The sequence below is a fragment of the Gossypium arboreum genome, chromosome 8 (genome assembly GCF_025698485.1).
Source record: "Gossypium arboreum isolate Shixiya-1 chromosome 8, ASM2569848v2, whole genome shotgun sequence".
Classification (NCBI taxonomy): domain Eukaryota; kingdom Viridiplantae; phylum Streptophyta; class Magnoliopsida; order Malvales; family Malvaceae; genus Gossypium; species Gossypium arboreum.
Window position 1 is genome coordinate 140,466,760 of NC_069077.1, and position 282,479 is coordinate 140,749,238.

Consider the following 282,479-nt stretch of genomic DNA (forward strand, 5'->3'; position numbering starts at 1 on the left):
ATATAAATCATAGGATGTCCTAGAACTTAAAAGAAAAACAAATTATTTGAGTTTGTTTATTCTTTTCCGATCGAGATGTATGGATCCATGAATCTCTGTGTTTATATCGATCATGTTCATGGATTAACGAAAATGTGCAAAAGCTCTATTTGCCTCTGCCATTCTATGAGTCTCTTCCTTTTTGCATATGGCATCGCCACTCCCTTTGGCAGCATCCACTAATTCGGAACTTAATTTGAAAGCCATATTTCGACCCGGACGTTTTCGGGATGCCCCTAATAACCAACGAATGGCAAGTGCTTTTCCTTGTGTGGATCCTATTTCAATGGGAACTTGATGAGTCGATCCGCCTACACGTCTTGCTTTTATCGCTATATCGGGAGTTACTCCACGTATTGCTTGACGTAAAAGCAGATAGTGGATTTGTTTCGTCTTTTGTTGAATCTTTTTCAAGGCTCGATAGATAATTTGATAAGCCAATGATTTTTTCCGTGTTTGAATACGGTTAACCAACATGTTAACTAATCGATTACAATAAATTGGATCGGATTTTGCGTTTTTCTTCTGCAGTACCTCGGCGTGGCATGAGCGTGAAAGGGTTCAAGAATCCATTTTCTTTTTATAAGGGCTAAAATCATTTATTTTGGCTTTTTGACCCCATATTGTAGGGTGGATCTCGAAAGATATGAAAGATCTCCCTCCAAGCCGTACATACGACTTTCATCGAATACGGTTTTCCACAGAATTTTATTAAGTAAAAGCCAATTATCTATCCATTATAATATTAATTGGATGCCTGAACACTCAGAGACTTTCATCCGTCTATATACAAAGTATCTTCCAACCTTCTACAACCATTCATTAGTTAATTAGACACTCCCGTTATCCAATCTAATTCAAGACTCCTCTAGTAGCACTCCATTAGTAAGGGGGGCTCCCATATCAAGATTTACTGATTCCCTTCCTCTACTTTAGTTTTTCGAATTCGAAATACTTTTTTGAAGTATGGTACAATTATGACAGGAATCGAAACGCTTTTTATATAACGTAACGGGTACAACCCAATATCTAGTTGGTTTGATAAATCCTTAAAACAAACGCAAAATGCTAACGATTAATACAAAAATTACATAAATCTTTTGAAACCGTTGGGTGTGGTGTTGCAATTGTGATCTCTAAAAATCATTTTTTTTCATTCATTTATTCAGTCAATTAATAAGCATTTTTTTATAGTTTTTTATAGATTCATAAAAATCATACAAAAGAATGAGAAATGAATCATTAAAAAATGAAAATGATAAAGAACCCTTTTTTGTTTTGTTGAATTTTATCTATGAATTGAAGTTACAACTAGTTAGTTTAGTTACAATAAAGGAGTACTCTTTTAGGAAAACACAAACTAAAAATCTCTATTGACGACCTAATTAAATAGAAAGGATAATTAAATAAATAAAATGATACAATAAATACTAAAGATTCCTTTTGAACCTTCAAATTGCTATTTCAACGAGTTGTTATTTATCAATAAAAAATTAAATGCTTCCTAACAAATTTGACATTTTACATTGAATTGACCCCTTCACCTTCAATCTCGACGATTGACTAAAAAATGGGTTATTATGATTTCGAGCAAGCCACTATGATGAAATCGGTAGACACGTTGATCTTAAGAAGCAGTGCTAGAGCATCTCGGTTCGAGTCCAAGTGGCGGCATAGTATCTTCTAAAAGAGATAGAATAAGTCCTATAATATAGAAATATAGATTTATAAATCGAAATATATTAATATAAATATTATTAATTACTTAATATTAATAAAAATAATATAAATTAATATTAATTGCTAATAACTTGTAATTTGATTAATTGATAAACATTTGAATGTTATATAATTTCGATTGTTAATTGGTTTAGTAGTGGAATTTGATAAAATCGCCTACGAATGAAGAAAGTATCTCATCCTAGCTCGACCAAATATTCTTTCGTATCAAGAATCAAGAACTAAAATGCGGATATAGTCGAATGGTAAAATTTCTCTTTGCCAAGGAAAAGACGCGGTTCGATTCCGCTATCCGCCTGAGGCAATGTATTTAAGATAAGAGGATAAAAGATTCGTTATAGTTGGTGATATTGCACACCATCATTTAGCTATTGCAATTCTTTTCCTAATAGCGGTCGATGTATAGAACTAACTTCGAATTGGTCACGAGATAAAAGATCTTTTAGAAGCACATATTCCTCCGGAGGACGATTGGGGCGGGGCATAAGGGTCTTTATGACACAATCAATAATTGATTCATTTTCAATTAGGCCTTGCTCTAGCTTCTTTAGGGGTTATTACGTCTTTGGTAGCTCAACACATGTACTCTTTACTTGCTTATGCGTTCATAGCACAAGACTTTACTACTCAAGCTGCGTTATATACCCATCACCAATACATCGCAGGATTCATCATGACAGGAGCTTTTGCCCACGGAGCTATATTTTTTATTAGAGATTACAATCCAGAATAGAATGAGGATAATGTATTGGCAAGAATGTTAGACCATAAAGAAGCTATCATATCCTATTTAAGTTGGGCCAGCCTCTTTCTGGGATTCCATACTTTGGGACTTTATGTCCATAATGATGTCATGCTTGCTTTTGGGACTCCGGAGAAACAAAAGACTTTTTTTGCGTTTTTTTTATTTCATCAATTCGATTTATATATCATAATAGATATAGATCCTATTCTATCCTATAGATTTGAATGGAGATATAAAAAAGAAAGGTACCAATAAATTAAATACAAATTCTTCTCTTTTTTTTTCCTGGATAGTGTATGGAATATAAATAAAAAAAGGGCTTATATCATATTGTTTTTTTGTTCTAGAATAGAAGCATTTTATGCGATTTTCCCATCTCTATTCATTTTTTATGCAATTTGTATTGTAGTATATATATAATTATAATTTATAAAATCTATAGGAATAGATAAATAATGACATCAAAAGATCGATCGTTTTGTTTTAAAAATAACTTCATCTGGCCATCTATCAGAGAAAAAAGAACAAATGGATTTTGTAGGATTCCCAAAAAATTCTTCGATTTCTTCCGGAAGCTGATGATTATTCATCCGCTTCTCACGTTCTGTGAATAACCAGGACATTGAGGAATATCCAGAAAGGCACTTAGGGAATCGGTCTGATTCTATCTACGTTCGTTCCGTTTGAAGAAAGGAAGGATCCCAAAGAATCAATCTTTCTTTTAGTTGTTGAATCTCTCTTTGATTGATCAATGTGTGATATTCCGAATCCTCATTACTAATGGAATCGTTTTAAATCAAATAAAATAGATGTATATGATAAGATAATCCACTTTCTTTATTATCTTACTTTATTCTTACTTTTCTTATTATTCTATTGTTCTTGTCTTCTAATTTGCATTTTTGAATTTAATAAAGAAAGAGTTTATTACAAATTGTCGAAAGATTCGATTCGTTAGAATCTGATCCAAGAACAGGGATTATTAGTAAAAATAAAATTTTTGGGAGATATAGAAAGATGCATACAAGTTAAGTAAATTAGAATTCTTTGTATCCATTTTTAATAAAATTCCGTCTAGAAGCATACAAGTACTGTAATGGGCCTCCCCGTGGGTATCCGGTAACCACGTATGTAAGGGTATAATCGGCGATTTGACAGTAAAAGCAATAAGAAATCCAATATAGAATATTATTTCTAGTGCGACAGGATATGATTGATTAGCAAATGTTTCAAAATTTAATTTTGGTTCATTAGAACCGTATAAACCGAGACCCAAAACTCCTATTAATAGAAAACGGAACCCTCGGTGTACAAAATAAATTTTGTAGCCGAATACGACGTTCTTTCCCCACATGGATAGAAGTAGATAAACGGAATTAATTGAACTCCCACATGATGAAAAAAAGTAAAAGGTCTCGAGAAGAAAATGATCCTATTTAACTCATGTACATTGCTAGCATCAGAAATGAAATAATCGCGAATCTCGAGTAACTGGCCAAGCCGCCAAAGTTGCTAAAGTGGTGATAAATCCTGTCAGTAAAATGGGCCCTATAAAAAGTCCATCTATTCCCAATCTCCAATAAAAATAAAAAAAAAATTCCATTTATAATCTTTCGCCAGCTGGATTAATGGATCGTCCAATCGGAAATGATAAGAAAATGCATAAGTTGTGAGAAGGAGTTCGAGAATGCATATACATATTGTATACCACTTAATTAGCTTATTTCCTTTATGAGGAAGAAAGAAAAGTAAAGAACCTGCAGATATTGGTAAAAATACAATTATTGCTAACCAAGGAAAATAATTCGTGGTAAAGACAAGATACACTTGGACCAGAAAAACTCGTGCTCAAAAAGGTTTTTTTTAGCACGGGTTTTTCAGTAAAAAAAATCAAATGGATTCAAAATGTATTCAACTAGGGTTTTCTGGACCGTATCAATAAGCTAGAACCATACTTCGAGTTGTTTTATGCTATAAAAATAAACTCGAACGCTCAAGAAATCCGTTGGACAAGCGGATTCACATCTCTTACAACCAACACAATCTTCTGTTCTTGGAGCGGAAGTAATTTGCTTAGCTTTACATCCATCCCAAGGTATATATTGTATCAATCTACCCTTGTGTGCGTGATTCCTGTTGAAGCATATACTCGGGGGTGGGTGCAGGGCGAACGATTTCAAAGCGGACTCCCCATTCATTAGATAGAGAAGATCCCCAAGATCTCGTGATCCGCTGCCGAACTTATTCCAATTTAATGAGCATTCTCAATATTATGCCTTGAAGAGGACTCGAACCTCCACGCTTTTTAGCACGAGATTTTGAGTCTCGCGTGTCTACTATTTCACCACCAAGGCATCTTGAAAGTGAATCGTATTCCATAAATATGATATCTATCTAGTGTGATGTATGGAATATATGACAAAGGTGGAGTGTTGGAGTATTTCTATTGATCGGTCATGTCATATAGGTGAAAAGGGGGCAGAACCCTTGTTTTGTTATTTTAGTTAGGTTTAAGTCTGACGAGAATAATATTCTACGACAAGCAATTCATTTATTTTCAAGCCAACCCATTTCCTATCTATTATTTGATTGACTAATCCTTTATATTGTAATGTGTGAAAGGTCAGGACTGAATGTCGTGCCCTACAATTCTATAGAAATCGTAAAAACCTTGACCTCCTTCTCTGAGATTTCTATCGGGGCGACAGAGCAATCCCTTCTTAACCAGTACCTCCCAGATTTTCTGCAGAGGCGTCCTTATTTCTGAAACACATCTTCTAACTTGCCATTCGTCTTCTTTCCCCACTGTGCTCACATTTCCTTTGGTATGGTTAGGGAACGGGTTCTCAACCGTATTGCCGGCACCATCAAATCGTAGAATGCTGGCATCGATGAGTCCTTAAACTCTCTTTTTGAAGGCAAGGCAATTCTCCGTAGAGTGCCCCTGGTTCCCGGCATGGTATGCACAACTAGCGTTTGGATCGTACCATTTCGGGTATGGAGGCTTAAGTGGTGCCATGTAATGGGGAGATATTAATTGCTTATCCAAGAGTTTTGGGTACAGTTCTCCATACGACACAGGAATAGGAGTAAATTACGGCTTCTCAGGATTGGGTCTTACTGATCTTTGTTCATTTTTAGGCTAGCCTTGGGAGGGTATAGTATTTCGTGGGAACGCAGTGACTGGTCTTTGGTTGTTCGTGGCATATACAGGGTAGGATGGGTAAGGAGGTGGTGTTTGATAGTAAGGGTTTTGATGAGGGAAATAGACATTTGGAGATGGGTGATATTGAGGTCAGGGTTGATTTGGGAATAAATTGGGAGTATAACGGCTTCCAGTTCCCACAATGTAGGCTTTTGGCTCTTTCTTCCTCATGAGTACTGCCCTTTTTGAACTTTTTGAACCTTCCATCCTCCCACTTTTGATGGCATTCTCAATAAGTTCTCCGAATATTACGATATCCGAAAAATCCTTCGTATCACTTCCTACCAGCTTGTCATAGAATGGTGCTCTTAGAGTATTGATGAAAATGACTGTTATCTCAGTCTTAGTCAGTGGTGGTTCTACTTGAGCCGAGATATCTCTCCACCTTCGAGCATATTGCCTAAAGGTTTCTGCTGGTTTCTTTTCTATCATTTGTAGAGTCATTCGATCAGGCACCATATCCGATACATGCTTGCACTGCTCACAGAATGCTGACGCCAAGTCCTTCCAGGATCGGATCTTTTCCCTACTAAGCTGGTTGTACCACCGAAGAGTCGATCCTACTAAACTATCCTGAAAACAATGTATGAGTAGCTTATCTTCGTTCACATAACCGGTCATTTTCTGGAAAAACATGACAAGATGCGCTTTTGGACATCTTGTCCCATCGTACTTTTCAAAATCAGGCACCTTGAACTTCGGAGGCAGAATTAGATCGGGTACCAAACTGAGTTCTTTAGCACCTAGTGCAGAGAAGACTTCAGTGCCTTCTATTGCCTTAAGTCTTTCCTCCAAGCTCCTATACTTTTCTTGAGCCTCGTGATCATCAATTTTCAACCTGGCTATTTCTGCTGGATCATCCAAATCTGGAACAATTGGATTGGCAGGATTAGCTCCAGGATTTGATATAAATATTCCTTGCCCTAAATGAGTAGGTGGCACCAGCCGTTGCTCCAGGTCTGTAGGTTCCCATTGGGTATACCCTCTTTGTGTTGTGTGGGCGTGCGACGAAGTGAATCTTGGGGGATAGAGTGGATCTAGATTGTGATTAACTCTTGACCGAGGTTCCTCGACGTCAGGGCTCTGCATGGGTCCCTTTCCCTTAACTAAAGCTGACATCATTTCCATTATCTTGGCCATTTGATCCTTCTATTCGAGCGATTCTTCTCGAGATCTCACCATTAAGTCTCTTATCTCTTGCTGCGACTTGGCCAACTGCTCTTGTAATTTCATTTGGATTCTTTCCATCATTTCAATCCTTTCATTGAATTCAGCCTCCATTACTCTAGCTTGTCGGTGTGTCTTATACAAATGACGTGGTTCCAGTCTTATGGTATTACAACTGCGAATTGTATGTTTTAACCTCAGCGAACGATTATGGGATATGCAACGAATGAATGAATGCATAAATGTCAAATGAATGTTAGTCATGAATGAATATGCAGGAATTTAGTGTTGATTTCAAGACGGCCCCTATTTAGGCATTTCATTTATCAAAAGAGTCCATTACAAAATACTTTGCCATTTTTGATTCAGCCATTACACAAACTTCCTAGCTATACCGCCATATTTTTTTACTCGTGCTAAGAATTCTGATATGTTTGATCTTCGGCTTGGAGGGAATTGGCAAATGAGAGTTTCAATTTCTTCTGATAGTTGTATCACGTGCATGGCTACCTCACGAATTTCATTGATCAAATAGCTCAATTTCTCGTCCTTTTCATAGAGGGTTCTTCCGTAGGCCCGAGTATCTCTGTCATATTGAGTATTCTTTTCTTGCAAGGCTACTAGGAGGGTATCTAGTTGTTGTTGATGAGCTTGCAGCGTCTCTTCTAATTCCTGTATTTTCTCTCTCAGCTCTCGACGTTCAGATCGACTAGCTATTAATTCGGTAGACACAGTTTCGTATTCTGCATTCTTCTTTCTTAGCTCTAACATAGCCCGCGTAGCTTTTCCCTCTTATTTCTTCTCTTTCCCTTTCCAGAATTCCATCCCGCCTTTGATGTTGCTTAATTCTTCTTTCCATTCCGCTGATAACTTGCCCAGCCCACTATTCTTTATAGTGCCTCTTAATTTCTTATTTTTCTGATGAAGATCTCTTAAGTCATTTCTTACGATCTTAGCTTCTCTTTGAACTTTCTCGGCTCTAGATCTTTTAATTTGAATGTCGATCTTCAATTGGTAGTTTTCTTCTTGAAGAGCACTAAGGTCCCGAGACATCATGACCTTTTCTCGTTCAAATTCTTGTCTTGCCATTTCTAGTTCAAATGGCATTTCCTCCGAGAAAGGATTCTGGACGGTGTAGTTTGTCGACGAGATTTGCTGACTGTTCACCCGTTGCTTCCTCCATATGTCGTAATCTTGGGTGATAGTATCGGCGTATAGAGCCAGCTCTATCAGGTGAATCTTCTTCCAAGACTTCGCGGTGTCTCGGACCTTCTTCATATAACCTTCACCTGCGAAAGCAAACTCAGATTGTGCTAATCCTCTAGTGACGGGTATGAATTGTTGCGAAAAAAACTGCCTCTGGACTAACAACGGAGCATAACCAACTCCTCCCCATAATCTGAGTAGTGGCACTCAATCTCAGTTTCCTACCTTGTATAACAGAACCGAAGGGCGTATCCACGGGGCTCTTCAAGTTACGTCTTCAGTGCGAAGATTCTGAAAAACTGAAACCCAATGCTGTTCAGTGACCTCCTTTGGCCATTCTTTCTCGAGATAAGCTTCTAACGGGGAAAATGTTTTAAAAAACATATGGAACGGTGTGTGCTCTACTTTCCAGAAGTGGCTCAAAATCCAAACATTAAGTAATTAAGCGCATCCGATAAAACGACCTTCCCCTTTCTTCCTACAGCTGCTTAGTGATCTGAAGGTTTCGGCCAGGATAGTTGGGATAAGGTTGATTCCTTGTTTTAACTTTTCAAAGAAGTCCACTACTGCAACCTCTATATGTCCCAGAACTTTTGGGAAGATGACCAATCCGTAAATGGCCAAAGCAAACAGATTCACTCTCTTCAAAATATCGGGATGATTTAGGACCAAATCCCTCAGGGAAAACCACGGAATACAGCTGATTTCATTCTTTTTCTTTATTTGTTTCTCGGCCCATGTGTCGGTCAAGCCAGTCAACTTTACTAGCTTTTTCTTGAAAGTCATCGACTTGGGCTCCTTCACATAAATCTTGTAGAATTGTACACTATCGACAAGAAGCAAAGCAGCGTACTCTTCTATATTTGGGGTCATGTCTTCCTGATTGAAAGTAAAATATTGGTAGGCCGGATCCCAAAATCTGATCATGGCTTGAATCAAACGCTCGTCTATGTTGATAGTGATCAGGTGGGCTATATCTCCGTACCTCTCAGTGAAGATACCCCTAGTGTCCGAGTCCCACTGATTCCAAACCCGAACCAAATCTTCAAGGTTATTTTGGCGAACATTCACAGTTACATGCTCGGGCAGATTGGCAATACATCCCTCCACTAGACTATCCTCTTTTTCTTTCTGAGTTTTTAGAGACCAGTCCCGAACCACGGCATTCTTCTCAGTTGTTTGTATAATTGACTCATCCATTAGAAACCCATTTTTTTGCAGCCGATCTCTAGTCAACACCTTTCTAATATGATGCCTATAATGCATGATGAAAAAAAATAAGGCAAAGACAAGCAACCTTGATTAGTAATTAAATACAGGCAAAAAACATGGAAAATTTAACAAATCGAACTACCCGATCTAGTTTATTAAACAGACCTAATCCCCTGGTAATGCAAAAGGTAAGAGGCGTTCCTCCCATGCACTTATTTTGGTGACTACTAAACGGACGAAGGTTCGGCATGGTTCTAATTAGGTGGCTCGCATGGTTCACTATATGCGATTTCGGTTCTAGACAGGTACTCGAATTGTTCGCACTATCGTCTACTAAGACTAGTACGAAGCCTCGGTCGTAGCCCATCACAGGCTCACGAGTTCAATTCAAGGGATTACATTTACTTATGCCTATGCGAAGGGACAAGTTAACTCACGAAAGCATAAGTCATATGTAACCCGGAAGTATTCACTAGCCTGTGCGGAGGGACGAGTTAACTCACGAAGGCATAGTGTTTACTTCCACTTAAGCGGACGGAGCCCGGGTAGAGAGCTCATGTTATGCAAAAATGCAACTGCACGGTGTGTAGGGAGAAACTCACAAACCTTTACGTTTTATTTTAAAACTACGAAACTAAAACTATAAAAACTTACAGCTGAAAAGCAAAAGATAAAACAAGTTAGAAAAATATTTATAACATGATGCAAATGCATGATTTTTGAAAACAAAATTTGAGGATCACGACTAAATATTAATTTGAACAAAGAATTTAGAAAATTTTGACAACACGCGTTTAATTCGACTCGACTCTCAAAAATGGGTCCCCAGTGGAGTCGCCAGCTGTAGCGACTTAAAAATTTTGCTTTGGTCGCTAGTTGAGGCGATTATTTGAAAATTTGAAAATCGACTTTCGCTTTTATTAAAAAGGGGAGTCGCCACCGATCTTTTTTCTAGGTGTGATCGGACACCTAATAAATCATCTTTTTTAGAAAAGAAAATTTATTCTTGAACAAAAATGAAGGCCAAACTTGGCTCTACACGAAAATCCAGAGAAAAATAGGGTTCAGGAGTCGGTTATGCACGAGGAAGGTATTAGCATCCTCGCGACGCCCAAAATTGGTATCTTTATTAAACTCGTGTTGTCTTGATTTTTAAATGTACGAATTCAATTTGACATTTACTCGTGATCCAATTGAAAAATGAGAATTTTTAGTATTTGGTTTTTTAGAAGGGTGTTCCGTCTTTAACACGAGCCAACGAATTTCACCCAACATAGCGATGAAATCGATGGCTTAATGTTAAATCGGTACATTACCTTATTTATTGAAATTAAAAGACATGAATAAAAATCTTTAAAGTGGTGAACAGCGAGATGATACAAAAATGGGAGGCAACAAAACATAACGGAGTTAGAAATACATCGAAACAAATAATATCTACGATAATAATATTAAAAAACAATAACAACGTATGCGATATTAAACATGATAACAATAGCTTTAAACATAAAATAGAGGCGAACATATATACAAACATATAATAATGAGTGGAGTGACATAAACGTAATATTAAAAATACTAATAGTACTATATGTATATATATATTAAGGTATATACGTAATAATAGGAATGAAAAGTATTTACATAATAATATTGAAAATATGTACATACTACATATAAAAAGATAATATTAAAATATACATAATATAAAGTCAACAATGGTATATGCAAATATATACATAATATCTATTAAAAGAATATACACATAATATATATGCATGTTAAAATATTAATTGAAACTAAAACTAATATCAAAATTATATACATAAACTTTGATTCAAATCAAACCAAACCAATTCTTCCATTAATTGAAATTGATGACATGACTGGTTCAACTATTAATTTGGTTCTGAAGACATTACCTAATAACATAAAAAGTAATAAAATATTATCAAATCAAACCAAACCAATTCTTCCATTAATTGAAATTGATGACATGACTGGTTCGACTATTGATCCGGTTCTAAAAACATTACCTAATAACATAAAAACCAATAATATATTATCAAATCAAACCAAACCAATTCTTCCATTAATTGGAATTCATTACAACCATATCCAAATACAAATATAATGATACGAGTCTCCAATACATAAAATTATAAATTGAAATACTTGTATTTAAAGTAATCAAGAAACAAACTTCGTTTAACATTAAATTATCTCATATCCTTTCTCTAATTATAGCACCAAGTGAAGCTTCTTGGACAAAAAATCATCCCTAACAACATAGAAAAACCCAATATCAATGGAAATTCATATCGAAACATACAAAGACAAATGCAACACATATTTGCATAAATGAAAGAAATTAAATTAAATTAAATTTCAAGGTATCGATTTTTGATGTTATTACTTATCTATTCCTATAAATTTTTAAATTATAATTATATATATATATATATATATATATATGCTACGATACAAATTGCATAAAAATAATAGAAATGAGAAAATCATATAAAAATGCTTCTAGAAGAAATCATCCCTAACAACATAGAAAAACCAATATAAATGGGAATTCATATTGCAACATATAAAGAGAAATGGACATAAAAGAATGCAATTAAATTAATTTCTAGGGTTTAGGATTAGCTCGGGCTTCTCTAGCACATCCAAATATAAATATAGTGGCATGGTCCTCTAAATACATACATACAAAAAAAAAACATAAATTGAAAATACTGATATCAGTTAATCATGTGAAAATATTCTTATGATTTTTTCTAACAATATGTTTGTTTGAACCTAAACAAACCAAGATATCTATTCAAGGAGAGACACTAGATCGATTGACTCACAAACAAACAGACCAATTGAATTGGAAAACTAATTGAATTGATTTTTATGATATCTTTTAATTATTTATTTTATCGAATCGATGGCATGACCAGTTTAACTATTAACTCGATTTTGAGAACATTGCCAATAAAAATTGCACTATAGAAATATAATGCAAATCCATATGAGAAACAACAAAATGCAATTAAATATAATTAAAAATATATATATCCATCTATGATACTCACAAGATAATCGAAAAATAAACTTATAACTTAACAAAAAACGATGCCTAAGATTAAGAGGGACCAATAGGGGCCTCAACCAACCTTTCCACTTCAAAACACCATAGAAAACCTCCGATCATAACATATTCAACCCTTTTGCTGATTAGATATCATACCACACAACTCAAATGAAAAAAATATACAAATTATCCAAATTCCAAGCAACTTTAATTAGGAATAAATATTAAAATAATACATAAACTTTGATTCAAATCAAACCAAATCAATTCTTCCATTAATTAGAATTGAAGACATGACGGTTCGACTATTAATCCAATTCTAAAGACATTACCTAAAAACATAAACACCAATAATATATTATCAAATCAAACCAAATCAATTCTTCCATTAATTGAAATTAATTACAACCATATCCAAATATAAATATAATGATACGAGTCTCCAATACTAATATAAATTGAAAATCCTTGTATTTAAAGTAATCAAGAAACAAACTTTGTTTAACATTTAATTATCTCATATCCTTTCACTAATTATAACACCAAGTGGAGCTTCTTGGACAAAAAATCATCCCTAACATAGAAAAACCCAATATTAATGGAAATTCATATTGCAACATATAAAGTGAAATGCAACACATATTTGCATAAATGAAAGAAATTAAATTAATGTTTAGGGTATCAATTCAATGAGAGATATTAGACCAATTGACTCATAAACAAATACAGACCAATTAAATCAACAAACTAGTTAAATGTTGCCTAATAACATAAAAACCAATAATATTTTTGAAAATTCAAGTTGCAGCATACAAGTGCAAATCCACGAGCATAAAAAAATGCAGTTAAATAAAGAAAATTTACCTCTGGAGGCATCTCACTGTTGAGCATTACTATTGAGAGGAACAAGGCTGTCAACATACAAGCTCACATCAAATGAAGATGGAATACCTCTAATCACAACATCCTCAACCACTTGGCTTCCCAAATCATACCACACAAAACTGTCGATCCATCTGCCCCAATTAAACCACTTGTATCCAATGAAGAATAAAACTTCGTCACCATCTTTTGAGAAAGCCAAAGGTATTGCAACTATAGAACATGGCATAAAGTAGGGTTCCTTCCATGATATCAATTTAAACCAAGATTGTTTAACCCCATATTCCTTCATTATCCATACATCAACCACAATATCATTGGTTTCCCTATAAGTTGAAGTCAAACAAATGTCACCCCCCATGGCTTTTATGTGAAACCTTAAAACCTTATCTAAACAACCATCCGGTAATTCAAGGAAACGGAATTCCTCGCTCCCCAGATCAAAACCAACAAGCTCTTTATTACGCGATTCAGGAGTTCTAAAAACCATCCAATGTAAAGCGTTGTTAGCCAAAAACCCAAATTCTCGACTGAATTTATGATAAAAGCAGACATCCTTAATCCTTCTCCAACAATTGCTCCTCAAGCTGTAAACCTTAGCTTCCGAATGAAAATATTCATCATTGTTTCCATGTGATTGGACCATTCGAACCAATTTGTAGTCATCAGAAATGGGATCGTACCCAAATCCATAATAAGTTGAAGATGGAGATGAGAACCCTATTTCATTGAAAGGTAATACCTGGGATTTTCTTGTTGAAGGGTTCCATAGAAATATTCTATCATTGTCGTCTACTAGAGCCAGCAAACCATTGCAAGAACCCAATATTTGAAGGGTTTTTCTTTGTTCACCGAATGGGTGGTTGAGTCTTTGGGTAGTTTCGAATAGGTCGTAGTCGACGGAGAAGAAGTAGTCCTCCCAGTGACTGAGAATAAGAGAGTGATTGGTAGTGGTTTTGAGCGAATGGGAGAGGTGGAGTTTGATGAAATATGGGTTGTCGATGGAAGAGCACCATGGCTTTGAAACGCTCCTGAAGCGTAGAAGATCTTTTACACTTAACCGACATAGTATATCACTGATCATTTCATGTGGGAGTCTGGCCATTGTTAGGGTTTTCAGATGGCCAACAGTAAGCAAAGAAGAAAATGTTTTTTAGAAAAGCATAGCGTGAAAAACAATGCTTTTAAAGGTAAAGCATGGCGTGAAAAATAATGTTTTTTAAGGTAAGATTCTTTCTAATTTAATTATTACATTTTATTTTTATTTTAAATTGTTTTAAAATTATGGTTAAATTATATTTAATGTCACTAAATTATTGAAAATTTTATGCTTTTGTAACTCAATTTTTAAAAATTACTAAATGATCATTTAGTTATTAGAAAGATTTTATTTAAGTTACAAGACAGTTTCTTATTTCTTAAGTCTAGCTAGCAAGTTTCAAGCCAATTCAATGGAAGATATGGTGGATTAGTACCCCCTCCATGATTAGAATAACATGTTTTAGATCCAAATCAATCTGACAATCAGTGTCAAAGGCCGAAGAAAGTGTTTTTGAATTTTATTTCACAAATTTGTGACATTCAAAATTATGTCATGAAATAAAATGAATTGTAAAAGAGACATGGAAGAAGAGCTTTTGATTGGTGTAAGTTATGCAAACAGAGGTCATACAACATGTAACATCCTCAAAATCCCTTTGGAAGAAAAATAATATGAGATAGATTCTTAGTGAAATAAGATGTAAAGAAAGTTAGAGAAAAATGAAATAAGAAATTCAATTAAGTAAATTATAATTTGAAATCATATTATTAGAAATAATGAAATTTATAATTACTCAAATTAAGAAAATTTCGAGCACGGAATTTCATTTAGGGAGGGAGAAATGTAATGCCCCTAAAATCATCATTCTAAATTTTGTAAAGTGTTATATTCAGAAAGTGTATAGTTGAATTATTGAGTAATGGAGTAAAGTACATTAATGTTAGTAGAGGAAGGTATCGAAATGGAGAATGTCCAAAATAAATAAATAAACTATAAAATAATATAAAATGTATAGTATCATATTCTGAGATAAATTTGAGTTATTGACTAAGTTATGAAAAAATTAAAACTGATGGGGTCAAAGTGTGAATATTCAAAAGTTGAGAGGTTAAAGTATAAATTCAAAAAGTTAAAGGACTAAAAGTGAAAATAATCAAAAGTGAAAAGGACATAAATGAATATATGAAATTTGATCAGAGGTAAAATGATCATTTAGAAAATAATAATAAATAAAATAAATAATTTTGAGGAAAATTACCAAAATGCCATTGGATGGATGAATGACGGCCATTAGATTTACTTAGTCTTAAAGTGTAAAATATAGGCCATTGGATTATAACCATGATGTTGGTGATATTTTAAATATTTTAATAAAAAAATGGTATTATAAAAGGGAGGAAAGATGAAGAATTTTTTCCATCCTTGTCTGCCCCAAATGAATGACATATGGAGGAAAAAAACATTTTCTTCATTTACAATTTAGTCCTTGATTATTCAATTTCATTATTTCACCCCAAAATCATGAGAATTTCTACGAGCATCAAAAAAGAAAATGAAAGTAAAGATCTTAGAGAGTATGTTCATCAATTAAAGATTTTAGAGAGTATGTTCATCAATTTAGAAGCAAGAAACTAGTAGATGGAAGTGAAGAAAAATAGATGGAAAGAGAAGCAAAAGAGAAGAATTTCTTGTCAAAAGAGGTAAATGTTCAAATTAACCTTACTTGTATTTCAATTCGTTGAGTTAAATATATTGTGAATGGAAAGTATAATACATGTATTTTAATTTATACATTAGAGAAAGAAAGAATTGATGAAGTATGACATGAAGAGGTGCCAAATTTTCAAGCGAGTGAGTGAATATGATTTATAATTATGACAAGTATTAAGGTAAAGAAATTAATATGTTACGTATAAATATAAGTGATTAATTTCGACATTAGCTAAAAGTATAATAAATGTATGTGATTAGATGAAAGTTAGTGCAAAAGAACCATGAGAAATAAAATGTTTCTACTAAAACAGTTTTTGGACAGCACAAGTAACTACAATACAAATTGCATAAAAAATGAGAAAATCATATAAAATGATTCTATTTTAGAAGAAATCATCCCTAATAACATAGAAAAACCCGATATAAATGGAAATTCATGCTGTAACGTACAAAGAGAAGTGGAACACATATTTACATAAATGATTGTAATTAAATTAATTTCTAGATCTTAGGATTAGCATGCCCTTCTCTAGCATATCCATATATAAATATTGTTTTAAATACATACGAAAAACATAAATTGAAAATACCATAAACAAATTTCGTTCAACATTTAATTACTACATATCATTTCTCTAACTATAGTATCAGGTGAAGCGTCTTGGACAGAAAATTATCTCTAACAACAAACCCATTAACCCACAAACAAATAGAGACCCGTTGAATCGAAAAACCAATTGAAGCACAGTAGAAATATAAATGAAAATCCATATGAGCATAAAAAATGCAATTAAATATTCCTCTAAATATATAAAAAAAAAACATAAATTGAAAATACTCATATCAAATGATCAAGAAACAAGTTTCATTCAACATTAACACATATCATTTCTCTAATTTTAGCACAAAGTGAAGTACTTGGATATGAAATCATCTGTAGCAACATGATTATTTGAACAGAACCATATCAAAGTATCGATTCAAGGAGAGACATTAGATCGATGAACCGACAAACAATTACAGACCAATTAAACCGATTTTGTATGATTTTTTTAAGTATTTATATTATCAAACCAGTGATATGATTGATTTAACTACTAATGCGATTCTAAAAACATTGCTTAACAACATAAAAAGCAATAGTATATTTGAAAATTCAAATTTAACCCTAAAAATATAAATGCAAATCCATATGAGCATAAAAGAAATGCAAAGAAAATTTACCTCTCGGGGCATCTCATTGTTGATCATTACTATTAAGAGGGAAAAGGCTCTCAACATGCAAGTCCACATCAAATCATGAAAAAAATATGTATTGTAATACTATTGAACACAAGTTCAATTTTTGGATTTTCAATTAAAGATATATAAAAACACGAAAAGTGTTATAATAATAATGTTAATTATAAGTTAAAAGAAGAGATATTTCTTTAATTGAGTTAGTGACTCAATTAAAAGTGACACCAACTCAATAAAATATTTAAATAAATCAATTTATGTATTAATTATAAATAATTACAATAAAATTACATAACTTTAATTATTCATGTGCTTTCGACATATATCTAAACATATATATATAATTAAAAAATAATAATTTAAAAGCAAACTTATATGTTAACAAGAAATTATGCCTACGATTAAGAGGGTCTCAACCAACCTTTCCACTATAAAACACCATAGAAATCATCCAATCATAACATATTCAACCCTTTTGCTTATTAGATATCATATCACACAACTCAAGTGAAAACAATATACAAATTATCCAAATTCCAAACAACTTTAAGTAAGGATAAATATCAAAATTATATATGAATTTTGATTTAATATGCAATTTGATACAAGAACTTTAATTTGATGCATTTATACACACGAAACTTGATTATAGTTCAATATATACATGAAACTTCAATTTTGATTCAGTCAAGCATATTTAAAGAAAGAAAAACATCAATTTATTTTTATATGGGATAAATATAAATATTTTTATGTGTAATATACAAACATAAAATGATTCAATATCAACAATTGTGTTAATAATTTGTAAGAATTGGATCAAATAAAAATTACACAAAATTAAAATTTATGTATATAATTACACATTGAACCAAAATTAATGTATAATTTTATATTTATTCCTTTCCATTATCAATGAACTAATTATATTCTTTGAATTCATATATATATATATATATATATATATATATATATATATAAATATAATGATGTCATCCTCCAATACATAAAAATATAAATCGAAAATATTTATATCGATACTAGTAAAGTAATCAAGTAAAGTTCCTTAAACAAGAAATCATCCCTAATAACATAAAAGAACCCACTATAAATTGAAATTCGTATTGCAACATGCAAAAAGAAATGCAACACATATTTGCATAAATGAATGCAATTAAATTAATTGCTAGTGTATTGATTCAAACTGAAACATTAAACCGATTGACTCACAAATAAATTAAGATTAATTGATTAAAAAACCAATTAAATCAATTTTTTATTTTATTGAATTGATGGTTTGACTAATTCGATATTAACCCGGGTCTAAAAACATTACCTAATAATGCAAAAACCAATAATATATTATCAAATCAAACCAAACCAATTCTTCCATTAATAGGAATTAATTACAATCATATCCAAATATAAATATAATGATATCAAACTCTAATACTTAAAAATATAAATTGAAAATGCTTGTATCTGATACTCAAAGTAATTGAGAAACAAACTTTGTTTAACATTTAATTACCTCATTTCCTTTCTCTAATTATAACACGAAGCCAAGCATCTTGGACAAAAAATCATCCCTAACAACATAGAAAAACCCAATATAAATTAAAATTCATATTGCAGCATACAAAGAGAAATGTAACACATATTTGCATAAATGAAAGCAATTAAATTGATTTTCAAGGTATCGATTTAAGGAGAGACACTAGATCAATTGACTCACAAACACATACAGATCAATTAAATTGAGAAACCAGCTAAATCGATTTTTTATTATTTTTTTAACTACTTGTTTTATTGAATCGATAGTAAAACTGATTTGATTGATAACTCATTCCGAAAACATTACCTAATAAAGTAAAAACCGATAATATATTTGAAAACTCAAATTGCACCTTACGAATATAAAAGCAAATCCAGTTAAATAAAGAAAATTTACCTCTGGGGGCATCTCATTGTTGATCATTTAGAGCATTACTATTAAGAGGGACAAGGCTATCAACATACAAGTCCACATCAAATGATGCTGGAAGACCTCTAATCTCAACTTTCTCAACCCTTTGGCTTCCCAGATCATACCACACAAAATTGTCGCTCCTGCTGCCCCAATTACACTTGTATGCAATGAAGAGTAAAACTTTGTCACCATTTTTTGAAAAAGCCAAAGGTACTGCAAATGGAGAATCTGGAATAAATTCGGGTTTGTAGCATGATATCAATTTAATCCAAGATTCTTTAACCCCATATTCCTTCATTATCCATACATCAACATTACTGAAATCCCTAAAAGTTGCAGTCAAACAAATGTCACCCCCCATGGCTTTTATATCAATAAGAAAAGCTTCATCTAAACAACAATCCGGCAATTCAAGGAAACGGAATTCCTCGCTCCCCAGATCAAAACCAACAAGCTCTTTATTACGCGATTCAGGAGTTCTAAAAACCATCCAATGTAAAGCGTTGTTAGCCAAAAACCCAAATTCTCGACTGAACTTAAGATAAAAGCAGACATCCTTAATCCTTCTCCAACAATTGCTCCTCAAGCTATAAACCTTAGCTTCAGAATGAAAATATTCATCATCGAGTCCACATGATTGGACCATTCGAACCAATTTGTAGTCATCAGAAATGGGATCGTATCCAAATCCATAGTAAGTTGAACGGGCTATGTAAATCGATGGAGATGAACACTGTGAAACGTAAAACCAAATCCATGGACTTGGAGATGCGAACTCTATTTCATTGGAAGTTAATACCTGGGATTCTCTCGTTGAAGGGTTCCATAGAAATATGCTATCGTTGTGGTTTACTAGAGCCAGTAAACCATTGCAAGAACCCAATATTTGAATGGATTTTTTTGGTTCACCGAATGGGTGATTGAGTATATGGGTTGTTTCAAGTGAGTCGCAGTTGACGGAGAAGAAGTGGTACTCCCGGTGACGGAGGATAAGAGAGTGATTGGTATTGGTTTTGAGGGAATGGGAGAGGTGGAGCTTGATGAAATATGGGTCCTCGATCGAAGAACACCATGGCTTTGAAACGCATTTGAAGCGTAGAAGATCCTTTACACTTAATCGACCTAGTATATCAATGGTTATTTCATGTGGGATTGTCCCCATTGTTAGGGTTTTTGGATGGGTAAGTGTAAGCAAAGAAGAAAAGATTTTTTTAACCATAAGAGAAAGCAAGGCGTGAAAAATAATGTTTTAAAACAATTTGTTTTAAAATTATGGTTAAATTTCACTAAATTATTGAAATACTTATGCTTTGGTAACTCAATTTTAAAAAATTATTAAATGATCATTTAATTATTAAAAAGTTTTTATCTAAGCCACAAGACTATTCATTATTTCTTAAGTCTAACTAGTAAGCTCCAAACGACAATTCAATAATCGATACAATGGATTAGTACACCCTCTATGATCAGAATAGCATATTTTAAATCCAAGGCAATCTGACAATCAATGTCAAAGGCAGGATAAGAAAGATTTTTGGATTTTTTTTCACAAATTTATGACATTCAAAATTGTGTCATGAAAGAAAATGAATTGTAGAAGAGACAAGGAAAAAGATCTTTTGATTCGTGTATGTTATGCAAATAGAGAATGTCATACAACAATGATTTTATCATCCTAGGGATTTAAATGAAAATTTTCGAATAATTTAATGACAATTTTTTAACTTTTTCAAGTTTGGTGACTAAAACGCAAATTTACCTTTAGTTTAGTGACCTCGAGTGTAGTTTAACCTTTTTTTTAAAAAAAAATTCATATTATAAAAGTATAAAACGGGTTTTTCCAAAAGCCTTAAATATTAAAGTCAAACTTCGATCCATATTTCAAGAGGTTTTTTTTTGCTCAAGACTATCTTTTGGACCTCATACTTTTGTTTAAATCCTCTTATATATAGAAAAAAGAGATTAGCAACCTGTTTGGCTAAAAAAACTAATATTTAATTTGCATGTCTTTTGGTTACCAATATATCTGATATATTAGTAAAAAAACATGTTTTAAATCTTTTGCATAAAATCAAATTGAATGATGCCACACTGTTACCAACTCTGGTGGTTACTACACCGCTTTTAATGACTTTTTATAGAGATTCGTTTGTTGACATCACTCTTTATCGACAAACACCGGGTACTTTCCAATACATTTGCTTAACATGCCTTAATATTGCCTATAGTATTAATAAGGTCAGTCACTACATGTAATGTCCACTTGACAAGCATTGAAAGGCTGTAAAACATATTGTTCATTATCTCAAAGATACCCTGCATCAAGGGCTTATCTTTCGATCTTGTCCCTCCTTACACATCACAGTTTACTCTGACTCAAATTAGGAAAGCAACACTGATGATCATCGTTCAACAGTTGGGTATTCTGTGTTTCTTTCAGCAATATAGGTTGGATTATGAAGAAAAGTTTAGTCCGGTGGCAAAAATCACAATTGTTCGAGTCTTACTAGCATTGGCCACTGGAAAGTCTTGGAAGTTGTGGCAGATGGATGTCAAGAATGCTTTCTTACATAGAGAACTTGACAAGGACATCTACATAGAGCAACCAAGAGGTTTCGAGAACAAGATCCATATCAAGTATGTGTACAAATTGAAGAAGGCGCTCTACGACTTGAAGCAGGCTAGAAGATCAGCGAGTTCTTAATACAAAGTGGTTTTTGCAGTTGCTCATTCAAATTCTAATTTATTTTTGAAAGCAAATCAAGGAAAACTAGTCATAGTGTTAGTATATGTGGATGACTTAATCGTCACGGGAGATTATTGCGAGGAAATCCAACGAACAAAGGAAAAATCTTTTTAACGCAGAAGCCCAATCCAATTCGCCAGATTCGGATCTTGAGTGTTACTACACGAATACAGATATAACTTAAACTATTTTTTTTCTCAATAATGATAATACAATACCGCAAATGCAATAAAAAATAGAAAAAAGCATACCAACCCCCAGTCAAACAGACCACTCCGAATGTCAAAAAACCATTCACAAACAGAACCCAAAAAAGCACCAAAAACCTGAAATCCCTCTCCAAAATGTAGCTCATTGATCAAAAGAATAAAAACCAACATTGAAACACCATATGACCCATACAACAACAAACCCTCACACTTGAACTACCATAATTAACACCAACCAGACTCACCCCCAAGCCTTAAACAAGCAAGGCCTACTCATTCTAGCAATTGCTAATGTATCTGCCATTTCATTACCATCAGCTTAGTTAATGAAAATGATAACTTTGCCACACAGACAATCCTCCTTTCAAAATCTGTAAATGTAGCTTGTTACGACCAAGGTCTCCTTGTTTTGTCTGAAATCCAGTTATAAACCACTCTCGAACCCATTCAACAATTAACGAACTTGATCCCTTCCAACCTATCTCAATAAACACATCCAGCGCAGTGATAATTGCTCCTAATTCAGCTGTCTTAGCATCACAGGCATCACTTGGACTCGAGAATAAAGCTCTAACAATACCTTCCTTATCTCTCATCACACTTCCACCTCCCAAAGCACCCTCAAAAACAATTCCACTAACGTTAAATTTCAACCACCCATGTAGAGATAACACCAACCTCTTGAAACTGATTTAGAAAGACTACACTTATTCGGACAAAACCATATAATCTCTCTTGAAACATGCACTCGTCGAAAGCAGCTCTTACCCATAATAATGCCATCATCTTGGAATGAAAGATCAGAGTATCCATCGACAACACTTTATTTTCAAACACCATATCATTCCTCGCAAGCCAAATAGACCAACAAGAAGCAGTAATTGCAATCAACCACAGACTCTTACAAGAACAAAAAAACTTCACTTTGAAACATAACAAGTAAAATTCTTCAAAGTTGTTCACCACTTTCCATCCAACGTCCCACCAATTAAAAATCCTCCTCCAAAACCCGCAATAAAATTACAATTAAAGAACAAATGGTCTGCCCTCTCTAGTTCCCAATTACACCAAGGACACACATTCAATATGGCTTGTAGTTTCACCACTCTCTTAATTAAGAAATCCTTCGTGGGTATTCTGTCAATAGCTAGCAACCAAAGAAAGTTACGCACTCTTGGAGGAACTTTTAATTTCCATATTTTATCAAAAGAAAAAATGGAATCATCCCTTTCTCCTATTTGTTACAATTTGTGAATAAATACATTTACGAGATCTATTAAAATACATACACATAAAGAAAATATATACACAAGAACAATAGATAAAGAAGGTTAATGACAAAATATTTTCAAAATAAATCCTAGCTTATTACAATTATCATCAGTCAAAACTTCTAGGAAATACTACTGACTTTTAAAACATCATCACACTTATTATGTATGCATAATAGTTCGATATGTCATTTTACTGGTGCAGTCCTGATGTGGTCCCTCTTGGCAAAATCTCTCAGTGTTTTTCCTGAAACGTAAACACACATAGATAAGCTCATAAGAACTTAGTGAGAAAACATCATTTACCTTAATGATACTTATATAATGCAATTGATGCTTCATGATGACGATCTTGTTATTCTTAGACATATACTTTGCTTTTTGGCGAATACTTCCTAAAATTATGTTCCTTTCATACATCCTAGTCAACATACTTTATCCTAAGTTCAATTCTAATTTCTTTCTATGACTTCGATTCTTCATTCATGTTCGTCAGTCTTAACATTCATATAATCATACCAGTTTCCATTAACCAATGCAACCAGAATATTATTTCACACTCAAACTTATCCCAGAACCATTGTATAATCACCATCCATAAATGAGCACATGCACAGTTGGCGAATACCTACTTCAAACGTTCAAAACAACTTTCAATGCCAATTCATTTCTTTTCTGTATTCTTTCAATTTATCATCTTCAGTTGACATTTAACCATACAAAGTTCTTACCTTGTAACTGATAAAATACTTTATGCTTTACTAAAATTTATAATCACACTTAATAGTCATATTACTTCATACATAATTTGCCACACGAAAAGTCCTTTAGAATACACCATAGATGACATTTTCATGATATGCCACACAGATAGTACATCCATAATACGCCCCATAGGTAATTCATTCAATGATCTAGAGTACGCCATAGAAACACTCCAGTCAGAGTTCGCCACACAGACAATCCATTAGAAGATTGTCAAAGGTAATTCTTTGTTGTTATGTTTGCGCTATAGATTTGCCTAAACTTACTTACATGAGGTCCGCCCATCATTGTTTGGGACAAGTAAGAAACCACATTAGGTAATAATCATCCTTTAATTCCTTCTTAGAGGGTGTTATGGCCATGGACTTTCTTTTTAGAGTTAGTGTTTATTGTCCCAATGGACCCATTCTTTCTCACTGTGGTGACCAGATACAGACTCACTCTACAGACTCTCCATGCACTGACACAGTCCAAGCTCAACACTTTAATTCACTAGCATAAACCCAAGTGAAAACTCATCTCATCACATACACTTCAGACATTTATATACAACTATATTTCAACATTAAAATATTTATACATTATTCTTCACATACTTGAAATTATCAGATTTCATACTAATCATACATACTATGCTCAACCAACATTCATACAATCGCATATTCATCATACTATACTTCTTTTATTTCTATTTCATAGTTCGATCAATTTTTACAGACACATCTTGATATAAACAGTATACATGCAAAAGTCAGTGAAGAACTCACTTGATATTCACATCAGCAGCTTTGCTCTAGATCTAACCTCTAGCGTGCAATCAGCAGCAACCATTTCTTAAAGAACATAGAAACACTATTACAGACCCAATCACATGCATTCTACCATCATCACAAGCACTAACAAACCCCATGCAAAGCACTTTCTTTTAATCTTACTATTCAACCATAGTTAACAGACTTACTCTTTTAGAATACCACAGGCATAATTGTAATACTTAACCAGGATATGAAATAATCTTCTATTTAAGATATGATCATTAGTTTTAGCTTGATGATAGATATAATCAATCCTCCAAAGAAAACCAACAACAATGTTTTAATGTAAGAAAAAAAAACTTCCTTTTTCTCAAGCCCATATAAAATATAAGTAAGACTCATGTCCTCAAAGTGGAATTTGACATGTGTCACATACCTTCAGAATTGTCTTAAATAAAGTTCTACAATTTCTAAGAAAAAAATAAATAAAAATCCAATATGATCAATATTCAGTTCCTTTAACCAATTGGTCATTAACTACAATACATACATTGCAACTAGCACAATAACTTCAACAGCGTGGCACACTACACCTCTGGCGTGAACAGTGGCATATCTATTAGGGGACTGGCAGGGGCCTCAACCCTCATAAAATGGAAAATTGTTGATTTAGGCCTTTTAGAAATTTTAAAATTTTAAAATAGTAAAGGTAAATTTATACTTTAGCCCTCTAAAAATGATAAAAATTCATTTTAATCCTTTAAAAATTACAAAGATATAAGCTATTAAAAATTAAAATTTAATTTCAAGCCCCGTGAAAAAATTTCTAACTTCGCCCCTGGGCGTGAACTCATTCCATAAATACCTTTTCACTTTACTGACATCCTATTCCAACTGTTAAATATGACTCTTATTTTCAGTCAAATTTGAAAAATAATCTTTCAGTTAAACTCTGTTTACTTGTTTCAATTAAACACTAATTAGTTTAGATTATTTTATTATTGTTTGATCTATGAATTTCGCCTATAAATAGGCTCTTTTACAACCTTAGAAAATATACCCATTAGAGATTAGAACTCATAACACATTTAGAGAATTTTGTGTTTACGTTTTGTGGGTTTTTTGTTTTTGGATTTTTGGGGTTTAGTTTTTATCTCCATCTTTTGTACTCTTCGTTCTTTTGCCATTATAGTAAAATTATCTTTGCCCGTGGTTTTTTATCCTCTTTGGAGGGGTTTTTCCACGTTAAATTTGTGTGTTCAATTTCTCAATTTATTCTGCTATTTTCTTGTTTGTTGCTTAATCGGGTTGAAATCCTAACAAGTGGTATCAGAGCTAGTTCAATTTTCATATATCAGCCCTTTCAGATATGACAGCAACAAGATTTGAAATTGAGAAGTTTGATGGTGAGACAAATTCAATCTGTGGCAAGTTCGGATGATGGCAATTCTAGTTCAATCCGGTTTGAAAAAGGTTGTTACTGGGAAAAAGCCTGAGAATCTAAATAAAATAGAATGGGAAGAGCTTGATGAAAAGGCTTTTTCTGCAATCCAGTTGTGCCTCGCGAATACGGTATTGCAGGAGGTATTGATGGAGAAGACCTTTCTGCCTTGTGGAAAAGGTTAGAAACTCTTTATACGACTAAGTCATTGGCTAATCATTTAGTGTTGAAACAACGTCTATTTACGTTTCGCATGAACGAAGGTGAGCTTCTTAGAGATCACATCAGTCAATTTATTACTCTTTTAAATGATTTAAAGAATGTTGAGGTTCATATTGACGATGAAGATCAGGCTATGCTATTATTGTGCTCTTTACCCCATTCATACAAGTCTTTCAGGGAGCCCCTGATTTATGGCAGAGACAAACTCTCATTCGAAGATGTGAAAGGTCATTTATTGAGTAGAGACAAACTCGACAATAAGCTTCATTTGGATAGCAAGACAGATAGGTAAGCTTCCGTTTTGGTAGCATCAAAGAAACGAGATAAAAGGTGTCGCTATTATAAAAAGCTAGGTCACGTCAAAGAAGATTGTTATAAATTGCAAAATAAAAAAGCTGCTGACAGTAACGAGGAAGATGTAGCTGATACTAATTTGGCCGATGAAAATGGTGATGATTTCTTATTAGTGTCAACAAGCGATAACACCAAGCTCACGTCCGAGTGGATCCTAGATTCAGGATGTTCTTTCCATATGTGTCCCAATAGAGAATGGTTCTCCACATACAGTTCGATTGAAGGTGGAGTTGTGCGCATGGAAAACGATTCATTTAGTAAGGTAATTGGTATTGATACTGTTAAAATTAAGATGCACGATGGGACGATTAGGACACTCTCAGATGTCAGGTATGTACCTGATTTACGAAAGAATCTCATCTCCTTAAGTATTTTAAACTTGAAAGAATGTAAAATCAATATCGAGTCGAGCGGCATTAAAGTATCTTGTGAAGCTCTCGTTTTGTTAAAAGGTAAAAGAATCGGCAACCTTTATATTCTGGAAGGTTATACAGTGACCGATGAAATCGGACGTCCCTCGTCCATTACGGAGTTGAAGTCAACTTGTTTGGAGCGAAGGCAACTTGGTCATAGGAGGGAAAAAGGTATGATTGTTTCGTTAAAGAGAGGTTCTCTTTTGGATGCAGGTTTTGAAAAGTTAGGGCACTGTGTTCGTGAAAATCAGACCCGGGTTAGTTTTGATTTGGCAGTGTACAAGTCGAAGGCTAGAAGTCTTCCAGTTTCTAAGCACAAATTCGACTCTTTGGCAAAGATGGCGTTGTGGAAATATGAGTCAATGTGGAGATTTGTTAAATATGACTCCTATTTTCAGTCAAATTTGAAAAATAATCTTTCAGTTAAACTCTGTTTACTTATTTCAATCAAACACTGATTAGTTTAGATTATTTTATTATTATTTTATCTATGAATTTAGCCTATAAATAGGCTCTTTTACAACCTTAGAAAATATACCCATTAGAAATTAGAACTCATAACACATTTAGAGAATTTTGTGTTTACGTTTTGTGGGTTCTTTGTTTTCGGGTTTTCGAGTTTTCGGGGTTTAGTTTTTATCTCCATCTTTTGTACTCTTCGTTCTTTTGCCATTATAGTAAATTTATCTTTGCCCGTGATTTTTTATCCTCTTTGGAGGGGTTTTTCCACGTTAAATTTGTGTGTTCAATTTCTCAATTTATTCAGCTATTTTCTTATTCGTTGCTTAATCGGGTCGAAATCCTAACACCAACTAACATATAAATTTGACATTCAACAACCAATAACCTACACATATAATGGAATACACTAATCCTGTACAAATAAAGAAATACTCAGGCGGATACTACCTCGCCAAACAAATTGTTTTAAGGCTTTGCGCCATAACCCTACACCCGCAAGAACTGAGGTGTTACAATCTTTTTGTCAGATTTCATATGAAAGAACTAGAAGATCTCAAACACTTTCTTGGACTTGAAATAGAACGCACGAAGGAAGGATTATTTTTGGGCCAACAGAAATATGCAAAGGATTTTCTACAGAGGTATGAGATGCTTGACTACAAGCCTATCTCCACTTCCATGGATCCCAACATAACATTACGAGCAGATGAAGGAAAACATTTAAAAGATGTAACCATGTATCGACAATTGGTCAAAATTTTTACCTATCTCACTCTAAATTGACTAGACATAACTTATACAGTTGGAGTGGCTAGTCGATGCATGAGAAATCCTAAGAAACCTCATCTCGATGCAGTATGACAAATCCTAAGGTATGTTAAAAGCATAATTAATTTTGGTATTTTACACAAGAAAACAAAAAAAAATGTTTGGTGGTTGGATATTGTGACGCCGACTATGCTGGAGACTATGATACGCGGCTATCGACAACCGGGTACATCTTTAGCCTTGGATCAGGAGTAATATCATGATGCAGTAAGAGACAACCAACAGTGTCATTATCAAGCACTGAAGCAGAATATCGATCGGCGGCATCAATGACACAATAGAGTACTTGGCTGAAACAACTAATAGAGGATCTTCGTCGGCCAACAAACTATCAAGTAAGGCTTCTCTACGATAATTTATCAACCATACGTCTAGTAGAGAATCCAATCTTTCATGCAAGGACAAAACATATAGAAGTGCACTATCATTATATTCATGAGAAAGTCCTTTAAGGGGATATCAAGATGGTGCCAACAAAGACAGATGAGCAAGTTGCTAACATATTCATCAAAAGTTTGAATAAACCAAAGTTGAAGAAGTTTAGAGAAGTACTCGGTATGATATGCAAATCATTTGTGGAAAGAAGTTTGTGTTGAGGGGGAATGTTGAAAGCCAATGCAACTTCTAGATAAAAGTCAAACTTATCTTTTAAGAGATAGTTTATTTGGAATATTCTAGAATATAAAATAAAGAAATAGGATATTATCTAGAACTAGATATTATAGATGAACATTTTAGTTATTAGATATTTGTAAAATTAATGGTAAGGATGTTGACATGTGTCAACAATCCAATTGTAACAGCCCGATTTTGGGCTTAGTCAGAACAGTAGTTTTGGAACCACTATTCTGAGGCCAGAGAAAATTATTTTAATATTATTTTATGTGTTATAATATAATTTTATAAGTGCATGTAAATTTTGGTAAGTTAATTTTAGTTCTCTAGTCTATTAACATATTTAGGCATTAACACACAACTTTTACCTTTTACGCGATTTAGTCTTTTTTCAAAATTGGTAAAAGTTTTCTTTTCACATGCAATCTGTCCCATATATGGGCTTACGAGGCCCAAAACATACATCCGGGGTGGTTCAGGACCCAACCGAGAACTCATGAAAAACTTAGAAAATCTCTTGCATCAAAGCTTCGCACGCCCGTGTGGGTATAGAGCACCCGCCCGTATGTTAGGGACACGCCTGTGTCTCGAACCCATGTCCAAAAACCTGGACATTCTGCCAAAACCACACGACCAAGGCACACGCCCGTGTCCTATGACCGTGTCCTTCACACAGCTGAGACACGTGGCTGTGTCTATTAACACATTTAGGCATTAACACACAACTTTTACCTTTTACGCGATTTAGTCCTTTTTCGAAATTGGACTAGAAATCGCTAAAATTAACTTACCAAAATTTACATGTATTTATAAAATTATATTATAACACATAAAATAATACTAAAATAATTTTCTCTGAACTGTTCCGACTAGGCCCAAAATCGGGCTGTTACATTTTCTAAATGCCTCCAATTTTATTTCTCTAGTCTATTAACACATTTAGGCATTAACACACAACTTTTATCTTTTACGCGATTTAGTCCTTTTTTGAAATTGGACTAGAAATCGCTAAAATTAACTTACCAAAATTTACATGCACTTATAAAATTATATTATAACACATAAAATAATACTAAAATAATTTTCTCTGGCCTCGAAATAGTGGTTCCAAAACCACTATTCCGACTAGGCCCAAAATCGGACTGTTACATTTCTTCCCCCCTTTAGGGATTTTCGTCCCCGAAAATCTTACAGAAAAAGTTGTTCTCTACTTTCACGAGTCACTTATATCTTTTTCTCACAACTTACAAAACAACTCAACTCAAGCTCATACTCAAGATTTCCTATAGCTTTTTTTTAATTGAATCTGTCATACTCAAACATCTGTGCGAGTCTGACGTTATTCCTTTGACAAATTTTGTCTTCACTAATCCCATACTATTCCATTATTGTACTCTTTAGTTTCACTTTTGCAAGCTTATGCAACATATCTCTCGAAAATCTCATCGTATAACTCTATTCTGATAAGGGGGCGAAGATTGTAAAGCCTCTAAACTTTTGACTCTCAAGTAAATACATATTCAACAACAACATAGCTTTACGCATATTGATTCAAACATTTCAAATTCCCAACTTGTTATAAACACATTTTCACATATCTCAGTAATACATGCAACTTTATTTCATGCGAATATTAGCTAAACATAAGTGAATTTATCACAACTCAAACTTACATTTCTTTTAGTCAAATTACCAATAAGATCTTATCAAGTTCTTACATTTAGTCTTAATCACTTCCCATTATTTATCAAATTGGAGAACGTTTTATGGTTTTGAGTACATCGCTTACTTGATGCCATAGTTCAACTATGGTCTTGTACTAGCTCTCGTCCATCTGTTTCGATGTCGTGTCCCAGACAGGTCTTACACTAACACATGTAACCGTGCCAATGCATGTCCCAGACATGTCTTACACTAGCACATCTCGTAGCCGACGCATGTCCCAGACATGTCTGACACTGGCTAAAATCTCGAGGCCGATGCATGTCCTAGACATGTCTTACACTGGCTCTCATACTGTGGCTGATGCATGTCCCAGACATGTCTTACACTAGCCCTCGTCTCAATGCCGATGCCATGTCCCAGACATGGTCTTACACTAGCTATCATAATGTGGCCGATGCATATCCCAGACATGTCTTACACTGGCACACAAAAATCATGTATTGCCATGGTCCAACCATGGTCTTTTCCGTCAATTTATTAGTGAACTATCGTACTCATTCCCTGCGTTCCACCCAATTTGATCTTTCATTACAACTTTCATACTATTGTGACATTTATGATTCTGCAACTGAGATTATAAAGCATAACATTACTGCACCTTGACTTCATTAATCTAGATATAAATGTCAACCTCATGTATATACTGATTATTAATCATGCAATAAAAGCATTCATACATACATTCCGTCATTTCAAGCAAATTTCTTTCTTTTCATAAACACTTGGCCAATCAAGTTGGACATTTAACATCGTATGAATACTAACATGCATAAAAGAGCTTTTCACAACTTAATTTTACTCCACTATTTCACATTCTTTAACTCAAGAGTATCACATAATGAATACTAGTTCATGTAAAAATCATGAATTTCTTTTCATACCTTTCCCATTTTCAGCATATCACAAGCATGATTCAATAATCTCAACTTTATTCTTATCTCTATCAAGATTTACTCGGTTGGAACTCATTCCTGTCTTAACCAACAGTTCTGTTAGGGCCGGGAGATATCACACTATCACGAGTAATACTATGGCATGTATAACTAGACTCTCTTACGCTAGGTTAGTCCGAGAACCGACTAAACCATGCTCTGATACCACTAAATGCCTCCAATTTTAGTTCTCTAGTCTATTAACACATTTAGGCATTAACACACAACTTTTACCTTTTACGCGATTTAGTCCTTTTTCGAAATTAGACTAGAAATCGCTAAAATTAACTTACCAAAATTTACATGCACTTATAAAATTATATTATAACACATAAAATAATACTAATAATTTTCTCTGGCCTCGGAATAGTGGTTCCAAAACCACTGTTCCTACTAGGCCCAAAATCGGGTTGTTACACCAACGGTCACTAAACTCTATAAATATGGGTAGGAGCTTTCATTCTTGTAATGATCCAAGAGAGAGGTGTGTGTCATATTGTACTTGTAGTGTGTATTAATAAAAAAAATGTTCTCTTTTCTTGTAATTGTTCTCGGTTAAGCGTTAGGTTTCTAAGCACTTAGTGCACTTGGGTGAGCTTTTATGTATTGTCGGCTCTACCACCTGAAGGATTATATGGTTGGATTTGTCGCTTGAGTATTATAATGTACTAAGAAATTAGAAAATAAAAGGTTAATTAACTTTAGAAAGTTGGTGTAACATTAGTTGTAGGTCATAAGTCCTTTGTAGTAGGGGTGTTGGGCTTACCAAGTTCTCAACAGCGAAGTTTGATAGAATACAGATCGGCGATCAAAGAGCACTAAAGCATTTAAATGCACTTAAAGCATAGAACATCTTTTATACTTAAACTATGCATAATATCAATGGTCAGTTCATGCGAGAGGGTCGTTATTGCTAGGGTTTTTGGATGGCCGCAAAAAAAGAAAAAGGTTTTTTAAAGTATAAGAGTTAGGGCTTAGAGTTGAGAAAAGTATGGCGCAAAAAACAATATTTTTAAAGGTAAGTTTCTTTTTTTATTTAATTATTACATTTTTTTAAATTCTAAAATTGTGGGTAAACTATATTCAATGTCACTAAACTATTGGAAAGATTATGTTTTGGTAACTCAACTTCAAAAAGTTACAAAATGGTTATTGAATTATTATTAAGTTTCTATTTAAGTTATTAGATTTTCTTTTTTTCTTAACCATGGTTAGCGAGCTCCAAATGATAATTTAATGGTCGATACAATGGATTAGTATCCCTCGATGATTAGAAGAACATACTTTAGATCTAAGTCAATATGACGGTCAGTGTCGAAGATCAAAGAAGAAATTGGTTTGGATGTTCGATCGTAAATATGTGTCATGAAATAAAATGAACTGGAGAAGAGACAGAGCATGAGAGCTTTTGATTGATGCAAGCTAAGCGAATAGAAAAGGTCATACAATAATGATTTTAACATTAAGTGATAACAAACTTATATTCTAACACGTGTTCAATTTTTAGATTTTTAATTATAACATCAAATATAAATATAACGATATCATCCTCCAATACATAAAAATAATGATACCATACTTGTAAAGTAATCGAGAAACGAACTTCATTTGACATTTAATTACCTCATATCATTTCTCTAATTATAACATCAAGTGAATCTTCTTTGACGAATACACTTTTTATTTTATGTAGAAGTATATTTTTTGGGAACTGCCATTCAAAAAGAATTTTATTCAATACTATAGTTTGATGTCAAAGGCATCTATTTTTAAAAGCAAAATGATCAGTCTTTTGATGTCATTATTTATCTATTCCTATAAATTTTCTAAATTACAATCATATATACACCACGATATAAATTGTATAAAAAATAATAGATATGAGAAAATTGCAACATACAAAGAGAAATGCAATATTTGCATTAAATGAATGCAATTAAATTATCCAAATATAAATACAGTGATGCGATTCCCTAAATCATACCAAAAACATAAATTGAAAATGCTCATATTAGATGTTCTTGAAACAAATACGTTACTTCATATCATTTCTCACAATCAATTTACCGATATTCAAGGAGAAACATTAGACCGATTAACTTACAAACAAATTAAAACTACTTGAATCGAAAAACTAGTTAAATCAATTTTTTATAATTTTTTAATCATTTATTTTATTGAATCGTAACTGATTCAACTACTAACCCGATTATGAAAATATTGCCTAATAACGTAAAAATAATAATATGTTTAAAAATTCAAATAGAAATGCAAATCCATATCAACATAAAAAAATGCAATTAAATAAAGTAAATTGACCAATGGGGCATCTCATTGTGGAGCATTACTATTAAGAGGGACAAGGCTGTCAACATACAATTCCACGTCAAATGAAGTTGGAATATCTCTAATCCCAACATTCTCAACCCTTTGGCTTCCTAAATCATACCACACAAACTTGCCGCCCCTTTTGACCAAATTACACCACTTGTATGCAATGTTGAATAAAACTTTGTTGCCATTTTTTGAAAAAGCCAAAGGAACTGCAACTGGAGTATCTGAAATATTGTGGGGTTCGTTCCATGATATCGATTTAATCCAAGATTGTTTAACCCCATATTCCTTCATTATCCATACATCAACCACAACAGTATTGATTTCCCTATAAGTTGCAGTCAAACAAAGGTCACCCCCCATGGCTTTTATGTCGAACCAAAAAAGCTTATCTAAACAAAAATCCGGTAATTCAACGAAACGGAATTCCTCGCTCCCGAGATCGAAACCAACAAGGTTTCAATTATCCGATTGGGGAGTTTTAAATACCATCCAATGTAAAGCGTTGTTAGCCAAAAACCCAAATTCTCGATTGAATTTAAGATAAAAGCAGACATCCTTAATCCTTCTCCAACAATTGCTCCTCAAGCTGTAAACCTTTGCTTCAGAATGAAAATATTCATTATTGTTTCCATGTGACTGGACCATTCGAACCAATTTGTAGTCATCAGAAATGGGCTCGTACCCAAATCCATAATAAGTTGAAGGGGTAGAGCTAATCGATGTAGATGAAAAGTCTATTTCAGTGGAAGGTAATACCTGGGATTTTCTCGTTGAAGGGTTCCATAGAAATATTCTATCCTTGTCGTCTATTAGAGCCAGTAAACCATTGCAAGAACCCGATATTTTAATGGGACTATCGGTGAGTGGGGGGGTGATTATTTGAGTTGTTTTGAGTGAGTCGTAGTTGACGGAGAGGAAATCGTACCCCCAGCGACGGAGAATAAGGGAGTAATTGGTATTGGTTTTGACGGAATGGGAGAGGTGGAGTTTGATGAAATATGGATCATCAATCGAAAAGCACCAGAGCTTTGAAACACACTTGAAGCGTAGAAGGTCTTTTACACTTAAACCACGTAGTATTTCAATGGTCAAATCATGCGAGAGGGTCGCCATTGTTAGGGTTTTTGGATGGGTTAGTGTAAGCAAAGAAAAAAGTTTTTTTAAAAGTATAAGAGTTGAGATTTAGGAGTAGAGAAAAACATGGAGGTGAAAAACAATGTTTTTAAAGGTTTGTTTAATTTTTATTTAAAAAATGTGTTTTAAAGTTCTGGGTAAATTGCATTCAATGTCATTAAACTATTGGAACATTCACGTTTTGGTAACTTAACTTCCAAAAGTTCCATAATGATCATTGAAGTATTAGAAAGTTTTTATTTAAATCATTAGGCTGTTTTTTTTCCTTAAGTCTAGCTATGAGTTCCAAGCAACACTTCAATGATAGATACGGTGGATTAGTACCCATTGATGATTAAATAAACATACTTTAGATCTAAGTCAATCTAACGTCAGTGTCGGAGATCAAAGAAGAAAGCTATTTGGATTTTAATTCATAAATTTGTAACATTCACAATTGTGTCATGAAATAAAATGAATTGTAAAAGAGACAAAGAATGATAGCTTTTGATTTGTGTAAGCTATGTGAACAAAGAAGATCATACAATAATGATTTTATCATTTTAGAGACTTAAATGAAAACTTTCGATTAGTTCAATGGCTATTTTGTAATTTTTTGAAGTTAAGTGACTAAACGTAAAATTACCTATGTTTTAGTGACCTCAAGTGTAATTTACCCTTTTTTTAATCGAATTGTAAACAGGTTCAACCAAACTCGAGCCTTAAATGTTAAAGTCTAAATTCGACCCATATTTCAAGTGAAGTTACTTTTTGATAGACCAATTTTTTAGCCTCGTACCTTTATCTGAATCCTCTTATATAACATGTTTGACTAAACAAACTCAAATTTTATTTGATAATTATCAAGTAAATCTTGAACTTGAGCAATTCTGTTGTAGCACCCCAAACCCGGCCCAGAAGTTATGGCCGGATCCGGCATGCCACATCAAAAACATTAAAAAAAATCCATTCTAAGTCCAGAAAATCGTACTTAATGTTCAAAAGATTAATTCATTAAGGGTTAAAGTGAATGGAAGTCATGCACCGTAGGAAACCGAAAAGAGGTGGTGAGTCCATCTGATCGCTTAATACCAAGCTCCTTCGGATCCAATCCTAGACATGCATACCGCCATTGCCACACCTTAACGTCATGGATATTTCTAGGAAACCGATTTGATTAAGTCATTTTAGGAAAAGTGATTAATTTTGGAAAATACTTTCATTGCGGAAGCTTTGCTTGTTGTCGTGTTATTTTGAAATCAACTGTTGTTTTTGAAACGCGCCTAAAGCTATCCGGTTTCAACAGTTAAAATAAGTAATACCTATCTTAGTAATACATATTAAAACCATCAAAAATAAATAAGCGGCCTTATTACATTTAAAAGCCCAAAACCTCAAACGTAATTAAAAGGATGTCCAGTTCACGGAAGAAAATCAAACTTTCGGAAGGGTGGCCATCTCAATTCCCTCATGACTCCAAGCCCACTATGGTTGGGGATTTCTGCGTGGATGAAAATAAAAGGGTGAGTTTGGGGAAACTCAGTGTGTAAGGAAACCCCTTCAAAGCCCAAGTCACTCAAGTCTATTGGGCCTAAGCCCATTCAGTAATGATGGTCTTGGCCGAGCCCTTTTCAGATTATAATAAACCGGGCCTTAGCCCCTTATTCAGATAATGATGGCCCATAGGCCCATTTCAAAATACATGCAACATCAATAACATATGCAAGCCCATTTGGGTAATAAGTGATCTTGGGCCAAAGCCCTTCCAGATTATAATAAACGGGCCTTAGCCCTTATTCAAATAACAAGATGGCCCATAGGCCCATTTCAAAATACATGCAACATCAAGAACATATACAAGCCCATTTGGGAGACTACTCAACCCACCAACCACTACACTCCACCCGCACCAGCCATACACTCCATGTGGGGAATAGCTCAACCCACCCAAATTTAACACTCCACATTTGTACCTTCTTTGCTCGATTATCAAAGAATTGAGGCAAAGCCTCCAAGACGTGGACAAGCCACTTTCAAGACTTCCTCCGTCAATATCCCAGTCCCATGCATCGATAATAACAACATGGCATGCAATAAATAACAACAAATCAAACATGCATTTAGGTCAATTTAACCCTGGGGTATTTGGTAATTTATCTACTAGGTAAAATCGTAAATTTTCCACTTTTAAAGGTATTTCAAGAATTTATCTATTTTAGGTTTTTCATGCATATTCCTACTTTTCACGTACTAATGAATCACGATCGAGGGTTCTTACCGAATTGGGCCGTTATGGCCCATCATTCTAATTTTGGCCCATTAAGCCCAAAAATATCGAGGGCATAGTAATCATGCACTTTGCGGTCCAAACATTGCAGCTTACCAAAAACATTAATCGATTTACCTCACAAGCATTCGACACCTCGCAAATCTACAAAATACCGCTTTTAAGATTTCGCTTTTCGGCTTTTGCCGATCTAGACTAAGAAAGAGGGTGTTAGTTACACACTGCTTATGACATTTATATCTTGACGAGATCCACACACGAACCGCCTACAATTGGATTACTAACACGTTAATCTAACTATTCAAATACTGAAATACGATTAATCCCTTACAATATTCGCCAACCACACCTACAGATCATAGTAACTTATAAGAAATCAATAAGCAACTCATTAACAAATTTTGTCAATGTTTACCACATAATCATAATTTCACTGCAAGCTGTCTTCCTGAGCAACAGTCACTAAATCATTTATAACTGGAGCTACGAAACTCCAAATCAAGTGCCGTTAATTTTCCCTGAAAATAGACTCATATATCTTCTATCCATAAAATTTTCAGAATTTTGGTTTAGCCAATCAATACCAGATTTTTCTCAAAGTTTCCCATGTTTCACTGTTTGACTAATCTGACCACTCTTCATTACGAATCAAATTTCTCATTGTACAGAATTCAAAATATGTTCTTGTTTATTTCATTAGAAACTAGACTCAATAAGCTTTAATTACATAATTTATTCAGCTTCTAATTCATCTCCCACAATTTATGGTGATTTTCCAAAGTCACGTTACTGCTGCTATCCCAAGCAGATTTATTACCAAATCACTCTTTCATACACCTATCTTGCATGCATGTTATTTAAACATGTATATCACCAATCAATCATCACATATCTATGATTTTTACTTAAGCATAATCTCCATTTCATCATTTTAAAGCACAACATGTTAGCCGATTTTTCCTTTAGCATCTAAGGCACATGCATGTTCATTTGTTTGGCTCACTTCACCTATCTTCCATTTTTCATCAAAAGAACATGAAACAACAACCATTTCCTTCATTTTAATTCATGACTAAATGCTCACAACACAACTAAAAATCAAAATATACTTCAAGAGTTAAGGTAGAATCAAGAAGAACTCATGAACCTCAAAATAGAAGCAAGGTACCAAGAACTTACCTTCAATTTTCCTCCTCCTAATGACCGAATACTCAAGAGCTTTCTCCTCTCTTTTCTTCTCTAACTTTCAGCTATGATGAACAAAGATGGACAAAACTTTGTTCTTTTCACCCTTTTTCTTTTAATAAAACTTCATATTTCATCCATTTAATTCTTTAATACAAAAGACATGATATTCTTATCATGAAACATTTACCTAACCCATTATCATGAAACATTTACCTAACCCATTATCATGGAACATTTACCTAACCTATTATCATGAAACATTTACCTAACCTATTATCATGGAACGTTTACCTAACCTATTATCAATTTGTATCAATTTGTACCATAAATTGTGGATATCAAGTGTACATTTTGTCTACAACAACATGATGGTTGGCCACTTCATGTAAAATGGGAGGTTTATCATGCAAATCCTCCTATTTTGCACTCCTATTTATTTGGCCACTTCAATTTAGCCTATAGCATTTTTAAACATTTTCACATAGGTCCTATTTCATAATTTCACTCACAAATGACAAAATCAAAGCATGAAATTTTGTCAACATTCACAGAATTCCCGAAAATTGGGGCGTTACATCTGTTTTAAGTCAAATTCTATCATCTTAATCAATTCAAATGCTCACAAGCCTAACCGTACTTTTCATTTCAATATATTTTTATATCATAAAAAAAATGTATTTTAATATTATTGAACACGTGTTTGATTTTTGAGTTTTTAATTAAATGTAAACACATGAAAAGTGCTATTATTATAATATTAATTATAAGTTAAAAGAAGAGATATTTCTTTAACTTCATAATTGAATTAGTGATTCGATTAAAAGTTACATCAACTTAGTAAATGCTTAAACAAATCAGTTTATATATTTATCGTAAATAAACAAATCAATTTATTATAAAAATAAAAGGTCTTAATTATTAGCGCATTTTTGTTTTAGTTATCAAATTTCAAATATTTTCAATTTCATCATTAATATTTTCGGTTAGTTTTGTTTTGGTCATTTTCCATTAAATTGTTAGCAAAAATAATGATTTAACCTTGTTTTTAATTGGTACAATAATAAATTTAGTCATCGACACTTACACACTTTATCAATTTGGTCCTAGCTCTAGATAATTTAATAAAATTAGCCCTCCATATTTACAAATTCTATAAATTTAGTCCACATACACATTCAACTCACCATTAACATATATATAATATTGCATTCATAGATAGATCAACAAATATTGGCACCTTTACTATTAATAACCAATTATTAGTGTATTTCAATTTTGGCCATTTAACTATATAAACTTTAAATTTCGTAACTAATATTATTAAAATGTTCTCTTATATTCAAAATTTGAAAATTTTTGTGAATACTTGTGTTTGGAATTTATAATTTTATTTATATAATTATTTTATTCTCCTAATTTGTATGATTAATGAAATCCAAAATCATATTTTCTATATTTTCTATATAGAAAATTGATTTAAAGTTAGAACCAAATTATATTCAACTTGTTTAGTCCAACTAGTTCATACAATTATGTTCATGATATGGTAATTAATTAATTTGACAATGTAATTTCAGCATGGTTGGACCAATAAAATGAAGTATCTAATCTCCGCTGAGGAAAAATCTCGAATTGGTATTACATTTATGATTGCCACCTATATTATATTCATAAATCTTTTTTAATTTATAAATTATAAATAGAAATAAGAACAATTTCAAACTATTAATAAATATAATGATATCATCCTTCAATACATAAAAACATAAATTGAATTGGTGTTGATAGGACTGCATAAACCCTAAATTGTTGTTGATAGGGTTGTTTAAATTGGTGCTAACCGGCTAGTTGGATAGTTAATGACACCAAGCAAGTCAACATTTGCCATGTCACTTTGCCATTACGTCTGTAACGAAAAACGGCAAAAAGAACTGTTTTGTCATTTTCCTAAAGTTGAGTGACTCAAATGAAACCAATGTGATTGCTTTGTCAGCTACCCCAATGTTGAGTAACTGTTGGTGTAATTTACCCTTTAAAGTATAAGAGTTAAGGCTTAGGACTATTGGAAAGAGAATTTTGTATTAGTACCAGCTATGCGAATAGAGAAGGTCATACAATAATTTTAAATCAAATTTGATTTAATAATTATCAAGTCGAGTTTAAATTAAGTAGTTCCATTCAAATAAAATTCAAACATTCTAATCAATTCCAAAGTTGGCAAGCCATCAAACTTTTTATTTAAATATATTTTTATATCATAAAATTATATTTTCACTTAAGTAGCTACCAATTACTACTGTATTTCTATTTTTGTCATTCAATTATATAAACTTTAAATTTCGTAACTAACATTATCAAAATGTTGTTTTGAGTCAACATTACGTTAATAATGTTGTTTCATAACCCACTTAAAATTTTTATACTTTTCATTTATATATTTATGTTTTATTCTACTAATTTGTATGATTAATGAAATAAAAAATCGTATTTTCTATATACAAATTTGATTTAAAGTTAAAAACAAATTATATCGATCTCGTGTTTAGTCCAATTAAGTCATTCATTAATTATGTTCAGGAGATCGATATAATTTGTTTCTAACTTTAAATCATAACAAGAAGACATAGTATTTGTGTTGTTTAATATATACTAGATTTTATGGCACGCGTGATATGGGCAAAAGAAAATATTTTCTGTTCAATATTAATTTATTTAATAATGAATATAGAAGTGATAACAAACTTGTATTTTAATACTATTGAACACGTGTTTAATTTTTGGATTTTAATTATAACATCAAATATAAATATAATGATATCATCCTACGATACATAAATCACGTAGTATTTCAATATATAATGATAACAAACTTATATTTTAATACTATTGAATACGTGTTCAATAAAAGATCTTTTACTCTTAAAGTACGTAGTGTTTCAATGATCATATCATGCGAGGGGTTGCCATTGTTAGGGTTTTCGGATGGTTAAGATAAGAAGAAAATATTTTTTAAAAGTAAAAAGGCAAAAACAATGTTTTTAAAGAAAAGTTTTTTTTTAATTGTGTTTTAAAGTTATGGGTAAACATTCATTGTCAAATTTAATTTGGTAATTATCAAATTAAGCTTGAGCTTAAGCAATTCTATTCAAGTTGAACACAAGTTTGATTTTTGGATTTTAATTAAAGATGATGTAAAAACATGATTATTATAATAATATTAATTATAAGTTTAAAGAAGAGATATTTATTTAATTGCATAATTGAATTAGAGACTCGATTAAAATGACCCAAACTCAATAAAATGTTTAAATAAATCAATTTATGTATTAATTATAAATAATTACTATAGAATTATATAACTTCAATTATTCATGTGCTTTCGACACATATCCAGACATAAATATAATTAAAATATATATTCATATATGATACTCAAATATAAATGAAAACAAGAAATGATGCCTAAGATTAATAGTGACGAATGAAAGCAATATACAAATTATCCAAATTCCAAACAATTTCAATTATGGACAAATATTAACATCATACACAAACTTTAATTAAAATTAAACCAAACGAATTCTTCCATTAATTAAAACTATATCCAAATATAAACATAATGATACTAGTCTCCAATACATAAAAATATAAATTGAAAATAATTGTATCGATACTCAGTAAACTAATCGAAAATTAAACTTCGCTTAACATTTAATTATCTCATATCCTTTCTCTAATTATAACACCAAGTGAATCTTCTTGGACAAATATACTTTTTTATGTAGAAGTACGTTTTTCTAAAACTGTCATTCAAAAAAAATATTCAGTGCTATAGTTGGATGTTAAAGACATCTATTTTTAAAACAAAATAATTGATTTTTTATGTCATTACTTATCTATTCCTATAAATTTTCTAAATTATAATTATATATATATATACACTATTATACAAATTGCATAAAAAATAATAGAAATGAGAAAATCATATAAAATGTTTCTATTTTAGAAGAAATCATCCCTAACAACATAGAAAACCCACTATAAATAGAAATTCATATTGCAACATACAAAGAGAAATGCACATAAAAGAATGCAATTAAGTTAATTTCTAGGGTTTAGGATTAGCATGGGCTTCTCTAGCACACCCAAATATCAATATAGTGATGTGGTCATCTAAATACATACAAAAAACATATATTTGAAATACTCATATCAGTTAATCACGTGAAAATACTCGTATAATTTCTTTAACAATATGTTTGTTTGAACCGAACCAAATTAAGATATCTATTCAAGGAGAGACACTAGATCGATTGACTCACAAACAAATACAAACCAATTGAATCGAAAAACTAATTGAACCGATTTTTATGATCTCTTTTAATTATTTATTTTATCGAATCGATGGTACAACCAGTTTAAACTACTAACTCAATTCTGACAACATTGCCAATAAAAATTGCACCATAAAAATATAATGCAAATCAATATGAGCAACAACAAAAATGCAATTAAATATAATTAAAAATATATGCCATATATGATACTCACAACATAATTGAAAAACGAACTTATAACTTTGATTCAAATCAAACCAAATTATCCAAATTATATTGAAAAACAATATACAAATTATCCAAATTCCAAACAATATCAATTAAGAATAAATATCAAAATAATGCATAAACTTTGATTCAAATCAAACCAAATCTGTAGCACCCCAAACCCGGCCCAGAAGTTATGGCCGGATCCGACATGCCACATCAAAAACGTAAAAAAAAATTTCCATTCTAAGTCCGAAAATCGTACTTGATGTTCAAAAGATTAATTCATTAAAGGTTAAAGTGAATGGAAGTCGTGCACCGGTAGGAAACCGAAAAGAGGTGGTGATTCCATCGGATCGCTAAGTACCAAGCTCCTTCGGATCCAATCCTAGACATGCATACCGCCATTGCCACACTTTAACGTCATGGATATTTCTAGGAAACCGATTTGATTAAGTCATTTTTAGGAAAAGTGATTAATTTTGGAAAATACTTTCATTGCGGAAGCTTTGCTTGTTGTCGTGTTATTTTGAAATCAACTGTTGTTTTTGAAAACGCGCCCTAAAGCTATCCAATTTCAACAGTTAAAATAAGTATTACCTATCTTAGTAATACATATTAAAACCATAAAAAATAATTAAGTGGCCTTATTACATTTAAAAACCCAAAACTTCAAACGTAAATAAAAGGATATCCAGTTCACCAGAAGAAAATCAAACTTTCAGAATGGGTGGCCACTCCGAATTCCCTCACAGCTCCAAGCCCACTATGGTTGGGGATTTCCTGCGTGGATGAAAATAAAATGGGTGAGTTTGGGGAAACTCAGTGTGTAAATTAACCCAACCATAGCCTATATCAGCTCAAACCACAGAAATAGAATAAGTTGGCCTTAGCCCAGAACAGAATTCAGAATAAAGCCCATAGGCCCATAGTAGAACAAAACAAATATTACATGTTTATGCAGAAACCCAACCATATCCAACCATATACACCCCCGTACCAACTTTACACCGTGTGGGGAGACAACTCGACCCACCCAACCGTTACACACCACAGAAATTGCAGCATGGCTGCCAGAACAGATAATGTGACAGAGTCACCAGATACAGATAATCGTGGCAGAGCCACCAGAACAGATATATGTGGTAGAGCCACCAGAACAGATATATGTGGCAGAGCCACCAGATCAGATATTTGTGGCATAGCCACCAGAACGCTTCCTCCATAATATAACCCATGTCCCCATGCAACAGACATATAATCATGGCATACATCATACAGAATCAGATCGTCATACTTTTCAGTCACAATTAACCCTAGGGGTATAAAGGTAATTTTGCACTTAGGGGTATAACAGTAATTTCCCATACATAGGGGTATTATAGTAATTTAGCTACTTTCAGGGTTTTCATACATATTCTAACTATTTACGTACTATCAGAACACTTACCGCGCATACTTACCAAATTAGGCCCGTTGGCCCATGAACCCGATCTTTGGCCCATTAAGCCCAAATTATCAAAATGTACGAAATCGCGTCATCGCAGTTTATTACTTTAGATTACCAAATATACAAACTCAACTATTTTACGAGCATTCGCTTTTCAAAATTCCCAAAATACCGACTTTTCGGTATTTTGCTTTTCGCTTTTGCCAATCTAGTCTATGAGAGGTGTCGATTACACACACATTTGCTGACGATATGTCGATTGAGATCCACACACGAACTGCCTACAATTGGATTAATAACACGTTAATCTAACTATTCAAATACGAACTACGTATTAACCCCTTACAATATTCGGTCAACCACACCTACAAATCATAGTAAGCTTATAAGAATTCAATAAGCAACTCATTAACAAATTTTTGTCAATGTTTACCACATAATCATAATTTCACTGCAAGCTGTCTTCCTGAGCAACAGTCACTAAATCATTTATAACTGGAGCTACGAAACTCCAAATCAAGTTCCGTTAATTTTCCCTGAAAATAGACTCATATATCTTCTATCCATAAAATTTTCAGAATTTTTGGTTTAGCCAATCAATACCAGATTTTTCTCAAAGTTTCCCATGTTTCACTGTTTGACTAATCTGACCACTCTTCATTACGAATCAAAATTCTCATTGTACAGAATTCAAAATATGTTCTTGTTTATTCCATTTGAAACTAGACTCATTAAGCTTTAATTACATAATTTATGCAGCTTCTAACTAATCTCCCATAATTTATGGTGATTTTCCAAAGTCACGTTACTGCTGCTGTCCCAAGCAGATTTATTACCAAATCACTCTTTCATACACCTATCTTGCATGCATGTTATTTAAACATGTATATCACCGATCAATCATCACATATCTATGATTTTACTTAAGTATAATCTCCATTTCATCATTTTAAAGCACAACATGTTAGCTGATTTTTCCCTTTAACATCTAAGGCACATATATGCTCATTTGTTTGGCTCAACTTCACCTATCTTCCATTTTTCATCAAAAGAACATGAAACAACAACCATTTCCTTCATTTTAATTCATGACTAAATGTTCACAACACAACTAAAAATCAAAATATACTTCAAGAGTTAAGGTAGAATCAAGAAGAACTCATGAACCTCAAAATAGAAGCAAGGTACCAAGAACTTACCTTCAATTTTCCTCTTCCTAATGACCAAATACTCAAGAGCTTTCTCCTCTCTTTTCTCTTCTCTAACTTTCAGCTATGATGAACAAAGATGGACAAAACTTTGTTCTTTTCACCCCTTTTTCTTTTAATAAAACTTCATATTTCATCCATTTAATTCTTTAATACAAAAGACATGAAATTCTTATCATGAAACATTTACCTAACCCATTATCATGAAACATTTACCTAACCCATTATCATGGAACATTTACCTAATCTATTATCATGAAACATTTACCTAACCTATTATCAATTTGTATCAATTTGTACCATAAATTATGGATATCAAGTGTACATTTTGTCTACAACAACATGATGGTTAGCCACTTCATGTAAAATGGGAGGTTTGTCATGCAAATCCTCCTATTTTGCACTCCTATTTATTTGGCCACTTCAATTTAGCCTATAGCATTTTCAAACATTTTCACATAGGTCCTATTTCATAATTTCACCCCCTTTTTCTTATGGAACAAAAATTAACTAAAATTACCGGGTTCTATCTTAAGCTTGGGCCATCTAGAGGCCCACTAACATAATTAAACCTATGCCAACATTCACAGGATTCCCAAAAATTGGGGCGTTACAAAATCAATTCTTCCATTAATTGGAATTGATGACATGATTGGTTCGATTCAAATCAAACCAAATCGATTCTTCCATTAATTGGAATTGATGACATGATTAGTTCGACTAGTAATCCGGTTCTAAAGACATTACCTAATAACATGAAAACCAATAATATATTATCAGATCAAACTAAACCAATTCTTCCATTAATTGGAATTAATTACAACAACATCCAAATATAAATATAAATATAATGATACAAGTCTTCAATACATAAAATATAAATTAAAAATACAACTTTGTTTAACGTTTAATTAACTCATATCCTTTTTCTAACTATAACACCAACTGAAGCTTCTTGGACAAAAATCATCCCTAACAACATAGAAAAACCCAATATAAGATCAAGATAGTATAGCTAGTTATACCTTGTCAAAAATTAAATTATGTGATATTAGATATCTAGAAGAATTTTTAAAAATTTCTTCATGAATATCAAAAATTAAAAATAAAAATATAGAATTTTGAAAAACCAATATTTTCATAAACTACCCCGCCATGGGATGAGATACGATAAAAAATATGTGTCTTATTTAGATAAACATAGTAAAAAATCAGAATAGCAAAGAAAATATAGATTCTATAGGAAATAGAATTAATTTTGCAAGAGAAAGAATAACTCTACATTGTCTACAAACTAAAGCGGCTAAACAAGTAAAAATAAATTAACTTATAGTCATTGTACAAAAATTCTAGAAAATGAATGGGAATTTGGATGTAAAACAACACGTCCTAATACTTATAAAAACATAAAAGAATAGAAAATATAAATTTATTAGGTGAAAACCAGGAAATAAAAAATATACTGGTAATAATAAGAAAAAGAAAAAAATTGTTAGAAAAAAAACTTCTAAAAAATCTAAAAAACAGATATGTAAATGTTTTATTTGTGATGAAGAAGGCCATATAGCACCAAACTGTCCAAATAAAGGAAAAAGTGCTAAAAAGATGATTAAAAGTCTTGAAGAACAAGATTTAGAAATTTGTTATGAAGAGGAAATAAATCCTGAAGAAATATTATATGAGTTAATATCAGAAACAGATTCCGATTCAGATGAAGGAGAATATATATTTATGTTTAATGTAGAAAGTAGTTCTAAAAATCAATTAGAAGAAATTCCTAAGTCTGAACAACAAGACATAAAATTAGGAAATTTGATTGGAGAAAAAAAGACTTTTCTGATGAAATGATAGAAAAAATAAATAAAAATCACATTTCTAAATAAGAAATATATAAAATATCTAAGTTTAAAATATGGAGTCAAAGACATATAGAAAAGATTAGTGCCAACACAAATGCTAAGGATACTAGAGGTGGATTAACAGAAATTCCATTATTTACTAAAGAAAAAATTAAGAGGATTAAAAGAAATCTCTCAAGTTAGATATATACATTTAGGTATAATTATGATAACAATTAGAGCCTTATTTAGAAAAGGACATGATATACCTATCATAGCAGTTTTATTAGATAAAAAATTTGAAAACCCTAAATGGAAATTCATATAGCAACATACAAAGAGAAATGCAACACATATTAATACATAAATGAAAGAAATTAAATTAATTTTTAGGATATCGATTCAAGAAGAAACACTAAACCAATTGACTCACAAATAAATACAGACCAATTAAATTGAGAAACCAATTAAACATTACCTAATAACCTAAAAAAACAATAATATATTTAGAAATTCAAATTGCAGCATACAAATATAAGTGCAAAACCATGAGCATAAAAAAAATGCAGTTAAATAAAGAAAATTTACCTCTGGGGACATCACTGTTGAGCATTACTATTAAGAGGGACAAGGCTGTCAACATACCAGTTCACTTCAAATGAAGTTGGAATATCTCTAATCACAACATTCTCAACCACTTGGCTTCTCAAATCATACCACACAAAACTGTCGACCCTTCTCCCCCAATTAAACCACTTGTATCCAATGAAGAATAAAACTTCGTAACCATCTTTTGAAAAAGCCAAAGGTAATGCAACTGTAGAACATGGCATAAAGTGGGGTTCCTTCCATGATATCAATTTAAACCAAGATTGTTTAACCCCATATTCCTTCATTATCCATACATCAACCACAACATTATCGGTTTCCCTATAAGTTGAAGTCAAACAAATGTCACCCCCAATGGCTTTTATGTGAAACCATAAAACCTTATCTAAACAACAATCCGGCAATTCAAGGAAACGGAATTCCTCGCTCCCCAGATCAAAACCAACAAGCTCTTTCTTACGCGATTGGGGAGTTTTAAAAACCATCCAATGTAAAGCGTTGTTAGCCAAAAACCCAAATTCTCGACTGAACTTATGATAAAAGCAGACATCCTTAATCCTTCTCCAACAGTTGCTCCTGAAGCTGTAAACCTTAGCTTCCGAATGAAAATATTCATCATTGTTTCCATGTGATTGGACCATTCGAACCAATTTGTAGTCATCAGAAATGGGATCGTACCCAAATCCATAATAAGTTGAAGATGGAGATGAGAACCCTATTTCATTGAAAGGTAGTACCTGGGATTTTCTCGTTGAAGGGTTCCATAGAAATATTCTATCCTTGTCGTCTACTAGAGCCAGCAAACCATTGCAAGAACCCAATATTTGAAGGGTTTTTCTTTGTTCACCGAATGGGTGGTTGAGTCTTTGGGTAGTTTCGAATAGGGCGCAGTTGACGGAGAAGAACTGGTCCTCCCAGTGACTGAGAATAAGAGAGTGATTGGTATTGGTTTTGAGCGAATGGGAGAGGTGGAGTTTGATGAAACATGGGTCGTCGATCGAAGAGCACCATGGCTTTGAAACGCTCCTGAAGCGTAGAAGATCTTTTACACTTAATCGACATAGTATATCACTGGTCATTTCATGTGGGAGTCTGGACATTGTTAGGGTTTTCAGATGGCTAAGGGTAAACAAAGAAGAAAATGTTTTTTTTAAAGTATAAGAGAAAAGCATGGCGTGAAAAACAATGTTTTTAAAGGTAAGTTTCTTTTTTATTTAATTATTACATTTTTATTTTTTAAAATTGTTTTAAAATTATAGTTAAATTACATTTAATGTCACTAAACTATTAAAAATTTTATACTTTAGTAATTTAATTTTAAAAGTTACTAAATGACCTACAACGGATTTTGCCAAGAGACTTGAATATTAAAGTTTAAATTTGACCCATATTTCAAGAAAGGTTATTTTTTTGTTTAAGCCTATTTTTAGACCTCATACTTTTGTTTAAATCCTCTTATATACCGAAGGACATTCGCAACCTGTTTCACTAAAAAAGCTAGTATTTAATTTGCATGTATGCTGGTGTTGTGCATGGTGGTAGCTGCACCCTTGGCTCAAGGGGCCATAACCTGTGCACTCATCTTCAATGGAACTTGGAGTTTGGTTTCTCTTCTGAATAATAGAACCAATGTTGGTTGCAAATGGATTTTTAAGACAAAGAAAAATGCAAATGGGTCGCTCGCCCGTCGCAAAGTTCAGTTGGTGGCGAAAAGGTTTTCTCAAGTTGCTGGTTTTGATTATAAAGAAACATTTAGTCTAGTCATCAGGCAACCTACAATGTGTGTCTTGTTGTCTTTGGCATTGACTAACAATTGGCAACTCAGACAAATTGATATTAATAATGCCTTCTTGAAGGGAGATCTTACTGAGGAAATATATATGGATCAACCTCCGGGTTTTGAGCAATGTGATGAGCGTGGTGTTCCACTGGTTTGTCGACTACACAAGTAATTCTATGGGCTCAACCCAGCTCCACGAGCTTAGTTTGAGAAGCTGACTTCGTTTCTTGTTGGGTATCTCAGGTTTCAAGCTTCCAAGACTGATTCCTCAGTATTCATTAACGATTTGGAGTAGGCTAGTCAACTTTAATTAGCAGTTTATGTTAACAATATCATTGTAACAGGTGGCAGCTTGCACGATGTTGATTCCATCATCTCAGCTCTACATGAGCGATTCTCGCTGAAAGATTTGGGTAAACTCAATTATTTTGTAGGCATGGAGGTTCATCGCACATCTGATAGTCTATTGCACATCTGATAGTTCATCACACAATTTAAGCTATTGCATGATTATACCACCCTCTCTATCCTCCTTTCTTGCAAAATTTGCAATCCGATGTCCTGCTCCAATCTTAGTACTTAATCTTGTTTTTTAGGGTAAACCACACTTAAAGGTCACTAAATTATTAACAAGTTTACGTTTTGATCACTGAATTATAAAATGATCATAGAATTATTTAAAAGTTTTCATTCAGGTCACTAACTTGTTAAAATCATTATTGTATATGGCCTTCTCTGTTTGCATTGTTTGCACCAATCGAAAGCTTTTATTCCCTTTTTCTTGTACTGTTCAATTTTTTTCATGAAACTGCTTTAAGCATCACGAATCTATAAATTAAAATTCAAATACCTTTCTTCTCTGATCTTCGACATTGATCGTCCGACAAACTTGGATTTAAGGTATATTCTTCTACTCGTCGAAAGGTACTAATCTACTGTACCGATCGTCGAATTGTCGCTTAAAGATTACTATTCAAACTTTTTTTCACTTTAATCTTTTTTTTTGCCTCGATCAATTTTTTTTTTTTTTGCTCAATAATGGTAGAACACTACCACAACGAAGTAAATAACATACTAAAACACACCTACCCCCAATCAATCAAACAACCCTGAAAATCAAAAACCACTCACAAAACAAAGCCCATCCAAACACAAAACAAACTGAAATCCCCTCAAAAAGTATCTCTCTCTGATTAAAAGAAACAACAACCAAACATTAAAACACCATATAGACTCATACAACAGCAAACCCATATTCTCAAACATCCTAAAAAAATAGACCAACTCACCACCAAGCCTTAAACAAACATGGCCTACTCATTCCAGCAGATGCTAGTGTTTCTGCCATTTCATTACCATTCAGATTAGCTATTGAAAACGATATATTTCCAACACAGGCAATCCTCCTTTCTAAGACTGCAAATGTAGCTTGTTTCGACCATGGTCTCCTTTTTTGTCCAAAATCCAGTTATGAACCACCCTCGAGCCCATTTCGACAATTAATGAAAGTGTTAACTTGATGTGGCGTGTATAATTAATCGTTGTTAGAGATTTAACGTTTGGGTGATTAAAATAAAAATGTTTTAAAAGTCGGGTGACAAAATAGCAAGTATTTCATTTTGAGTGACCAAAATAAAAATAAAATTATTAATTAGATTTAATATCTTATCTTATTGATTATATTTATTGTATAAACAAAAAGGGTCTCAATTATTAAGGTGTTTTTGTTTTAGCTATCAAATTACAAAAACTTTCAATTTCATCACTAACATTTTCGGTTAGTTCTGTTTTGATCACTTTCCATTAAAGAAGGATGACGATTTAGCTTTTTTTTAATTGATATATTAACACATTTAGTCATCAACACTTACACATTTTATCATTTTAGTCTAAATTCTTAATAATTTAATAAAATTAACCCTCCACATTTACTAATTATATAAATTTGGTCCACATACACATTTAGTCATCGACAGTTACACATTTTATCATTTTGGTCCTAGTTCTTAACAATTTAATAATAAAATTAACCCTCCTCATTTACAAATTATTTAAATTTGGTCCACATACACATTTAGTCATCGACAGTTACACATTTTATCATTTTGATCCTAGTTCTTAACAATTTAATAAAATTAACCCTCCTTATTTAGAAATTATATAAATTTGGTCCACATACACATTTAGTCATCGACAATTACACATTTTATCATTTTGATCCTAGTTCTTAACAATTTAATAAAATTAACCCTCCTCATTTACAAATTATATAAATTTGGTCCACATACACATTCAACTCACCATTAATATATATATATATCATTGCATCCATAGATAGATCAACAAATAATGAAACCTATACTATCAGTCACCAATTATTAATGTATTTCACCATGGTATTATGTCATAATCATAAATATTTTTATTTACAAACTTTAATAGAAATAACAACGAATTCAAATTATTAATCAATTGAATAATTTTTTTCCTTTACAAATTATAAATAGAAATAAGAGTGATTTCAAACTCTTAATCAATTAGTAATATGAGAAACACATATGCATAAAAGAAAAAGGAATTAAGTTAAAATAAATAAATAAAATGGAATCCATGGTATTTAATATTTATGTTGTTTAATATATACTAGATTTTATCGCATACATTACTTGGATGAAAAAAATATTTTCTGTTCAATGTTAATTTATTTAATAATAAATATAGAAATGATAACAAACTTGTATTTTAATATTATTGAACACATATTCAATTTTGGATTTTTAATTATAACACTAAATATAAATATAATAATAACATACTCCAAAACATAAAAATAATGATAACATACTGGTAAAGTAATCGAGAAACACATTTCGTTTAACATTTACCTCTTTCTCTGGACGAAACTGTTTTTTTTTATGTAGAAGTACATTTTTTCGGAACTGTCATTTAAAAAAAAATATTATTCAGTACTATAGTAGGATATTTAAGACATCTATTTTAATTTCTAGAAAGAGGAACATGAATGGAAATTCATATTGCAACATAGAAATAGAAATACAACACAAATTTCCATAAAAGAATGCAATTAAATAAAGAAAAATTACCTCTGGGGGGCTTCTGATTAAGAGGGACAAGGCTCTCAACATACAAGTCCACATCATAGACAATTGGAACACCTCTAATCCCAACCTTCTCAATCCTTTTGCTTCCCAAATCATACCACACAAGACTGTCTCTTTTGTCCCGATTGAATTTAAGGTGGAATAATACTTTGTCACCATTCTTTGAAAAAGCCAAAGGTACTTCAGATGGAGAACCTGGAATAAGGTCAGGATAGGTAGACGACATCAATTTAACCCAAGATTCTTTAACCCCATATTCCTTCATTATCCATACATCAGCCACAATATCACCTAATTCCCAGTAAGTTGCAGTCAAACAAAGGTGACCTCCCATGGCTTTTACGTTGAGATAGATATTCTCATCTATACAAAAATCTGGCAATTCAACTAAACTGAATTCCTCGCTCCGAAGATCAAAACCAACAAGGTTTCTACTACTCGATTCGGGAGTTTTAAAAACCATCCAATGTAAAACATTGTTAGCCAAAAACCCTAATTGTCGATAGGAAATAAAATAAAAGCAGAAACCTTTAATCCTTCTCCAAAAATTGCTCCTCAAGCTGTACACCTTAGCTTCAGAATGAAAATATTCATCATTTGCTCCAAGTAATTGGACAATTCGAACCAATTTATAGTCATCAGAAACGGGATCGTACCCAAATCCGCAATAAGTTGAACGGGAATAGCGTATCGGTGGAGATGAAAACTCTATTTCAGTTGAAGGTAATACCTGGTATTTTCTCGTTGAAGGGTTCCATAGTAACATTCTACCGTTTTCGTCTTCTACAGCCAGCAAACCATTGCAAGAACCCAATATTTGAATGGATTTTTTTTGTTCACCTAGTGGCTGCTTGAGTCTTCGAGTTATTTTGGGTGAGTCGTAGTTGACGGACAAGAACTGGTACTTACAATGACGGACAATAAGGGAGCGATTGGTATTGGTTTTGAGGGAATAGGAGAGGTGAAGTTTGATGAAATATGGATCATCGATCCAAGAACACCAGAACTTTGAAACGCATTTAAAGCGTAAAAGATCTTTTACACTTAAACAGCGTAAGATGTCAAGAGTCATATCATGGGAGAGGATTGCCATTTTCAAGAGATTTTGGATATGTAGGTTAATCAAAGAAGAAAAAAGTTTTTTAAGGGTTTAGCTGTAGAGAAAAGCATAGCATGGAAAACAATGATTTTAAAGCTAAGCTCCTTTTTATTTAATTATTGTATTTCTGTTCAACTCGAATTCAAGTATCCTAATCAAATATTCAATCTAATCAAACTTTTTATTTTAATATATTTTAATATCATGAAAAACTGAATACACATTCGATATTTGAATTTTTAATTAAAAATGTTGTAAACACATAAAAAGTTTATTATAATAATATTAATTATAAATTAAAAAAGAGATATTTCTTTAATTTCATGGTTAATAATTACACCAATTTAGTAATATGCTTATAAGCTATATAACTCCAATTACTCATGTCGAACTTAAGCTTAAGTAATTTCATTCAAAATCTAATTCAAGCATTCTAATCGATTTCAAAGCTCATAAACCCGATCAAACTTTTTAATTAAATATATTCTTATATCATGAAATTATATTTTCAATTATTATTAAGCTACCATGTTTGAATTTAAGTTATATCTTTTTAAGTATAAACTCCTATCTCAAATTCAGAAATTGGTATTCCATTTAGCTGAAGCCAGGTATCGAGGCTACACTCAATTAAACCGTTAAGCCAAAGCTTTGCACAATGATCTGGCTCAGGTCCTCCATTGCAGCATGAATAAGAAAGAACAGTGGCGCAGCTTTTCAGCTTAGTGGCATTAGCGAATGAGAGAGAGATTGCTTTACTTACTAAAGCATTGCTCTAACCTTAATCATGTTGAGACGGCTCATGGATCCATAGTTCGAACAGCCCTCCATCACCACAAGCTTCTTCTCAACCAATTCATCGAAACACGTATGCCCACTCCGTATTCGCTGTTCATTCCCAAACCCACCCTCACATTTATGTTTTCAACACCATGATCAAGGCGATGACACTCTGCAACTCCGCCTTAATCTATTGCATGATTATACCACCCTCTCTATCCTCCTCTCTTGCAAAATTTGCAGTCCCATGTCCTGCTCCAATCTTGGTACTTAACATTGTTTTTTTTTAGGGTAAATCACGTTCGCTAAATTAAATTATAAAATTATTTAAAAGTTTTCATTCAAGTCACTAACCTGTTAAAATTATTGTTGTATATGATCTTCTCTATTTGCATTCACTAACCTGTTAAAATTATTGTTGTATATGATCTTCTCTATTTACATTGCTTGCATTAATCAAAAACTTTCATTTCTTTTCTCTTCTACTCTTTAATTTTTTTTTCCATGAAACCGCTTTAAGCATCACAAATCTATAAATTAAAATTCAAACAGCTTTCTTTTTTTTTATCTTCGACATTAAACGTCAGATCGACTTAAATTTAAGGTATATTCTTATTTTCAACGTTGGATATTAATCCATTGTATTGATCATCGAATCGTCGCTTAAATATTACTATTCGATTTTTTTTTCACTTTAATATTTTTTTCTGTTTTGCCTTGACCAATATTTAGAAAAAGAATATTGTTTGGGTGACCAAAATGAAAGTGCTAACTTAATGTGGCGTGTACAATTAACCGTCGTTAGAGATTTAATGCTTGGTTGGCTGACAAAATTATAAGTATTTCATTTTCAGTGACCAAAATAAAAATAAAATTATTAATTAGATTCAATATCTTATCTTATTGATTATATTTATTGTAAAAATAAAAAAGGGTCTCAATTATTAGCGTGTTTTTGTTTTAGCTATCAAATTACAAAAATTTTCAATTTCATCACTATTTCATCACTAACATTTTTAGTTAGTTCTGTTTTGGTCACTTTTCATTAAAAAAAGGATGATGATGTAGCCTTTTTTTTAATTGATATATTAACACATTTAGTCATCGACAATTGCACATTTTATCATTTTAGTCCTATTTCTTAACAATTTAATAAAATTAACTCTCCATATTTACAAATTATATTTTGTCCACATGCACATTCAACTCACCATTACCATATATATATTATTTATAGATAGATCAACAAATAATGACACCTACTATTAGTCACCAATTATTAATGTATTTCAGCATGGTATTATGATATAATCATAAATATTTTTTATTTACAAATTATAATAGAAATAAGAATGATTTTAAACACTTAATCAATTGAGTAATATAAGAAATATGTATACATAAAAGAAAATATTTTCTGTTCAATGTTAATTTATTTAATAATGAATATAAAAGTGATACCAAATATAAATATAATGATACCATCGTCCAATACATAAAAATAATAATACCATACTCATAAAGTAATCGAGAAACCCTCATATCTTTTCTCTAATTATAACATAAGTGTGAAGTTTTCTAGATGAATCTACTTTTTGATGTATAAGTACATTTTCTCGAACTGTCATTCAAACAAAAAATTAATCACTGTTATAGTTAGATTTTAAAGACATTTATTTTAATTCTGCAAAAAGAAACATAAATAGAAATTCATATTCCAACACATATTTCCATAAAAGAAAGCAATTAAGTAAAGAAAAATTACCTCTATGGGGCTTCTTATTAACAGGGAAAAGGCTCTCAACATACAAGTACACATCATAGACAACTGGAACACCTTTAATCCCAACCTTCTCAACCCTTTTGCTTCCCAAATCATACCACACAAGACTGTCCCTGTTGCCCCGACTGTATTTATTGTGGAATAATACTTTGTTACCATTCTTTGAAAAAGCCAAAGGTACTTCAAATGGAGAACCTGGAAGAAGGTCAGGTTGGGTAGACGACATCAATTTAACCCAAGATTCTTTAACCCCATATTCCTTCATTATCCATACATCAACCACATCATTCAATTCCCTATGAGTTGCAGTCAAACAAAGGTAACCTCCCATGGCTTTTACGTCGAAATAGATATTCTCATCTAAACAAAATCCGGCAATTCAACTAAACGGAATTCCTCGCTCCGAAGATCAAAACCAACAAGGTTTCTATTACTCGATTCGCGAGTTTTAAAAACCATCCAACGTAAAACATTGTTAGCCAAAAACCCTAATTCTCGATAGAAAATAAGATAAAAGCAGAAATCCTTAATCCTTCTCCAACAGTTGCTCCTCAAGCTGTAAACCTTAGCTTCAGAATGAAAATATTCATCATTTTCTCCAAGTTATTGGACCATTCGAACCAATTTGTAGTCATCAGAAACGCGGTCGTACCCAAATCCGTAATAAATTGAACGGCCATAGCAAATCGATGGAGATGAAAAGTCTATTTTAGTGGAAGGTAATACCTGGTATTTTCTCGTTGAAAGGTTCCATACAAATATTCTATTGTAGTAATATTCTACAGCCAGCAAACCATTGCAAGAACCCAATATTTGAATGGGTTTTTTTTGTTCACCGAATGGCTGCTTGAGTCTTCGAGTTGTTTTGGGTGAGTCGTAGTTAACGGACAAGAACTGGAACTTCCTGTAACGGAGGATAAGGGAGTGATTGGTATTGGTTTTGAGGGAATACGAGAGATGAAGTTTGATGAAATATGGATCCTCCATCCAAGAACACCAGAGCTTTGAAACGCACTTAAAGCGCAGAAGATCTTTTACACTTAAACAACATAGTATTTCAATGATCATATCATGCGACGAGGTCGCCATTCTGTTTTGGATGGGTGAGTTAAACAAAGAAGAAAAGGTTTTTAAAGTCTAGGTGATAATTATCAAGTTAAGCTTCATCTTTACCAGCTCCATTCAAGTCGAATTCAAGCATATTAATCAATTTAAACTTTATAAGCTTAATCAAACTTTTCATTTTAATATATTTTTATATTATAAAAAATATTTATTTTAATATTACTGAATACGTGTTCAGTTTTTAAAATTTTAATTAAAAATAATAAAAAATTTATTATTATAATATTAATTATAAGTTAAAAGAAAGATATTTCTTTAATTTCAGAATTGATTAAGAGTTACACCAATTCAATAAAAATTTAAATAAATTAATTTATATATTAATTCTAAATAATTATTATCAAGCTGTATAACTCTAATTATTAGTATCGAGTTTAAGCTTAAATAATTCAGTTCGGGGTATCCTAATTAAATTTTTTATTTAAATAATTTTTTATATGATGAAATTATATCTTCACTTATTATTAAGCTACCAATGTTTGAGTTTAAGTTAAATCTTTGAAGTATAAACTCCCATCTCAAAATTGAAATCGAGCCTACACTCAATTACTGCGTTAAGCCAAAGCTTGCACAAATAATCTTGCAGCATGAATAAGAAAGAACAGTGGCGCGCTTTTTAGCATAGTGGCATTAGCGAATGAGAGAGAGATTGGGTTTCTTACTAAAGCATTGCTCTAACCTTAAACATGTTGAGACGGCTCATGGATTCATGGTTCGAACAGCCCTCCATCACGACAAGCTTCTTCTCAGCCAATTCATCGAAACATGTTCTTCTCTGGGCTTCTCCGCCTATGCCCACTCCGTATTCTCTGTTAATTCCCAAAGCCACCCTCACATTTATGTTTTCAACACCATGATCAAGGGGATGACACTCTGCAACTCCGCCTTTGAGGCTCTCCTTGTTTATAAAAGCATTGGGCGGGTCGGGTTGCGGCCCGACTGTTACTCTTTCCCGTTCGCGTTGAAGGCGGTTGTTGATCTTCGGGCAATGAGTTTGGGTACCCAGATTCACTCACAAGCCATATGTGCGGGGCTCGAATCCAATGTTCACGTGGTTTCGGCTCTCATTCAAATGTATTCCTCGTGCGCGCGCATTTCGGACGCTCGCAAGGTGTTTGATGAAATGCCTCTCGCCTCTGTTTGCTCAGATAATGTTGTGGTCTGGATGGCAATGATTGCTGGGTATGTCAAGCTTGGGGATCCAGACACTGCCATGGATTTGTTGAGCCGTATGCCTCGAACTCAAACCGATGGTGCGGTACTTATTACTTGGACATCAGTGATTGCAGGGTATGCTCAAATGGATCGTCCCGACGAAGCCATCGCTGTATTTCTCAAAATGCAGTTGGAGAACGTAGTGCCTGATGAAATAGCAATGTTGGCTGTGCTTTCCGCTTGTGCGCAGTTGGGTGCTTTTCATATTCGATTGGGAGAATGCATTCATGGCTACGTTAAAAAACGTGGGTTTGATCAAATGGTTACCCTTAAAAATGCACTAATCGAAATGTATTCGAATTCAGGCAATATAAGCAATGCTTTGCATGTGTTCGAGAATATGACCCGTAGAACTGTTATTTCTTGGACTACCATCATATCAGCACTTGCATTCCATGGACTTGGCACACAAGCTCTCGAATTGTTCTCTCGGATGGAAATGGCTCAAGTTAAACCGAATGATATCACTTTCATCGCAGTCCTCTCTGCTTGTGCTCATGTAGGATTGGTGGACTTGGGTCGATATTATTTCCATGCTATGAAATACAGGTACGAGATTCAACACGAGATTCAGCACTACGGTTGTATGATCGATTTACTTGGTCGAGCCGGTTATCTAGCAGAAGCACTCAAACTAGTTAGTGAGATGCCGTTTCAGCCAAATGCAGCTATATGGGGGTCACTTCTTGCTGCCTCTAATATTCATGGTGATGCTGAGCTGGGAGAGTTAGCTTTGCTCCATTTGGTACAATTGGAGCCTTGGAATAGTGGGAACTATGCACTTTTATCCAATATATATGCTTCAGCTGGAAGGTGGGATAAATCTGTAATGGCAAGGAAAATGATGAGAGACAAAGGTGTTCGAAAGATGCCGGGTTGGAGTTTCATTCAGGTGAGTACTAGAACTCATGAATTCATTGCAGGGGATACATCACACCCTCAGTTTGATAGAATACATGGAACCCTATTCACCTTGAACGAGCAGATAAAAACTGCTCATTATGATCCGATAAACGAATTCGATAATCATGATTCTGATATTGGACCAGCATCGATAAGTTATTGCAGTTCATTTTGATGTCATCCTTGTTCTCAATTCAGAACAGTGAGCAGGTCCACTAAAGGATTATCCATCTAAAGCAATGTAGTCAGTACCGTATCAGCTGATGTATCGTTTTTGTTCCGATACTGATATGTAACAGTTAGAAAAGAAACAACCCTTGTAAACTTTTGATTACTTCAACACATCAAATAATTCCGAGACCATGATATTTTAAGACGAATATAAGAGACAATTGTTGCCAGAAAAGACTGAACATCATATTATTATTCCTTCCTAGGACTACAAGGTAATTCACATAAACCAATAAATAAAATTGGAATGGAATCCTTAACATAGATGAATAAACAAATATATGAAACAGAGTTCTTAATCATATTGCAGAGGAAAACTACTTAGCTCTAGATGCCAAGCTTGTGGTGCTTGTTTCAGGCCATAGATGGAGTCGTGCAGTTTCAAAGAACCAATTCGCAGGTGCCATAAGGACAGAAGCCTTATTACAACATAAAGATGCTAGATTGTACCAACAGACGATCAATTTTCTTGGGGTGCCTCACTATAAATTTAGCATTTGATGTTTATATATTTTATATAATTGTCGATAAAATGTGTAAATGTTACAGACTAAATTTATTATTATATAAATAAAAATATGAACAATTGATTAGGGTAAAAGTATTGTGGAAACCCCATGTACTAGGAGTTAGATTTTGCCATTTTTACTAAAAAAATGGGCAAATTAATCCTTGTACATTAGATTCAAAAAGCAAATCGGTACTTTTGTTAAAAATCCCATCCAATTCTACCATTAAAATCAGTCCATGTATGTCAAAATGAGGTACACATGGCACATAATGTGTAACTACCAAATTATTCTATTAGCCATGCTGGTTTTTAACGGTAGAAATGGACGAAATTTTTAACAGGAAATACCAAATTGCTTTTTTATCTAATATACAGGGACTAATTTGTCCATTTTTTAGTAAAAAGGGAAAAATATAATTTGACTCCTGGTACACAGGCTTCCAGCTCCATGGTAATTTTATCGATTAATTGTACTTTCACTTGGTAATAGCTGACTTGTCTATAGATGTTATATTTCACTTAAAAGCTCGTAGTGAGTTTCTTGTACGAGGCGAAGTCAGAAAATTTGTTTAAAGTGTTGAAATTAAATTATAATTTTTAATAGATTATATCTTTAAATTTTTAAAGGATTAAATCAAACTTTTATTATTTTTAGGAGGATTAAAGTGTAATTTTACTTTTATTAATTTTAATTTTAAAATTTCTAAAGGACCTAAATGTATAATTTTCCATTTTAGGGTGTTGTTTTTAATTTTACATTTTTCATGTCCTTTTGTGATAGGTGAATATTAATTAGGAATCAATCTTACTTGAAATCAGGTTTAGATGGAATTTCGATTTTGTGTGTGCTTACTTTCAATTGAATAATAATGCTCCCTCCCACAGATATATATATATAAATAGTTAACCTAAAAATTTGCGTAGTAAGTGAACACTATAATTTCTTACTTATAAAAAGAAAACTTTTCTTTCATATTAATCATATTACCTATAACTGCAAAGCATTCATCATCAATACCCATAAATGCTTACTTATAATAAGAAAATATTTTCTTTCATACACCAAATGTTAGATTGTTCACCCACAAGTAGGGAACGTGAGTTGGGTTTAAACCGTCGTGAGACAGATTAATTTTACCATATTGATGGTCGTGTTGCAGTAGTAATTCAATGTCTTAGTACGAGAGGGACCATTGATTCGCACAATTTGGTCATCACGCTTGGTTGAAAAGCCAGTGGCTTGAAGTTACCGTGCACTAAATTATGACTAAATGCCGCTAAATCAGAATTTGGATTAGAAACGATACACGCGTCCGTCGCTCGATTGCCGACCCCAATGATACATGTCGTAGGTTTAGCCATCTTTATGAAAGAAAAGGTTTTCTTTTTATAAGTAAGCAATTATAGGGTTTAATTGCAGATGCAAATTTTTAGGTTAACTATTTTAGGAGGGGGCATTTTGATTCAATTAAAAGAAAGCTGGCACACACAAAATAAGGTTTTTATGGCCAGTTTAGAAAATGGACTAAACCTCCAGTAAGGATTTTTTGGTCCGAGCCCAACTCGAATTTACAAAAAAAACTACTGTTGCTATTTTTCAACTGTTTTATTATTCATTCCACTATTATATTGCTATTATATTGTTGTTATTGTCACACAGTCGTGTGCCCTAAGCGTGTTGAAAAATAGTATAGGTGTAGTTTCCACACAGGCCAACACACGGTCGTGTGTCTCAAGTCAATGAGTTACACAAATAGAGACACGGGTAGGGATACAGTCGTGTGTCCCAACTTCGAAAGTCACACGGTCTGGGGCATTCCACACGACCATGTGTCCCTTATTTCTAGGCATTTTGAGACTTCACCCTAAACTTCTAGAGTTGTTTCAAATTTGCCTCTATTTGTTCTTAAATCATTTTAAGGTCTTGTAAACTCGTATTTAGGACTAAATGTGTAATTTTTACTGTGATTTGAATGAATTAGCTTGCATTTTAATTATGATTGATTAATTGATTGATTTGATAGTAATGCCCGTGACCCTAATCTGTTGGCGAAGAGGGGTTAGGGGTTTTATTGTTATTTTTTAGATATTGTATAACTCTTGTTTTATTTTTAATTTTGTTACTATTTCAAAGGCATTTGTTTGTAGTGTTATTTCGGGTAGGTTTTATGGGTGAACAACCCTTGACCACCAAATCAATCACAAGAGTTCAACATTTTATTTATTTTGAAATGTATTGAAAATCGTTAATCTATATATTCGCCCATTATTGGATTAAATATTCACAAGGGTTTAGACCGTCATGAGACAAATTAGTTTTATCTTACTAATGGTCACATTGCAATAGTAATTCAACTTAATAAGAGAGGAACCATTCATTCATGCAATTGGTCATCGCACTTAGTTAAAAAGCTAGGGGTGTGAAGCTACCGTACGTTGGATTATGATTGAACGCCTCTAAGTCAAAATCTGAATTAGAAACAATGCACGTGTCCGTTGCCTGATTGCCGACTCCAATAACACGTGTTGTAGGTTTAACCATCTTTATGAAAGATAAGGTTTTCTTTTTTATAATGAAAGATAAGGTTTTCTTTTTTATAAGCAAGCAACTATACGGGTTTACTTCCGTGTGCAAATTTTTAGGTTAACTATTTTGGGAGGGGGCATTATGATTCAATTGAAAGAAAGTTGGCAGACACACAATCAGTACGTACATCTGTTTTGACAGAGACACAGCCTAAAAACAGCAGCAAACAAGCCTAAAGGAATCACCCAAAAACAACAACCAAAAGTACAGAGGAAAACAAAAGAATCCCTGTTACCACCAAGCTGAAAAAAAGAAAATAAAAACTCAACTTTTGGCTATAAAAACCCTCTTACCCTCAACCCCTAGCCACGCAACAATCAGCAATACTCCAAGCAACCATTCTCCTTACAAGTTTGTTTTTCTTGTGATTAATCCATATGGCTAGCTCCATGTCCCTTAAGCTTGCATGTCTGCTGGTGTTGTGCATGGTGGTGGGTGCACCCCTGGCTCAAGGGGCCGTAACCCGTGCTGATGGCGTAGTCACCCTTCCACGCTGCCTTCCTTTATTGACAGGGAATGGTAATGGTGCTGATGCTGATGTCGATGCCACAGCTTGCTGCGACATCGTCAGGGGTCTCTTAAGCTCGCTGCTCTGTGGTGGTGTTTAGGAACCGATCTAGCTTGAAATCGGGTTCGGATTCGGGTGGAGTTTCAAATTGGTGTGTTATGGAATCCCAACTTAATCGTGTTTAGGGGTGGGATCCAATTGTGTGATACATTACAGAGCATGGTTGTGGATTGTTTTCTCATATGTTTTGATTGACTTGCTTGATACATTGGATGATTCGATAAGGTGACCGGTTTACCTGGGTATCCAGCCATCATCCGATTACTTTTTAATAATTATTTGTTTCTTGTTTATGTTGTCTGTCTTTTTGTTTCTTGATCTATAGCATTATATTTGCCCAAATTTTATTCAATAAAGTATATTGATTTAGCAGATGATTTGTGTATATATTTAAATCAAATCAAACATTAATGATCATTCACTAGCGTCTTAATCTTGAAAAATTCATCAACGGTTATCCTTTGCAGCATATATAAAAGAAAATTGCCAACCCTATGCTTTTACACCTAATTCTAGGGGATAACATAAGTCGATTAAAACTGAGTTAATTAACTTAACCGATCAATTAGGTTTAGTCGATGTTGATAGTTAATTTGGTCATAGGGTTAATTTATTTGGTTATGTCAGTCGATTATCAGCTATTGAATTTCATAATCAAACTGACCAACTTAATAATATTTTTTTTTAAAATTAGTTTAAACATCTTTATATTTTTATAATACATAAGTCAATTCAATAAGTTATAATATATTTATTTTAAACTGACTTAACCAACCAATGTTAAATCGTTTCAACTAAATTAGGTTACACTATATAAATCGATCAATTCGACTATTGTATACACCACTACGTAACTTTAGTCCTATGCTTTTTACTTTTAAAATACCTAATATCAAACCTCTTAGATAAGGCATCTTTAAAATCTTTTGTAACATTCATTGGTTTGTACTTTAAAACAACATTTAAATCAAATTGGAATGAGTGCCTAACCTTATTTAGTAGTTTTAATTTATATCAATACTATTTAAAACAGTATAAATTTTGACGATTCAGTCTTAACTCGATTGGCATGCGTATTGTTGTCAATGTAGGAGGATGTGAGTTCGAATACACTGAAGCACATTATTCTCCTATTTATGGGTTGGAGAGGGGTTATGGGATTTGATACATTGGTAGCTAGGGGTGAGTATTCGATCCAGTCGTTTCAAAAAATTTCGAGTTAGTTAAGTTGATGAATCCTATTTTAGCAATCGAACTCAGTTTGAATTTTTTTCGAATCGAGTCAAAAAATTTCAAGTCGAGTTAACGAGTCCCATTATTTATACTCAATGTTGCATTTACATAGACGGTTATTTAACTAATAGACGAAGTACAAGATTATTTAACAACATAAACAATATAATGGTTTTACCTTTTAACTTAATCGGTAAACATTTATCAAAACGACATAGTAGTTTTACCTTTTCTTATTCGGATTTTCTGATAACTCGAATTGTATAATTCCATATTTGAGTTAAACTGAAAATTTTGATTTTTTATTCGAGTTGATCCGAATAACTAGATTAACTTGAACTATTTGATTCAAATTTTAAACTTTTTATTGAGTTTTTTTAATCGAATCGAATTTTGCTCACCCCTACTGATAGCATTTTTTTATTATTCCACAAAGGGTACCAAATATTTTCCCTATAGGGACACTTTACAATCTTCTACCCCTACTTGTAAATTCTAACAAAGGGTACCAAATATTTTCCCCCAAAATTTTTATATTACACATTTTATTTATTTAATGATTTAATTTGTAATTTTAAAAAATAGTAAGTAGTGAGGTGGTAATTTTACATCAGAAAAGGAGTTACCCCTAATTTCATCATTTTTCAACAAGTAAAAATGTTCCCAAAAATATACTCTAAATGATTTTATTTGATTGACTTGCTTGCTAAATTGCATGATCCGATGAGCTTACCGGATTAATTAACTTAACCGATCAATCAAGTTTAGTCGATTTTGACAGTTAAAGTAATTGTAGGGTCGATTTATTTGATTATGTCAGTCGATTATCAGCTATTCAATGTAACGCCCCAATTTTCGGGAATCCTGTGAATGTTGGCATAGGTTTAATTATGTTAGTGGGCCTCTAGAAAGCCCAAGCTTAAGATAGAACCCGGCAATTTTAGTTAATTTTTGTTCCATAACAAAAAGGGGGTGAAATTATGAAATATGACCTATGTGAAAATGTTTGAAAATGCTATAGGCTAAATTGAAGTGGCCAAATAAATAGGAGTGCAAAATAGGAGGATTTGCGTGACAAACCTCCCATTTTACATGAAGTGGCCAGCCATCATGTTGTTGTAGACAAAATGTACACTTGATGTCCATAATTTATGGTACAAATTGATAATAGGTTAGGTAAATGTTCCATGATAATAGGTTAGGTAAATGTTCCATGATAATGGGTTAGGTAAATGTTTCATGATAAGAATTTCATGTCTTTTGTATTAAAGAATTAAATGGATGAAATATGAAGTTTTATTAAAAGAAAAAGGGGTGAAAAGAATGAAGTTTTGTCCATCTTTGTTCATCATAGCTGAAAGTTAGAGAAGAGAAAGGAGAAGAGAAAGCTCTTGAGTATTTGGTCATTAGGAGGAGGAAAATTGAAGGTAAGTTCTTGGTACCTTGCTTCTATTTTGAGGTTCATGAGTTCTTCTTGATTCTAGCTTAACTCTTGAAGTATATTTTGATTTTTAGTTGTGTTGTGAGCATTTAGTCATGAATTAAAATGAAGGAAATGGTTGTTGTTTCATGTTCTTTTGATGAAAAATGGAAGATAGGTGAAGTTGAGCCAAACAAATGAGCATGCATGTGCCTTAGATGTTAAAGGGAAAAATCAGCTAACATGTTGTGCTTTAAAATGATGAAATGGAGATTATACTTAAGTAAAATCATAGATATGTGATGATTGATTGGTTATATACATGTTTAAATAACAAGCATGCAAGTTAAGTGTGAAAGAGTGATTTGGTAATAAATCTGCTTGGGACAGCAGCAGTAACGTGACTTTAGAAAATCACCATAAATTGTGGGAGATGAGTTAGAAGCTGCATAAATTATGTAATTAAACTTAATGAGTCTAGTTTCAAATTGAATAAACAATAACATATTTTGAATTCTGTATAATGAGAAATTTGATTCGTAATGAAGAGTGGTCAAATTAGTCAAACAGTGAAACATGGGAAACTTTAAGAAAAATCTGGTATTGATTGGCTATACCAAAATTCTGAAAATTTTATGGATAGAAGATATATGAGTCTATTTTCAGGAAAATTAACGGCACTTGATTTGGAGTTTCGTAGCTCAGTTATAAATGATTTAGTGACTGTTGCTCAGGAAGACAGCTTGCAGTGAAATTATGATTATGTGGTAAACATTGACAAAAATTTGTTAATGAGTTGCTTATTGATTTCTTATAAGCTTACTATGATCTGTAGGTGTGGTTGGCCGAATATTGTAAGGGGTTAATACGTAGTTTGTATTTGAATAGTTAGATTAACGTGTTAGTAATCCAATTGTAGGCGGTTCGTGTGTGGATCTCGTCAGCATATCGTCGCAAACAGGTGTGTAACTGACACCCTCTTATAGACTAGATTGGCAAAAGCCGAAAAACCGAAACGCCGAAAAGTCGGTATTTTGGGAATTTGCGAGTGTGCGAATGCTCGTAAGATAGTTGGGTTTGTATATTTGGTAATCTAAAGTAATAACTGCGCAGCACGCGATTTAGTACATTTTGATAATTTGGGCTTAATGGGCCAAAGATCGGGTTCATGGGCCAACGGGCCCAATTCGGTAAGTATGCGCGGTAAGTGTTCTGATAGTACGTAAATAGTTAGGATATGCATGAAAACCCTAAAAGTAGCTAAATTACTATAATACCCCTATGTATGGAAAATTACTGTTATACCCCTAGGTGCAAAATTATCGTTATACCCCTAGGGTTAATTTTAATCGAAAAGCATGACGATCGATTTCGTATGATGTATGCCATGATTATATATCTGTTGCATGGGGACATGGGTTATATTATGGAGGAAGCGTTCGGTGGCTATGCCACAAATATTCGATCTGGTGGCTCGCCACAAATATTCGATCTGGTGGCTCGCCACATATATCTGATCGGTGGCTCGCCACGATTATTCAGATCCGTGACTCTGTCACATTATTCGCTCGCAGCCATGCTGCAAATTCTGTAGTGTGTAGCGGTTGGGTGGGCCGAGTTGTCTCCCCACACGGTGTAAGGTTGGTATGGGGTGTATACGGTTGGATATGGTTGGGTTTCGCATAAACATGTAATATCTGCTCGCTCGCTATGGGCCTATGGGCTTTATTCAATTTGCTCAGGCTAAGGCCAACTTATTCATTTACGTGGGTTGAGCTAATTTAGACTATGGTTGGGTTATTTTACATGAGTTTCCCAAACTCACCCTTTTATTTTCATCCACGCAGTAATCCCCAACCATAGTGGGCTTGAGTCGTGAGGGAATTCGGAGTGGCCACCCGCTCGAAAGTTTGATTTTCTTCGTGAACTGGACATCCTTTTATTTACGTTTGAAGTTTTGGGTTTTAAATGTAATAAGGCCGCTTAATTATTTTTGATGGTTTTAATATGTATTACTAAGATAGGTATTACTTATTTTAACTGTTGAAATTGGATAGCTTTAGGACGCGTTTTCAAAAACAACAATTGATTTCAAAATAATACGACAACAAGCAAAGCTTCATAATGAAAGTATTTTCCAAAATTAATCACTTTTCCTAAAATGACTTAAATCAAAATCGGTTTCCTAGAAATATCCATGACGTTAAGGTGTGGCAATGGCGGTATGCATGTCTAGGATTGGATTCGAAGGGAGCTTGGTACTTAAGCAGTCCGATGGACTCACCACCTCTTTTCCTGTTTCCTACCTGGTGCACAGCTTCCATTCACTTTAACCCTTAATGAATTAATCTTTTGAACATCAAGTACGATTTTCTGGACTTAGAATGGAAAAAAAAAATTTTACGTTTTTGATGTGGCATGTCGGATCCGGCCATAACTTCTGGGCCGGGTTTGGGGTGCTACATTCAATATCATAACCAAACTAACCAATTTAATAATATTCTTTAAATTATTTTAGACATTGTTGTAGGCCAATTTTGGCCCGTTTACAAAATACCCAGGCCCATTAAACCATTTAACCCATCCTCAAACCCAAAACCTAAAATTAACCTAGCCCAACATCCAAGCCCAATCCCAAAACCCTAGACTCCCACTTGCCTCTTCCCACTCTCCCATGCTGTCTGCCACCAGCACCATTCCCATTCTCCCATGCTGTCTGCCACCAACACCATCACACACTCCCACTGCACCTGCAAAGACAGAGGAAGGAAGCAAACATGCAACAATAGTAAAAATAGTAAAAAATAGTTTGTAAATAAGGCTATAAAAGCCGAATGAAAAAGATGGTAAAAGGGGGGGACTCTTCTTATTTTTTTTTCTTTCATTTTTTGCAAAGAGAAATGAGCACAAAACAAGAAAGTGAAACATTCAATCTCAGATTCAATATAGTGATTCAATCAGCGTTTAAATACAGAAATAGCATTCAAGCATAAAAAAAATACCAAGATCAAAGGATTGAAAGCTTAAAAAAAAAAAACCTAAGGTGATTTCTTTTTCTTTCTATTTTAAATTGATTTTAAGTTTTTTTAACCTATATATATATTAAAACATAAAAAATATACAAAAGATATACAAAAGATATACAAAAAATATACAAATTTTTTTTTTTTTTTTTTCGGTGGTGGCAGGTCTTGTCATGAAGCCTCCGATGTGGTCGTCGGTGGCCGCCCCTGGCCGATTCCTCCTTCTCTCTCCCTCTCTCTTCCCTCTCTCTTTTTTTTTCTTTCCCTCTCCCCAAATGATTTTTTTGGTTATTTTAGGCCTTATATAGCCCTCCAAAACGACGTCGTTTTGGGGGCTACACTTAAGCCCCAAAACGACGCGTCGTTTTGCCATGTCGACCCATCCGACCCGACCGCTAGGAGGATCCGCGTGTTTTGTTTGAATGGGTTATTTATGCACGCGGTCCTTCCGCTTTTCAAGGTTTTACAATTAAGTCATTTTTTATTTTCAATTTGGCCCCATAATTTTTCGCTTTTCGATTTAGTCCCCGCTAATGTGCTGCATTTTAATGGGAGGAATAATTCTGTTTGGTCCCCTTTGTTTTATGCGTTCAAATAAGCCCTTTTCTTTATTTCCTTTCACATTTGCCCCGAACTTTGTTATTAGTTCAATTTTAGTCCTTTTTATTTGTTTTGTTTCTTTATTAAATATTACATTTTTGCATTTCAATATTATTATTATTATTATTCTTATTATTATTATTATTATTGAAATACATTAGTGTATATCTTCATGTATGTATATATATATGTAGTAATGTTTCTATTACTTTATTTTAATATTTTTATTATAATGGTTTTTGTGTTTCAATATTATTATTATTATTATTATTATTATTATTATTATTATTATTATTATTATTATTATTATTATATATCCTTGTTAGATGTATACATATGTATATTACTGTTTTTAATACCTTTATTTTAATATCATTTTATTATATATCCTTTGTTTTTAATACACCGGTTTAACGTTAAGTCGTAAATTTCATCGCTATGTTGGATGGAATTCGTCGGCTCGTGTTAAAACGGTATATCCTTCTCAAAAATCAAAAATTGAAAGTTCTCGTCTTTTAAATTGGATCACGATTAGAATTTAAATTGAACTAGCATTTTTGAAAATTAAGACAACACATGTTTAAAAGATACCAATTTTGGGCGTCACGAGGGTGCTCATACCTTCCTCGCGCGTGTAACTGACTCCCGAACCCTACTTTTTCTCTGATTTAACGTAGACCTAAACTCGTCCTTCTTTTTAAAGAAAATAAATTTATTAGGTGTCCGATCATACCTATAAAAAAGATCGGTGGCGACTCCCATCTTTATTTTTTTTTTTTCGGTTTATGTAAAAAAATCAAACTTCGATTTTAAAGTTCTCAATAAATTGCCACAATTAGCGACCCCAAACCAAAATTTTTTTACGTCATGACATTGGCGACTCCATCGGGGAAAAGCTTGCGAGTCGAGTCGAATTAAACACGTTTTGTCAAAATTTTCAAACTTTGTTCAAAGTAAATATTTGGGTCGTGATCCTAAAATCTCGTTTTCAAAATTCATGCATTTGTATCGTGTTGTAAATATTTCTTCTAACTTGTTATTTGGTTTTTTTTCAGTTTTCAATTTTTATGGTTTTAATTTTGGTTTAGTTTCTTTAAGTAAAACGTAAAGGTTTATGAGTTTTTCCCCACACACCGTGCACTTGCATTTTCGCATAACATGAGTTCTCTACCCGGGCTCCGTCCGTTTAAGTGAAAGTAAACGCTACTCCTTCGTGAGTTAACTCGTCCCTCCGCACAGGCTAGTGAATATTTTCGGGTTACATATGACTTATGCTTTCGTGAGTTAACTTGTCCCTCCGTGTAATACCCCTACCCGTATTCATTGCCGGAATAGGGTACGAGGCATTACGGAGTTTACTTAATTAATTTTTTTTTTTATATTCAATATAGCCCTTTTATAAATATCTAACCTTCCTATAATATTAAATCGAGACCAATCCACATCAACCAAATCAATTCAACATATTTTTATGATAGATTCATGCATTTATATAAAATAACGTCATCACATATCTATAACTGTGTTTGTTAACCATACTAATGGCTAACTTTACATTCATTTCACGTTAACATTTACTTTGTTAGCTTATACATGCCATTGATTTCCAAAATAAAGTTTCTTTATATACCGAAATCCCGAGGTTGATGATGTGATGTGTCTCCCACCAAATCCGACCTCCGAGCTCTTAACACTACAAAACAGGAAAAGGAAGCGGGTAAGCACTTTGTGCTTAGTAAGCTCATGTAACAAGAATTATACTTACCTAATATTTTCAATACAATATAATAAACATTCATATATCCATTCAATGCATTATTACCCTAACATGCACAAACTCAACATTCAAGTTAGTACAATAATTTCCATGTATCAATAATATATATATATACCATGATTGATGTACTCATCAATACCATGATTTTCATTCCCTTATTATTTTTCATATTTATCCCGTTGAATTTATCGGAATTTCGATGGATTTTCAGAGGTACACTTTTAGTGTACAATTCCGGGTCCGTCAATTCATATTCATGTGCGCACATTTCCATTTTAGAGAGCACACACTCAAAACCTCAACCTTGCAATGGATTACCAGTCCAGGCTAAATCCCCTGCAATATAAACTCATAGAGTATTGTCGGGATTACCAGTCCAGGCTAAATCCCCTGCAACGACAATTACTCTAATGAGCTTGGATCTGAATTACCAGTCCAGGCTAAATTCAGACCCTAATTCGGATTACCCGTCCGGGCTAAATCCATTTTACACATATTCTTCGGGAGGGCTATATCAGGATAGGATCACCCGTCCGGGCTAGATCCTTTTTACCGTCAATTCCTTTTCAGAGATCCATCGAATTTTCCTTTCATTCAAACGGGATTTCTTCCCATTTTATCAAATATATCAATGTTTCATAAATTTTCATACAATGAACATTCAAATCATATTCATATCAAAAACATGCATTTCAAGCATTTAAGAATATAATTCAAGTTACACGAACTTACCTTGATACTTGATTGTAAACAGCAAAAATCTATTAATCCCGAACTTTTTCCTTTCCTCGATCTAGCTTCGTATTTGAATCTTCTGGATCTAAATAAATAAATTTAATTATCAATTTAATACATTTCATGTTCATATGCAACATTCTCTATAATTCAACTATTATTTATAGTTCATTCAAAGCTGTCTACTTGAGTAATAGTCACTAAATTATTTATAACTTGAGCTACGGAACTCGAAATTAAGATCCGTTAATTTTCTCTGAAACTAGACTCATATATAATTTTACCATAAAATTTTCAGAATTTTTGGTTTAGCCAATCAGTACAGTTTATTCTTCAAAGTCACCCCTGTTCTGTTGTCTAACAGTTCTGACCCTTCTTCACTAAAAATAAATTATCTCTTTATACAGAATTCAAATGATGTTCTTGTTTGTTTATATTAAAAATAGACTCATTCAGAATTCTAGACATATAAATTTAAGTCCCTAATTATTTTTATTCAATTTTTTATAATTTCTCAAACTCAGAACAGGGGAACCCGAATTCATTCTGACCTTGTCTCACAAAATTCATTATATCTCAAAATTTACAAATCCATTGCTTACAATATTTCTTCTATGAGAAACTAGACTCAATAAGCTTTAATTACATATGTTCATCTTCTAATTCGATTCCTAAAATTTTTGGTGATTTTTCAAAGTTAGTCTACTGCTGCTGTCCAAACTGTTTTAGTGCAAGCTGTTTATTACCATTTTTCCCCTAAGCTTTTAATAAATGATAATTTCGTCCCTACTCAATTAGCCTCTCAATTGAGCTGATTTTTCTCAATTAACATTTTATTCTATCACCTTAAACTAGTTTACAACCTTTAGGAATCAGAATTTCAGCAATAGACTTTAATTCCAAACATTTTCACAATTAGGTCCCAAAAATCAATTTCCATTGAAATTGCCTAATAAAATCATCTCATAAACAAATTAAAGCTTTAATTTCATTCTATTTCATCATAAACTTACAGAACTCAACCATGGTGACTTTAAATTTCATCCATGAAATCAAAACTAATGAATTTAATAGTAGGATCTAGTTGTAAAAGTCTTAGAAACACAAAATTACAAGAAAAAGGCAAGGATTAACTCACTTGGTGCAAAATTATGAAATACCAGCTTAGAGAACCCTCCTATGGCATTTTTAGCTGCTGGAATTGAAGAGAAATGAAGAGAAATCTAGATATTTCCTATTTAGTCCTAGTTTTATTTAGTTAATTTTGCAATATTCCAATTTTACCCTTAATTTATCAATTTTTCTGCTGATTGCATACCCTTGCCGGCCAGCCCAAATAACTTTTGGGTCTAATTACCTTTTAAATCCTTTCTCATTAGACTAATAAGCTATTTAATCACTCTAGCAACTTTTACACCTATTACAATTCATCCTTTTCATTTAATTGATTACCCAAACATTAAAATTTCCTAACGAAATTTTAATACCACATTAATAACATTTCATAAATATTTATAAAATTATTTTTGACTCGGTTTTACGAGATAGAGGTCCCGATACCTTATTTTACCCAATTTCTTCAATAATTTCTTTTTCGAACTAATCACTAAATCGATAAAATTTTCCTATCAATATTTTCATACGATTTTCCTATCATATAAATTTTCAAGCAAAAATATTAAAATAAATTTTTCTTTAAATCGGATCTATGGTTACGAAACCATTGTTCCGATAACCTTGAATTTAGGCCATTACACTCCGCATAGGCATAAGTAAATGTAATCCCTCGAATTGAACTCGTGAGCCTGTGATGGGTTATGACCGAGGCTTCGTGCTGATCTTAGCGAGATGATAGTACGAGCAATTCGAAAATTGTCTAGAACCGAGACTGCATATAATGAACCATACGAGCTATCCAATTAGAGCCATGCCGAACCTCTGTCCGCTTATAGTCACCAAAATAAGTACACGGGGAAAATGCCTTTTGCCTTTCATTTACACTATTTATGCAAAATAATTGGATTGGGTAGTTTAGTTTGTTTTTCAAATTATATTTGTTGTGTTTACTAACCAAGTTTGTTTGTTTTTATTTTTATCATGCATCATAGGCATCATATTAGGAAGGTGTTGATTAAAGGTTGGTTGCCAAAAAACGGCTTTCTGATGGAGGAGTCAATTACACAAATAACCGAGAAGAATACCGTGGTTCGGGACTGGTCTCTAAAAACTCAGAGAGAAAAGGGGGATAGTCTAGTGGAAGGGTGTGTTGCCAATTTTCCCGAACATATAACTGTAAATGTTCGCCAAAATAACTTTGAGGATTTGGTTCGAATTTGGAATCAGTGGGATTCAGACACTAGAGACATTTTCATTGGGAGGTATGGAGATATAGCTCACCTGATCACCATCCGTGTAGACGAACAGTTGATTCAAGCCATGGTTCGGTTCTGGGACCCAGCTTATCAGTGTTTCACCTTCAATCAAGAAGACATGACTCCAACCATAGAAGAGTATGCTGCTTTACTCCGCATCGACAATGTACAATTCGGCAAAATATATGTGAAGGAGCCTAAGCCGATGACCTTCAAGAAAAAGTTAGTGAGACTGACAGACATGACTGATGCATGGGCCGAAAAATAGATAAAAAAGAAGAATGAAACCATTTGCATTCCATGGTCCTCCCTACGAGATTTGGTTCTGAACCATCCCGACATGCTGAAAAGGGTAAATCTATTCGCTTTGGCCATTTATGGCTTGGTCATTTTCCCAAAATTTCTCGGACATCTCGAAGTTGCAGTAGTTGATTTCTTCGAAAGGTTAAAACAAGGAGTCGACCCTGTCCCGACTATCCTAGCCGAAACCTTCAGGTCCCTGAGTACTTGTCGAAGGGTTGGAAAGGGACAATTTAGTGGATGTGCTCGGTTGCTCAATGTTTGGATTTTGAGTCACTTCGGAAGGTAGAGCGCACTCCGCTCCATATGTTTTCTAAAACATTCTCCCGCTAGAAGCTTACCTCAAGAAAGAATGGTCAAGGAAGTCACCGAGCAACATTGGGTATCGTTTTTCAAAATCTTCGCCGAGGATATAACATGGAGAGCACCACGGATCCGTCCTTGATTCTCGCTATACAAATGTGGAAGCCAAGATTGGGTACCTTTACTTGGGTTATGGGAGGAGTTGGATATGCTCCGCTATTGGTCTAAAGGCAATTTTCTTCGCGACAATTCCTCCTCGCAACTGGAGGATTAGCACAGTTCGAGTTCGCTTTCATGGGTGAAGGATATATGAAGAAAGTCCAAGACACTGCAAAGTCTTGGAAGGAAATTTATTTCATGGAATTAGCTTTGTATGCTGATACCCTTACCCAAGATTACGACATATGGAGGAAGCAACGGGTAAATAGTCAGCAGATCTCGTCAACAAGTTACACTGTTCAGAATCCTTTCTCGGAGGAAATGCCGTCTGAGCTTGAAATGTCAAGACAAGAATTTGAACGAGAAAAGGCCAAGATGTCTCGGGACCTTAGTCCCTTCAAGAAGAAAACTATCACTGAAGATTGAAGTTCAGGTTGAAAGGTCCAGAACTGAAAAAGTACAAAGAGAAGCCGAGATTGTGAGAAACGACTTAAGGGACCTTCATTTGGAAAACAAGAAATTAAGAAGCACAATAAAGAATAGTGGGTTGGGCAAGTCGACAGCAGAGTGGAAGGAAGAAATTAGCAATATCAAGGGAGGAATGGAGTTTTGGAAGGGAAAAGCAAAGAAAGAGGAGGAAAAGGCTGCGCGCGCTGTGATAGAGTTAAGAAGGAAGAACGCCGAGTATGAAATAGTGACTGCAGAATTGGCGAATAGTCAGTCTGAACATCAAGAATTAAAAAGGAAAACACGAGATCTAGAAAATATGCTGCAATCTCGTCAACAACAATTAGATAACCTTCTGAAGGCTCTAGAAGAAAAGAGTGAGCAGTACGATAGGGACATTCACGCGTATGAAGGAACTCTCAAAGGAAAAGAAATGCAACTCAACTTCTTGATCAATGAAATTCGCAAAGCGGCTATGCAAGTTGTTCAATTATCAGATGAAGCCGAAGTTCTCAGTTGCCAATTCCCTCCAAGCCAAAGATCGAGCATATCAGAGTTTTTAGAGCAAGTGAAGAAACAAGGCAATGTGGCTAGAAAATTTGTGTAATCGTTGGAAAAATGGAAACTTTGTGTAATAAACTATGTTGATAAATGAAATGCCTAAATATGGGGCTATCTTGAAATCAACACCATTTTTTTTTTTGCATTCCTTGCATAACTAACATTTTGACATTCGTGCACTCATTCATGCATTCATACATTGCATATCCCATACTCGGTCGCTAAAGACAAAATATATAATTTGCAGTTGTAATACCACAAAACTGGAACCACGTCATCCGTATAAAACGCGCCGATAAACTAGAGTAATGGAGGCTGAATTCAATGAGAAAATTGAAAGGTTGGAAAGGGCTCAAAAGGAATTATAAGAGCAACTGGCCAAATCGCAACAAGAAACGAGAGACCTAATGGTGAGATCTCGAGAGGAATCACTCGTGCAAAGAGATCAAATGGCCAAGATGATGGAGATGATGTCAGCTTTAGTTAAAGGAAAGGGACCCATGCGGAGCCCTGACATTGAGGAATCTCGATCAAGAATTCACCACGATCAGGATCCACTCTATCCCCCAGGATTCACTCCACCGCTCGCATATACAACACAAAGAGGGTATATTCAAGGGGAACCCACTGGCTTGGAACATCGACCTATGCCACCTGCTCCATCCACTAATTTGGGGCAAGGAATATTCGCGTCAAACCCAGGGGCTATTCCTGCTGATCCACTAGTTCCAGATCTGGATGACCCAGCAGAGGTAGCCAAGTTGAAATTGGATAACCATGACGCAAAATATAGGAGTCTAGAGGAAAGACTCAAAGCGATAGAAGGCACTGAAGTCTTCTCCGCACTAGGTGCCAAAGAACTCAGTTTGGTACCTGATCTGATTTTGCCCTCGAAATTCAAAGTGCCTGATTTTGAGAAGTATGATGGGACAAGATGTCCAAAGGCGCATCTGGTCATGTTTTGTCGAAAAATGATGGGTTATGTGAACGAGGATAAACTACTCATACATTGCTTTCAAGATAGTCTAACAGGGTCAGCTCTTCGGTGGTACAATCAACTTAGTAGAAAAAAGATTCGATCCTGGAAGGACTTGGCGTCAGCATTTTACGAGCAGCACAAGCATGTATCGGATATAGTGCCAGACCGTATGACCTTGCAAATGATGGAGAAGAAGCCAGCAGAATCTTTTAGACAGTATGCGCAAAGATGGAGAGATATCTCGCCCAAGTGGAGCCTCCACCGACTAAGACCGAGATAATCCTTTTCATCAATACTCGAAAGCACCATTCTATAACAAGTGGTGGGAAGTGCCACGAAGATTTCATGGATATTGTAATATCCGGTGAACTCATAGAGAATGCCGTCAAGAGCGGTAGAATGGAAGGATTAGAAGGCTCAAGAAAAGCAGACACCGAAGGAAGAAGGAGCGAAACCCACATGGTGGGAACTGGAGTCGCTACATTCCTAATTCAGTATCCTAACCAACCCCGACCTCGAAATTATCCACCCAATTTCTATTATCCACCTCAAACCCCTTACTACCAAGCACCACATCCGTCCTACCTCAGATACGCCATCTTAACAACTAAAGACCGTCACCACTTTCCCACCAAACACGGTACCCGCCCAAAGCCAACCCAGAAACGAACCAAGACCGACAAGGCATAATCCCGAGAGACCGCAATTTACCCCCATCCCTGTGTTGTATGGGGAATTGTACCCAAAACTTTTGGAGAAACAATTGATATCTCCCCATTACATGGCCCCCCTTAAACCTCCATACCCGAAATGGTACGATCCAAACGCTAGTTGTGCATACCATGCGGGGAACCAGGGGCATTCTACTGAGAACTGTCTTGCTTTCAAAAGGAGAGTTCAAGGGCTCATCGATGCGGGCATTTTACGATTTGATGGTACTGGCAGTACGACCGGGAATCCATTCCCAAACCACACCGAAGGGAATGTGAGTGCAGTAGGAGAGGAGGATAAACAACAAAATAGAAGATGGGTTTCTGAAGTACGAACACCTCTGCAGAGAATCTGGGAGATACTAAGTGAGAAAGGGTTGCTCTATCGTTTTAACGGAGTATCCAAAGGAAAAGATGCAAAAGGTCACAGTTTTTGCGAGCTCCATGGTATTGGGGAGCATAACATTCAGTCTTGCGAGGAATTCAGAAGTTTACTGCAAAGTATGATGGACAATAAGGAGATTGGGATTTTTTGTAAAGCCAAAGAGGCCGATAGTGGAGAAATATGTGCCTCTGACAATCAATCATCAGGTTTCCCATATAGCGTCGACCGACCGTTAATAATCTATTATGACGCAAAGAAAGAACCGGTGAAACCAAAAATGATAATTGAAGTACCATTTCCTTTCCCTTATAAGGACAATACAACAGTACCGTGGAAGTACGATGTCAACATCGTTACACCTGAAGGTGAAAAGCTTGAAGCCACACCGAAGACATTGGGGAAGTAGGTCATTTTACCATGATGGGACGGTGCTATTCTAAAGAAGTTGAACCGGTAAAGAAAAGTAACGACTTGAAGCAAAAAGGGAAAGCAGTGATGCACGAAGTCGAAGTCGAGCAAGAAATTCCACCCGTGTAAGAAACTAAAAAGCCTGTGAATGAGGAAGAAGCTCAAGAATTCTTGAAATTTATTAAGCACAGCGAGTATAGTGTGGTGGAACAATTGAGCAAGCACCGGTAGCGAATCTCAGTTCTATCTCTATTGTTAAATTCAGAGCCACACCGGAATGCTTTATTGAAGGTGTTAAATCAAGCTTATGTGGCCAACAAAATATCTGTCGAGAAGCTTGATAGGTGGGTAAACAATCTGAATGCGGACAATTTCATCTCTTTTAGTGACGATGAGATACCGCCAAATGGTAGAGGCTTGGTGAAAGCGCGCATATCACGACTCGTTGTAAGGGATACATAATACCAAACATACTCATCGATAATGGGTCACGTTAAATGTTATGCCATTGGCCACGCTTTCTAGAATACCGATGGATTTGTCCTACTTAAGGCCCTGTCATTCCACGGTAAGGGCATTCGAAGGGACGAGGCGCGAAGTCATGGGAAAGATCGAAATCCCTTTGGAAGTGGGCCCTTACATTTATGATGTCGAGTTCCAAGTCATGGACATTACACCTTCTTATAATTGCCTTCTGGGAAGACCTTGGATCCATTCTGCTGGAGCAGTCCCATCATCCCTCCATCAAAAGGTGAAATTTATCATGGATGGCTGTTTGGTCACAGTCGAGGGCGAAGAAGACATTGTCGCATCTATCTCTGCTGATGCGCCATACCTGGAAGTAAGCAAGAACACAGTGGAATGTTCCTTTCGATCCCTTGAATTCGTCAATGCCACTTTCGTCGCTGAGGGAAACAGAATTCCAATGCCAAAACTGTCGAGAAATACCAGAATGGGTGTCAAGTTGACTGTAGGAAGGGGAGCTCGTGCGAGAAGAGGTTTAGGGAGACATCTGCAAGGAATAGTTAGGGTTTTAAAGCCAGTGCACCACAAGGCCCGATACGGTTTGGGGTTCTAGCCTGACATGCATCAAAGAAGAAGACAGTGGAAGAAGGATCAAGAGAGAAGAATTGCAAGAACTTTGGGCCGAGAACCAGAAGGGGAACCAATAGAGTACTCTCCTTTGTCAAAAACATTTACATCTCATGGAATGATGTACATTGGACAAGATGATCCACGAAACATCTTGGGGTTAATTGAAAGGGGTTTTGAATATCGAAGATAAACGTCATTGACAAAGGGGTGGTGTAAGTAAAGGTGTCTCGAGGATACGCCCTTGTCCCCGGGTTTCAAGTTGAACAATTGACCGCCGAGGAACTTCTTGTAGTTTATAAGTCTTGAGTAATGCTCAAACGTTAACATTCTGTTATGTCTTTAGATATAATAGAATTCTTTTAAGAAACTCTGCATTCGCTCTTTATCATTCAAATGAATATCAATGAAGATGCATTTCGTCATAATCTTTCACATTATCACTAATTTCATAATCATTTTCTCATTTCATAGCCAATCTTTACATTTGCCTCATCCCATGCCATAACATTTCATTTGTTGGTTTCAATACTTGGATGCCCCTCTATAGTTCCTTTTTCATTCAACTTTCAGGTGCTCAGATGTCAACAGCATGAACAAACCCGTTACAAGTCCTGAAATCGATTTTGAGAAGGCTGTTTGTTTAGGAGAATTTGAAGCCGAAGAAAATGCTGAAGACTATGTCTCGTCTCCTGATTTGCTAAGAATGGTAGAAAAGAGGATAAACAGATTTTGCCTCATCAAGAATCCGTTGAAACAATAAATGAGAACGAAGAAAGGAAACAAGAAGTGAAGATTGGGACTTCTATTTCAGAGAGTACCAGGCATAGTTTGATCACTTTACTCCGCGAATACAAAGATGTTTTCGCATGGTCATACCAGGACATGTCAGGGCTAGATGAAGATTTAGTGGTCCATAAGCTCCCATTAAAGCCAGAATGCAAGCTCATACAGCAAAAATTAAGACGGATGAGACCCGAAATGCTGCTAAAAATAAAAGAGAAAGTCAAGAAACAATTTGATGCTGGCTTCCTACAAGCCTCCAAATATCCAGAATGGGTGGCTAACATAGTCCCGGTACCAAAGAAAGATGGCAAAGTACGAATGTGTGTGGATTACCGTGACCTGAATCGAGCAAGCCCAAAAGATAATTTTCCCTTGCCACATATTGACACGTTGGTGGACAACACAGCAAAACATTCATTGTTTTCTTTTATGGACGAATTCTCGGGGTATAATCAGATCAAGATGGCCCCTGAGGATATGGAGAAAACTACCTTCATAACAATGTGGGGAACGTTCTGTTACAAGGTGATGCCATTCGGGTTAAAGAATGCTGGGGCAACATATCAGAGGGCTATGGTGACGTTATTCCATGACATGATGCATAAAGAAATAGAGGTCTACGTCGACGACATGATTGCTAAATCCCGAGGGGAAGAGAGCATGTAATGCACCTCAATAAGTTGTTCGAAAGGCTGAGAAAGTTTCAGCTAAAGCTTAATCCAGCCAAATGCACATTTGGGGCTACCTCGGGAAAGTTGCTAGGCTTCATTGTCAGTGAAAGAGGTATCAAAGTTGATCCAGATAAAATAAAAGCCATCCAAGAGTTACCACCTCCGCGCACGCAAAAGGAAGTTAGAGGATTTTTAGGGAGATTAAACTACATCGCCAGATTTATCGCTCAACTTACCAACCAATGTGACCCAATCTTTCGGCTTCTTCGAAAACATAACCCGGGAGAATGGAACGAGGAATGCCAGGTGGCCTTTGATAAGATAAAACGATATTTTTCCAGTCCTCCAGTGCTAGTACCACCAACTCCTGGAAGACCACTGATTTTGTATTTAACTGTGTTCGAAAATTCAATGGGTTGCGTCGGGCAACAACGACGAGTCGGGAAAGAAGGAAAGGCGATCTACTACCTCGGCAAAAAGTTCACTTGAATATGAGGTAAAGTATTCGTCCATTGAAAAATTTTGTTGCGCTCTGGTTTGGGTAGCTCGGAGACTCAGACAATACATGTTGTACCATACGACATGGTTGATTTCAAAGCTGGACCCAATAAAATACATGATGGAGTCGCCGCACTATCGGGAAGAATGGCACGATGGCGATCCTCCTTTCGAATATGACATTGCCTATGTAAGTCGAAGTCGATAAAAGGGGCGCAATAGTCGACTTCTTAGCAACTCGAACGACAAAAGAATATGAGCCTTTAAGATTTGATTTCCCGACGAAGACTTAATGTGCATCACAGAAATAGAATTCGAGTCATCAAAAGAGAAGTCATGGAAGATGTGCTTTGATGGTGCGTCAAATGCTTTAAGGCATGGAATTGGTGCAATCTGGTATCACCAGACGGAATCATTATCCGTTCAACGCAAGTGAACTTCTTACGTACCAATAATATCGCGAGAATATGAGGCTGTATCATGGGGCTTCGTGCGACTATCAAACAAAACATCGAAATCTTGGAGGTGTACGGGGACTTAACCCTAGTGATTTACCAAATCCGTAGAGAGTGGGAAGTGAGGGACTCAAAATTGATTAAGTACAGCGATTTAGTGGCTGGATTGATCAAGGAATTCAAAGAAATAACTTTTCATTACTTCCCACGAGAAGAGAACCAATCGGTGATGCCACAGCCACTTTGGCTTCAATGTTCAAAGCAAGTAGAGAAGCGAAATAATGCCCTCAAAATGAGCATATACGAGGTCCCCGCACCTTTGTTGTAACATTGAGAAAGAAGTAGACAGACGGCCTTGGTTCCATGATATCTTAGAATATATCAAGAATCAAAGGTATCCCGAACAAGCGAATGAGAACGATAAAAGAACAATTAGAATAATGGCGGTGGATTTGTTCTTGATGGGGATATCTGTATAAAGAGGAAAGGATCGACGCTTTTGAGATGTGTGGATGATGTTGAAGCCGAAAAATACTTGAAGAGGTCCATGAGGAATTTATGAACGCATGCCAATGGTTTCAATATGGCGGAAAGATCATGAGACTCGGTTATTATTGGTGACAATGGAAAGTGATCGCATCAATTTTGCGGAAAATGCCACAAATGTCAAATCTACTACGATAAAATTCATGTAGCCCTTCACCCTTTCATGTCATGACTTCTCGTGGCCTTTTTCTATGTGGGGCATGGATGTTATAGGCCAATTTCTCCAAAAGCATCAAATGGACATCGATTCATTTTGTGGTTATCGATTACTTTACAAAATGGATAGAAGCCGCGTTTGCCAATGTGACGAGGATTGCAGTTTACAAGTTTTTGAAAAAGGAAATCATTTGCCGATATGGTTTGCTGAAAGAATCATTTGAGATAACGCATACGAATCGAACAATAAGATGATGAAAGAAGTATGCGGCAGTTCAAATAAAGCATCATAACTCCTCGCCCTATCGCCTAAAGATGAGCGGGTCATTGAAGCGACCAACAAAAATATCAAGAGGATCATTGGGAAAATGATGAGACATATAAAGATTGGCACGAGAAGCTACCGTTTGCTTTGTATGCATATCGTGCATTTGTCATGCGAACATCTACGGAGCAACTCCTTTCTCTCGGTCTATGGAATGGAAGTCGTGCTACCTATTGAGGTTGAAATCCTCATTGAGAGTCTTAATGGAATCAAAATTAGAAGAAGCGAGAATGGGTTCGAGCTCGATACGATCACTGAACCTCATCGAAGAAAAAACGTCTAAGGGCAATTTGTCACGGCAGATGTACGGAAGAGAATGATCGCGCTCATGATAAGAAGGTACGGCCAAGAGAATTCCACGAAGGAGAACTCGTGTTGAGAAATATTCTCCCAATACAAAGAGACTGCGAGGAAATGGACACCGAATTGGGAAGGACCATACGTCGTAAAGAAGGCATTCTCGGGTGGAGCTTTGATTCTCACTGAAATGGATGGGAAAGAGTTACCGAATCCAGTGAACTCAGATGCTGTGAAGAAATATTATGCCTAAAAAAATCAAGATGAAAACCCGAAAAAGGGCATCTTAAAAAAAAATCAAGGTGAAAACCCGAAAAAGGCGTCTTAATTAACACAAAAGATTAGGATGAAAACCCGAGAGGGCGTCCTAATGAAGTAAACCTGGCCCGAAGAGCGTGGCATTTCGAACAATGGGTCAAACAATGAGACTACAGTATTTGAAGCACTTCTGAAAGCTCGAAATTTTCTACGCAAGAAGCCATACTCGAAAGATTCTTGATTGAAGAATGTGGAAGAGTTCATGTGTTGAATATCTAGAGCATTTGTTGAATCGATCCTTTCTTTCTTTTGACATTTCTACTCGTTGGTTAACTTGTTTTGTTTGCCACATTTGAAGTCAATGAATATGAGACATTATTTTGTTCCTACTTGACCTTTTCATGCATCTCATTATGTGTTTATTTACATGTTAAATAGTGAAATGACATATTCTAAACAAAAGAAATGTTAAACATTACGGATGAAAATTTGATAAGCACAAGAGTCTCAAAGTAAGAACAAAGTTCAATCGAGGCGGAAGAATGATATCGAGAAACGTCGATTACTCGTGAAGCTTGAAGACGGTATAAGGCATGAAGAGAAAGTCGAGAATTAAAGCAATGAACATAAATCCTCAACAATCGTGGCTAAATGGACATACGACAAAGCGAGCTTAAGGAGCTTTGCATAATCATGTAGGCATAAAAACATTTAAGACAAACATGTGCATATCATGATAACATCATACATGGCATATACAGGTACTCCAACAGAGTAAGAAATCTTGAATGAGAGTCGCACTGAATCAAAGGAAAAGACACCCAAATTCTACCAAAAAAATCAACTCATATTGCGAGAGGTGAGTTGAGCCTCAGCTCACGCGCTGAGGTATTTTCAATTTCTGTTTTTCAATTTCTGTTCATCAAAAAAAATCAACTCATATTGCGAGAGGTGAGTTGAGCCTCAGGACACGTTGAGGTAATTTTAATTTCTGTTCATCAAAAAAATCAACTCATATTGCGAGAGGTGAGTTGAGTCTCAGCTCACGCGCTGAGGTATTTCCAATTTCTGTTTTTCAATTTCTGTTCGTCAAAATCAACTCATATTGCGAGAGGTGAGTTGAGCCTCAGGACACGTTGAGGTAATTTTAATTTCTATTCATCAAAAAAATCAACTCATATTGCGAGAGGTGAGTTGAGTCTCAGCTCACACGCTGAGGTATTTTCAATTTCTGTTTTTCAATTTCTGTTCGTCAAAATCAACTCATATTGCGAGAGGTGAGTTGAGCCTCAAGACACGTTGAGGTAATTTCAATTTCTGTTTTCAAAAATCAACTCATATTGCGAGAGGTGAGTTGAGCCTCAAGACACGTTGAGGTAATTTCAATTTCTGTTTTCAAAATTCAACTCATATTGCGAGAAATGAGTTGAGCCTCAAGACACGTTGAGGTATTTTCAATTTCTGTTTTCAAAAAATCAACTTATATTGCGAGAGGTGAGTTGAGCCTCGGTTCACATCTTGAGGTATTCTCAATTTCATCTTTCAAAAAAATCAACTCATATTGCGAGAGGTGAGTTGAGCCTCACCACGCCTGTGAGGTATTTTCAATTTCTGTTTTTCAATTTCTGTTCATCAAAAAAAATCAACTCATATTGCGAGAGGTGAGTTGAGCCTCAGGACACGTTGAGGTAATTTTAATTTCTGTTCATCAAAAAAATCAACTCATATTGCGAGAGGTGAGTTGAGTCTCAGCTCACACGCTGAGGTATTTTCAATTTCTGTTTTTCAATTTCTATTCGTCAAAATCAACTCATATTGCGAGAGGTGAGTTGAGCCTCAAGACACGTTGAGGTAATTTCAATTTCTGTTTTCAAAAATCAACTCATATTGCGAGAGGTGAGTTGAGCCTCAAGACACGTTGAGGTAATTTCAATTTCTGTTTTCAAAATTCAACTCATATTGCGAGAAATGAGTTGAGCCTCAAGACACGTTGAGGTATTTTCAATTTCTGTTTTCAAAAAATCAACTTATATTGCGAGAGGTGAGTTGAGCCTCGGTTCACATGCTGAGGTATTCTCAATTTCTGTCTTTCAAAAAAAAAAAATCAACTCATATTGCGAGAGGTGAATTGAGCTTCAGATCACACACTGTGGTATTTTTTCAATTTACATTGCGAGAGGTGAGTTAAGCCTTTTTATTTTTGTTGTTCAAAATCAACTCATATTGCGAGAAGTGAGTTGAGCTTCGGGACACGCTGAGTGAGTTGAGCTCAGGATCACATATCGAGTAAAGAATAAGATTGGGACTGATTGAAGACACCAGATTTTGTTTCCTTGAAGTTGCAGTGGAGCTGATCAAGGATATTAGATGATGTCCTTCTAAAGTTACAGAAGAGAAGACCACAAGCCTTATCTGACTAAAGCAACAGAAGAGCAAATTGAAGCTGTTAATCTTATATTTCTGAAGTCACAGTAAAGCAGATCGAAGCTACAAATCTTATATCCTTGAAGTTACATTAAAGTGGATTGAAGCCACAAAGCATATATCGAAGATGCAATGGATTGAACTAAAGCTACCAGACACGGGAACTAAAAGAGACCACCTGGATGAGAAGATCACCAAAAGAAGTCAAAACTTAGCGAGACCGGGCAAAATTGGCCTTTCTTTGTATCTTTGCTCTATTCCCGTTACACGACAATAAGCAAAGAGGGGCAGCTGTTGTAGGCCAATTTTGGCCCGTTTACAAAATACCCAGGCCCATTAAACCATTTAACCCATCCTCAAACCCAAAACCTAAAATTAACCTAGCCCAACATCCAAGCCCAATCCCAAAACCCTAGACTCCCACTTGCCTCTTCCCACTCTCCCATCTTTATCGCCACCAAGCACCATTCCCATTCTCCCATCTTTGTCGCCACCAACACCATCACACACTCCCACCGCACTGCAAAGACAGAGAAAGGAAGCAAACATGCAACAATAGTAAAAATAGTAAAAATAGTTTGTAAATAAGGCTATAAAAGCCGAATGAAAAAGATGGTAAAGGGGGACTCTTCTTATTTTTTTTCTTTCATTTTTGCGAGAGAAATGAGCACAAAAACAAGAAAGTGAAACATTCAATCTCAAATTCAATATAGTGATTCAATCAGCGTTTAAATACAGAAATAGCATTCAAGCATAAAAAAAATACCAAGATCAAAGGATTGAAAGCTTAAAAAAAAAAAAACCTAAGGTGATTTCTTTTTCTTTCTATTTTAAATTCGGTTTTAAGTTTTTTTGAACCTATATATATATTAAAACATAAAAAATATACAAAAGATATACAAAAAATATACAAAAAATATACAAATTTTTTTTTACCTTTTTCATGGTGGCGTGGCGGTCTTCATGAGCCTCCGATGGCCGTCGGTGACGGCCCTGGCCGGATTCCTCCTTCTCTCTCCTCTCTCTTTTTTTTTTCTTTCCCTCTCCCAAATGATTTTTTGGTTATTTTAGGCCTTATATAGCCCTCCAAAGCAGCGTCGTTTTGGGGCTACACTAAGCCCCAAAACGACGTCGTTTCGCCATGTCCAACCAATCCGACCCGACCCGCTAGGAGGATCCCGTGTTTTGTTTGAATGGGTTATTTATGCGCGGTCCTTCCGCTTTTTCAAGGTTTTACAATTAAGTCATTTTTTTATTTTCAATTTGGCCCCATAATTTTTCGCTTTTCGATTTAGTCCCCGCTAATGTCTGCATTTTAATGGGAGGAATAATTCTGTTTTGGTCCCCTTTGTTTTGTGCGTTCAAATAAGCCCTTTTCTCTTTATTTCCTTTCACATTTGCCCCGAACTTTGTTATTAGTTCAATTTTAGTCCTTTTTATTTGTTTTTGTTTCTTTATTAAATATTACATTTTTGCATTTCAATATTATTATTATTATTATTATTATTATTATTATTGAAATACATTAGTGTATATCTTCATGTATGTATATACATATGTAGTAATGTTTCTATTACTTTATTTTAATATTTTTATTATAATGGTTTTGTGTTTCAATATTATTATTATTATTATTATTATTATTATTATTATTATTATTATTATTATATATCCTTGTTAGATGTATACATATGTATATTACTGTTTTTAATACCTTTATTTTAATATCATTTTATTATATTTACCTTTTGGTATTGTATTACATGGTTATTATTATTATATTTATTAGTGTATGCCGCTTACCCCGTATATATTTTTAGTACGTATTAATAGTCAATTTTTAATATATATTATATGAATAATTCATATATAATATTATGTATATATTTTAATATTATCAGTTATATATACTATATGATTTCTAATACTATTATTTATATATATATATATATATATATATTTTCTTAGTACCACATTATGTATATATCATGTATATATTTATTTTACCCATATTGTATTTATTATTAATTTTAATACATTTATTTTATAGTCCGTATGCATATACCTTTCTTATTTATATTATTTGTGTATGTTGCATTATTGATTTTGTATTTATTATTTTCCCTATTGCTACTTATTATATTATTATTTGGTGTATATATATCTTTTACTATTATTAGTATAAATGTATTTTCCTTGTCCATAGTATTCTAATATTATTGTATATGTTGAATTATACTATGTGTATTTGTATCTAGTACGTATATATTTAGTAATATTATGTATATATGTCTATTAGGCATTATATTTTCATACATCATGTATATATATCATATATTATATTTTTGCATATTATCTTATGTATATATTACCTTATATTATTATTACTAAATGTACTTTATATTTGTTTATGTTTGGTTTTTATTTATCTTTTAAATATTATTATTGTTTTGCTACTGCTCTAGTATTATGTTAATATTTTTCATTTGAAAATGTCATTGTTTGCATATTTGATTTATTTCAAATTCTTATTTCATGAATAATTTTCATGTTTTAATTACTAGTTGAGGCAATACACCGGTTTAACGTTAAGTCGTAAATTTCATCGCTATGTTGGATGGAATTAAATGGCTCGTGTTAAACGGTATATCCTTCTCAAAATCAAAATTGAAAGTTCTCGTCTTTTAAATTGGATCACGATTAGAATTTAAATTGAACTAGCATTTTTGAAAATTAAGACAACACATGTTTAAAAGATACCAATTTTGGGCGTCACGAGGGTGCTCATACCTTCCTCGCGTGTAACTGACTCCCGAACCCTACTTTTTCTCTGATTTAACGTAGACCTAAACTCGTCCTTCTTTTTAAAGAAAATAAATTTATTAGGTGTCCGATCATACCTATAAAAAAGATCGGTGGCGACTCCCATCTTTATTTCTTTTTTTTTTTCAGTTTATGTAAAAAAAAATCAAACTTCAGTTTTAAAGTTCTCAATAAACTGCCACAATTAGCGACCCCAAACCAAAATTTTTTTTACGTCGCGACAGACATGTTTATATTTTTACATTATAACATATTTATTTTAAACCAACTTAACCAACTACTAGTAAATCGATTCAGCTAAATTGGGTTACACTATATAAATCAATCAATTCGATTATTGTATATCGATCAAATTGATTAAATTAACTGTTTACACACCACTACCTTTTTTTTTTTAAATACCTAATATCAAACCTCTTTTTAACTATAACATTCATTGATTTCTAAAATTAATGTTTCTATATTCACATAAAATGTAAATGAATAACATTTTACACAAATTGCCTTAACCTTTAAAACAACATTTAAAACATTGTAATAGAATATTTTCAATTCAATTTTATTTCACTATTTAAAATTAATATAAACTATTTTTAATTAAATTTTGGGTGAGTATTTGGTATACTGTTGGTGTGCTTTTTTTTATTATTATTAACAGGGGCGTAGCTAGGGGGGCTGGCATGGGCCCCGGCTCCCCTTAAAATGGAAAATTTTATTTTAGGTCCTTGAAATTTTTTAAAAATTTTAAATTAGTAAAGGTAAAATTGTACTTTGGCCCCCCTAAAATTATAAAAATTCAATTTAATTCTTTACAAATTATAAAAATATAAACTATAAAAAATTAAAATTTCATTTGGCCCCCCTAAAAAAATTTTCTGACTTCGCCCTTATTATTAATCTCATTATAAGTTCTAATCATGTCTGATCTTTTTGACACAATGTCTAGAACTCAAACCCACGTCATCCTAAATTTGCCAACAATACTCATGTCAATCGAGTTAAGACTTAATCGACTAAAAATATACTTTTTTTGTATTCCACAATGAATCCTACAAAATTGATATATGTCTCTTTTTTTAAATATCGATTTTTTTTAATATTTTACTATATCCTTATAGGATACTTGTCAATCTCCTTACCCTACTTGTAAAGTCTAGCAACTACCTTGAAAATTTTCCTTAATTTTTTATATTATATATTTTATTTAAAATATTTTAATGAAATAATTGAAATGTATTTAAATATATTAATTTAGATATATTTAAAAATTAAAAAAGGAGATTATAATAATTAAAGAGTTTTAGTGATAATAGTTTTTTTTCCATTAAATGAGTATATTTAAGAACGTCGGGGTAAATAAATGACTTTGAAAACAATTAGGCCATTTGTTTAATGATTTAATTTGTAATTTAAAAAAAATAGTAAGTAGTGAGGTCGTAATTTTGCATCAGAAAAGGATTTACCCTAAATTTTACCATTTTTCAACAGTAAAAATGTTCCCCAAAATACTCTCAATCCGCATGAAAAACTCTCTAAATCCCAACGTCTAAAATTAGGGTTCTTCAATCGATGGTTCATTTTCTAATCATCAATGAATCTTCTTTTGTAAACCTAAAATAAGGTTACTCAGTTTGTTTTAAATGTTGTTTTAATTATTAAATATCGAAATAAGGTTACACTCATTCCAATTAGAGATGATCATGGGTTGGGTCGTAACAAAATTTTAGGCTCGTTTGATATGTCTGACGTGAAAAATAGATCTAAAATTTTGTCCAAGTCCAGCCCGGGTAAAAAAGTTAAAACTCAAGTCCGACCCGGTCTGCCCATATTATTTTTTTATATTAGTTTTATATATAAAAATAAATTTAAAAAATATAATACGTATATTAAATACACTAAGAATATTAAAATAAATGTTTCCCAACTGTACAAGCCCATTTTGACCCGGGCTAAACCCACTAAACCCAAAACAGTGCAGCCCAAATCCAAAACAAAACAAAATGAAACCCATTAGCCAACTAACCTACCCTAACCCAAACTAAATACCCAAATAACTAAAAACCCTAAACCCACTAAACCAGCCCAATACCTAAAACAAAAAACAAAACAAAATCAGAAAACCCTAGCCCCCCTAGCCGCCGCTCCTAGCCTCTGCCACCACCAACTCCACTGGCCACGCCTGCAGCACGCCACCGTCTTTGTCATTGTCCAACTTGCACATGCAAATGAAGAAAAGACATAAACAATAAAAAATACTTTATAAATGGCTATATAAGCCTTGCCATATTTTGTATTTTGGCTCTTTGGACATTTTTTAATACAGTAAAATAAAACAAAATGTAGCACCCCAAACCCGGCCTAGAAGTTATGGCCGGATCCGACATGCCACATCAAAAACGTTAAAAAAAAATTTCCATTCTAAGTCCAGAAAATCGTACTTGATGTTCAAAAGATTAATTCATTAAGGGTTAAAGTGAATGGAAGCTGTGCACCAGGTAGGAAACCGGAAAAGAGATGGTGAGTCCATCGGACTGCTTAAGTACCAAGCTCCCTTCGGATCCAATCCTAGACATGCATACCACCATTGCCACCCTTAACGTCATGGATATTTCTAGGAAACTGATTTGATTAAGTCATTTTTAGGAAAAGTGATTAATTTTGGAAAATACTTTCATTGCGGAAGCTTTGCTTGTTGTCGTGTTATTTTGAAATCAACTGTTATTTTTGAAAACGCGCCCTAAAGCTATCCAATTTCAACAGTTAAAATAAGTATTACCTATCTTAGTAATACATATTAAAACCATTAAAAATAATTAAGCGGCCTTATTACATTTTAAAACCCAAAACTTCAAACGTAAATAAAAGGATGTCCAGTTCACGGAAGAAAATCAAACTTTGAGCGGGTGGCCACTCGAATTCCCTCACGACTCGGGCCCACTATGGTTGGGGATTACTGCGTGGATGAAAATAAAAGGGATGAGTTTGGGGAAACTCGGTGTGTAAGGAAAACCCATTCAAAGCCCAAGTCACTCAAGCCTATTGGGCCTAAGCCTATTCAGTAATGAGTGGTCTGGGCGAGCCCTTTTCAGATTACAATAAACCGGGCCTTAGCCCTTATTCAGATAACAAGATGGCCCATAGGCCCATTTCAAAATACATGCAACATCAGTAAACATATGCAAGCCCATTTGGGTAACAGTGGTCTGGGCGAGCCCTTTTCAGATTACAATAAACGGGCCTTAGCCCTTATTCAGATAATGAGATGGCCCATAGGCCCATTTCAAAATACATGCAACATCAAGAAACATATGCAAGCCCATTTGGGAGACTACTCAACCCACCAACCACTACACTCCACCCGTACCAGCCATACACTCCATGTGGGAATAGCTCAACCCACCCAAATTTAACACTCCACGATTGCACCTTCTTTGCTCGATTATCGATAAATTGAGGCAAAGCCTCCAGTACGTGGACAAGCCACTTTCAGTACTTCCTCCGTCAATATCCCAGTCCCATACATCAGATAATAACATCATGGCATGCAGTAAATAACAACAGTCAAACATGCATTTAGGTCAATTTAACCCTAGGGGTATTTCGGTAATTTATCTCTTAGGGGTAAAACTGTAAATTTTCCACTTTTAAAGGTATTTCAGTAATTTATCTATTTTAGGGTTTTTCAATCATATTCCTACTTTTCACGTACTAACAGAATCACATACCGAGGGTTCTTACCTAATTGGGCCCGTTGGCCCATCATTCCAATTTTGGCCCATTAAGCCCAAAAATATCGAGGGCACAGAAATCATGCACTTTGCAGTCCAAACATTGCAGCTTACCAAAAACATTAATAGATTTACCTCACGAGCATTCGCACACTCGAAAATCTACAAAATACCGGTTTTCGGCATTTCGGCTTTTCGACTTTTGCCGATCTAGACTAAGAAAGAGGGTGTTAGTTACACACACATTTTGCGACGATATCTTGTGAGATCCACACACGAACCGCCTACAATTGGATTACTAACACGTTAATCTAATTATTCAAATACAAACTACGATTAACCCCTTACAATATTCGCCAACCACACCTACAGATCATTGTAAGCTTATAAGAAAACAATAAGCAACTCATTAACAAATTTTTGTCAATGTTTACCACATAATCATAATTTCACTGCAAGCTGTCTTCCTGAGCAACAGTCACTAAATCATTTATAAATGGAGCTACGAAACTCCAAATCAAGTGTCGTTAATTTTCCCTGAAAATAGACTCATATATCTTCTATCCATAAAATTTTCAGAATTTTTGGTTTAGCCAATCAATACCAGATTTTTCTCAAAGTTTCCCATGTTTCACTGTTTGACTAATCTGACCACCCTTCATTACGAATCAAATTTCTCATTGTACAGAATTCAAAATATGTTCTTATTTATTTCATTAGAAACTAGACTCAATAAGCTTTAATTACATAATTTATTCAGCTTCTAATTCTTCTCCCACAATTTATGGTGATTTTCCAAAATCACGTTACTGCTGCTGTCCGAAGCAGATTTATTACCAAATCACTCTTTCACACCTAACTTGCATGCTTGTTATTTAAACATGTATATCACCAATCAATCATCACATATCTATGATTTTACTTAAGTATAATCTCCATTTCATCATTTTAAAGCACAACCTGTTAGCTGATTTTTCCCTTTAACATCTAAGGCACATGCATGCTCATTTGTTTGGCTCAACTTCACCTATCTTCCATTTTTCATCAAAAGAACATGAAACAACAACCATTTCCTTCATTTTAGTTCATGACTAAATGCTCACAACACAACTAAAAAATCAAAATATACTTCAAGAGTTAAGGTAGAATCAAGAAGAACTCATGAACCTCAAAATAGAAGCAAGGTACCAAGAACTTACCTTCAATTTTCCTCCTCCTAATGACCGAATACTCAAGAGCTTTCTCCTCTCCTTTCTCTTCTCTAACTTTCAGCTATGATGAACAAAGATGGACAAAACTTTGTTCTTTTCACCCCTTTTTCTTTTAATAAAACTTCATATTTCATCCATTTAATTCTTTAATACAAAAGACATGAAATTCTTATCATGAAACATTTACCTAACTCATTATCATGAAACATTTACCTAACCCATTATCATGGAACATTTACCTAACCTATTATCATGAAGCATTTACCTAACCCATTATCATGGAACATTTACCTAACCTATTATCATGGAACATTTACCTAACCTATTATCAATTTGTATCAATTTGTACCATAAATTATGGATATCAAGTACTCATATTGTCTACAACAACATGATGGCTAGCCACTTCATGTAAAATGGGAGGTTTGTCATGCAAATCCTCCTATTTTGCACTCCTATTTATTTGGCCACTTCAATTTAGCCTATAGCATTTTCAAACATTTTCACATAAGTCCTATTTCATAATTTCACTCCCTTTTTCTTATGGAACAAAAATTAACTAAAATTACCGGGTTCTATCTTAAGCTTGGGCCTTCTAGAGGCCCACAAACATAATTAAACCTATGCCAACATTCACAGAATTCCCAAAAATTGGGGCGTTACACAAAAAGAGACTCAAACACCAATAGAAGCATTCGATCATAGCAAGAAATACTAAAACAGAGGAGTTAGATTCAGGATAAGGTGTTATTTTCGATCTATTTTCATCTTTATTTATTTACTTTTCGTAACTATATATACATATAAAGATCTATTTATTTTCTTTTACCATTTATATATACGAATATTAAAAAAACATATAAAAAAATACAAAAAAAACCTTTAGGTGGTGGCCGGCAACGGCGATGGTCACGACGGTAGTTTCGCCAGAGCTCCGATCGGCCTGAGGCGTCTGCAGAGAGAAAACTAGAAGGAAATTTTTTTTAAAAAAAAAAAACAAATGCTGAAATGAAATTTTTTTTAGGAAATTTGCTTAAATAGAGGACCAAAACGTCGTCGTTTTGGCCTGGGTCTTTAAACCCCAAAACGGCGTCGTTTGGCCCTCAACCCGCGCAGGCGACCCGACCCACTAGAAGGATCCACGTATTTTTGTTTTTGGGATTAATTGCATTGTAGGTCCTTCCACTCTTTTTTAGTTTTGTAATTGAGTCTTTCGTTATTTCTAAATTTACCCTATAATTTTATTTCTATTTCAATTTCGTCCCACGTGAAGTGATGCGTTTTGGGAGGGCGGGGATATTTCCCCTTTAGTCCTTCTTTGTTATTCACTCTTTCAATATGGTCCATTTCGTCATTATTTGTTTCGAATTCACCCCAAACTTTCTGTTTCAAATTCAATTTAATCTTTTTTTATTGTTTAGATATTTTATTGTTAAATTATTTAATTTTATTATTTTTCTATTATTTATATTATTATTTTTTCATGTATATATTATTATTTTATACTATTGTTATTTCTTATTTTTCATATTATTACTGTTATTAGTATATATTGTTATTATTATTTCCTATTATCATTATTATTATTAATATTAGTGAATGTTTTATTATATATGTATATATATATATTTATATAGTATTATTTTTAATTATTTTATTTTAATATTATTATTATGTTATATTTACTTTTTTTGTATTTTGATATTATTTCTAGTATTATTATTATTATTATTATTATTATTATTATTATTATTATTATTATTATTATTATTATTAGTGTAGGTTTTATTATATATGTATATATATATTTATATATAGTATTGTTTTTAATTATTTTATTTTAATATTATTATCATGTTATATTTACTTTTTGTATTTTAATATTATTATTATTATTATTATTATTATTATTATTATTATTAGTATATATTTTTATTATATATGCATATATATATGAATTTATATAGTAGTATTTTAATTACCTTATTTTAATATTATTATTATATTATACACTTTCCTTTTATGTTTATTTATTTATTACTTTATTACTAATTAATTTAACTTGTTAATTGTTATTACCATTATCACTATTGTTATTACTTTACTATCGTAATATAATGTATTATTAATATTACTTTTATTTTCATTATTATTACTATTATTCTTTATTGTCATGGTTTTTATGTTTATTTTATATCTATTATTTTTATCACTAATATTACTATTATTATATTTATTATTATTACTTTTATTATAATTACTATTATTATTATAGCTTTTCTTTTATATATTTACGTTTTTTATATGATACATTAATTCTATTTTATTATTTCATTGTTTATTCGCACACTTTTATGTAATTTCAAACTTTGAAAATTTTCTATTATCCTGTATCATTGTTTTGTTTCATATAATACTTATCTATATTTATTCCATTATTATTTTTCATTTTTACTTAAATTATAAGTTTGTTTATACATATTACATAATATTTGTTATTTTTATTATCATTATCATCATCATTAACATACATATATACGTGTGTATTTTTCATGTGCATATTAGTATTTTTACCATTACTATAAATACTATTTCTTTTATTATTTTATTAATATATTATTTTTATTATTTTCTTTATTGTGAATATTATTGTTATTTTTATGCTAATATTATATTTTAATGTTTTCCATTAATTGTATCATCGCTTGCATTGTTTACAATTTCCTATCGCAAATGATATTTTTTATGTTTTTAATCAATTTTAAAAATAAATAAGGCAACGCACAGATTTCAACACTAAGTCGCTAATTTCATTGCTATGTTGGGTGGATATCATTGGATCGTGTTAAAAACGAGACGTCCTTCTAAAAAACCAAAAATTTTGAATTCTCGTATTTCAATCGGATCACGATTAAATATTAAATTAAATTCATATTTTTGAGAATTAAGACAACGCGTGTTTAACAAGATACCAATTTTGGGCGTCGCGAGGGTGCTAATACCTTCCTCGTGCGTAACTGACTCCCGAACCCTATTTTTCTCTGAATTTTCGCGTAGACCCAAATTCGACCTTCATTTTTGTTCAAGAATAAATTTTCTTTTCTAAAAAAGATGATTTATTAGGTGTCCGATCACACCTAGAAAAAAGGTCGGTGGCGACTCCATTTCTCTATAAAACCGAAATTCCATTTTCAAATTTTCAAATAATCGCCTTAGCGACCAAAGCGAAATTTTCACGTCGCTACACCAACAAATTAAAAATAATATTTATACTTAAATAATAGTAAAATAGATGCAACTTAACAAGCAAATGCATTTAAAATAGTAGCAAAATTATCAATAAAACAAGAGTCATACAATATCGAAACAATAACAAAATAGTAACAATATAATAGTAAAATGAGAGCAAAAAGGTGAAAAAAACCTTCTTTTTTTTTTTGCAAATTTGGGTTGGGCCCGAACCAAAAGAAAGCTTACCCGAGAGACGGTTTGTTTTCTAAATGGGCCTTATATTTTTTTCCCAAACCCATTTTTTAGACCTATATTTTTACTCAAACCCTCCCATTTTTCAAATGAGTCTTCAAACCGAGCCGAATGACTCGTATCATGATCAGGTCTAATTCCAATGCAATAATAAATTTGTTTTAAATGTTGTTTTAATTATTTTGATTTGTATTCCAAATGAATTTCTACACTATTAAAGTGGTACCATCTTCACTAACATATATAATACATAATATATAATAGAAATGGTGGATGAGAAAAATGAATGTCGTAACCATTTTTTTGAAAAACGGATATCGACTTGGATTTTGAAAATGAAAACGAAAAACTGGAGTCGCCACCAATCTTTTTTTGATGAGTGGTGATCGGGTCACCTCATAAAAGTGGTTATTTTTAATAAATGGTTTGATTTATTTAAACAACGATTTTGGTCCACGCAAATCAAGAAAACAGGTTCGGGAGTCGGTTACGCACGAGGAAGGATTAGCACCCTCGATACGCCCAAAATTGGTACCTAGTTGATTAATTAGTGTCTTAGTGTCGAAGATTTGAAAACTTGAAAGAATTTAAAATACGATCCCTCTTTGAATTAATGCTAAAAATGATCGAATAAGTTAAAACGGAGGTTAAGGACTCTCTCATCTCGAAGTAATAAAACGTCACGTCCAGTGAGTTAGGACACGACATGTCGAACTTTGAGAATGAGCTTGCCTATATTTGAAATTCGCGTATTTTGACCCCTTTTTAAAAGGGTATTCGACTATTTAGTATAAACGAGGAAAATCAAAACCCAGTAAGTTAGGGCAAGATATCTCGAATTTCCAAATGCCGAATATTGCCTTTGTTAACAAAAATCTTATCCCGAGGTAACAAAATGTCATACCCGGTGAGTTAGGGCAGAACACCTCGTATCTCCGAGAGTAAGTATTTATTTCAAACTCGTATTGTGATTTAAAAGAATATTCCGTTATTTAGGTTAGATGAGAAAAATCGAAACCCAATAAGTTAGGGCACGATTGTTTCGAATTACCAAATACGGAATATTACTTTTTATGAAAGAATTATTTTGGGTTGGGTAAAAGTTAGTATAACATAAGTTGTAATAAAATGGGATAATAAAGAATGCATAAGCAAATACAAATTTTGGTATTGATAGGCATAACAGAATAAACATAAACACGAATGTGAACGATAATAATGATAAGAGCAAAAATAAATGAATAAGACGAATAAAAATAAAATAACGAATAAGCTAGGAAATATTAGAAATTAAAAAGAACTAGTAATAAATAAACAATAATTATGTAAAACTAAAGAATGATAGTATAGTAATGATAATAATAATATTAAATGTAATAATACAAGTAATAATTTTGGAATGATGTATGAAAGTGTATATATGTATGTGTATATATAAATAAGTAAATAACATATAATGTGAGTGAATAATAAAAATAAAATAAGTGTATTTAAAGAGTAATGGGTAAAAATATAATAATAATAATATAATAGTAATAATAATGATAATAATAAAGTAATAAATCATAATGATAATAGTGATGATAATATAAGTAATAATATAAGTAAATACAGAGAGAATATGTATAATAACATAATAATACCTATATAAAATTAATTAACCTAATAACAAGATGATAATACTAGTAATAATAATAAGGTGGAAAATAATAATAATAAGAATATATTAATAAGAATAAAAAATATATTTATAATAACGATAAATAATAATAATAATAATAATAATAATAATAATAATAATAATAATAATAATAGTAATGGTAATAGCATAATAGTATTAGAAATATACAACATATAGTATTAGAGGTAAATACATAATATATACGTATTAGAAATAATTATAATATTAAAACAACTATTAATAATACTACATAAATAGATATATAGTAGTAGTATATACATGATATAGTTATTAAAAAATATAAACGTAAGATAATATGAGAAATAAAAATATATAAATGATATAGTATTAAGGTATATGCATAACAATAAAAATATAATATTAAAAATGTATACACGTAATATAAAAATGTATCCGTATCAAAAAAATATATACATAATAAAAATGCTATATTTGAAATATTTACATAGTATATACATGCTAAAAATAATAATAATGTTTTTTAAATAATAATAATAAATATTAATGATATTACATAGATATATACATATATATTAAAATGAATACATGATAATACTAAAAGTATGTACACAAGATATATAATATATTAAATATATATATATATATATATATAATATTTATAAAAATATATACATGGTGTAATGTTAATATGTATATGCATAATATGGAGTATGATGTAGTATTTAAATGTGTATATATAAAATATATATTAGGACTATTAATAAAAAAAACAACTATATGAATATATATAAAATATATGTAAGTATTAATTAAAACTAAAATGTCTAAATAATAGTAAAATATGCTGATAATAATAATACGAAAGTAGTAGATAGAATAATAAATAATATTTAAAATAAAAAAATGGTAAAAAATAATATAGAAACCACATTAAATCTAAAAAGGGACTAAATTCGAAACAAGTATGAAGTTTTGGGGCCGATTTTAAAGAGAAATATAACAAAAGGGACCCATTTGAATGCGCGTGCGACTGTAGAGGGCCAAAAGGGCAATTTACCCGAGCCCTTTGTTTTCTAGATGTCTGATTCTTGGTATTTGTTTTCGAATTTAGTGTTTTTCTCTTGATTGGCTATTTTGTTCTTTTGACTCACTGATTTTTGTTTGCGTTTTAAAATCAAATGCTTTTTTTATTTCTCTCCAGTGCCGAAAATACAATGATTTTGGGAGTGGTCTTTTATAGGCAATTTCCCTTACAACTTGCTTCTTAATAACTTGTTCTATATTTCTTGCAGGAAAATGGGCGGTGGATGTGACAAGGGCGGTGCTGCAGGCGTCGGTTGGGGTTAGGTGATTTAGGGTTTCAAATTTTAAAACCTTAATCAGTTTGGGGTTATTTGTGCTGTAATAGGTTTAATGGGTTTAGTGAGTTTAATGGGTTGACTTTAATTTGTTTGGAGCTTGGGGTATTTTGGAATTAATTGGGCTCGCAAATTGGGCTTGTACAATGAAGAAATAAAGGCTCCACCTTTTTTCCCCAAAAACTTGAATCCGAGTAGGTTCTATGGGTGAACAGCCCCTTATCATCAAGTCAATCACAAGAATTTAACATTTTATTTATTTTAAAATGTATTGAAAATAGTTAATCTACGTATTCATTAGTTATGGAATTAGATATTCGCATCCAACTCATTCAATAAAATAAAATTTCTTTTAAAAAATTTAAATAATATTTTTAAAATAATTAGTCCACACTAGAGGTGCTATGTGTCGGGTTTGAGTCAGGCGTAAGCATGATATTAACATATTTTATACTTGTCCAAGCCCATCTCGGCCTGAAATTTGGGCTTAAAATTTTACTCAAACCCACCTATATTTACAAAAGACTAACCCAAGCTCATTTTAATATTTAATAATTTTATTCATTTTTATGAAGTCATCTTAACATTATTTTAATATTTACATTAGAGTAATATTATATATTTAGTATAGTTTTATTTTTTTGTGTGTTCTAAATTAGATAATATATAAAAATAACATAATATAAAGTATTAAAAACCTAAAATGGGTCCGGCTTTGAATGTTCAAGCCCGACCCGACTCATATTTTAAACAGGCCTATTTTTTTTGCCCAAGCTCATTTTTTGGGCCTAAACCAAATCTTTTCAAATTTCGAATAAATCTTCTAGTCTAGACGAGTAGCCCAACCTATGAATAAGATTAGGCCACACACTTGATGCTTACTTGATGCTTTCTCAATATAATATCATTATCTAATTCTAAACAAGAGAAATAAATTTAATTTTTTTATAATAAAAAAACACATAAAATATATTGATTCATAAACATTACAAGCACAAAAATTCGAAAATAAAAACTAAAAAAAAAAAAGAGCAAAGAAGATTGCTTCATTTGCATTGGTACATATATAATTATGAAAGTTGAAAAATAATTTAAGATTTGTACGGATAAAGGAGAACTGGAAGACCTTTTGCTGGCATAGGCATGGGATCAACAATTATCTTCTCATCAGCCACTAATTTCTTCCACTTAAACCTTTTCACAATATTATGCATGAAAACAAGTATTTCCAATCGAGCATATTCTTTGCCCGGGCACATTCGAGGACCACCCCCGAACGGAACGAACGTGTAGGGCGCTGGCCCTTTTCCTTCAAACCTTGTCGGATCGAATTTTAGCGGTTCTGAAAAATATTCAGGGTTTCTATGGGTTGAGTTTGCGCTCCAATATAACTGCACAATTAACCATGAAAAGTTAAAAAGGCAAATATATATTATGTTTTGGGTAAATTATACCTAAAGTTATTAAATTATTAGTAAATTTACATTTTGGTCATTTATCTTCAAAAAGTAACAAAGTGATCACTGAACTATTTGAAATTGAGTAACCAAAGCGTAAATTTATTGATAATTTAGTGAGTGTTTTTAGAATTGGCCCAATGAATGAATTAAGTGACTTACTTTCCAACCCTTTGGAATATAGAAACCATTGAAAATGAAGTCATTTATGGCTTCCCTAAAAGCACCTTGTAGTGGTGGGGCAAGTCTTAGCACTTCACAAGCAACATTCCATGAATATTTCATCTTTTGAACGTCATCCCAACTCAATGATTCACCTGGGGATTTTGATTTTGCTATTTCCATTTGTTCTGTAAATCAACAAAAAAATAAAATTACAAAAAAAAAATCAATGAGATTATAGGGATTGGAATCTAAAAATTATCTCTTAAATAAGATTGCATAAATTAATCAGATTCAAATCATTGCCAATTTGATTAATCTACTCGTAATTAGTTTGAATTTTAAGGGTTTATTTAGGTTTCAAACTTTTTAACTAAACCTATCAATAAGGCAGATATTGGTTTCAGGTCGGATTAATCTTGATCAGGTCAGTTTAGGTTTCAAACTTTTTAGGGCATTTTGAGCTCAAATCCTTTAAAATTTTCAAGATCATCTGGAGTTTCAATCATTTTAGATTTAGATTAAAGACTAGTTTAGCAATACTTCTTAGAGACAAAAAGCGTTTTTGACAAAAGCTCAAATTTCCTGCTTCTGTATTTGGCTAATTTTTGGTGTTTAAAAAGTATTTTTCTCTGAAAAACCTTTTTTTGTCCCAAAAGTATTTCTTAAAAGCATTGCTAAACTAGCCTTAAATGTATTTGAATTAACCTTTTATGAAAATCTAAGGTTTTCATAACGGGACCGATGATCAAACCAGTTCAACCACCAATTCAACCGATCCGAATAATCATTAAATAAAGCATCTAGATTCAACTAATATTTTAGCCCTGTTCAATCGATCCATACCGATTTGCTACTCAATTAATCTAAAACATTTTTTAGATCGATACTCTAACCAATTATTCATCCGATCGATCCGACACCAAAATCATGCAGTTGACTTTAAAGAAATCCGGTTGTTGACAGTTCTATTTCTAACTATGTAAACTGTTCTTGCCGGCTCAATGAATATACCACACATGCATACACAAATAAATGTGTAAAACAATCACCGGCAGGTAAAAAAGAAGGGAATAACATGCGAAGGAATCATTATATTATATTATATTATATTATATTATATCATATTATATTATTGAAAATGACATTTATATTTACTTGGAAATTATAAATAAAAAGTTGTCCTAATTTTGCACTTAATAAACAACTATAATTAGATTTATGATATAAGTGAAAAGAATTATAAAAATTAATATAAAAATAAATGAAGTTTTATTGAAATGAAAAAATTAAAATTTTCAAGATTTTTCAGGTTTGAGTTTCATCGTACTTGTGTAATATTTTAGATTTATTATAAGTTTAAATTATTTTTCATAATTTTTATATAAAAATATAAAAGGTAAAATATTCTTGTAATTTTATTTATTATTTTATAAATAAATATGTTTTTAATTATTTTAACATATTCGATTGACTTATGATTATGGCTGAATAAGAATATTTGAAAATTGAAAACCAACTAAAATCGAGTTGTTTGGATGATTTATGATATGCATGTTTCAAAACTGAACCAAAATCTATTTTTATTTAATATATAATTAATTTTAATTTTTATGTTATAAAAATAATTTAAAAGTTCTCGAAATTCTATTTTTCAGAAAATATTTATAATTTTCTTTTTGAAATTTTATCAAATAATGTTAAAAAACATAATTCAAAACTTATTTTGTTAAAATAAATTTATTAAGTCTAACTCGATTGGCATTGAAATTGTTGTCAGTACAGGATGATGTAAGTTCGAGTATGCTAAGATGCATTATCCTCCTATTTAAAAGTTAAGGAGGGGTTATGGGTAGTTTTAAATATTGTATAAAAAAACAAATATAATCAAAACCTATAATAAAATTGTTCAAAACTGTATATCAACTCGATTATAAATATTATATATATAGTTGAGTAAGTGAGTGGGTATTATTCAATTCAAAGGGTTGGTGAAATGATGAGTTAAGTTCTTGAAATAAAACATTTCGTGATAATTAAGATTTAGATTATTTAATATAAGTAATAATAAAATTATTCACTTTAATTAAAAAAAAACAAAAAGTATCTCTTGAAAAGAGATTGATGGGTTTACGTAAAAATAGTTAAAAACATCTAATTTATTTTCAAAACTTGCATGGTTTTTATTTATTTTTTTATTTCACTCTAATCTCTTCACGTTACCAACCAATTAGGCACCTTGACTTAGACTCTTTTTCTATATTATTCATATTAAAATCAATGTAAATTTCAATTATTTTTATTTTTATAATTCTTGATAGACGGTATCAACGAAAGTGGAGGAGGGAGATGATGAAAAAATAGAGAAGAAGAAGATAATCTAGTGGTGTGTCTAGAGTTTTCTCTCCTACTTAAAAGTCTTTAGAAATATATATATATATATATATATATATATATATATATATATAAAAGGGACGTTTCGGATCGAACTTGAGTCTAATTATAATATATTTTATTATAATTGTATAATAATAAAATAAATATATTTTGTTTTTGAGATACTTGATTAAATTTTAAGACTTTTAAGATAAACTTTTTTAATTATTTTTAATTTTATAAATAATAAATATTTAAAAGTGGCTTATTTCCTTTATTATTATTGTATTTTCTATTTTAACTCCGCTCATATTTTTTAAAATATATTTATATTATTTTATTTTAATATTTAATAATTTAATTTTTTTATTTATGAAATTTTTTATATAGTCATCTTAAAATTATTTTAATGTTTACATTAGAGTAATATTATATATTTAATATAGGTTTATTTTTCTAATGTGTTCTAAATTATATAGTATATAAAAATAACGTAATATAAAGTATTATAAACTTAAAACGAATCAAACTTGGGACTTGAATATTTAAGCCCGAGCTCAACCTATTTTCTAAATGGACTCAATTTTTTTTATCCGAACCTATTTTAACATTCATATTAAACGAGTAGCCTAACCCATTAACGTGTATAGATTGAATCGAAAATTGATTAGTATTTTAGTTTGGACGAAGAAAATCGAGTTTTTAGCAAATATAATAAATTATTTAATTAAAACTGTACTCACCAGTGAAGGAATTGGAGGAGCATGTATCACGTTTTAAAGGAAAAAGAATATTACCTTTGTAAACGAGCTCGTAGATGTGAGGAAGCTCAGCAAGATATTTGACGATGAAAGTGCAGGCGGCACTGGCAGTATCATGGCCACCTATCAACAACCCAAGAATCTTATCGGCGATATCCACTTCCGTCATGAACTGTCCATTTTCATCACTCGTCAACAACATATGCGACAATATATCTTGAGTCGGCGACGCTTTCCCTTCCGATAAATCAACTTTTCGTTCCTTGATAACCTTTAAAAGCTCTTTCCGAATGAAGTTCGAAGCTTTAATGGCTCGATTAAATGGCGTTCCGGGAAGATCAATGGGGAGTGAAATAATACCCGAAGCCAATAAATGAAACGGTTCTTCAAACTTTGAAACAAGGTGAGGATCTTCAATACTTAAAAACAACCGACAAGCTAACCAGAAAGTATATCTTTTAGCCAATGGAAAAACAAGGACTTGTTCTTTATTTTCCCATTGAGAAGCAAAGTGTTCATTGGCAATGGCGTCCATTATTCCGATATACCTTTGTAAAGCCTCTGGTTTTAAGAACTGAGGCAATAGCTTCCTCATTTTCTTTGATTCTTCTTTTGATGATGTTTGTAATGAAGAAGGGAAGATTTTGTCGACGGAACTCGGCCACCATGCGGTAACAAGCTTGTTCTCGTTCGAAAACAAGAACTTGTTGCAGGCGACACCGCAGAAGACGGCTGCTGGTTCACCGAGGATGTTGGTTTTGAAGACTTGGGAAGAGTATTTGGCCATGCGATCGAATATGAACTTTTCCGGGTGGCCTTTCCATCCAGTGGAGAGAAACTCGAGGGTCTCGCCAACGAAGGGTAAACCTGGCCGGCCGGGAGGGAGGTTATCGGCGGAGTAATTGGAGCGGTGTTTATAAAAAAGGACGAAGAGGGAGAGAGTTACGAAGGAGACAAAGAGTAACAAAAGGGTGATATAGAAATGCTCCATAGTTTTTACCTTTGTAATCTTAGGAGTTTATGTTTGTGAGTTCGTTTGCATACATTAAGGGGTTTTTATAATGCCGATACCCTTCACAACTTTTCTACATTCAGTCCTTAAACTTAACAATTTTTTAATTTAATCCCAAAACTCTTTTTTAAGTTTATATTAATCTTTAAACTTGATAATTTTTTCAATTTTGATCCCTATAATGATGTGGCACTCTAAAATTATGCCATATCATCACCTAAATTATTTTAAAAGATGACATGACATAAGTGTCACTTGATTATACTTATCAAAGCTACGAAAAGTTGCAAAGTTCAAAAATCGATGTGGGGGATTAAAGTGAAAAAATTACTAAGTTCAAAAACCTTTTTAAATAATTTTATTACACTCAAATAAACTTATTCCATAGTATTGCCATGGGTTTTGATAATGCTTAGCCTTCACCACTTTTTCTAATTTCTAATTTTACCCCTAAACTTTTATATTTTCATATTAGTCACTGAACTTGACAATACGTTTTAATTTTGACATCTACAACGATGTGACACTTTAAGATTATAATTTTGTAGATAATGATGTGGCACAACCTCAAAGTGACATGCCATCACACGAATTAAAAATTAAAAAAATTATCAAGTTCTAAGACTAACATATGTGGGATAAAAATTAAGTATTAAATATTATTTTTTATTTTTTAAAATCTAATTTCACCTAAAAACTAAAATATTTTTTATAAGTAAAATTATTTATTATACTCAATCTTATCTAAATAAAAAAGCAAATAAAGTATATTGACCCAACAAATCGAAAATTAGCTTTTGTAATCCACGCTAAACACGCCAATGCTTTCCTTCATTTTATTTAGACCGTGCTTGGACCCGGTTCACTTTCCACTAAACCTGTTCATATCCCAATAATCCGTCTGGCTCGGTTAGCTCAGTTTTATCTCGGATTAACTCAATCCAATTATCTCGATTTTAATATTCCTGATCCCATTTCTATTAAACTCGTTATCTGTCAAATGGTTCGTCCAATTAAATCAATTAACTAACCTAATCCAATTAATCCTCTCACTTTGAGTAATGCTTGAAAAAATATTTTTTTGACCTTAATTTAATTCTTTTCAACTCGAATTTTAATTAAATAATCTTAAAATATATTTATTATTTAAACAAATCAAATTTAATTAAGCTTAAATTCGTACTTAAAATTTTAAAAATACATATATTAAATTAAAATTCTAATCCGACTCAACTCATTAACACTATTACTCCACTCATCTTATTTTAAATAAAATGTTAGTTAAAAGAGACAACATTTTGTATTGCACACTCACGGGAAGGATAATAAATTATATATTTATATATATAATAATTCCAAACTAAACCTAAATTTTATTAAAAAATATTTTTAGGACCATCTCAAGTCAGTTATTTGTGCATTTAAACCTATTTTTTAATATTAAGAAAAAAAGGTCTTTCAGTGAGATAGCATTACGGAAAGGTAACATTAATTTTATGGTCAAAATATTGGTAGCTTATCATTTATTTTTCCAACTTTAGTTTGTGAGGTGTGCACTTTATTAAGGAAATAGGTTAAATTTTGTTCAAACTCCTTGTAATTTTTGTATATTTAAAATTTAGTCCCTTCACTTTTATCTTTTAACTTTTGGATTTAAAAATCAATTGTAAAATTCAGATTTATTACAATACTATTATTTTACATGGTTACCAAATATGTTTTTTTTTGAGTTGATATCATCCATCAATTGGGTTTTGACTCAGTTGTGAAATTACCAAAAAACCCATTATTTTTACAAAAAACAAATATCATTTTAAGAGTTTTTTATATATTTTATATGGAATTTAGAAAATTACATACACATAATGAGATTTGAACCTAAAAATCATAATTTTTGCTATTTTTATTTTACCAATTAAACTAAAATCCAATTTGATTTGATTTTTATTTTTTTATAATTTTTACTATTTATTCTCAATCAGTTTTAATAGTGACAAAATACTTATAGGATCCATTTGGCATTGTTTTTCCAGTTTCCTTTGTTATTTTTTGTCATTTATAAGTAACTATATATATAAAAAGAAGATACTTAGCATATATATATATATATATATATATATATATATATATATATATATATATATATATATATATACTCTATGGTATTGAACTGGCACTTGGCCTATTAATTAACTCTAGACTTTAACATATTTAATATATAAATATATTCCATGTTGGAAAAACTTACAACTAAGATGACTAAAAAAAACAATCATGCAATATTAAAAGAATAGTTTAATATTCAGGGTCAAGTGAGAAAATATTTTAGGGTTGAAATTAAATTATAATTTTACAATAATAAAAATATAATTTCATCATTTTAATAGTCTATATATTTATAATTTTAAAAGACTAAATTAAATTTTATCATTTTTAAGGGGTCATAGTGTAATTTTATATTTATTAATTTAAAATTTTAAAAATTTTAAAGGGCCTAAATGAAAATTATTCCATTTTAGGAGGCGAGACCCGGCTAGCCCCTTAGCCACACCCTCTTAATATTAATATTGTAAAATTAAATCAATAATTGAATCAATTAAATTACTAATTTTTGGTTTAATCATTATAATTTTTTAGAAAATTCTAAAATAAATAAATAATAATAATGTAAATATTTGTTGTATAATTTATAATAACAAAATCAAATAAATAAATATAAATTAAAAATAAATAAATAATAATAATGTAAACATTTGTTGTATAAATTATAATAACAAAATCAAATAAATAAATATAAATTACCTTTTTATCCGGTTCAAACGATTTTTTAACTAATTTTTATCAGTCCAATTGATTTTACATTAGTTCAATCCTCCTTTAATTTTAGGGTACTATTTGAATCGATTAGACCATTAATTTTCCGTTCAGCCCTTGGTCCATAATGATCTGACAACTATGTTTAATATAATATATATGGTTAAAATATTTTGTTAGTCTATGTACTTGTATAGAAATTGGGATTTGGTCCTTATATTTTAAAAGTTAAAAATTCAATCCTTTAACTTTTTTAATTTAAAAATTATAATCCATTCATTATCATCATTTGGTAGTTTTTAATTTAATATAATATATATGGTTAATACAGGCGAGCCGAGTTGGACTCAGATTTTAATATTTTTATTTGGGTTAGGCTTGAGTAAAAGAACAGGCCTAAAATTCTAGTGCAACTCAACCTATGATCACCTCTAATTGATAGAATACTTAGAACAATCAATAACCCATCACAACAGTTTAAATATGAGGATAAATACACTTTGGCAACTCAAACCCACGTCCTCCTACACTGACAACTATGTCAATACCAATACCAACTGAACTAAGACTCAACCGACTTTTAATACATTTATTAAAAACTCATTATATATACACTTATAAATACAGATTTAACTAATAATATTTTTTTGAAACAGAAAATAATATAAGTGGAGTAATAAGTGCATCTTACTAATAAAAAGACAACACAAAAATGTTTCACTGCTACTAATGGTTTCATGATTAACGTCTTGAGGATGGAACCCACTAAAGAAATGTGTACCTTATTGATGTCATCAAAATGATTGGCTAAGCTTATGCCAAACAATCCATAGTATTTATGCTTCTGGTTGAATGGGGAAATTTTTTTTTTAGGGGGGCATAATGGTATAATGGAAAAGTTTATGATTTATAAATTTTGAAATTTTAAAATCGAGTCTCATATTATATAAATATATTGTTTTTTCTAGAGATTTATTTTTATTAATTAGTTAGTCAATTAGAGTTAAGTTCATTATTCTATTCAGTGCTTCTAATGAGATTTAGGTAATTAGAGTTAAATCACGTTGAGTTAGTTATTCAATTTAATATTTGTAATGAAATTTAGGTAACTAGAGTTAAGAAAACTTGTCTAGATGGCCCGGCCTGAAGGCTCGTTTGAAAAGTGGGAGGGTTTGGACGAAAATATAAATTCGAAAAATGGGCTTAAACAAGGAATAAGACTCGGTTTTGAATGGGCTAGACCTGGGGTAAGCATTTTTGCCAAACTTGACCCAAAGTTGCAAAAAGAAATATTGCTTTCTTTTTTTTTACTGTTTTTCATTGTTTTGTTATATTTCGCTATTATATTGTTGTTATTCTTTGGATATTGTATAACTCTTATTTTATTATTAATTTTGCTATTATTTTAGAAGTATTTGTTTGCTAAGTTGCACTTATCACAGTTGTTATTTAAGTATTTTTATTTTTATTTTTTTTCCATTTGTTGGGGACATTTATTTTAATATTTTTGATGTTTTATATTTTTAAAATTTATTTTTATATAAAAATAATACAAAAATTTAATACTGACGGGCCGGATCAGGCTCAAGTTTTAGCATTTTTATCTAGGCTGAGCTTCGGAAAAATTTTAGATCCATTTTTCAAGCTCGGGCCTAAAAAATGTGCCTAAAGTTTTTACTTGACCTAGTCCTACCCATAACCAACTCTAGAGTTAAGTGATCAATTCAGTACTTGTAATGAGATTTTGCCGGTTAGAGTTAAAATTAGTTATTTAATTTGGTACTGGTAATGAGATTTAGTTAATTAGAACTAAGCTAATCGTTGAGTTAATAGTGAGATTTATTCTGGTTAGTTAGTCTATTGGAGTTAAATTAGTTATTCAATTCTTAGCTCGTAATTAGATTTATTCTAGTTAGTTAGTTAGTTAGTTAATTAAAGTTAAAGTATTAGTCATTCCGTTTGTAATGATCGATTATATTAGAACAATTAATTAAACTTTTTTTTAGTAGTGAACTAGTTGTTAGTTGAAGTGGTTACAATCTCGTTCTTGCACCAGTGGAATATAAAAAAAAAAATATTAAAAAGTGCATTTATTGGAAGTAACTTATTTAGGGTGTCTTTGGATGGGCAGTAACTGTGATGCGGTGCAATCTTTGACTTCATAGTTACAGTAATTAATTTTACTGTCATCTCTGTTTTTAATTTTATCAGAGGTAAACAAACCGCTCATCCAAAGGCATCTTTAGTCGCGAATAATGATATTAAAATTTGAAAAGCTAATAAAACTTTTCAAAAAATTTTGATAGCTTTAATTAAAATTTTGAAAAGGTTTAATGAATTAAAAAAAGATAAAATTAAAAAATTTACAGATGTTAAGAGGCTTAATAAGATTTAAAAAAAAAAAGGGAAGGACCTAACGAAAATTTCCCAAAAAAAGGTCAATTTTCAAAAGAAAAAAAGGAAACATTTTCGATAGTTTGTTTTTCCTTTTTTAAGTCTTTGGTTATTTTGTTTAAATCGTCATTTTAAAGTGATGATCCAAAAGCACCCACCCATCATCATTCTTCCAACTGCTTTCCACGAAATTCACTTTGTTATTTCTTTGATTGTTCATTTGAAAAAAAAATTGTTCTTGTTTCAATAAAAAAAATTGATTATATTTTAGGTATAATAATAAATTTAGTCCTCAATATTTATAATTTTTTGTTAAATTGACTTTTATATTTTTAGACAAATTTGGATACTGACCTTTTAAAAAGTAATCAATTCTTTTTTTTTTTTAACGGAAAATGCTTGTTAAAATATTAATTTTTAATGGTGTTTGTGTGGCAACCTACGTGGCTGTCGACAGATGCTTCATGTTGACATGACAATATTTGTCTTGGTACGAGCTATCATGTTTAAAATTTAACATTTTAGTCAATATTTTCATAAAAAAAATAGCAATTCAACTCTTTTTAAAAGGTTAAGGGTCAAATTCAACTAAAAAAAAGAATAAGGGTCAATTTGACAAAAGATGTAAACATTAAGAGCCAAATTTAACATTATGCCTATAATTTATTGACATAAAATTTCCTATAATTTACATAAAAAATTGAATAGTAGTAATAATTAGACTTGAATTTTTAATTTGAAATTTAGAGGCATTAAAGTTTTTAATATAAATGTAAAGGACTAAATTTCGAACATTCAAAATGTATACGAACCTAGAACATATTTTAACCTTCAAATTTTTACTTTATAGTTTAACACAAACAAATAATCAACCTAATGTGAAGCATGTACCAATTAGAGTTATCCATGGGTCGGGTCGGGTCGGTCAGGCCGTAACAAAATTCAAGACCCGATTGATAGGCCCAAGCTCGACTTGGATGCAAATTCTAAAACCCAAGCTCGGTCCGCCCGTAATAAAATTTTTTATTTTACTTTTTTATATTCTTGGAATCGAATCCTCAGGGATCGAAAGAATAGAACGATAGTTCTATCTCAAGCTTCATACATCGATAATGTACTAAAACGTTTTGCAATTACCTATGTGAAGGCAAACGTTTAGTTGATTGCATGAGGTTTTCATTTTTCTTTAAATGACTGTCCTAAGACAGCAGAAGAAAGAGAGCATATGAGTAAGGTTTCATATGCTTCGACAGTCGGAAGCCTTATGTATGCGATGCTTTGCACATGTCCAAATATCTGTTTTGCAGTAGGAATGGTTAGTCGATATCAAGTGAATCCAAGTATCAGACATTGGCAAGTTGTAAAGCATATATTAAGGTATTTTAAAAGAACCAGTGATTATATGTTTGTGTATTCTAGGGAGTACCTACTCCTATTGGATACACAAACTCAGACTTCCAAGCCTGTAAAAGTTCGAGGAAATCGACGTCGAGAAATATATTTGTTCTAGACCGTGGAGCCATAATATGGAGGCCGAGTATGTGGCTGCTTCTAAGGTAATGAAAGAAGCAATATGGCTTCTAAAGTTCTTAACCGATCTTAAAGTCATTCCTGGTATGGAAAAAACTATAACATTATATTGTAATAACAGTGCTGCAATAACTAATACCAAGAAAATGAGAAGTCACAAGAGGACGAAACACATTGATTGGAAACATCACTTGATATGAGAGGCAGTAACCAAAGGAATTGTAGATGTGATGAAAGTAGCTTTTGAAGATAACCTTGCGGATTCGTTTACTAAGACTCTTTTACTAGTAGTTTTAACAAATACGTACAGGATATGGGAATGCGAAACATGACGCATTTACTTCACTAGGGCAAGTGAGAGATTGTTGGGAAATGTGTCCATATTGTAGTAAACAGATAACCGTTTTCTATTTATTTGAATGATGAATAAATAAATAAAGTTAATTTCACATTTCACATTTCACTATATAAAGAGAGCCTTGGGTTTTTATTTTACAAGCACTTGAATTCAAGAGAAAGTTGTAAAGAGAAAATTCTTTTAAGAGTCTATTTTAAAAATTTATAGATATCTTTTTCTGATTTACAACTTGACCCAAAAGTTTAGAAAAATTGCAAAATTACCCCACTGGTAATTTTTGTAAAAAAAATTCTGATTCGAAACGAGCCCACACTCGGTAGACGTGAGCTTGAGGATAGCAGAGAAGACTACTCGGTTGAAGTGCTCATCCTAGACGAATCGAAAAGGTACAATTTTGATTAAGTGTTTATCACTTTAGATATCACAACCAAAATCTTGTTTTGAAAAAAAAATTTAAAACTCTAGTTTTTCCCTAAATTTATTTTCCGTTGTGTTTTTCTAACCCGTTTTTTCCAACACCATCCCCTTTGACCGAATATATAATGCATGGGCATGCATTTCTATTAATGACACCATAATGAGCTTATTGTTTCATGAATTTGATGCATGAATCTTTGAAGTTCATTCTCCACTTTGATGCATGTATATTCTTATTCAATGGCCAAATTTATGAGGCACATTGCTCTTGATTTGTTCATGAATTCTTCTTCATTAAGAAATGTACGAAGACATTTACTTGAGCAACATTTAAATGGTCACAATGCATCTTCGTTGAAGGTTGGTTCTAGATGCTTCCATGGTGCATAAATTTGGCTAGATGAAGAGTCCTTCATTGGTCCACATGAAAAGTCACCTACATCATGTAAATATGCATCAAAACCTTGTACAAATCATTCCACAATTCAGCCAAGGCAAACACATCCTAAACTCTAGACTCATACGCATAAATAAATAGATTTAACACATCATGACCACACTCATACGCATATAAACAAATGACACCCTCATGTATCAAATTAACACGCGCATAAAATATGAACACAAATTCATGCTTAACACAACTGACATATGAAACACCTAAATATGATGCAAATAGAAACTGTGGAATTAAAATGTAAACTTATTAAATGGAAATAAGACTTAGTTAAAAGTCCTTAAGATCGACCCATCTTGAAAGACAATTTTTATTTTGCACTTGAACCCCTCGTGTTTGAGTCAATTTCAACATCTTCGAACTGCATCGTAACATAACGTGACCATGCTCACATCACAGACTCTTTCACTTTTCAGACTAACCTCGACCCTGCCATACCATTCTAGTAATTATAATAATAAAGATTCACCAAGCTGGTCTGTCTTGTCGTCTACTATGAAGTATGAAAGTAAGGAATTTAACTAAAACAAGCAAGAAACTATTTTCTATTAAGAAAAAGATTTTGGGTTGAAAAAAGAAAGAAGGGAATGATTAATTTAATTTAAATGTATTGATGATATTGAATGAAAGAATTTACATTAAAAATATATATATTTTAGTTAATTTTCTAAAACAAAATTTGTTTGAGAATATAATTAGACACAATAATAAATAGGATTCTTTATAAATTTTCAATTTCGATATTCAATAAATTGGTTTCTTTCTAAAAGAAATAAAGCAGTTTAATACCTGTTAATTTTCAAAGTGAGTAGTTGATTCACTCTTAACTCAATTGGTATTGGTATTGTTATTAACGCGGGTTGAAGTGCGCTGAAGTGTATTATCCTTCTATTTAAAAGTGATTGGATCAAGATCGAAAGATTTTTTATATTGTTACAACTCTGTAATTAATTTAAATTCTAGTTTAAATTTGATTTTTAAATTTAGAATTATTTTGTGATAATATTTAAGAAAAATCTAGCTAAATTTTAACACTAAAAGTATATATAAATACCTAGTGGTTACAACCAATTACACACACTTTGACTTTAGGCTTTAATAAATTCCATTTTTTTTTTCCTTTTCATTACCTACGTCATTTTTCATTCTGCCATTTTCAATTCTTTTTCTTTTACTTTCAACTTTTAGTTTAATTACCTTCCAATGTTCTTTTTACTTTCCATCATTTATTTTCAAGCATGATTCTTTCCATGATTAACTAAACTCTTTTTAACTTTAGCCCAAAAATTACTCCAACAAAACAATTGTGAGATTCGAACCCACTCAAAAAATCTCTCAATATAAGATAGTACAAATTCGTTCCTTAAAGTTAATTCATCTTCAATTCAAAAAGTGCACGTTGAGTTGGAGTTGTTTGACGTACAATTGGGAAGACAAATCGGCTGTGCTGTGTTCGAATTCCTACAAACAAATTGGCGTGTATAGGTAGGTTTAAATTAATTTAATCTTTTAAAAATTATAAAGATATAGACTATTAAAATGGTAAAATTACATTTTTACTATCGTAAAAATATACAATTTAATTTCGGTCCCCCCTCAAAACTTTTTTAGCTTCACCCCTGACTCTTGTCATACACCCACTTGACATGAGTTCAAACCATATTACCCCATATTCTACCTCTAATATTACACAAAAAAAATCATTATCTCATTTATTTAAAGTAAAATATTTTTATGTTAATCAAAATGGTTTTCAATCTGAAAAACCTAACCTAATTTCTTATTATTATATTTTTGGGTGCAATTGGAATATAAAAATCTTTTGAAGTCAATTGAGTTAGGTGAATGTGATTTTTTTTTTAATTAAAGGTATAATAGAAGACCTTATTGTATCTTGCCCTTTGCTTGACTTAATTTAGTGATATATTAAGAATGGCAAAAAAAAGATTAAAAAGTGGAACTTTTGACCTAAAAAGTTTGTCTCATATTTTCTTAGCAATTTCGGTATCAAAACAATGAAGTGTAGAATATTTCAATTAAACCCTTTCATAGTCTAAAGTGATAATTAGGTGACTTTCAAAAGTAATTGCAAAAAAGGTATAATTGTTAATCTAGTACTTGTATTATTAGTATTTCAAAAGTAATTGGAAAATTTGCATTTTTACCCATTTGGAAGTTAAATTTCCAGTTGTTTTAAATACAAATTTTTAAATTTTATCTCGACACCAATTTAAGTAAAAAAAACTAGTCAAATCAAACTGATTTTGATTCGATTAATTTTTTTGATTAACCAACTTTGGGTTATGGGATTAAATTTATTCGGGTATTTATCTATTATCTATTATAAAATATGCTTATAATTTATTGGTCTAATAACAAAACTTAATGCAGGTAAGGGCCCTTCCCCTCTTCCTCCTAGAGGCAGCCGAAGGAGGCAGGTAAAGGCCATGGCTCTCTTGGCTCAATAGAAAAATTACTTTATAGCCCTTCTTCAAAATTAAAATATTTAATTTAGTCATTTTTAACATTTGATTAAATAGAAAAATTATAATTTTAGTCCTTTTGAAATTTTAATAATTTAATTTAAGTATTTTTAATGCAAAATGTTTAACTTTGACCCCCCAAATTTTATAATATTATCTCGACTCCCCTAAACAAAATTGCTAGCTTCACCCCTATTTCCTTCAATAGTTGTAAAATTGTAATGTTTGCTTCGATAAAATATTTAATTTATAATATAATACAAACTATATAATATGCATATAAAATATAAACAAATAGCAAAAGTTTGAAAATGGTCTAGTTAAGTTTAGAATATTGGAGCTCGAGTTGTTTTACTTAAAGGTGTTCATGGGCCGGGCCAACTTAAATTTTAGGCCTGGTTGTTGGGTCCGGCCCAACTTGAAAAATGGGCTTAAAATTTTACCCAAGTCTGATCCGGATAAAAAATGCTAAAACTCGAGTTCGACCTGCCTATATTAATTTTTTTATATTAATATTTTTATATAATTTTTAAACATATATATAATTAAAAATACTAAAAATATTAAAATAAATGTTTCCCAACAAATTGAAAATAAATTAAAAATATGTATATGTAAATAACACTAAGATAGGTGCAACTTAACAAGTAAATGCTTTTAAAATACTAACAAAATTAAGAATAAAACAAGGTTATACAATATCCAAACAATAACAACAATATAATACCGAAATTATAGCAAAATAATGGGAAAAAAACAAGAAAATAGCAATAAAAAAATTAAAAAAAAGCAAGAAAACAGTAAAAAAATCCAACTTTCTTTTTTGGCATATTCAAGTCAGGCCGAGTTGAGTTTAAGACCAAAAAAGTCTTACCCGATGCTTGACCCATTTTTCAAATGGGCCTTATTTTTTGCCCCAAGCTCACTTTTCATGTCTATATTTTATTCAAACCCTCTCATTTTTCGGGCTAACTTTTGGGTCGGGTGACCCGCCCCATAAACAGGTCTAATTTTACCCAACCCCAATTCCCGAGCCTAATTTTTGTACAAATCTTTTAAAATATCATGTTAAACTTTGGGCGTACAAATCTTTTAAAATATCATGTTAACCTTTGGGCTTAGGTAAATATCCTAGCCGAGGCCTTAGCTTTGTCCAAAATGGTAAAATTGTTGCATGACCTCTCTAAAAAATATAAAATTATAAATTAATCCAATGATTAAATTATATTTTGACCGCCAAAATTTTATAATTTAATTCTGACTCATTAATAAAAGTTTCTAGCTTTGCCCCATTTATAATTTACCGCGACTCAATTTCAAAAAAATTTAATACTCAAAACTCAAATAGATTATAGGTCCAATTTTTTGGACAGATTTCTTAGTTTGATCCTCACTCAGCCTGGCCTGATTAGGAAAATGGTCAAAATGGCCTAACATAGCTCTCAAGCTTGGCTTGATAAGAAGCATATATTTTGTGTACATTTTTAAAGATTGAATAAATTTAAAAAGTTTGGAGAAATTAATTAAAATGTAAGTGAAATATGTAAACTGATAAATTGAAATTAATTAAATTAAATTAAAATAAATAATATTAAAATTCTAAATTTGAACTAATTATATAAAAATGAATTAAACAATTTATAATTTTATGAAGTATATTCAATTTTTCTGAAATTTTAATTTGGCATTTAATTTTTATATTTTATATTTTAATAATTTAGTCTTTTATTTTAAAATTTTAAAATTCAGGTCCAATTGTTATCACTGTTAAATTTTTTGGTATCACGTTTTTTAAAAAAAAAACACTTGGTAGCATTGAACCTAAATTTAACAAATAATGCTAACAGTTGGACCTAAATTTAAAAATTTAAAAATTAGAGAGACTGAATTCTTAAAAATAAAAGTATAAAGACTAGGAGAGGTTATAAATAATTCTAGATTTTGTATAAAAAGTACAAGGACTAAAATTTAAAATTTTAAAGAGTATACGAACTTATAGCATATTTTAACCCAACAATTAAACTATAGTCTAACCTCTATAATAATATTTCACTACAATAACCAAGTTTATAGTAAAATAATTTTTATGTTTTATTTTAATGCTATATAATATTTTTTCACTTATAACAACAATATCTATAGTTACTGAAATTCTTTTTTTTTTCATTAAATTAGTTATTTATAATAACATATTGTCATAAATTTTAAGTAAAATTATAAACATTGCATATAAGAAAGTATATTAATTATATTTTTAAATAAAACAATCTTAATTATAATATTATTTTAACAAAATATTCAAATTTCACATGAAAAAATCTATTAATAATTTTTATTAAATGAAAATAATTTTAATGAGTGGAATTAAAAATATAAATTTAATATATGGTTAAATTTTCTAATTAAATATTTTATTACTTAATTAAGAACATCATAAACTTATAAACTTTATAATTAATCGTGTGGAAGAATTTAAAATAAAATATTGCATAAAAGCAATAATTCACGTACCTTTTATACGATTTTTATACACTTTATAATTAATCATGTAGAAGAATGTAAAATAAAAATTTGCATAAAAACAATAATTTATGTACCTCTTATATGTTTTTAACCACTTTTTACAACAGATAAAATCTTTATAGATAAATGGAGCTGTTATAAATGTAAGTAATTACAATGTATTATCAAATTAGTACAAAATACAATGCACTAAGAATATGAAAGAATCAGACAAAATTCATCATGGCACGGGTTGCAATTGTAAATGGTGAGACTTAGAACACGAATGATTAAATTGAATTCTTTTAAGTGTAGGGATTAAATTTAAAACTTCATTCAAATTCAGGGACCTGATGGGAAATTTGACCAACAAGAAAAATGGAAAAAGTTTGAAGATGGACTAGCAGATAAAATGAGGAAGAAGAGTGGTAGTAGTGGTAAACTGGTAATAACAGCAAAAAGCATAAAGCAATTTGAAGATGGAGGGCTTGAAGGTATGGAGGTTATCTTCATCCATTGCAAGGCCTTCGAATTTGAGGCAACTATTTGGATTAGGTACTTCCTCTGGCCTAGTCCGCTGCTTAGACAATGGCGCCGCCGCCGCCAACGCCACCAACACAAGGTTGCCCTCTCGCAACCGCCGCGCTTCCACCTCCACATCCACTTCCACTAACACTTCGGACCGTGAAGCCGTCCGTGCGATCCGCCTGAAAAAAGTAGAGCAATTGCGGAGCAAAGGGACGGAGCCGTACGGTTATAAGTGGGATAGGAGTCACAGTGCTAAGGAGCTTCAAGAAATATACAAGGATCTAAACAATGGCGAAGAGTTGGATAGTGAGAGCCACCATGTTTCTATTGCAGGCCGAATTGTGGCTCGTAGAGCCTTTGGGAAGCTTGCTTTTCTCACTTTAAGAGATGATTCCGGCACTATTCAGGTTTTTTTTTCTCTTTTTTTCCCCCTTTTTCAGTTATAATCTGTAGTGTTTCTGCTATAATTCATTAACATTGTTAGATTATTGTATTTCTATCAAATGATTGTAGCTATACTGTGAGAAAGAAAGGCTTTTGAATGATCAATTTGAGCAGTTAAAGACACTTGTTGATATTGGTGATATATTGGGTGCTTCTGGCTCTATCAAGCGGACTGAGAAAGGTGAGCTTACTTCATTTACAGTGAATTTACTCTCATTGTTGCTTCTATTTTAATCTCTATCAGTGTATTTTATTGTATGGTTTTTTCTGCTTCACTGTTCAGGGGAGCTTTCTGTTAAGGTAGTTTCTTTTTCAATCCTTACTAAATCACTACTTCCACTGCCGGACAAGTTTCATGGTTTAACCGACATTGATAAGCGATACCGTCAAAGGTGACTTGTTGTTAACTTCATCTTCTATTTTATGTTTATTGATATTCATGTTGAATCATCTTATAACGCACTCAGTCAAACTACTGAGATCCTCTATTTATTTTGCTGGATATTTGCCCCCCCCTTCACTTGTCTTTATTAAGCATAATTATCAGTAGTTTTTTTATACCATTGCGTTACTAATATCCTTAATTTAGCTATTAGTAATTGCATCAAGGAGGCTTTTTTAAATCATAACTCTTACTTAAGTGAATATAACCCATTGGGATTTGTTTGTTCTTTATATGTTTTATTCTTGGTGTTTGTTTTGATATTGATGGAATGTTTCACCCCTTTGACCATTATTTCCTCCTCCTCCCATGTTTAGGTATGTTGACATGATTGCAAATCCTGAAGTAGCTGACATATTCCGGAAACGAGCAAAGGTGATGTATTTCCACATTTGGAATGATATTGAAATTACCTTTTGTTTTTCTTGCTATCAGGTTGTTTTTGTGACATTTTAATCATTTTGTTATTGTGCCTCTACTGTATAGAGTCACTTTTACACTCTAATCACCATCTGGTTGCTCATTGAACCAAGGAAGAATTGCTTGTTCTTTTAGGGTATAGTGTATTCCATCTTCAATAAAACTACATATAAGTTGGTTTACATGGTTGGTCTCTCTCATTATATCAGTTTATATTCTTATGTAGAAGGAATTATTATGCTGTGCATTTTTCATTTTCCTTCAAATATTCTACCTTTCTTGCTTTAGGTAAACCATGCAGAATTTTGTCTTAGTCATGGTGAAAATCATATAGTCATTGGTTTTAGCAGAAATTTGTCAAAAAATTTAGTGGGTGGTAATATTTTGTTAATAGCCTGATTTGTTGAGCAATAAATGGTGGACCAGGTATTTATACCGAGACCCTTGCTTTTTGAATGTGCACTAACATTTCTCGAATTTTTGTAACAAATGAATAGTAAGTGTCATAGATGGATGTTGATCCAAACCTAAACCTTTTCTCCAATTTTCTACTGTAGCCTAGCTTTCTGATTTTACCATTTGTATAATTATTGTTATTGTCTGATTTTTTCTATTCTTGAGCAAGCTTGTTTCTTTAGTAAAATACTAATTCTTGTTTGGAGGAAAGCATTTACTTCCTGACTTTTTTTGTGACGATTCTTTTTCCTCATTAATAATGGTTATTGACTTGAAAAATATTTGAGCCATCTGGTTGTCTATTTAGAGCTGTATGAACTTGATTAAATGGTTTAAGTTATGGATTGCTTGACATGTATGTATGTTCATGTGTGTGTAGGTCTTGTTTTTCTGGTGCCTATGTGATTTGAGCTTTGACACATTGAAATTGTATTCTTAATAACCTTTCTTATAGTAGATCATGAGGGAGATACGAAAGACAGTAGAATCTCGAGGTTTTGTTGAAGTTGAAACTCCAGTTCTGCAGGTTTGTGAATAAAATTCATAGTTTTCCTAGGTGTTGGTGGTACATATTTTGCTGATTCTTGACTGAATCATCTTTCATCTGACTTCTTCAAGCTTTTTCTTGTTGAACACTACTAGGCAAAAGAAATGTGAGTTCTTCTAGGTGGAGATGTGAATTCACATAGCTCTTTATCTTTTAAAATTTCTATCTTTAATGTCAAAAGCCTACTTAGGAAAAGGTTAAATTCTTCTCTGTTCTTTAGAGCAATATGTAAAACTAATTTGCAGAAGTCTCCAAAGGAAAAAATTGACTGGTTTGTTTGGTTTTTGAAAAACGAAATAATTTACGTCTTCGTTTTCATAAAAAATAGTATTGGCAGTCTAAATTTGTGCGGTTGTTAACATATTAAATGTTTTCCTGGAATAAATTTGTATTTACTGCTTTGAGGAATGCATAGAGAAAACAAGAAAAACAGTAAACAGTCAAAGATTCTCTTCCATCTATGATCTACAAAAATTGGCAAATGCAAATCAAGAAGCACAAGGGCACTAAAATTAGCAGCCAGCATTAGATCAATGCCTTTCTTGTTATGGAACCATATTGCTGCAAGTATGATAGGTGGGACAATGAGAGGAAGTCAACTGATTGAGCTAAAAAGTTATGTTGAAGTTTAGGGTTATGGAGGAGCTGAGTTCTCCTTAGAGGCTTTGAAGATATTCTTTTTTCTATGTGATTAGTTTCCATGGAATCATTTTGCTTCATTTTCATACAGGAAACATTTCAGAAGACACTCAAAAAAGTTGTCACTTAAGTTTTTGCATTTTTCTGAAAATTATATATTACTAATTTTTTTCGATACATAAAATCTATGATTATAGTACTTAATGCATTATATATTTACATCTACTTTGTTTAGTGGTGCCAAAGCAATACTGTTTTCGGGGAATTTAACTAATTAATTTGATCAACTAGGGAGCAGCTGGTGGGGCTGAAGCACGGCCATTTGTGACATACCATAACTCCCTTGGAAGGGATCTTTATCTAAGAATTGCAACTGAACTTCACTTGAAGAGAATGCTGGTGAGATCCTAAACATTTTAGTTACCATTTTCCATGCAAAATTTGGTGACTCCCCCCCCCCGGGGGCCTGATTCCTCAATAATAATAAAAAGGCTTTGCAGCTTAAGGTATTTAAATCTTAGGATGAAACTGAGGAGTTTGTGCTAATTTTTAGGAAAGGGAATAACTTCAAACTCTCTACATTCCAATACTTGATTGTTCAACACTAGGCATAGGATCATACAGAAGTGGAAAAAAATGTAAATTTTTATCTTTTTGTGGAATAAACCAGACCACTCTTTCAATTAAAACATTAACTTATAATAGATACACAAACAGATGTAGAAAAACGAACATGTAGACATATTGTGCCTTCACTGAGTTAAATAATTTTTTTGGGCCTTGTGCCTTGGGGAATACAAGGGTTCTAATGCCTAGAGAGTGGCTTGCACCCTTGATAATACTGATTTATTCTTTTGTTTTTCCCCCTTTCTTTTATCTTTCATCTTTAACGTCTGATTCTGATATTTGTTTGGCTTTTAAGTTTATACTGCCAACAATATTTTATCTTCTAATAACAGGTTGGGGGATTTGAAAAAGTATATGAGATTGGTCGGATATTCAGAAACGAAGGCATTTCTACTCGTCATAATCCTGAATTTACTACCATTGAGGTATTTATAAAAATATCAAACACTGATGTGTCCTTGGCAGTGCAAATTTGCTTCAGATGATTTTAAGCATTAAAATTTGTATTTTTGAACCCTGATAATCATCATCTTTTTAAATGGTTTTAGATGTATGAAGCATATTCAGACTATCAGAGTATGATGGACATGGCCGAGGAAATTGTGACCCAATGTGCTCTTGAAGTTAATGGAAAGCTCACCATTGATTACCAGGTAGTGCATCTCATGGCTAATAAAAATAGTTAATTTCATTTCTGGAAGTTCTAAATATCATTTTTTTTTCAAAAAAAATTTATCTGTCTGGAATAGATTGAAACTACTAATGTATGCCTTCTATACAGGGGACTGAGATACAGTTGCAGCGGCCATGGCGGAGGGAAACCATGCACAATCTTGTTAAAGAAGTCACTGGGGTTGATTTCACTGAATTGGAAGATGATCTTAAAGTTGCTAAAGATGTTGTTCTGAAGGCAGTTGGGCTTGGTCTCGATAGTAAGGACAAGTCTTCCATTGAAGCTTGCCCTTCACTTGGCCACCTCCTTAATGAGGTCAGTCTTCATTAATGTTCCATGAATTTTAGTTCCTTATAGAGTTAATTGCAAAATGCTGCAACAGAAAATTATTTGCACATTGGGAATGAAAGTATTCTTAGCGATTGAAAAACTGAATACATTTCACACAAGGAAATGCAATTCCTGTTTCACCCTAAGCTTGAAAAAAACAATAAAGTAATGCCCAAAGTTTCTTCAGCTTGCAACCTAAGTTTCACTGCTAGTTTCAACTTGCAATAAGCCTTTGGTTTATTTATTCGCCTTCAGGTTTTTGAAATTTTTGTTGAACCGAAGCTCCTGCAGCCTACATTTGTTTTGGACTATCCCATTGAAATATCTCCTCTTGCCAAACCTCACCGGAGGTATGGAAGTTTTACAAGGAACTGGTGCAATTTTATGTAGGGATTTGTGCATATTGTTGTCTTCACTTTCAGAATTACTTACTCTAAGTTCTCTGGAAAATAGGCATGCAGGTTTGACTGAGAGATTTGAACTCTTCATATGTGGTCGTGAACTGGCCAATGCATTCTCGGAGTTGACTGATCCTTTGGACCAGGTATGAATTACATTTTCTTTAATATGCTAGAGATGCTTATTCTTTGTATTCGGATATTTAAACCATCAGCATAAGTCATGGTAGTGGTTTTTAGTTGGTCTGGGGCAAGTAGTAATGATTTATTCTTTTCTACTTATAGTGTAAATTATGCAAGTGTGTCAATAACTTGAAATCAAATCTATAAAGATGGCCCCTTAAAATCGATGCAACTTTAAAATACTTTTATTGATTAGAAAAGTCTATTTGCGCTTATGAATCTTATTTACTAGATTGTTATTTCTATGTGAATAGCTTCCAACAAGTAACATAAATAGGCAATGAATGGATTGGAACAGGTGATTTGATTGGTGCATCGCGGGTTCATATATAGCACAGCCTGTACACTTCCCTTTCTTGAGACGCTTATTCGTTTAGTGGCTTTGAAGATAAAAAGCATGGTTGAAGAGTCTTACAAAGTCTCTTTTAGCATAATTTATGAGATATCATTGCTAATGTTCTTGTGAACAGTGACTTTCAATTTGGTTTTAACTTGAAATCTAAAATATCGTCATTTGTTTCCCACTGCGGCAGAGAGCTCGCCTGGAAGAGCAAGTAAGACAACATAACAAGAAGAGAGCAGAAGCTGTTTCAGTCACGGATGGCACAGGAGAGCAAAAGAATATAGATGAGGACTCCATGTATGAAGTGACTCTTGATGATGATTTTCTTACTGCTTTGGAATATGGAATGCCTCCAGCTTCAGGAATGGTAAACTCGTCTTCTTGTTTGCAGATATTGGCATTTTTTTTTCGTTGTTGAGTTTGTCAAAAATAATCAGTTCCACCTATTCAATTCACATGCTGGGTTGAGTTATGACTTCTACTTTTGGATTGGATTCATTTTGTTGCACACGCTCTTAAGTTTTCCATGTTGCTGGCATGCATTTATATATATTACAAAAGATGGTTGCACTGTGGTCCATCCGGTTGGTCAGGGTTCCCTCTGTAAATGGAGGGAAGGCTACAGAAATTGAGATTTTCTGCGGACCTTGCTTACAGGGGGTCTTATGCCTGGGTAGGGGTGAGCGAAAATCTGTTCAAATTGACTTAATCGCTGGCTCGGTTATGATGGTTAAAGTGGTCTTGTAGTGCATAGTTATCGGTTATGAATTTTTTTTACCAAACCAACTTACATAGCCCGCTTCTAATATTAAAATATGCATATATAAATTTTTTTATCCAAAACCCCAAAGCCAGCCCAATTTGGTTTAACCTTTTTAACTGATCGGTGTTGAAATTAGTTTGGTTAGGTCAGTTAAGACCTAAGTTGATCAATTAAGTCAGTTTTTGTATCTTTTTTAACCGAACCAACTGGACTGCTCCTCCCTATGCAGGCCGCACGAGCTTTTTGGTTGCAATGTGGTCCATCCATTTGTATTATTTATATGCTATTGCACTGTTGTTCTGAGTTTCAGAAGTGGGGGGATTCATATATAATTATCATGTGTTGCTGACAAAACCTAACTTCGAACATGGTTGTTTGTAGGGACTTGGAATCGACAGGTTGGTGATGCTCTTGACGGATTCCGCCAGCATCCGAGATGTCATTGCTTTTCCCGTTTTAAAGATTTCACAGTAACCGGTAGGATGCCGCTACTTGAACTATAACTAGAGTAATAACATCCCTTTTCTTATATTATTTTTATTTATAGCCCCTTATTTGAGTATTCAGTGTAGTGTTTATGGAATGATAATTTGATTTTGATTCGATTATACATAGGAACACTAAAAGCTAAAGACCATAAACATTTAAAATGAAAATCTTAATTAAGAACACAACAAAAGGTGTTATTATGCAATTTTAGCCTATAAAAGCTTCAACACATTAAAGAAATAACTCTTGAAATTTAAATATAATTGTTTATGTATATAATAAGTAGGTGTCCGTATTGTGTTAAAGATATGCTTTTTCTTGATGTGTTAATCGTGTTATTTTTTGTCCAATTTAGTACATGTATTTGACAATAGTTACATATTTTGGTACTTAAATATTTGACAATAGGTTGTAAGATTAATTTGATGAAAAGTTAATTACTAATATTATTAGGTTTGAATTTTTCATGATTTTGTTAATAAAATAAATTTAGTGTTAATTGTGAATTTGTTTAATTTTATATTTAAATTACTACTATTATTAGCTAATTATGAATTTTCGTCAAATCAACTCTAAAATTTAAATTGAACACTAAAAGGTTAACATTTTACCTACCAAAATGTATAAGTTTTGTAAAATAAAGATATCATATTGCATTAAAAATAAAATAGGCACCATATTAGAAAAAAATATCAAGTTTAGGTACCTAATTATGTATTAAACCTATTATATATTAAATTAAAATTTATATGTAATTTTAGTGTTTATTTTTTTCCTTCGCCATTGTGCCTGCCTCATGTGTACTTGGATTTTGGCCCGTATTAGTATTTAATTTTTGGTCCTATGGAAAACATTAATTTAATGATGAAAAAACAGATTTTTTTGGGGTTGATTTTTAGCTTTTTAACACGTGACGTTATTAAATTCTTAGGACTGGATTTTTTTGTCATTATGTTATAACTGAAATATTAAAAATATGTAAAAAAATTCTGTACTTAATTGAATAATCAATAAAATTTCTTTTAAATAAATAGGTAATGGCAAGAAATTTGATGGTTTCTGTTTTTTTTAGTTTAAATTTTGTAAATGGAAAAATAATGTTCATAGAGCATGTCTTTCGAAATAAGTTATGACTAAGATATTGTTCTATTTGTAAATTTAGAATTTAGTTTATGTATTTCTTTTAAGAGTTTAGTACTATTTTTTGATTTTTAAATTTAGGTTTAATTGTTAATGTTGTTTAAATTATTTTGTTATATCCAGATTTATTATAATACTATTTTTTTAGTTTAACAGTGTTAGCAACTGTTTATTACAATAACTATTAAGTAAGTTTTTTTTTAAATATCACATCAACAAATTTAATATAAAAAGGGTTAACAGTTTTAGTAATTAAATTAAATTTAAATTTTGAAATCTAAGACATAAAAGACTAAGATAAAAAAATATAAGTCAGCAATCAGAGAAAAACGTAATCAATATATATAATATAATAATTAATTAAATAACTGTCATATTAAGTGAAAATATATTAGGGTTTTTAAAAATATTATTTGGGGTGTAACCAAATAAAAACTAGTAACATATAAGCCTAACATGTTCAAAATTTTCATAATTTATAATTGAAAAACATTGAACTCATAATTGTATAACAATAGAAGAATTATTATTTAGATAAATTTATCTTATGAAATACTTTTGATGATTTTAAAGTTCATTTCAAATAATAATAAAAACTGAAAAAAAAGTAATTTTTTAAATTTAAAAGGATAAAATTTAATTAATTAAAATAGTGGAGGTGAAATTAATTTGGTTATCAAAATATATCAATTTGAGATTGAGGATCAAGAAAATAGATGGGAATTAATTAATTAAAAATAAAATAATATGATTTTCAATTTATGTAAAAGAATATAAATGTATTAATTTATAATAAAAGTAATTGATTCTTTGTATACTTTTTAGCTTTTTGGATAAGATTTTCTTTCCAATTAGGATTTTCAATGTAATTACTAATTTAGGGTTTCACAAGGATTTTGTCCCCCAATGACACACGGTTTGCTTAACAAAAAAATCATCGCCGACTGTCACCGTAATAATATCACCAACCAATAGAATGCGAATCGATGATGCAAATAAACGAGTAATATAACGCCACGTGGAATAACAGTGAACTAAAAGGTGAGAAGAAGCGAAAATCGAGACAGCCCTCGTGGTGCTATTTGAATCACCGGATTTGGATTTTCAAAAACTCTCTCCTCTTTTGCTCTCTTTTCCCTAATTCCCCAAATCTCTGTTTTCTCTCTCTCTTGGCGGCTGACGCGGCGGCGGCTGTGGCTGAGGTTTGAGGCTGAGAGTGTAACTGGTGTTGTTCCCCTTTTGCTCTCTCTTTTATCCGTCTCTCTCTCTCTTTTGTCTTCTAAAACCCCCATACATCTGAGATTTTGGGATTTATTAGGGTTTAGAGATTTTTAAGTGTTGTTAATGGCGCCTACAGTTGCTCCTCCTGCAGATCGTATCCTTAATTATTCGTTTATGCTTCTTTTTGCGGCTATGAATTTTTTTTTGTTTCGGTTTCTTTTAGATCTGTACTTTGTTTGCACTTTTCGATTTGAATTTGTTGCTTTCACGATTCATATTCTTTTGAATTTATGAGATAGATTCTGTTTTGCTTCATTTATATGGTTCTTGATCTTCTTTTGGTTGGTTGTCTCTGGTAACTTATCTTTTATATTGTTATTCGATTTGATTTGATTGAATTTGTTGTTTAACTTGTTCTTTGTTGCTCTTTCCAATCTTTAAGAATATTTGTGGCGATTTCTGAGTTGTGAACGTTATAGATTCGGAATTTTTTTTTAAGTTGCCCAAGGTTTGTATTCTTTTACTCCTTTTAGAAACAGCAGAGCTGTTGCAGAAATTGACTATAGATTCGCAGGCAAAGCCCTTCGATATTCCTGAGCCTACTAAGAAGGTAATGTCCTTTTACTACTATTTTAATTATGGATAAAACTATTGTATTTGATGCGGACGATTCAATCTAAGTATGCCGATCTATGTTCGGTCTGTTGCAAGAATTTCAATGGATATCTAAATGCCTGATTTATTTTTCTGTGCAGCCTTCTGTTTATCAGTATGGTTCTGTTGATTCAGGCAACACTGGGAATACCCAAATTCCGACGTTTGACAGATCCACAACACCTTTGTTACAGGATTTTATGGATCCGACTATGTGCTATATTCCTAGTGGTTATCCATCTGCGTATTACTATGGAGGTAGTAAATGAGCAGTTTCTTTGTTTCTGCATCTTTTATGCCGAATTAATCAGGGCTAGAATTGGATTCATATATGTATAATGTATATTGCAGGCTTTGATGGCACCGGTAACGAGTGGGATGAATATTCACAATATTTAAATCCAGATGGAGTTGACATGACTTCAGTAAGTCCTTTTCACGTTCTCCTTGTACTCAAAGTTACTATTAACTGCTAAATCTTTCATGAAGTTTATTGAACCTCCATGTACTACGTTTTCAGGGGGTTTACGGGGACAATGGATCTCTTATGTATCATCATGGTTACAGCTATGCACCATATGGACCGTATTCACCTGCAGCTTCCCCAGTTCCGACTCTGGGGAATGATGGTCAATTGTATGGTCCACAACACTACCAGTATCCTCCCTTCTTCCAGCCGATGACTCTAAACAGTGGTCCATTCACGCCAAACCCTGCGGCTCCATCCCATGGTGAGCTTCTGACCTCTGCTGCTGCCGATCAGAAGCCCTTACCTGTTGAAACACCCAACTCAAATTCCAATGGAGTTGCCAATGGTGGCAGTGTGAAGGGGAATAATGGTCCAGGCGCAATAAAACCATCATACCCCAGCACATTTAATACCAATAATTCGTATGGAAGGGGACCCCCACCAGGAAGTGGATATCAGGATCCAAGATACGGTTTTGATGGGTTTCGATCCCCTATCCCATGGCTTGATGGCTCTATGTTTTCAGATGGGCAGCACAGGCCTGTCTCAAGCCCTGCAATGAACTCTTTGGTTTCAAAAGCAAATGGTTTTCCATCTTCAAGGAATCAAAACTTCAGATCGAATTCTAATTACATGGTATGCTTGATTTGGCTTTTCTAATAATTTCCTTTATATTTTTATGTTATGCGATTTTCTTAGTTCTCTTGGCGTTATATTCTTTTGAATTTTTACTTCTAATCATCATACTTTTGAATTTAAAGGGACTGCACCACCCTGGGCCAATGTCCGGCATGGGCACAACTCATGGTTATGTCAATAGAATGTACCCAAACAAACCATATGGTCAGTATGGGACCACATTCAGATCTGGGATGGGCTTTGGATCTAATGGTTATGATTTGCGAACAAATGAAAGGGGTTGGTTGGCAGACAACAAGTATAGACCAAGGGGACGGGGCAATGGTTATTTTGGTTCAGGCAATGACATCATGGATGGTTTTAATGAATTGAACAGGGGACCTAGGGCTAAGGGGCCTAAGAGCCAAAAGGGTGCAACACCTATCACAGCATCTACTAAGGGGCAAAATATTCCCTCAGATGGAACCAAGGATGAGGAAAAGGCATATGTTGTTCCAGACCGTGAACAGTATAACCTAGCAGAATTCCCTGTGGATTATGACGATGCCAAGTTCTTTGTTATTAAATCATACAGCGAGGATGATGTTCATAAAAGCATTAAGTACAATGTTTGGGCGAGCACACCAAATGGTAACAAAAAGCTTGATGCAGCTTACCAGGAAGCTCAGCAGAAATCTGGTCACTGCCCTATATTTCTCTTCTTCTCGGTTGGTCTCTTATTGCATCTTGTCTATTGGGTAAATTAATTCTTAGTTTTTGCTCTGCTTAATTTGTTCTTCTTCTTATAGGTCAATACAAGTGGGCAATTTGTCGGCATTGCCGAGATGGTAGGGGCAGTTGATTTTCAAAAGAATGTGGAGTTCTGGCAACAAGACAAATGGACTGGCTGTTTCCCAGTAAGATGGCTCATTATTAAGGATGTACCTAATAATTCCTTGAAGCACATTACCTTAGAGAACAATGAGAATAAGCCCGTCACAAATAGCAGGGATACGCAAGAGGTATTCTTCGTTTCTTAAGTAGAGTTTTCCCCTATCTTTCTACTTACTGCGTATTCCGAGGGTAATCTCTGGTTGGTTTGCGCAGATCAAGCTTGATCAAGGCCTTAAGTTGCTCAAAATCTTCAAGGACCATTCCAGCAAAACTTGCATTTTAGACGATTTCGAATTTTACGAGATTCGCCAGAAAGCAATTCAGGAGAAAAAGGCTAAACATCAGTTGCAAAAGCAGGCAAGATATGAATATTCTTACAAATTATAACTGATAAATTAATGTTTGTTCATCCATAAAACTAATCCGTTTTGCGCGCATCGATTCTCAAAATTGCAGGTATGGGAAGAAAAGCCTGGAGATGAAAAGAAAGATATAGCAACAACAAATGGTGATTTGATCAAAGAAGCCAATCCAATTCCTCACTCGAACGGCCTTCTTTCAGAAGATGGTTCAGGATACCCGAAACAGTGAAGAACTTTTTATCAAACGGTTGCTAACATTTTCTATGAATCCCCTTGGGGATGTGTTTGTGGTCTTGTAAAATATAATGAATGCTTGGTGGTTTTTTACTGGCTTTAGAATTTTATTATAGATTTTACAGTACCATGGGACCATCTTCAAGGGGATATAAATGAATAATCCAAGGCGGGGTTGGGTTGGGGGGGTGGGTTGCAGGCAAGCGGTGTAGGGTTTTCTAAGAATTCGTAAGTCATTTTATGATGTCTATGTTTTTCTTTTTACCGTTTTTCTTCTCAGGGAGGATGGGTTTTAGGTTTTTTATTTATTTATTTCAAGTGGTGGTTTCTTTATTATTATTATTATTATATGCATGTTGATTTCTCAAAAAAGAAAAATAAAAAAATTTGGATTACAGACTTGCTACAAATACCGATCTTCTTTCTACGTAACTAGCTTTTCACATAGTATTTTTTTTTGACGTAATTTTCAATAATACATTACTAGCTTCATACGTGGAATGCTAAATGTAAATTAATGAATTTACATTAGTGTATAAAATTTTAAAAGCTAGATCCAATACGAAATATTGTATTAAAGAATACAAGTGGTGTTACCGATTTAATCTAAATTATTAAATTCGCAATAATTCAATGTTAAAAACTGATAATTTTGTGTTAAAAATTAAAACTTACTATCAGCAATTCAAAAACCCACCAGCAAAATAATCAGATCTTTATATCAAAAAAGAAAAAAGGAAATTGGTAAATTAACATACGAAATAAAAAACCACTGAACGAAAGCTTAATGAATGATCTTTCACAGAAGAAACGGCAACGTTTTGACTCCAGTTTAAAGGCACCGCCAAAACTCTCGTCATTGAAAACTGATGCACTTCATAACATAGATTCCTTCTACGTAACTCAATGGATCTTCTATTCTAGCCAGGCGAAGCCAAATCCTTCCAAAATAGAAAATTTTCCATTGTTGTTTTGGAATTTATAAAATTTTAAATTAATAATAATTTACTCTAGTAATATAGTAAAATTTTAATTAAATTTTTAAAATTTTAAAAAATAGACTACTAAAATTATAAAATTATACGAAGAACACAAAAATAAGCTTAAAATTTTTATTAAAAATTAGTAAACCAACGAATTCATTAAAACCCAAGTACTTAATTTTAAAAATCTAGAAAACGATTATAAACAATACAGATTTGATAAAATTAACTGAAAAAAAAACCCTCTGAAATCTTGGTGGAAACAATCAGATAGTGGTTTAAACTTTAAACCACCATAAGAGTAGAAAATATTTTTTTCTCAATATAAGATATAAAAATAAAATAAAACGACGAAAAAAAAATCTAAGAGCCAGAAGTAGCTGATAATGTTCTCATAGAAAAAAAATCAATGGGAATCCGTCTGATTGTTTTCATCATCCTCTTTTCTTTTTCCTCCATTTTTAAAAAACAAAAAATAAAAGAAAAATGCATCTACCTTGTCACCGATAAACCCTAAGAGGAAAGCTGCGATCAATCTCCAGAAATTTGTTTTTCTTTTCTTTAATTGAGTTTAAATAAAAAAATTATCAAAAAAAGAAAAAGAAAAAGGAGTAACTTGTTCTAGCCACCGAGCCAGCCACAAGAAGAGATATAAACCTTAGAAACAAGCACTAATTTATAGAAGAAAAAGGAAACCCTAATATTCATGTTTTATTTGGGCTTGGATAACTGCTCAAAAATTTATCTTTATCTTTATTTTATTTATTTCAGTTTTGAAAATTTTCTTTTGTTTTTAAATTAGGTAATTACTGTATTACTATTGAATTATGGGTATGTATTTTTTAATCACCTAATTAAAAAATTACAATTCAACCATTCGAGATTATTTTTTAGCCACCGACTAATCAATTAATTATGACGTTTTTTAGTCGGTATAATAATAATTTTAATACTCATTTTATATTTTATATTTTAGAATTCATTTAACTTACATTAGCTTAAAAATTTCAAGTCCTCAACGATAGATTTCTAAAATATTTATTTGATTTATTTAAGAGACTTTAAATTATTTAAATTATAATAGCTTTAAAAATATAATTAATTATTGAAAATTCATTTAATTTACTTTAAATTTATTTTTAAAAATAAAATTGTTTAAAAATATGTACTTAGATTTATTTGATAAAACTTTAAATTCATTTAATTTAAAAATAAATTATTTTAAAAAATTCTTTCATAATTTTTATTTTATTTTTGTATCAACTTATATAACTATTTATGTTCTAAAAAATTATATAACTGTTTTATTTTTAAATTAGGTATTAAAAAGATTAATCATGTAAAAATTGGTATAACACATTTACTTCTTGTTGGTTTTATATATGTATATATATATCCAAGCTCCGGTCTTGAATGTTTAAGCCCGACCAATATTTTAAACAAACCTAATTTTTTTACTCAATCCTTCTAAATTTTGAGTGGACTTCAAGTCTATGCAAGTAACCCGACCCATAAACATATTGTGCATGATAAGAATTTTAACCAACGCACCATACAAATAAAATAATTTAATACAATTTCTATATATAGTTTGATTAGGAAAATTATTTTTAAAAATAAAAATAAACAGTAAACAAACTTAATACAATCTCCATCAACACAACAAAAGCTTCACTCTCACAAACAATAGAACATTATGGCACGTTGACAATTGACTCTATTACAACTCAAGTACTATATTCTAAAGTGATCACAAGTACTTAATGCCAATAAAAAAATCAATCCCGAATGGTTCAAAATGACGAGCAAAAATCGACAAAAATAAAAAAAGAACCAAACATTCACCAAATTGGAGATGATGGTGACAAAAACTCTCTAAAATCACTTGCAAAAATAATATTAAAAAAAGTGCTATGAGAGCAGATAAAATTTTTTAAAAGTGAAGACTTATTAAATAATAGAAAATAAATAAAAAAAAATATAAAACCAACAAGGGTTCAAACTGACTCATGAGATCATTATTATTCTAAAATACACTCAAAACAAAAATAAATAAAAAAGTTGACGAAGAGTCACCTAATTTTCAAGATAAACTTTTGGTGGCTAGTAGATTTTCAAAAACAATAGGCATTATCATCTATCTATCATAAGGTTGTTAGAAAATGTGTCCATAGTATAGTAAATATGTAATTGTTTTCTATTTATTTGTACGATAAATAAATAAAAAAATTAATTTCACATTTTACTATTATGTTTTTTATATTTCGCATGCATAACGAAATTGTGAGAAAAAAATATTAGCTTATTGATTGTCTAACTTCAAACTGAAGATAAGTAGTATTGTAAAAACGTTTACATTGCGAGAAAGATAACTTACTTTAGTAGATAATCTAAAGGAGTCTGGAATACCGTAAAAGAATCAAAGTGAGTATTTAATTTAAATATTGAGAAGGATTATTATGTCATTTATAATTTTAATTGAAAAGATAACTAGTCTTGGCTATCGAAACAGTTGACTCCACAAGTAGATACATAATTATATTCATTAGTAGAATGACATATTGGACTGAACCTAAAATGAATTAATTTTAAATTTATTTGTGAATTAATTAATTTACTTGAGATGTTTATGTGTGATTTACTTAAATATTAAGTTAGTCACTAATGATGCATATGCAACTCTTATCGTGGAAGTTTATACTTTAAAGATGATTGAGCCTATAGCCGGTTTATACTCTAAATTTATTTTCGGCTGCGTTTTACTAATCCGATTTCTCCAACACAAGCACCACATACCAACGCCAGCTGAAGATGGAGACGGAGGAAAACTAGAACCCTTTTCAACTTGAAGTGGGAAATCTCCTCGCTTTTAACCCTTTTCACAACTTTCCTTCCCTCCCCACTTCCAAGTTTGCCCCTTTTGTTCCTTCATAATAATAATTATTATTTTTGTAGTAGTTTGATTTTTGAGTTGTTTTGTTATATGGGTACTTTTCGTCTTTCTCTTTGGGGTATTTGTTTTATTGGGATGATAAGAAATTTTTGGGGGGCAAAGGTGATTTGGAGCTCTAAAATAAATTGAATAGCTATGCATTATGATACTTATTTCCTTCAAACTTGGTAAAGCAAGAACTGCAGATTTTATTTTGCTTATTTGATCTGTAAAAGATGTGGAATTTTGATTGCCGCTATAAATGTTTAGGTATGAACTAGTTAAGGAATGTTTACAAGAGGGTACTGTGAAAAATAAAATAGAATAAAATAAATAAAAATAAAGAACACATAAATTTTACGTGGAAACCCTTTCGGGAAAAAAACCACGGGCAGAGGAGAAGAAAATTCACTATGTCGAAAAATTTTTACTCAAATACAAGAGGAATAGACTATGTCTATTTATAGGCTTGCAAAGCCATATTCTAGTAGGATTGAAACACCTTATCCTAATCAATATAAAATAGATGGAGTTTAATAAGGTTTAAAACCTTATTCTAAAATAAAATAAAAGAAGTCTAGTTCTATATGGATTTTACTTTTATTTTATTTTCCATCGTATTTTATTTAAATAAGAATTTGGGTCACTTAATTCTAACAATCTCCACCTTGACACAAATTCTCAATGAACAAGTTCTTCATCGCGAACTTTCAATAAACAAGTTCTTCACCTCTTCCAAAAACCCCTTAAGGGTTTAACTTCAACAATGAACACCAACCAAGTCTAAGCAATGCTCAAACTTGGTTATAGGAAGTGACTTAGTCATCATATCTGCAGGATTTTCATGAGTGCTAATTTTGCTCACAACAATATCACCACGAGCAATAATATCACGAACAAAATGATACCGAATATCAATGTGTTTTGTTCTCTCATGAAACATTTGATCTTTTGTAAGAAAGATGGCACTGACCGTCACAAAATCTTGTCTCGATTTGAAGGTCTTCATTGAGTTCACTAAATAGTCCCTTCAACCAAATAGCTTCTTTACAAGCCTCAAGAATCGCCATGTACTCAACGATTGGTAGACAAAGCGATCGTAGTTTGCAAAGTGGCTTTCCAACTAATTGCACAACCTCCGATTGTAAAGACGTAACTCTGTGAGAGATCTTCTTCTATCAAGGTCTCCAGCAAAATCAGCATCAACATACCCTATAACTCCATCTTTAGTTCTTCCAAAGCGTAAGCAAACATTAGTAGTGCCTCGTAAGTATCTTAAAATCCTTGAAGCGCTTTCCGGTGTTCTTTACCGAGATTCGCCATGTATCGCTAAGCTGACCGATCGCATATGATAAATCTGGACGTGAACAAACCATAGCATACATGAGAGATCCTCTCGCACTAGAGTATGGAACATGTGACATGTACTCAATCTCATTATCGATTGAGGAGATAAGGCCGATGAAAGTCCGAAATGGGTCGCTAAAGGAGTACTAAAGCTTAGCACTCTGCATATTGAACCCGCAAAGAACTTTCTCAATATACCCTTCCGACTTAGGTACAATTTACTTGCTTTTCTATCTCGAGAATCTCCATACCAAGTATCTTCTTTCTTTGGTCCTAAATCTTTCATCTCAAATTCTTCACTTAGTTGGGCTTTAACCTTTCTTATCTCTCTTTTATCTTTTCGCTATCAACATGTCATCAACATAAAGAAGTAGATACACAAAAGAACCATCACTGCTTTTTCTTAAAGTAGACACAACTGTCAAAACTACTTCTTTTGAAATCATGAGAAGTCATAAAGGAATCAAACCTCTTGTACCCTTGTCTTGGTGACTGTTTCAAACCGTAAAGGGACTTTTTCAACAAGCAAACATAGTCCTCTTTTTGAGACTATAAAACCCTCTCGGTTGTTGCATGTAAATATCTTCCTCAAGTTCTCCATGCAAAAATGCGTTTTACATCTAACCGCTCAAGCTCCAAATCATGCATGGCAACAATACCAAGCAAAGCTCGAATCGAACTATGCTTAACAACCTGGAGAGAACACATCTGTGAAGTCCACTCGGAATTTGATCTGTAACCCTTTGCAACAAGCCTTGCTTTATATCGGGTTCTTCAACTCCTGAGTCCTTCTTTCTTTTAAACACCCATTTACAACGAATGCCTTTTTACCTTTAGGAAGTTTTACAAGATCCCATGTTCTGTTTTTGTGGAGTGATTCCATCTCCTCTTGCATAGCAAACATCCACTTTTTCGAGTCTTCACACTAATCGCCTCAGAATAATTAAATGGCTCTTGATTCGCATCTATATCTTCACCACATTTAAAGCATAAGCAACTAGATCAACCTCGGCATACTTCTTTGGAGGTTTAATTTCTCTTCTTGTCCTGTTTTTGGCGATAGAGTATTGCGGTGAAGAAGCAACTCTATTCTCAATTTTGTCTTGGTTTGAGGAGTTGATTCGTATTAATCGATGCTCCACCGCTTTTGGTTTTCTTTATTGGAAGAGTCTTTAAGAGATAAGTTAGGTAGCATAGCGGTTTCATCAAAAACAACATCTCTGCTAATCACAACTTTTCTATTTTCAGGACACCATAACTTATAGCCTTTTACACCACTTTATAACCAAGAAAACGCATTTAATGGATCTCGGTTCCAATTTTCCATTATCAACATGAGCATACGCAGGACACCCAAAAATCTTTAAATCGGAATAATTAGCGGGATTACGGACCATACCTCTTGTGGAGTCTTTTCTCAATGGTAGCGGATGGAGATCGGTTGATCAAAAACATGCGATGAGAGGTCATTCGCCCAAAATGACTTGTAAGTTGGCATTTGACAACATACATCGAACCTTCTCCATGATCGTTCGTTCATTCGTTCGCAACGCCGCTTTGTTGTGGAGTATGACGAATCGTCAAGTGTCTCATGATCCCTCCGACTTGCACAATCTATTAAACTCATCGAGCGAACTCTAAGCCATTGTGCATGCGGAGGTATTTTATCATTTTCCGTCTGCTTTTTCAATCATAATTTTCCAAGACTTAAATGTGGAAAACACATCGCTTTTCGCTTCGGAAGAACGCCCAAACTTTTCTCGGAAAAATCATCAATAAAGGTTAGCATATAATTAGCTCCACCTCTCGAAGGCACTCGGACGGCCCCCACGGATCGAATGGATATACTCCAACGTTTCCTTCGTGTTATGGATTCCTCTAGTGAATCGAACTCTCTTTGCTTCCCAAAAACACAGTGCTCACGAAATTCGGTTTGCAAATTCCTTGCCCATTAAGAAGTCCTCTTTGCTTAATTCGCCATGCCATTCTCACTCATATGCCCTAGGCGCATATGCCAAAGTTTAGTAATATCATCATCGACAAGGAAGAGGAAGCGGCAATTTGCATCACCGATATGATAGAACCTCAGAAAACATATAACTTGGCAATCTTTCTTTGCCCTTTCATCACAACAAGGACCCTTTGAAATCTTTAAAACCCCACTTTCAATGTGTGTATCTGCCCTTTTGAATCAAGAGTACTCAACGAAATTAAATTTCTTTTCAATTCGGAACATGCCGCACGTCACTAAGTGTTCGACAACTCCATCAAACATCTTAACTTTAATTGTTCCAACACTGCGATTTTACATGAAGCATTATTTCCCATCAAAACAACACCTTGAGATCATTGTTTCATAAGTTGTAAACCAATCCCGATTGGGACTCATGTGGAAGGTGCGACTGAATCAAGTATCCACTCCTCGCTTACTTTAGAATCATTGATGAAGCAACTAGAAGTTCACCATCGTTGTAGTCTTCTACAACATCGCCTTCACCGGAATTTTCGGTTGTTTTCCTTTTGATTCGCACCTCCCTTTTAATCTTATTTTGTAGCTTATAGCACTCGATTTAATGTGCCCTTTCTTCTTGCGAAGTTGCAAGTTTTACCTCTGTTTGAAGATTTCGATCTACCCTTAGATTTACCACGAGGATTCCGTTCTGTGTTCTACCACGATCATCATCAACATTCGGTCTTGTCTCCCACGAACAATGAGACCCTCTCCCGAGAGTTGGGTTTAACCATAAGATGCTTCATCTTATCATACGAGGTTAAAGAATCATAAACCTCATCAACTGTGAGAGACTCATGGCTATATAAAATCGTGTCTCTAAAGGTTGAATAAGACAGGGCAACGAACAAAGTAGAATCAACCCTAGATCTTCCTTATCATCTTGAACCTCCATGGCCTCCAAGTTTGAGAGAATTTCTTTAAACAACATTAAGTGTTAGGTGTCTGTACGACGCACCTTCCTCCAAACGATGAGCATAAAGACGCCGCTTCATATGCAACTTGCTTGTTAGAGTTTTCGACATACATATTTGTTCTAGCCTCTTCCATAATGCAGCGGCAGTTTTCTCTTTCATCACACTCTGCAAAATTTCGTTGGACAAATGCAGATGTAATTGTGTTAATGCCTTTCGATCCTTACGCTTCTTCTCTTCATCTGTTAATGTCGAAGGCATCTTATCTATCCTAGCAGGGCATCCTCTAGATCCATCGTGCAAGAAGCGCTTGCATCTTAATTTGCCACAACGCAAATCGGTGTTGCGATCCAACAATGAATTTCATACTTCAAAGACGCCATTAGCGTGATCGAGATGAATAACCGGAAGCTCGATACCAATTTGTGAAAAATAAAATAGAATAAAATAAATAAAAATAAAGAACACATAAATTTTACGTGGAAACCCTTTCGGGAAAAAAACCACGGGCAGAGGAGAAGAAAATTCACTATGTCGAAAAATTTTTACTCAAATACAAGAGGAATAGACTATGTCTATTTATAGGCTTGCAAAGCCATATTCTAGTAGGATTGAAACACCTTATCCTAATCAATATAAAATAGATGGAGTTTAATAAGGTTTAAAAACCTTATTCTAAAATAAAATAAAAGAAGTCTAGTTCTATATGGATTTTACTTTTATTTTATTTTCCATCGTATTTTATTTAAATAAGAATTTGGGTCACTTAATTCTAACAGGTACCAAGTTAGTTCAAGTGGTTGCTGATAGTCTCTTTTAATTTACCTTCAACCCAGGATGTAGATGGGCCCCTTGTTAAGCTGCCTCCTCCAACTACAAAGCTTCCAAGGGAGAAGCATGTAAGCCTGGCCTTTTACTTAATTCTCTTGAAAATTGAATTTTATATTAGTGTATATGAGCAATGTTTTATTTGGTTGATAAGCTGCCATCAGAACTGAAATGCTTTATTTGCTTGTGTTTTCAGCTTCCAAAGCCTAAACCTCCTACAAATTGGGAGGAGTTTGCTAAAAGGAAAGGTAATTCGTTTCACCTATCCTACTTACATGGTTCTTTTAGAGTGCAAACTCATTTTCCATTGTTTTGGAATATCTTGTGGGTATAAAGAAACGTAAAAAGGACAAAGTTGCATGGGATGAACAGACTGGTACATGGAAACGTCGCTTTGGTTATGATAGTGTCAATGATGATAAAGACATACCCATCATTGAGGCCAAGATGACTGATGGTGAGTATCGAATGGACTTTTTAATTACTACAAACACATCATGTAATAGATAGACCTTTACTTCATAAGTTTACAAGCATCTAATAGAACATATTGGACATGTTTGATTGTGTTGACCATGATTGTTGTTTTTTCTAGAGCCAGGAGAGGATCCTTTTGCTAAAAGACAAGATGATAAAAAGAAACGGGTTGAGAAGCAAGAGAAGAATCGCCTCCAGAACTTGAAACAAGCTGCAAAACTTGGTGCTTTGCCAAGGTTTTACCCATTCTTTGAATATATGTAGAACTATTCCAACCTGCGATTCCCATTCTTTGATGGCATTCCCTTGTAGCCTAATATTTATGTCATTTAAGCAGTTTAAAGGTTAGCCTATGATTTTACAGATCATGCTTATGGGTGCCCATGGTTGCTGGGTCTCTTTTCTATAAGCACCATTTTCGTCCAAACTTCCTAGTTCTTCGTGCGGATGTTTGGACACTTTAATAAGCTTGCATTAAATAAAATAGATCTTTGGTTGAGTCTTCCGATTGTTGCCAGACTCCTTGTTATCATTTTATATCAGTTTAAGAATTTGGCTGTGTTTTGTTTTTGTTGATTTTACTTTAAATAGTTTGCTGCAGCCATGTTCAGCTTGCTGCTACGGCTCTGTCCATAACAGGAACCTGGGCTCCACCTAAGAAAGTAACTAAAGATGAATTGGGGAATGTAGCTGGGATGGCTGCTACATCTACAACCAGTGGTGGCAAATTCGATAGGAAACTGCCAGGAGAAAAGCCTGCTAAAAAGCAAGCATCCCAAGGTTTGAACTCTTGGGCCTCTTGACCTGTGTTTCAATGTAAATATTTCTCATTAACTACATTATCATGCTCTCTTCTTTTGTTCAGTTCTTACCAGTTGTTGAAGGGTCAGGGATAGGCTCGAGGGAGAAGGGGCAAACTGAGAATGACAAGCTAATCTCTAAGCATTCGCATGAGATACTCAACCTTGACAACGTAGGTTTGAGCCATGTATTTTGGTGGATTTGGTTGTAAATTCAATTTGTTGATAATCTGAATCTTATTCTCATGATGTTACAATGTATAATGCGAAAAAAGATAAAAGAAAGCTAGAAATAGAAAGAATCAAGAAGGGAAATCATCGTCAACCTCAAACAAGTTTGAAACCCAAAAAGCAACTTCATAAGAAGGGTGCAAAGAAAGGACCCGGATCATTCTCGACAAAACCCCATTTCATTTAAAACATTTCGTTGAATTCTTTTCGATCTCTTTATTAATCACATGAAATGAATGATAAGAAAAAAAAATCAATGAGAGAAAAGAAAAGAGAAAAAGCAAACAACATATGTCGTGATCAAGGATTTAAATTGCGGTTGCTGCCGCGTTTTCACTCGTGTTACGTATATCGCAGTTGTGGACATAACGAATGCTATTACGGTCACTGCGGTTATCGCGGTTGTAAATTTTTTTAAAATTCACACAACTAATAACTAATAACAAAGTAAAAAAATAAATATCAATAAGAATAGCAGCTCTTTATTGCCGCAATTGGCCATTACCTGTTAAATTACAACCGCAATCTATCACTATTGGTGTGATTCCGCTTCACACCGCTATTTCCAGCAATAGCGATTTCAGACAGTACCACTACCGCTATATAGCAACAACTATTTCACTACCCAACCGCTATTTTAATCGTTAGTCGTGATAGAATAATACCAAGTGCTAAACTTCAAGACAATAATATCAACTATGAATAGTATAAATCATGATATACAAACCACTGACTAATTATATTATACCAAATATATATAAATTAAAAACATGTTAAAAATCATTTATAAAATAAAATTATTTTATTAATAAAAAACTTTAAATTTTAGATTTCAATATTATTCTTAATATATATAATATATATTTATAAAATTTTAAAATATATATTAAGTTTATTTGGAAAACTTTTATATTAGTTTAATTTATTTATACTAGGCTTAAAAATTAAATTATTTTTATTTTTATTTTAAATTAATATATATTTAATAGTATGATTAAAATATCAATTTATATAATTATTTATTAAGAGATTGATATAAGACATTTAGATATATTTTATTTATCATTTTAAATTTTAGAAAATATATTATATTAATTTTATATAACTAATTTATTTCTTTTATTTTATTTTTAAGTAATATATTTAACCACTTAAATAATATTAAGCACTAATATATATAAATGAAAAAGAACACTTAATTTTAAATAAGAAACCCAAACTACGAAACAGACCTCAGATATTTCTTCCCCGCCAGCCATGGATAATATATAACATAACATGTTTCAGCAGTTAAGCCTTCCAGTCAGAGACTCCATGAAACTACTTTGAAATCCTTAGCCTTCTCCAAAATTTTAATCTAAATACCCTTTGTTAAATTACCCAATCCTTTGTTTTTTTTTTTTTTCCTTTTGTTTCTTCATCTAATCAATGACTCTATTTCATCCAACAACAACAACGAAAACAACCTTCTTGGATTCATTTCAAACCTCTCTCTCCAGGTTCCATGGCCTCCCTCACCCTTTTTTCAGGTACAGTTCTTTTCATTTCCCTCTCAAAACCCTAAATTTTTGTGCTAATAACCATACCATAACTTCAAACTCACAAATTCACCCAAATCCAGAAAGCAAAACCAAAGGTTTTCCCACCTTTTCAAGTAATTGGTTAGATAATTGGAACAAAACCCACAAAAGAAATGGGCCTAAACCGCCGAAAACAGTGTTCAATTATAGGAAAGATGGGAATTTATGGAGCTTGTCTTATTCAAAGAGTGATAACAATGGGAGCGGCAGCAGCAGTACAATGGAGAAAATAGTGGAGAAATTGAAGAAATTTGGGTACATTGGAGAGGAAAATGAGCAGAAAGAAGAACAACCAAGGAAAGTGATTGAAAGAGGGTCTATAGAGGATATGTTTTATGTGGAAGAAGGAATGTTACCAAATACTAGAGGTGGGTTTTCAAAGGAGTCACCTTTGGGGATGGAAACTGAATTTGGAAGTGATGGGGAAATAATGTTTCCATGGGAAAAGAGGAAGGAAGAACAGGAAGAAGGGAAGTGGACAGCAAGAGGAGATAACAAGGCTTCATTGGCTGAATTAACTCTGCCTGAGTCTGAACTTAGGAGGTTAAGGAACTTGACATTTCGGACAAAGAGTAAAATGAGAATTAAGGGTGCTGGTGTTACTCAAGAAGTGGTTGATACAATTCATGAGAAGTGGAAGACTATGGAGATTGTGAGGTTAAAGGTTGAGGGGGCACCTGCTCTTAATATGAAAAGGATGCATGAAATATTGGAGGTTTGCTTCTAATCCACTTTCTTTATTTCTGTTGTACTTTTTTTTTCTTTTTTGTAAAAGTTGTAGGAAATATGAGATTAAGTATATATTTTGAGTCCTCACCAACAATTGAATCTTAATGGACCTCTTTTGAGAATATGTATGTACATCTTTGAATGCTATGTTTATTCCATGCTTATTCTGGTTGGGGAATTATATGATCTCATGTTGATTGTTGTGCAAAAATAAAGTATAAATAATAGTGTAATTTTAGGTGACAATAGCATGTAAGAATGTTATCATTCATCTTTCTGAACCAGTATAAAAAGTTAGTTTTCTATTGTTTTCTAATTTGGCTTTTTTGTCTTCTCATTTGTACAGAGAAAAACTGGAGGATTGGTAATTTGGAGGTCCGGGACGTCCATTTCTTTATATAGAGGTGTGAGTTATGAGGTTCCTTCAGTGCACCTGAACAAACAAATATATAAGAGAAATGAGATGTCTACATATTCATCACCCCTGGTGTCTGATAAAACTGAGGATCCATCCGACTTGGTGCCTCATAAAGATGTGGCTCCACCTCAAACTAACTCTGAAACTGCTACTGAGGAGCATAAAAATACAGAGCCATTGCCAGAAATAAAGTATGAGGATGAAGTAGACAAGCTGTTAGAGGGCCTAGGTCCCAGGTATGCAGATTGGCCAGGATGTGACCCGTTACCAGTTGATGCTGATTTGCTTCCTGGAATAGTTCCTGGATATCAGCCTCCATTTAGAGTACTTCCTTATGGAGTAAGATCTTCTCTTGGGGTAAAGGAAGCAACGTCTTTGAGGAGACTTGCCAGAGTTCTTCCTCCACATTTTGCTCTAGGTATGCTACATTTATTGGGTCATTGCGTGTGATCTAAACATAGGTCTTTTGAATGTCTAATGAAGTATACATCTCACAGGTAGAAGTAGGCAACTCCAAGGTCTGGCGGTGGCCATGACTAAATTGTGGGAAAAAAGTTCTATTGCAAAGATTGCACTTAAACGAGGAGTACAACTGACTACCAGTGAGAGAATGGCTGAAGATCTCAAGGTGATTAAACTACATTTGCTCAAGCATTTCCTTATCCTATTTCTTTTTGCTTTGTTTATGTCCCCTGAGCTTTGAACTTTTTAAGGAAAGCATCTTTGCTTTTTGTATATTTATTGGATTATGTACTTAATCATGCCCAAAATAATGATACATGAGTTTATTTTGTTTTCTTTTCAAGCACGCAGCATGTGTTGAAGCCATTCTGCCTAATGGGAATATGTTAGTGGACATTGTCTAGCTATCCTGTGAACTTGCCTTCTGTTGTTAGGAGTCTGGTTTTTGAAGTCCTTCCATTGGAGCCATGAGGAATAAAATCAGTTTTAAATATGAAATAAGCATGACAATTCAATTTGTACTTTACAACTTTATCGAACTTCCTAATTTCTTCTGTTTTGGCTATCATTATTTGACTTAAGAATATATAAGTGATACACTTGCCTGAGGTTGAATAAGTAATACAGTATTTGTTGAAATATTTTGAGATGAAAACAATTCCTGGTATTAATCCATGGTGATATGGACATTTACTGGCATTTATATCAGTTTTCATAAATATGTTTTGTTCAACTATTTGGATTCTGATAATACCAGATTGAACAGTTGATAATGCCCTTCTTTTGATTGGCTTCAGAAATTGACAGGGGGCATTCTTCTCTCTAGAAACAAAGACTTCTTGGTCTTCTACAGGGGAAAGAACTTTTTGTCTGCAGATGTTGCTGAAGCATTATTGGAAAGGGAAAGATTGGCCAAGTCCCTGCAAGATGTGGAGGAGCAGGCACGGTTAAGAGCGTCAGCTTTGTTTGCACAAAGCACTGAAGTAGCTGAGCAATCAGGAGCTGCAGGTACCCTCGGAGAAACTTTGGATGCAGATGCTAGATGGGGAAAGAGGTTGGATGATCATCATAAGGAAAAAGTGTTGAAGGAAGCAGAAATCTTGAGGCATGCGAACCTAGTCAGGAAACTTGAAAAGAACTTGGCTTTTGTGAGTTCCTTGAATCTTCAGTCACTATGTTTTGGTGCATTTTTTCTTAGATTTATACTCTTGAGTACTACCATTACTTGTAATTTGTATATTTAAATGGTAAATAGGTTTGAATGAAGAATATTTGCCTTTCAGGCTGAGCGAAAGCTATTGAAAGCTGAACAAGCTTTATCTAAGGTTGAGGATTATTTAAAACCAGCTGACCGGCAGGCAGATCCAGAAAGTATAACTGATGAGGAAAGGTTTATGTTTCGCAAGCTGGGTTTAAGGATGAAAGCTTTCTTACTTCTTGGTATCTCTCATTCAGCTACAGTTATCACTGATTTATAGTCTTCCTGTATAGAATTTAAGATTCTTATGGGAATTGAATTTCTTGCTTCAGGTAGACGTGGAGTTTTCGATGGTACTATAGAAAACATGCACTTGCACTGGAAATACAGGGAATTGGTAAAGATCATCATGAAGGCTAAAAATTTTGATCAGGTAAAAAAGGTTGCAATAGCACTCGAAGCTGAAAGTGGTGGAGTTTTGGTTTCAGTTGATAAAATCTCCAAAGGATATGCCATAATTGTTTACCGAGGAAATGATTATGAGCGACCTTCTACAATTAGGCCAAAGAATCTTTTAACGAAGAGGAGGGCTTTGGCACGTTCAATTGAGCTTCAAAGACGCGAGGTAGCATGTTCCTTACGCTTTTGATAGTCCACCTTTAACCTTAAACTCCTTAGTTTACCCTCTAAATTTGCAGACACATGTAAAATGACTCATTCTGTCAACAGGCTCTTGTGAAGCATATTTCAGCTCTGCAGGCTAAAGTGGAGAAAATAAGATCTGAAATAGTATGTTTTCTTATGTAGCATATTAGCTTTTTCTCTTCTTTGGTTCAGTAGTGTGACCATGAATACATATGCATTAACCTTGCATGCGCTTTAATAGGATCAAATGCACAGTATGGATGCCCGAGGAGACGAGGAATTCTACGACAGATTAGATTCTTCATATCCTAGTGACGATGATGATGACACCGAGGTCTTTAATTTTTTTTCTCTCTCTGCCTTTTTCTGCTGCTGTATATTGATGTAAGATAGTCGATCTAATGCTTTGTTTTTCTTACAAAAAATATATATATATTCTGCGGTCTACAGGAGGAAGGAGATGAGGCATATCTTGGGACATATGACGGTGAAAATGATGGAGAAGAAGAAAATGACGATCTTCATTTAGAAACAAATTTCCCTTTCCATAACCAACACCAGGAGTCATGAATGGAATCCGCTGTTCCCTAAGAGACAAACCGGTGAAGCAGTGAAAACAGGTGTCAAAGAGCAACAATGAAGAATGTAATATGGTTAAAAATGAAGTAAGTTTTGGGGTTATATTTTTATGTAATCTATTTAAGGGTAATGTTCTCGTGGTTATTATTACTATTTTTTTTTTTTTGAAATAAATAATTGCTGATGATAATTATTAAAGAAAAGAGAGCCATTACACCTACCCACCAAAGCAACCGATTGGTCAAGCATATCGGTGTCATAATTGCAGCTATAGGAAACAAAACCCCAAAAAAAAAAAAACCAAATAAACAAAACAACAAAAGCAAGAAAAACCACACTAACCAGATTGAAAAACAAAAACAAAAAACGTAAAATAAATTAGATGAAACGGCTCCCCACAAAATCTACAAACAATCACCACCAGTTCGAAAAAACGAGTAGCTTCTCTCCCCATTCTCACCCACGATGGCATCTCAACGATTATCATGCTCTTGCTAATCTAGCCGCCTCGGGAGTCCCAAAGATGAACCATTTCTCTAGCGTCAAAAAACCCACCTCAGTCCCGAACTTGCATGGCCCTTCGATCCCTCCTACCGCTACTGCCACCTACCTCAGTGCTTCCTCTACCCAAACACTAGGCTCGTCGACCCTCCTTCCCTCCTTTGCTAGTGTGTGCGCCATAGGATTCCCTTGGTGAGGTACAAACCTAAACTCTATTGACTGAAAATTATTAGCCCTTATCCTAACTTCCTTTATCAAGACGCTAATGGTTGACTTAATCTTTCTTATTGATACGTTTGGTTCATTGTAATGGAATAGAGTTATAATCAATAATTTAATTGTTTAGTTGAATGGAATGAAATAAAATAGAACTGTAATAAAATTCTTGTCTTTGATTGAATGGAATAGATGTTGTAATAGTATAAGAAAAAAAGTTTAAATGACCAAAATACTCTTCACGAATTTAATTATATTTTAATATAATTATTGTTATTGTTATTAGATTTTAATAAGATTATTATTAAATTGTATAATAAATAATTTAATTATATTTTAATATGATTATTATTAAAATATGAATTAATAATAATATATAATATATAGCATTAGAAAAATAATATACAACCCACTTTATTATTTTTAAACTGCAATGCATATCTAATGTGCCTAAAATCTTATTAGCGAAACAAATAATTTAATTATAATCTAAATTAAAAAGCAAAAGATTAGAAGTAATAAATAACTTGAGAATTATATTTTATATCCAAACATAAATTCATACATTAATAAAAAGTTACATGATGTCATTAACTTATACGTCATAATCTATATGTTAAATTTTACAGCATCAAAAAATTATATAGGATGTCGGGTAGTGAAGATAGGTGATACTTCAAAAGTTGGATTGCCTCCCTTATGCGATGATCGTGCAACTCAAGCAACATTTCTTCTCCTATCTCAGTGTTCCTGAAAAATACAATCGAGAAAACGATAATAGAGAGTGAGAGCGAATGAAAGAACCAACAAGGTTCTTCTGCAAACATGGTCGAAGAACAAGAAGCTAATCGAGTTTCAAAACTCTTTTAATTGGATTCTTCATCTGGTTGGTGAGCCTTTTCTTGAAAAAATTGTCCATGCCACACCAAAATCCTTCATTAGAGTCATTTAACTTGTATATTAACACCCAATTACCTAACATCGAATGCCTATCGGAACTCGTATTTTTAAGTTCAAATTAAAAAACAAAGCTCCTACAGCCTGATACGCATTGCTAACAAAGTTGAACACCTGACACCAAAGCTTAGCATTGGAAAAACTTCCTTTCACTTAGTTCACTACTCTTTATCTACTTTATCCGTAAGTTCCCAGGAAAAATAGGTTAATTTAACTTGTATCTCGATCCTTTTGGAATCAAAGAGTATCTACGAAACACGCATATATGTTACCTGTTCGAGAATTTTGTTTGCTTGATCTTGATCCCCCTTAACAAAAGCATCAACAACCTGACAAAGAACATAAAGAAGTTAAGAATATAAAAGGGATTGATATCGTATAAACAACATCGGACATTTGAGAAACGTGGCATTGTGCAAATACAAAGGACTGACATTTTGAAAACTCAAGACTTATAGCCTTATAATGTTCCTTCATTGTAGCCCTATATTCCTTCACAACTCTTCGAAGAAACTGAAAACTGGAAACTATCTTATTCTTCTTCTTCATCTTCATATGCAAGTGAACATCGAAACAAGGTAAACTAAAATTCACATATAAAGTAAACATCGACCGGTCAAGAAGCTTCTCCATTCTCTTATAAGTCAAGAAAGAGGAAAGGAATATCCATCAGTTCTAACAAGTTCAAACATGCTATAGTAAATAGAGAAATGTCATTCACAACTGTTAAGAAAGCCTTCAGGATTATCATATTTCGCAATGTAAACCACCATTAAAAGGCTAATGAACAATAATAAAATAACAATAGAAACTTAATTTTCCCAAATAATGCACGATAAATTGCACTAACAAAGCTTAGTAATTGCATATCTGTTTAATATGAACTTAAGATCTTCTAAAACAAGAACATTGTTCATAGTTCCATACCTTTTGCATGTTGTATCCACATCTATCTGCATATTAAAAAATAAAACTCGATTAGCAGTTAAACAAATGTAATATTGACTCAAAATTCAATTAACAATGATATATGATTTTGTATGAAGGTTTACTCAGAACTTCTTGAATCGCATCCCTTTCCAATCGAAATTCCTCTCCTAGCATCTTGAAAAGAAAATCTTCCATATCCTTGTACATACAATCCTCGTTCCGACTACTGGATTCGAATTCTTCACCCCAAAACAAAGACATTAGCATCTCCTTTGAGTCCACTTTCATAGGTTTGGTCCCGAATACGAACCATTAGCCAAATGACAGATTTCATAAGCCCTTTTCCTAGCATGCTCGAAAGAGTGCCTCCTGAAATCGGTCTCGCCTTTTGCTTCGGAGATCTTAAATCCCCATTTGCTTGACAAGAACTCTGAAAACTATTACAACAAGATGATTCCATAGATTCATACTTTTTCCCATTGCCACTACACTCATCAGTAATGGTTGAAACTGGTTGATCCGCTGTAAAAACATCACATGTTTGTGAATACTTTTTTGAACTTTTAACATAACTTGATCACGAAGTTTCATCTTTTTTCACCTTGTTGTTAAATTGATCAGTGGAAACTAAAGGAGGGATCCCATGCATTTCATATAGAATTAAACCAGCCAAATATGGATTCCGGTCAACCTCGCAGTAAGCATAAGCGATGTCATTAAGAGAAAAAAACGGATTCGAAAGAATCGAGAAAATTTTTTAATGCCTTCTCCTCATTATTTTGCAATCCATTCAAGTTAGAAATCTACATTTAATGGAAATAAGAAAGGATTCAATGACAAGATTTATATATTTAAACAAAGAATTTGTCCCCCCATGATCAACATTAGACGTGTGCATGGGCCGGGCCTAGACAAAATTTTAGGCCCTTTTTTAGGCCTGGGCCCGGCCCGGCCAGGCCAGAAATATGGGCCTAAAATTTTTGTCCAAACCCGGCCCGAAATAAAATTGATAAGCCTGAGCCCGGCTCGGCCCGGCCCATATTAAAGTTTTTTTAACTTATTTCATTAAATAAAAAATTTTAAAATATAATAAATCAAATACATTTAAAAACATAAAAACAAATATTCAAAAAAGAAACAAATAAAAAATGAGACTCAAATAATTCTTAAAACAATACACAAATTGAAAATATAATAAAAAGTGGTTATATTTGTAATATCCGAAAATTTTACAAGTAAAATATTATTCGTGATATAGTAAAATAAGAAAATAAAGTGACAAAAGGGAAATTTTGAGTTATGTCAATATTGGGAAGTATATTATGGTATATTAATTCACAAAGGACTAAATTGTAAAAGTGAGAAAGTTTTGTTGCACAAGAGTAAATACTCAAAATTTGAGGGGTTAAAGTGTAAGTATGAAAAATTTAAAGGATCAATAGCATAAATATTTTAAGGGTGGAATAATCTAGAAACTAAAGAAAATGGATGAATTAGGACCAAATTGAATAGATAAAGAATTATGAGGGACTAAATTATAATTTTACCAAATTAAATAATGACTCAAGGATGAAATTTTAAAAGATAATGAAGGACAAAATGGTCAATTGGAGAGAGAGAAATCTAGAAAGTAATAATGATGCTAGAGATATTTTGATATTTTATAATTATTTAATTAGATAAATATTATTTTATTAATATTTTAATAAGATATATATATATATATATTTTTATTATTTTATTAGTATATAAAGAAAGAAAGATGAGAAATTCTCATCCATATTTCCCATGCACTAACGTGAGAGAAAGAGAGAAAGAAAGAAAATTTTACTTTCTTTACAAAGAAAATTTTACTTTCTTTACAATTTGGTCCTTTTACCAAAAATTCACCATTTTCACCCAAAAATCAAAAGAATTTCCATAGCTACCAAGAGATAAAAATGTTAAGGAGACTATGGGAAGTTAGAATATCAAGTTGGATTCGAGAAATGGAAGCTGAAGGAGAGAGAAAATCAAGATGAAGATTGAAATCAATAGAACAAGGTAAGAACATCATGATTTCAATATATTTTTAAGTTTGATATTATTGAAAAAGCATGGGATTAATGTTAATGTAGAGTTTCCTTACATATGGTTCTATGTTCTTGATATGTTAGTGAAGAGAAAACAAGAGAAAGTGATGAGAAATATTGTAGAGAAAGAAAATAAGAGTGTTATAAATATAGTAAATAATATCTTGTACTAAAACAGTTTTGGACAGCAGCAGTAGCCTAATTTTGAAAAATCACCAAAATTTTATAAATCAAATTATAGGATGAATAAAATATGAAATTAAAATTATTGAGTCTAGTTTCTTATAAAAGAAATTATGTAAGCAATAGAATTTTAAATCATGAGATATAATAAATTTTATGAGACAAGGTCAGAATTATTTCGGGTTCCCCTGTTCTGAATTTGGAAAATCATCAAAATTTTAGAAAAATAATTATGAGCTTAAATTTATATGTTTAGAATCCTGAATGAGTCTATTTTTAATAGAAACAAGCAAGAACATCATTTGAATTCTTTATGAGGAGATAATTAATTTTTAATGAAGAAGGGTCAGAACTGTCAGACAGCAGAATAGGGGTAACTTTAAAGAATAAACTATACTTATTGGCTAAACAAAAATTCTTAAAATTTTATGATAAGAATATATATTAGTATAGTTTCAGATAAAATTATCGGATCTTAATTTGGAGTTTTATAGCTCCAGATATGAATAATTTAGTGACTATGACACGGATGGATAGCTTGAATATTCATAAAAGTAAATAATAAAAAAATATAGATAATGTTACTTACAAGTGTGTTATATACATTAAGGATGTGGAATGGAGAGGAGGAGGAGGAAAACATATATGAATATTCATTTAGCATGGCTAATTTGCATACTTTAGGCTCAGGGACTAAATTGAATAAAAGTAAAGCTTTATGGGCAATTTTGTAAAAATATAAAAAATGACCAAATTGCATGAAATGGATTAATTTTATTATTTAAATTACAAAATTAAATGAAATTATTAATTTAGTTCAAGATAGGGGGAAAACATGTTTTAGGGATTAAATTGAAAAGTGTTGAAATTATGGAAAATTATGATATTTTATAGAATTCATGGATTGTTATCAATATGTATGAGAACAATAGCTGGAAATAAGGATTAAATTGCAAGAATTTTATTTTCCTGACCCTAAAGATGAAATCGTCATTAATTAAAAGTTTAGGGGCAAAATGGTAATTTTCCCTAGAGCATTAATTAAATGCATTAGAATATGAAATGAATGAAAATGATGATCAAATTTATTTATAAATATTCGGACGACTCAAATATGAGACTTGATCGTTGAGAAGAAAAGATATCGGATTAATGAAATTATAAACACAAACAAGCAATGAGGTAAGTTTGCGTAACTTGAATTGTATTTTAAATACTTGAAATATGTGGTTATGTAATGAAAATATGATTTGAATGTTCAATTCATGATAATTGATGAAATATTGCTAATACTCGATATAAATTGAAAATAAATCCCGGTTGAATGAAAGGAAAATTCGATGGATTTCTGAAAAGGAATTGACGGTAAAAAGGATCTAGCCCGGACGGATGATCTTATTCTCATATAGCCCTCCCGAAGAATACGTGTAAAATAGATTTAGCCCGGACGGGTAATCCGAATTAGGGTCTGAATTTAGCCTGGACTGGTAATTTAGACCAAGCTCATTAGAGTAATTGTCGTTGCGAGGATTTAGCTCGGACCAGTAATCCCGACAAGATACTCTATGAGTTTATATTCTGAGGATTTAGCCTGGTGGTAATTCCACTGTAAGGATGAGGTTCGCGGGAGTGTGCTCTCTGATATGAAATGTGTAAGACCATGATTGAAAGATACCATGGCAACCTGATTGAAATGAATAAGACCATGGTTGAAAGATACCATGGCAACCTGATATGAAATGTGTAAGACCATAGTTGAAAGATACCATGGCAACGTGATATGAAATGAATAAGACCATGGTTGAAAGATACCACTGCAACCTGATATGAAATGTGTAAGACCATGGTTGAAAGATACTATGGCAACGTGATATGAAATGAATAAGACCATGGTTGAAAGATACCATGGCAACCTGATATAAAATGTGTAAGACCATGGTTGAAAGATACCATGGCAACGTGATATGAAATGAATAAGACCATGGTTGAAAGATACCATGGCAACGTGACAAGAAAAGAATAAGACCATGGTTGAAAGATACCATGGCAACATGACAGAAAATGAGTAAGACCATAGTTGAAAGACACTATGGCATCATGTCAAAGATAAACAAGACCGTGGATGGGAGACGCTATGACATCTATTGAACAATTGATATTCAGGTAATACGTATCAGATAACGAATGGTTATATGAAATTGTTGTGTGAAATGTTTACAAGAACTGGTCATATGGAAATATATGTACAAAATAGTTGTATGAAATAATTATGAAGATAGATAAACGAAATAAGTATAAGTACATGGAATATAATTTATGTTAAGTTTGATATAAACTATTACCGAATAAATATACATAAAATATATGGAAATGATGAAGCATGAAATATTAATATAATGAAATGAATGATATATGCTTATGAAGAAACGGTAAGAGCATGATATGTTTCATGACATGTACATATATGATTATCTTTGATATGTTGATATGAGGAAATTATGTAAGTTGAGACTATTATTAAACTCAAGTGCGATATGTCGAGAAATAAGTATATCAATGTTGAATTTAGATGAAATATGTGCAAGTATACTAACAATGATGTTGTTTGACGCTAAGACAAGTGCCAAACTATTGATTGAATGGTAACATGTTTAATTATAAGGAACATTGAAATAGTATGTACTTAGGTGAAAATAAAATTTAAGATTTTGCAAAAAAAAATTTTCTATGATCTCGATTTAATTCCGGTTGGTTTCTAATTATGTTTGGGGCTTCGAGGGCCCAATAGAGAAACATTATGATTATTTTCAAACTATGAATAATAAATGACTCAGAATTATCTGAAAATGTTTAGTAAACTCCGGTAATGCCTCGTACCCTATTCCGGCAATGGATACAGGTAAGGGGTGTTACAATATTAAAATTGAAAATAAAATGGAAATATGATTAAAAATAAAAATATATATTTAGTATATAATTGGGCCGATTCGGGCCGAGTTCAACTAAAAAATCATGCCCATTTATTGACCAGCTCGGGCCTAAAAAACGAGCCTAAAATTTTTCCCAAGTCCGACCCGAATAAAAATACTAAAACTCGGGCCCGGTCTGGCCCGCCCATATTAATTTTTTATATTATTTTTAAATATATATAATACATCAAAATACTAAAAATATCAAAATAAATATTTCCCAACTAATTGAAAATAAATTTTAAAAATATGTAGACTTAAATAACACTAAGATAGATGCAACTTAACAAGCAAATGCCTCTAAAATAATAATAATAATAATTAACAAATGCCTTTAAAATAATAACAAAATTAACAATAAAATAAGTTTTATACAATATCCAAACAATAACAACAAAATAGTAGCAACATAATAGTAAAATGGTAGCAAAATAGGGAGAAAACAACAAAAAAATAACATTCAAAAATTAAAAAAAAATGTAGATTTTTTTTTGTCCTTTAGTGAATTCGGGCCAGATCAAGTCGGGCCCGGGCTAAAAATACCTTACTCGAGGCCTGACTCATTTTTAAATGGGCCTATTTTTTGCCAAAATTCATATTTCGGGCCTATATTTTTACCTGGACCCTCCCATTTTCGAGTAAGCCTTCGAGCTGAGCCGGGTAACCCAGCCCATGCACACCTCTAATAAGCATTAGAACATAATTGAAAAGAACATGGATTTGCAACATACATGAATTACCGAAATCACCAGAAAAGTAAAATCAAAACATAGAAAATAAATAAATAAAAAAGAAACAAATTACCCTTTTGTTTAAGTTAATAGTAAAAGAAAGTTAAAATTTCAATTGAGAAAGAAATTTTAGAAATCCGAACCAAACCCATTGATATTTTTTTTTTCAGAAATCCAAACCAAACCCAAGCACCAAAGACTCATATTTTACAATTTTCAAGTTCTTGAATTTTACATATGGAAATTGATGTTTACCTGGAGACGAATTCAACGTTTTGAGCTTTCCTTTCCCTCAATTTGATAGAAAGATGAAAAGAGAAAGTTTGGAAGGAAATGGTGAAAGAAAGCCGTCCCAGGTTTTTGCCAAATAAACTTGTAAATTTGTGGTTCATTGAATTGCTGAATAACCATTACAATGGTTTACTGCTGAATGGCTATTCAGCATTTTCAACGAATAGTGAAGGAATGAATATTAGGTATTCGGTGGGAGAATTGAACCAAATAATGGAATGGTTATCCCTCAAAATTTAGTAGTAACTGCATAGCAATTCTCTTGAACCAAACATACTGTTAAATTTCTTAATAACAGTAAATGCATCCCGCTCAACAATTACTTCCCGAAAACCTAACTTCTCTGCCAAAACTACGGCACTAAGACACGCCCTTGCCTCTTCTGCCATTGAATTTGCCACATTTTCATATGGGTGAGTCCCCACTGCCATCAATAACGACTCATTATTCCTGACTGCTAAACCAACTATTGTCTTCTTTGTTATCTGGTTATAAGCAAAATCGAAATTTACTTTCATTAAATCCCCTGTTGGCGGTTCCCAAATGATGTTATATGTCTATTGCTATTGTGGCAATACATGTTCCAAAATATTTACCTCTTGCATCTAAGATTTTACAAACGTAACTAGCCCATTCACACCCTAATTAATTCCTTCATGATATGCTCATTTTCGATTAAACCATAAACCACAAAACGCGACAACACACCAATCTAGCACATTAGTGTATCATCGAAACATAACCGAATTAATATATGCATTAACACTATCATATTATACTGGCACTTACTACATCATTGGAACATAATTGAAGTATGAACTCGTACCCAGTCTAATCTTATATTATGCTAACTATATTCGACTCTTTCCGAACAATTAGAGTAACTAATGTTCCATTTATATATCATCTACATATTCACATCTCAAAGTTTCATAACATTTTCATATCACATATCATATATAAAATTCATATCATCCTCATTTATACTATACTCAAAACAATTAAATTATCAACATTCATTACCATCAAGTATAATTCAATTCATAATACTTTCTCACTTATATTTAACCACTTATATAATATTAAAGTGTATCCCTACTCCTTTTCATGCACTAAAGAAATCATAAGAGATGAAAATCTCATAATTTTGAATTAGTAATGAAAATGATGATGTTATCATCGCTTATAATTATATAACAATTTAAATAAAATTAAGATATTTGAGGCACAATCAAAATTAAAGATGTCAATGGCGCAGGTTTTACGGGACCTTGACTCACTTTGCATCCAATTGGCGAAGATGAATACAAGTTTTAGAGGTAATAGGGCAAAGATGGAGACAAAAATTAGACCTACCGTGGGTGATAGGACAAACATAGCTATGACCTTATACTTGTCGCATCCCCACCCACTCTGCATAATATAATAAACATATTTGTAATTTAAATTTTACGTTTGTGTTGCATTTGAAGACATTTATAATTTATTTAAAACATTATTTGTATATAGATATTATGTAAGAATTTTATTTTATTTCCTCCTAAAACAACTTTTTTTTAAGTAGTGACAATTGAAATAATATCACATAAGTGATGGGAGTTCCAAAATTAATTTTTAATTTTTTCATTAAAATATAATTAATATTTATTTAATTGATACTTAAAAATATATTATAAAAAGTGAGTCTCAAATAGACTTGGTCATGGGTTAGGCCAAAGGCTCAGCTAAAATGTAGGAAGGTCTAGACAATATAAACTTGAAAAATAAACATGGACAAAAAAAAAACCTATTTAAAAAATACACAAAACTTCTGATAAGATATTTTTGACCCAAGCCCAACTCGACCAAAATTCACTAAAAGATACAAAAATATTTTTTTTGTTTTATAATATTATTTTCTTGTTATTTTCTTTCTATTTTGTTACAATTTTACTATTATATTATCACTATTTTAATATTATTGATTAGATATTGTATAAAATTTATTTTATTATTAATTTTGTTATTATTTAAAAATATTTATTAATTTTATTATTTTAAAAATATTTACTTGTTAAATTACATCTATCTTATTATTATTTAAATATACATATTTTTTTAAATATTTATTTTAATTTATTATATATATTTTAAAATTATATAAAATTAATATAAACGGAATAAGTGAAGTCCAAATTTTAATATTTTTATCTAAATTGATCTTTAACAAGATTTTAAAATCTATTTTTTGAGTTAAGCCCAACTCAAGCCTAACAAAATTTTTAATTGAGCCAGCCAACACACCTCTAAGGCTGCCTTTGGATAAGCTTTTTTCACCAGTGAAGTACAGTTGGAGTACTCAACCTCACTAGTCTACTGCTTGATTCACCAATCCAATACAGTGAAAAAGAAATTCAATCTCACTGCAACAGTGAAACGAAACTGAAGCAAAGAGCAACAGTTAAAGGCAACTGAAAAAATACCCATACTTCTATTTATATCATTTTACCATTTTATCCTTTAAATTTTGGCCTAAATTCTTTTCCAATCTTATTTGTTTTCAGATTTAGAAAGAAAACAACTAAATTCATTAACAAATAACTGCGAAAACTCTTCAACCATAATGTTACTATTTACGAAAATAATATTTATCATTGTTAAAAAAATATTTAACTATAAAAATTAAAATTATCATCATTTTATCTAATAAATAATTTAAATTAATTATATAATTTATTAAAATATTTATAATAAAATATTAAAAATACATTTTAATATTTTATTAAATAAATTTATAAATTCACATATTTTAATAATTTTATATAAGTAAAGTTAATTTAAAAATTTCTATTATATATCAATTCTAATATGACATCTAATATGACATCTTTAATAGTCATTTTTCATTTTTAGCTCACCACTACAGCTGCATTTGAATCCAAACACACACTCCACTTTTGTTTTTAATCTCACTGCTACAGTATCCAACCTCACCGCTACAGCAACTAAGCTCACCGTCACTGCTATTTTTTGACCTTACTAAAAACAAACACACCGCCCGTCCAAACTAAACCTAAGTCACAAAGCAAGTATAACCAAGAATCTCCGCCGAAGATTCGGTGGTACCAGGTACCAACGAACGTCGTGAAACAAGAACGGTTTTATTTTTGCAAGCCGTGAGGCAAAAATGATTTTAGGTTTTGTATCCACAACGAATCATAGGACAAAATGGGGATAAAAGTTCTTGTCAAAGATGGATGCAAACATCCCTAATCAAAATATGAAATATTGTGAAAGGAATTTGTAGCATCAGCAAATAGAGTTTATAGTTTTTCTAATTTCCTCTCTAGCAATGTTAGAAATTACATTTTGATTTACCAAGGCGAAGGAAAAACTATTACCAATTACCAAACCGAATATTTCGGTATCAAATTTGATTTATTTTACATTACTTCACATCTACTACTTTCTTCATTATTGGAAAAATAATTATAAACCCTAAAATATATAATAATAAAAATCTAATATAATTTTCAAGGGTTAAAGATACCATTGAACCCTATTTAATTATGCAGGGCTTATAATCATTGCAACTATAATAAACAAAATTAATTGAAAAAAAAGGCCTCAGAGATCTTGGTGGAAATAATCATCAGATAATGGTTTAAACCACTATCAAGAGTAGCAAATATTTTCTTACATCACAGGCCATACTTTAACTCTTTTATTTAATAAAACCATATTTTTCACCAAAAAATAAAATAAAATTTAAGGAAAAATTCAAAGAGTCAGAAGTAGCTGGTTATGTTCTCATAGAAAAAATCAATGGGAATCCGTCTGATTGTTTTCATCATCCTCCTTTTCTTTTTCCTCCGTTTTTTTTTAAATAAAAAAATAAAAGAGATGTATCTACCTTGTCACCGATAAACCCCAAAAGAAGAAGAATAATCGGAGCTAAAGGGAGAGTATACACAGAGGAAAGCTGCGTATACAAAACGCCATCGCTTTGGCCTAACGATAGATCCTTTGATCCATCCCCATTTACAAAGATCAAAGGATTGCAATTATTAGGCCTTCCATCACAAATCTATTCCAGAAATTTGTTTTTCTTTTTGTATAATTCTTGGGCTGAAATAATAAAAAAAAAAACGAAAATAAAGAGATAAGCTGTTCAAGGCACTGAACCCTGCAAGATTGGTTGAGGTATGACCAAAGTATAAGCGTTATATAGGGAGAAGGAAAACCCTAAGTTTAAATCAGAGAACCCTAATTCTTTATCTTTTGATTGGGCTTCTTGTTTGGGCTTGGATGACGGCGCATAGTTTTATCTTGATTTTTAAAATATGTATTTATATTTTTTTAGAAACTATAATATTCCTTTATTTAATTCAAAATAGCTTAAAGATAAATTATTTTTAAAAGTTTTTCTTTTTTCATAGTTTATATAATTTAGGTTAAAATTTATTATTAATTTCTATACTTTATAAAAATTGTGAATTTAATAATTATATTTTCATTTGATTAATTTTAGTTTTTATATTTTTTAATTTTAAATTTTTAATCTGACTCAAGCAATAGTTGTTATATTTGTTCAGTTAAATCTAATTGATGGTTTTGTACTATGTGTACAATTGTAACTTTAGTTTATATTCTCTAATTGAATCATTCTAAGTCTATATACTATTTGAAATTTAAATTTTTAGTCGACACAAATGATAGTAGTTAGTCCATTAACTGAATTTTCCATATTAAATTTTAAAAATAATAGAACTTAACTGAATGAATTTAATAATTATTATTTGATGAAACTAAAAATCAAATAAAAGCAATTTCTAAAATTACAAGGACACTGGGTTAAAATCAATTTTAAAATATTTTCTTTTGATTTAAGTTTAAAATTAATTTATAATATATATATATATATATAAGCATGAGTTTAGAGAAATTTTTGAACTAACGAAATAACTTCATAATTATCTTTACAACGATGCTCCCGACTTTGTGAACCACCACCATGCTCCCGACTTTGTGAACCAGACTTCTTTGGAAGCTGCTCATGACATGTTGTAACTCAAAACATTTTATTTGATAAAATATATGTAATTCATACTCGTTACGACACATGGATTAATATTTCAAAATATATTATCTTTTCATATAATATAGTAAAATTTTGAATTCGAATGAGATTATAATTTATATAATTTTGAATTAACATAAACCTAATCTGATTCGAATTCGAACTTAAAATAACTTAAACAAATAACTTGAAAATATTTGAACCTGTGGTAACTAAAATCTGAAATGATTTGAATTTGTAATGATTTGATCCAAAAAGTCAAACCTCAAACTTGAATGACCCGAACAAAAATTGTCTTGAACCTGAACCTTTTTCAAGAAGTCTTGCAACTTATATATATATATACACATTTATTCATTTTAAGATCAATTCAAAAGTTAGATCACATTGTCTAATTTTATAACATAAGATTTCAATTTTGTAAATTATGGTTCTCAATACTGAGTTCAAAGGACTAAAAAAATAAATAATAAATAATTCTGAGTAACATTTTTAAGAATGATATTTCATAACATTTTATGTTTTACATGTAAAGATTCTAACTACAGCATAATCATATACAAAATTCTTCAGCTGTCAAATATTTTGATCGTTGCCACAATTTATCTGTTTTTTTAATTCTCTGCATCTTTCTATGCTATAACTCAGTCCTTTATAAGCACTCAAATGAGCTGAAGATTACATTACTCAGAGACTAAACCATTGTGATGTGGCAACCCAGAGATCTATAAAAAGCAAGAAATAGCCTTAAATGAACTAACTTTCATACTTGAAGAGGCACTTCCAGTTTTGAGTTTGAGGTCTGAGCCGTGCTGGTCCCGGCAAGATCCTTCACAAAAGTCCGTAGGCACCCGTTGATTATTCGTGGAGCCGCCCCATCACAGAATCGTTTCGCAAGATCAACAGCCTTCGAAGAACATGCAGTGGATTTTTTTAAGCATGAAATCTAATGCCTAAGTAGTAATCAGGAAATGGGGGAATGAAAAGGAGAGATACCTCGTTAATGACAATTGGGTGCCGGGTTCCGAGAACGGTTATCTCTGACATTGCTAAGTGAAGAATACTAAGCTCCAAAATCCTACCAGCTGGCTCATTCTGTAAGGAATGAATATGTATGGATTTAAGATCGATGGATATTTAAAGGGCGAGGGGAGTTACAGGACATTTTAAAACATTGAATTTACATGCCAAAAGCCTACATATCAACAATTGAAGCAGCATCTGCGTAAGCATACCTTCCAATTTGATGGCACAACTTTATCAATAGCAAGAACATGATTGTCCCATTTGTCCACAATTGCAACCAAAAGCTTCCTTGTGAAACTACACCAAAGGAACAAGAGGTCAACTAGAAAGCACAGTCTCTCTTGAACTTGTGCAACCATGAGCAGGCATGCAGACACAAATAACCAGCACCAATACTTTATTACTTTGTCGAGTATAGTTTTCGAAGAACTGGGATCCTAACTCGATTTTTTTTATCAGAAGAATACAAGATAATGCATTGAATAATTAGAGGTCTATGGTTTACCTCAAAAGAAGCTTGCTGTACACCAACTTTGGAGGCGCCGAAAGAACTTCTGCCTCTGCAATACAATTGCAAAATTGTCAGTTAAACCAGGTGGTTAGCCATATCAACACTATCCATTGAAATTCAGCTTAAGTGAATCAAAATAATAGCTAGAGTGATTAACCGGTTGCAACCAAAAGAGTACAGACTTAAGTGAGAGTGATGGCTTATTTTGCAATTTCGCATAAAGAAAAAGCATAAGGACCTATAAAAACATAGATATAACACATTTGGTGGTTAATTACCAATGGCGGAATCCTGCTCATCGCTGCGTAAAAGCTCATCTGCTTCTTCAACAGAATGTGTAGTGACCGGAGGCCCTCCGAAGCTCATGTGGTTGTATTGCAATAACGAAGCCTTGTCAAATTCATAGCCAGGTTCTTTGAATACAAACAAAGACAAAAAGTGTTAAATATGCTAAAGCGAAGTTATGCTAAGTTCCAAATGATGAACTTGTAAGAGTGACAATAAACTACACATTCTATGCATAAATTAGTTAACATATACAAGTCCATGTCCGAGCAACTACAAAGCAGAATCAAATCATTACAATGCACAGACGGACAAAGAACCAAAAACAATAAGGACTGAAACCCACACATGCACAAATATGCACGGTGAGACTTAAACTTGGGTACTCAAAATAGAATTTTAAATTCAATTCAAGTGGATCCTTGATACACTACTAATTTCAGCTAGAGATAAGATGCCATAATTTCTCAATTCACAAACATCTATGTATTTCAAACTCATCCCTAAATAAGCATCCAATATAAGAAATTCATAAATTTAAATTCATAATACTTGTATTTCCATGTATTTGATCACACAATTTACACTAACTTTGAAATCCAAACTACCAAAGGAAACCTTTAAGAACTGGCGGTATCCTATATAATACATACCTCTGGCTGCATTAATTCGCTTCTCAAACAGCCTAATAGGGTCCGACCCTTGCAAACACGAGGCATAAACTATTAATCTGCTCAAACAAACACCAAATCTCAATTTCAATGAAATTTGAAAAAAATAATATAAAGAAGCTAGAAAAAAATAAAGAGAAGGAAAGCGTACAAAGCAAGCTCCCGGGCGGCTCTTGGACTGCAAAAGCGGCCACTTTTGTCTATTTTTGGGAGCATTTCTTTGGATTTATGAAAAGATTGTTGGTCTTGGACCTGAAGCGCCATGGAAGGGAGTGAAATTCGAACTTTGGGGCGGCTTGCAGGGTGCCGAGGCGGCGGTGGCGGCAAGCTCAAAAAGCAATGTTCCAACGCTTGATGGCGTAATTTGAAATGGGTTTTAGAAGAGTAGTAACAGCTTAAAACGCTGCTACACCGTATTCCCTCCATGTTTCTCTTTTGCTGGCTGCTCTCACTCTTCTATCTTCTACTTCGAAGGTTTTGGTTTACACTTGTAGATATTTTCTTTTCACTTTGTATTTATTTATGGGTTAATTGCATCGTACGTGGTCAATTTATGATTCAATATTTAAATTTGGTTCAAAACTTTAAAAAATTCAAATTAAATCCTTAAAGTATCATTATACTATCGATTAGCTCAAGCATTAATTGCTAGCTACAATTTGAAGTTGAGAATGATTTGTAACACGTGGACCAAATTATAAATATTTCTAGGAAACATGGATATAATATGTCAGAAAATGAAATAATTCTTCTAAATTTTATTTTTAACGCGTGAGATTTAAGTTATTGATACTTTGAATACATATTTATAATTTAATTGTTGTGTTTTTTATTTTGGTAAAGTAAAACAAACAAAATACTTTAACTACGTAACAATTCTATGAGCAGAGTTGTTCCTAAAAAATCTTTAGTCCTTGTTTTAAATCATAAGCCGCCTTGGCCAAGCAATCAACAATTGTATTGCGGTCTCTAGAAAAATGTTGCATACCCTACAAACCTACATTCAGTAGCAAGTGATGAATACGTCTAATAAGGGTAGAGTTCGAACTTGACAAATAGAAATCTTGAATGGCCTTAATCATCTTCAAGTTATTTGTTTATATCAACACACCATCATAGTGCATGTTTTGAATGAGAGCTAATCCGTCAATAATACCTCATAATTCAGCGTTAAAGATCAAGCGTATCCCAAATATCTATTATATCCCATAGTTCACTATCCATTTTTATTCCTTGTTAAAAATATACTAGGAGTGACATAGAATGTTTAAATTAAAATTTATTTAAAATATGATAATTATTTTGAATAATATTAGGTTGTGCTTTTTTAACTAAATTTTTTTGAATAAATTATTTTTAAAAATAAATTGATTTTTGGAGAAAAATGCATTTTAGATTATTATGAGTAAAATATTTTATGATGTTTGATACGTTATTTTTGAAATTATGTTTTCATTAAAACAAACACAACATAAATTATATTTTGTTACAAAATATCATCAAAGCATTGTCTTAAAATCCTAAACTCTATATATGATATCAACATACTTTATATTTGCTTAAGCATGATCCGACTCGACCGAAATATGAGCTTAAATTTTTGTCTAAATTAATTTATATTTGTAAATAGCTAAATCAAATCCTATCGAGTCTACCTATATTTTTTTTAAATATAGATATTAAACAATATCATTATAGGTTCTAATCATATCTACTATTTTTTATACAATTGTCTAAACTACTCATAGTCCCTCGCAATCTTCAAATAGGAAGATAATGTGCTTCAACGCATTCAAACCCACGTCCTTCTGTATTAGTAACCAGGGGCGTAGCTAGGGGGCTGGCATGGGCCCCGACCCCCCCTAAAATGGAAATTTTCATTTTAAGCCCTTGAAATTTTAAAAAATTTAAATTAGTAAAAGTAAAATTACACTTTGGCCCCTAAAATTATAAAATTCAATTTAATTCTTTACAAATTATAAAAATATAAATTATAAAAAATTAAAATTTCATCCGACCCCCCTAAAAAAATTTTCTGGCTTCGCCCTGTTAGTAACAATGTCCATACCAATCGAGTTAAAACTCCGTCGACAAAAAATATTATTTTTAACTTAATATTTAATAACTTTATTTTTATTATATGTGAAAATTTTAGTAATATTAATAAGTCAAATTGTTATTTGATAGCTAAAATTTATCTTATATAAACTTAATTATAAATAATATCTAATTAAAACTTAAATTTACGTAAGAGAGTGGATGAATTACATTGAAATTAGAATGAAGTTAAACAAATTATACCGATATTTATATTAATATTACTAAAATATTCACATATGATATTATAAAACATTAATTACTTAATATTTATAAGTTATAAATTTATTATTAAAAATATTAGTATAAGCCATTTTTAATAAAATATTAGAAATATTAATTAAAATTAAAATTATTATTAATATTAAAATTTATTATTACAGCAAAATTGTAATATTAAATAAAATTTTCAAAACAATAAATTATATTAAGCATATTAATAAATTATTATATATTGTCATTCTACAGATATCAACTTTCAGCTATCAACTAACTTTAACCAAATACTTTTAAATAAAGGGTAAATTATAAAAATAGTCACTTTTGTTTGACTTAAATTATATTTTAGTTATTTATATTTGAAATGTTATGTTTTAGTCACTTATATTATTATTTTATTACAAAATAGTCACTCTATCGTTAAATTCTATTATCTTCCTAACAACAGTCATACGTGTCAGTCTAAATGAGTTTAAGTGACTATTTTTATAGTTCACCATTAAATAAACAATTAAAAGAATCAATTAGTCAAATCAATTAATAGAACAGTCAATTATTAACTATCAACTATCAGCCAATTGTCAAATAGGTACAAAATATTTTGACTTGTACCAAAATTATACTTAATTTAACATAATTAAATTATCGGATTAATTTCAAATTGGAAACATTTTTTAATCAAGAAATTGGAATTGTTTTAGATTTTAAATCATTTCCAAGGTAGATAACATCTGATTTAATGGACTGAACGACGCCGTTTTGAAGTGGGAAAACTCCTCCTTTAATTTTAAGCCCTCGGCAAAATCCCAATGCAGCAGGACCAGTAGGAAATTGTAAACGACGACCAGTGGCGCTTCCCTGATTGGTTTTGTGATAGATTTGACAACATTTTTGCATTGGATCACTAAACAAGATGAGATCATATTCCATTTTCATTCTCCTTTTGTTTTGCATAGCTTCATTTATTAGATCATCATCTTCTTCAGCTCCCAAACACACTTTTCTTGGAATTTCTCCTCAAGGTCTTTAACAATCTTTCTTTAATGATATTTTAAATGAATTTCCAGTACTAATTCTCATTTTCTTTTACTTATTTATACTAATAATTGCTGTCATGAACGATACCCAGATGAGGATTACTACAAATCATCATCAGATAGCATTAAATGCAAAGACGGATCCAAGAAATTCACCAAATCTCAGCTCAATGATGATTTCTGCGATTGTCCTGATGGCACCGATGAACCTGGTTTTTTTTTTTTTTTTTTTATGTTCCTTCCCTTTTGGGTTCACCTTTGTTTTAATGGGTTTAATGTTTTATGGGCTATCTTCTTCTTATTAACCTTTATTTGCTTTCTCATAGGTACATCCGCTTGCCCTACTGCAAAATTCTACTGCAGAAATGCTGGACATGTTTCACTGTTCTTGTTTTCTTCCAGAGTCAATGATGGGATCTGCGGTAAGTTAACTGCATTAGTGGAAATGGGTGATGTTTTTCTATATGCCTCAATTTGAGTTACTTTTCATTGATTGTATATATATCTTCCAGATTGTTGTGATGGGAGTGATGAGTATGATGGTAGAGTGAAGTGTCCCAATACATGTTGGGAGGCTGGTAAAGTGGCTAGAGATAGGCTGGTGAAAAAAATCAATACTTATAAGGAGGGGGTTACATTGAGAACTAAGGAAATCGAACAGGCTAAGATAGCAATAGCTAAAGATGAAGCAGAACTAACAAAGCTTCAAAACGAGGAGAAATTGCTGAAGGGCATTGTTGAAGAGCTTAAAGGTAACACTTACTTCTGAAGATTCCTTCATACTCGTTGTGTTATCATTGTGGATGTGATGCGACAATATTATACTTAGTCTGATTTGGGTTGCATTTGTTTGTTGAAGTGTTGTGTTTATTTTTCTCTTGAGGTTGTCTATAGTGTGAGTATGGTCATGACCAGTGACGGTAAAATGTTATATGAAGAAGGTAAGTAGTTTCACATGTGGCATGACATGTGCTTACCCGAAACAAGATTTTGTTCCCAAAACTCATTGGCTGTTTCATTGTATTTCTCATCTATCCGTTAAGCAAAAGATATCAAGGATGTGTGTATAGCAAATGTTATGACAATACTAAATCTTGAATATTATGTGTCCTTGATACAAGCGGATATAGTTTTATAATGTGCATTTATAAATTGCTCCAAATCCTAATCAACTCAAAATATTCAACCCTTACTCTTAATATGTATAATGCATTAAAATGAAATTTCAAGGGTACTGAATAATTGAATAATTTAAGTTAAAAGGTATTGAAAATGTGAAGTAGTTAGAAGCTGTCAAATTTTTCTATAGTCTGACAACATGATAGTTTTGAACTAATAAAAATATCTTCAATTCTTTCTTTTTCAAACCATTGTAATGACCATCTATATAGAAACTCTGTATCACTTTTTTCATGAAACCAATTTAATATTTGTACAGAACTTAATTGTATATCAAACATTATTACAATATAATTTTTGGTTTTTAAATAGCACTTAAATTGTATGTCTGTTGAGGGTTCAAATTATCAAATTTTCATTCATGTGCTGCTCAAAATTCACCTAAGTGTCCACAAACTGTGCCTATGTTTTTCTTGATCTTATACCTGTTAATATTTGAGCTTATTGCAACATAATTTATTTGTTTACCTTGTTTAGAACGTAAAGAACAGATAGAGAAGGCAGAGGAGAAAGAAAGGTTGCAAAAAGAGAAGGAAGAAAATGAGAAACAAAAAGCAGAGGAAGCTTTAAGAGAAAATGAGAAAGCTGAGGAGGAAGGGAAGGTGGAAAATGAAAAAGTTGAGCAAGAAGCGAACAGTGAAGACAAACCCAAAGAAAATACTGATGATGATGATAAATTTGGTAACATTGAGGATTCTTTTGTAAATGAGGTTGGATTGGTTGTTTTTTAATTTTCTCTTGAAGTGTATTTACATGAGTGCACATCTTATTTCTTCTGTTTGTTTTTTCATTGCCTTTGTCATTATCAACCTTTGGCAGGACCCCAAAGTAGATGAGAATGAAGGCGAACCAACAAGCAAAGTTGAAACAAGTGATTCTTCCGAAACTGAAGCAGTTCCTTTTAATAAGGAAGAGGACGTATGCTAAAACAGTATAATGGTGCATTTCTTTCACATGGTTATACTTCCACAATGACATAATCTTATGTTGTTTTGTAGCATGCGGTGAAAAATAAGCACGAGTCTGCTTCACACAGACACAATGATGATTCCACTGTTTCAACTGAAATTGATCAAGATGCTGGTAGTAAAGTATCACCTGATGAAGACAAGAAAGCAGTAATTTACTCTACTCCCTAGGTTTTCTTGTTCGTCAAAAAGCTTATATGATATTAGGCTATAGTTCAATAAAACGATGGGTATGAGATTGGGTTTGGAGGATAAACCCTCTTAAGTTGCTTTTTGAAAATAAGAAATCGAAGCTTGTTGTTGGAAAAATTGATTGAATAGCTGGTCTATCTTACCAAGGATCATGGTTGCAGTATAGAATAAATTTAACAATAATTATATTACAAGAGATTAAAGGTCTCAGAAATGGCTCACAAAGTAAAAAGGAAGGTAAAAATGTTAAAGTAGATTACAAAAGACGGTGTACTGAAACAGGTTAAGCTGGCGTTTCAGTTTTAATTATTAAGATGTTATCCTGCATTGTAATTTGTTTCTTTTAATTGTCTCTATGGTAGAGTTGAAGTAGAGGGCTAGAGGCAGGTTAATTTCTGATCCAGTATAACAGCTAATATGTTTGGTTATTTTATAGATTCTTTATTCCTTCATATCAAGTAGCAGCTTTTTTAATTTTCTGTTCTAGGGTATAAAAGAAAGGGTCTGAGAGTGAAAGGATGAAAAAAACCGTTGGTAGTATTCTACCTTTGGTTTTCAATGTACATGAATTGTGAACTATAGTTTTCTCTTAAGGCCTTTACTTGAGTACATTTATTAAAACAGGGTGTATTTTTTAGAATAAGAAGCAGCAAAAGAAATTTCGTGTAAGTTTGGGCATGCATGAACTTGACAAGTTTCTGAGGTACTTTTTTGTTTGTCTACATAATTCCCCTCTGGTGTCTGCAGGAGAGTGACACATCTGAAACTACAGAAGGACTGTCGAGGGAAGAGTTAGGTCGCCTTGTTGCTTCCCGTTGGACTGGAGAAGGTACTGAGAATAAAGGGGGAACAAAAGCTGATACTGATGACATCCATGAAGAAACGCCCAAGGATGAACATGATGAAGAAGAATACGACAACTATGCTTCTGATAGTGATGAGGACACTGCAAAATATGAAGATGATATAGATGATGATGTAGAAGATGAACCAGATGAGAGTTATGAAGAGGAGAATCATGATGATACAACTTCGTACAAAGATGACTTAGATGATGAACCTTACTTGCCAGGTTTGCAATTCTTTTCTGGTCAATATTTCATTTAAGGTGGCTACTGTGATCACTGAGCTTACTGTTAAATATGTTGTTAGAAACAAGTCCCTCAAGTGATCCATCTTGGTTTGAGAAGATACAAAAGACAGTTAAGAACGTTCTAGATGCTGTTAATATATTCAAAACTCCAGTAAATATATCAGGTACATGCTGAACTCCCACTATTTACCACTTAAAATTTAAATGAGCATATGGAAATGGGCAACCTTTTATGTTTGACTTGTCAGATGCGGCTCATGTACGTAAGGAATATGATGAATCCAGTGCCAAGTTATCTAAAATACAGTCAAGGATATCAAGTTTGACACAAAAGCTAAAACATGATTTTGGTATGTAGTGAACTTTTCAGTGTCTAAGTGGTGAAAATGAATCGTATTGCTTTCACTTCTATAAACTGAATTTGTGTTTAATATTACAGGACTGGAGAAGGAGTTCTATGCATTCTATGATCGTTGTTTTGAGATCAAGCAGAACAAGTTACGAACTCCTTGTTGTAGTACTTTGTTCAGTTACCATATACTCAATTATATAGATTGCCAAACAAAATTATTGCTGTAACAATTTCCAATTTATTTTCACCTTTTTTGACTGGGACTTTTGGCTTCAGGTATGTTTACAAAGTTTGCCCATACAAACAAGCTTCTCAGGAGGAGGGCCACATGACAACCCGTTTAGGGTAGGTTTATTGCATTTATTTTGTTCTGTAATTGATATAAGGAAAATTCTTACATTTTGAACTCCATAAACAGGTTTAAAAGGTGGCAAGTGTTCTAATAGATATATTTATGAATTTTAAAAATTAATTAATTCATAAATAAACACGTGCCGTTATCTTCTTAATCTTGTTTATGGAGTATAACATTTTCCCCACTAGTGTATGGAGAATGAATTCTTGTTTGTTTAGTTATCCTATTGGTAGATGTTTATTGCATTTGCCTTGCAGTTCCCTTGGCCTACTAATATGTGAAAACATGATTATTGAGCTCCAACTCTCCAAATATATAAAAAAACTCAGAAAATTAAATGAAACTACCTAAGTCAAACATGTACTTGTTTTTAACACTCACCCCAACAAGTAATATAGGTTTTATAAGCTATCATGTATTTGTGCTTGTCCCTGTGTGCATGGATGACGGCATGTAGGATTTTTTTTTCCCTTTATAGTTTATTTCAACAGAATTTTAAAAGTTTCGTGTCACTTAATTTACTCTTTTTTTTTTGGGGGGGGGGGGGATTCTAGGCGTTGGGACAAATTTGAGGACGCATACAAGATGATGGTATTTTCAAATGGTGATAAGTGCTGGAATGGTCCAGATCGAAGTATGAAGGTACTGTTACATTACATGGTTTTTCATGTTCTGATTTGTTGTTACTTGATGAACTCATGTCCACATATTTTATTATGGACTATTACACAAGTAGTTGTACGTAAAAGTAGAACAAGAGTGAATTGTGAAGTTGATTATCTAATTTATGTAGTTGTTCTAGAATTCTATTATCTAATTTATGTAGTTGTTCTAGAATTCTTTACACGTGTTCTTCCTTTTAGGTGAAATTAAGATGCGGTTTGAAAAATGAGCTCACCGATGTTGATGAACCAAGCCGTTGCGAGTAAGTCTCTCCTCTTTTATGTGTGTGTTGTGCATCCATGCATGTATGCACATGTCCTCCTAACAATTAGTTTGTTATGGCAGATACGTTGCTTTATTGGCCACTCCAGCTGTCTGCCTGGAAGATAAGCTGAAGGTAATACATATATTCGGTAATGGATTCAGTGATGTAATACTCTACCATAATCTAAACAGTTTGATTAATCTTAACTTTGATAGGAGCTGCAACATAAACTAGATTTGTTGAACAAAGAGCAACCTCAGGAACATGATGAACTTTGAGGAGCCCAGATAGAAGATTCAGACATGGTTAGAGGCTGTTGACTCCATAACAAATCTATCATTAGAACACGTATCAATTTGATCCTAGTTATGAAGCGAAGTAGAATGTGGCCTTTTTGAGCTAGTAGAGAAGATTTTCAAGCGATATCTGAAATCTGAGGTAGCCTCCTGAAAATTTTTTTCGTAGGGAAGTATGCTTCACATTAAAATCACATAGATGAAGTGAGGTACGGTTATATTTGTTAGGTTGAGCTGAACTGACTATGGTGAAAATTAACTGGTCCTCAATACTTCTTTGAATTTCTGCATAAAAGAATATGAATGGTAAGAGATGGCATTAATTTGAATGACCTATGGTTTCTCTTTGATCATTTGCTGTCTAAATGATCTCGTTGCCATATTATTGATTTTATTTTTCAGCAATACGAGGTTCAAAGTCACCTTGAACAATAGAATGTTGTAATTGTAGGGTTAGGGTTCTTGAGTAGAGTGAAAAAGGGTGAAGGGTAGCAACTGGCAAGCAGGCAGTAACTGCAAAACAAGTAATAGCATGGGGTTAAATAGGACATGGGGCTATGTTTTCTCGGTGTTTAGATATGGATATGTTCAATTTGTTTCAAGTATTTGTATATGTTTAGACGGTCTTTGGATTATTATGTCCCTTTATCCGTGTTGGGATATGGATGCCAAATATGGATACTTAAAAAGAAAAATAAAGAGTTGGAAGGAACATAGGATTGGAGCATTTCTATGGTGTATTCAGCCAAAAATCAGTAGTTACTCAACTGTTAGCTAGTAGCTAGTAACAACCAGAACAAGTAGCAGTCAAGTCGAGTCAAGTAAAATACGTTAGGCTCAGTAGCTATTCGAGCCAGATACATAATTTTTGTTCAATCGAACTCGAATAGTTTTGGAACACAAGTGTTGGCATAAAAAGTTTGGTACTAAATAAATAATGCATCTGGCGAAAAGATGCATAATGCAAGTGAAAATTGGAAAGGATTTTCGTGATAATACATCATAATATATAATATATATATATATATAAAAAAGATGACATGACACACTCGGTGTGTCAAATGTTAACCAAAAATGAAAATATATACACACTGTAGAGCATTGTAATCGAATAATTGTTAAGTTTATATCCAATTATATCGAGTCCATTAAGCTTAAGGCCCAAATCAAATAGCCCATTTTAAGTTCAAATTTACTTTTTTGTATTTTTTTATCCCTTAAATTTTAACTTATATTCTAATAACTTAAGCTCAAATTGGCCCTTAATTTATGTACAAAGCAAATGATAAATATTTGTTTGGATGTAATATATATAAACCTTATTAAAAGAACTCCATAAAATTTGGAGGCTTTTTCTTTTAGTATTTTCTCACTAAAAAATCCAAATATATTTTTCTTTTTTTTAAAAAGTAAATATAAAAATATAAAACGATGTAACGTTAAATTGTGGCCACATATCATATTTTGCATATTGTTTTTGCAATGGGTTTTTGGTTTGTAAAGAATATGAACCAACTATTATATAATACCCTAAATCTGGGCTCTTCAAGAATGTTTAACAAAATTTGCCTAAAGCAGCAGCAGAGCAGGCAACAAAAGCCAAATGTGCCAAAAAAAAAAAAAAAAGGAAGAAGAACAGAGAGAGAGAGAGAAGAAAGAAAGAAGCAAGGTCAAAAGACATCACAATCCTACAAACAACTCTATACCTTTTTGTGCTAAGAAACCAACCTATCTATAACATGACAAATTCACTACATTTCTCAACAAAAAAAAAAAAAACCCCTTTTTTAACTCTGTTTCTTACAGGATTTAAACACACCATTCGCCTTTTTTTTCTAACTCGAAAGACCTTCAGCTATATCCTGCGAAAAGAATGACAAAGTAGGAACCTGTACAAACCCCATTCCTGCCCTGCCGGAAAAATTTAAGATGCCTCGAAACAACTTGTTCATGTGAGTGATGGTGATAAGCTCAGTTTTTCGCAGATATAATGCCCGGATTCAAACAGTTTGAGGCAACTTTGTATCATTCTCCTCCTGCAATGGTTGAGTTCGGCAGGTAAAGGTACATGATTTAACAGAATAGTAATTAGGAAACCAACAATGGGCATACAAAACCCACATGAAGTATGCTATTCAAAGATGAAGCATGCTATTGATGCATAATTAACAGCTTTCATATTCAAGTTGATGATGAAAAAGCTTTAAGGACCACATAGAGAACAAATTAAAAAGATCATGGGACAGGGCACCGCAAACAGCCAAATCCATGAAAAACAGACAAGAAAAGCAGCAACAGCAGTGCAAAATCCAAGCATGTAACTCACTACATTCCAAACTTAACAGATCATTACTCATTTAACAGTTAGAGCTGCATAATTTAACTAGAGTGTGTGTGTGCGTATCAGTCCTGAATGGAATGGAGAAATATTAGCGATAGGTTCCAAGCAGTGGATTTTTATTTATTTACGTTTTGGTTTCTCTTGATGCATAATAGAAATAAACTAAAGGGATTAAACAAGCCACTAAGTCAACTGAGTCCTTGCTGTAGTGGCAAAGGTCTTGCATTGGTTCCAAGTTCCGGTTGACATCAGGTGTAGGGTTCAAATCTCGAACAACACCTTCCCCTTCCCATCCTTACAAATGCCCTGCCCTCCCGCCCCCCCCCCCCCCCCAAAAAAAAAAAAAAAAAGCCACTAAAAGTTCTTAACAAAGGTCATCATACAAGGGGGATGAAAGAAACTGTGTGCTTAGAGGAATTGTGATTGGTGAGGCAAACTCACCAGCATCACCAGACTAATACTATTATACTAACACTCTAAACATTCCTCGGGTATGGAATAGATGGCAAAAATCAATGAAATCCTATCAGATATATGACAGAATCTGTAAAATTTCTTTTACATTGTTGTGGTAGACAAAATCTAGTTCCTTTTTCAAGCTGACAATCAAGAGAGGTAACATCAATAACTTTCACCAATCCCACCCAAATAAGTAGAAAACTTCTCTATATAAGGATTCACCAAATAGAAAGTCAATCTTCAACTTTAAGTCCCTTGGTTGACAAGAAAGGACGTAAAAACTAAATAGTCCTCACAGAAAAAGGACTCATACTAACAATCAAATGTACTGGACCTATAGCTAGAAAAAAGAGTATAGTATAGTTCTAACGCATGACAATGTCATAGAAATATCCGAGGAAACGAACAGAAAGATGGTTACATCAATACCCAGATGAGTCCTAACAGGTGATGGCTTTAGCAGAGAAGTTTCGGCACCTGAAGCAGATCCACTTTCACCAATACCATTATTATGACCCTGCCAAAGAAGAGAAAGTGAAAACTTAAAACTGATAGGCAAAAATCAACGAATAAACAAAGAAAGGGTTACATTAATAATATACCGTAAAAGAATTTCGATTACATTGCTGACGATCTTCAAAGAGAGAATAGTAATAAGCAGGATCATAAATGGCACCTCCTAAAGCATCATCAGATTCATTATGAGAGCACTGTCTAAGTAAGGGATTGGAAGGGGTTGAAGGGCTTAGAAAACCATTCCTCAAATCAAAATCAGGGTCTCTTAGATCAGAAGGATTGCCTACATTTGAAACCCCAAGTCTATATATTTGAATCCATAAAAGAGATGACCATAATCTCACGAAAAACCCCACCATCTCCATTGCAAGTGTTAACCTGACCGAGAAAATAAACAACATTCCACGGCTCTCCCCTTCTTCGCCGCCGTCGGTCTCTTTCGAGATGTTCCAAATATCATGGGAAAAGAGGATAAACCATGAAATGTCAAGCAAAATGGCGCAAAAGAGTAAAACGGCATAAGCTCGGCCCAAGCTTTGACTACCACTCTCGATGGCAACCAAAGCAAACAAGGCGATGCCTAAATTGGCCAATAACACACCGTTGTACAATGCGCCGAGGGATCCGGTTATGGCACACCCAATCTGATCAATAGAAAAAAAAATCAACCAATATTTATTAAAAAAAAAAAGAAACCCATCGAAGATTATAAAAAGATAAATAAAAGAAACCCATCAAAGATTAAAAAAAAAAAGAAACCCTAAAATTGCTAATTAGGGTTAGTAAATTACTTGGATGTAAATGAGGATGACGGCAACATAAAGAAGCTTATCATAATCACGAAGACAAGCTTGAAACGCATCTCTCAGATTCTGAGAGCAACAACAAATCATCATCTGCAGCAATTCATCCAATTTGATTGCCTCCAAAAACAACAAATTCTAAATGAAAAAAAAATATAAAAACTGATTGTATTTTTTGCGTTTTCCTTTCCCTTTTTTTTTTTTTTTGGTTTTTTGCGGGGCTACATCGAAACCAAATAAATAATTTATCTTTTTTCTTGGATCAAATACACTCAATGATTCAACTCGTTTCTTCCTTTCTTTTTCTTTTTCTTTTTTTTAATTAAGGAATTAATTTTGTTTATGTTATTTTTTTTCTGATTTTTGGTTGACGAATGGTACAATGAACAGTCTTTATTTAATTATTTAATATTTTCTTTATTCTTTTATCTGCCATCTAAATAGAAAGTAATAAAAGCTGCAGTGTATGCAATTTGTAATATTTATATTGGACATTAATACTTTTAAATTTTATATTAATTATGATTTATATTTAAGTTATTCAGTTTGATTTCAATATTTATTTTAATATCTAAATTTTTTCTATTTGATATTTGAGGCTTTTAAGTCTCAATTTGGCGCTTATATTTGGAAAAAATATTTTATGGACCTTACACTATATCATCTATGGTTTCTTTTCAATTATTCAATCATATTTCAACAATTTTTTTTATGTAATTAACACATAATTTTGATATTTTTTTTTTATTTTGAACCCTAAACCCCGAACATAGAAGCCTATACCCAAAACTTTAAATACTGAATCTTGAACTCTAAACCTTAAGCCTTAAACATCGAACTCCAAGTTCAGGGTTTATGATTCAAGATTCGAGTTTGAGATTCGGGATTTAAAATTTTTTGTTCGGAGTTTGATATTTAGGGTTCCAAATTCGAAGTTTGAGATTCAAGGTTCAGAGTTCGGAGTTTGAGATTCAGAATAAAAAATTATCAAATTTATTTCTCAATGACACTGAAAAAATTGTTAAAATGTCATTGAAAAATTGGAAAGGGACTGTGACAACCCTAATTTGGCCCTAGTCGGAAAGTGGTTTCGGGATCACAAAACCGAGTCACAAAAATAATTAAATGTTATATTCTATGTTTATTATATGTGAAAGTGCATGTGTGAAAATTTCATGTTTTGATTTTGTCATTTGAGAGTAAAATTATGAAATAGGACCTATATGAAAATTTCTGAAAATACTATAGGCTAAATTGTAGTGGCCAAATAATTTGTAGTGCAAAATAGGAAGATTTGCATGTCAAACCCTCCATTTTTACATGTAGTGGCCGGCCAAGGTGATGGGTATTAGATAAAATATGCATTTTAGCATTATAATAGCTATAATGGATGGTGGGCATGATAAGCTTTTATGTAAAAAATTTTATTGAAGTTATGGCTTAGTTATGGCACAAATTAATATATCATTTATGTGTCATAAAATGTTTGGGAATAAGAATAACAAAAAAAGGATAGAAAGAATAAAGTTTTGTTCATTCTTGGCTCTTCATAGTCGAAAATAGGAGAGCAAGAGGGGGGAGATCTCTTGAATATTCGGTCACTTGGGGAAGAAAAATCCAAGGTAAGTTCATGGTACTTTGCTTCTATTTTAATGTTCATGGGTTCTTCTTGATTCTACCTTAACTCATGAAGCATATTTTGGTTTTTGGTTGTGTTGTGAGCATTTGATCATGAATTTAAAATGATGAAATGGAGATTAGGCTTAAGTAAAATCATAGATATGTGATGATTGATTGGTGATATACATGTTTAAATAACATGCATGCAAGGTTTGTGTGAAGGAGTGATTTGGTAATAAATCTGCTTGGGACAGCAGCAGTAACGTGACTTTGGAAAATCACCATAAATTGTAGGAGATGAGTTAGAAGCTGAATAAATTATGGAATTAAATCTTAATAAGTCTAGTTTCTTATAAAAGAAACCGTGTAAGCAAAGGAATTTCCGATAATGAGATATTTGAAGTTATGCGTGACAGGGTCAGAATGACTTCTAGATCCTCTGTTCTGTTTTTATAAAATCATTATAAATTGTACAAAAATGGTCATAAGATGAAATTTATATGCTTAGACTCCTTAATGAGTCTAGTTTCAAATGAAATAAACGAGAACATATTTTGAATTCTGTACAATGAGAAATTTGATTCGTAGTGAAGAGTGGTCAGATTAGTCAAACAGCGAAACAAGGGAAACTTTAAGAAAAATCTGGTATTGATTGGCCAAACTAAAAATTCTGAAAATTTTATGGATAGAAGATATATGAGTCTATTTTCAGGGAAAATTAATGGAAATTGATTTGGAGTTTCGTAGCTCCAGTTATAAATGATTTAGTGACTATTGCTCAGGAAGACAACTTGCAGTGAAATTATGATTATGTGGTAAACATTGACAAAAATTTGTTAATGAGTTGCTTATTGATTTCTTATAAGCTTACTATGATCTGTATGTGTGAAAGTCGAATATATTTATTATATATTCTAAAAGTGATGCTTGAATAGTCGAATAATGACTAAGTTTAAAATTGTTGAATTTAAGCTCAAGAGCATAGAGGGGCAAATTCGGATAAGGGGAAAAGAGAAAGTAATCGAATAGCCGTTGTAATCGTTCGGAAACATTCAAGGTAAGTTCTTAAGTGTTTAAGCTTGATTCCTTTTATATGCCTAAGAGTTAAATTAATATGGTAAAGGAATGTAAATTTTATTTAGTTAATGTGCGAATATGTAATGATTTAAGGCTATAAGCCGATTATGGCTATTATGCCTAAGTTGAATTGGATTTGGAAATTTGATGCACTAAATGAGTGTTGCAATGAATAAACTATGCCGTATATGTGCTGGTGGAGATATCACGATTGTGATTATTGAATATCTAAAGGAAACCATGATGTGTATACAATTATTATATTTAGTCCGTTGTGGTAGCGAAGGTGGCTTGGTACTAAAGTGATTAAATGTGAACTTCGATGAGGTAACTGTTAGTGATCGATGATATAAGTTATGCATTATAATATATATTCGGTTTCAAACCTAATGACGTAATGCCGGTGAAATGACATCGGACTTAAAGGTCTAGCAGGCTTATGGCCGGTGATGAAATCAGGTTATTACCTAGCAGGCAAATTGCCGATAAACTATTAAAAGTGTGTTGCTATAAGACTATGGGCTAATACGATATGTGGATTCATTCCGTATAGTAAATTATTCAGGTACGAACAACCTAATTAAGTACATGTAAATTAAATGAATTTGATAATTGATGTAAATCGAACGTATAAGAAATGGTTTCATGTTTATGTTCAACTATGAGACCTTGTGTTAAATCGACAATCGAATTCGTTCAAATACATTAAGTTGGTCAGGTATGCGATATGTACTTATGCATGTTAAATCGATTGGAATTGAATCACAAATGTGAATTGAGAAGCATAGGTAAAAATGCCTATATGTGAGTAAGGGTAATGTAACAGACTAATTTAGACCCTAATCGGAACGATGGTTTCGGGACCATGAATCCGAGTTAGAAAAATATTTTAAAATTATTTTCTATGTTTACCATGTGTGAATTTATATATGTGAAACTTTCGTGTTTTAATTTTGTTGTTTGAGTGGCCGATTTAATAAAAGAGCTTAATTGCATAAAATGTAAAATTTGCATGCTAATTGTTAAAGTGCCTAATTGCTTTGTTCTTTTAATGTAGAGTACTTATAATGCAATTATACCATTGAAATTGGCATGGACACATTCGGTCACTAGTTAGTGGGTGGAAATAATATTATAATAATATTAAAGTTATAATATAAGTAATAATATGTATATATTATAACATAAATTAAAAACAACCATGCATGTTCTTCATTATTGCCGAAACTAAAGAAAATAAGAAAGAAAAGAAAGCTTTAAGGGTTCAGCAACTTATTAAGCACAATCAAGGTATGTAATTAGCTCGGTTTTTGATAATTTTTACGTTTTTGAGATCGTTGTTAAGTTATCTACAAGACCCATGCTAGAATTTCTGATTTTGATGAATGTTTTAAGTTATGCCATTGATGAATATTTGTGTTTTGAGATGTTTGATGATGAGATATTAAAAATATGTTTTAGATTATCATGTTTTGTATTGGAGTTTTTAATGATTTTGAGTAATTAGGACTAAATTGTGGAAATAATAAATTGAGAGACTAAAATGTGAAATAAATGAAATAAATGGACTAGTATGAGAATAAGGAATATTCGGCCTAACAATGTTGTTGTGAGATTTTGCATATTTTGTGTTTTATGCAATAGGGACTAAATTGTGAAAATGTGAAATATCAGGGGTAAAATTGAAATTTGCCCATTTGTGTGTTTTTGGATGAATTTGGTTGAATATTTGATTTGATAAATTTAATTTATATTAATTTAGATCAAGAAAAGAGAAAATCGGATTTAGATCGGGGAAAAAGTAAAGTTGTTGACTAGCCGATCCGTACCGGTTTTTCATAGTCCGAGGTAAGTCTTTAAGCAATTAAATATCATTTTTTTATAACTTAGTTTAATATGCTGTTTGGAATCTATTGATTCATAAAAGAGCTAGTCGAATGTGTTTGAGCATAGAAATATTATATTTGAGTTTAATTCGATAGAGTTATATCATTTAAAAGTTTGTATGATCTATATGGAATAAATGGAGTTTTTGTCAATGAATTGTGTCCGAGACAGCATTATAATAGGGATATCCGGGCTTTCAGCCTAGCAAGCTTTATGCTGGTGAATGTAATCGGGCTTTATGCCTAGCAAGTTATTGCCGGTGAATAATATCAGACTTTGAGTCTAGCAGGCCTTGTGCCGGTGTGTGATTCTGGCTTATGCCTAGCAGATTTTATACCGGTGATTTATTTTCAAGCCTATGCTTATAAGATTACGAGTTGATGTGGAAATTGATCAAGTAAATTGAGCTAAATGATCTTGTATTTATTCGGCCACATAGGTATGTACATATGTGACGTTATATTGAATCTTGAATATTTGACCATGAAGGTATGCACAAAAGTGATATTATACTTGAATTTGTATATTCAGCCATATGAGTAAGTACTTAGGTGATGTTAAATTTGATCTTGCATATTTGGCCATATAGGTATGCACATTTGTGATATTATCTTTGATTCTCTATAATCGACTAAATGAGTGATGTTGGCTTATAAAGTTGAGTTTGATTCACGAGTATATATATATATATATATATATATATATATTTGAATGTAAACATATATGAGATAATGTTATTTTGAGAATGAAAAGTTGAATAACATTATGCTAAATGTGAATTGTTGGCATTCGGCCAAGGTAACCCTTTTGTGTATAAGTATAAGTTAGAAATAAATAAAAGAGATGATATGATCGGGATAATGTACAACATTAATGTTTTAATTTGGTTGATTTTTAATGTTTGATTATTATTTTAAATGTTAAAATTGCTTATGACTTATTAAGCTAAGTTAGCTTACTCTGTGTGTGTCTTTGTTATTCTGTTTTATAGATTTTGTTGTAAGTTACGAGCTCGGGGATCGTCAGAAAAGTCATCCACGCTATCGCCAACCTTCGGTACTTTTAAAAGTCTATTTTCAAACTTATGGCATGTATAGGCTAATATGTATTTTGTTCGACCTTGAATATGTATAACTTTAGCCATGCGAAAATGGCATAAATGTTCAACTGGATTTGATTCCATGATGCTTAGACACAAGTCTTAGTAATTCGGTTTTGGTTGAGTAATGGTTGAAGTCTACTTGATTATTACGCCATATGTTATGGCTGATTTTTTTTTTCGGTGTTATACTCATGATATAGCTATAGTGTAGTAGGGAGATGCTCGGTGATGATTAGCCTTTGGCATGGCTAGTCATGGTCATAATTGGTGATATGTATGATGAATTACTAGTTAGACAAGGAAAATCATGAAATAGGCATAGTTCACTCTAGTAACAGATGCAGACAGCAGCAGTGATGTGAGATTGAAAAATCACTAAAAATAGCATAAATGGAATTAAATAATGAATAAATTATGTAATCGAAACTTGATGAGTCTATTTTCATATGTAAGAAACGAAATGACCATATGAGCTATATGTTATGAGATGTTTAAATTCTTGTGAAATGGGGCCAGAGCGATTTCTGGATCCCCTGTTTTGACTTAGAAAATTCACTGTAAATTTTATCGAAATAATTAGAGGTCGTACCTTATATGTACAGATTCATCATCGAGTCTAGTTTCATTAGAGACAAACGGCATAGGCATTGAAGCCCTGTGCAGGGAGACATTTAAGTTGTAATATACAGAGGTCAGTGTAGTCGAACCTTGAAACAGGGGAGACTTTAACAAATAAACTGTACTAATTGGCCCAACCAAAAATTCTACAAAAATTCTACCATATAGATACATGAGTCTAGTTTCGGGAAAAATTTACGGAATTGGATTTCGAGTTCCAAAACTCAAGATATGATTTTTAAAGCGACTACGATACAGTTAGCCAGCTTGCCTGGAACAAAAAAAAAATAGGGGAAAATAAATGAAGTACGTCCGGTAACACCTCGTATTCGATTTCCGGTAACGGTCACGGGTTCGGGCTGTTACAGGTAAAACCATTGTAAATTATCGATAAAGATGGGCTACGTGCGGAACCATCTTATAATTGCTAATTTGAAAGGTTGTGTACGAATCAGTGAGCAATATGTACATATGAGATGAATTGTGACCTTTTGGTTCTTCCTGAATTAAGTTGTGCGATAAATAATTTATGTATATGACTTAGAGTCGAATGATCACTATGGGTTAAGTTTGAATGGTGAAATGGATATGTGATATTTACGTATGACTTTTGAACCGAAATGTAAATGATGGTGTTCATAAGGAGCTTATATCCGAATGTAGCAAATGACTACTAATGTGATATGTTAAATGCAAGGTGTTAAAATATGATTAAATATGCATGATATTCGATGTATATCCGGGTTAAATCCTGCAGGCTTCGTGCTGGTATTATATCTGGGTTAAATCCATGAGCTTCGTCTTTGGTATTATATCTGGTTAAATCCATGAGCTTCGTCTTTGGTAATATATCCGGTTAAATCCCGAGACTTCGTGGTTGGTATTATATCCGGATAAATCCATGAGCCTAGTCTTTGGTATTATATTCGCCTTCGTGCCTAGCGAGCTTCGTCTTCGATGATGTGTATTATTTTCTTCCTATTTTGCTACTATTTTACTATTATGTTGCTACTATTTTGTTATTATTATTTGGATATTATATAAAACTTATTTTATTGTTAATTTTTTATTATTTTAAATACATTTGCTAATTTTGTTATTATTTAGAGGCATTTGCTTGTTAAATTACATCTATTTTATTGTTATTTAAGTATAAATGTTTTTAAAATTTATTTTCAATTTGTTGAGAAATATTTATTTTAATGTTTTTATTATTTTGATGGTTTATATATATTTTAAAATTATATAAAAATAATATAAAATTAATATGGACAAGGTGGTGGGGCTCGAGTTTTAATATTTTTATTTGAGTCGGGCTTAGGTAAAATTTTAGGCTCATTTTTTGAGTCGGGCCAAGCCAGAGCCTAGCAAACGGGCCTAAAATTTTATTTAAGCCCAGCCCAAACCCAATCCAGCCCGGCCTATGCACACCTCTACGGCCATACGATGTTGTTTGATTTGATACTAAATTTAACTTTAAACCTAATTTCAAGTACCAAAATGGTACATTAACTATACATCTAAATATGTAATGATTATACTTGTATAAGATTTTTTGAACCATTGTATAGAATTTTAATATTTAATTTATATTAATTATTTTAAAAATATTAAATTATTTCAAATTTAAATATTCCATAGGTTTTGTATTATTCACAAATTTAGAATTTAGTATTTTCATTTTAATTTTCAAGAATTTAATCCTCTACTTTCAAATTTTTAAAATTCAAATTCAAATATTAACATTATTAAAACATTTTTTTATTTTTTGATGTGATATTTTGAATAAAAATATTTACTTGATAGCAAATTAGCAATATAATGTTAGTGTGACATTTAAAAAAAAACTCAATTAATAATAACATAACTAACAAAATAACATTGCGATGAATTTGAATTACTGAAGAGTACAAAAACTTATAACATATTTTAATTTTTATATTAATTGTTTAAAAATTTTAATTTTAATGTTGAAATCCAATTTGGGATAAAATCAAACTATTTGAGCTCATTAAATTAGGCTCAGCCATGCTTATTTACTTGTGAAAAACAAACTCAAGTACATATACTCAGCTTGAATTGATTTTTTTCGGTCCTAATAAAATTATTTTAAAAAAAAAGAAAAGAAAAGAAAAACTCAATCAAAAGTCACTCGAATCAAGTATTAAAATACTCGAACTCAACTTGCTCGATAACTTGAGCAAATCAAGCTCAACTTGCCAATGACCAAGTTGAATTCAATTTTTTTTTCCCCTTTCTGAACTAAACCAAAATAATTTACTAGTACAAATATCTCATTTTGCAATATATATATATATATATATATATATCTCTGAAAGGATAATGGGGTTAATCCAAATTATTATCTCAAAAAAATTGATGATATAACTGAAAATCAGTACTGTATTACATGGCTACAATGAAAACTAAACTCATGCATGCACGCTATCATCACAATAAGCTATGACTTGTAACTCAAGCAATAGTTTACCTGGTTAATATCTCTTTGTGAGCTTTAAATGAGAGAATCACATTCCAAACCAAAGCAATAAAATTTGCAGCAAGGACCTGAAAAATTCCGAACCACCGACAATGCAGTTAGAACATGTAAAAGAAATTGACCAGCCGGAAAAGAGATGTTTAAACTGAATCTAGAAAATAGCGTTTAAAGTAATGAATCAAGGAAACTAAAACCTAAACCAAGAGAACAAACAAGCATTTGTCAATTCAATGTATTCAGGTTCATGGGACATCAAGATCGAAATGAGTACAATTGTTTTAGGACAATATGAATACTACCTGTGTTACTTGGACACAGGTGTGAGTATCAGACATTTGTATGGTTAGACTTTTTTTCATTTATTTGGAGGATCCTTGAAGGTCAGATCTCCATATCCATGTGTCTTGCACGAGGGTCGGACATGGGTATTTCAAAGAAAATGAAGAGTCCGAGCAACATGGAATACTAAAATGACAGCTAAACATCAAACCAAAAACAATTGAGCACATCAAGTAAACCACTAACATGAGTCACATTCAAAATGCCTAGATATAATCAACCTCTCAACACATTTAACCCTAATTGACAACCATTATATTGCCTAAACTTGCTTATCGTGATTCATACCTCATCGATACCAGTTTAACACAACTAAAATCTACGAATTGTTCGAAAATAACAAACTGCTTAAAAGGCTTTCTTCTTAAATATAACTAAATTCGACCACCAATTAATACAACATGAAGCTATTTAGTAGGTTGATGTTATGTTATAAACAGTTAATACACAAATCATGTTAATTTTTTGAGTTATGTAACGAAGTATGCACGTTAAGTTGTGAGTTTAATAACCCTATTGAATTTGTATTAGACAGTTGTGATAAAATAGCACAGCAACAGCTTTCTTCCAATGATAATAGTAACAGATTCTGATCAATTTAAAAAAGATCACCTGGAACTGTTGCGGGACGAACCGAAAGTTGAGAAATTGGAAAGGTATCCATAGCTGCCAATTTGCAATAACAGCAGAAAACCACTCCTACAGGGTGAAGTTTAAATATGTGTGAGAGAGAGAATGCAAACCCGGGAAAGTAAACGAAAATGTCAAAAACCAACTTCAAAGAATGTATAAATATTTTAAGGTTAGAGATGTGCCGATGTATTAAGACCACCTGTCGAAGTTTGGGTATAACTTGCGACGGCTTTCCTTCTAGTGTCACCAACGTGGATAAGAAAACTCCGATAAAGATAGGAGAAAACATAAACTGCAATATGTTGCATAAGAATTAGTAGAAATGCTTAAACCAAAGGAACTAATAGAAACGTTTGGCAGATTTAGTACGAAAGATAGGTTACCTGATCCAGTAAAAGCCGCAAGATAGCACCTGATGCTCCAGGCAATTTTACCAAGTTACTTAGACATAAATACCTGCAAAACTACCGAGTAATATATGAAAAATGGAAAAATAATCTCACATGCAAAACGAATCGTTTTAAATTAAAACAAGCATGGTTCCATCATGAACTGTCTAAGAAACATAATAAATACGAGAGAACTTTGCATATGATGCCCCAAAATGCGTTATCCCAAAAGTACAAGTCATTCACTTATTAAAATTCTTCCACAATAACTTCGAAAAAAATGGGGATGATTTATTAAGACATCCGATTTTGAAATGTAAGCAAACAATATAAGTAGAAAACCAAATGCCACATTAACAAAACAACAAAGCACTAGAGATTCATTTTAAACAAACAAAGAATAGATCATGAAAATTACCAGAAGTGCAATGTAGGACCAACTAACACCAAACCCAATAGTGTAAACAGAAATGTCCTCTTCACGTCTAGGGATGGCACATGATCAATTGCAAGCTGAAACCAAAATTTTCAATGTCAAGTCATGCCTAATATTGCATTAAAAAGATACAATAATCTATATGATTTAACTGAGAGATTTATATCTCAAACATAGCAAACTACAATTGCTTTAATAATGAAGGATACAATAAAACAAGGAAAACCCAAAATTTTGCTATTTTGCTCTTGACAGAAAACATTCTCATGCTATTTATATCCTCCACTTTCAGATTAATTTTCAGCTTTAATTCTTATCAAATGGTTAAAACTATTATTTCATTACATCGTAACCAAAAGAACATGAACACAACCATCGTATTCCTTAGGGAAGACACATTAAAGTACTGTTTCCATTGCTTTCAACCAGCAAGATGATAGCACAAGTTCTTTTTTACTAATCACCAATTTTGCCTATTTTATTCAACAACGGCTCTGACATGGATAAAACTGTACTCTTAACACTGCTTGTCAATAATACACTTTTTTAACAAAAAACGGCACTTTGAATTGAAAAAAAAGAAGAAGGAAAAGTAATTGTTTTGTTGTGTTTACCCAACAAAGAAAATAAAATCAAGTGAAACTAGAAAACCAGATGGAAAACCAGGAAAAAGGAGGAAATTACTCATAGTGCATTGTCATTCTAAATGGAACTTAGAAACTTACTTGGCAAATCAAATCTCCAACACAAGTCAAAAGTGCAGATGTCACTGCTTTTGTCAACACGGGATGTTTTGCTAGAAGAGCCAAATACCTGTTAAAAAAGCAACATAAATACTTTGGAACCAAGCCAGAGTAGTAGTTTAGAGTACTAGTCCTGTGAAAGTACCATAACACCATAACAAACACTCCTCAACCAGCATTCACAAGAAGAAGTAAATTTTCTAAGAAACCATTACAAATGCTTCATAAATGACAAAGTATTATACCTTTAAGCAATCGGCATAATCTTGTCAAGGAAAATACAAAGCTTAAAAGTTTCTTATGCTCATGTTATTCAATTTTAAGCAACACCTTTAAGAACAAAAATCAGACAGAATGTAAAATCTACATGCCAAGTGTCCTACATCATATACATAGGTAACTAGAGTCTTGTTTATGTATGTGTATGTGTACATATAGGCAAACTCAATGATGGCTTTAAACACTGATGATTGGCAATCAATAATGTAAATTACTAATTAACTTTTTATCTAAAATCTTCCAATTATCTACCTCCACAACATCCCATTGTAGAACTATTCTCAATTCAACAAATAAACAAGTATGTTTATCAAACTAACTTTACCCAGCCTATCAATAGCATAGGTAGATACTATCTTCTTAGGGAACCGAAGCTAGAACAAGCTACTGAACAATTGAAACATGAAGTACCGCCAATTTTGTTCTCAGACATGGTACAACTATTTCTTACTGATAAAGGATCTAAATGACTAGAGTTTTACTAAATTCTTTTACCCTATTATCGAACATTCCCTCTCATCGTTCTTCTTCTTCTTCTTCTTCTTCTCTTCTTAAACATTACCGAGTACTTTCATCGCATTGAAACAGCAGTAATAACCTACTTCATTCTAGTTCTACAGCTGAGCTTTGCTTAAATTCGTCACTAAACCAAGCTATCCGACATGTAGTACATTGTGAGTTTAAGCCAGATAAAACATGCATATCGAGCAGCCTAATAACGGAACCTTTAATGACAAGCATTTTAGATAATTGTATTCAAAACATCAATAAATTTGCAGCAGAGAAAATTCGAAAAAATAGCAAAATGATATTACAAATTTAAAAAAGCAAGGCAAGGCTTTTAGTTCATTACCATGAAAGCAAGGACCAACCACTTTCGCCTCCATTGTCACCAGTCCCATCACCTTTGCCACCAGAATTCCCATCACCGGAACCTCCAAACCCACCATTTCCACCGGACCCACCGTCCGAAACTGCTGACACACGTGAATAATCCAAACCCAACTGCCCAGCTCCCGTTTTGCGAGCACCCCAGTCCTTAAAAACAGCTCGATGGTTCGAACTCGAAAGACATGGATAGGAACCGTCTTTGGACTCTCTAATGGGGAACCTAGTAGCACCTGCAGGAAGGCACGTGTTTTGGGAAGAAAAACCCGTAAAACGGCACAAGTGAGGGAATTTACGGATAAGTATAGCGGAATTTAGAGCCATTTTTTTGTCACTGCACTTCACAGACCACTTTGGTTCTATGGGATTATGTTTTATGGCTATGCCTCTGTTATGAGTGGAAGGATAGGCGGGCAAAACTGGAGTGGAGTGCCCTCGGTAGTCCATTTTAAGCTGAAGCAGAATGGTTAAATCCTATGAAAGGTCCCTGTACTATTTAATTTTTACTGATTCAGTTCATTTTATTATAATTTGATTTTTCTCGAAACGTATATTTTCAGAGTAATTTTTTCAATTAATTTCATCAACAAATTTGAATCCATGTTTTAATAAGGTAAATGCTAGAATTCTTCATGGGTTCGGTTAGGTTGCAGTTCAATTTTTTAAAATAATTCTATCCGCTCGATTTCCTATTCAATTAATTTAATCGGATGGTCCAATTTTAAAAATGGTGACGAAATTTCATACATTTAATTTAATATAATATAAATATTTTAAAAATTTATATCATAATTATTTAATTTTATAATATTAGAGATCACTATAACCACAATGTAAATGGAGAAAATAAATATTTAATATATAAAGAAAAATTATATCAAACAAATTTGTTAAAAATATAACATATTTAACATAATTATAAATATTAAAATATATAATTTCATTACATAATTACATAATTATTATTTTTATATATAAATAAAAATTTATTAATTAAAATTATTTTAAAATATATAAAAATTATTTTTATTATATAATTACATATTTATTATTTTATTTATATAAATAAAAGAGTTATTAATTAAAAGATGAATTAAAAACTTGAAAATAATATATTTATTAATTATTAATTAAATTTTTAAAATAAAGCTTAAAACAATATTTAAGCATCTTATCAAATGAGCTGATGTGCCAAGTTATTAAAGAAAACATATTTTGTAAATAGCTTATTCAGACACATCAGAAGAAAACGCTTTCTGCAAATCAGTCTATTTTTAATCTATTCCCTCATTATCTTCCAAAAACCCTCTTTACCTATTTACATATACAATTAATTATATTTACTTGAAATAAAAATAAATTAAATTTATTTTTACCATATATAATTAAATCAAAACAAAACTATATATATAACTACATAAATTTAAAGCCGCACACCATGTTGTATATTAAATCAAAATTTTGGACAATTTTAAAGGTTTATCACATTTTAATTTCATGATTATATTTCTCATTTATAATGTATGTCTAATAATGAATTTTATTCAATTTGTAAAAGCTAAGAAATTAGAATTTAGTCCTTGTATTTTCTTAAATTATTGGTAAACACGCTATATTGAATTGCTAATCACAAGAACAATGACTCAATAGTGGGGTTTAACACGGTTATTCAATCAATCTAACTTTCTAGTTTTCTTAAGAGTTAATATATCATTTGGTATCAGAGTTTAGTATGGATGTTCAACTTAGTACATGAGTTTAACTTCAATTTTGAAATTGATACACAAATAGAATGCCACCATTTGGTCCAATGATTGTTTGAAAAGTATACCATAGTAAAAGAAAAAAACATAGCCACACAGGTACATAATTGGAAAAAAAAAACCCATATACCTAATTGAATATTGAACTAAACTCAAGTACTTAAATGAGAGAAAAAAAGTTTAAGTACTACATTGAACATTTAAGTCAAACTCATGCATCAAACATTAAAGTGAAACTTAATTACAAATGTGATATTAACATTTTTCCTAAAGTAGGAGGACCAAATTTTGATAAATTAATGGATGAAATTCGTAATTAGGCCTAAACTTTATCTTTTATATATATTTGGGTCAAACTAAACCGAACAGATGGACGGCCCAAATCCCAAATCCCAATGACCCAAAGTCTAAACTCTTAACTAAACCGAACCAAGCCCATCCGAACCGTTAAACTGCAGCTTCCCTTTTTTGTTGTTTTTAGTGCTAAAGAAAATCCGGTTCACCATCTTCACATATATGAATTGATCAGATCAAATTATTCAGATTATAAAGGAAAAAGAAAAAAAAATTAGTGAATTTTGAGTGGATTGTTCTTGGATCCAATTTTTTGGAGATTACAGAGAAAAAAAGATTGATTTGCAAATACACAATACGAATAATCGCGATGGGTTTCAAGATATTTGTGGTGGCGATGATGGTGGGTTCCATCGCAGCGGCTCAGATTTCATTAGCATCCACCGTGCCTGCTTTTCTATGGGCTCCTGGGTAAGTTCTTTTTTTTTTCTTCGTAGTTTTGATTTCATCGAATCAATTTGTAAAAGAATTGAAAATTTCTAGTTTAGGGTTCTTGTAAATTGGGATCTCATTTATTTCGAATATCTTTGGTTTGTGATTTGCAGTTTCTCTAGCGTTGAATCGAAGGAATCTGTAAATTATCAGATCATGTCTCCAAAGGATCTAGCTAACTCTGTTCTCTCTCAAGGGGGATGGTCTGACTTACTGGTAATTTGAGCTTTATTCCCCTTCAGTATTATAGCCATGGTTTTTGAAATTTGTTGATTTCATTGATTAATTGCGATTATCCGTTTTGATTTTAGTGCTCCGAGAGGAAAAATGAGCGCCCTGTTGATCTCGCCGTTGTTTTTGTTGGTAGAGAGGTAATGTTGGAATTTTGTATATTATTTTTATAAGCTTCACAATTAAGCATCCTTTTTCCAAACCTCTGCCCACAACATGGAAAATTAAAATAATAGTAGTTGTATTTAGCTGCTTCTTTTTCCCTTTTCAGTTGTATTTTGCAGAGTGAACTTGTTTACTTCTTTTGGTACTGCAGTGGCATAGATTCGCTATGTTATTTTATTGAAATCTAAAATCTAATCCAATGAGTTGGAACTATTTAGCATATGAATACAACAATTCTTGTTGATGTTCGTGTTATGATGTTGATAAATATTTATTCATTTCTTGAAGTTCACTGTTGCATTGTGGTAAGCTGCAATTGGTGCTAACTTTCATGTCCACGTGACTTATGATATTTGCTTTTACTCTTTGTAGTTGCACTCTTCAGATGTTGCAGGGAACAAACATGCAGATCCGGCTCTTTTGAACTTGCTTAAGGTGACTAGATTTCACCGAGTAGGGGTATTAATTACTTTGGATTCCAGTTCCCTGTTTCTTCGTCACTGATTCATATTGTTGAACAGGACTCTTTTACCAAGTCCAACTTCTCAATGGCATTTCCATATGTAGCTACTTCTGAGGAGGAAACAATGGAGAATTTGTTGGTTTCAAGTTTTAAGGAAGCCTGTGCCCACGGTTTGGGAGTTGCTAATGTTGCATTTTTGGAATCGTGCTCTATAGAGGGTGGAGATTTCCAGAAACTTTCAAACTTGCATTCGGTCCATGTAAATCAACTTCAAAAATTTTATTTTAAATGCATCAATACAAAATGTGGTATTATGGAAATGATCAGTATCTTGTCTTCTCCATCTTATTAATTCCTTCACAATTTTCTGATAAACAATAAACAGGATCATCTAGTTAAAAGGATGGAAAAGAGAACAAAGGGGGAGACTGATCTGGTTGTCCTATGCCATGGAGGCTTTCAGTCTCTGAAAGAGCTTGACCAACCATTCCCAGAGAGTATGCTATATTAGCACATGTCTTATTTTAGTGAAGACTGATTACTCTAAAATGTATTCATGTGTTGTTTTTTTTAAATATGCAGGTGAGATCTTGACTGAAGTCATGAGTTCTGTGGAGCAATCTGGGGCAAAATATGCAGCCCTTTATGTTTCTGACCCTTTTAAGTCCATCCACTATCCCGGTTATAGAGAGCTCGAAAGGTTTCTTGCTGATGATACTGCAAAGAATGGTTCAGCCAGTCCCAAAGTCTGCGATGAGGTTTGCCAGCTAAAATCATCACTCCTTGAGGGAGTTTTAGTTGTAAGTCTTTGTCTTTGCCCTCAACGTTTCTGTTACCTCTAATCTAACGACAATGCTTTTCCATTATGAGTGTTCTGTTATGATTATATGGATTTGGAAATGCATTCTCGTTGTTTCAGTGTTTACTAATCCTTTCTTGGATTCAGAATGCTTTTGTAGTCACGAGTGTTGTGATGTGGTCATATGAATTTCAATATGCGTTTTTTCTTTCAATGTTGGTCTTTTCAGTCCATATCTTATTGCTTATATTATGCCTAGAGGGATCCTTATGTGGCCGCACTGCATGATTTTCAGGGAATTGTGTTGCTTTTAATCTTAGTATCAGGCCTTTGCTGCATGATGGGCATTGATACTCCAACAAGATTCGAGGCACCCCAAGAAAATTGATCTGTCTTTTTGGTACAACCTAGCATCTTTATGTTGTAATAAGGCTTCTGTCCTTATGGTATCTACAAATTGGTTCTTTGAAACTGCACAAGATCATCCATGACGTGAAACAAGCACCACAAGCTTGGCATCTATAGCTAAGTAGTTTCCTTCTGCAGTATGATTAAGAACTCAGTTTCATATGTTTGTTTATTCATCTATGTTAAGGATTCCATCCAAATTTTATTTCTTGGTTTATGTGAATTATCTTGTAGTCCTAGGAAGTAATAATAATAATATGATGTTCAGTCTTTTCTGGCAACAATTGTCTCTTATATTAGTCTTAAAATATCATGGTCTTTGAATTATTTGATGTGTTGAGGTAATCTAAAGTTTATAAGGGTTGTTTCTTGTCTAAGTGTTACATATCAGTATCGAAACAAAAATGACACATCAGCTCATACGGTACTAACTACATTGCTTTAGATGCACACTCCTTTAGTCGACCTGCTCACTATTCTGAACTGGGAACACGGACGTCATCGAAATGAAGCGCGGTCACTTACCGATGGTAGTCCGATATCAGAATTGCACTTACATCATAAGCTCACTGAATTCGTTTACGGGATTATGTTGAGCAGTTTTCATCTGCTCATTCATGGCGAATAAGGTTCCATGTATTCTACCAAACTGAGGGTGTGATGTATCTCCTGCAATGAATTCATGAGTTCTATTACTCACCTGAATGGAACTCTGACCTGGCACCTTTCGAACACCTGTCTTTCATCATCTTCCTTGCCATTACAGACTTAACCATTCTCCCAGCTGAAGCATATGTATTGGATAAAATTGCATAGTTCCCACTATTCCAAGGCTCCAACTGTACCAAATGGAGCAAAGCTAACTCTCCCAGCTCAGCATCACCATGAGTATTAGATGCAGCAAGAAGAGAACCCCCATGTAGCTACATTCAGCTGAAATGGCATCCAACTAACTAGTTTGAGCGCTTCTGCTAGGTGACCGGCTCGACCAAGTAAATCGATCATACAACTTGTAATGCATTTCAGTGCTGATATGACGGCAGTCCAAGTTATAACAGTTATATGGGTCATATTGTCAAACACTTGCAATGCATTCCTTAAATTGCCTGAATTCGAATGCATTTCACTTAGTGCATTTTTTGGGATAACCATTTGATCGAACCCACGTTCGTTTTCGAATGTAACCATGAATCCATTCTCCCAATCGAAACAATAAATTAATTTGCATATTATTTATTTTATAAATTAATAATTGATCAAAAGAAAATCAATCAACATTGTTAATGACAGATCTTATAATTTGGCAATTAAAACGATATTTTTTATTTTATAATAAATAAATTTATTATTTAAAAAACTACCTAATTGAATAAAAAAATTCAATTTTAATAATATAAACGGCTAATATTTATTTAGTTTTTATTAAAAAACGAACAAACCAAATGGACATCCTTAAAAGAAAGGACCTACATATACAATGTTATAACTTTTTTATGATCCAAATATTGAATTTCAGGTTACATTCAATTTTAAATAAATAAAATTATTTTAATTATTTGTTTTACGTAAAATACTTCTAACCCTTAAATATATATTAATATAAACGAAATTTTAAATCTATATAATCGATATATTAAGCTAAGTTGAAATTTGACATATATAATAAATACAATTATATTAATAAATTTAACAATTAATTATAAAGAAAATATAAAATATATAAAATCAAATTAATTTTGCACCTATACAAATAGTTGCCTTGATATATATGGATCCCATATTGAGAAATGCCAGTTTACAATAATAAAGTGTCGGCATATACATGACTAAATCAATACATTGTTGAAAAAAAATAGAAACTACAAGTCTACAACAACAACACAACAAATTGGCCAAATACAACATATGGATCAAAAAGAATCAAATAAAAAGGCAATTTTTTATTATAATCGACTCGATTAATTTAATCAGTTTAATAGATTTTAATTTGAATAATTATTTTAATTAATTAATAACTTTTAAAATTTTAAACTAACCCAGCAAAGAATGATTTAATTTAACTTTCTAATCATTTGTAATATATAAAATATATATTATTCAAGTTTAATAACTAAATTTAATAATTAAAGTTAATTAACAAACTGTGTTAATATCGGTTTTTAGCTTTTAATTTAATCAGGTTAATTTTTGTAAATTATAGTTGATTAAGTTTAATAAAAAATTAATTAAATCAAACTGGATAAAATCGAATACCCTTCCCTAACTAAAATCAGACTCGAGAATCAAATTGAATATTTAAATCAGAGGGTAAATTAAACATTTAAAAGCATAAAAATTAGTCTCATGAGTTTATAATATATATTTTTATTCAACAGTCGTTTCCCATTGAAAGAGAAAAATAAATATATAAAAGAAACAGAATACTCAAAAGGAAAAAGGAAAACCCATAAATAAGAAAGAAAATCCGAAAATTTGAAAAAGAAAAAGGAAAATGAAGAAATCAGGAGCAGCAGAGAAGAGGAAAGCTCGAAGATCTTCGGCGTCCGTACAAAATGTTGGCAGAGATCCCAGCTCCGACACTCCTCCTAGGGTTCGTCATTTTCTTTTTCTAATTTATTTTCTCCGATCTAGGGTTTTTGTTTTGAATTGTTAATTGACGCTATGCTTTTTTAGATTTAAAAAAAAAAAAAACTTCGTTTGGTTTTGATCTGAAATTTTTGTTATGAATTTAGTGTAGATATTACAATCTTTTTTTTTTAACGAAGAGAAAAATCTAATTTTATTTGCATTGCTAAGAAATCATAAGATGTTGATTTGTATTAATTGTTGGGACTAGTTTAATTATTGCATTACATTTTTCATGTGAGGGAATTGAGGCAAGAAATTCTATGATCTTTTTTTTTTTTTTTTAAATCTAGTTTATTTCTTTTGAAATGTTATTTTTTATTATATTAAGCATTAAAAGGGGGGAAATGAGGAAGGGAAATTATGATCACGTTTGATGCTTTTCCTGGAAAGGCTCGGTGTAGTGGATATGGTAAAATTGTGGAAATTATGATGGCTTAGTCTCGATAAGTTTGCTAGACAAATTCGGAAAAAGTTGTTTCCATTGTGGAAAAATGATTGCATTTTAACTTACTAATGGTTAAAAAATCTGTGATGATATATTTTGCTTGACTGTCTAGGATGATTTTATGATTTGTACTTGTTTGCCCGACCAACTGGACTTATGTTACTTGAATGCGAGGATTTGATACGATTATGCTCAATTTTTTTCCCAAGTTTTCCATGTATTGGAGGGTCATATCCCCATACATTTGGTTTTTAGGCTTGATTTTGATCTTTGTGTCATGAATTTGAGGGTTACTTGTGTTCCAATGTGTTTGTCCTGGCCAATTTTTATAAGTGATAATAATTCGTGAATTTTATAATGTTATTGTTATTTAATTTCTGTGACATTTCCTTTCTACCCAGAAACAAGCTGCCAAGCAGGATGTATATCAATTGTTTGCTGAGAAAGTTAGAGACCATAAAGATTTGGAGTCTAGATGGGCTGTCTTGCAAGAAACTCGTGTTGAATATTTTAGGGGGAAGGATTTTGTAAGCTTTATGAAAAATCATCCTGAGCTTAAAGAAATACTGGAATCAGATAGAGATCTTGAAACTGAAGATATTGCCAATAATTTGTTACAAAAAAATCTTTTGGTGCGGTGTGACCGTGTGGTGAAAACTGTTCGTCCGGGGAAGAAAAAGTTGTCTACCTGGCCTGCACATTTAGAAATCTTTCCTGTAAGTATTTTATTTGTGTAACATTAAAATATTTGATAAATCATTTACTTATTTCACTCTTAGGTAGTATGGCTGTTTGAGATTCTTATACAAAAATTTCTATGTGTCTATATGTCTATATGTAATGAGTATTCTTGTTTACTTTGTTAATATATTCAAAGAGTTATCTTAAAATGCAGACTAGGTCTGTCCAAAATTTTTCAGGATAAACCTGAAGATTTCATGCTTACAATTTGTAAATACTTTAGGCCTAGACTTATATACATTGATCTACTATGTTTTCTCAACCTAAGTCTCAGGGGCTTGTTTCATCTTATTGAGTTATCCCCTAACCTGAAGTCTTCTATATATCAAGGATTGGAATCTCTTTTTGGTCTGATTAAGATGATAACTTCTGTTTCATGTGGTCTTGGATGCTTTTCTGTGACAAAAGGTATTATATGTTATAAACATTCACTGTCATTTGCTTCTGTACAAAGTTTATTTTATGGTCCCTGCCCCACCTCCTGCCCCCTAATTTCTGTGCCTTAAATGCTCTGGTGCTGTTTTCATATTTGCTCTAGAAGTAATATGCATTTATTGTTCAGTTAAACTTGCATTATTCATTTTATTCGTCATTAAACCAGTTAATTATTACAAAATTACACTATTAACTAAAGCAGACACATTGTCATTATTTGGGAAGACAATATAAAGTCTGCTTTCACATGAAACTAAGCTTCTAAATTATTGCATTTCGGAATGCTGACATTGCCATTTGAAACAGCCTCCATTTGCTCTTGCAATTGGCTATGGCTATTTGCCTTATGCTTTCTCTGTTTTCTTATCCATATTGTTGTTATTCTGCAGAATCACCTGTCTTCCTCAAACTAATGCTTTTATCTGGGTTCTGACCCTTTTTGCAGGAGCGAGTGTTCTCTGAAAATGATGCCTTTTTTGCATGGACGTTTGTGAAACGAAGGCCATTATGGCAGACACTTCTCTCATTTTTCTGGCCCATATTGACTCTTGCAATCTGCTTGTTTCCTGTATATCCACATCGATGCAAATTACTAATACTCTACTCATGCGCGGGACTTCTTCTACTTATTCTCTCCTTGCTTTTATGTAAGTTTTTCTCTATTAATTTCTTTTTCTGGATGTTATTTGATATTAATATTCATTGTATCCTTTTCTATGTAATTTGGTTAATTCTTTTCCAATATTAGGAACATTTTAATGCTATTCAAAACTAAATTTTCTTTGTTTACTATGTTAAAGTAGAAACATTGTTTGTAAATGCTGGCCGAAGAAAGCAGTTGTTAGTTTGATTTTGGGGTTGGTGACTAGCATTTGAAATGATGTTGGTACAATTCCTTGCCTATCAAGCAAGGTTTTTATGCCCATTTGGGTTTTATTTGCTAAGTAAATATTACATTACTTTTAAACCCTGTTTTTTAGGCACTGAACCCTGTTGTCATGTGTGCTATTCTAAGATTGTAATTCTATATCATTACAGTTTTATCTAATGTTAGTGTAATTCTTTGCTCAGGTTTAAATTTCGGTTAATGCAACTAAACTTTTGGCCTAATAATGCCACTTGATGTAAGCAGTTACATTAATTCTCTCTTACTTGGGTTACTGCACATACAATACTGATGTGCATGTAGGTTGCGCCCTTTCTATGTAGATGGTGCATTTGTTATTTCGGTCTTGCCAATAAGATAGATACATACAAGACAGATGTGCATGTAGTTGTGTCCTTTCTATTCGTCTTGTCAGTAAGCATCTGTCTTAGTCACTGATAATATAAAACTTATGAATTGGTAGCGATTGTATATTCTCCAATCTCTCTTTCTCTCTTGTGTGTGTATACTACTGAAATAACAATAGCATATGACATGGGAACTGAACTGAGCTATGGTCTTTGGGAACACAAAAATATAACAAAATTCATGTTGGCTATAACTGACTTTATACTGGAAGAGGAAACGTTGTATGTTAATTTCCTTTCCACTAGTATTCCCCATAAACTAAATTACCAACTGCGTAATATATCACCAAAAATTCCTTTAGGAAGTAAAATAGTGAGCCAGAGATACATGTTGTATCTCAAACCAACTTTCCGGTCAAATTTAGGGACAAGTGGAACTACCTTGGTAAACCCCTTATGTTTGCACTTATTGCTGTTGAGTTAAAACAGATTAGTGTCTTGAACTGCCTGGCTGTGGTCCTGGTTTGTAAAAGGTTATTTGCATGATCAATTTTAGTTGTTCAAATCACCGGTTTTTTCTGTTTTTCTGTACCTTTTTTCTATTGCATGTTTGCTTTTCTTTTCTCTATTTTCATTCAAATTTTAAACTTTGTAGTGAGAGCTGCAATATTTGGTGCTGCATGGATCGTCCTGGGAAAGCGTATTTGGTTCTTCCCTAACATCCTTGCTGAGGAAGCAACGCTGCGAGAATTGTTCCGGTTTTTGCCCAAAAAAGATGAAGAAGAACGTCCAAAATGGACAGCAAGACTGTTTTATGCAATTGTGGCTGTCTTGGTTATATTGCTGCTGAGGCATCATGCTCCTGATGAGGCTGCTAGAGCAAGGTCAGTTCCAAATCTGCTCTTGGTCATAAGATTTTTTTATTTTTTTTTCCTATTAATCCAGAGAGCAGTGTGATCATATTATTGCGGTAAAAGTACCATGGAGGCCCTTGGACTAGAAGTTGGATTACATTTTGCCCTGTCTACTCAAAAAATGAGCAAATCATTCCATATACATTAGTTCAAAGAGCATATTGGTGCTTTCTATTAAAAATTTCATCTATTTGTGCTATTAAAAACTGGCGTAGCTAACGGGATAACCAGACAATGATATGTGGCATGCCACATGTACATCATGCTGACGTAGAGGGATCTGTTTTTAACAATAGAAATGGTGAAAATTTTAATTGAAGGATTAGTTTACTTTTTGATTTAACGTATAGGGACTATTTGCCCTATATTTTTTAGTAGTTGGGGCAAAATGCAATCCTACTCTTAGTACAAAGGCCACCATGGTACTTTTATCTATTAGTGCTTTAAAAGGCCCATACAGTGCTTCATGATTTCCATCATTAAAGGCGTCTTCACACTTGATCTAGAATTTAGGAGGACAATTGTAGTCTTCAAGCACTTACATATGTGTGTATACATCATGTGTTTCGTTAACAGTTTCAATCATTCTGGACTGGTGTTCTTGGAATCATTCGGCATCATACATCTAAACCCTTTTATACTACTCTTGCAGGTATCAAAAACGGATGTCGAACATAATCGACGACGTCCTCGAATGGTCTCCGAGCCTAGCTCTCTCCGGGATGATGGAGAAACAACCAGTAGTTAATGCCACAGAAGATAACAACAAATTTTCAAATGAAAGTAAGGTAAACTCTGAAACTGTAACCCCCCCAGATGAAACTGAAAATCCCGACGAAACTGATCAACATCAGACCAATAATACCATATGATAACGATGATCATGTTGGTAGATGGATTATAGTTCCTAGATGAGTGTAATATCAACTGAAGAAAAAATAAAGGGCAGTTGGTTATTAAATTTGTGTTTTTTTGAAATATAGGTTAAAAGAACTAACTCTAGGGCACAGTTTAAGTCATCTGAGAGGTTTATAACTATACATTAAAATATTTGATGTTGCTTTTTTATGTTTTTGATAACCTTTGGGTAAAACTGATTCCATATTTTCATTTATATATGCATTATGCCTATAAATTATTTTTTTGGGCTAAGCCGTATAATCTGAATTGAATTATCTAGATTAATTTATGACAAATATCTATCTATATTTATATCTATTATATTTAAGTCCAAAGCTGAGTTGATGTTACGAGCCAACTAGATATTAGTTTAGTTATGAAAAGACTAAAACTCGATTCCTTTTATAAAGTACCAATTATTATTATAAGTGTGTTTTTGTTTTGGTTAAAATGTGATGTTAGTCTATAGACTTGTAAAGAATTTGAGGTTTGTTCTCTTTACTTTTAAAGTTAAAATGTAATCCATTTACTTTCTCAAATTCAAAATCCCAATCATTAAGGTAATTATTTTTACCTATCAATGAGGAATTTTTTATAAAAATCGTAAGTATTTTTTATTAAAATTGATCAATTAAAATTCCAACTTGACTATGTCAAAAAATTTCCAAATTAAAATTTTGATAAATTTTAATCATAGATTTAAATTTAAAATTTGACAAAGTTCAAGGAGAAATGGCATATTCTGACTTTTTTGTATTTTTATATAAAATTTATAAAGATGAATTTAAATTCATGTACGACGAAACTTGAATTTAAGATAACATAATAATGAATTAGAAGTTTTTTTTTCGTTCAACACAAAAATAAAATTAGATGAAACATATAAAAATGTATTTTTTTTTTTGGAAGAGGACAAGTTTATAATGGACGAGAAAGGTTTGTGGGTTTAAAGATAAAGCTAAACATTTTTATTTTAAAATAAAATAAATCACCTCCCATTTTATTTTTCAAACTTTTGGCGCATTTTAAAAGGTTATGATTTTGGTTTATTTAGTCATATTTTAATTATTCTTTTAATATAAGAGAAAGAAGTGCCGAATTTAGCGTCAATTTTTTATCATTTAATAGATATAATTTAATATTTTAATCTCAATTTAAAATAATTTAATTTTTTTAATTCAAATTAATACTATTTTTTTATAAAGAGTTATTTTCAGTATTCAATTGTTATATAAATTTATTATTGTCCAATGTATTTGATTAAATTTTCACTTGAGTTAGTGCAAATTTATCATGGATAAAATAGGATTGATTAGCTTTTATTTAGCTAGATTGATATAGGTATTGTTATCAATGCAGAAGAGATATAGATTCGAGTACGTAGAAACATATTATCCTTCTGTATATATGGGTTGGAAAGGCTTATAGGTAGTTCGTGTAAAAAATAGTCGATATAATCAGAATACATAATAAAATTATTTAAACAAGAAATTTTAACTTTATGATTTCCCCCTATTTGCATGATCAAATGCAAAATTATTATTAGTTGAACAATTTATTAGATTTTTCATTCTGCCTGTGGTCGAATAATTGTAAAAAAAATTCATATGTCGTCACTTTGATAGCAACAACTAATAATATCATTAAATACTAGATTATAGCATACCATGATGTGAATGGTTTTAAAAATATATATTTATTAAAATTTTACGCATAAATCAAATAAAATTTTGGTTTAAATATTATCATGTATTAGGCTCAAATCTTATGGTATGTGAATTTTATTAAATTTATACAAAAGATAAAAAAATTCTAATAATAATATAACTTATTCCGTAAGAGACATGGTTTTTTAGCTATTTCTCAAATTATTATCAACAATATTTTAAAATAAAGGACTAAATTATATCAAATTATATTGATTAAATATTAAACCTCTAATTTTAGTAGAAAAGAGAGACTAAAATTAAATTTTGACTCAAATTACCGGTGATATCTCAATAAAGTCATTTCGTTATTAGAATCGTTAACTTAATTGTTAAATTAAACGTCAAATCTCATATGACATAATTTAAAATGAAAAAAATAAAGAAAAATAAATATTTTGAATATGAATGTTGTAAAATTATTGATTTAAAAGTTTTGAAGCTTTTAAAAAGTTATCGTTTATTCTCTATTTTTTTCGGTTTTACTTTATTTTTAGTTTTTAATTTTATTTTACTTTTCTTTGAAAAATTCATTTTAGTCACATAAGATTTTATGTGTCATTTAATAGTTAAATTAATGATTTTAATAATGGAAGGACCTGATTGATATAATATTGATAGTTTAGGATTTAATTAGAATGTTTCGAAATTTAGGGACCAATTGAAAATGAAGTTTATAGTTTAGGATGTCTGGTGGAATTAAACCGGGAGAAAGGATAAACCTCTGTAAAGTCTCAACCGCCAAAGCCAAACCTCCCTCCCCTGAAGTTTCGTTTTTTTTTTTTGAACACTCTGAAAGTTCTGAAACAGCTCGAAAGAAGAAAAATGGCATGTTTTTGTAGTATCCAATCCCTCCCTTTCGCTAAATCAGTCACTCTCCTTTCTCCCATTTCCACACTTTCCTCTCTTCCTCTTCGCCCTATTCGTTCTAATTTCTCTCCTCCGCCGGTTTCCTCCCTCCCTTCTCCGTTTCTCTGCCGCTGCACCTCTGCCACTTCTCCGCCTCCTCACTCCGACGGATTCATAGGTTTTCTAGACGACGAAGAAGAAGAAGCTGCGGCGGCGGGGGAGGAGGAGGAGGAGGAGGCAGACGAAGAAGAATTTTATGAGGACGATGATTTGGACTTGGAAGCACTTGAATCCGAAGCCAAAGATGCCGTTCGTAGCTATTCGACTTCCTTATCTCGCCAATTAACCATTGGTAATTTACCTCTCGTTACTCCTTTTTTTCCCTTTCTCATTGGCCTTTTTTGTATTGTGCCTAACCTTTAATCAAAATTGAGATTCAGTCACTGAATTAAAGAAATAAATCCTCTCTCTCTCTCTCTCTCTTTCTTTTCGATTTAAGAATCCTAGTGCAATAGTATTTATTTTCTGTCAAAATTTTGACGATCTAAATATCAATATATTTATCTAATCATATAGTAATTTCAGAAGCAAATTATTATGAACTAATGAGCAGAGCATGTAAATTATCACGAAATCAGTAAGCAAATTATTAGGAACTCAGTGAGCATATATAGGAGTAAGTAAAATTTGACAATTATTGGATTAGAAGTTTTAAATAAAAAAAGTACGAGCCCTGACAACATATATCTTGACTTTTATTTATTTATTTATTTTCGAAAAGTTGCTAAATAAGGTGTTTTATTTGGTTAAATATTAAGTCAGAAGTTAAATTATAACAACTGTTCTCACGTAATTGTGTTTGACTGCTTGTTATTTTTAATTCTTCCCAAAATTATATTATTGTTATATATATTTTTCTCAGAGGACGAGACAGATGATCTTAAGGGGTTTAAAGGAAAGCAGAAGAGGCGTAAAGGTGCAACCAAAACTGTAAGTAAAGCGTACTATCTTTGGTTATTGTTGTCTCCCGATTATGATGATTACCGTGCTAATTAGTTTCTGAAGGGGTGACTTGAAACCATATGATTGTAACTTGCAAGAGAGAACTGATTATCTTTGCTTCATTTTTCTTGTTCTTTCTATTTTGTCACAGTGTGTTGCGTCTTCTTTACTTGATAGTGTATTGTTTTAAAGCTCTTTGGAAATTCAGTGCTTAGAAAAAACATTTGCAGCATGGCAAAATTTGTGTTCTAGGTTGGAATTCCATTTTATGATGATGTACATATTGTCAATGCTTTAATACTGGTGCGAGGGTTTTATTGGTTTGTTTCTGTTTTAACATTACTTGAAAGAATATTGTTGTACCAGTCTGTTGCTTTTTAACTGTTTTTGCAAGCTGAGATATTTCATGGCTGTTTTTAGCTGCTCTGTGTTATCTATGTGCCTTATACCAGTTTCATATTTTTTGAGAGCTATGTGATGCCGTAGCTTAAAATTTTGAAAGATTGGAAATATGTATGGCGGAAACATATTGAAAAGCTGAGAGCGTAGGCATATGAACTTCTGTTTCATTTTTGAAATGTCTGTTAAATACTTAAATTTACAAATAGCTTTTTGAACCAATGATTATTGTGATGTAGTTCAATAAATATCTTTTAGGATGTAAATGGGGACTCTCCTTTTTAAGATATACTAGAAATTTTGTTACTACTGACCGAAAATTTTAAATCCTTTTGCAGATTCCTGACCATCTTCTTCCAAAAGTCACAATAGTTGGAAGGCCAAATGTTGGGAAATCAGCATTATTTAATCGCCTTGTGGGGGTATAGTCCACAAATATTTCTTTAATTCTTATGAGTGACCAAATGATCGGCAATGTGTGATTAAGTGTATGCTTTTAGATTGTCAAAAATGTCACTCTTTCATGAATTTTGTTTACAGGGAAACAGGGCGATTGTGGTGGATGAACCTGGGGTTACCCGGGATCGATTGTATGGTAGATCTTTCTGGGGTGATCATGAATTTGTGGTGGTTGATACTGGAGGAGTTATAAATGTGTCAAAGTCACAGGCTAATGTAATGGAAGACTTGGCTATTTCAACAACCATTGGCATGGATGGGATTTCATTACTCTCTAGAGAGGCAGCTGTTGCAAGGATGCCTTCTATGATTGAACGGCAAGCTACTGCAGCTGTTGAAGAAGCATCTGTCATTATATTCCTTGTAGATGGGCAGGTACACTTCCTGTTTCTTACGTTGGCCATCATTGTTTCCTTTTGGAACTTTGACCTAATAATACAAAAGGTCGAGAAAGTTTATCTAGCACATTTGAATCATGTTACTTGTGAATGTTTGATTGAGTTTTGGATTTATTAAAAAAGAAAGAAAGAAAGAAAGAGATTTAGGATCTCTTTTAAGCTGAATGGAAAAAGGAATGATAGTATTTTATTCTAAAATTTACTTAAAATTGCAATCTAATGAAATAAAATCACTGACCATTGAAAACGTTCCAAGTTGTTGGAGTAACTGAGTGGCTAAATAATTATTTAGAAAATGTTTTGAAAGTAACAAGACAGTGAATAAACATTTAAGTTGAATCATGTATTGCCTTGAGTGCTTGCTGGCATCAAGGAACTTAACTAGACACTGAAGGTGACTAGGAAATTGGAGAATTGAAGTTTGTTATGTAGCGTTTTTACATATAAGGTTATAGTTTCTCATAGACTTATACTGAAGTTGGGCTTTCCAACTGCCAATTTGTTTGAATTGTCACATAAAAAAGGCACTATGGCTTTGTTTTCCTAGCCAAAGAATTGTAAACTTTTACATGTTTGCTCCATCTCTTCTGGCATAGGCAAGGAAGGTCCTAAGCATTGACCTGAGTGCAAGTAGCTATACTGTTTTTCTTTTATGTTATATATATGTGCAAAATAAAAGAAAATTTCTTAACTAAAATTTGAAGAAACTATGAAGAAATAGTCTTGAGAGCTGGCTGCCTGTCTGTGAGGATTAGATGCTTTTAGAAGGGAAAAACTTGGGAATCAAAATCTAGGAAAATTATGCATCAGTATGGTGGATAACTTAATGGATATTTTATCTACCTTGATAATTGTTTATCTTGGCGGCAATCTGTTTCAGTTATATGAAATGAAACCAACTATACATTATTCTATATCTTTTGAATAGTTCAACTTGCCAAGTTCTTGTTTGTATGATACTGAACAGGCTGGTCTAACGGCAGCTGATGTGGAGATTGCAGACTGGCTTCGAAAGAGCTACTCAAGTAAATATATTGTCCTTGCAGTGAATAAGTGTGAATCTCCACGGAAAGGAGTCATGCAAGCATCAGAGTTTTGGTCATTGGGGTAATTCTTAAGTTCTGTTTTGCTGAGATTTTTTTGGTTTTCAATACTTAATGCTTATTGGCTATGCGTTGAGTGTAGCTTACAGTTTGCATGGCATTAAAAACTTAGCTCTGATGTTACTGGAGTAGCTCTGTCTCTGCCTTTCTCTTTCTCTCCCTCAACCTCATGCCACTTCCAATTTTCCTCTTTCTTTCTACTTTTACCACTGAGAAAAAAGATTTGGTTGGTGACTATTGCTTTTTATTTGGAGAGGTTTATTATCTCAAGTTATCTCTTTTTATTTTTGGTAGACCTAGGAAAGCTGTTATTTTATTTCACTTCTGCTTAACTTTTGATGAATTCGTTCAACCATAAAACCAGGTTCTCTCCGATTCCTATTTCTGCTTTATCTGGGACTGGAACTGGGGAGCTTCTTGATCTTGTTTGTTCAGGACTTAAAAAGACTGAGGTAATTTGGCTTTATGATTTCTCTTTGTTAACAGTTCCGTTTAATTTCTTGTGCTCAACTTTTCCATTTCCTTTGTGGAACTGTTCTTAATTTTTATATTTCTTAATGATAATCTCAATTGCTTTCTCTGCTAAGCACGTGGCTTCTTGATTGTATTGTAGGATATAGAAAATATGGACGAGGAAGAGAATTATGTCCCCTCGATTGCAATTGTTGGTCGACCAAATGTTGGTAAAAGCAGCATTCTAAATTCTTTGCTTGGGGAGGATAGAACAATTGTGAGCCCCATCAGTGGTACCACTCGTGATGCAATTGATACAGAATTTGTTGGACCTGATCGCCAGGTTTCTTTAGTTCAGAAATACCTTTATTACAGCTGATAGCCTGCATGTCTTGGTTCCGCTTCTATGAGTGGGAGATCAAATTTTTTATGCTTGAAGGGACCGGTGATAAAGAATGAGTAGAAAAGAAAAATAATGTCCCGAGGTCTGTTTGCTTTTGAATTCCAGTTTCTTTCTGAAACTTAATACGCAGGTCATCATTTTGCAGAAGTTCCGGCTTATTGATACTGCCGGGATCAGAAGAAGGGCATCTGTAGCTTCATCGGGTAGTACCACTGAGGCTTTATCAGTGAACAGAGCATTCCGTGCCATCCGTCGGTCTGATGTCGTTGCTCTAGTCATTGAGGCCATGGCTTGCATAACTGAACAGGTACTCTATCGGTGATTTCTAGACAAATGGCGTTACTAATATTATGGATTCAAGATGCTTGGTCTGTCCTCCTTTATCAGCATATGGTGTTAACCATATTGCAGTGTTAAGCGGTGCTTGAACATATAGAATGGCAATATGATGACAGATTTTTGTATTTGGTAAATCAAGTTATACCAAGTTGATTTAGATGTAACAATTTAGAGATCTTATGAAAATTAATGTCATCCATTTAATGGTAATGACTGGCAAATCAATGCAACAATTGCACACATGAGCTTTGATTTCCTCAATAAACAATTCAAGCGTAAGCAAGATCCAATTAGTCCTATAATCATTGACTTCTCCTTGGAAGAAAGTGGAAATTAACAAATCAGTGATATATGTACTGGAAAATAATATTTTTGTGGTTGCTGCTGCTGCCTTACTTTGATTCTTGAAAATGAAAGTTCTTGGTAAAGGTCTAGTGATTTATACTGCCACCAATCCTTGGTGACAATTGGAAGTTTTGAATTTTCAGCAAAAAGTCCAAGGAAGACCATGGAATATACTCTGTTTTTGTATTTGAGTCAATCGTTGTGCATCTTCTCATTTTTGGTACAACCCCTGCTATATTCACTAATATAATCCTAACTAGCCTTTCCTAATTCAAAGATTAAGGTTGATGGATTCTTACTGAAGGTTTACAAAAGGGGAAAAATGCAAAAATGAAAAAAAGAATACAATATATGGGCTTGGATTTGAAATTCTTGCTCCTTTTTGGATGCTTTTTCCATTTTTTTTATCTTCAAATCTTTCTATAAATAATTGAATTGTTTGTCTATTAGTTGATTGAATATAATATTGATTTAGGAAGTTCAGTACGAAGTAAATTTAGTGGTAACCAAACTTTGAGATATTTTTCATATGAACTTATTGATATTTCTATAATAAAACAAGGTATGTGTCTTGACCTGTTAATCTGATGAATTTTTGCCCCCTAATTGTCCTTTTGATTATTTTGTTAACGGTTGTGTTATTTTGTCTTGTTGTTCTAGGATACTAGAATTGCTGAGAGAATAGAGAAAGAAGGAAAGGGTTGTCTGATTGTTGTAAACAAATGGGATACAATACCAAATAAAAACCAGCAAACTGCAACATACTACGAGCAAGATGTTAGAGAGAAGATGCGCATGCTTGATTGGGCTCCCATTGTTTATTCTACTGCAATCACCGGTCAGAGTGTTGAAAAGTATGTGTTTGACCTGCCATATCTTATCATTTTATTGTTACAACTGAGTTTATGAGTTGTTAAGATGTTGTAAGACCATATTATTAACCATTATGTCCTATCTTTTTTGCACTAATTTTATTTTTGGATTCAGGGTAATTGTTGCAGCTAGCACAGTTGAAAAGGAGAGAGCAAGAAGACTTAGCACGGCAATATTGAATCAAGTGATTCGGGAAGCAATAGCATTCAAACCCCCTCCTAGGACACGAGGTGGCAAGAGAGGACGTGTTTATTATTGCACTCAGGTATTTTTGTTACTTAGCAAAATAATCAATTATATCATGGTGCTATTTATTGGGATTGTTCTGTTGTTATCTGTATATGTTTATAAAGGCCGATTCACCTTCTTCAAATTTGACCTGTTTTGCAGTTCATTCTTTCCTAAAGCTAGCTGCTTCATTTCCAAACCTATTCTTTTCCTGAATCTTCTCTTCGTCTGCCACCATTTCCTTATCAGAAACTTCCACTTTCTCGGCTTTTCTTCTTGGTGACAACATTTGAAACTATTTCATTTCAGTCTTACATCATATTGAACCATCCATTAACCATAATGCCATGGGATTTTTTGTTAAGTTGTTTGAAACTGATTTCTAGCTGCTGTTAGATATGAATATTTTGCCGCCCATTTCTATGCTAGGGAGCTGCCAACATGAGATAGCCTATTATTTGTTTGTGCAAATGAACCTTTCAACGTTTCAAGAGACTGAAATCTTCATTCTTTAAACGGAGCTTAGTCTGTATAATTTCCATATGTTTTGGCTGTTATCAGTTGTTTGCAAGGACCGCACCTGTTTGTTAATCACAATAAGCAGCTTTGTGTGCAAGTGCTATCTTCGTTTATACATTACTATTGGGGAATTGGTCTTTTAGAAATGTTGTTCTTCCTTTCCAAATTCTAGTTCTTATTTATTTAGTATTAAATATAATATAAAGTCTAAACCACTTGTAGTATATATAATTAAATATGGGAAAAGCACATAGATGAAGATGCACTTGTCGTATTCCTCTTTCTGTTTGGTTCATAGCAATTAATCACCTATAGCACATCCTAGGGACACTTCTTGTGCCCTGGACTTCGGTTTAGCATGCCCTTTCTTGATGGAGCAATTCTTTTCTTCTGCAGTTCTAAATCTTTAACTCGAATAATGTAGTTTATGTGACACTTTGTATCCAATAATCTCTCCTTTTGCAGGCAGCTATTAGGCCACCTACATTTGTTTTCTTCGTTAATGATGCAAAACTATTCCCGGAGACCTACCGACGTTATATGGAGAAGCAACTTCGCTCAGATGCTGGGTTCGCTGGTACTCCTATCCGACTTCTTTGGCGAAGTAGAAGAAAAGTGGAAAAAGACGAAGGTCAGTTCTCTTATCATTAACGGTGATGATGTGTTTGGTTATGTGTGACTAAATGATTTATCAACATAGCTTGCTAAATTACCTTCTTGCACCATTGTGTTTTCTCACAATGGCCATTTCTACGCTGTGCACGTTTGACCATGGGCTGGTGGCACAATGGTAGCTGCTGGCATAGTATTTCACGCATTTGCTCATATCTTTGACAATATCTTTGACCGATTTTGTCACCTGCATGCCTTCGTAGACTTCCCTTGCTTTATTACGAGTCTTATATTTGATGAGCCTAGAAAGCCTTGCCCAGAGGACTCACTTATAGCTGAAAAGCTGATTTTAAGAAGGGCTCCAACTCTTTGAGCATTCTTTTTCCCATCCCAGACCAGGCCCTTAGTGATTGGTTGAGTCCATAAAGGAACCTCTATATGTTAAAAACCTAATCCGGTCATAGGCACTCTTAAAACCAGGTTGTAGGTCTGACTAATCTCGGTTCAAGAAGCCATTATTGACATCTAGCCAGTAACGAGGTCATTATTTTACAGCGGAAACTGGCAACAAGTCTGATTGTTTTCGTTTCTGCTCCATGATCAACAGTTTCTTGATAACCAAATTCTTAAACTATTTAATAATTGTTCAATATTTTAGATGGATTATGCTGTTTTTTGTGGATTTTATCATCTTGTAGTTGTAAGCTAGGTATATTTACGCCGATGTGTTTCTTTCAAAGCCTAAATTCTTCGATCTGGTTTCACCGAGAAGATTTCTATTAATTGATGAAAATATTTGGTTGATCCTGCTTTTGGTTCATATAACAGAGTTGAAATACTGTATCTTTCTTATCAAGGTCATCACGAAACTAACAGATTCAACCCACTTTCCTCGAATGGTTTTCAGGTAAGGCCGCAACAAGAACAAGATCGAATCTCTCTCCACGTGAAGGAAACGTAGCGTTAACAACATGAGCCGGTGTATTATATTCTTCCTCTCAAACATAAACAGGGTTTTCCTTCAATCTATTCGAGAGCTTTGTTTGAAGAAGTTATCGGAGGGCATCTAAATCCGTTTGCCTCTATGGCAGCAATAAGAGATACTCTCAACTCCCTCATGAGTCTCCAAACTTGAAAGCAGAGCTGAATACCCTCAGGTATTTACATCCAGATTTTGTTGTAAATCTTATATAAACAATATTTTAAAAGCTAAGTGATTATGAGATTGTGGTGGTCAATTGTTATTGTTTTCATGAGTTAGCTTTGTTGCCATACATTATTCACTATTTTGCGTAGATTTCATTACGAAAGAATGCGACAGTTAATAGCGTAACAAGCAGCTCAATCATTTTTAAGTAAAGTCTTAAGTTCAAGTTTTATGGATGAAAAAACAACAATCGGGATACTTTGGAGCCTTATATGGTTTGATTTCAGATTTGGTCAAGGCTTTGTGGTTACCAAACAACAGGAGTTCTTTTGTTTGTTTTTCCTTCTCTTTTTTATTTTTTTTTGTTAAGTCGATTATTGTTAAAATAAGATCTATTAGTGAGTGTCTTGGTTATGGTCTGAATTTTTATTTTTATTTATATTTGTTTGTGAATATTGTGAAATACAAAATTGATTAAATAATATAAGTCGTGTGATTTTTTACAAAAAAAAAAAGCGTATAGAACTAAACTAATGTTCAATCAATATAATTAAATCCATCATTTATAAATAATTTATTATGAATTTTTTGAAAGATAATATCGGTTGGATTTATTAGTAGGGAGACTAAAAAAGTAAGAAATGGATGGTTTTGAGCTCCCCACGTAAAAAACTCACTGGCTATTACAACTATTAAAATTTATCTAAAAAAAAAAAAAGATAAGTGAAATAATTATGATTGTCTGAAATAATTAAAATTTAAAATCAAATCTAAGATGTTTGGATAATTTATAAAATGTAAGTTTAAAATTGAGATTATTGAAACTGAATTGAATTTTATATTTTAGTTAATATATAATTAATTCTAAGTTTTATATTAATTTTAATTTTTATTATGTGGACATAAATGTTTTATATTAAAATGCTGAAATTCTTGTTTTCTTTTAACATATTTATGAAAAAATTTAAAATTTTGTAAAATAATATTAAAAGCTATAAAAGATAGTTAAAAATTTGAAAAAACCCGGTCGAATACGACAGCTGTCACCTAGTAATTAAATCTTATCCATATGAGTGATCTAACTAAATTTAACTTGAGAAGTTTTTGAAATATTTTTATCTACTTATGGGGTAACTCTAAAACAAGGAAATTTTAAAAATACTAGCCAAAGAAAGAAAAAACTCTGCTAGTTCAGTATTATTTTATTACCATATATTTATCTATACACTGAAATAGTCAAAATACAACAAAACTAATTAAAATTTAAAATTTATTGAGAGTATAGATAAATAGATGGTAATAATAATAATAATAATAATAATAACTAATAATAATAATAATAAATTCTAAAAGTAATAATAATATACAACTCAAAACGGAATCTCCAAAGCAAAGCCGACTAGGCAAAATGCACCGTTTCAACGACCAAAAGGGGAATACAAAAATGGGAGGGAAAGACAACGTTTCCCGCCAATTCACTTACCCTCTAAAAACCACCCATCGTCCTCTCCCCATCTGCAAAACCCTGAAAAAAAAATCGAAAATCGCCACCAATTTTGTCACCTTCACTAAACAACAATACACAAAAATGCCAACAGAAACTCCTAGAAAGCAATTTCAATCCCCCAAAAAACCCAAGCAATCCCCTAATAATGTCAAATCACAATCATCCACTCCTTCGATTCATCTATCCCCTCAAACCCCACAACTTCCCCTTCGTAGATCTTCACGTCGATCTCTTCAACTTTTCACTTCAAAAACAGTAGATGAAATGCTAGATCTAAGCACGCCTCGAAAAGCTTTGGAAGCTTTGGATGGAATTGGGAAGTGCTCTGGGAATAATCGAAAGGGATCGAGTGTAAGGACGCCGAGAACCCTGAAATGTAAGTTCAATGAGGAGGATAGGGAAATCCCAGAAATGGGTAAAGTGGGTGAAGGGAATGGTGAGGTTGAGGATGCGTTTTGTCCGGTGTCGCCTGAGGCGTTGGAGAGTAAGAAGAGGAAAAAGGGATTGAGTGAGGAGGGGAGTGTAAAGATGGGAAAAAGCCCTAAATGTAAGCTCAACGAAGATCTGGGTAAATTGGGTGAGGGGAATGGTGACGTTGTGTCACCGGAGAAGAGAAAAAAGGGATTGAGAAACGAGGAGAGTGTAAAGACGCGGAAAAGCTTGAGATGTAAGCTTAGTGAGGAGGAAATGGAAATCCCAGATTTGGGTAAATTGGGTGACGCTACGTTTTTTCCGGTGTCACCTCAGGCGTTGGAGAGTAAGAAGAGGAAGAAGGGGGGAGAGAAAAGAGCGGTAACTAGAGCTATGGCGACGAGGAGTTTGAAGAAGGTAAATAAGGAGGAGAAGAAGGGGAGGAAGCGGGTTTATTATAAGAAAGTGGTGTATGATGGGGGTGAGTTTGAGGTGGGAGATGATGTGTACGTGAAGAGAAGGGAGGACGCGAGCTCAGATGATGAGGTTCCTGAAATGGAGGAGTGTAGAGTTTGCTTCAAGGTAGGGAGGGGTGTGATGATCGAGTGTGATGATTGTCTAGGTGGATTTCACTTGAAGTGCTTGACGCCGCCATTGAAAGAGGTTCCTGATGGTGATTGGGTTTGTGGGTTTTGCCAGGCTCGGAAATTAGGCAAAGATGTCGAGTTTCCGAAGCCTCCTGAGGGGAAGAAGCGGGTTAGGACTTTAAGGGAAAAGCTGCTTGCCAGTGATTTATGGGCTGCCCGTATTGAGAGGTTTGTTTACAAACATGTTGCATTTTATCTTTATGGTTATTCATGTCTGTCATAAAAACAGGTTGATTTTTTTTCTGTCGGAGTTTGCAGTTTGTGGAAAGAAGTTGATGGTAGCTATTGGTTCCGTGGACGTTGGTATATTATACCAGAAGAGACTGCAAGTGGGAGACAACCTCATAATTTGAAAAGGGAGCTTTATCGGACAAATGATTTTGCTGACATAGAGGTCATGGATAACATCTGTTTGAATTGTCAATGTTAATTTATTATTAGAGTAGAAATGTTCATCTATGATTGTATATGTGGGAAGGTGTGGATGGTTTGATGTCTTTTGGGAATTTCCTTTTACTTATATGATAGGAAAAATGATCACTACCTTTTTCTTTTGTTCTTGATGAAATTTCTTACTTGAGTATGACTTTAGAGTTGCAGTCGTGTTTCAATCAATATACATGCTTCTTATAATCTTATTTTGGTTACCAATAAGGTTTAGATGTTGTTGCTTCAAAGCAGATAAGAAGCATATGTGTTAATATCCACAAAAAAAAGGTCATCCTCTACTATGTATGGCAATGTTGTATATTCTTAGCTGCCTTAATAGTAAAACTAGAATTTGACAAACCCAAGGAATCAAACTTCCAAAATCAAGTATGAAATTCTGTCCTTATATATGATAGGACCAGTCCAATTTCCAGTTTAGTCACCTTGACACAAGGAATTAGTTGAGTTAGGTCTATGACTTCTGCTAAAGACTTATTATTCAACCCAGCTCCTAGATTTCTCTCGTACTAAATTGCCTCAACAGATAAGATAGCAGCCATACCAATTAGTTTTGGTCATTCATCAAATAAATTGCCTATGGTTTAAGATTTGAACAGTTCGCTAAATAAGATAGAGGGAAACATAAAATGAAAGCATTGAAGAGGTTTCTCATTGCAGGGTTCTACATCTTAATTAATTCAATGGGATCATCCTCTTCTTAGGCTTCTCTCTAGGATTTTTTTTTCCAGCTAACTGAAAACTGAATGATTCTTAAAACCTTGCTAAGGAGTTTGTTAAATTAAAGTTTCTAACATTTGGCACTACAGATGGAATCCATCATTAGGCATTGTAATGTCATGAGCCCCAAAGAATACGCCAAGGCCAATGATCAAGGGGATGATGTTTTCCTGTGTGAATATGAATATGATATTCAATGGCACAGTTTCAAGCGTCTAGCTGAGATTGATAATGATGAAGTAAGCAGTCAAAAATCTGAATTTTCATTAAAGTGGCTTTTTCTTTACTAAAATGGAGTCAGTATTCTGTTGAAATTAATTCGTATCTTTTCTGTTTGTAGGATGGTGAATGTGCTAATGGTGATGAAGACTGGAATTCTTGCAAGGAAGATGACTCCGATACAGATGAAGATATGGAATATGAAGAGGAAAATGAAAGGAATGCACATGCTAGACCATCCACAACTCATCAATTGGCTGCAGTAGGGATATTTTCTAGTTATTTCATTTTCTTAACTTTGTGTTTGGCAGCTGCCAAGATTCTTAGAAAACTATTTGATTGATACAGAACTCTCGGAAGGGCCGTTTCTTTGGTATTCAAAAAGTAGGGACAAAAATGATCCCAGAGCATGTGAGGTGCCACAAGCAGACTGAGCTGGAAAGGGCAAAAGCAACACTTTTGTTGGCAACATTACCAAAGTCGTTACCTTGTAGGAATAAGTATGTGAAACTTGTTAGCTATCTTGTTCTATTTTTACTGTTCTTATTATACATTGAATAGAAAATATGTTATGGTGCAGAGAAATGGAGGAGATAACAACTTTTGTAAAAGGAGCCATATGTGATGATCAGTGCCTTGGGCGTTGCCTTTATATTCATGGTGTTCCTGGAACAGGCAAAGTATAGCTCATGCCTTTGTGCATATAGAATTTTCCCTCTTTTCATTCCAAATTTGCTGATAGGATTTGCTGTTGAAGCTTATTTAAATCAGAGGCTTATTTGGTCTTTTCTTCTTTTTTCCCCCACATGAATTTGCAGACAATGAGTGTATTGGCAGTAATGAGGAACATAAAGTCAGAAGTTGATGCAGGAAGCATAAGACCTTACTGTTTTGTGGAGGTTAATGGTCTAAAGTTGGCTGCACCAGAGAATATTTACACAGTAATATAAAATATACTAACTGTGAAGTTATATGGTTTCATCTTAATACAAATGTTTTGATGGTTGCCTTTTTTATATTTAAATGCTATATTCTTATAGGTCATATATGAAGCCTTAACTGGACATAGGGTTAGTTGGAAAAAGGCTCTGCAATTACTGAATGAACGGTTTTCAGATGGAAAGAAAATTGCTAAGGGCGATGACCGACCTTGTATTCTACTTATTGATGAACTCGATCTTCTTGTAACCAGAAACCAATCGGTAATTTGTGCAGCTTATGATGCAAGCTAACAGTTCCTTTTCTGTTTATATTAATTTTAATTGAAAAAGGTTGCTGCTTCATAACCATGCATTTCTCTCAATTACAGGTACTATACAACATTCTTGACTGGCCTACTAAGCCTCATTCCAAGTTAATTGTGATAGGTACAGTTTTTCTTATTTCAGCATTTGAAACTATGGCCTATACCAATAACAGTGGTGATGACAAGAATAAAAATTCAATATGAATTGTTGATCTCTGAATTCAGGAATAGCAAATACAATGGATCTTCCAGAGAAGTTACTTCCTCGCATTTCAAGCCGAATGGGTATTCAAAGACTCTGTTTTGGTCCCTACAATTATCAGCAGCTACAGGAAATTATATCAAGTCGTTTGAAAGGAATTGATGCGTTTGAAAAGCAAGCAGTAGAATTTGCTTCAAGAAAGGTTAGTCCCCATATGTTTTCCCATGAAAGTTGGATTTCATTCTTTATTTTCATCTACTAAAATTGATTCCAAAAATATTATTTCCGTTAATCATATTGTACTTGTGTAAGTTTGATGTTAAAGTTTACATGTATATTTTAGGTAGCAGCCATTTCAGGGGATGCACGCCGTGCCCTAGAGATATGCAGGCGTGCAGCAGAAATTGCAGATTATAATATGAAGAACCAAATCTCAAGTGTGAATTCTTCTACAGGTAATAAGCTTTCTAGAAAGATTAGAACTGTAATGTAAAGCCATTGCTGTGGTGTTGGATACTTATTACACATGCATACAAACATGATTATTTTACAGTTAATCATATGAAGAGTCATATAATGGCATATGAAAATAATATTTAATGGTCAAGTACCAGCTTTATTTACAACTATAGGTAAATTCACAGCCTTTGAGGCATCACCTATGATTTTGCTTTGTAATGGTTAGAAGATAGATTGTGGACATAGTTATTTTGATAGCACCAGAAAATCTTTGGAGTGTCGAATTTGTTCTTTGTCACTAGGTTATAGAAATAAGAATTATCCCATAGAACTGTGGTGGTAGTGAGAATTGAAACCTTCAGATTTATCTTGGCATGTAAAAATTTATTAGCAAATTTCATTATACTGTTTTCAGATTCTAATATTTATGAAAAGATGATAGTTTATCTTTCTAGACTTACAGAACCATATGTGAACGTTTTATGCAAAATCTATTAGCCTTTAACCATCATGGTGTTTTTACTGCTCAATATTTACATGAATTTTTCTGCCTTATTGGTAGCATACTCTGCTACTCTTGCAGCTGCACAACTTTTGTTCTAGATGAATGACTAAATTTACCCTTAGCTTACATGTCAGTTCATAAGTAGCATTATCACAGCTGTGGATCTGATTAATAAATAAATATATGTTTTGCTATTCTCCAGTGAAAGACGTTGTTACTATGGCTGATGTCGATGCGGCCATTCAGGAAATGTTCCAGGCACCTCATGTCCAAGTAAGTTGGAGTTACTTGTACATCTGCAAATTGCAATTTTAGTTATCTTTTTGTTTCTCGTCCAAAAAATATTTAAAATAGCAAAATCAATAATATAACAACAGAGGTAATGAAAAGCTGTTCAAAATTTTTTCCAAACTCGTCGTGGATTTATATATGTTATAGATAGTGTTTAGAGATTCTAAGTTCTATTCATGGATACCATCACTGTTTTTATATCATTATGAAATAACTTAAAATCATATTTCTTTGCAGGTAATGAAAAGCTGTTCTAAACTGAGTAAAATCTTCTTAACTGCAATGGTTTATGAGCTCTACAAAACAGGGATGGGGGAAACCACATTTGAAAAGGTCCATTGCTAAAGCTTATTTATCCTGTGATGTTTTTATGTGCTGGTATATTGTAGTTCTATATCTTTACACCTTACTTTGATACTAGAAGCTTCCATTCCTCAAGTATATAGCAAGTATCATTAATTTCAACCCTCCAGCATATCTAACTGTTTGTATATATAGCTAGCTGGTTTAGCATTAATTCTGTTGATCTGCTGTCACTGTTCTTAGTTGATCAACGGTTAAGTTCTATTTTTGCAAATTTCTGAGAGAATTTTCTCCATATTGCAGTTGGCAATGACATTTTCATGTCTCTGCACAAGCAATGGAGAAGCATTTCCTGGTTGGGACACACTTCTGAAAGTTGGGTAAGCATCTTCTATTGACTTCTTAAGGCACATAGAGAGATATGGTTTGTATTTTTGTTTATAAAATGGTAGCTTTATATTGTAACATCTGTGACTAGCCTGACAATATTTGTACTTCCATATCTATCTCTGGGATACTTGAGGAAGTATTAAGCATTGATGATGTAAGCCACGGCATTTAAGGTTTTGTTTAGGAAGACTGATGCAACCATTTACGATTCGCTTTAGCAGCCTGTTTCTAACCCTAATAGTTACCATGATTTTGTTTCTCTTGCCACCATTAACAACACAAGCAAGCTTGTTGATGAATTTGGTCGAATACACGTACCAACTGTTTTGCAATAACTAAGATAAAGAATGGCTTAATCTGTGCGCTGAAGTCTTACACACACACATGCACATATATATATGTAAATACACATATATGTATATTTAATCCCTTTTTCTTTATGGCAGCTGCAAACTCGGAGAATGCAGAATTATTCTGTGTGAAGCCGGTGATAGGCACAGGGTGCAGAAGTTGCAGCTCAATTTTCCCAGGTTAGTTCTCTAGCAAACTTTCATGAAAAGGAATTAGACCATGTTCCTGATATCAAATATCATTGAAAAAATTCCAAATTATATCTTTCCTACATTTTGAACCTGCAACTCAACATTATTTGATGGTGGGGTTATTATTTACTTGAGCGTTAAGCCACAGGCGCCACAGGAAGACTGTTAAAACAAATCACTAGTATTTTCTTTTAGATAGTTAGACATGATTGTACTTACAATAGGAAGGATATCTTTCCCACAACCAAATTCATTGGCCATTTTAATGCTCGACTTCGTAGTTCTATAATACGGAAGTGCTTACCTTTAGCCAAAATATCCTGGATGAAGTATTTAAACTGAATATGCATACTGTCATTCTAGCAAGTGGCTTACTAATTTGCATCTCTTGTTATTCCTCATAATCTGATGCAATTTCATCCTGTTTCGACAACCGGTTAGCGTATCATCAGTTAGTTTTTGACAATGTTTACAGACATTGCATGACCAAATAACGGCCTGTCACCTAAGCCCAATTTCGTTTTGTTATGTGGCAGTGATGATGTTGCTTTTGCACTGAAAGATAGCAAGGATCTGCCATGGTTGGCCAAGTACTTATGATTCTACAAGCCTGCAATTATATTTCAATTCTTAAACATATAGCTACAGGTTTTGAACCAATTTTCATTATAAGATCCTCCTTATATTTAAATCACAGTCCTTGCAATGCTTTAGCTTATGATCTTTGGAAGAGGAGATTGTTCCAATTTGAGGCATTGTTACTTTTCATTACGAAAAATGCTGATATGAACTGAAACATTTTTCTAATTGTTATTTATATATACATTCTGAAAATGGTTTGGACAATTCTGAGGTTCAAATTTTGGTTTGAATTTGTTTCTTTTAAAAGCTTGATTTAGATAAACTGAAATTTGTTTGAATTGCTTATTTATTTGGTAAAAACTTGGTTTCATTCTTTATTTTGAGTTAAATTTGGATATTTTAAGTTGATTTGACATGTAAAAATTATGTGGATTAGTTAACTAGTTGAACTGATTTAGCTTAAACTAAATTATTCTTTATAATGATTTTGATTAAAAATTAATTGATATAATTTAGTTGTAATTGATAATAGGATATTTTAATTGCATTTTGAGCTGAACAAAGGAAACGATATTTTGAGGCGGAATAAGTTTTTCTTAAAAGAAAATGATATTTTAATAAATTATTCCGAGGTGGGATAGGTTTTTTCTAAATCATCCCGCTTCATGCTCTAGATTCTTATTTTAAAATTTGATATTATTTTTAATTTCAGCATCAGGTTTTTTTTTCCTTTTTATTATTGTCAAAATCGAGTTAGACCAATCAAATTAAACCAATTTAACCCAAAAAAGATTGAATTGACATAAAGCTAATCCAACCAATGAAAAATCCATTGACTCGAGTAAAAAAAACTGTTTGAATCATTTAAATTAATTTAAATTTTTATTTTTATATTTCTATTATCATTTGCTTATAACTTTTTCCCTTTTTATGATTCTTCTTAAACCGAAAATGGATGGTACAACCATTACAACATTAATACGTTTTCTATAAGAAAAAAACACCAACTTCAATCAACAATAACTTGTGTGCAACCATGCAAAGATTAGCTTATATCTACCAACACTGCAATAATGCTAAACAGAATATAAAATAAAGCTACAATCAAAATTATGTGTCAATAATATTCATTCCTAAGGGCACACAACAATTGTATCATATATGTAAGAAGAAAAACATCAAGCTTTCATTTCCTCTTTTTACCTCTTGTGGGAAGATTCAACCAACTAAACCCAAGAACAACAGCGGGAAAGTTGATGGTTAAGCTCGTGGCGTGATAGAGGAAGTTCTCTGCCATAAGGGCCTGCCTAATATGGCACTTCCATGAACAGAGAGGTAGGTAGCATTTAACCTATAGCAATGAAAATCATGGACTTGAAATTAATTATCCAGGAAACAATTTTCAACCCACAATTTATTACAGAACTAGGGGTGAGAAACCTTACTTATCGACATCGGGTGTTGCCAACGGATCATATGGTTCCTCCCTTTGTTCTACAGCACCAGCCATAGCTGCCATTTCTTGAGAACCTCCAACCTGTAAAATTCATTGTAAGCAGACTAATGTTTCGTTCAAACTATAGTAACATCTCTAAGTTCGGAATTAGAAAAGTAGATAGCTGAAGAAAGTTCCTAATTCGGATTCAGTATTGGCAAGTCACGTTATATGCTTACAAAGCTTCTCGGTAATGTAAATGGAAAAAGTCTCTTGATTGTCAAAGAAAAAAGAAAAAATTTTGAACGATGTCATATCATAAATAAAGCAGTGCTCATTCCTAATGTAATTACCGACATGGACAAACTCAGAGAACAATGATTGAAAGTGTAGTAACCTACAATGCAAAATTGTTTCTAAAGATCTAAAGAGATATCACATTTTATGTGACAAACAATATATTTTAGATGCAATGCTATGCTGATAGGCCTAGATCACTTGCCTGTTGAGGATATTGTGCATATCCGGCATATGCACCATACGCATAGAGAGAGGGATCCTGGGTAGCCCCGTACGAGTAAGCATCATAGCCTTGTCCATAACCGTAATAAGCATTCCACTGATTAGGATCTATTTGTGCGCCCCAGCTACCAGGTAGGTCCTAAAATAAGTAATGCCAAATATTGTCAAGCAAAGTAGGTTAACTACCCATAAGAAGATCCAGCACATACATATGTCATACATACATGCATGCATGCATGCATGACAACAATTGAGCTTTTACTACATGAATTTATCCGCTGTCCATTTCATCCTATTTTTAACAAAAAAAATAACAGCATTTCTTCCATTTTCATTTCAAACCAAAATTTATGTTTTGGGACATGAAAATTTTAAAACCAGTTAGCCATATAACTTGATCGCAGTGTGAATTTGATATATGAGAAACACCACCTGATTTGCTGTTGGGATCCTACCCCAAGTAATTTGGACAACTTGTTGACCAATCATTTGCCCCTGCATCCTCCGTATGGCTTCTTCAGCAGAATTCCTGCAGACAGAAAAAAATAAAATGTTAAAAACATTAGGCATTAGATTGGATAAAGGGAAGAGGTGATAAGAGGAAAAGAAGGCAGTTGAACATGACTATTTCTACAGCTAACTCATTTATATTCGTCCGCCAAATCTTGTCAAAGGAGAAATAGAACATTGACAGGTCAGCTATATATGAAGTGGAGACCCACCCTTTGAAAACTACCAACTACCAAGTGGAAAACACTTCAAGAAGTCACTAGCGTAATCATTTTTTTCACTTGTTCTTTACCTGTTCGCGAACTGTACATAACCGCATCCTTTGGTGGCAGGAATCTTGACACACACAATTTCTCCTAATGGCAAGAAAAATTGCTTCAATACCTCTTCGGTGACATTTAGATCCAAGTTGCCAACAAAAATCTGCAAAGGAAGGATGGTTAGTCAATAAGAAAGAAATAATCTGAAACAACTTTGTATGCCTCACTTACAGTGGTATTCGTTTGGTCATTATCTGGTGGAAGCACCGGCATGGTTGTTGCTGTGTATGCAAGAGCTGGATATACAGCTGCTGAAAAACCGTGGATAAATTCATTTTAGAAATTTTCAAGTACAGATATTCAAGTTCCAGCATAATTAAGTACCGTGTTTGATATTACGTCATGCTCACGTCTCGTCTAAACTAACAAACAAGGAGAATATGAAAAAAAAATCTTAAATCGCCATGGAACTGGCAAGAAAGCTGCAAGGAGACTCAATTGTAAACAGGTACAATATCAGGGGTGTGATTTACAAGGTGTTTGAAATAATATTACTTCCTTTCTTTACTGCTTCATCAAGCCCACCTTAGAAGAAAAGGAACCAAATACCAATTCTAAAAGTCGATAAGTTTATCAAGTTCTGTCTCTTTTTTGTTATGCAACTTTGTTTTCAAATGGCAACAAAGGATAGGACATTCAAGCAGAGGGCAGCCACATGAAAGCAATGGATAAAAAATAAGCACATAATTTTGGAGGATGGGAAATACATAAATTAATCTGGCTGGGGATTTCTTTAGGTCAAAGTTAATGAAAGGAATAAGACCTTTAGCCACAGCATATTGCTGCTGAAAACCAGTGGTCTTCTTTGGTGTTGCTGCACTAATGCGCATAGCTCTAGTTGAGCAATAGACACCATTCATCTCAGTCATAGCACGGTTTCTCTCAGTCTCATCTGAAAATTTAACAAATCCATATCCCTTTGAGCGTCCGGTATTTGGATCAGTCACAACCTTGGCACCTCTAACAGATGGATAATGAGCTCGAAAGGTCTCTTGCAATAGATAATCTGTAACATCAGGCGCCAAATCTCCTACAAAAATAGAATGATCGGGGCCAGGATCATTATGTCTTTCTCCTGCACCAAATGAAGCCCAATTTAACCTGAACATTTGTTCAGTTCCAGGCATTGGTGTCCCATTGTAAGTCTGCAATATCCTTTCCGCTGCTGCATGAGAAACAAACTCCACAAATCCATAACCCTCAGGCAGTCCAGTGATCTTGTTGCGTATAATTTTTATCGAGACTAACTGCAGAGATTAGGAAACAATGGCTCATTTCAAATGTAACATCAAATAAAACTCTACAACATTTTAGTTAAACAATAAAAGAGTACTTTATCAAGCTTTAGCATATGATAAAATTGAATACTACCCGACCTTTAAATTTACCAAAATATGTGAATGTTTGCAACCAATGCTTGAAAAATCACCGGAGCTTTCACAAGTTTGATCATTTGCTTGAATCAACAATTGGAATGCACACAAGGGAGGTCTAAACAACTATATATATATATATATACACACGTACAAAATTGCTTTTATACACCATAAACCCTACTCATTTGATAGTAATTTGACAGAATTCGATATAGAACTCGAGTTCTTATAGGATATACTTTCAAGTAATAATTTTTCTATTAAAACTATGTGGAAAAGGATAATTTCAAATAACATGGTAAAACTTAATACTTCACCAACATCAACATCCTTGTTTATATAGATCGTATAGATTTATTTAAAAAAAAAAAAAACATAAAAGCTTTGTTACCAGAAATTGCCATCTCCCTTGCCATTTTCAAATTGTTACACATGTTCCGAAACAGGGAACACTAGCACTCCGTTTCAGTAAAACTATTATCCCCATTAGCCTATAGTTTACCATAAAATCATTAAAACAAATAATTCACAAACTTCAGAAATTATATATTTGAAATTATGTATTTATATAAACACAAAAACTATACATATAAATTCAATAAAACGTTTTATGTTCAAGTGAGAAGACTATCCCTAGCGAATTAGGATTTCAAATCAAATTAAGCAACGATGAACACCCAAAATTAAGCAACGAAGTACATTACATAAAAGTTCCCACAACGATGTACAGTATTCAAATCAAATTAAGCAACGATGAACACCCAAATCTATTCCAATCCCCGAAAGACATAAAACCATAAATATTATGGATAGCATACATAAATTTTATGTATTATATATAAAGTAAGAGTGAGAGAGAAAAGTATGGGAACCTCGCCGGTATGAGCAAAGCAAGAGTTGAGGTAGGACTCGTCGACCCAAAACTGGAGGTCTCCTATCCAAAGCGTACGGACTTCCTCTAGCGACGCCGGATGGTGGTGGTGGTGGTGGTGCTGTGGCGCTGCTACGGTTGCCATTCTTTGAAGAAACTCTTCGCTCTTTTACGAATTTTCCACAAATCTCCCCCCAATTCGAATACAAAAATAAATAAATAAAAGCTTTGCGTTTGGACTTGGAACAGAGGTTTTGAAGGGTCGATTCGGGCCCGGTCCAATTAAACTTGAATGGTTTATTTTAGGGTAAACTACAGCCAAAGGTCACTAAACTATTAATAAGTTACATTTTGGTCATTCAACTTCAAAAAGTTACAAAATGGTTACTGAATTATTCAAAAGTTTTCATTTAAGTCACTGGTTTGTTAAAATCATTGTTGTATGGCCTTCTCTATTCACACTGTCTGCATAAATCTAAAGTTCTTCTTCCCAGTCTCTTTTGCAATTCATTTTTTTTTATGAACCGACTTTGAACATCACAAATCTATGAATCAAAATCCAAACAGTTTTCTTCTCCGGTCACCAACACTAAATGTTAGATTGACTTGGACCTAAGGTATGTTCTTTAACTCGTCGATGGGTACTAATCCACCTTACCAATCGTCAAATTGTTGTTTCCGAATCGCTAGTCGGGCTTAAAAAAAAAACTTAACAATCCAATGACTTAAATAAAAAAACGAATAATTTAGTGACTTAAATAAAAACTTTTGAATAGTTCAATAACCATTTTGTAACTTTCTAAAATTGAGTGACCAAAATGTAAACTTAATAATAGTTTAGTGACCTTAGGTATAGTTTACCCTTTACTTTATCGGTTCGGCTCAATTTTAAAAAACAAAATATAATTATTGTGTAATATTTCGGTTTTATTCAAATTAATCTAAATGAAATCAATTTGAATTTTCTCGGTTCAGATCCATTTTGGATTTTTTTTAATAATCCGAACTGATTAGATTGTGGAATTGATCGGTACATCGGTCTAGAGTAAGGGAAAGAATCGATTAACCCACTAACTAGTACCAATTGGTTGAAACAAGATAAAAAATGGTTGAGTCGTTGGTTAAACTAGGTTTTTATTTTTTATATTTTAAATTTTTATGAATAATTTTAATAATTTATTTAATTGAAATCGAACTGACGGTCACACCAAGAACTGGTGGCCTGACTAGTTTGATCACCAATCTGATTTCAAAAGGTATGATTAAGGTATGATGACATGGCACCCTGAACTTGTGCCACATCATTACTTAGAAATCTTTTTAAAAAATTTAGGTGATGAGGTGGTATAATCTCATAGTGTCGTGTCATCAACCATGGACTTAATTCAAGTTTAAGGATCAAATTGAGAAAAGTTGACAAGTTTTGAGACTAATGTGAATAAAAATAATTTAAGGACCAAATTGAAAAAAATGATCAAATTCAATAGCTAAATGTTGCTTTATCCCTTTATTTAATAAGAATTTGTTTTTGCCAATGAGACATTGACAATGTTAATAGAGACCGAGGTTCGGAGACAATTTAGTAGTCAATTTTGTGCCCCACCATGTGCATATGTCATGTGTAGCGACGTAAAAATTTTGCTTTGGTCGCTAATTGAGGTGACTTATTGGAAATTTGAAAAATCGACTTTCGGTTTTATTAAAAAAAAAGAAGTCGCCTCCGATCTTTTTTCTAGGTGTGATCGGACACCTAATAAATCATCTTTTTTGAAAAGAAAATTTATTCTTGAACAAAAATGAAGGCCAAATTTGGGTCTACACGAAAATCCAGAGAAAAATAGGGTTCGGGAGTCGGTTATGTGCGAGGAAGGTATTAGCACCCTCGCGACGCCCAAAATTGGTATCTTTATTAAACAAGTGTTGTCTTGATTTTCAAAAATACGAATTCAATTTGACATCTAATCGTGATTCGATCAAAAAATGAGAATTTCTAGTTTTCGGTTTAGAAGGGTGTTCTGTTTTTAACACGAGCCGACGAATTTCACCCAACATAGCAATGAAATCGATGACTTAATGTTAAATCAGTTCAATGCTTTATTTATTGAAATTAATAAAAAATGAATAAAAATCTTTAAAGTAGTGAACAGCAAAATGATATAAATGGACGGGAAACAAAAAATCAAAGAGTTAGAAATACATCGAAACAAAATAAATATGATAATAATTTTAAAAACAATAACAATGTATGCGATATTAAATATGATAACAATAGCGTTAAGCGAAATAGAGACGAACGATATATCTGAGACACATAACAACGAGTGAAGTGGCGTAAGCGTAATATTAAAAATACTAATAATGTTACCTAAATACCTATGTATATATATTTTAAATATGAACATAATAATAATATTACAAAGTATATACATAGTATGAAAACATATTCATAGTATAATGTTAAAATACATACATAATATATAGTTATAAAAAATATAATATGTAAGAAGAAAATGATATAGTATTCAAATATATACATGATATATAAAATACAATATTAAAAGGTATATATATACGTAATATATAAAACGTATATATAATATAATGTTAGAATATTTACATAATATATACATACATAATAATAATGTTGAAAACACATACTAATATTAATTACAATACTAATATTACATAAAGATATACCTATATATATATATTAAAGATATACACCTATATAATAAAGTATATAAATAATATGATATTTTAAAAATATATATACGTAATATATAAAAATATAATCTTAAAAAATAATATACATAATATAAGAGTATTAAAATAATAAATAATAAATAATAAAGAAATGAGTAAAAATAATATACATAATAATATAGTAAGAAAATAATATATTTATAATAAGTACTTAAAACATCTATATGTATATACGTATAATAATGATAAAAAATAAAAAATAATAGTGAAAATAATAAATATAATAATAGAAACGATAATACTATATAAAATTATATATATACATACATAATAAAATATATATACTAATATTAATAATAAATATAATATTATAATACTAATAATAATAATATGAAATTAAAGTAACTAAAAATAATACCGTATGCATATATAATGAAAATATACATTAATATATAAAATAATAATAATATTGATAATATTAATAATATTAGAAATAATAATAATATTTAATAAAGAAACAAAATAAATAAGAAAGGACTAAAATTGAACTAATAACAAAGTTTTGGGGCAAATTTAAAAGGAAATAAAGGGGAAAGGACTAAATTGCACGCGCAAACAAACAATAGGGACTAGATCGAGCAATAAACCATTCAGCCTCAAACGCACAGCAGCAGAGGGACCAAAATGAAACAAAAATAAAAATTTTGGGCAAAATTAAAATACGAAAAATTGAATTTCAAAACTATAAAAAAGCAGAATGGCTAAAAGTGCAATTAACCCTTCCGTCAAAAACACGAGGATCCTAACCTGGTATGGGTCGGGTCGGACCGGGTCGCATCAAAACGACGCCGTTTTGAGGTTAAAAGGCAGCCCCCAAAACGACGTCGTTTTGAAGGGCTATTTAAATCTAATTTTTTTTTTTTAAATTCATTCTTCTCCTATTTAAAAAAAAATTATCTTCTCTTCTCATCTTTCTCTGCAGAGACCCCCCCACGCCGGTGAAGACTCCGGCCAGTCACCACCGCCAGCCACCGTCGTCGGCGCCGGCGCCGGCCACCGTGAAAGGTATTTTTTTTGCTTCTTTTTTCTTTTTTTTTTTAAACTTATTAATATATCTTATATATATACATAGAATACAAATACAAATAAAATATTTATGAATATATCGTAGTTTGAAAGAAAAGAAAAAGAAAAAGAAAAATCAACAACCTTTCGTGTTTGCTATTTGTTGTCTTGTTTATGTGCTTGAATCTGGTGTTTTGATATTGCGAAGATCGATTTTGTACTCTAGAAATCTACTGTTTGTATTTATGAAAGAAAAAATCTGAATAGATTCAGCCCCCCTTTTTACAATATTTTGTTTGGCTTTTTATAGCCATTTTACATCAATTTTTTCAATATTTGCTGTATTTTCTTTCTTTGATTTTGCAGGTGCAAGTGGTGGTGGAGCAGGTGGCGGTGGGTGGTAGTGGCAGAGTGGTCAGAGGCAAGTGGGGAGAGGGTGGCTAGGGTTTTAGCTTTTTCTGAAACCCTAAGTCTAGAGTTGGGTCAGAAATTGGGCCTCTTAGGTTTGGGCTAGGGTTTAATTTTGGGTTTGGGTAGTTGAGTTTAGGTTGTTTATTTGGGCTTCTGTTGGGTTTTGATGTAAATGGGTTTAAGTGGGTCTGATGGATTAAGGGTTTTGGGTTGGTTTGATTCAATTTGGGTTTGGGGTTTGGTGGGTCAAATTTGACTTGTAACATCATGTATGAATTATCCTCCAGATATATTTAATTTTATTTCTTTTTTAGTACATTATTAATACATGAAAATGTTTTTATAAAAGAATTTAAAAATATTTATGATAATCATGTCTATAAAATTTTATTTTTAATTATACATATTTAGTGATAAAAAAAAGGACATGCAAGTATTATGGGGCTGTTACCCTCTTCCCAAAAGAAATGTCTAATAAGATATGCAACACAAATTGGTTTTTCGATGTTGGATTAATATATCCAAATGTAAGTATGGCAATGGAGCGAGTTAGAGTTGAATGTTGTTAAACTAACCAACGTTCCACATTTGACATGCTCTATTCCACCAACTGTCCCGCTCCATTATGGATGTATAATTTTGAAATCTACTACCACCTCCCTGGATGTAGGATGCGTCCATTCCCATCTCATCACCTTGCTTTACTTCGATTTAATTTTTGCTATGTATCTTTAATATTTTCAATATTTTTAAAGTCAAGTAAATATTTAAAAATAATTCTTCAAAAAATATGTAACGCCCCTAACCCGAATCCGTCACCGGAATAGAGTTACGGAGCATTACCGGAGTTACCGATTCATTTATCAGATATTTCATTAATCCGATATCTTTTCTTTTCTACGTTCAAGTCTCGTATTCAAGTCATCCGGATCTTTATAAAGAAATTTGATCGTCGTTTTCATTTATTTCATGTTATAATACATTCAACTAATGCTCTAAACAAAATTATCATTTTACCCTAAACTTTTAATTAATGACGATTTCATCCTTAGGTTAAAATAAAATAAAATTATTGCAATTTAATCCTTATTTCCAGCCGTTATTCTCACACAAATTGATAACAACCTATGAATTCTATAAAATGTCGAATTTTCCATAATTTCAACACTTTTCAATTTAATCCTTAAAACATGTTTTTCCACGATCTTGAGCTAAATTAATAATTTCATTCAATTTTGTAATTTAAATAATAAAATAATCCATTTCATGCAAATTGGTCATTTCTAACATTTTTTTTACAAAATTGCCCATAAAATTTTACTTTTATTCAATTTAGTCCATGAGCCTAAAACATACAAATTAGCCATGCTAGCTGAATATTCATACATATTTTCCTCCTCCTCCTCTCCATTCCACATCCTTAATTGATATAACATGCAACAAGTAACATTATCAATAATTTCACTATTTACTTATGTATATTCAAAACTGTCAATTTGCATCATAGTCACTAAATTATTTATATCTTAAGCTACAGAACTCAAAATTAAGATCTGCTAATTTTCCCTGAAACTAGACTTACTTATCTTATTACCATAAAATTTTCAGAATTTTTGGTTTAGCCAATAAGTACAATTTATTCTTTAAAGTTTCCCCTGTTCTGCTGTCTGACAGTTCCGACCCTTCTTCACTAAGAATTAATTATCTCATCGTACGAGATTCGGATGATGTTCTGACTTATTTCTATTGAAAATATACTCTTTTAGGATTTTAAAAATATAAATTTAATCCCTTAATTATTTTTTTTCAATTTTTTATGATTTTTCAAAGTCAGAACAGGGGAACCCAAAATCATTCTAACATTGTCTCACAAAACTTATTATATCTTATGATTTACAATTCCATTGCTTACACCGTTTCTTCTATAAGAAACTAGACTCAATAAGCTTTAATTTCACATTTTATTCATCCTCTAATTAGATTTCTACAATTTTTGGAGAATTTTCAAAGTTAGACTATTACTGCTATCCAAAACTGTTTTAGTGCAAAATGTTGATTTTCATTTTGCCCCAAATTTCACAGTTCATACAATTCAGTCCTTACTTAATTAACCCCTCAATTAAACTAATTTTATCAATTAATACTTTTCCTAGACATTATAAGTTATTTCATAACTATTGAAATTCAGAATTTCCACATAAAACTTTAACTTCAAACTCTTTTACAATTTAGGTCCCAAACATTCACTTTCTATTCAATTCTTTCAATAAAATCAGCATATAAACAATTTAAAGCTCTAATTCTATATCAAATCATCATATAATTCCAGCACATATTCATAGAAACTTTCAATTTCTTTCATAGAATCAAGAACTAATGAATTCAACAAATGGACCTAGTTGTAAAAGTCACAAAAACACAAATATTTCAAAAAATAATCAAGAATTGAACTTACTTGCAGTAAAAATATGAAAAACCAGCTTAAGGGAACTCTTCCATGGTGTTTTTGCTGATGAGAATGCAGAAAAATAAAGAGAAATCTAGACAATTCCACTTTAGTCCTAGCTTTATTAAGTAAATTTTGCAATTTTCCAATTTTACCCTTATTTTCTTGGTGATTTCGTGCTCTTGCCGTCCAGCCCAAATAGACCTTGGGTCTATTTGCCTTTTAAACCCTCTTTCTTTTATCAGTTAAGCTATTTAATTATTTCCCACAATTTTGCATTTGATACAGTTTAGTCATTTTTGTTCAATTAGCTATCAGTACTTTAAAATTTCTTGTGAAACTTTAATACTAACTTATTAACACTCCATAAATATTTATAAAAATATTTATGGCTCGATTAAAATTCGAGGTCTCGATACCTCGTTTTCAATTCTAATTATTTTAATATATATATTTTTGTACATTTCACTATTTCAAAATTTTTCCTAACTTCACATTTAACTTATACTGTAGCACTCCAAACCCGGCCCAGAAGTTATGACCGGATCCGGCATGCCACATCAAAACGTAAAAAAAAAAAATTCTATTCTAAGTCCAGAAAATCGTACTTGATGTTCAAAAGATTAATTCATTAAGGGTTAAAGTGAAAGGAAGCTATGCACCAGGTAGGAAACCGGAAAGAGGTGGTGAGTCCATCGGATTGCTTAAGTACCAAGCTCCTTCGGATCCAATCCTAGACATGCATACCGCCATTGCCACACCTTAACGTCATGGATATTTCTAGGAAACCGATTTGATTAAGTCATTTTAGGAAAAGTGATTAATTTTGACAAATACTTTCATTGCGGAAGCTTTGCTTGTTGTCGTGTTATTTTGAAATCAACTGTTGTTTTTGAAAAGCGCCTAAAGCTATCTAATTTCAACAGTTAAAATAAATATTATCTATCTTAATAAAACATATAAAACCATCAAAAATAAATAAGCGGCCTTATTACATTTAAAAGCCCAAAACCTCAAACGTAATTAAAAGGATGTCCAGTTCACGGAAGAAAATCAAACTTTCGAGCGGGTGGCCACTCGAATTCCCTCACACTCCAAGCCCACTATGGTTGGGGATTTCTGCGTGGATGAAAATAAAAGGGTGAGTTTGGGAAACTCGGTGTGTAAGGAAAACCCATTCAAAGTCCAAGTCACTCAAGCCTATTGGGCTAAGCCCATTCAGTAATGATGGTCTTGGGCGAGCTCTTTTCAGATTACAATAAACCGGGCCTTAGCCCTTATTCAGATAATGATGAGGGCCCATAGGCCCATTTCAAAATACATGCAACATCGGTAAACATATGCAAGCCCATTTGGGTAACAGTGGTCTTGGGCGAGCCCTTTCAGATTACAATAAACCGGGCCTTAGCCCTTATTCAGATAACGGTATGGCCCATAGGCCCATTTCAAAATACACGCAACATCAATAACATATGCAAGCCCATTTGGGAGACTACTCAACCCACCAACCACTACACTCCACCCGTACCACCATACACTCCATGTGAGGAATAGCTCAACCCACCCACCCAACACTCCACGATTCTTGCGCCTTTTGCTCGATTATCGATAAATTGAGGCAAAGCCTCCAAGATATGGACAAGCCACTTTCAGTACTTCCTCCGTCAATATCCCGGTCCCATGCATCGATAATAACAACATGGCATGCGATAAATAACAACGATCAAACATGCATTTAGGTCAATTTAACCCTAAGGGTATTTTGGTAATTTATCTCCTAGGGGTAAAGCGTAAATTTTTCACTTTTAAAGGTATTTCAGTAATTTATCTATTTTAGGGTTTTTCATGCATATTCTTACTTTTCACGTACTAACAAAATTACGTACCAAGGGTTCTTACTGAATTGGGCAGATTGGCTATCATTCCAATTTTGGCCCATTAAGCCCAAAAATATTGAGGCACGAAATCATGCACTTTGCGGTCAAACATTGTAACTTACCAAAAACATTAATCGATTTACCTCACGAGCATTCGCACACTCGCAAATCTACAAAATACGGGTTTTCGGCATTTCGACTTTTCGACTTTTGCCGATCTAGACTAAGAAAGAGGTGTTAGTTACACACATTTTGCGACGATATCTTGACGAGATCCACACACTAACGCCTACAATTGGATTACTAACACGTTAATCTAACTATTCAAATACAAACTACGTATTACCCTTACAATATTGACCAACCACACCTACAGATCATAGTAAGCTTATAAGAAATCAATAAGCAACTCATTAACAAATTTTTGTCAATGTTTACCATATAATCATAATTTCACTGCAAGCTGTCTTCCTGAGCAACAGTCACTAAATCATTTATAACTGGAGCTACGAAACTCCGTATTTCTGACATTGACCTAGGCGGCTTCCACTCCAAAATCACTTCAATTTTCCAAGGGTCCACCTTAATCCCTTCGGTAGAGACCACATGTCCTAAGAAGGTTACCTCCTTCAACCAAAATTCACACTTGCTGAACTTCGCAAAGAGTTCCTTCTCCCTTAATACTTACATCACTATACGGAGATGCTCATCATGTTTCGCTTCAGTTTCAGAATATACTAGGATATCGTTTATAAAGACGACTACAAATTGATCTAAAATGGTTGGAACACATGATTCATCAGATCCATAAACGCTGTAAGAGCATTCGTCAGTCCAAATGGCATAACCAGAAACTCGTAATGACCATACCGAGTCCTGAATGCCGTCTTTTGGATATCTGCCTCCTTGACCCTTAACTGATGATATCTAGATCGAAGCTCGATCTTGGAAAATCTGAAGCTCCTCTGGTGGTGAATATATCGTCAATCCTTAGCAGTGGATACTTATTCTTAATCGTCAGTTTGTTCAACTGGCGATAATCAATGCACATCCGCATCGTACCATCCTTCTTTTTCACGAATAGCACTGGTGCTCCCCATGTAGACACGCTTGGCCTAATGAAGCCCCTATCCAACAACTCTTGAATTTGAGCATTTAACTCTACTAGTTCCTTCGGTGCCATCCTATACGGTGCAAAAGACACAGACGCCGTTCCAGGCAACAAGTCTATTCCAAACTCAACTTCTAGATTCGGAGGCAATCCTGGAAGCTCCTCCGGAAAAACATCTTGGAACTCCTTTACGGTCCTAACCTTATCCACTGTCAGTCCCTTCTCTTCCGACTGACTTACAAATACCAATTAGGCCTCACAACCTTTCCGAATCCACTTTTCGGCTCTTAATGTCGACACCACATTGGACAAATAATCCCTTCTCTCACCTATCACCATAACCTCCTCATCCTTTGTAGTTCTTAACACCATTCGTTTAGCAGCACAATTCAGAGTCACCTTGTGCTTAACAAGCCAATCCATTCCCAAAATGAGGTCAAACTCTCCGAACGGTAACTCCATCAGATCTCCAGGAAAAACCTTGCCTTGAGTTTCTAAGGGTACATTCCTATACAGTTTGTTTACCCTAACCGAGTGACCCAAGGGACTTAGTATAGATACTCCACTCACAATCTCCTCAGAGCAGTCCAAGTTGTCCATAATCCGTTCTGTGGCCTCCAACCAATATTCCGCCACATTCGGGGCTATACCAGACATGCCCTTAAAGATCTCCATTCCGTTAGTCCCGAAGTCATTCAGAAATAGATCCCTGAATTTCGTTGCCCTCTGGCAACCCTTTTCAGAACACGAAGCATTGCCTGTGACAGGGCATCATCCTCGGCGGCCTTATCATACGACCCATTCTCATCCGTCGGTGGTGGTCGTGCTACTCCAGTGGGTATGTGTTCAGAAGACGAAGATCCAGCTTGAGTACTACCTCGGCCTCGACCACGGCCTCTTTCCCGAGTAGCTCTCGTACTCATATCGATTTATCTTGATTACAAATTTTTATGCATCAATTAATATTCCGGTGTTTATTACGGATGTTTTATGAATCGATAGTAATTGAGTTTGTTTTCGTAGAATCGAAGTCTAGCTACGATTTGATCTCTTATCGATTTTCCTATGGTTTCGATATCATCCTATCTAGAGTATCCTAGCGAGGATTTTAGTGCAGATAGATAATTCAGGAAAATATTCGAAAAATTCGAATACTTACAGACTTGGTAGGAGATTGAATGCCACCTTCTAAAGATCTAAATTTTGAAAATCAAGTTTTTCGCATTCTTTATAAAATTTTCGCTTTCAAAAATCTTTGTTTTTGTAAACCCATTCCACAGCCGAGTTGTTGTAATCTAAGCTCTGATACCACTAAATGTAGCACCCCAAACCCGGCCCAGAAGTTATGGCCGGATCCGGCATGCCACATCAAAACGTAAAAAAAAATTCCATTCTAAGTCCAGAAAATCGTACTTGATGTTCAAAAGATTAATTCATTAAGGGTTAAAGTGAAAGGAAGCTGTGCACCAGGTAGGAAACCGGAAAAGAGGTGGTGAGTCCATCGGACTGCTTAAGTACCAAGCTCCCTTCGGATCCAATCCTAGACATGCATACCGCCATTGCCACACCTTAACGTCATGGATATTTCTAGGAAACCAATTTGATTAAGTCATTTTTAGGAAAAGTGATTAATTTTGACAAATACTTTCATTGCGGAAGCTTTGCTTGTTGTCGTGTTATTTTGAAATCAACTGTTGTTTTTTGAAAACGCTACTAAAGCTATCCAATTTCAACAGATTAAAATAAATATTATCTATCTTAATAAAACATATAAAACCATCAAAATAAATAAGCGGCCTTATTACATTTAAAAGCCCAAAACCTCAAACGTAATTAAAAGGATGTCCAGTTCACCGAAGAAAATCAAACTTTCGAGCGGGTGGCCACTCCGAATTCCCTCACGACTCCAAGCCCACTATGGTTGGGGATTTCTGCGTGGATGAAAATAAAAGGGTGAGTTTGGGGAAACTCAGTGTGTAAGGAAAACCCATTCAAAGTCCAAGTCAGCTCAAGCCTATTGGGCCTAAGCTGTAACACCCCGTACCCGAGACCGTTGCCGGAGTCGAACACGAGGTGTTAACGGACTTAATTCATTAATTAAACAGCTCATACAATTCATTTTAAAATTTCCAGACAAGCTGGCTAACTGCATCACAGTCGCTTTAAAAATCATATCTCGAGTTACGAAACTCAAAATCCAATTCCGTAAATTTTTCCTGAAACTAGACTCATATATATATCTACTAATTTTTTCTAGAATTTTGGTTGGGCCACTTAGTACAGTTTATTAGTTAAAGTCTCCCTGTTTCAGGGTTCAACTACTCTGACCTCAGTGTATTACGAATCAGATATCTCCTGTACAGAGCTTCAATGACTATGTCGTTTATCTCTAATAAAACTAGACTCAATAAGGAATCTGTACATATAAAGCATGACTTCTAATTATCTTTGTAAAATTTATGGTGAATTTCCAAAGTCAGAACAGGGGATCCAGAAATCGCTCTGGCCCTGTTTCACAAAAATTTAAACATCTCGTAAAATATAGCTCATATACCTGTTTCGCTTATTCCATATGAAAATAGACTCATCAAGCTTCGATTCCATAACTTATTCATTATTTAATTCCATTTCTACTATTTTTAGTGATTTTTCAAACTCACGTCACTGTTGCTGTCTGAATCTATTTTATGGTAAATTTTACCTATTTCATGGTTTCCATGGATTAGCTAGCAATTTGACATACATAATACCAAATATGATCATGATTAGCCATTCCAATGGCTAATCATTACCAAGCATTTCTATCTCCATACCACTCAATAACCATATCATAAGACCATATATACAAAATGATTATAATGCTATACATGCCATACTCAAAATATACAAGCCATTATGTCAAGATGGTATACGGATAGTGTGGCGTGCCTCCGACCGTTTCCGATTTCCGAGCTAGCTTGTCAACACTACAAGGAATGAAAAGGAGGAGTAAGCATAAATGCTTAGTAAGCTCACATGCAAATAGCAAGTAACATAACCATATAAGCAAACATAAAACATCATTTGCATAATCATCACCAAGACATTCATATCACCTTTTCATTTATCATCTTACCATATTGTTGTTATATCGAGTTTTCAACCCGAGGGTTAAGTACATACCTGTTCAAATTATCCATTTCACAACACTTACCAATACGTCCCTTTCATCTTGAGTATTCCTCCATTTGAGTAGAACTTTACCCGTTGAACACATCGAATATAATTCGGATACATGGAAAGTTTGCACATAAGTGCCACATATGTAGCCAAGCTACCATGTAACCCGCCCATAAGTGAACTCGGACTCAACTCAACGAGCTCGGCGTTCGCATCCATAAGTGAACTCGGACTCAACTCAACGAGTTCGGATGCCTAGTTACATCTCACGAACTCGGACTCAACTCAACGAGTTGGACGCTCGCATCCATAAGTGAACTCGGACTCAACTCAACGAGTTCGGATGCCCAAATATCCCAGTGACATGTCACTTGTATCCTAATCCATTCCTAAGGTTCAACGGGACCTTTTCCCAATCATGTGTCTCAACCATCTTCTACGGAATGCCGATATCGATACTCGGTAGTATTTCATATTTTCCAAGTATATCACATAATTTGACATATTATCAAACAATTATCACAAGTATAATATTTCATAATAATTATCATATCATTTAAAAAACATTAAAACATTTAAAATAATAACTATGTTACCAACATTTACATATGAACTTACCTCGTATGCGAAAATGGCTATTTTACCATTTCGTCCACAACTTGGTATTTTCCCATTTTAGCCAATTTCAGTTTTCCTTGCTCTATCATTTAAAATATAGTCTAATTAGGACTCACATTATTCAAATTGACCCAAAATCATATTTTTGAAAAATTACAATTTTGCCCCTAAACTTTTGCATATTTACACTTTTGCCCCAAAGCTCGTAAATTAAAATTCAGCCTATTTTCTTATGTTTTATGACATGCTGATCATTTTTCCTTCTATGGCAACATCAAATTCTCACTCTAACATGTACTTATGACTATTAGGTATTTTTACCGATTAAGCCCTTTTGCTCGTTTTCACTTAAAACCGAGTAGCACAAGTTGTCTAACATAATTTAAAACCTCATATTCTATCATAAAACACCAAAATACACAAATTTCACCTATGGGTATTTTTCCAAATATAAACCCTAGGTTAAATTATTGCTAGCATAAGCTAAATCGAGCTCTAGGGACTCCAAAAGCGTAAAAATCATTAAAAGCGAGGCTAGAACGAACTTACAATCGAGCTTGGAAGCTTGAAAACCCTAGCCATGGTTTCTCCTTGGTATATTCGGCCATGGGGTTGAAGATGAGCAAAATTGGCTTTTAATTTTGTATTTTAATTCATTTTACCCTAAATGACCAAAATGCCCTTACTACTAAACTTTCCAAAATTCCATCCATGTCCAATTTTGTCCATAGACTTAGAAATTGGTAAAATTACTCTTTAAGGACCTCTAATTAATAATCTAATTCAATTTTATGCAAAATACTTCTAGAACACAAGTTTTGCAATTTATTCAATTTAGTCCCAAATTTCAAATTAAGCACTTTATGCATAAAATTTCTTCACGAAATTTTCACACAATCATGCAATCATATCATAGACCTTAAAATAATCATAAAATAATTATTTATATCTTGGATTTTGTGGTCACGAAACCACTATTCCGACTAGGCCCAAAATCAGGATATTACAACTCTCCCCCCCTTCAGGGATTTTCGTCCCCGAAAATCTTACCAGAAAAGTGGTCTTCACTTTTAATCTCATATTTGGTGCCGAAGAACTTGCACTTAGACTGTACCTCCAATACATCTCTTCAATTTCTCATATGATCTAAAAGCTTACAGTCTCAACTCTCAACTGTTCTTAAATTTTCAACCCTTCTCAATTTCCCATGATATCATGACATAAAACCTGGATCTCAACTTGATTTAATGGAGACCGGAATTCCAAGAAATCCGACAATTAAAGAGACCTGAAATTCCATGAATCTGATGAGTAGGAATTCATTCAATCTGAGATGTGATTTATAGATCTCGCCAAACATTTAACAATAGGATACATCCCATTTTCCTTTTCCGCCATAGAAATAATTCGATATGGCCTCAAGAATAATCCTTCTCATTTCCATCCCAATATCAACATTGACAAGGATAATTTTGATAGATCCCAATGCTCGGCTTTAACCCCTTTAAGAACTCCGATTTTATGTAACATCGGATGCTCTAAACTATCACATTACCTCACTGTCTTGAAACACATCACAATTCATACAACAATACATTACTGAAAGTCAGGAAGTCATTGCTCAATGTAGACTAGTCTAGTTCAGACGCTTCGGTTACCAATCTATCCGAACTCTGTCAACATGTAATAAACTTTTCAGCTTTCACAAGATGGAAACCTTATCATTCGTAGTGACTTAAACTAATATTCAACTCTTTCTATTAAATATAGACTTCTCGTTCAAACTATTTACTCTTTGATTTGTACAAAATGAAATTCTATTATCAAACTTGGGAAAAATAATCCTGACATAATTGTCACATGAAATCTTTCAAATAAATAATTTACCATACCGACTAAAACTCGCGCTTTTATCACCTATGCCTTTCTTGATGTCAAATCCTTACGAAATTAGAAAAATCCCAATACTAAAATCACCACATTACCAAGATCAAATTAGAAGTATAGTCATATTTGACATGATTATCACGAGTGAAGAACGTACTTGAACATGAGTCGTAATTGACAAATTATGGAACAAAGATAACAAGAAAACCGAATAAAGAAATCCAAGATAGAAACCCGAATAAAGAAATCCGAATAAAGAGATCCGAGGATAAAGAAACCCAAGATACGATACTAAGCGGAGAATCGAAAACCAAATTCATAGAGAAAATACAGAATATACGATAATTCTTCAAAGAAAGAAAGTCCAAAAGAAAACATCATTTAATCCCACTGAAATCAAATATAACAAGATCAATATATCTTCCCATACATATATATCGGATGAAGCATCAAGTAGAAGAAAGCAGAATCATAATATCATATGAATTCTCTCATCAATTCTTATCGAACGAAATGAAATAGAATACCCGATGAAATAGAGCAATATAAATTATAAACCCAGGACTACCAATGCTTTCATCCAACACCTAATTAGAAGACATTCCCATATAACAAGAATTTCTTGAAGATCAATAGCCATAGAAATATTTACGAGAACGGGTGAACACATAGAACATCTCAAAAGAGAGCGCTAAATCTGTCCGGTCATAACTGTCACACTCGGATAATTCACATTTGAAATATCATTTCCCCAACTAGTTCTGCCGTCACAAATTTTATATTAAACCATTCACTAAAAAGGCCAATTCTGAATAAATTTGATTTACACTTTTCTCGACCTTGCACTTGAGTAATTCGATTTACCAAGGAGAATTCCTTTTCTAACTAGGACGATGCATAACTCCAATAATTTTACGTCAATCCGATACTTTTTGGCTCGACTTTACTTATCAGCTCATTTTCAATCTCGGATCATACTTATAATTATTCTATCTTTGAACTCTTTGGGTTCTCAACCAAAACTTATTCAATACAAATCTCATGAAATTCCATTATAAGTACCACTTTGGTAAGGGGAGGTTGTAGGACCTCGACTCGACTTTCTTATACATACACATATGACACAACTTCCATCATCATAGTAACATCATCAAAATCATGTCATTCATTCATGTTGGCTTACACCAATTTTCCTATTGTCCCATTCGGACAATATACTTATGCATACATTCTATGTTTTCTAGACAGCTTTACTTATCCATTCAATTAATTAAATTAATTCATGCTCATGACATTATATAAGGCCAAACAAACATAGATATTTGCATCACAATCACAACTTTCATTTCGTGCATCATCATGTACATATCATTACAATCATATAATTCAGTCCAACAATTTAACATAGATAAGTTCATTTCATTATAATCCTTTACCTCATAAAATTATATACCATTAACATTCATCAACATTCGACATCCAATCAAGACAAGGACATTTTCATTCAGTATCATAATATTATGACCTTTATTCATACCTCTACTACTTTCTATTTATTCCGTTCATCTTATCAAGTAAGCCACATACACTACATCATATGAGCATTAAGCAAATATGAATATTTATCACAACATGAACTTTTATCTCACATATTATCACATATGTATCATAAACCTTTATTCATACTTTTCTGAACCGAGACTTATCATAATCATAATTTTACTCAAATACCTTTACTTAACATTGAACATGGTTGGCGCAGCTCGGTTGGAGAGTACCTGTCTAAATAAGGCGGTACTTATACGCGTCGGAAGACATCACACTATCACAGATCGATGGCATGTATAGCTAAACTTTTACACATGCTAGGTTAGTCCGAGAACCGACTAAACCTGCTCTGATACCACTAAATGTAACACCCGCACCGAGACCGTTGCGAGTCGAACACGAGGTGTTAACGGACTTAATTCATTAATTAAACAGCTCATACAATTCATTTTAAAATTTCCAGATAAGCTGGCTAACTGCATCACAGTCGCTTTAAAATCATATCTCGAGTTACGAAACTCAAAATCCAATTCCGTAAATTTTTCCTGAAACTAGACTCATATATATATCTACTAATTTTTTCTAGAATTTTGGTTGGGCCAATTAGTACAGTTTATTAGTTAAAGTCTCCCTGTTTCAGGGTTCAACTACTCTGACCTCAGTGTATTACGAATCAGATATCTCCTGTACAGAGCTTCAATGACTATGACTTTTATCTCTAATAAAACTAGACTCAATAAGGAATCTGTACATATAAAGCATGACTTCTAATTATCTTTGTAAAATTTATGGTGAATTTCCAAAGTCAGAACAGGGATCCAGAAATTGCTCTGGCCCTGTTTCACAAAAATTTAAACATCTCATAAAATATAGCTCATATACCTGTTTCGCTTATTCCATATGAAAATAGACTCATCAAGCTTCGATTCCATAACTTATTCATTATTTAATTCCATTTCTACTATTTTTAGTGATTTTTCAAACTCACGTCACTGCTGCTGTCTGAATCTATTTTATGGTAAATTTTACCTATTTCATGGTTTCCATGGATTAGCTAGCAATTTGACATACATAATACCAAATATGATCATGATTAGCCATTCCAATGACTAACATACCAAGCATTTCTATCTCCATACCACTCAATAACCATATCATAAGACCATATATACAAAATGATTATAATGCTATACATGCCATACTCAAAATATACAAGCCATTATGTCAAGATGGTATACGGATAGTGTGAGCGTGCCTCCGACCGTTTCCGATTTCCGAGCTAGCTTGTCAACACTACAAGGAATGAAAAGGAGGGAGTAAGCATAAATGCTTAGTAAGCTCACATGCAAATAGCAAGTAACATAACCATATAAGCAAACATAAAACATCATTTGCATAATCATCACCAAGACATTCATATCACCTTTTCATTTATCATCTTACCATATTGTTGTTATATCGAGTTTTCAACCCGAGGGTTAAGTACATACCTGTTCAAATTATCCATTTCACAACACTTACCAATCGTCCCTTTCATCTTGAGTATTCCTCCATTTGAGTAGAACTTTACCCGTTGAACACATCGGAATATAATTGGATACATGGAAAGTTTGCACATAAGTGCCACATATGTAGCCAAGCTACCATGTAACCCGCCCATAAGTGAACTCGGACTCAACTCAACGAGCTCAGGCGTTCGCATCCATAAGTGAACTCGGACTCAACTCAACGAGTTCGGATGCCTAGTTACATCTCACGAACTCGGACTCAACTCAACGAGTTCGGACGCTCGCATCCATAAGTGAACTCGGACTCAACTCAACGAGTTCGGATGCCCAAATATCCCAGTGACATGTCACTTGTATCCTAATCCATTCCTAAGGTTCAACGGACCTTTTTCCCAATCATGTGTCTCAACCATCTTCTACGGAATGCCGATATCGATACTCGGTAGTATTTCATATTTTCCAAGTATATCACATAATTTGACATATTATCAAACAATTATCACAAGTATAATATTTCATAATAATTATCATATCATTTAAAAAACATTAAAACATTTAAAATAATAACTATGTTACCAACATTTACATATGAACTTACCTCGTATGCGAAAATGGCTATTTTACCATTTCGTCCACAACTTGGTATTTTCCCCATTTTAGCCCAATTTCAGTTTTCCTTGCTCTATCATTTAAAATATAGTCTAATTAGGACTCACATTATTCAAATTGACCCAAAATCATATTTTTGAAAAATTACAATTTTGCCCTAAACTTTTGCATATTTACACTTTTGCCCCAAAGCTCGTAAATTAAAATTCAGCCTATTTTCTTATGTTTTGTGACATGCTGATCATTTTTCCTTCTATGGCAACATCAAATTCTCACTCTAACATGTACTTATGACTATTAGGTATTTTTACCGATTAAGCCCTTTTGCTCGTTTTCACTTAAAACCGAGTAGCACAAGTTGTCTAACATAATTTAAAACCTCATATTCTATCATAAAACACCAAAATACACAAATTTCACCTATGGGTATTTTTCCAAATATAAACCCTAGGTTAAATTATTGCTAGCATAAGCTAAATCGAGCTAGGGACTCCAAAACGTAAAAATCATTAAAACGAGGCTAGAACGAACTTACAATCGAGCTTGGAAGCTTGAAAACCCTAGCCATGGTTTCTCCTTGCTATATTCGGCCATGGGGTTGAAGATGAGCAAAATTGGCTTTTAATTTTGTATTTTAATTCATTTTACCCCTAAATGACCAAAATGCCCTTACTACTAAACTTTCCAAAAATTCCATCCATGTCCAATTTTTGTCCATAGATTTAGAAATTGGTAAAATTACTCTTTAAGGACCTCTAATTAATAATCTAATTCAATTTTATGCAAAATACTTCTAGAACACAAGTTTTGCAATTTATTCAATTTAGTCCCAAATTTCAAATTAAGCACTTTATGCATAAAATTTCTTCACGAAATTTTCACACAATCATGCAATCATATCATAGACCTTAAAATAATCATAAAATAATTATTTATATATTGGATTTTGTGGTCACGAAACCACTATTCCGACTAGGCCCAAAATCAGGATATTACATAAGCCCATTCAGGTAACAGTGGTACTGGGCCAGAGCTCTTTTCAGATTACAATAAACTGGGCCTTAGCCCCTTATTCAGATAACAGTAGGGCCCATAGGCCCATTTCAAAATACATGCAACATCAGTAAACATATGCAAGCCCATTTGGGTAATGAGTGGTCTGGGCGAGCCCTTTTCAGATTATAATAAACGGGCCTTAGCCCTTATTCAGATAATGTGATGGCCCATAGGCCCATTTCAAAATACATGCAACATCAATAACATATGCAAGCCCATTTGGGGAGACTATTCAACCCACCAACCACTACAATCCACCCGTACCCACCATACACTCCATGTGGGGAATAGCTCAACCCACCCAAATTTAACACTCCACAGTTGCAACCTTCTTGCTCGATTAACGAGAATTGAGGCAAAGCCTCCAAGATGTGGACAAGCCACTTTCAGTACTTCCTCCGTCAATATCCCGGTCCCATGCATCGATAATAACAACATGGCATGCGATAAATAACAACGATCAAACATGCATTTAGGTCAATTTAACCCTAAGGGTATTTGGTAATTTATCTCCTAGGGGTAAAACTGTAAATTTTTCACTTTTAAAGGTATTTCAGTAATTTATCTATTTTAGGGTTTTTCATGCATATTCTTACTTTTCACGTACTAACAAAATTACGTACCAAGGGTTCTTACCGAATTGGGCCGTTGGCTATCATTCCAATTTTGGCCCATTAAGCCCAAAAATATTGAGGGCACGAAATCATGCACTTTGCGGTCCAAACATTGTAACTTACCAAAAACATTAATCGATTTACCTCACGAGCATTCGCTTTTCGCAAATCTACAAAATACTGTGTTTTCGGCATTTCGACTTTTCGACTTTTGCCGATCTAGACTAAGAAAGAGGGTGTTAGTTACACACATTTGCGACGATATCTTGTGAGATCCACACACGAACCGCCTACAATTGGATTACTAACACGTTAATCTAACTATTCAAATACAAACTACGTATTAACCCCTTACAATATTCGCCAACCACACCTACGGATCATAGTAAGCTTATAAGAAATCAATAAGCAACTCATTAACAAATTTTTGTCAATGTTTACCACATAATCATAATTTCACTGCAAGCTGTCTTCCGAGCAACAGTCACTAAATTATTTATAACTGGAGCTACGAAACTCCAAATCAAGTTCCGTTAATTTTCCCTGAAAATAGACTCATATATCTTCTATCCATAAAATTTTCAGAGTTTTTGGTATGGCAATCAATACCAGATTTTTCTCAAAGTTTCCCATGTTTCACTGTTTGACTAATCTGACCACTCTTCATTACGAATCAAATTTCTCATTGTACAGAATTCAAAATATGTTCTTGTTTATTTTATTAGAAACTAGACTCAATAAGCTTTAATTACATAATTTATTCAGCTTCTAATTCATCTCCCACAATTTATGGTGATTTTCCAAAGTCACGTTACTGCTGCTGTCCCAAGCAGATTTATTACCAAATCACTCTTTCATACACCTATCTTGCATGCATATTATTTAAACATGTATATCACCAATCAATCATCACATATCTATGATTTTTACTTAAGCATAATCTCCATTTCACATTTCAAAGCACAACATGTTAGCCGATTTTTCCCTTTAGCATCTAAGGCACATGCATGCTCATTTGTTTGGCTCAACTTCACATATCTTCCATTTTTCATCAAAAGAACATGAAACAACAACCATTTCCTTCATTTTAATTCATGACCAAATGCTCACAACACAACTAAAAATCAAAATATACTTCAAGAGTTAAGGTAGAATCAAGAAGAACTCATGAACCTCAAAATAGAAACAAGGTACCAAGAACTTACCTTCAATTTTCCTCCTCCTAATGACCGAATACTCAAGAGCTTTCTCCTCTCCTTTATCTTCTCTAACTTTCAGCTATGATCAACAAAGATGGACAAAACTTTGTTCTTTTCACCCCTTTTTCTTTTAATAAAACTTCATATTTCATCCATTTAATTCTTTAATACAAAAGACATGAAATTCTTATCATGAAACATTTACCTAACCCATTATCATGAAACATTTACCTAACCCATTATCATGGAACATTTACCTAACCTATTATCAATTTGTATCAATTTGTACCATAAATTATGGATATCAAGTGCACATTTTGTCTCCAACAACATGATGGCTGGCCACTTCATGTAAAATGGGAGGTTTGTCATGCAAATCCTCCTATTTTGCACTCCTATTTATTTGGCCACTTCAATTTAGCCTATAGCATTTTCAAACATTTTCACATAGGTCCTATTTCATAATTTCACTCCCTTTTCTTATGGAACAAAATTAACTAAAATTACGGGTTCTATCTTAAGCTTGGGCCTTCTAGAGGCCCACTAACATAATTAAACCTATGCCAACATTCACAGGATTTTCGAAAATTGGGGCGTTACATATACTCACTAAATTAATAATATTTCCTACTCATTTGTCGGATTCTCTCCCCCCCTTTAGGGATTTTCGTCCCCGAAAATCTTACCAGAAGAAGTTACTTTCAACACTCATAAAACACCTTTACTAACTTATCAGAATCACAATTTGATTTAACCTCGAATATCTTTTACCATTCACCTTTGAACTCTAGAACACAATGTTGGAACATACTATCAAAATTCTAAATTACCCTCTCAGGGATACATATACTCAGCTGATCTGTCAAATGAAAACTCTGTACCTACTGAAATGATCATACAAATCTTTCTTTGTCAAATGAACAACCATAAACTAAATAACATTTTCCTTTCCGATGTTAATGACAATCCCAATTTGAAATCTATAGTCATTCTATCTCATAACACACTAGTATTATCATTAACTGCAATAATCCTAAATGTTCTTAATGTTCGGCTTACTTGCTAACAAATAGACATCTGAACATGAACTCAAAGATATTATGTAACGCTCGTGCAATCACTAGTACATCTAACTCACAAGAAGATAATAAAGATCTTGATAATTTCTCAAAGAAAGCCAGAAGAAAAACACTGCTTACCGACTCTGGACTTCCATCATAACAGAGATAATATATTTCCCGCATGTATAAAACAAAATCATAATCAGTAGAAATATAAGAATAGTCTCACATAAATTTTTACCATTAACTTCATTTCCAACATATTAAAATAGAATTCCAAGAAGATGAAGAAATGACGATCATAAACCGACCAGACGAATAGGGCTTTCGTCTAACATCATAATTAACTAGCATTCTCAAAACATCAGAACTCCACCAGAGACTGAACAACCACACACACATATCTCTGAGGATAAAAGAATATATAGAATACCCAGAAAAGATGATCATATTCGTTTCAACTCTAACTATCACACACATACATCTTTACTACTCAATTATCATTTTTTTTTTACTAATTCTGTCATCATGAACCCCGCATCATTCCATTCACTAACGAAAACCAATTCGGGAAAAATTTCAGCAAACACATACTTCAGACATTGTATCTGAATAAGTCGACTAGCCGAGGTTAACTTTTTCTTTAACCGTGACATTACGTAATCTGAATGATCTTTAGAATAATCTGATATTATTTTTATGGCTCGATTTAAAATTCCCGAGGTCTCGATACCTCGTTTTCAATTCTAATTATTTTAATATATATATTTTTTGTACATTTCACTATTTCAAAATTTTTCCTAACTTCACATTTAACTTATACTCACTAAATTAATAATATTTCCTACTCATTTGTCGGATTTAGTGATCTCGAATCACTGTTCCGACACCACTGAAAATTAGGCTGTTACAAAATATGTAAGCATAAAATATATAGATTTTTTTTCTATAATACATTATTACATTTTTGCCATTTTAATAGTTATATATAGACAATGATAAATTTGTAATTTTATATAGTAGAGCGAGATGAGATTGAGCAATCAATTACAATAACCGCTCCATACTCACTATGCAAAAAGAAATCCATCTCATCCAGCCCCGCTCCACATCTACTTTTAAAAAAAAAAATTCACTCCATTTAAAGTGGATTGATTTAGAATCAGGCAGACAGTTCAAGTTTTGTCATCACCACTCAAATGACATGAAATTGTATGATCAATGGTTACTCTGATACCACTTGTCATTGAACCATTGTCCTTTTCTCAAAAGACATGTCTAATAGATAGTTCAGTACACCTACTTATACACATAAAGACCTTTTATTTCTTTTCAGATGTAGGATTAATGCACTCTACCCACTTCTTTAGAGCACTTAGTGTGACACAAGTGCCTTGGCCACTAAAAATTAATAAAATTGTAGCTGAGTCCTTTTAGAAATAACATAATTACAAGCTAATTAATAGTTAAAATTACATTTTAACTCCTAAAACATAGTTAAATTTCAGTTGATTTTTTTAATTTATAAAATTTTAAGTTACAATGATAAATTTTAATTTTAGTCTTCTAAAATTTATTATTCAAATTTACTCCATATTTTTTCTCGGTTTGCCTTGTATCTAAGGAATATATTCAAATATCTATCTATCAATTTATACTATACTTGTTCAAAGTTGAGCTACCTGCCCAAGCCCAAATATCTGCCCAAATTTTAGGAAGGTTTTGACAAAAAATTAAGCCTATTAAAAATATGGACTAAGCTCGGGTTTAAACATTTAAGGCCTAAACTCAACTCAAATTCTAAGTTTATAATATATTATATTATCTTATTTATATATATTTTTAAATTTATAACACATAAAAATTAGATCTATCGTAATATATAATATTATAATGTTAAACATTAAAAAAATAAATATTGAGATGTCTAAATAAAAATTTTAATAAATGAAAATTGTATAAATTATTAAATATTAAATAAAAATAATATAAGTTGTAGGCCAATATGTTGAACCGGTTTAAGCTTAGGCAATTATAAAGTATATTAGTATCACGCTTAATCTCGACCCAAACCTATCCCACAAATACATCTAATTTATACTATTTACTATTATTAAGAGTTTGACTACAACGACGATACACGTCAGCAAGGTCCCAACTCAGTTATGAAATTACAAAAAAGCTCATTCATTTTACAAAGAAACAAATATTATTTTGATAGTATTTATGTCTTTTTTATATTTTGATAAATGTAGAAAAATATATACATATTATGAGAATCATGAGATATGAACCCAAATCATCATACTTTTTTAGGTTAAACATGTCATAAGTCCATATACTTCTCAAAAAATTTCAAATTTAGTTTATCTACTTTTCAAATTTCAAAATCTAGGTCCATTTATTAACATTGTTAAATTTAGGTTCATTACAACGCTATTTTTTTAATTACCTGGCTATCGAGGTGAGTTTTTTCTTTTTAAAATTCAAAATGTCACACTAACAAATTTAACAAATAATAATAATGTTAACAGTTAGACCTAAATTTTGAAATCTGAGAAGTAAAAATACTAGATTTCTAAAAATAAAAGCATTGGAACTAAATTCCAAAATTTTGAAAAGTACATGAACTTATGGCAGATTTTAACCTAATATTTCTCATCTCGACTTTATCATTTCAATTAAAATCACATTTGATTTTAATTATAGTTTCATGTCAAAATTTAAAAGATATGTTATATAATTTTTTCCTCCCAATTTATAAGTGTGTCATAATATAATAGTCATAAAAATCGAATCAAGTTCGAAGTAAAATATTAGGGTTTTTTTCCCTTTTTCCAACACATGCAAATAATTTTACAATTTCATTAAAAGAAAATATATATTTTTTATTTCTCAAGATATTTACCGGAGTAAGTCTAATAACTAGTCTTCTACATTTTGTAGGCTCATTAAGGGAGTAAATATTGACCACTAATTTTAAAGTTGCTTTATATCTACTGATTAAGATAAGAAAAATCCTTACTATTTCACCTAACTACTCTGATTAAAGAAAAGCGTTGTGATATAATTAAAGTTACAACTCAAAGTATACCTTCACATTCAATTTGTGGACAACTTTTATGATTCATGGACCCAACCTATAATAAGCTATTGTTTCAATTAATAGTAATATTTGGTCAACCTTATTTTTCAATCCCATTAATAGAATTTAAAATTATTGTGTGTAACATATAATTATTTAAATTCTTTTATTAGGATAATTATTTAATTCACAAATGATGAAGTTTTCTAACTCAACATTATGATTAAGACAAACAAATATCGATACATACAAAATAAAATAAATAAATATAAATGAGAGATGTGATAGTCTATTAATTTCGTTTTTGTATCAAATAATTATTCTTGTTATTATATCTATGCCTACTTAATATCACCTAAAATTTTAATTTTTTTATCGTGTATTAAATATTTTTCCTTAAATTTATAAAATATTAAAAAATAAAGAAAATAAAAATAAAAATTAATTTTGAAAAATAATTTTAAGGAACCCTTAAATCCCATAAATAATGTATTGTTTTTATTTGAGATAATGCCCCTACGCAAGGGAATAAATAATTTTCCAATAATTTATTTTATTAAATAATAAAATTTAATATAAAATTTATTTAAATTATGTATATTAAATTATTTTATGAGTCAAGTTAAAATAATCATTTTAAATACAAATGTAAAATAAAAATATTTTTTCGAACATATTGATTCAATGATATTTTGAATGAATATTGAAAACTAAGTAACTAGTATATTATTTTAGAAATAATAAAATATTTTTCAAGCAAATCATGTGTGATACCTTACATCTGATTCAGTTGTCAGATCCGAATGTGTGATATTGCATTACGTTGTCGGAGTAACTCAAACTAGCTTAATATCATGTTGTTGCTGGACATGTATTCAAATAAATAAATTAAATCACATAAAATCTCAATCAAAACAAATGAATATATTCAATGGATGTTAATAGAATAAGTTTAAAGTTTTTAGATGTTGTACAGCGTTAAAAACGGAGTTAGGATTCGAATCCGAACTCATTTGTCCAAATTCTACTAGTGGTCTTGAGATCTGGTCTTCATGTATCAAGACATAATAAAATTTATTTTTGATTTAATGTTGAAGTGTATTGAGATTAAAGCCTCCTTGTGTTGAGATTGATCTCGAAACGTTCTTCCCATATTTTCCTAATTTAATGTTGATGTTTAGCTATCTCGAGACAAAGCCTGAAACATGACAAATCTAATTTAGCTTTGACGTGCCCCTGTCTCGATACTTGCTTGATAAGTCTCGAGACCATACTCAATGAATTACACCAAATGATAAATTTTGTTCTTAAGGTCTCGAGACATATTCTTACTGTCTTGAGACTAAACGATACAATGGTAAAAAATGAACATTTCAATGCTTCCAAACTTATACAAAACACAATTAAACCTATCTAAACTTACACCAAACTTAAACACATATATAAAATACAGAGACCTCACATTATCATTATTCACTGATAAACCTTACAGTTTTTATCTCTTACAATTAAGTCCCTTTAACACATGATTAACTAAATCACTCAACACAATTTCAAGCTTAAATCAATACTTCTTATAAAACAAGACGAATTTAAGTCATGTGTTAAGAAAAACCCTAAAAATTGTTTACTTTTTTTCTCCAAGTTGTTTGCTTCTTATATTTGTTTTGCTCAGCAGTGATGCCAACCTCCTGGCTAGTTATTGCCTGCCTTTTTCCTCCTGTCAACACTTTCTTTCTTTTTTCTTCTTATTCACTACACATGTCTTCTCTCTTTTCAATTTGCAGATCTATTTTGTAGGTATCTTTGTTGTCTTCACAAGTTGTGATGGAGAGATGACTCTTAATTTGTTTCTCTTTTGTGAGTATTTTAGAGTAATAAATTATTTCACGTGTCGATTTGGACCTATATTGTCTTAAGTTTTATATGTTTTTTGTTTTTTTTTCCATTGCTTAATAAGCCTTCAGTGTTAAAAGTTTTTATCTGCTCTTGTAGCATATTTTTTAGTCTTGCTTATGCATGCAATAATAGTTTTACAAGTGATTTTAGGGATGAATCTGTTGTCGTCCTCTCCAGTTTGGTGAATGGTCAATTCTTTTGTCGATTTTTGTTCGCCACTTTGGACCATTCGAGGCTGATTTCCTTATAGTATTAAGTGCTTACAATCACTCCAAATATGACGTGCTTAAGTTGTGACAAAACCAATTGTTAATGTGTCATAATATTTTATTGATGCTGAGGCTAAAACCTTTGTTGGGTTGGTGAAGCTTGTCCTTCACCATCTACGACGAGTGCTTACTATTTTTTTCTCTAAATTATATGATTCCATTCATTGAATGAATTAATAAATTTACTTTAAAAATAATAATACTTCTTATTTACCATAATTTTATCTAATATCAAACATGGGATAGATTTAAACTCTAAACATCCCAAAATCCCTAAAACTTCCTACAAATAGAGATGAAATTAAAACTTCATTAATCAATAATCCTAAAACATGGGTGTTAGAAGAGGATATGTTTCTTTCTCTCTCCTATTTACCTTTAATTTAATTAAAATAACTAATACAAATCAATCATCCTTATCATCCCAACTAAAGTTTAATGGCAATTAATGGTTTAAACCATATCAACCCACTAAGTCATGTAAAACAATGGTTTAATTGCTAGCATAACCCTAGGTTAATTTCCACTTTAGGCCTTGCTAAATTCTAAATTGATTTCCACTCATTTTGGTCACCTTACAAATTAGTATTTGTACTATTATTAACAATTTAAAATTTGATCCTACAATTCCACACTTCACACATACTTATTCAGTCCTAATATCTGATTAACTCGATTTAAGAAATTCAGTCTCAAACCGAATTTTTCCGACACCAATAAAAATCAAGTCGTTACATCATATATCAATCTTAAATTAATTTGCAAATAAACATGTTGTTCAAACATATCTAAAATTAAATTACAAATATTACTATTAATAATATCATATTTTGTTAATTGTTAAAATAAAGTTTATGATAATTTAAGAAAATCATTTATTTAAAAATATATACATGTATTAAATCAACTTCCAGGGGCGAAGCCAGGAAATTTGTTTAGAGGGGCGAAATTAAATTGTAATTTTTATGATAGTAAAAATGTAATTTCTAAAGAATTAAATCAAAATTTTATCATTTTAGGATGACCGGAGCCCCTACTAGCCCCCTAGATTTACCCCTGTCAAATTCTGAGTAAACATTTGAACTCTTGTATTTGGTCTATTGGTCATAAATGTTCACCCCACAACCCACGTTTTTTGTAATATAATTGCGATGTGTTTATGACAATGATTTACTTTTATAAACGTTAGATGAACTGTAAAAAAAAAATTAATCATTTAAAAATATGTAATTTTTTTTGTCCAAATATTAAAACGACTTGTGAGTAAATTTATGAATAAACTTTTTATAATAAATCATTTAGTTTATTCATCTATATTTAGCTTTAATTAAGCTCATTCTCTTAGGTTTCTATCATTATCTACTATTTTGGGTATTGTGCTTCCACGCTTCAATCTTGAAAAAATCATTTATAAATAAAATAAAGCAGTTTGGAACAAATTAGATATACACTTGCAAGTATATTTATGGATCAAATCATATAAAATTAAATTAAAATTAAAATAATTTTTAAATAATATTTTATTATTTAAATAAAATTTTAATCTTTAACATTTTATGTTAGATAATCATATGCGAAGCTTCAATCAATTCACGAGCCTACGAATTAATCCTTTAAATATATTGTTTTTAAAAATAAAAACAAAAAAAGTAGTTTTCCTTTACATATAAATATATAATACATTTTTCAATTAAAATAAATATATAATATTTTAAATATATAAAACAAAACATATCAATTCTATCACAATTAGACCTGTTCATGGGCCGAGTTACCTGTCTAGGTCTTCGCCCGAAATTTAGGAGAGTTTAGGTAAAAATATTTGGCTTGGAAATGGGATTAGACAAAAAAATTAGGCCCGTTTAAGATATGGACAGACTGATCCGTTTTAAGTTTATAATATTTTATATTATGTTAGTTTTATATATTATGTAATTTATAACACATTAAAAAATAAACTTATACTAAATATATAATACTACTCTAATGTAAATATTAAAATAATTTTAAGAAGACTATATAAAAAATTTCAAAATAAAATTATTAAAATAAAAATAAATGCTTTTGAAAATATTATTAAATTATAATATGGGTGGGCCTAAAATGGGCTTAGGTTAGTATTTTGTAAAAATAGATGGGTTTGGATAAAATTTTAAGCTCATATTTGAGCTAGACCAAACTTGGACAAATATAAAATATATTAATTTTATACTTAGACTTGATCCAAATTCAGCCCGACCTAACCCATTAACACTGTAACCACCGCCAAACCATTAAAAAACAAAGGCAAAACTTTTATATATAGTAATAGATATAATTTAAGAAATTTCTTCTTGAATTTTGAATTTATATAGAGATGAAGTTAAGAATTTTGTTTAAGAAACGTCGAAATAAAATTTTAATATTTTGAGAGGTTAAAATTAATAAAGTTGTGTTAAAAAAATAATTTTTAGAGAGTTAAAAGATATAGTTTTTTATTTAATTAAAAGTTAAAAAGATTTAAATTGTTTGTTTTAATTTATAAGAAGACCAAAGCTTCTACTTGCCTCTAATTATACTCGTAAGTTTATAAGTAAGTGTTCATGGGTTGAGTAATTTGTTTTGTGCGAGTTTTATTATTTAAAAATAATATTTATATCTTTTATAATCAAATAAATATATTATTTTTATCAATAAAATAAACCATTTCAATAGAGCAAACATAAACATGGATAACATAATTTTGCGATTGTTGCTTGATTTAAATGGATATAGGAAATACATATAAAAAAAAGGCACATGGTAATTTTTAATTCTATTTGTGAAGTTATAAAATGCATTATCAATGTACCAAATATCAACTCGTATTTTATATATATATATATATCAATAGCCTTCATTCAAACCAATCAATAGAAGGATTGAATTGAATAAATTTAACTAATTAACTAATTAAACTCAAACTAACTAATCATATAAATTTCATAATATAAAACTCGAAGTTAAACACTTCGTCATATTAAATTATTGGATTTAATATTTATTAATAATAAATCTGAACCATTATAATTTGAATACATAATTATAAAATATGATCGATAAATTAAAATATATTTGGATCTAAATTAAAAAATTTGAGGTTTGATAAAATTATAAATAAAAAAGAGTGAAAGTTAAAAATTGTTAATGGGGATTAAACTAAATTACTAATTTTTTTGAGAGGAAAAAAAATATTTTTTTCCATTAATCAAAGGGTTAGGGTTAGAGGCTAGGGGGGCTATGGTCTCCCCAAAGTTTAAAATTTTTGTAATTTAGTCTTTTGTAGATATACTATAATCGTCTCAAAAATATAAGTAGGCCCCTCAAGGTTTAAGATTTTTATAATTTCTTAAAAATATTACTTCTTTTGGATCGCTTGTTTTTTATTTTTAAATCAATTTCCATGTTGGAATATATTGTTTATATATTTAAATTAATTGTCGTGTTGCAATACTTTTTATGAATTGACTGTTACGGTGAAATACTGCTTCTTCTTCTTTTGAATCGATTGTTTATATATTTAAGTCGATTGTTACGTAGCATGTCTAATTTTAGCTTACCTCCAAAATTAACATCCTGACTCCACCACTGCTTAAATTAGATAACTAATTATTACTGACGGTTAAAATAACAAATTTCTCATTTAATCAAGGGAGTCAAAGTCCTATCCTTGTGCTATTGGCTTCGTTATGGAAGGTGGATTTTATACTAAAATAAATTTGAAGATAATTCAAACTTGATTTACGTGGATGAAACTCTGAAAATCTCAAAATTTCGAGGGTCTCAATCGTATCTAAATTACGAACTCATTTGTATTTTTTTCTAAAAAAGGATAAATATACAATTTAGCCAATGAATTTAACTTTAATGTTCAAATTGATACTTCTGAACTTGACTTCCGTCACACATTTCAATTCATTTTTATAACTTCATTAAAATTGAATGATATAGACCAATCAAATTTAGACACGCAACAATGACGAAACACATGCCGTGTCATCAATCAATGTACCTATCATGTACAACAACTGGATTAATCAACCTCATCTCATTTTAACAAAATATTTTAAAATAAACTCAAATTAAATAAAAAGTGCACTTAGCCACCCTTAAAGAGATTACACATTAACTTGTCAGATTTAGGGCCTTAAATTCCTTTACTCTATGCACCGAAATAAATAAATAAATAAATAAAAAGAGAAGCCAAACCCTAAACCCTAAGCAGAATGCTGCTAATTAAATATGGTGACGACCGCTTAATTATGTTACCTCATATACAGGAAGGAGAGGGAGGGTTAATTATTTTTTTTTCGAAAAATTTTCAATATTCAATAATTTCGACTAAATTTATAATCGAGCTGGATTTAATGCCTAAATAGGGACAAAAGCTTGTAAGATTCAGATCTGAAACTTTATTTAAGAGATATTGAAAACTCAATCAACAAAGGTAAGTATTAATTCACACTGTAATTTTTTTGAGATTTTTCGATATCCAATTTTCACATTGAATTCTATTAAATTTAAAATTAAGTTGAATCAAATTACTAAATGGTAGGAAAAATCTTCTGGCAGTATTTTTATTTTAATTCACAAGACTTAAATCGATAACATTATTTAAGAAGAGACGTTAAACTATTTATCACTCAATTTAATAATGTGTTAATATAATTTTTTTTCTTTTGAAATTTTTTCATATTCAGTAATTATATCGGATTCAAACTAAATCCGTTGTTGAACCGAATCTAACTCTTAAAAAGGGACAAAACTCTTCCACAATACTTAAAATTAAGAACCTTGCTTAGTAGATGTTGAGATATTTACAACTTAACCCAATAAAATGTGAGTATTAATTAATATTATTTTTATGAAATTTTCCGATATTTAATAATTACATTGGATCCAATTAAAAATGAAATTGAATTGAACTAAACCCTTAAACGAGAGTAAAGCTCTTCTAATAATGTTGTTTTTAATCCACAATACACAAATCGGAAACCATAAAAGGTTGTATCAATTAATAATTGTTAAAACATGTTATAAGTTTTTGTACTTCTCTCAAATTTAGAATTTAGCCTCTATGCTTTAATTATTAGGGATTCAGTCCTTCTACTTTTCAGATTTTAAAATTTAAGTCCAATTGTTAACACTATTAAATTATTTTGTTAAATTCGGGTTCATTACAACGTTACTTTTTAGTTACATGACTGCTAAATGAGTATTTTTTTTTGTCTATTTTAAAATGTCACACCAACAAATTTAATAAATTTTTTTTAACGGTGTTAACAATTGGACTTAATTTTAAAATCTAAAAAGTAGAACTAAATTCTTAAAAATAAAAATATAAAGACTAAACTTCGAATTTTAAAAGGTACAGAAACTGATGATATATTTTAACCATTAATAATTCCTTCGAGATTCTTTTATATTCGTTAATCACATTAAAATCGATTAAATCTAGAATTACCCTAAACAAGGGCAAAACTATTCTAGCATCCTACCCCATACCAATTCACAATTAATATAATTTCTCTTTTGAAAAAATTATACTAGTAGTCACGCAATTATTAGTAAATTTCTTTTTAGTTATTAAATTATAAAAAGTTACAAAATAGTCACTCAGTTATTTAATTTTGTCCTTTTTAGTCATTCAACTATCTTGAATTTTTTTTTTGTTTCCATTTTTACATTAGTTAGTTGATGACTAAAAAAGAAAAAAATTGAATAGTTGAGTGACCATTTTGTAACTTTTCATAGTTGGATGACTAAAAGAGAAATTTACTAATAGTTGAGTAACTACTAGTATAGTTTACCCAAAGAAAAAAAGACCAACATCATTTCAACAATCTTTATATATACAGATGATTACCTTCTCGTTTACTTCCCATACCACCAATTAATCGCTCACAGAGAGGCAATGGAATTTTCCGGTATCGTCGGCGGTATTCCGTTCATTTCGTTATTCATCTTCACCGGAATCCTCGTCAACCTCATCCAAGTAATTATTCAACTTCCCTTGTTTCGTTCACGATTCATGATTCATAGTTGCCGATTCTTATATATACACATTTTCAGGTGAGTTGTTATCTAACAATCTGGCCGGTGTCGAAAAGTACATTCCGGCGAATTAACGGAGCAATAACGGAGTTGTTATGGTTAGAGGTTGTTTGGTTGATGGAATGGTGGTCTGGCTTTGAGGTTCTCTTTTCTTTCTTTTGCATTATTTTTCCTTAAAATTACTTAAAAGGTTCTTATACTATATGTTTTTTTAATTTAGTCCCTTTACTATGATTTAATTATTTTGAATCTTCAATTTTTTTTTTCGAAATGTGTATTTCAGTTACCAGATCAACTTTTTTTTCTTCAAATTAGTCAAATAATTTGACTTGATTTATTTTTTAAAAAATATGATGATGTGAAATAAAATTATAAATATTTTGGGGTGAAAGTTAAATTTTCATTTTACAATGACTTAAATTAAATTATTTTTAGTTGAAAGGGATCAAAGTTGTTATTATTCCATTTAGCTAAAAAGGTAAGAACCTGCCTGCTCCCACCTTAGCTCTCTGTCATATCATCACATGTCTTCGTGATTGAAAATATACATTTCGAAAAGTATAGGGACCATAAATAATTAATTTATAATAAAAGCACTAAATTTACTAAAAACACATAGTAGAAGGCCTTTCCGTAAAATTTAACCCCTTTTTTGTTATATATTGTTCCCACTTTATTTATTTTTGTAGTCATAATTTATTTGGTTTCCTGTTACAGGTTAAAGTGCATACAGATGCCAAAACTTGTCAGTTGATGGGTAATAATAATAATAATAATAATAATAGTAATTAAATGAATAAATTTTAAGCATGAATGCAAATATGTACTGTAAAAATTAACATATAATTTTCAAGGAATTAAAAAACGTATATAATTGACATTTTTAAATCAAATATTAACATATAAATTTTTAGATATTTTAAAATTGAAAAAAATTAGTGCAATTATCTTGACCATGTTATATTTTATATTATTTTTATATTTATGATAAGGTTAAGATTCAATTTTTTGATTAATTTGAACGATCTTTAAATTTAACTGATTTAACTAAATAAGCTTAACATCAATCGATTTAGTCAATTAAGTAAGTTAATTAACTAAATTTTTATATATTATAAAATTATATTTAAATTATATGTTTATTATATATATTTAAAATAAATAAAATCAATATATTAAATTAATTAAGTTGATTAATTCGATTATAAATGTTAACAATTGATAACCAACTAATTTAATTAAACTTAACTGAATTAAAACCAATAAAACTGACTTAATCGATTATAACCAATTTCTACTGACTCCTGCAGGGAAGGAACACGCAATTATTATGCCTAATCATGTTTCAGATTCCGATACGCTACTTACATGGATTTTAGCACAGGTAGTTTTTTAATTATAAGAGGAGGGTAACTCCCTAATAACGCGACTAGCGCAACTTGAATTCAGACCACACCTAGACCATTGAATATCTTAATCATTGAGTCAAAAAACACAGAGTTGTATATATTATACACATATCATTTCACTTTTTATAATTATATATAAAAATATAAATATGAAGAATAAGGTTTAAATATGAAAATCGAATTGTTAATATTATTTTTATTAAATTAATGTTTATTATAATGTTTTTCTTATATGATTATCAAGTTTGATATTTTTAAAGGATAAATTATATTAATAGTTATTCAACTATTAGTAAATTTATTTTTTGGTAACCTAATTATTCAATTTTATATTTTTTTGGTCACCAACTGGCTAACATAAAATGGAAACATCCAAAAACTCCAAGACAATTTAGTGACTAAAAAGAACAAATCAAATAGTTGAGTGATATTTTGTAATTTTTCATAGCTAAGTGACCAAAAAGGAAAATTACCAATAATTTGGTGACAATTTTGTAACTTTTCATAGTTAGGTGTCCCAAAAAGGAAAAAAACATGGTTGGGTAAATAACAATATAGTTTGACATTTTTAAAATTTTAAAATGTCGCATCAGTGAATTTTACACAAAAATTTTAATGGTATTAACATTTGGATATGAAATTTGAAATTTGAAAAATAGAGTGATTGTCAGTAAGGCTTTCGTACAGTTGGTAAAGGTTCGAGACAATGCTCAATTGCCATGTGTGGGGCCTTAATCTAGACTATTTTGATTCTTAATCCATTTGTGTTGATATTAGTTTGATTTTAATTTGGAGTTACTTAGTCATGTATTTGTAATTATATTGTAATTGTAAACTCTAAATAAAAGCAAGGGACTACACTTCAAATATAAAAAGAGTACAAGGGCTTGGAGTATATTTTAACCAAACTTTGAATTACTTAATTTATTTTTATCGGTAAACAAATTGATTTATTTATTACATATTTTTATTAAGGTTACAATATGTCATAAGTCACTATATTCTTCGTAAATTTAAAATTCAGTCCTTTTATTTCTTTGCTTTCAAAATTTAAATCCAACGGTTATCACAATTAAAATTATGTTATTAAATTGGGTTTACTACAATGTTATTTTTAATTACATTGTTACCAGTGAGTATTTTTAAATTTTAAAATGTCACACAAATAGCAAAATAAACTTAACAGTTTAACAAATTGTACCTGAATTTTAAAATTTAAAAGTACAGGAACTTTATTCCTAAAATAGATATATAAGGACTAAGTTTAATATTTTGAAGAGTACAAGGACATATGATAGATTTTAACCTTTTATTAATTATAATTTTTATATAATATATTTTATGGCAGCGCGTGGGTTGTCTTCGTAGTGCACTAACAATAGTAAAGAAAACAACACGATACCTTCCGGTGAGTTTTTCAACCTCGCTTAATTATTGTTTAAATTAGGTATAATAGTAAATTTAGCTATTAATGTTTATATTTTTATTAATTTGACTCTTTTTAGTTGAATTTAGCTCTCAATATTTTAAAAATAATAAAATTTGATCATCAACCTTTTAAATAGAATTAGTTTATTGTTTTTATAGTGGACATATTGATGAAAACGTATACGTTATGTTAATTTTTGAATTTTATTTATTTTGACAATTTTTTTGAATTCTTATTTTTGAATATTTTTAAAATTTAAATTATTTGTTGATTTGACATATAAGACAATATTTTAAAAATATTATTGCTAGTGTGATTATTGTGAATCTTGTATTTGAAAAACGATATATTACATTCTCATGATACCAAAAAGCACTTTAAGTGATATTTAATTTTGTGGAAAATAATTATTAGTGGTATGTTAACTTCATGAAATATTTTATGTACTTAAGGCTTATACATATTTAGTCTAAATGTTTAACAGAAATGGAAAAATATTTTAAAAAAGTCTACCAGTGAAATAGAGGATAAACGACAAGAAAAGAGTATTATCTATTAATTTATTATAATTTTCTCGTGAAAAGTTCACTAAAACCAATGATTTGAGAAAAAAACAAAGGGATAAAGTGACATTTAGGGAGATAACTTTTTATTTTATTTTTTAGTGTTTGAAATTGTTTTGTCCGATATTAATAAACGGCGAATCTAGGGGTTGGTAGGTGATTCGGTCAAGGGAATAGAAAAATTTTCATTTTAGCCCTTTAAAATTTTTAAAATTTAAAATTAGTAAATGTAAAATTATACTTTGACCCCTTAAAAATGATAAAATTTTGATTTAATTCTTTAAATTTTGTATTTTTACTATCGTAAAATTACAATTTAATTTCAACCCCCTAAAATTTTTTTCTCGCTTCGCCCTGATATTAATCTCGAGATTTGGCATCTTTTTCTAATTTGGTCCTTCAACTTAGATTTCAATAAGGTATAATGACATGCCACTATGATTTTAAGTCACAACATCACTTAAATTTTTTGGAAATATTATATATTTGTTAATTTTTAGATATTATGTAAAAAAATTAATAACTTTCAAGTAATGACTTGACGTAATTTCAGAATATCATGTCACGCACTTGATCAGAATCGAAGTTCAGAGACTAAACTGGGAAAAGTTGCCTAGTTTCGAGATTAATGCAAACAAAAAAAGGGGACCAAATTAAAAAAAATGCTAAGTTCATATACTAAATATTGCTTTATCCATAAAATAAATATTGGCAGGTGTTTGGATGGACAAATTGGTTTTCAGAATCTATTTTCCTGGATAGAAATTGGGCAAAAGATGAAAGCAAATTGAAGGTAATTTAAATTTTCTTTTTCCTCATCACATTATATAAATATAATGTGGGTTAATTTTACTAAACATCCTCAAACTGTCAAAATATTTTAATTAAGTCCCCGATATATTAGTATTGTGTTAATTAGATCCTTACATAAGTTTAGTCGTCATTAATTTAGATGTTAAATGTCAGTTTAAATACGACATGGAGCTTTTTAAAAACACATTAATTAAATTGCAAACACGTGTACCTATTGTATGTGCAGCTCAAATCTGATGTATTAAAAGAACATACACCACCAATAAAATTTAGTATGATTATTTTTTTAAAAACGTGTCAAATAGAAGATATTCATGTAATAAGTATGCACGTATTTTAAATGCGCTACATGCCATATTTGAGCTGCTATTTAACATACAAGTTGATGGAAGGGTCTAATTGATACGGATAATTATACTTTGAGGTTTCAAGTATAATGTTTTGATGTTTTAGGACCAATTTAAAAATTGTAACATAGTTTGAGGAAGCTATGTAGAATTAACCCCATAAATATATATTTATGAACTGTAATCTACTTGATGTGATTGGCAGTCAAGTTTTGAAGCGTTAAGTGATTATCCGACGCCGTTTTGGATGACAATATTTGTGGAGGGAACACGTTTAACGGCTGATAAACTCGTTGAAGCTCAATCATTTGCTTCTTCTAAAGGCTACCCCATCCCTAAGAATGTCCTCATCCCCAAGACCAAGGTCTTTTTTTTTTTTAATAAAAATATTATTATTTTTTTATCCCTGAATTAGGTAATAAATTTCATTTTGATACCTATATTTTTTGGTTCGTTTTTGTACTTGAGCTTTGTAGTTATGTTCATTTTGGTTCTTGAACTTAGAAAATATAAAAAAATTGATGATATGGTACAATCGTACATTGTCACGTCATCAAATCTTGAGAAAATCTAAGTTTAGAGACCAAAAAGGACTTAGTTGCCAAGTTCAGGTATCAAAGTTATTGAGGGGAGGTCGAACTAACTTTGGGAGTAGTTTTTGAAGTGTTATCTATCGAGAGTCAATGGACCCCTAAATGGTGAATGTATTGTGCCTCGGGTGTCTGTGCTTGGTTTTATCCCCAAATTTTGTCTCCTAACTCTGTTCAGATTCATAGAGGGAGAACACCTCGCCCACCAAAGAAATGTGAGCATTTGGTCTTGATGAGATTTGAACTCATGCCCATTTATGGCATTAGTGAGTAAGAATACTATCACTGTGCTCACATTTCCTTGGCGGGTGAGGCAATCCCATCTTGTGAACCCGTTAAGGGTTTATGCGGAGTCATGAGACAAAATCCAAGAATAAATCGAGCACAAACACTCGAAGCACAATACTTCCATTGTTGAGAGGTTGGTTGACTCTTGATAGACAACACTTAGAAAGTTTCTCCTAGAACAAGTCCGACCTCCTCTCAACAAAAGTGAATAAAAAACAGTACAAGTATCAAAGTGAACTGAATTGTCAAATTATATTAACCCTTTATTAATTGTTGGGCTAATTTTCTGTGTATATAAATATTCAGGGGATAGTAACAGCAGTACAAAGCTTGAGATCCTTTGTTCCAGCAATTTATGATGTTACAATTGCTATTCCCAAACACCAACCTTTCTTCCCCACTTTACTCACTTTTTTGAAGATGCAACCTTGCAAGGTAACCTTTATTGTTTTTACATACACACATACACTATATATAGTAAAAAAATAAATAATAAAATTTTTAAGGAATTAAAGTGTAATTTTATTATATTAAATTATAATTTTATACATTTTAAAGAGATTAAATGATAAATTTATCAATTTTGGGATCAAGGTCACTACCTTCCTCTATTTATATCCGGGATTGAATTGTCAAGATTCAAAATTTTGAATCTAACCCTGATCGAAATTAAAAATTAAAGAATTTTTGGCTTAGTTGGCATGCACGGATTTGTGTATATATCCGAAAAATTCATTTGTTTACTAACGTTTGTTGGGTCGATTAATAAGAAATTAATGCCTTAAGATCATAGTTTTGAGCCTGGTGGATGTATGGAGATATAGGGGGACAGGGTTGAGAGATCTAATATTCATTTAAGAGCTTGATCTGACTCAACTTTAAATCCAATCGGAACTCTATATCATTGTAGAACATCAAAAAATATCATATATCTATATATATATTTTCTTCAATATAATATAAAAAATTGTTGTAATTTTGTACTTTTTTAAAATAACATAATAATATAACGCAGGTGGTAGTGCATATAAAGAGATATTCAACCAAGGATCTGCCTGAATCAGATCAAGGCATTGCTCAATGGTGTAGAAATAGGTTCATTGCCAAGGTATACATGCAATTTTCTTTTTCAATTTCCAATTTTCAGTCTATTCTTTATTTATTTATTTATTTTAGGTCTAGATATGGGTTTAGTCTATTATAAAAAAAAAATTTGGGTTTGTTCTCTATATTTTAATTTAACATATTTTGATCATTCTACTTTTATAATGATATTAGTAGGGCCCATATCGATACCATAGTAATTGCGATTAAAGTGATGATGTATTAAAAAAAAAAAAGAGAAGAGAGAATGCAAGCATTTAATTAAACATATGAGTTATTGGGTTTTTGTGTAACCCTGATTGCACAACCAAATAACAATAAAAAAAAATCTAACATTATTACTTTAACGACAATAATTAATGGTATTATCAATTTGGGCATGCTAATTACAATTTAAGAATAGAGAGGCCAAATAATATTAAATTAAAACCGAGAGATTAAATTTCAAATTTCAGCATAGTGAGCAAGGGTGTAGTTAGAGGGGATAGGTAGTGACAGTCAGATCAGGCCTAAATATGATATTAACACACTTTTTACTTGTTCAAGCCTCACCCAATCCAAAATAGGAGCCTAAAATTTTGTGCAAATTCATTCATATTTGTAAATGGTTAACCCAAGCTCATTTTAGTCCATCGATATTTTTTATTCATTAAAATTTTATACATGCAATTTAACATTTTTTTAATGTCTACAGTATATATATTATTATTGATTTAATTTTTGAAATTTATAAATTATATTATATATAAAAATAACATAATATAATATATCATAAACTTAGAAAATGGACTAGGTACGGCTGAGATCGAGTATTGAATGTTTGAGCTTGATCCCAATCCATGTTTTAAACAAGCTTAATTTATGTTTAGACTCATTTTTCGTGTCTAACATTTTTGCTCAAACCTTCCCAAATTTTGGGTAGACATTCAAATTTGGGTGATTAGCCTAATATTAACTTTAGTCCCTTTCAATTATAAAGTATACAAATTAAGCCCTCTCTAAACAATTGTTTTTAACTTTGAACCCCCGAGCTTTTAAATTTTTATTTTAACCCTTCCAATATCGAATTCCTGACTTCTAGATGAACTAAAACAACAATTAAACTTTTATTTTGTTTATATTTTGATTAATCAACAAAACTCTCTCAATAAAAGTTGTAATGCTCATTGTTTATTTATTTTTGTGTTGCTAAAATTCCAGGATGAACTACTGGAAAATTTTGCAGCAACGGGCACATTTGATGAAGAAGAAATCACAGAGTTTCGTCGTTCAACAAAGTCATTGATAGTAAGATTATCAATTTATCATACAAAATTAGTACATTATAATTTTAATTATCTGAAAGATTTTTTTTTCTAAATATGTCCTCATTAAATTTTGGGGTTCAATTAAAATTTTCAACAATTTAAAAGATTTAATGAAAATTTTTAAAAGTTTTTAAGAGCCTAATTAAAATTTTTAAAATCTTTCAGAAATCTAATGAGAGATTTCAAAAATATTTAAGGGAGGGAAGGTGAGCTAGGGACGTTTCCCTATATGTCATCAATCCCTGTACTTTTCAGAATTTTAAAATTTAGTCCCTTATCATTTTTAATTTAAAATTTTAAGGTTTAATTGATAATATATATTCAAATTCAAAAGAGCTATGTTAATAGTGTCATCAAATGAATTTTATTTTTAAATCAAATATGTAAATGAGCTAAATTCTTAAAATTAAAAGCAAATAAATTAAATTTTAAGAATTGAAAAAATAAAAATATGTATATATATATATATATATATATTGATTTGCTAATATATATGGTGATTGTTTATTTTTATTTTTGTAGGTTACTCTAATATTCGCCGGTATATTTTTAGTTGGAGGATGGATATTTTTGAAAAGGCTCTCAAGTGGATGGCAATATCCCACTTTAGCCACCATTATTGGAAGTGTTGCCATAGTTGTTCACATTTTCATTGAATTCACCAAAATGCCTCCACCAAAGATCAAAGCTACTCAAATTTGTACACAATAATATCTACATTAAAGCCTAAGTAATAATAATGATAATAATAATAATAATAATAATAATAATAATGTTCCTGAGTTGGTCATCGAAGTAACTAGAGTTGTTGGATTTTATGGGAATTTAGAATAGATTTCATACATATATATTGTTGTGTTTGATATATATATATAAATAAAAATATAATTTTGCAAGAGAGAGCTTAGAAATCAATACTCAATTCTATTTCTCATCAATAATTGCTTTTTTTTTTAATTATATGATTAAGATGATAATGAATGAGACTAAATATTTTATTACTGCTTAATAGAGGTGTAAATAAGATACCGGAGCTCGTAAGTTACTCAAGTTCAACTCGAAAAAAATTCAAACTCAATTTGGTAATTATCGAGCTGAGTTTGACCTCTAGCAACTCGAGCAATGAGTCAAGCTAAATTCGAGTTCATAATACTAGACTCGAACGGCTCAAACTCAATTATATCATGAGTTGAGCTTGAGCTTAAAAATAAATGTTCAATTAAGCTTGAGTTAAACTAAAACTCAAGCTTGATAGTATTCAAGCTCGGTTCGACTCGATTACACCCCTACTTTCTAACTCTTGACTTGGTTCTTATGTGTCCTATTTCAACTTCATTTCAAATTCAAATTTATTTAAAATTTAACTATTGAAACCTAGGTTAAAATTATTCATAAAATTATAAAATCCAGTTTAATTAAACTTTTAACTGAATTTAATTGATTTATATCAATTTGCAAGTCAACTGATTTTTTACCTTATTTTGGATTCAATGTCAATAAATTCTCAATTCAACTAACTAAACTGATGATTCTAGAAACCTTAGTTAAAGGTCAAAGTGATAAAAAAATATTAAATACTCAAATTAGAGGGTTGCTTATATAATGACAACCATTCAAAATATCATATTTAAGGGTTAATCTTATAATGACAAAAACCTTCTAAAATGGTCATATAACATCTAACCCTTACAAAAGTGATCCAATCAAAGCTCATACCAAACCTGAAAAGGTGATCAATTAAATACCAAACCTTTTCCAAAATGCTTACATAAAAGCTTTCCAAATGCGATATATCAAGTTTCAAAGTATGCTTTCATTTCCTGTTCTTTTTAAGCAATATTGGATTTAGTTGTCATTTATTTTAAAATAATCATATAAGGACATAATTTTTAGAAAAATGCTCAGATAATAGCTTTTCATACATTTTATTCTAATTTTAATTGAAAAACCATCTCACCCTGAATTTAATTTTCAATATGTTAAAATCCATCCCTGTAAAGTAAGATCATGCCAAAATCTGATGAGCTCATATTATTGTATTATCATATATATATAAATAAGGAAAAGATAATAAAATTGGAATAATAAGACTAAAAACATCAAAAGAAAAACTCTAATTCTCTATACAATCTCCACATATTCTAGTTAAAACATCCCATATTTTTTTCTACAGTGTTCATACCTTTCATTTATTGCAAAACCTAATTCAACTCTTACTTCTGTTCCAAGAAAGTAAAAAAAAAAAAAAAAAACGAAATAAAGCATATTCATACTAGAGGAAAAATACCCAAACCCAAGCGAAAATTTAATGAAGAAACCGTGATTAGTTCGTCATCAATGTTTTGATGCATCCCCGAACACCTCGGTGTAACATATGGGGCAAGCCTAGAGAAATGGAACAGCGGTTAGCATAAAGCTTTTAAAACGGCTACCTAAGGAAATAAAGATAAAATGTTTGTAAGGCTTCTCTCTTTTTCTTTTATCCTTTTCGGGCATTATGTTCGATCAGGAAAAAAATGTTTACCTTGTTGATACTAAGCCATCGATTGCCACATCCGGCATGGTAGACGTGTTTGCAAGGCAGGGTAATCTGTCTCTCACCTCGTTTATATTCCATTTGGCAAATCACGCATCTAGTCCAAAATAATTAAAAGCAATGATAATAAGATTCACCAACACAATGCCTTGGGCTAGAGAGAAAGAAGGCGAGGAAATTCGAAAATGAAACAAATTGCGGAACTTGAGTATTTGAAGGATGTGCCAATACCCGCATCCAAATTATTCACAAGACTAAAATGAAAGGCATTTTCCACAAATCCTGACAAGGATTTTGGAGATTTTAGAATGAATTATGGACACAACTGATAGTCCTACCACTATAAGTGATCTGCCGATCAAAAGCAAAGGTGCAAATTGATATTTCTGATGCAAACGTGTCCATGATGGAAGGACTGAACAAAGAGAACAGTCAAGTGTCCTAGAACCATTTACAAGGCAATCCTAAGAGGGTATTAATAAAATAATATACTTATTGAGGCGAGTTTGCTGTTTGACCACCATTAGCTACATATATACATCTATGTTACCACCATTAATTTCAATATTGTTAAGACACTTCAGATTTATTAGACAACAACATTTAAGTACCAAGTATTGTTTCATTAAGAATATGAAACTAGAAAGATTTGACTCGAGACCTAAAATACACTCATAGACACTCTGAAAGCACCATCTTGATTAAATGAATAATCACTTATCATGATTATGAACCATTTTCGGGCTTCTGATTGCTCTCTATTTAAGAATAACTGATAATAGATCAACAGCTTCAATTTAAGACCCTTTTATGAGACCCGACATAATTACACAACAAGGCAGAATGAGTTGGTTCATGGAAGGAGGAACAAATGACAAATCTTAAATCTCAATAGATTTATAGTAAAATGCAAACAAGGAGCTTAAAGCCAGCCAGCAAAGTTATACATCAAAAACACTTTAAAAAAAAAGAACTAGGGTTATTTATTGCAATTTAAAAATCTGTTGAAGAACATAACCGGCAAAGGGTAAAAAAGGGAATCAAATTTTAACAGACATAATGGAGAAACCAGATGATGTACCTCTCATTCCTTGATTTCTTCCTTGAGAATAAGCTGCACTTGTATTTTGAAACCGGAAGCAAAGAAATAAGTTCTTGGGAGAGGCCTCGACTTTGAGTTCCAACAGTCTCCCCTAATTCAAGTAATTCCTGAAGTGAAACATAATCAGAAATGATTAATCAAAATTAAAGAAAAGGGGAAAAAGAATCACAGATACACAACCCAAATTTTGTAAGAAATGTATTTATTTCTTGTGTTCATTAAAACAAGGGATACATCCTTACAAAGGATGTTTGCTGCTGCATTACTGAAAAAGACACAAGGAGTCATTGAGTCAACTACAATGTTTTAATCTATTAATATTAACAATTTCAGTTAGAACAACAGGCTATAACTTGGTTCTCTCATCCTGACAGCTTCTATATCCATCTCTAAGCGAGCACATACAAAGGGGCTTAAAAAAGCAGTATGAAAACCCATATAATTGTCTAGACAACTAATGCAGTAATTCTAGCTGGTCTTTGGAACAATGCCAGAAATTTTGAATTCTAGGGATCAAAATTACCCTTTAAAGGGAAGAAAATTCTTTGCTCAGAAGAACAGCCACTCACGGATAACTACAAAGAAAAGGTGACCGTTCACTTAAAAGTTACATGAGCAGACAGTGTTCCAACTTTCAGCAGAATTGATTGAACTTGAAGGATGTTAATAGATTCCAAAACATTTTAAGGGGAAAAAAAAGGAGTTTGGAATTCTTTATCTAACCTCATAAGTCATGTTGTCAGGATCCACACCATCTTGCCAAATGACCTGCATAATTTAACAAATTAAATTTAATTTTTTGAACCATAGAACTGAAATATAATTAGATGTAAGGCTCTATAAGTATTTATCTTTGAAAAGCATTTACAGTCATGCTGACAGTATAAGAACTAAGAAGATTCAGTAATAATTAGGTGCAGATGCAAATGACCTACTAAGATATGTGAGCATGAAAATCCAGGGTGGATGAAGAGAGAATTATGCACATTTATTGAACAAAAAGAATAGAGAGAGAGAGACCTGATAATCTTGAGCATTCTGCAGCCTCCGTGGACCTATAAATTTTTTTTTTTGGGGGGGGAAGCATTGGAGTGAGAACTTTTCAAAAAAAATCCCAGATAAATATAGTTAAGTAAGACTAGGTGCTATCCAAATGATAGAGAAAATTTGTGATTAATTACATAATTAGAGAAATTTGACACTAATTAAAGCCCCACAACACCAACTTCTGTTTTAATAGATTTTTTCAACTAATTCAGGTAAGCCACATAACTTCATCCTGGTCAATCAATTGGAACAACTATGCACCACATAGTAAAAGACATGCACGGGAGAGCATACTCATAAGTAGTGTTGTTTCTAATGATGCACCAACATAGCTAGGCAGGCATGAAAGCCAAGCCATATCAAACTTGGAGGTATTTGAACTCAGACTGCAACAAAAGCTCAAAGTTCAAGACTTAAGCTTCAGTTAACAAGCAAAAATTTCAACTGAATGAAGCTTGATAACTTCAGGCTAGTTGATCTCAATTTTCTACAGCAGATCCAAGTCAAGATCAGTGCAGTTATACATGGCAAGTAGTTTTCTCTGAAGGGAATGAAGCAAGGAATATGCTTTTGAATACAGGAAGCCTTGACCACTTAAGCGGAACAGGACCAGGTCATAATAGTTGATACAACACGTGGAGGTCAGGATCATGACACTGTTATATTGCAAAATTCTAATATGGCTAAATTAAAAATACTAGCTAAGATGTTGTTTAGCTGAACCCACCAACTCCCCCTACGAAAAAGACCAGACTGGTGAAAAGAGGACTGCATTTTACTTCATGATCTAAAGGAGGACATGAAACCTCAAAAGTAAAAGACAGCCAACTCTATGCAGTCCATCTTGGAGAAAAGGCAGAATCTATCAGCAAGGAAAAACAGACTCTTTGAACAGAGTCAAAAATCTTGTAGCTGCTAGATATGGCCTTTATAAGGAAATATAAAACACAAATCAATCATGAATGCATTGAATCCTTAATTTTGACAGTTAAACCATTGTTGAAACATGTCATTGACATAATATTTGGCTGAACTGTAACTTTCAAAATGTTACATTATAGACATCATCAAAGGCAGAACTGATAACTTACAATCTACTGGGTTTTCACGAGAGGTTGAATTTGCATTTCCTCCCCATTCCACATTCATTGCTACAGTCTCTTCATTGCTCATTGATGGGGAATTCACTGATGCCCTTCTATATTCTTCAGCGCACGGTTCATGGTTACTCCCATCATAACTAGGACTATGATCATAATATGAAATATTATTGCCAAAATCAGATAATCCAAACTTGTAGAAGCTTGTAGTCATCGATGGGTACGCACTCTCCTGCAGATGGAAAATCCATTTTTGGATGTGACCAATTGCAGCAATTCATTTACAATAAAACATCTAAATATAGTACAACGGATATGATTCAAATCCTTCAAACACACCCGGAGATATTCTTGCAAGCTAAGAGGCAAATACCGCAACGAACCAATGGATCATTACGACAAATTTATCCAGAAAATAGGCATATTTTTCATCTGATTATTTGCAAAAAGAAAACCATAGATTCTAAAGGAAGTCGTTTCAGGAAATCAAAAGGAAATTTTTTTTATAATAATTGGTACCTGAAGATGGGAAGCACCGTCAAAAATGAAATTGACATGTTGATATGTAAGACCTTCAAAATATTCCATAAAGCTGCCAGCACTGTTATAAGGGTAGCTACTGTTGATGTACTGAACTTCCATGTTCGGATTCCAACTCATTTTTCAAAACCCAACTAATCTAGCTAAAAACAGAAAGAAAAACAACAAAAGCCGTAAAATTTACATTTTAAATTGGCAATGAGTAATAGAAACAATCGATTAAAGCAATTTTTATAAAAAATGCAAACCTGATCTCAAAATTTCCACAAACTAATAGCGAATTTCAGTATCGTAGCATTCAAGAAAGATACCTACACAAGTGTAATAAAGACAGAAAAAAAAATCAAAATCTATGCAAATTTTAATAGTCTCTAAAAGAACAAGTTATGCAAAAACGGCGAGATTCGGTTACTAAGACAAAAAACGTAAAACGTGTTGGCAAATTTTCAAGCAAATGGCAACGTGTAAAACAAATTGATCGATATTTTGCATTTGGCTACCGAGAAAACGCAGGAAAATGAGGAAGAAAAAGAGAAGAAAAACATTACTGTTTTAAACTTTGTCTAAGCCGATCAACGAGTAATCTACGGAGGATAAACTTACTTTCCAGTTGCTTTTCACTCCGGAAAACTTAAAAAAACTACCTCATTATGCGATTTTCCGGCTCTTTCTCTCGGGTGAGAAAATGCGAGATTTTCTCGGGAAAATTGAAAGATAGAGAGAGAAAGAGAAATGGATTGAAGGGATCAATAGTGAGAGAGAGATAAAGAAGCGACTGGAATATATAATCCAAGAAAACATTTATTAGAAAAAATAAATACCACGGGTTAATTTTACCATACATCCCCAAAATATGGTTTAGATTTTAAATTAATCCATAAATTTAAAAAAATTATAATTAAACCCTCAAAATTCAATGTTAGCTCAAATCGGACATGGAGTATAATTAAAAACGTTTGGATCAAATTTTAAACATGTTTGTATCTATTTGGATAGCTTGGACACATCAAATTATTTTTTTATGGAAAATCTAAAATGTTTATATAATAAATACGCACGTCACATACGAATTTGATCTTAGACTAGCCATCAGCTCGAGTTTTATATGTTTGTATTTAAAGTGGAGTATAATTTAAAATATGTACATCAAAATTTAAATATATTTGTACATATTAAATGGATAGCTTGGATCATATGTGTTTCGGTGAAAAAAAAGTGGCGTTTTTTTAAATTTTAATGATACCTTTTGTTCTTTTAACACATCAAATCTAAATTGTTCATGCAGTAAGTAGATAAGTACTTACAATTTGTTCCGTATATTTTTTTTAGTAAACTACACCCAATGTCATTAAACATTTAGTAAGTTTACATTTTGGCCACTCAACTTCAAAAGGTTATAAAATGATCACCGAAAATTTTCGTTTAAGTTATTTTGTATGGCATTCTATATTCACATTGTTTGCAAGCTTTCCTTCTCCTTCTCTTTTACAATTTAGTTTATTTTAAAAAAAAACAGCTTTAAATGTCACGAATCTATGAATCAAAATACAAACAATTTTCTTATTCAATCTCTGGCATTGACCATCAGATCGACTTGGATGATCCACCATACCTATCGTTGAATTGTCACTTGGAACTTGTTAGCCAGACTTTTAAAAAACTTTACAGCCCACTGAGTTAAACAAAAACTTTTGAATAGTTTAATGACTATTTTGTAACTTTTTAAAGTTGAATGACCAAAATGTAAATTTACTAATAGTTTAGTGACATTAATTGTAGTTTACCTTTCTTTGCCTGAAATCTGCATGTTTTTAATATGTTCCATACGATTTTAGGCTCGTAAAAGGACCTGATTAATACGATACTAGTATGTTGAGGACTTGGTTATTTTAAAGTTTAGGAATTAATTTCAAATCAAGGTCATAATTCGGGGATGTTTGGAGAAATTAAACCAAAGAAAAAAGAAAAGCAAAATAAAGATAGAGATTGTGGATTCTTTGAGAAATAAAAGATGAGATTAAAGAGCCGACATTCATCGCTTTTTTAATTTAAAACAAAACAACTCTTTCCCTCTGCTACTATTTTTATCAATTAATTAATTTTAATTAATTAATTAATTATATTTAGAATAAATTAATTACTTGTCTTTTTCTAATGATTTATGAAGTAGTAGTTTGAAGAACACGCGGAGCCCGTTAGAATTAGATGGGAGAAAGGGAAATGATAGCGTGTTTCGCGGTATAGGATAAGGTAATTTAATGCCCTATTGCTTTCCCTTTGATTTTCTCACTCTTTTTTCTTTAATGTACACCCCCCAAGAATTCTACACTATATATTATAGATGGTAATTTTAAAAAAAAAATCATATAATATTTGATAAATAATTTTCTTCTGCTTTATTTTATTTTTATTTTAAAGATTAAATTATAATTTTGAGAATGCTAGAACTACCCATAAATAAGAGAATAATATGTTTTAGCACACTCGAACTCACGCCTTCCTACATTCGAGGCGTATTTAAAGGGCTAACAGAGCCCTAAAATGAAAATTTTTCATTTAAGCTCTTTAAAATTTTAAAATTTTAAATTAGTAAAGGTAAAATTATACATTGACCCCTAAAAAAATAAAATTTGATTTAATCCTTTAAAAATTAAAAATATATAGACTATTCAAATAATGAAATTACATTTTACTATCGTAAAAATTATAATTTAATTTCAGCTCCTTATAAAAATTTTCTAGTATCATCCCTAACTGCATTGACAATAATGCCCGTGCCAATTGAGTTAATTCTCAACTCATAAAAATTATTAAAGTGAGTAAACTTTATTTATAATGATTAATTTTTTTTATGAATTGTAAATACATAATACTGACAAGACGATATTTCATCACTCGAGATATATATAAAATAATCAACAACTTAGATACTAATAATTCTATAATAAAAATAATAAAATAAAATAAAATATTCTATGTTTACATTTATTTCAACAAATATAATAGATTTATTATTTAAAAACAATTTTGTGTTTGTAGGAGTTTTAAATGAGGTTAATTCATTTAAAATAAAATTTTATTTTCAACTTTTTCAATTTTATAAAACATTTTCAGTGAAAATAAATTTTTATTTTTTAAAGATTTTCTCACACTTTCATTCCAATTTAACAAAAAATATTTTTAAATTTTTAATAATTTTATTCAATGTTTTTCATATTTCAAAAATTATATTAATATTTCATATTCCAACTATTTTTTTAATCACATGTTGAAACCACAAAATGTGGCATAACTTTGAAGCAATTCCCAAAATTTAATGTAGTGCACAACTTTATTTTTTTCACAGATTTCATAACACATGATTCAAACCTTTTCCTTGAGATGATATTTAAATATATTAATTTTTTATAATTAATATTTTAATAATTAATTGTTGAATTTAATATTTCATTCATAGATTATGTATATCAAATTTGACCGATTGATTCGTGTACAAGTAATTATAATGTATTTTAAATCAATTCGGATTTTACATGCATGACAAGTATAATTATATCAATAAATTCAATGGTTGAATCTTTAAAAGTTTAATCATATAAAAATATATAAAAGAGTGTAAAACTACTTTAATTTTATGTTAGTGTAAGTGAGTTTCTCCCGTATATGATGGTTTTTTTTTTAACAATCTTATTATAGGTTTTGATAATATTTATTCTTTATGATATAATGCTTAGAACTACCCATAGTCCCTCCTCAACTCATGAATAGGAGGATAATGTGTTTTCGTGTACTCAAACCCACATTCTCCTACATTAGCAACAATGTTAATGTCAATCGAGTTAAGACTTAATCAACCATGTATATAAATATTAAAATTTATTTTGTTGTTATTAAAAGAAATCCAATTAGGTGAAAAACAGATGATAATTTGTCTAACAAACAATATTAAGTACTTTTGCTTTTGAATAATTTACCAATTATTTAAAAAAAAAAAAAAGAGACATTGAAAATTGAAGATTTGGGTAAACCAAAATTGAACCCAAATGATCAAATAAAGGGACCCCATTATTTAGAGAAAGAAGATGCTAAAAAAAGACTGTAGGTTTTGTCAGGCAGACATATGAAAACATGTGATTTGGTTGGAAAAACAAACATATGAAACTGGTGTCAGTTGAGGTTAGTTAAGAATCAATAACCAAATGTTAAGAAAAATAATTGGTATTTGTTTCGATTGATATTGTTATTATTGTAATTTATGATGTTTAAATTGGATTAGATCAGTTAGTTAGATTGTTTGGTTCGAGAACCGATAAGGATATCAGTTTGAATATTAATTTTAAATTAGTTAGGTCGAGAATAAGTACAAACCAATTGAACCATGTTTTTTTAATGATTCTTAATCGGATCAACAAACCGATGAGCTAATCGATTTGATTGACGATCCAATTCTAAAAACATTTATTGTAATATTATAGAAAATGTGATTTCATTGTGCTTGATTGTGTGATATTTTCAAAAGTAAACTACATTAGTAATCACTCAATTGATAGTAAATTTTCTTTTTAGTCACCTAACTATAAAAAGTTAAAAAATGGTCACTTAACTATTCAATTTTGTATTTTTTGGTGACCAATTGGCTAACAATGGCATATTTTGAGATTAGCACAGTAACACTTTAACCCTCAACATTTATACATTATGTCAATTTAGTCTTGATTATAAAAAAATTAACTCTCAACATTTACACATTATGTAAATTGGTCTTTTTATGATTTTGCCCTCTTTTTTTTTTTTTTGTGATCCTTTCACTTAAAAAACTAAAAAACAACAACAAATACGTCAATTAATTTTGATTGAAAATAAAAAAAATGGAAGCACTTAAAGATCAAAGATAATAATTTTCATATTTTCTCATTATTTTAAAATTAACTCTCAATGTCATAAAGAAAAACAAAATTGCAAAAAAGAGAAGAGCTAAATTACATAATATGTAAATGTAAATGGTTGATTTTTTTTAGAATCAATACTAATTTGACATAACATATATGTGTTGAGGGTTAAAGTTGCTATTATGCCAATTTTAAAAGTTGTCACTATTAGCCAGTTGGTGACCAAAAACGATAAAGTTGAATAGTTGGATGACCGTTTTATAACATTTTATAGTTAGAAAAAAATAGTAATAATTGGATGACTATTAGTGTAACATACCCATGTTTGTATACAAGGAAGGTTTAATTGCATCAAGATTCTTTATTATTATTATTATTCAAATTATAGACAATAAGGTGTTAGTAGATATTGTAGTGACCATATATATATCAATAGTCAAATTAGTTAGATTATCGATTTTGTAGTTTAACTCGTTTAATCAACTGGATCACTGGTTCAACCATTACAAAATAGAAATTTTCAAAAAATTTACATCACGAGTAAACAACAGTGGAAGCATAAGAATACATTTATAATTTAAAACAATAAGATTGCATATTTATTCGAATTTAAATGTTTCTTAATCAAAAATTTACTCGACTCTAGTTTTTTAATTAGTTCAAGTCATTGGTACTAGTTGGACCGATTAGATCCCAATTTTCTAATTCAACCGACTGGTTAGATCAAGTTCTAACAACCTTAATTAGCAAAATTGACAAGGGATGAGGTTAGGGGAGAACAAATTTTGGTTAAAATTGAAAAAAAAACGACCCAACTAGTCTAGTTAGTTTTTGTTTGTGTAAGTTAGGTTTTTTTGTTATGAATTCGGTTTTGTTGATTATTTCAGTTGGTTATTAGTTTTTGAAATTTCAAATCAACCTGATTGAAAAAATTGACTTAATTTAATATTTTAAATTATTTATAATATATTTATATTTTATAATATATAAAATAAATATATATTATTCAAGCCCAATAACTTAACTCAACAACTAAAGTTGGTTAAGTCATTAATCGATCATCCTAGTTTTAAATTATTTAAAATATATCTACAATATATAAAATAAATATATATTATTCAATCTCAATAACCTTGCCCTATAACTAAAGGTGATTAAGTTGGTTAACCAACCGACCTAAAGTCAATTCGGTTATGTTGGTTCTTGAGCTTTGATTCAGTCAGATCGATTTTTGTAAATTATGGTCAATTAAGTCAATTTAATTAAAAAAAAAGGTAAAAAAAAACTAAATGCTCTCCCTAGCCAAGGTTGTGAGACTTTGAGTGTGCAAGTTCGAGTTTCAACACGAAAAACTGTCATGTGTGGGATTTCTCCTAGACATTGTCTAGTTGTATTTCAACTTTCACTCCATGATACTTTATATCGAGTTTATTCTATTTCTAGTTGGTTGGACATGTACCACTAGTGTTTGTACCTTCGTACTTGTAAACTCATACAAATGAAAATATTTTCCAATTTATAATTTAGATTCATCTTAAATTTCAAAATGTTCTAATCGAATCATCAAAATATCAATAGTATATCAATATAATCCTTTTGTTTGTTTAGTTGTTAACCGGGACATTAATTTTAGCTAGTACTTGACACAAAGTTTATTTAAAATACGTGATTAAAATTTGAACACATCTGGACTTATTGCATGGATAACTGTTCCAAAAAAAGATTGCATCATTAAAAATTGATAAGTCTATTTTTTTAATATATTAGATTCAAGTTATCAATGCGATAGATAAGTGTACACGCGTGCAAGTTTTTATTGTTATGTTTAATTGTCGAATATTGGAATCTCAAACACATACAAATAATAAAATGAATGTTTTATTAGTAAATTGGCCTTTGAACTATACCGTAATTCTCAGTTTGACCCTTTAACTTTGTTTTTTTGGAAGTGGTATCCAAATCCTTGTTCACCCAAAAAATAATACTAGCCAATAAGAACATGACACGTGGTATGTTGTACTTTTTTAGGGGGTAAAATG

The 282,479-nt window shown here is 32.1% G+C and overlaps 23 protein-coding genes, 4 long non-coding RNA genes, 4 other non-coding genes and 1 pseudogene across 35 annotated transcripts; 13 read left to right on the forward strand and 19 right to left on the reverse strand.

The window, feature by feature from the left end:
- Positions 1-11,376: 11,376 nt before the first annotated feature.
- Positions 11,377-13,457, reverse strand: LOC108486167 (uncharacterized). Its single transcript, XR_008287071.1, has 2 exons — positions 13,267-13,457; positions 11,377-11,595 (listed from the first exon to the last, which is right to left on the reverse strand). It is a non-coding gene; the product is annotated as an uncharacterized LOC108486167 (long non-coding RNA).
- Positions 13,458-13,463: 6 nt separating this feature from the next.
- LOC128279279 (F-box protein CPR1-like) lies at positions 13,464-14,389 on the reverse strand. Its single transcript, XM_053032132.1, has 2 exons — positions 13,548-14,389; positions 13,464-13,497 (listed from the first exon to the last, which is right to left on the reverse strand). The coding sequence occupies exons 1-2, from the start codon at positions 14,387-14,389 to the stop codon at positions 13,464-13,466; spliced, it is 876 nt and encodes a 291-aa protein (XP_052888092.1).
- A 4,853-nt stretch (positions 14,390-19,242) lies between these two features.
- Positions 19,243-20,460, reverse strand: LOC108478076 (F-box protein CPR1-like). Its single transcript, XM_017780509.2, has one exon. It carries the CDS (start codon positions 20,407-20,409, stop codon positions 19,243-19,245), a length of 1,167 nt encoding a protein of 388 aa, XP_017635998.1. The 5' UTR covers positions 20,410-20,460.
- A 14,318-nt stretch (positions 20,461-34,778) lies between these two features.
- Positions 34,779-35,435, reverse strand: LOC108478066 (F-box protein CPR1-like). The gene has a single exon (XM_017780500.1). It carries the CDS (start codon positions 35,433-35,435, stop codon positions 34,779-34,781), a length of 657 nt encoding a protein of 218 aa, XP_017635989.1.
- Positions 35,436-43,947: 8,512 nt separating this feature from the next.
- Positions 43,948-44,992, reverse strand: LOC128279366 (uncharacterized). The gene is made up of 2 exons (XR_008269418.1): positions 44,918-44,992; positions 43,948-44,237 (listed from the first exon to the last, which is right to left on the reverse strand). It is a non-coding gene; the product is annotated as an uncharacterized LOC128279366 (long non-coding RNA).
- Positions 44,993-48,549: 3,557 nt separating this feature from the next.
- On the reverse strand, positions 48,550-49,638 carry LOC108486610 (F-box protein CPR1-like). The gene has a single exon (XM_053032133.1). The coding sequence runs from the start codon at positions 49,636-49,638 to the stop codon at positions 48,550-48,552; it is 1,089 nt and encodes a 362-aa protein (XP_052888093.1).
- A 1,796-nt stretch (positions 49,639-51,434) lies between these two features.
- LOC108478047 (F-box protein CPR1-like) lies at positions 51,435-54,554 on the reverse strand. Its single transcript, XM_017780485.1, has 2 exons — positions 53,444-54,554; positions 51,435-51,448 (listed from the first exon to the last, which is right to left on the reverse strand). Exons 1-2 carry the CDS (start codon positions 54,552-54,554, stop codon positions 51,435-51,437), a joined length of 1,125 nt encoding a protein of 374 aa, XP_017635974.1.
- A 2,459-nt stretch (positions 54,555-57,013) lies between these two features.
- On the reverse strand, positions 57,014-57,454 carry LOC108478039 (F-box protein CPR1-like). The gene is made up of 2 exons (XM_017780477.2): positions 57,106-57,454; positions 57,014-57,024 (listed from the first exon to the last, which is right to left on the reverse strand). Exons 1-2 carry the CDS (start codon positions 57,452-57,454, stop codon positions 57,014-57,016), a joined length of 360 nt encoding a protein of 119 aa, XP_017635966.2.
- Positions 57,455-58,679: 1,225 nt separating this feature from the next.
- On the forward strand, positions 58,680-60,772 carry LOC108483359 (pentatricopeptide repeat-containing protein At5g56310). The gene has a single exon (XM_017786715.2). It carries the CDS (start codon positions 58,886-58,888, stop codon positions 60,539-60,541), a length of 1,656 nt encoding a protein of 551 aa, XP_017642204.1. The 5' UTR covers positions 58,680-58,885; the 3' UTR covers positions 60,542-60,772.
- Positions 60,773-102,384: 41,612 nt separating this feature from the next.
- Positions 102,385-107,233, reverse strand: LOC108465546 (beta-amyrin 28-monooxygenase-like). Its single transcript, XM_017765896.2, has 3 exons — positions 106,242-107,233; positions 103,069-103,256; positions 102,385-102,840 (listed from the first exon to the last, which is right to left on the reverse strand). The coding sequence occupies exons 1-3, from the start codon at positions 107,194-107,196 to the stop codon at positions 102,541-102,543; spliced, it is 1,443 nt and encodes a 480-aa protein (XP_017621385.1). The 5' UTR covers positions 107,197-107,233; the 3' UTR covers positions 102,385-102,540.
- Positions 107,234-120,524: 13,291 nt separating this feature from the next.
- Positions 120,525-127,644, forward strand: LOC108465545 (lysine--tRNA ligase, chloroplastic/mitochondrial). The gene is made up of 13 exons (XM_017765895.2): positions 120,525-121,107; positions 121,214-121,325; positions 121,428-121,536; positions 121,904-121,961; positions 122,920-122,988; positions 123,940-124,047; positions 124,608-124,700; positions 124,824-124,928; positions 125,057-125,263; positions 125,534-125,628; positions 125,732-125,822; positions 126,393-126,569; positions 127,347-127,644. Exons 1-13 carry the CDS (start codon positions 120,652-120,654, stop codon positions 127,437-127,439), a joined length of 1,773 nt encoding a protein of 590 aa, XP_017621384.1. The 5' UTR covers positions 120,525-120,651; the 3' UTR covers positions 127,440-127,644.
- Positions 127,645-129,629: 1,985 nt separating this feature from the next.
- LOC108465548 (YTH domain-containing protein ECT4) lies at positions 129,630-133,456 on the forward strand. Its single transcript, XM_017765898.2, has 9 exons — positions 129,630-129,969; positions 130,349-130,425; positions 130,571-130,727; positions 130,821-130,894; positions 130,990-131,574; positions 131,700-132,284; positions 132,366-132,578; positions 132,664-132,807; positions 132,907-133,456. Exons 1-9 carry the CDS (start codon positions 129,939-129,941, stop codon positions 133,039-133,041), a joined length of 2,001 nt encoding a protein of 666 aa, XP_017621387.1. The 5' UTR covers positions 129,630-129,938; the 3' UTR covers positions 133,042-133,456.
- LOC108465549 (uncharacterized) lies at positions 132,929-134,787 on the reverse strand. The gene is made up of 2 exons (XR_001868436.2): positions 134,526-134,787; positions 132,929-133,987 (listed from the first exon to the last, which is right to left on the reverse strand). It is a non-coding gene; the product is annotated as an uncharacterized LOC108465549 (long non-coding RNA).
- On the reverse strand, positions 134,395-134,473 carry LOC128279869 (small nucleolar RNA R12). The gene has a single exon (XR_008270061.1). It is a non-coding gene; the product is annotated as a small nucleolar RNA R12 (small nucleolar RNA).
- Positions 134,788-136,840: 2,053 nt separating the features above from the next.
- Positions 136,841-143,756, forward strand: LOC108465547 (ribosome biogenesis regulatory protein homolog; annotated as a pseudogene).
- A 1,010-nt stretch (positions 143,757-144,766) lies between these two features.
- LOC108465550 (CRM-domain containing factor CFM3A, chloroplastic/mitochondrial) lies at positions 144,767-149,383 on the forward strand. Its single transcript, XM_017765899.2, has 9 exons — positions 144,767-145,864; positions 146,225-146,714; positions 146,794-146,924; positions 147,556-147,906; positions 148,042-148,198; positions 148,289-148,581; positions 148,686-148,745; positions 148,843-148,935; positions 149,052-149,383. The coding sequence occupies exons 1-9, from the start codon at positions 144,998-145,000 to the stop codon at positions 149,169-149,171; spliced, it is 2,562 nt and encodes an 853-aa protein (XP_017621388.1). The 5' UTR covers positions 144,767-144,997; the 3' UTR covers positions 149,172-149,383.
- A 1,023-nt stretch (positions 149,384-150,406) lies between these two features.
- Positions 150,407-152,518, reverse strand: LOC108488060 (putative nuclear RNA export factor SDE5). 2 transcript variants are annotated; one of them, XM_017792377.2, is made up of 5 exons: positions 152,386-152,518; positions 151,907-152,306; positions 151,782-151,807; positions 151,127-151,183; positions 150,407-150,647 (listed from the first exon to the last, which is right to left on the reverse strand). In XM_017792377.2, the coding sequence occupies exons 2-5, from the start codon at positions 152,070-152,072 to the stop codon at positions 150,639-150,641; spliced, it is 258 nt and encodes an 85-aa protein (XP_017647866.1). In that variant the 5' UTR covers positions 152,073-152,306; positions 152,386-152,518; the 3' UTR covers positions 150,407-150,638. The 2 variants fall into 2 exon arrangements, with proteins under 2 accessions (XP_017647866.1, XP_052887358.1); XM_053031398.1 differs by having other exon boundaries at positions 151,907-152,438.
- Positions 152,519-161,632: 9,114 nt separating this feature from the next.
- LOC128280049 (small nucleolar RNA SNORD24) lies at positions 161,633-161,719 on the reverse strand. Its single transcript, XR_008270230.1, has one exon. It is a non-coding gene; the product is annotated as a small nucleolar RNA SNORD24 (small nucleolar RNA).
- Positions 161,720-161,792: 73 nt separating this feature from the next.
- LOC128279868 (small nucleolar RNA R12) lies at positions 161,793-161,869 on the reverse strand. The gene has a single exon (XR_008270060.1). It is a non-coding gene; the product is annotated as a small nucleolar RNA R12 (small nucleolar RNA).
- A 1,697-nt stretch (positions 161,870-163,566) lies between these two features.
- Positions 163,567-166,072, reverse strand: LOC108468846 (uncharacterized). Its single transcript, XM_017769707.2, has 7 exons — positions 165,734-166,072; positions 165,565-165,641; positions 164,905-165,039; positions 164,621-164,675; positions 164,325-164,412; positions 164,086-164,184; positions 163,567-163,996 (listed from the first exon to the last, which is right to left on the reverse strand). The coding sequence occupies exons 1-7, from the start codon at positions 166,006-166,008 to the stop codon at positions 163,853-163,855; spliced, it is 873 nt and encodes a 290-aa protein (XP_017625196.1). The 5' UTR covers positions 166,009-166,072; the 3' UTR covers positions 163,567-163,852.
- A 2,569-nt stretch (positions 166,073-168,641) lies between these two features.
- LOC108470096 (glucosidase 2 subunit beta-like) lies at positions 168,642-174,651 on the forward strand. The gene is made up of 16 exons (XM_017771305.2): positions 168,642-168,920; positions 169,028-169,147; positions 169,262-169,357; positions 169,448-169,687; positions 170,592-170,824; positions 170,934-171,032; positions 171,113-171,232; positions 172,022-172,346; positions 172,427-172,531; positions 172,616-172,717; positions 172,807-172,864; positions 172,996-173,064; positions 173,629-173,716; positions 173,938-173,999; positions 174,083-174,134; positions 174,218-174,651. Exons 1-16 carry the CDS (start codon positions 168,812-168,814, stop codon positions 174,278-174,280), a joined length of 1,941 nt encoding a protein of 646 aa, XP_017626794.1. The 5' UTR covers positions 168,642-168,811; the 3' UTR covers positions 174,281-174,651.
- Positions 174,652-175,785: 1,134 nt separating this feature from the next.
- On the reverse strand, positions 175,786-178,867 carry LOC108467957 (uncharacterized). 2 transcript variants are annotated; one of them, XM_017768787.2, is made up of 4 exons: positions 178,406-178,867; positions 177,701-178,258; positions 177,528-177,615; positions 175,786-176,334 (listed from the first exon to the last, which is right to left on the reverse strand). In XM_017768787.2, exons 1-4 carry the CDS (start codon positions 178,508-178,510, stop codon positions 176,324-176,326), a joined length of 762 nt encoding a protein of 253 aa, XP_017624276.1. In that variant the 5' UTR covers positions 178,511-178,867; the 3' UTR covers positions 175,786-176,323. The 2 variants fall into 2 exon arrangements, with proteins under 2 accessions (XP_017624276.1, XP_017624275.1); XM_017768786.2 differs by having other exon boundaries at positions 177,520-177,615.
- A 3,433-nt stretch (positions 178,868-182,300) lies between these two features.
- LOC108469534 (uncharacterized) lies at positions 182,301-184,257 on the forward strand. The gene is made up of 3 exons (XR_001869128.2): positions 182,301-182,404; positions 182,877-182,962; positions 183,993-184,257. It is a non-coding gene; the product is annotated as an uncharacterized LOC108469534 (long non-coding RNA).
- Positions 184,258-187,080: 2,823 nt separating this feature from the next.
- Positions 187,081-191,390, reverse strand: LOC108468098 (uncharacterized). Its single transcript, XM_017768956.2, has 7 exons — positions 190,894-191,390; positions 189,744-189,831; positions 189,001-189,095; positions 188,577-188,649; positions 188,393-188,485; positions 188,173-188,259; positions 187,081-187,289 (listed from the first exon to the last, which is right to left on the reverse strand). Exons 1-7 carry the CDS (start codon positions 191,373-191,375, stop codon positions 187,209-187,211), a joined length of 999 nt encoding a protein of 332 aa, XP_017624445.2. The 5' UTR covers positions 191,376-191,390; the 3' UTR covers positions 187,081-187,208.
- A 1,745-nt stretch (positions 191,391-193,135) lies between these two features.
- Positions 193,136-195,827, forward strand: LOC108467435 (uncharacterized). Its single transcript, XM_017768045.2, has 8 exons — positions 193,136-193,456; positions 193,591-193,693; positions 193,789-193,848; positions 194,246-194,308; positions 194,395-194,595; positions 194,722-194,833; positions 194,919-195,136; positions 195,431-195,827. Exons 1-8 carry the CDS (start codon positions 193,356-193,358, stop codon positions 195,521-195,523), a joined length of 951 nt encoding a protein of 316 aa, XP_017623534.1. The 5' UTR covers positions 193,136-193,355; the 3' UTR covers positions 195,524-195,827.
- A 1,969-nt stretch (positions 195,828-197,796) lies between these two features.
- On the forward strand, positions 197,797-203,032 carry LOC108467449 (uncharacterized). Its single transcript, XM_017768063.2, has 5 exons — positions 197,797-198,133; positions 199,018-199,332; positions 200,238-200,439; positions 201,681-201,909; positions 202,592-203,032. Exons 1-5 carry the CDS (start codon positions 198,035-198,037, stop codon positions 202,809-202,811), a joined length of 1,065 nt encoding a protein of 354 aa, XP_017623552.1. The 5' UTR covers positions 197,797-198,034; the 3' UTR covers positions 202,812-203,032.
- A 2,215-nt stretch (positions 203,033-205,247) lies between these two features.
- LOC108470086 (uncharacterized) lies at positions 205,248-213,887 on the forward strand. Its single transcript, XM_017771294.2, has 12 exons — positions 205,248-205,746; positions 206,317-206,384; positions 207,134-207,217; positions 207,336-207,629; positions 208,620-208,759; positions 209,120-209,207; positions 209,369-209,551; positions 209,757-209,918; positions 210,956-211,149; positions 211,283-211,433; positions 212,381-212,546; positions 213,435-213,887. The coding sequence occupies exons 1-12, from the start codon at positions 205,371-205,373 to the stop codon at positions 213,500-213,502; spliced, it is 1,974 nt and encodes a 657-aa protein (XP_017626783.1). The 5' UTR covers positions 205,248-205,370; the 3' UTR covers positions 213,503-213,887.
- A 1,160-nt stretch (positions 213,888-215,047) lies between these two features.
- LOC108470201 (origin of replication complex subunit 1B-like) lies at positions 215,048-222,409 on the forward strand. Its single transcript, XM_017771469.2, has 16 exons — positions 215,048-216,407; positions 216,498-216,633; positions 217,496-217,645; positions 217,747-217,887; positions 217,974-218,125; positions 218,206-218,305; positions 218,444-218,566; positions 218,666-218,827; positions 218,935-218,992; positions 219,097-219,275; positions 219,417-219,528; positions 220,240-220,310; positions 220,566-220,661; positions 220,935-221,011; positions 221,468-221,551; positions 222,100-222,409. The coding sequence occupies exons 1-16, from the start codon at positions 215,083-215,085 to the stop codon at positions 222,161-222,163; spliced, it is 3,030 nt and encodes a 1,009-aa protein (XP_017626958.1). The 5' UTR covers positions 215,048-215,082; the 3' UTR covers positions 222,164-222,409.
- On the forward strand, positions 217,556-217,633 carry LOC128279876 (small nucleolar RNA snoR28). The gene has a single exon (XR_008270068.1). It is a non-coding gene; the product is annotated as a small nucleolar RNA snoR28 (small nucleolar RNA).
- A 703-nt stretch (positions 222,410-223,112) lies between the features above and the next one.
- On the reverse strand, positions 223,113-227,411 carry LOC108467489 (polyadenylate-binding protein RBP47B'-like). 2 transcript variants are annotated; one of them, XM_017768116.2, is made up of 8 exons: positions 227,181-227,411; positions 225,696-226,179; positions 225,104-225,180; positions 224,905-225,035; positions 224,535-224,631; positions 224,083-224,241; positions 223,591-223,682; positions 223,113-223,496 (listed from the first exon to the last, which is right to left on the reverse strand). In XM_017768116.2, exons 1-8 carry the CDS (start codon positions 227,322-227,324, stop codon positions 223,406-223,408), a joined length of 1,275 nt encoding a protein of 424 aa, XP_017623605.1. In that variant the 5' UTR covers positions 227,325-227,411; the 3' UTR covers positions 223,113-223,405. The 2 variants fall into 2 exon arrangements, with proteins under 2 accessions (XP_017623605.1, XP_017623604.1); XM_017768115.2 differs by having other exon boundaries at positions 225,104-225,183.
- Positions 227,412-261,179: 33,768 nt separating this feature from the next.
- LOC108469254 (1-acyl-sn-glycerol-3-phosphate acyltransferase 2-like) lies at positions 261,180-270,141 on the forward strand. Its single transcript, XM_017770144.2, has 11 exons — positions 261,180-261,317; positions 261,395-261,517; positions 262,094-262,133; positions 262,687-262,760; positions 264,134-264,193; positions 265,493-265,570; positions 266,143-266,301; positions 267,122-267,250; positions 267,831-267,923; positions 269,120-269,206; positions 269,749-270,141. The coding sequence occupies exons 1-11, from the start codon at positions 261,237-261,239 to the stop codon at positions 269,935-269,937; spliced, it is 1,113 nt and encodes a 370-aa protein (XP_017625633.1). The 5' UTR covers positions 261,180-261,236; the 3' UTR covers positions 269,938-270,141.
- Positions 270,142-271,317: 1,176 nt separating this feature from the next.
- On the reverse strand, positions 271,318-276,323 carry LOC108467672 (E3 ubiquitin-protein ligase BIG BROTHER-like). Of its 2 annotated transcripts, none has more exons than XM_017768397.2 (9): positions 276,155-276,323; positions 275,800-275,862; positions 275,531-275,694; positions 275,003-275,243; positions 273,885-273,919; positions 273,588-273,632; positions 272,844-272,971; positions 271,751-271,859; positions 271,318-271,611 (listed from the first exon to the last, which is right to left on the reverse strand). In XM_017768397.2, the coding sequence occupies exons 3-9, from the start codon at positions 275,669-275,671 to the stop codon at positions 271,561-271,563; spliced, it is 750 nt and encodes a 249-aa protein (XP_017623886.1). In that variant the 5' UTR covers positions 275,672-275,694; positions 275,800-275,862; positions 276,155-276,323; the 3' UTR covers positions 271,318-271,560. The 2 variants fall into 2 exon arrangements, with proteins under 2 accessions (XP_017623886.1, XP_017623885.1); XM_017768396.2 differs by having other exon boundaries at positions 276,100-276,323.
- Between the last annotated feature and the right edge of the window lie 6,156 nt (positions 276,324-282,479).

Coding starts and splice junctions, on each gene's coding strand:
- LOC128279279 (XM_053032132.1), bottom strand. CDS start 14,389: ATGGCCAGACTCCCACATGAAATGATCAGTGATATACTATGTCGGTTA. Junction 13,498..13,547: donor TATGGGGTTAAACAATCTTG/GTTTAAATTGAT, acceptor CATGTTCTATAG/TTGCAATACCTTTGGCTTTC.
- LOC108478076 (XM_017780509.2), bottom strand. CDS start 20,409: ATGGGGACAATCCCACATGAAATAACCATTGATATACTAGGTCGATTA.
- LOC108478066 (XM_017780500.1), bottom strand. CDS start 35,435: ATGGCGACCCTCTCGCATGATTTGACCATTGAAATACTACGTGGTTTA.
- LOC108486610 (XM_053032133.1), bottom strand. CDS start 49,638: ATGACCAGTGATATACTATGTCGATTAAGTGTAAAAGATCTTCTACGC.
- LOC108478047 (XM_017780485.1), bottom strand. CDS start 54,554: ATGGCAATCCTCTCCCATGATATGACTCTTGACATCTTACGCTGTTTA.
- LOC108478039 (XM_017780477.2), bottom strand. CDS start 57,454: ATGGGAGGTTACCTTTGTTTGACTGCAACTCATAGGGAATTGAATGAT.
- LOC108483359 (XM_017786715.2), top strand. CDS start 58,886: ATGAGAGAGAGATTGGGTTTCTTACTAAAGCATTGCTCTAACCTTAAA.
- LOC108465546 (XM_017765896.2), bottom strand. CDS start 107,196: ATGGAGCATTTCTATATCACCCTTTTGTTACTCTTTGTCTCCTTCGTA. Junction 103,257..106,241: donor CTACGAGCTCGTTTACAAAG/GTAATATTCTTT, acceptor GTTGATTTACAG/AACAAATGGAAATAGCAAAA. Junction 102,841..103,068: donor ATATTCCAAAGGGTTGGAAA/GTAAGTCACTTA, acceptor TTAATTGTGCAG/TTATATTGGAGCGCAAACTC.
- LOC108465545 (XM_017765895.2), top strand. CDS start 120,652: ATGGAGGGCTTGAAGGTATGGAGGTTATCTTCATCCATTGCAAGGCCT. Junction 121,326..121,427: donor TATCAAGCGGACTGAGAAAG/GTGAGCTTACTT, acceptor TTCACTGTTCAG/GGGAGCTTTCTGTTAAGGTA. Junction 124,929..125,056: donor AGCTCACCATTGATTACCAG/GTAGTGCATCTC, acceptor CCTTCTATACAG/GGGACTGAGATACAGTTGCA.
- LOC108465548 (XM_017765898.2), top strand. CDS start 129,939: ATGGCGCCTACAGTTGCTCCTCCTGCAGATC. Junction 129,970..130,348: donor AGTTGCTCCTCCTGCAGATC/GTATCCTTAATT, acceptor TACTCCTTTTAG/AAACAGCAGAGCTGTTGCAG. Junction 130,895..130,989: donor ATGGAGTTGACATGACTTCA/GTAAGTCCTTTT, acceptor CTACGTTTTCAG/GGGGTTTACGGGGACAATGG.
- LOC108465550 (XM_017765899.2), top strand. CDS start 144,998: ATGACTCTATTTCATCCAACAACAACAACGAAAACAACCTTCTTGGAT. Junction 145,865..146,224: donor GGATGCATGAAATATTGGAG/GTTTGCTTCTAA, acceptor TCATTTGTACAG/AGAAAAACTGGAGGATTGGT. Junction 146,715..146,793: donor TCCTCCACATTTTGCTCTAG/GTATGCTACATT, acceptor TACATCTCACAG/GTAGAAGTAGGCAACTCCAA.
- LOC108488060 (XM_017792377.2), bottom strand. CDS start 152,072: ATGAAAGTGGACTCAAAGGAGATGCTAATGTCTTTGTTTTGGGGTGAA. Junction 151,808..151,906: donor TGCGATTCAAGAAGTTCTGA/GTAAACCTTCAT, acceptor TTTAATATGCAG/ATAGATGTGGATACAACATG. Junction 151,184..151,781: donor GTGGATACAACATGCAAAAG/GTATGGAACTAT, acceptor GTTCTTTGTCAG/GTTGTTGATGCTTTTGTTAA.
- LOC108468846 (XM_017769707.2), bottom strand. CDS start 166,008: ATGGAGGGAATACGGTGTAGCAGCGTTTTAAGCTGTTACTACTCTTCT. Junction 165,642..165,733: donor GCCGCCCGGGAGCTTGCTTT/GTACGCTTTCCT, acceptor TTGTTTGAGCAG/ATTAATAGTTTATGCCTCGT. Junction 164,676..164,904: donor TGAGCAGGATTCCGCCATTG/GTAATTAACCAC, acceptor ATTGTATTGCAG/AGGCAGAAGTTCTTTCGGCG.
- LOC108470096 (XM_017771305.2), top strand. CDS start 168,812: ATGAGATCATATTCCATTTTCATTCTCCTTTTGTTTTGCATAGCTTCA. Junction 170,825..170,933: donor AGGATTCTTTTGTAAATGAG/GTTGGATTGGTT, acceptor AACCTTTGGCAG/GACCCCAAAGTAGATGAGAA. Junction 173,065..173,628: donor CACATGACAACCCGTTTAGG/GTAGGTTTATTG, acceptor GGGGGATTCTAG/GCGTTGGGACAAATTTGAGG.
- LOC108467957 (XM_017768786.2), bottom strand. CDS start 178,510: ATGATGATTTGTTGTTGCTCTCAGAATCTGAGAGATGCGTTTCAAGCT. Junction 178,259..178,405: donor TCATCCTCATTTACATCCAA/GTAATTTACTAA, acceptor TCTATTGATCAG/ATTGGGTGTGCCATAACCGG. Junction 176,335..177,519: donor GGACTCATCTGGGTATTGAT/GTAACCATCTTT, acceptor CAACCATTGCAG/GAGGAGAATGATACAAAGTT.
- LOC108468098 (XM_017768956.2), bottom strand. CDS start 191,375: ATGGACTACCGAGGGCACTCCACTCCAGTTTTGCCCGCCTATCCTTCC. Junction 189,096..189,743: donor TTGGAGATTTGATTTGCCAA/GTAAGTTTCTAA, acceptor TTTTGGTTTCAG/CTTGCAATTGATCATGTGCC. Junction 188,650..189,000: donor GGTCCTACATTGCACTTCTG/GTAATTTTCATG, acceptor GTAGTTTTGCAG/GTATTTATGTCTAAGTAACT.
- LOC108467435 (XM_017768045.2), top strand. CDS start 193,356: ATGGGTTTCAAGATATTTGTGGTGGCGATGATGGTGGGTTCCATCGCA. Junction 193,694..193,788: donor GGGGATGGTCTGACTTACTG/GTAATTTGAGCT, acceptor TTTTGATTTTAG/TGCTCCGAGAGGAAAAATGA. Junction 194,834..194,918: donor TGACCAACCATTCCCAGAGA/GTATGCTATATT, acceptor TTAAATATGCAG/GTGAGATCTTGACTGAAGTC.
- LOC108467449 (XM_017768063.2), top strand. CDS start 198,035: ATGAAGAAATCAGGAGCAGCAGAGAAGAGGAAAGCTCGAAGATCTTCG. Junction 199,333..200,237: donor CACATTTAGAAATCTTTCCT/GTAAGTATTTTA, acceptor CCCTTTTTGCAG/GAGCGAGTGTTCTCTGAAAA. Junction 200,440..201,680: donor TATTCTCTCCTTGCTTTTAT/GTAAGTTTTTCT, acceptor TAAACTTTGTAG/TGAGAGCTGCAATATTTGGT.
- LOC108470086 (XM_017771294.2), top strand. CDS start 205,371: ATGGCATGTTTTTGTAGTATCCAATCCCTCCCTTTCGCTAAATCAGTC. Junction 211,150..211,282: donor ACCGGTCAGAGTGTTGAAAA/GTATGTGTTTGA, acceptor TTTTGGATTCAG/GGTAATTGTTGCAGCTAGCA. Junction 212,547..213,434: donor AAAAGTGGAAAAAGACGAAG/GTCAGTTCTCTT, acceptor AATGGTTTTCAG/GTAAGGCCGCAACAAGAACA.
- LOC108470201 (XM_017771469.2), top strand. CDS start 215,083: ATGCACCGTTTCAACGACCAAAAGGGGAATACAAAAATGGGAGGGAAA. Junction 216,634..217,495: donor ATGATTTTGCTGACATAGAG/GTCATGGATAAC, acceptor TTGGCACTACAG/ATGGAATCCATCATTAGGCA. Junction 218,993..219,096: donor TTCCAAGTTAATTGTGATAG/GTACAGTTTTTC, acceptor CTCTGAATTCAG/GAATAGCAAATACAATGGAT.
- LOC108467489 (XM_017768115.2), bottom strand. CDS start 227,324: ATGGCAACCGTAGCAGCGCCACAGCACCACCACCACCACCACCATCCG. Junction 225,036..225,103: donor ATGACCAAACGAATACCACT/GTAAGTGAGGCA, acceptor CTTCCTTTGCAG/ATTTTTGTTGGCAACTTGGA. Junction 223,497..223,590: donor GCAACACCCGATGTCGATAA/GTAAGGTTTCTC, acceptor TCATTGCTATAG/GTTAAATGCTACCTACCTCT.
- LOC108469254 (XM_017770144.2), top strand. CDS start 261,237: ATGGAATTTTCCGGTATCGTCGGCGGTATTCCGTTCATTTCGTTATTC. Junction 264,194..265,492: donor AAACAACACGATACCTTCCG/GTGAGTTTTTCA, acceptor AAATATTGGCAG/GTGTTTGGATGGACAAATTG. Junction 269,207..269,748: donor GTTCAACAAAGTCATTGATA/GTAAGATTATCA, acceptor TTATTTTTGTAG/GTTACTCTAATATTCGCCGG.
- LOC108467672 (XM_017768397.2), bottom strand. CDS start 275,671: ATGAGTTGGAATCCGAACATGGAAGTTCAGTACATCAACAGTAGCTAC. Junction 273,920..275,002: donor TCGTGAAAACCCAGTAGATT/GTAAGTTATCAG, acceptor AAAAATTTATAG/GTCCACGGAGGCTGCAGAAT. Junction 271,860..272,843: donor AAGAAATCAAGGAATGAGAG/GTACATCATCTG, acceptor ATTTTGGACTAG/ATGCGTGATTTGCCAAATGG.